Here is a 288,358-nt window from a genome sequence, read left to right on the forward strand (position 1 = left end):
AGCATTGCAAACCACGTCTTTTTAAAGAGTGAGTAAAGATAAAGGCCCCCGAATTCTCCAAAGAAAATAAAGAGTTGCCAAGAGTATGGGTGTGAGAGGAAAGACTGTTGGGTTTAAATCTTCTGTGAAAAGCCAGGTCGCAGAGGAAGGGACCTGGAGCCTAGTGATGGACATATTTTGGCTATAATTTTGTTCTGGAAAAGAATTCATGGGAGGCTCAAGAAAGTCCCTGGAGTTTCTTTAACTAAAACTGGCCCATGAGCAAGTGCTGAGTTTTAAGCATTCCAGCCACTTCTTCAAGTTCATGATTTTAGTAAGCTGTGAATGAGCCCAAGGTCATTTTAATGTGTTGGATTTTATTTAATTTGTAATATATTTAAGGCTAATCATTGCTGTGTAATATTATGTATAGGACTCTTCTTGGAGACAGTCTTCATTTACATAAGAAACTTCTAAAGAGCTACTGCCAGTGTAACATATTTGTTGTTACTGCAATTCTAAATGGTATTTTAAGATCCTAATAATTCTTATCGATATGGGAGATATAAATACCTTCTCACCCTTGCCTTAGAGTGCATCAGAAAAGCAATGTACACAAATCAAGAGACAGAAAAAAGGACTCTGCATACAGTACCAGCTCTCCCTTTTCCCTGTAAACCATCCCAGCTGGGACTGTACAAGGAGAAAGGGAAAAGCAATGTGGTCTGAGAAACCAAGGGTGCTGCAGATAATTTCCATAATGGCCCCATAAAGGCAGAATTTGGGTCAGAATGATGATGGTTGAAATTGGCCCTGTCCCCAGCTACCCAAAGGATAACAGTGCTGCCTCTCCAACCCAGAGCAAAAGAGAGAGTAGAAACATTCACCCAGGCTTCCCGAGACATTCAGTCAGGCTTCCCTGTGCACACAGCTGTGGTACAGGTATACCTCCTGAAAGCTCTAGCTCTCTGATGCCTGCACCATTATGGCCCACATGTGACACCACAGCTTAATCCCTCTACTGTAGCTGCTCCTAGTATCTTCTTGCCTGTGAAACCTGTGCATTTTATCTCCTCCCTGCAAAGGTTCATTCCCTGCCATGCCACATTTTACACAGGAAGGTGCAGGTCATTTGCTGTAGATTTCATGCTGCCTTATCTGCTATGCTTAATGGCTAGGCTGGTAACCTAAGGGCTATGAACTCATCTTCTTCCTGTGCCATTCAAATCCATGAAACCTTGGAGATGCCATTTAAACTCCCAAGCACAGTTAAGGCAGGTACAGATGAAAACTGAAACCATGCAATTTCTGTGGGAACGGAGCACCTAGCTGTTTTTTTTCCTAAGGACCTAAATACTGTTCAGCTGAGAGCCACAGTTTCTCCTCTGGAAAATGGTCATAAAGTTAATTTTGTACCCAGCAAGTTGCAGGGTGCTGTCCTGCAGTAATAACCACAGCAGACTCTGGCCAGCGAGAGACTTTGCAGTGCTCTGAGAGCAGCCTTGCCATGTTTGTTTCTTGTGCCAATGCCTCACATGCAGAAATCACAGTACAGTTACAGGGGTTTTGAACAGCAAAATAGCCCTAATACTTAAATGATCCAAAGGAAGAGCACCACAGTTTGGTAGGACTTTCCAATATAAGGCTGGAGTTTCCTTGGTTGGGTTTGCTGTTTATAATTCCTCCAGCTAAAAACTGCACCTCAAGTTTTTTGTGGTTTTGGAGTTGGACATTTCAAGGCAGTCATGTTAGGCTCTGTTTCTGTATTACTATGGTTACCAATAATAAATACAGTAAAGAGATTTTAGCATTTTCTTGCAAACTAGTAATGAGAGAGAGAAAGAGATACATAGTGCAAATGAAGGAAAATAAAAATGAGACTAAGCCAAAGTAACAAAGAAGAAAATAATAAAGAACATCGCATTCATAATTTCAGACCACTCAGTTTAAGAACTTAAAGAACATTGCATTATAACTATGTTCCTAAATAAGAAAGCAAATCCCAAGCTCTGTCTTGAGAACTGTGAGTGCTATCCTTGTGAGCTCGCAGCCATAAAACCCAGGGTCTGGAGCTACTGTGTACTTCCTGAGAAGCGCTTCTGGGCTTTCAAAATTATTATATTCATCAGAGGAATTTGGGAACCAGTTTGTACTTTGGATTGCAATTTGGAAAGTAAATCCAAGGTCCTGTGTGATATTGAACTTCATAGGAGTTTTATTGATTGAATAATCTATAGCTGCAAAAAGTACAGCTATTTTTCTACTGAGTTTCACTTATCTGACTCTCTTTTGAGGAAGGCTTTTATGGGGTGTATCTATCAGTTTGGGCACATAGGTGCAATGCTCATTGGCATTATAATAGAACTAAAATGCTGGTATCATTTCAACTGACTTATTTTTATATAGTTTAGGTTTATATCATTATCTTAACTTTCTTTCTTCTATAGTTTTGCAACATACTAACCTCTGTAGGAGATGGCTACATGGGAAAGAAAGGGCTAGAGGTTTTATAAGGATGTATGTCTTTCTGAACTGTGTGGACTAGCCAGGAGGTCCAGTCTCACTCCCAAGTCACAAACTTTCCAAGTTTCAGGAATTTTAATAAAAATTCATGAGGCAGGTTAATTAAACTTTGCTATTTATTTTCTCTCTTCCCTTGAGCTTCATGGAGTGCTCTCACTGGAAGACCTATCTTGGAAGATCCCATCACCTAGGCATTAGGCATTCATGTAGAAAGTGGAAAGTGTGGGCTGCAGTCCATGCTTGAATTTATGGAGAAGGGATTGTCTTATAATCTCTGGAATACAAAGGGAATATATAAATATCTAATCTATAGGAACCAGGTCTTCCTTCTCAACAATAATAACAACCGAGCTGCTCAAAATGTTCTCATCACTTTGAGGGACACATACTTTTTGTTACATTTTCTCCTGAATTGTGAAATGTCACCTTTCAGAAACCAAATGATTTGCCAACCAAAAAGTAACAGAGAGCCCTGAAAAAGTATCTATTGCTCACTTTGCCACCAGTTTTGCAAGAAGAAAATTAAATACCTGCTTGAACTCCCTCTAATAGATTTTGGAAGGGAACATGATGGTCTTTGTGGCTTCATCATCAACCTTAACTTTGTTTTCAGAAATTTGAGTAGGATTTACCTGCACAAAGCCTGCTCTAATGTATGGGAGTTCTGTGGCTAAAACCCAAATAGCTCTCACAGAACACAATGTCTTCTTTAATTAAAGACTTCTGGATTCATTTTTATAATTGATTGTTTCCATAATTGTTTTATAAAAAGAACTGTGGGCATCTTGCAGGTAAATCAATTGTTAAACTACTATTGTACATTCCATTAGGATGCAGCCTACAGTAGTCCATCTTTGTGCTTTTGATCATACAGAGTCATTGCAAAGATCACAGGTAACTGCCTACTAATAACTAATTAATAATGACCTCACTTTTAGTCTCTCAATGTGGACAATGGCACAGGTTCCAGTGACTGGAAGAAGTGTAGGATTTGGCCTATTAAGATGATTAATATGTATCCTCTCATTTTCACCAGAGCATCAGTAGATTTGGCAATGTACTATGCATTGAGAGCATGCTGCATTTCACTAGGATGCCTGCTTGATGACCTGTTAAAGAGAATAACAGGGGTTATGTGTAAATATAGTAACAGTATCCACAGATTTCCCCCTGGACCCACATTCCTCATGTCTCTGATAGCATTTTCTGGCCATACTTAGGGGAGGAGAACGTCTGTCCCCGTATAATCACACAGTATCACAGTATAACAACCCTGACAGTACCCATTACAGTCTAAGGGACCTCTCTGAGGGCTGGTGTTTGTGTATGCTGGGAAAAGGGCTATCCTTATCATGCTACTTGCCTCCTCAGGCCTTTTTTGATGTTCCAGGGGAAAAAAAAAAAAAAAAAGCAGCCCCAGGAATGGGTTAAATTAGTTAGATACTTCATTAATTACATAATCTGTTGCATGTTTACATAGTTATACTCGAGGCATTTCTACATTTGTTTTCTCTCAAAAGAACAATAGCAAATGTTTCTCTTCCAAGGACAACTGTTTCTAGTCCATCACTTCTTTCACCATATCCTTCCATCCTGCAAGTTTCCAATTTGATGGTTGCTCAAGGTTTAAGAAGTTTAAATTGACCTTGACCCACAAACATATGATTTGCAGTAGCTAATATTGTTCTGGAAAGCCAAAACTTCTGTCCTGAAGCTAAACTGCATTCAGTGATTTATATTTCTTCTCTTGGACCAGGTTCTGCTGTATTTACTAACACTACATATTGCTTTAACTCCTCCGGAAGCCTCACTAATTTTCAAGGCACTCTTCCAAGGTGTGGCAGATTCCCAGTACAAATAAATACACCAACATGTAGTCCACTAATATATTGTCATGACTTCCAGATAAATTCTTTGATCACTTTTAAATGTCATCAGGTCTGTTTGTAAAGTCCTTGCAGATTGTTCAAATGTAGTTTAAAAATACACAGATAATACCTGCTTTCTTTAAAATAAATCCCTATTGGCAGTATCATGAGATACCTTGGAATACACAACATATATTTGTGCTGGAAAGAAAAAGTCCTCCTTCTACTTAGGAAATTGCAAAATACATTCTAGTTGCAGGCTCTAATGGAGCATGTTTTCAAGCACAGTGGATTAATTAATTGTTAAAAGATGGAAGAATATCTTTATGCTGTCCCTGCAAAGCTTGAAAGTTTGGAATGATTTGTGTTAAAGGGACAAGACTGACACTGAAGTGTTCCTGGTATCATCGCTGCCTTTTAGCTTTTTGTGGCATGCTCTTTAGGAAAGAGCAAAGAAGTAAAAATATGAAATTGAACCCAGCAAATTTAATTATAAAACAAAGCCACCCACCTTGCTTTCAGGGTCAGGAAGTATAATCGCCTCCTTTTGACGCAAGAATGAGTTTAACAACATATGTGAAATGAACAATTATTTAAAATAAAAGGAAATGACCTTAAAACCAGCTGCAGTATCTCAGGCTATAGCACCGACAGCAATGCAGGAAATCAGCCCATTGTGGGATGAAGGCACACGCACAGATGACAGCGCTCCTGCAACCCTGCCCTTGCAAAGACAAAAGCAAAAAGCAATCATCGCACTGAATGCTGTAAAATATCTTGCTTGCATTTGATCTCAGTAGCTTGCTCTGCCTCTGATTTTTTATTTATGTTTGTTTATTTTGGTCTTCTTTTTTTTTTTTTTTAACTTATTTATGTGTTGGCTGCGAGACCACATCCTAACGCCCAAAGCCACTGTTTGCTTCACAATGGCACGATGACATTGAGCATTTCCCAGTGAATTGTGTTTTAATGAATGTCACAAGCAGTGGGAACACTAGGGTGAGCTCACCCTCACTCCGTGCACACCTAAGAAGACGGGAAAGAAAAGAGCTTTTCTGCCAGAGAACAAACCCATTTTCCCCAAAAGAAACTGGAATCACGTGGCGAGGTGCGGAGCCTTAAGGACAGCGCAGAACCAGCCTGCAACGGGGAAGAAATTAAGCACGGCTGTCTCCTCCTCCTCCTCCTCCTCCTCGCACACACATTTCAGCCTGTCGACGCGTTGCCTGTCCATATCCCTCACAGCGCATCTGTAGTGCCATTAAATTGGATAATCCCTCTGGCCTTTGATACATTTCTGGACATGATTATTTCATTACTCGCAGTATATCAGTAGGATCATAATAAAAAGGACTTCTGACAACCTGCCAAGAGTTTTGTGGCCTTGTAAACACAAAAGTGCTCTAATAAAATTTTATTAAGTGTTAAAAAGTCATAAAAAGTGAAATAACATAAACTACAAAATTTACTGTCCTCAGCAAATGCTGAAAATATCGTCCATAGTAAAATTAAATTAGCATGTAATAGACAGCGCCACGACACTGTCGCGTGGGCCTAACGGAGGATCCAGGGAATGGGAAGAAAAAGGGGAGGGGGGAAGAAAGATTGCACTTGAACTAAATATGGGTCACGGGGGGTTAGTTTATGGCGATCCTCGGGTTTTACTGTCAGGCCGATCGGGATGAAGGCACGGCCGGGCTGCGGAAGGCTGCTAGCAGCACCGTGCCTAGGGCACGGGGCTATCGAGAACGCGATGGGGCGTGGGGCGGCCGCCAGGCGGCGCTGTGGGAACGGGAATGCGGCGGGCCCCGCGCTGCGACCCCCCGGCGCAGCCCCGGCAGGAGCGCGCCCCCAGCCCTGAAATGAGGCATTTGCTGCGATTTTGGCGTCTTCTTGCAAATCAAACAAAAAAAAAAAATGGAGCGAGCAACAAACAATGCGGGCAGAACTGAGCTGGAAGGCGCCGAGCGGGGCAGGCAGCGGCCGAGCAGGCTTGCGGTGGCTTCGGTCGCGCCGCCGCCCCGGCTCCGAGCCCCCACGCTTGGGGCAGGGGGTCCGGTGCTAGGGGCAAGGCGGCGGAGAGTGCTCGCCCTCCGCGCCTCCGGCGGCCCGCGGCAGGAGCCAAGTAAGTTCAACCCTTCCGTTGCCGTCGATGCTGCGCAGGGAGAATGCACAACCGGGACCGAGAGGGACAGGGACGACCACCGCCGTACGCTTCCGCGGCGGGGCGGGGGGACGCGGCGGGACAGGGGGACGCAAAGGGACGGGACGGGATGCAGCCCCTTGTGGCGCTGCCGGTGTGCCGTGCCGGCTGCCCGTGCGGTAGGAGGTAGACAGGCTTGTCTCCGGGCTGGTTTTGGCCCTGGCAGCGCCCTGCTGCTGGGATACTGGCACGGAGGAGGCAGCGATGGCAGATTCCCGGAGCATCACTACCCCCTCGGGATGTCCATCCTTCGGGTCTGCTCCGACATTTATCTGCGGCTGGCTGGGAAACGAGACACTGTATTCTCGGCACGTGGAGTCGCTTAGCGGAGTCGCCAAAACCTAAAGCGAGGGGCAGTGGGGAGGGTAAAATACTAATAAACCAAAGACATTTATTTCATATTTGTGGGTAGAAAACGTTTTAAGTTTCACTTTGTTCGGGTAAAGAGGATAACCTCATGTTCTAGGCCAGCTACTCTACGAAAAATGTACGGTGCCTTGCTGCCTAAGCATGGCTTGTTCGTGAGCCTGGGCTGCGGCATGCTGTAAAAGTGGACCAGAAAGTGTAGCCAGACCAGCTCCGCTGGACAGCTGGCAGTGGGGGGCCTTCAGGCAAAAACTGGGTAACGGATTTGCAGTATACGAACAGGAACAAATTGGTTTATTCTCTCACTAAGGCTGAGAGAGAAGGGGAGAAAAGCCACAAAGTCATTATTAGTAGAAATCCTAACAACTCTGTAAGTTAACCGCGCTTCAGAAACTTTGGATCTGTGCACTATGGATTAGGCTAAAGTTACAAAGAAAAGCATAAACAGAACTGTGCTTTATTTTGAGACATCTGAATGAATGGGAAAGTTGTATGTGTAGTGTTAAGTAGTGCTTGCTTTAGCTCAGCTGTTGTAAGACTATTACGTGAAGTTGGCTTAGACTTGTGTGCATATGCAGACCATACAGCCATAAAATATATATTTATCTTACTGATTCAAAACTTGTAATATTTTATAAACCCGTGTGTTCATCACCTCTGATTAAAAGAATGAGCATATTACTGTATTTCTTATATATATATACTTACTGACAAATTACAGAAATAAAATACATTTGAGTAAATAGCTTTTCTTCTATCTCAGATTTTTATTTAAACCTTCCATAGCTTTGGAGCAATGACTGCAATTAGTAATGTGCACAGAAAGAAGTTGTACTTGTTAGGCCAAAGAAAAATTACCACACCAAGTTGTCTACTACATGTTTTTTAAATCTGAGCTCTAAACCATCTCTGGAAGTACAGAAGTTTCCAATGAATGCTAAATAATGATTTTCTTTGACGTCTAATGAAATTTTCAGTCTTCTGTCACCAGATATAATGTAGAGACTGCAAAAATGCAAACATAAAGTGTAGCAGCAGTGTGATCAAAGCTTTGGACTTATATGAATTAAACTGTCGGTGAAGCATTAGAGAGTTCCACATACATGTGGCTAAAGTGGGTGTGTGTGCCTACATAACTTTGAAGAGTTTGTAAATTAAGGAGCTTGGACTTCAGTGTGCTTTACTGAAAGACTCTTCAGGATCAGTTCTAACAGTTGCTGGATTTGGGGAACATTCCTTGGAAATGCCTCTTTAGGTTATGATGTGCAGACTTTAATGTGTTCTTTAAAAATCTCTCTCTATCATCTGGCTCATCAGCAACTTGCTATTTTGTGCTGTTCTCTGCTTGAGCAAGTACATGTGCAGCATCACCGTGTCAACAGTCCCATTTGCACCATGGAGTTTACAGACATGAATCCAGGATCTGGGTTTTGGTGATGAGAGAAGTAGGTTTTTTCTCTCCTAAATGCATCGTTCTAATTTATGGCCTGTGTTTTTAATTATGTGGCATTACTTTGACAATGGAAGTTTTATGTCAATCTAATTTTTTTTAATAGATACGATAGTCAAATATGGGTTATGTTTAAATGGACACATTAAAGGCCCTATGGGCAGACGTCTGACCCTGCACTGTGCAAGGCTGAAGCTCATGTTGGTTACAGTTTCAGACCCACTTCTTTCAGCGTCCAATCTTGTGCCTTGCACCTCCAGCAGCAAAAAGCAAACACAAGACTCCTGCCTGGGGAAGTTTGCAGTCTGCCTGTCAGAAGAGCCTTAAAGGATGAGGAAGAAAAGCACAGTTACAGCAGACCATGATGCCTGCAGCAGGCTGGATGGATATTGTCTGAGCTCAGAGACTCTGACCTCATGAGTCGCTTCTTTTTACAGAATTTCTTGAAGTGCTTGCAGAATTTAAAGGCACACACCATCCAACAGAGGTCTATCTTGTAATATATTAACCACATATTTCTAAGGCAATTAATGACTTCAAGCTTTTGTTGTTGACTTTTTTGGTTTGTTGTTTGGTTAGGGTTTTTTTACCATAATGCAGCTGCTACAGAAATGGATAGTGGGTCAAATCTTGGCTGTTCTGAAGTCAGGAGTCACAAAACTCATTGACTTCAGTGGAGCCATGTTTTCATTGATTGCATCATAATATTTTGTATTAGCCATCTGCTTTTTTCCTCCAGGTAATAAAAATGATAACACAAAGTGTAAACTGCCAAAAAAAACCCCAAATAGCTGTGTAATATTTTGATTTCCTGTACTACAGCATAACTAAAATATTAACTTAAAATCATCAACTCACTGTGTGTAGGACCAGCACCAGATCTGATCTGGACAGTGCAAGGGCCATAGGAAGACAATTCAAAGGCATCACTGGCTATTTACAGTTCATGACACTATTTAGGACCATGGCAATGTGAAACTCTGTGCCAATGATGCTTTACAATGAATGGCAGTAAGTTAAGCAGGAGAGACAGTATTAATTCACAGCCCTCTCTTTTGCACATTTGGTGTTATTGGATGTGCTTCCTCTTAATATCTTAAACACGTGTGTCATAATGGACTTCTTAAAGTCTGTTTTAAACCATAACAGCAGAAATAACAATTTTCTTTGAAATGTAGGGACAGAAAAAGAAACTGCTGGACTTGCAGCCACTCCCAGTCATCTTTTCATGGACAGTTTTTTCACATCCATTAGCCTGCCAGAAAAGGATGGCGCCTATCCAGTGTAAATATTGCATTTTCTATATTTGAATGGCTTTCTGAGCAGTATTTCTCATCCCCTGAGAATGTATATTTTATAAATGCAATATTATCTGCAATTCAGAGCTAGATTATGGTAGGATGTGACTTTATAATGCAAGAGGTATTTAAAGAACTCTATGGACTCACTGTAGAACAAAACCTCTTTCTTTTATTTAAATATACAGTGAAAATTATTTAAGCACAGTATCAAACACACTTCTCTTCTGGAATAGGGAGGATCCAGACATGGTTTTAGAGAAATAAATCTCCATGTGTAGATGAGTTCTGTTACTACTGTTTAGCAGCATAATCTGTACTGCGCATATCTTAAAGTGAAAAGACACACTAGGATCTTTGGGACCTAATATACTCCTTGGAGTAAACTCTTCACTGTGTACATTCCAGCAATAGCCCACTGATAGTGCCAGATGCTGGCAGAACTCTGCATTGGTAATAATTATGAAAATTATTTGATCCACATCCATAGGAAGTAGTGGATCTTTTAAAAGAAGGAGCTTGTTCTGAAATTTCCACTGTTACTTTCAATCCTTCTCTTTCTCATCAAATGGAAAATGAGCAATATTTGAACTCGATCAAAACAAATTCTTTTGCTCATTGTTCTTTAAGTTAGAACAACGTAGTGGGTTTGCATAGTCTTCTGTAGGGGAGGAGCAACTGTACCCAGGCATGGCAGTTAAATCACAAGCTTAGACTGGTGTGGATTTATATAGCTGAACTGTGTGCCCTGCAATTTGTGTTTACAATGAAAAAAAATTGACCTATCTTTTAACTACAGCAGCATTGCTTAGTCCTGTTTTAATACATACCAGATACAGTCCATTAAACTGGAGCAAATATAATCCTGAAAATACTAGTTTCACATTTTCCTGGTAGTAGGTAATTTTCCATACTCACAATCTACTGTTTTGAAAGAGTGCCCTTATTTCCTGACTTCGAAGTGCAGAGCAGTGCTTTTGTCTTCTGTTCAGCATCCCCACCTTCCCTTCAGTTTGAGGCTCAGGATACTTTGTATCTTGGGCCCTGTATTTTCCCATCTTCAATAAAATGCTGCCAGCTGCTGCATGATTATCATTTCCAAGTCACTGCTGGTGGATATCAAACATGTAGGTGTGGTAGTACAGGAAAGCTTAAGTCACAAAGCCTAAGTGAAGAGGCAGCCCAACATCCACCTGGCTACAGCAATAAAGAAAAAAAAGAAATTGGAAATTTTCATAATGAAAAGCTAGGCAGGAAAATTCATGGCTTTCCAGCTGGCAGAAATGGTCCATGGACCTGAAGGAGAAACAGGTCAGCATGACGGCTGGCTCCTGGCTTGTGAGCAGAGATGGCGAAAGTCCCTGCTGGAGCAGCCATGGCTTTCCCCAAGCCCGTCCGCTGCCCCAGCAGTGCCCCAGCATGCAGGCAGGAAGCCAAGGTGCAGGCAGCATGACTGTGCCAGTTCTTTCTGGCAGAGAATTGGGCCTTACATTTCCAGCCTTTGTCACTGCAAAAATAACCTTGCAAATATGAAGCCTGAGTAAACTAAGGAGCTGGCAGGAAGCTTGGAATAATGGTTCTGAGAAGTGTGAATTGTGCCCATCACATGCGATACCTCAGAGGCTTGGTAACAATGCATTCAGTGCAAGACAGCATTAACTATTAAATGCCAACGAGCCTTGCCAACACAAATAACTGGCAGAAGTACTGATCCTGCTGGTGAGGTCCATCCATGTGCAGAGGAAGTACAGATTTACAGGGTCTTGTGCATTTCTGGGGAAAGGCAATGTCCTAGTTTGGCACCAGGACATCTCATTCCTGTCAGTCTGCTCCCTTGTGTAGCGTTGTGATCTTTGCTGAATCATCATATACTTGGTGTGCCCTATGAGGGCAGGGAGATGGTGAAAAAAAGCAGAAGGAATACAAGTGGATCTAGTATCTCTGTCTTTCACTGAAGAGTCTGGCTTATGCCCACACTAGAATACAGCAATACAGGATGATGTGGAGTGCTATGTTGAGAACAAGACTGCTATGTTTAGGAAGGTTACAATTTTGATGATTAGCAAGAGAGGTAAGATAGTGGTAAGATACCGAGTGACATATATCTGCTTTGGCCTTACCCTAGTGCGAGTAATGGTGAGACCATTAGTGCCTTATTTTTCTAACTGGAATATTTTGCCAGTGGAGTTTTGTCTGGGAAGGGAATTTTCTTACACAAACCATACAGACAGTTACGTCAGGGTACCTGGCAATCTAAGATGGAAACGAAGCTGAATGTGTGATGCCCTGGTTGTTCTCAGCAGTAAAGTCTCCTTTTCTTGTGTCGCTGTTCCTGTAGCAGATGAGCTAAGGAGCTCTTCTTGAAATGCTCTAATTTATAGGCCTTGGGAACGAGGGCTAAGGATGGATCCAGACACATGGGTTGGAGGCCCTCTGCCACCCTGCAGCTGTGCCTTATTGAGAGCTTTTCATCAGCACCCTCCAGAGCACACAACCACCTCTGCATTTCATGGTTAATGTATTCAGTACATTAACCACTGAAGCATCTTGGTCACCTCAAAACTGCTATGATTGCAGTGTAAGCAAAGCTGGCAGAATTTTGAAATCAAATTGGAAGACATACTCCTTCTGGTTCATACACCAAAACTCTATGTCAGTAAACTGTCATCCACTCTCTCTTTGCTTACTATTGTTTAGAACTTGCAGCATGTGAAAGCCAGAGCTGCCCAAGAAGGAAGAATAGCTGAAATGTCACTAATGACATCCAGTGCTAGAAAGTGCTTTGAAGTTGTATAGCTGCAATTTCTTCTCTATGATTTCCAAATGCAGAAGAAAAAACGAAAAGAAAAAAAAAAAGAGAGAGAGAAATATCAATGTTAAAAGCATCACTCAGTCTATTTAATTAACAATAGTTGTCTGTGCCATTTCTTATGATGATCTAAAGTGAAGAAAACATAGCAAAGAATTTTCTTTATGGTTATAAAATACGCATTATTTACTCCTGAGCCAAAAAAACTCCTCCAAACAACCACACATAGTATTTTCCAAAGGCCAGCATATTTAGGTATTTCTAAAAATACATTTTTATCTAGTTCTATATGACTCTTGGTGGTGCCTCTCACTGCAGTTTGATCACTAGGCATCTCTAAAAGTGCCACCACCATTCTTCACTAACCACCAGTGACACTGTCACTTTGAAATCTAACAAAAGGCAGCTGCTTGTAATTTATTCCCATTTCTGTCCAATCACTGTTATCCCCATACAAGACAGGGCCAGAAAGATTGGACTCAGCCTTCACAATCTCGCTTCTCTGATCTTGCTAATACAGTGGGGACTATAAGTTGCTATGCCTCTTTTAGGGAGGCCAGTATAGTCTGTGGTGATCTGCTTGGCCACTTTTGCTTGCCAGCATACGAAAATAGCAGTTTGGATGAGTTTTAGCTTTCCCAGCTCTCAGGTGTGATGCAAGGACTAGGAGTAGGTGCAAACGCCAAGTCTGGCAGATCTCCTGAGCTGATTTCTCTGACCATGACACACAAGCTCCTCCTGAAGTCATGCCGACAAATGCTAACACGAGATACCTCTACAACTGCTACAGACTCTGAACACATAGTGCTGTACTCCCTCTTCAGTATGCTACATCTGGACCTTGTAGCAATCAGGACGTTTCACTCCATGACTATGACTGACTGCCAAAGGCTAGTTTCTGCTTTCTTGACTTGAGTAAGCAGGTTCATCAGTTGACTGCAGTAGGAAAGTTACTCCTCAGCATAAAAAGAGCTAGAATGTGAAATCCTGGTCCTGTACTTAGTTCTGCAAGTTTCAGGGAACACAGGGTGGCTGTGCATGGGCTAATGTTCCAATCAAAAGGATGGGGTTGATATCGGTATGTGGCTTGGCATGTGTGATAGCTGAAATAGTAAGATCTACAAATGATTTCACTGTTTTTTACTGTTTCAAAGCATTCAAATCTCTAAGTGCTTTGAGGGCTTTTTTCTGATACTGTCCCACATTTCCAATTTCTTATATATAAATGCTAGTTCATACCACTCTGTACCAGCTGATAAATCAGAAGCCTAGGGCGTATCTGTAAGAGTATTTAACAGCATAGTATGTAGAAAAGAACTACAAATCTCATCTGTTACTCTGCCCAGTGACCCAGAGGAAAGAAAGAAAATAGAAATAAAACTGCTGACACTTGTAGGTCCACATAAAAATACTAAAATACAAAGCTGCTTACAAGGGTTGGGTAATAAAATCCTGTCCTGATAATAGTTTTTGAGTTAGTTTGTGCTTGTATGTGACTTTAATATATCCAAATAAATTCCATTCACTGTTGAAGATTGTTCTGGTTGTCCCTGGCCTAGAAACAGAACTATTTCCTCTTGTGATTACAGTATCACAGTATCACCAAGGTTGGAAGAGACCTCATAGATCATCAAGTCCAACCTGTTACCACAAAGCTCAAGGCTAGACCATGGCACCAAGTGCCACATCCAATCCTGCCTTGAACAGCTCCAGGGACGGCGACTCCGCCACCTCCCTGGGCAGCCCATTCCAGTGTCCAATGACTCTCTCAGTGAAGAACTTTCTCCTCACTCCAAGCCTAAATTTCCCCTGGCGTAGCTTGAGTCTGTGTCCTCTTGTTCTGGTGCTGGCCACCTGAGAGAAGAGAGCAACCTCCTCTAGGTTACATCTAGGTAGAACAAAACTAGAGCTGACTAAAATACAATTGTCTGAAATAGGAGACTGTTGATACACTTTTAAGTATAACCCCATGACTGACCTATCTAGCATGTTGAAATAAATACATAAAGTTAATCACTCCATGGTTTGAACAGTGAAAGAATTTCCATCATTTTTACATTTAATGACATAACAAGAAAAAATGCCTTATGTAGTTTGGTAAAGTAGGACTTAAAAAGGGCTCAGAAAAACATGATTCCTCATCAAAGGACAATCCCCCTATCTTCCTCCTTTCCTCTCCTCTCCATCTCCTTCCTTTTCCCTCATCTTCCTCTTTTCCTCTCCTACTCCCTGTTTTCAGTACCACCTCCCTTTTTCCATCATACTTGCCTTTTTCCCACCTCACACTTTTCCCCCCACTCTCTTTTCCCCCTAAACTCACAGCATCTGGGTTCTGTTGGAGTCTCCTCCCACCCCAGGTGTGACCACTTTACCCTCCCTGCCCACTCCCCTTTTTAAGCAGCTCCAGGAAAGGCAGAAGCCTCATGTTTGCCCAACTGGGCAGAGGGATCCTCCTCCCATCATCACTGGTGAGTCCTCATGGTGTGCACTGGGTGAATGGTGGAGGGTACCAAAAAGGCCGGGGGGCCTGGTGGCCCCCCGGTTACACACACTAGGTTTGACATTTGCTCTAGTGTTACCCACGGGTGCTGGCTGAGCCTCCTTACTTAGGTTGAATTTCTCTCTGCTTAACTGCTTCTTTTTGAACAGAGTCTTCATCAACAAATGATAATTTGATTATCTCCTGAAGACTTCACAGTCTATTTGGAAATCCACATCTCCATTTCCAGGTTTGTGTGATGTGGCAGTCTAGCCCATTTTGGTGCCCTGGCTAATTTCATTGCTTGGGCACTAGCAGACCAGTTCAAATGCTCTCCAAGACATTATACCAAAACAGAGAATTTCCTTTCTGCAACTTTTTTTTTCCCCAGATAAACAGGAACGATAAATAAATGGAGTACTTTTAAGAACTCAGCTTCCAGTTTAAAACTGAACTGTATTTTAATACACTTGAGAAGCTCCTTCATGCTGCAGCTGCAGCTATAGTTTCTAGGGTAGGTTTTTTCAGGTCAAGCTTTCTGAGTGAAGTACATCAAGATAAAAAATTGATTCTTTATCTTGGTGGGTCCTAGTTGTCTTTGACAGCCAAAGAAGTCACATAAAGTTTACATTAACTGATTTTGACAGTTGTCTGCTTGAGATTTTGACAGTTGAAAGGGAAATCAAACTGAATAATCACACAATTACTCACTTTATATAATGTTTAGCTGTACAAAGTGCTGTTCTTCTAGACAGATGATCACCAGTAAGTTGCAGAATGCTTTTACAAGTTTTACACACACTTTTCTTTAGGCTGAAGCCATACAGACACTCCATCTTTTACATTGCTATCTCCAAGGTCTAGCTTTCACCACTGTGGAATGCAATGTCATTTTGGTACTGTGCCCACCCACCCCAAACACCTCCCTCCATGATCTATTTTCTCCCAGCTGTGCTGGAGATGGCCTGTAACATAAAAGAGCTTTCTCAGTATGGGAAGATGCTGCCACAGGAGATTTTAATGCAAAACTGCACAAAAAAAGTCCTTATTTTCAGCTGGTGTTTATGTACATTTCAATAGCAAATATGAGAAACTACAACGTATCAAAGTCTCTGCTAAGAGATTTCAGTAATTCCTTTAGCTTCTTTTCTGGCATTAGAAGTGGTGTGATTACTGGGCTAAGTTCTACCTGATTACCACTTCAAACTCCCTACTATCATCATATTTCCATCAGTAATATATCCAAATAATCAGCAGAGTAGGGTGTTAGTTGTGTTCTGGAACTGTCTGCTTGTAAAAGATGTCAGTAGTATAGCATTGCTAACCAGAGGTGGGCAAAATGTTTTAGTCAAGCCAGAATTTTATATAAACAAACATTTTATATTGCCCCCCCAAATTAAATAAAAGGGCTTTGTCTTGAGATTAAACTTTTCTTTATTATCTCTATATTCAATCCTAAAAGAATAATCAAAGCATTTATAGTAGTGCAACCTTTCTGAACACCTAGTGCCAATTTCAGTGAGTTTGCATTGTATAGCTAGAGTCAGATTTGCTTGTGTTAATTGTCAAGAATTGATGTAGTGATTATTTCAGCAATGGCAAGGTCGATTCCTGAGTGTTTGATTTGAGGGGAGCCTGCGTCACTCCTTGCTGATGAAAATGTTCCACTGTTACCCTAGTGTCAAAAGCAGTTAATGCGTTGTAGCCCATGGCCATCCTTGCTGCAAGAGTAAAGTTTTTAAAGGAAAGGTCCCCACGAGTGGGCTGAAATCCTGTCATAGAATGGAGCTTTTCTTTGCTTACTCCCATTAAGTTGCCCACCTCAGTGAGGACAGACATTCACTGCATGTACACATCTAGCCCAGCTTCCCTTCATGTAACATCATTCATCATGACCTGTCATGCTAGCCATGCTGCCCACATTTTCCCAGCACACCACAGAAAACTTTCCTCTTTCAGCACCTTACATTTCACTGCCTTCTAGGCTTCCTTTGTTCATTTTAACAAAATGGTGCTATTGAGGAGTTGTAACAACATAACTGGCAGTTGCAGAGCACACTCCTCTGGTCACTGAGTGGTCTTTGAGTGCACAGTCACACTGGGATTGCTGCAGAGTCGTGCATTGCTACTACCAACAGAAAGGGCCGGGGGGAGGGGAGAGGAGAGGTGAAGTGTAGTGTTTTTGTGATGCTTTTGCTCCCAGTAATTTCAATAATGTTTTGTAATTACTTTTCTCTTCACCTACATCCCAGGTGAAGCCAATTGGGAGACTGACAATCTGAGGCAAAGCACAGCTTTGCTTTTACACAGCAATCAGCAGTGAAAACACTTCATTTCAATCCATTATACTTGAATAGCATCAAAAATTGTAGTGTTTAGGAAGTTGTAGTGAGGTGGGTGTCCATCTCTTCTCCCAAGTAACAAGTGATAGGAAGCCAAGAGAAAATGCCCTCAAGTTGCACCCAGGAAGGACACTGGGAAAAAAATTCATCACCAAAAAGGGTTGTCATGTATTGAAACAGGCTGCCTAGGGAAGTGGTTGAGTTACCATCCCTGGAGGTATTTAAAAGACATGTAGAAGTGGTGCTTAGTGACATGATGTAGTGGAGGACTTGGCAGTGCTAGTTTCACAGTTGGACTTGATTTTAGAGGTCTTTTCCATTCTAAAGGATTCTGTGATTAAATATTAAACTTTTTATTTGGCATATGTTAGTAAAACAATAGAGGGTACTTGGAGTCAATGAATAAATCTGAAAATAATCAAATAAGGAAAATGTTGGTTATTTACTGATTTGTTCTGGGCAATATTCAGTGTGAGAATAAAAATCATAGTTGTACTTGTCCCTTTGCTGCTATGTTGTTGCTGTGAAGCCTGGTCGTCAAAAGACTATTTTTACTCTGAACATAATTCCAGGTTTTTGCACTTCTTACTTCAGCCCAGCAAAGTAGGCTTATCCATTGCAAGTTATTACTATTGAAACTAGAATCATGCAGGTGGAGATGTTCTGCTGTCTGTGAAAAGGGAGGCTCCAAAAGCAACGCCTCCCATGTACAACTTCTACAGAGGGAGAATGAACAGGATCATCAGACAGCCTATGCCATTGCTAAGTTGGTCTATTCCTGATATTTTAACTTCTATTTTTACTGCATTTTTTCTGCTGAGTAGCTGTCCTGCACCATTTATAACAGGCTTCCAGCTCTTATACTTAGTTCTTTTTCAGTAAGGACAAGGGGAGAAGTTCCTTATTGTGTACTTTAATGCACACTTCAGTAAGTTCAGGAGTAGCTGGATAAAGAAAATGTTTCACACTTGGAGACTCTTAATCCTTTTTACTCCATTGTGGGGTTTGGGTTCATGTTTTTTTGTTCTCTTTTGTTTCCACTCTTCTCTCTTTTTTTCAGCTTCTCCTCCAACTGCCAGTCATGGCATCCTGGTCCCTACTGCTTTCTCTGCTGTCTGCACTACATGCTACATCCTCAGTCATCTCAGCTCTTATCTTGTCAAGTTCAAAACCTTGGCACCATCATTAGGTAACTGCTTTCTTTTGCCAGTGTCCATTCCACTACCTTGCTATTATAGATACTCTTTCCCTAGTACATCTGGTTTTATCTCTTTTTGTATATCTCTCTGCTCAAGCTATGGAGTTGCTCTGTGCAGCCTTTTCTTCACATGGCTCTGTTTATATTTGTTTAAATGAGATTCACCACAAACAATCATTTTAAATTCAGGTGAATAGATAGGTAAATCAGTAGGTCTGCCTAACAAATCCACATGTTCTGCCAAAGTAGGAGACAACAGCAGCAGAATATGGCCTTATTTTAGGCAGGTGCAGTTTCAGCTGCAGTTTCAAGGTGCACCCTAGTTTAATAGGCAAAATTATTGCTGTTCAGAATTGGTTTTATCAACTACTCCTCACTGGAGAACTCCCCCAGATGCACACTGCAGCTGGGTCCTTATGCTAGTACGGTTCGCAATGTGGAGGAATCCAGGACCCAAAGAACAGGAACAAAGACTTCTGGGACAAAACTACAGAAACATTATTACCATTTTAATTTAAGTTCTCTCCTCTCCTGGCACAGTAGCTTCTGGCAACAGGATGACCAAGATCCCCAGCTGCTTGTTTGACTGTACTGAAAGCCCAGCACACTGAGCCATTAGTTCGTAACTCTGCTCTACTCTCTTACATCCACTGCTACCTTCCCTGTCTTTTTCCCAACTGTTCAGGTAATTCAAGTTAAGATTTATTTTCTTTCCTATATTACCCTGCTAATCACTCATATCACTCTTGGAGCTGAACAAATAGCAGTTAACTCAAAAATAATGAACAGTTGATGTCTACAATACAATGCTGTCCAGTTCTGCCAGTGTCCACTGTAGATGAGCAAAGCACTGGTTTATTCACAAACACCAAATTAACCTACATACTTCAGAAGAAAAATTATTTGGTAAGGATCTATGTTCTTTCCTCAATATTTGATATGCAACAATGACTACACCACCATGCCCTGAATATCTTGATGCTGGACTATGACACAGTTCATGAGGCACAACAGCTATGAAATGTGAGTCCTTCCAAGGCATTTTATGCTTGTCAGGTTGTCAACAGATTTGTGCCAGTGATGAGACTTGTTTGAGTTGCTGAGCGTTGCAGGCCTGTTTCTGTTTACCCTGCCAACCCATTTGCAGCCAGCTGCTCTCCAGCAGGAGACAATGTTAAAGCAAACACATACATGGAAATTTTCCTTGCTAATTAGGATACCAAGGCAGCAAGTCCCCTAAATGCATGCTTAACTTCATTTAATTGGATGACTAACCTAAAATTTCTCCTGAAATGTCTTATGCAGTTGTGCAAACTATTAAAATTTCCTCAAAATGATAAAAAAGCAATTTTAGTCTTCTATGCATATGTCATCCAGTAATGCTCACACAGCTTCAGAGGGGGTGTTTTTCTTGCATAGTTTTGATTACTCTCTTGATTCTTTGACAGTACTTCTGTCTGCCAAGTTCTCAATGTATTCACAATTTATCTTCTCATTCTTTCTATATATATTTTATTTTAAAATAGAATAAGACTCCACATTGATATTAATAAAACTGTTTATATATCTTATTTCTGTAAGCAATGAAGCTTGGGCTTGTGCATCTCATGAGAATAAACATGATTAATATAGGTATTTGAATATCATCATAGAATCAGTCAGGGTTGGAAAGGACCACAAGGATCATCAAGTTCTAGCCCCCCTGCCAAGGCCAGGGACACCCTACCCTAGATCAGTCTGGTCAGAGCCTCATTCAGCCTGGCCTTAAACACCTCCAGGGATGGGGCCTCAACCACCTCCCTGGCCATCATCTTGGTCATTAGCATCTGTATTGTGAAGATGGGCTTCCCTATATTTTTTTGGTGTACAGGACAAGATTAAGAGTTGCTGATATACAGAAACATGAGTGGATATCTGTAGCAAATAATTAATCCTGGAGGAAACCTAGTGATGAGACAGATTTACAATTCCAGTGTAATAAAAGGTCTTAAGACTTAAAAGTAGACATAGCCTGTCGTGGACTCAGATATTTTGCTGAGGGAGAACCCTCATTAGATTTTTTTTGCTCCTCTTTCTCATAAATTCCCAATTCAAGTCTGACAGGTGAAGTACTTCAGTGAAATAGAATTGCTGTTGCCCCTGTAGAAGAGAGAGGCTTTGATGGGTTAAGTGGATAAGTTTTCAAGAACACAGAACATAAAGTATCAGCTCTCCCCAAGAGTGCCACTTGTCAGGGCCCCCAAGCAGAAGTTTGATGCGCTTGAGTAAATCTGGTCTGCCTGCAGCACAGGCAGGTTCACACTAACTTTGATGGAGCTTTCAGGTAGCACAACTCTGAAATCTGGCTAGACTGCTTTTTGTCTAAAAAGGAGGCATTCTCAGAGGTGGAATTGTCTGAGACTAAGAGGTCTAAGAGTCTGACCAGTCTGTACTTTCAAAGTTTTCCTGGACATTACTGCACTGTCTGGAATTTATGACAAACTTGAAGTAAAAAAGTAGATGCCATTCTTGTGTCAATTTAATGCCATTTTCTCCAATTCCTACACTGCCTGGTGCATATACACTGGAAATTATGCTTCCCTGGGTCTGAGTGCCAAAGACCTCCTCATCACAAAGCTTGCCTCAGACAGCTGTATACCAGCCTAAACTTCCTACTTGGTCATTTGGTTCCCAGGCAAACGGAAGAGCTGAGCTTCTCTATTCCCCTCCTCACAGACTCCAAACCTCTACCATGGTGGTCTGAGGAAATACCAGAGGACACATCTCAGTACCACACTGTGTGCCTCTCGTGAAAAAATAACCAAACACCAAAAAAAGAAAGGGGGGAAAGGTTCCAGTAACTATCCTGCCAAATGCCATTAACATGCTAGCAACAAAAATCTAGACCATATCATGACAACCTATCACTGTTTCTGTGTATGGTGAAGCATAGTGGAGCCATCTGCTTGCAGTGTGTGGCCTGCATCTCTGGCTCCAAGAGTGTCTGAAAAACTTGTACATTTCTGAATTTCACATCTCTACTACAAATGTTTCCATTTGCATAGTAGTGTGATGCTCTGCATCTTATATGCCACAGCATTTGTGAGCCTTAATCTCTTTAGTGGGGGATTTTAATCATGGTAGTTTTCATTTGCAACCACCATTCTTCCCCTCATTACTGAGTGGCTTGAGATAGTAACGGTGGTAGTTCATCACTGCAGCAACTTTCAGAGGATCTCAGCCTTCTGAAACATTGCTATTGGGAAAAAGAATATTGTTCAAAATGCTTCCCTTAAGGGGCTCTAACAGTGTGCATTTCCCAAAAGACTCACTTTGTGACAAATGTGTCTTGCTGAAAAACCTTTCAAATGAATGCACTTGGCTGTGGCTTTGAAGAGGAGCGAGGGGTCCCTATCCTACCTTCCTTTACAGTGAGATATTTTCACTAGTCTCATTTCCTGTCACTGATCTACATGATGCAATATATACCTTGGCAGTCACTACACCCCCTTTAAAAATACACACCACTGCCTACAAACCAGGGACTATTTTCCTTTGAAGTCACTCTAAAGCACACAATGAAGTAAGGATGGATGAGAAAGACAAAGTGTTTTTGAGTTTTACTGACCTTCCCATTGAGTGGAGTAGATCTGTGTGATCGCACATTAAATGAAGCCACTTCTCTCCACACCTTGTGGCCCCACTCTTCTTCACTCCTGGGCTTATCTAAGGCTTCTTTCTAACAAAATATGAGCTTTCCCAAACAATGTGAATTAAGGCATTGTGCTGGCAGCATGATTTATATAAAATCATCAGGATAAGCACTTTTAAGGTTTATGGCACTCAAATCCAAACTTTCTAATGTGGCACAGGCCAGGCAGGGCTGTCATGGAATGAAACTTTTACTTCATGTTGCAATAAATGAGCCAAATATAGCATGTAGTTTTCCTAATTACTGCAGTTTATAACTTTGAAGATAAGTATTACACTTTGTTCTGGAGCAGAGAGCAAGTGAGGAGGGAGGTCTTGCATTGCACCCTGTGAACCTTCTCCCCCATACTATTTGAAATTACCCAGACTAAATCAGACAATTTGGAAGTAAGATGAAGCTATATTTAAAGCACAGCAAAATTTACAAGCATATATACACAACATACAAAAGTATTTACAATTATATGCAAGTTAGAAATAATACAGAAATTCCAACTCCCTCCTGGACAAAACTAATTGCCCAGAAGGGCTAAAAGTTGCCCCCCTTTCTGTTTCCTCCTCCCTCTATCTCAGAAACACACACATAAACAAAGGACAGTTTACATGTTAATTGCCAAAATTAGAGGTGAGGTATGGAAACAGATTAGGCTTAAAAAGGAAGCACAGACCAGACAGACAAAGGAACAGGGCCTTGACAGGTTAGATGGGTGGGCAGAGGCCAATGGGATGAGATTTAACAAGGCCAAGTGCAGGGTTCTGCACTTTGGCCACAACAACCCCAAGCAGTGCTACAGGCTGGGGGCAGAGCAGCTGAGAGCAGCCAGGCAGAAAGGGACCTGGGGGTACTGGTAGATAGTAGCTGAAGATGAGCCAGCAGTGTGCCCAGGTGGCCAAGAGAACCAATGGCATCCTGGAGCAGTGTGGCCAGTAGGACAAGGGAGGTTATTCTGCCCCTGTACTTAACACTGGTCAGGCCACACTCTGAGTACTGTGTCCAGTTCTGGGCCTCTCAATTCAAGAGAGATGTTGAGATACTGGAATGTGTCCAGAGAAGGGTGACAAAGTTGGTGAGAGGCCTGGAACACAGCCCTGTGAGGAGAGGCTGAGGGAGCTGGGGGTGTTTATCCTGGAGAAGAGGAGGCTCAGGGGTGACCTCATTGCTGTCTATGACTACCTGGAGGGAGGCTGTAGCCAGGTGGGGGTTGGTCTCTTCTGCCAGGCAACCAGCAACAGAACAAGGGGACACTTAGTGCCATGGTCTAGTTGATTGGATAGGGCTGGGTGCTAGGTTGGACTGGATGATCTTGGAGGTCTCTTCCAGCCTGGTTGATTCTATGACTCTTTATCCCTCTCGACAAACCAATGAATGATATAGACATCATCATTATTTTCTTTTCACAACCAGTGATCTGATTTCTGTCATTAAAATATTCCAGTTGGCCTCAAACCAGCACACACCCCATCTCCTTGCAGATGTAAGCCCATAAATAACCATTCTGCAGAAGTTTTGAACTCAGCACAATGGCAGTGGTCCATACTTATGCTGCATCTGGAAGCTGTTCCATTGCTCAGGGCACTGATCCATCTTTATGCTTAAAAGGAATCTCAGATGGGAATGTGGGGGAAGTACCCAGAATAGAGAGCTGGGCAACAGCTCAGAAACTGACTACTGCATTTCAAAGTTTTGGAGGATGTTCCCACACAAAGCCTCATTAACATCATAAAAATCAAATTCTAGATATTAGGAATTCTTAGCCAGGACTTTTGGACACCATGGGTGTTTATTATCATGTCCACTTTGTAGGGATTTTGATAAGCTATCAGGTACCATAGATACAGTCACAGAGACTTTACCTACCTGCAGTTATCATTCTGGAAAGATCACGTGTATTAATCACAGAGAAGAGCACAGTCTATTGTGTTCCTGACAATTAGAGCTCTCTGCCAGCAGGACAGAGGCAAATGTCAAGATGAACGAAATGTAAAATCTCTTTACAGGGTTGGGGTTTGCTGTTTTGGTTTGGTTTTTTTTTCCCCAGAAAATCTTGCACATGCTATAAGTAGACTCTTGAATATTTGTAGTATTCTTCAAGTGACTCTTTAGCATCTCTATCTACATATAGCCCAGAGCAGGGAAGGGAGAGCAAAAACCTGTTTCCAGCCACTACAGAAACATGTTGCCATTTTAAATAAGCTTGGGGAGTTGTCTTGCTTTTGGTATCTGTACTGGAGAGAACTCATAAAATGTGGGTTTGAATGCACAAGAGCTGACTCTTATGTCCCAGCACTAAGCACACATAAGCTCTCTGCTTTCAGAGATGGAGGGAATGACCTGAAACTGGGCAAGAAACTTTGTTCTGGGCCCATAAGACTTTTTAGAATGTGTTTGAGTTAGCTACTCTGTGCTGTGATAAGCCCAAGCTTCTTTAAAACATAAAACCTTTGTAAAATGTGAGCTTAAAAAAAATGAGAAAGATGAACCATAGCAAAAAGCAAATGGAACAAATAAATGGATAAACAGATCAAAGATGCAGTCTGGGTTGTGCAGGTCATGGTGTGAACTGTTCGAGTGGATTTGAGCCAGCAGACACTTCCAGGCAGGTCTTGCCTGGTTGAAGTCTGTGACCCTTCTGCTAGGCTGGGCTGGGTCTATCTATTCTCTTTTATCCTGTTTTTAACCACAAAATGAAGCTAAGAAACCTTTCCTGACAAAGGAGTCATTGAAACTTTCCCTTGAAAATGTCTCCTTTTTGACAAATAAAGCATGAAGAAATTATCTAATCAGAAGGTTCCCAGCCATCAGAAACAACCCACCCATTTATGCCTGAGCAAGATCAAACCTTTCAGCATTTGGTTATGCTTTTTAAAGTTTACACTTTGCCTAGACAAATAATAGTACTGTTTTTTCCTATCAGAATAAAGCATTTTATCTCTTACTTAAATAGGATTGCCATAGGAAAGTGTCTGAAATTCTTCACCTGGCTTTTCTACCTTCCCAAATACTGAGATACTTTTTAAAAAGAACAGAATTATTCTCAAGTTGAATTTATTGATCACTTCTGTTGGACTCTTGTGCACACTTGAGGGCAAACCTCTAGTCTTGAGTACATAAGACTGTAAAGCACTGATGTAGGAACAACTTGAGACTGTCCCCTTGTTCTGTTGCTGGTTGCCTGGCAGAAGAGACCAACCCCCACCTGGCTACAGCCTCCCTTCAGGTAGTTGTAGACAGCAATGAGGTCACCCCTGAGCCTCCTCTTCTCCAGGCTAAACACCCCCAGCTCCCTCAGCCTCTCCTCACAGGGCTGTGTTCCAGGCCTTTCATCAGCTTTGTCGCCCTTCTCTGGATACATTCCAGTCTCTCAATACTTCTTGAATTGAGGAGCCCAGAACTGGGCACAGTACTCAGGGTGTGGCCTGACCAGTGTTGAGTACAGGGGAAGAATAACCTCCCTTGTCCTACTGATGTTCCTATTCAGTTAAAATTATATAAACAGCATTACTGCAGCAATACTGACATCTTTTTTTCTGTGAAGTTAAGTATTTTGCTCTGCACTGTTACTTTGCCTATCAGCAGATACTGACCAGGCATCATATCACATCAGGACTCTAAAGAAACTTCCGATACTGAAGGGAGAGTTATGAATAATACAGATGTTATATAATAATGATGAATTTTCATTGTTAGGCAGCAGATGATTCATTTTAAATTGGTGGGCTTGGGGTGAAATTTTTCACTTCTGACCATTCAGAAAACAAAAAAATAAGGAAACCAGCTTTTTAAAAAGGCAAACTGACCAGCTAACATTAACTGAAGCTTAGGGGTCATTTACAAGCTCTAGTCATAGAATCATAGAATCAACCAGGTTGGAAGAGACCTCCAAGATCATCCAGTCCAATCTAGCACCCAGCCCTAGCCAGTCAACTAGACCATGGCACTAAGTGCCTCATCCAGTCCCTTCTTGAACACCTCCAGGGACAGTGCCTCCACCACCTCCCTGGGCAGCCCATTCCAATGCCAATCACTCTCACTGTGAAGAACTTCCTCCTAACATCCAGCCTATACTTTCCCCGGCACAATTTGAGACTGTGTCCCCTTGTTCTATTGCTGGTTGCCTGGGAGAAGAGACCAACCCCCATCTGGCTACATAACACCTGTGGTCAAATCAGCCCCAAACCATCCAGAGCCTTCAAAATGTCCTTAGAAAGAGGCAGGTTGCTCTGTATCTGACAAATGTTTCCATAAATGTTAATGATGAATTAATAATGAAGTAATAATGAATTCTGTGGAAAAGACAAACAAATAAAACTTTGTTGGAAGCCACTGAATGAGCATCCATAGATGCTTTCTGGGACTGGAAATGCTTGGGGTATTGGAAACAGCTTGTCCATCACCAAGATTGACTGATGTTATAGAATCATAGAATCAACCAAGGTGGAAGAGACCTCCAAGATCATCCAGTCCAATCTATCCCCCAGCCCTATGCAGTCAACTAGACCATGGCACCAAGTGCCTCATCATCTTTTCTTGAAGACCTCCAGGGACGGTGCCTCCACCACCTCCCTGGGCAGCCCCTTCCAATGCCAATCACTCTCTCTGTGAAGAACTTCCTCCTAACATCCAGCCTATACTCATTAGCATGTCACATCTTTTACATGGCTTGTGTCAAGTGAGTTGCCAGTGCTGATGCAGGTTTTAGCTAATAAGGGGTTATCACATGTGTGAGGTCCCTCATTGCTTTAACAGGAATTTAGGAACTGATACGGCTTAAAATGAGTCATATTGTTGGGGCAGAAATGGGGAAATTATGTGGTCTGCAGCTAATCAAAAGGCATTTGAAAGTCTTCTGCAGATTTGTGACTGAAACAGTATTAAGATTGCCACTCGAATATTATTTCACAGTTATGTTTGGGGACTTGTCCATTTGCAAGAACAGGTGTGCAACTAAAAAGGTCTGAAATTTCTGCAATAAAATATCTAGAAACTGCATCAACACTGACAACTCACTTCCCATGCTGCAAGTGGCTAGGAGACATCCGATCCTAATGAACTTCTGCCTAATGAGCCAGCCTACTGGTCATTAAGTTGAATGAGTAGAATTTACCCAAAAGCATTGATGATACACAATTAGAGGATAGAAGCACTGCTAAAAACATAAATTAGAGTTAAACGTGGGAAAACAACACATCATTTACATCCTGAAATATTCAATTCTTGTTTTATCACGACACACATGTCCTTTTAAATTGCAGTGATGAACAGAGATGAAATCAGCCAGGCCCCAGTATTGGCCCTGTAGAGTCAGCAACCAAAACTAAAAACCAAAGTGCCCTTGCAGTTAGTCTAGAGTTACAGAGCTAGAGTTACACCATTGTGGTACATTAACTGTAGAAGCAGAACTCAGGTGCTGAGTGTAATGGAAATGCTCTAAAAGACCATATTTAGAAGAGGTTTTATGCAGCCATGATGGTGACCATGTTCAGAATCTGTAAGTACCATAAAGTGCCATAAAAAGTGAGGAAAGACCGTCAGTTGGAAGAAACTGATGCGTGTCTATGTTGTATGCCCTGCTGCTTGGCACAGACATAGCAGGAAGTTGCTGGGTAGCCAGTGACAGCAGCTCAATCAATATGCATTTTAAACTCTCTCTCTAGAGTTCTTGCTCCTACTGAAACCTTCTTATCCACATCTTCAACCATCAGTTAATATTCTTCCTCTTACTACAGTTATCTCAAATCTTACTAGAAACAGAGTGTCATCTGTGCTCATACAGCTGGAGTTTCTCTTCCTTTTTGAGAAAAAGCAGTAAAGAAGGAGGATTTTAAAAGTCTTCATCTTGTTTTTATGTCACTAAGAGTTTCACATCAGTTAAAACAGCAGTTCCAAGCACAGAAAGGACTCTCTATGACACTGTTTTTTTTAAAGAACATTTGTAAATGTTATGTAAGCTGAAGTGATCTGCAGTACCTAACTTCTTCATTGCTTTTCATGGCAGAGGAGAGAAGATATTATAAATATGTAAAATAAGGCACCAGTACATTAACATAAATAACTCATAACAAATTGTAAAGCTTCGTAGAAAACAGAAAAGTGCTAATGGAATAACGCACGTTTGTTGATTCTCAGAGCAGACATTGCCCATACATCATACACCAAAGCAAGTGCTGAAAGCATCAGCATGTAACAGCACTATTTAAACTTCTTTTATAGGCAAGATTAACTAGTCACTGAAGCAGCCTGTACTGCGACTGCTGATTGGTTCCAACAGCCAATGATTCCCTTTTCTGCTTTTTGTTTGCATGCAAGAGACTATCACAGGGACTTCAGTGTTTGGGGTTCTCAGTAATGTTTATATCCTTAAAGTAGTACTTCGTGGCAGTTGACCACCAGATTATCAAGAATGATAACTGCTTTTCCAAAAGGACCAGCCCAGAGGTCAAAAGCACAAGATTCTGTAACACCCTTCCATCACCCTGCCTCCCTCAAGCTTTCCAGACAACCTTAAGAAAGGATTATCATGTGGACTGTCACTCCCTTTCTTTGCTGATTTGACCAACAGAGGCATCAATAAAAAATGTATTGCAATGGGCAAAAATAGGTGTTGACTCGTGGCACATAGGAGCTGAACCAAACCCATTGCATGTAGAGGACTGGCATGGCATGGATTTGATTGAAGGAATAAAGAACGCAGCCAATGGCACAGAGGCTCCTGCAGAGGTAGTTAATGCTTACATTTCCCAAAATGTGGATTTGCATGTAAAAACCTTGCTTTCCCCTTGCACGTCCCTGGGGTTCCTTGCATTTTTCAAACTAAGCTGAAATGGAAGCCAAAAGACACCACCCACACAAGCCTTCCTCCATTCAGCGGTAGGAACACCAGGAACAAAAGGGTATCCCACTTTTCTGAGAAGCAAACCTATTAAATTATATGCATACATGGAAAGTCAAATGCTGTAGTTGTATGCTGCTCTGTTTTGCAGCTTTGTAAATTTGACTCATCCTGTCTTGTTAAGGAATTAAAATTAGAGCCATGTTAAAGGGATGAATTTCAGATTGAGAGTCCTTGAGTTGTCGATGCTCTTTATGCCATATAAAACAAATAATAGAGCTTGATGGAATGCAAATCTCCATGTTCTGACATACATTGAAGTTATTTATGGTTCACTTGGTGCATTTGTTTTTCCTCTTTGGCTCTAAATGGACTTTTAATCCTAAAGTTAATATTGATATTAAAAGAGCTCTGGCCACAAAAATGGACAAATTAACAGGAGTGAGGACTTTCACATGGGAGAAAATGATTCATTAACAGCTCTTTTGCCACTGCAGAAGAGCCTGGTTTTGCCTTGTCCTCAGAGAGTCCAAGGAAGTTTATAATAATAACAACATTTAGAAAAACTTCATTACACAGAGAAAATTCCAGGCTCTAATTTTTCTTCTTGAGAGAGTCCAGTGGTTGCTTTTTTCTCCACGTGTGTGTATCTATATACACAAAATCAGGCCCCAACAAAGGCAAAGTGCATTTCCGCACAAAGCAATTCATCAACCACTTCTGTGCTCAGAATTCACTGAGGTAATTTAGATACTTTAATGGCAAGGTAGTTTAGGTAAGGTATGCAATAAATGTTTCCCCCAACCCCTCCAAAGAGAGTAATGGAAGATGTGTGTGTGTGTGTGCTCTAAATGAATCTTCTCAGCAAAGTAATTCTTATTTTAATTATTTATCAGTTAGAAAATATGAAATATAATGAGACAGTGAACTTCACTGGAACCTCTTTTCATGTTGAGGGAGCACTCTTGCATTAGCCAGAGCTTTATGCTGGCTGTAACTAAAACACTAACATAATGCAGTGTACAGCACTAATCTGTCTCGCATAACATTAAATGTGCAGCAAGTAACTACCACTGTGAGCAGACCTTTTGGATCTACTGTTTGCAATATTTTCACCATAGCCTTGACCTTAGTGATGTCAGGCATATATTACATCTCCACTATAATTTACTATTGACATCATGGATTAAATTTGTTGTTTCAGCTAATGCAACAGAGCAAGCAAGGTAGATTGTGAAACAAAGCCAGCTGCTGAAATACGAGGGTTGTCAAATATAAATTTACAAAAGATATTCAGACTGAGCACAGAAGACAAAAATAAATGGACAGAGAAGCTGTTTCTGACAGACTGCAAAGGGCTAGTGACTTAAACTTGAGCATTGTAAATCCAAATGTCGCAAAACACCGCTACAGAACGTGAGACATGTCTATTTCTCAGGAATATAAATGGTGATATGAGACCAAACTTTCAAGATGCTGTGCATTTTTGAAAAGTCTATCACTGTCTCCTGATAAGAAATTTAGTGATCTTTTCCTCTTAGTTTTAAAAGCAGAGAAAAGCATCGTTTAAATTCAGTCACCAATATAACAACTGTATTTGGGGCAGGTAGATTATACAAATAGCAAAAAATGAGCTTTGTATAGTTTTCTTGATTTCTAGAAAAATGCATTAAACTGACCAGTGTGTTCTCATGGTGAAATGTGGCCAATCACAGCCAGTTAATTCTTGGGTGGGTATTCATATCGATAGCATTTTTCAGCTAAGTTACATGCCCATGGAAGAACAGTGGTATATAAAAATAAGATACTTTATTATTTCACATATGTTATGTTATTCACACCACCCTGGATGGGTTCTCAAGACAAGGATTTACTGTGGTTTCTAGAATGATGTATTACCTCACCACCTGCAAACAGGACTCAATGAAGTGAGACATCCATAGAGCAAGATGGGCACTGGTGCCCACCCATGTCTACTGCTGAGGCCAGAAGTCATCCTGCAGTTGCTTCATCTTCCAAATTCTCAAATCATGAAGCAAGTACCTGAGGCTGAAAAGAAGAGGTGCAGCATGCTGTATGCAGCTTCCACCTTAAGAGATTTTCGGCTCCATGTTGGCTCAGCAACAAGCATGCACTTGCGCATCTCTTTCCAGTTTGGGGAAATAAATCTAACTTGAGGAAATTAAACACTAACTCCACGGCATAAATAAGTTGTCAGCACAGATTTAAGAGGAACATATCATGGTCACAGGACCATCAATGAAGTAACTGTGGCTTCTACCAAAATATAAACAGAGGGCAGTGTTTGGGGACAAAAGGAGAGACGGGAATGGTACCTTTCTGTGTGAGATTTGGAATACCTCCAAAACAACAGCATTTTGCAGAATCCTTTCCCTCAGTGGAAATCTATTTGTGGCCTGCCTAATGGGAGGGTTACCTCTAGCAGTCAAAGAGCAGAGGATATGAAATAATGGCTAGACAGAGCAGGCTTTGTTTCAAAGGGGCTGATGGTTTTATTGTTGAGCTGTTTCGCTACTCAAAAGTCCTCATTTTAAGTAAAAACTGGGATGAGTTAAAGCAAGGTTTTGACACATGACTAAAGGCACTGTTAAGATGAATGGTCTTTAGCTTTTTCCTATTGTGTCAAGGATGCTGTGGGAGATGATCAATGTATGCCAGACCCAGAGAGACTCCACGCACCACTGACTGCAAACACCTCTCTGTAGCAGCTCAGATAGACTGTGCTGCAAGAGGTAAGAGCAACAGCATGCTGCATGAGCCTAGCATTAATTTTGATTCATTTTGCAGATCAAGCATGAAATGCCTTTTATAGAGCTCTCTGGCACTAAACCATTTACACCAGTTTAGAATTTTCCAATCTTAACATCAATTATTTGTGACCATTTCAGCTAGATAGCTATGTGATTCTGCAAGTGCAGTATTCGTGCCCAGGGCCTATATATTGATTTCCTCTAAGCTCTGCCTTTTTGGGGAAATCTTTTCCATTGATACACCTGGCCAGCAGATGTGGCTCGGCTATTATATGTGATGCAATTAATCTGGAAGGCTGGCGTCACAGGACTTTCTGTGATGCTGTGGCAGCATTATTGTGATTCATTAGTGTCACTTCCTCAGCAAGTTGTAATTGGCAGTGCTATATTGTTTCTGTAAAAAAGTAGTCACTGTAGTTCTAAGAAAAAGAATGGCACCTTTTCTGTTGTGAGGAAAACAAAGGTTATCCTTGTTTACACATCTAGTGTAAATGTAAAATGAACAAGCTCCATCCTTAATTTACCTCTTCTACCTCACTGCAAAGCCTAGGTGTTAGAGGACAGCACTGAGATGCATTCACCAGACAAAAAGTGTTTCCTATTATTAATGGCTGGAGGAGCCCTCTGTGTAATCAAAGGGCACAGCTGCAGTGATATACAGCCAGTGACAAACGGAGAGATCTTTCTTTCTCACTGCTACAAGCTTACCAGCTTGCAGCCAGCAACTTCCAGCGCTGTATATCTGCAAGATAAATAGCATGAGATATGAATATACGCAGTGCTTACAGTCTTGAAAAGTATTGTTATATCCCCCACATACAATCATTCTAAACATGACTCGAGTGCATTTTTCACAATTTCAGAACTATCCTTGCTGTTAGTAAATAGATACAGTTTCTGAGCAGAGATTTAAAACCCTGTAATGGTGCTGCTTTCCCAGGTCTGGTTTGGAAGCGGGTGCTGTACAGCTGAGGGTGTCAGCAGAGCGGCTCTTGTGAGATTCATAGCTCTCTTTTGCAGTGACAAGCAGCACTGAACTTGCTCTGTGAATGGAATCAGCTAAAGAGTATACAAGAAATCATTTTTTTCTCTCACTCACCTATGCCAAAGCAATCCAAAAGGAAAAGCAATTCTCTTTAATATGTGTGTATTGAAGAAAACACCGCTCTGGTCATTTCTTCTGTAGTTGCTTCTAGTCACATTTTAGTCGTTCCATTTTACAAAGCCAGGTATTCTGTGTAGTGCCATTTCCTTATGCTAAGGATATATCTGAACTGAGACAAAACTTTAAAGCTACACTGGCTGCAATTGCCAGTGAAAAGCAAGGGAAACAAAGGAGGTTGGTAAATATAAAAGCATGTGCCCTTTTGCCTGGTTTCTCTTTGTTGCTGTTGGCATAAGCGGCTCCAGATTTCCACAAATATGAAACTAAAGCTGCCAGTGGTCAAGGCCAGCCCTTCCATGGGCCCAGAAGCTGGAAGGTGTCCCCACATACACAACTACAGGCAGACACAGGCACACACAGAGGAAGTCAGTGCCGCTCCGTGACCTTTCCGTGAACTTTCTAGGAGACACAAAGAGCAGTCAAGAAGGCAAAGGTCAGCATTCATGCTGGTCACAAACAAAAATCAGATTTAGCCAGTCACTGGAAGAGTGTTTCTAGGCCCTTGGATCATCTGAGCAAAATGCTAAAAATGCATTTTGCATAGTGAAAAATTGACTCCATCAGTTTCTACCAGCTCAGCATGGCACAGTTTCGCTTCACTCATTTGACAACTTATTAGAAGTTATATTGAATTTTCCCCTGTAATATATCTATGCAGGTGAGAGATGGAGTTAAAAAATACACAGTGTCTCAGTGCAAGAAAAATATGGGAATTCAGAGTGAACAGGGCCACTGCTCACTTTGTCAGACACAAAAGTATAAACCGAGGAAAAGAAACTGCATGTTGGTTGCCTATCGAAAAGTTGGAGGCAACAGTGAGCGGTGAAGCCTGCAGTTTCGGTTGTAACTGACTTCTCCAGCCTCCTGCACAGGACTTGGTATCAGATTATACCACAGTGCTATCTTTGTGTAAATCAGAAATTAGAAAAAATAGTGAAATATGTGAGTAAATAATCCCACTTTCAGCAGGTCAGAAGTGAAAACGAATGGGGTGGTTTGCCTCTGCCGTAGCCTGAGGTGGACACTTGCCCAAGTGACAGCATATGAGAAACAGTTTAGCACAAAACTCCCATTGATTTCAATGGGGCCCTGGACTAATCCAAATACATCAAGTGCTGTATTCTGAAAGAAGGACAAAACCATACCATGAGAGTGTCTTCACTACAGCAGGCTGGGGTGACTTTCTTCTAAGAAATGAGATACTAAGAATATTATTTTGTTTCCCTTTGCCCTTTTTTTTTATTTACTGGAACAGTCCAGTAAACTAAAGCAAATAGTTCACTTCCAATTAGCAAAAATGATGAGTGAAGCTCAATAAAGATTACAGAGATGGGAGATTTGGGTTAGATACTGGAAAGGATACCCATAGCTTGTAATAGAGTACTTCAATAAAGGCAGGTGCCTCATCTGCACATTTTAATCTACAGCTACCTGAAGGGAGGCTGTAGCCAGGTGGGAGTTGGTCTCTTCTCCCAGGCAACCAGCAACAGAATGAGGGCACACAGTCTCAAGTTGTGCCAGGGGAGGTCTAGGCTGGATGTTAGGAGGAAGTTCTTCACAGAGAGAGTGATTGGCATTGGAATGGGCTGCCCAGGGAGGTGGTGGAGGCACCGTCCCTGGAGGTGTTCAAGCAAAGCCTGTCTGAGGCACTTAGTGCCATGGTCTAGTTGATTGGACAGGGCTGGGTGCTAGGTTGGCCTGGATGACTTTGGAGGTCTCTTCCAACCTGGTTGATTCTATGATATTATGAAATATCTGGATGTATCCTTGAACTCAGAAAATTTTCCAGGTAAAACAAAGTAAAAGTTAAAAACTAAAGAGTACCTTACCCATGCATGACTAGGTATGACTTTATTGATGACACTCTTTTTTTAGAGTCATCTGAATTATTTTGACTGCTTCCTCAGGTCTTTTAGCTCCTAAAACACATGCTCTTTCACCAGCAATTGCTCACTCTGGAGCTCATTTTACTGTGCTTGCTTTAAAAAAAAAATGTTGGGTTTGTTCATCAGCTTTTGCAATAAAGTAGGAGTGAAAAATGTTTCTGCAAGACCCTGCAATTCAGAAAGGTTGGACCTACTTCAAGAAAGAGTTCTTGAAGGCATAAGAACAGGCTGTCCCATTGTGCCAGAAGATGAGCTGACAAGGGAGACAGCCAGACTGGATGGGCTAGGCTAAGTGCAGGGTTCTACACTTTGGCCACAGCAACCCCAAGCAGCACTACAGGCTGGGGACAGACTTGCTGGAGAGCAGCCAGGATGAAAGGGACCTGGGGGTACTGGTAGATAGTAGCTGAACATGAGCCAGCAGTGTGCCCAGATGGCCAGGAGAGCCAATGGCATCCTAGCCTGGATCAGGGACAGTGTGGCCAGTAGGACAAGGGAGGTTATTCTTCCCCTGAACTCAACACTGGTCAGGCCACACCTTGAGTACTGTGTCCAGTTCTGGGCTCCTCAATTCAAGAGAGATGTTGAGATACTGGAATGTGTCCAGAGAAGGGTGATGAAGCTGGTGAAAAGCCTGGAACACAGCCCTGTGAGGAGATGCTGTGTCAGTCTCTTCTGCCAGGCAACCAGCAACAGAACAAGGGGACACAGTCTCAAGTTGTGTCAGGGGAGGTCTAGGCTGGATGTTAGGAGGAAGTTCTTCACAGAGAGAGTGATTTCCCATTGGAATGGGCTGCCCAGGGAGGTGGTGGAGGCACCGTCCCTGGAGGAGTTCAAGACAAGACTGGATGAGGCACTTAGTGCCATGGTCTAGTTGATTGGCTAGGGCTGGGTGCTAGGTTGGACTGGATGATCTTGGAGGTCTCTTCCCACCTGGTTTATTCTGTGGTTCTATGATCCAGACACTGCAGCTTTGGGGCACTTCCTGCCCAGTCACTAGGAGCTGAAATGCTTTTCAAAGCAACAAGGAGATGTCAGGAGTATTAAGGTTGCTTTGTACCTGCCCAGGGAGTGGGAAGGCAGCTTCTTGTGTCCAGGAGCTGGCATGCACAGACGGCCACCTAGTCCAAACCTGGTTTGACACAGCTTCTTCATGCAGGGGCCTGGGGAGTATGGCCTGGACACTAATTCTAGATGAGTCTTGGGATGGGATGGTGAAACAAAGCATCAATAAGTGCAGTTCAAGGCAGTATTTAATACATGTAATACAGAGAGGACTTACAGCCAGAGCTCATCTTCAGACTCTGTTGCATAGCAGAATAGTGGAAAATCCAGACTTGTCATCTTTCTGCAAATATTTTAACTCCCTCTAAAATCCTTCTGATGACAGCATTTACTTCATGCTCCCATCAGCACTTTTGTGTGTAAGAGTGCTCATAGATCCTGAAGGGCCTGTGGAACCTCTTCTTGATCCATCAGCCAGCAGAGAAATACTACCTAGTAGCAAATAAATGGCACTGGCCGACTTTCATTCAGGGGTATAAAAGCATCTTGCCAGGGAACACTCTGATCTACATGTTTTGACTTTTTTAAAAGCTGAAAGAGTCTGAGAGGACTGCAGAAGAAGCTAAGGTCATGCAAATATTTTAACGTGGTAAACGTGATAACTAATACACATTCGACCTGTTAGACTGAAAAGAGCTATCTGTGCAGTCTTGGCAGCTTCACACTGGAGAACATCAATAAGTAATTAAATGACGGCAGAAGGACATTCAGCTTGGCACATTCTCAGGGAAGCTAAGTCTTCAAAGACAAGTGCAGCCTTCGGTTAGGCATTGAGTAACTGGGGACTGAAAGCCACCATGCTCTCTATTGAGGCCCCCACAGGCACTGGCCCTTGGCCAATTGCTATACCAAGGGCAAGGATGTGGAACACACCACCCAGACAACAGCAGAGCAGATCCAATAATAGTACCCACAGTTGTCTAAAAGTCCACTCATCTCAGACAAGTCCATAGGACCATAGTAGGTGTAAGGTCAAGCTGACAAGTCAGATCAGCAAGGCCAGATCAGGCTCAGCACAGCACAAGTCTGACACAGATACACCTGAAACGTAACCAAGGGCAAAAGCTTCCAAACCAGTGGGCAAAAGCCACACACAAAGCTTCCTCCACCTCTTTCTCACTCAGCGATTTCTCACAGCTTAGCTACTTTCATGGAAGCTTGATCCAGGGTTACATAACTGCACCATGTTAGAGCAGCACTGGGGTCCAGGCTGCCAATACCATGGTGGGGTTGAGGGAGAAGAGCCTTCCAAGCAACACAGGGCCTCAGCATGGATTTGGGAATAACACTAGTTAAACAAAGGAATGTGGACCTTCAGTACAACATACAGAGGATGTGAGGACAAGAAGATACACAACATTGACTGGATTCCAGGAGGTGTTATTATATCTGCATATAGCATTAGTGAAAATGCTTGTGGGAATGTTGATTTTTTTGTTTGTTTGTTTTACTTATAAAACTAGAAAAAGGTTTTAAAAGATAATTCAAATTTAAAAGGAGTGAGGAAAACATGCCTTAATCTGTTATGGTTATCCAAGGAGTTAAAAAGTGATGCAATCAAAGTCTGTAGGTATCTACATAAGGAAGAGATTTCTGATAACAAATAGCTATTTAGTTTAACAGAAGAAGGCACAATAAGATCCAGTGGTTGGAAGCTGCTGTACTTTCTCTAGCACGGGCCATTAATCACTGGCACAACCTACCGCAGGATGTGGTAGATCATTTGAAGTCTTTAAATCAAGACTGTGTCTTTACAAAAGAAATTCCCTCTCTCAGACAGAAAATTTGCATCAGATGCAGCAACTGCTGCTTGGGGTTTGCACCCTGAATTGCTCATGGATTGAGATGAAAGTCCTTAAATTAAAGAAAACCAGGTCCAAGGGAAAAATAGTAAAGACAAGTAACTGGGGTGTTATAGGGCAACATAACAGATTCATCTGCCTTTGTCACCAACATTCACACAGCTATTTACAAGAACAAACTTAGAGAAAAGAAGCAGGGAGGGAAAAGGAAAAAGTTATTCTTTCTAACCTATATGTCTTCTGTCCTTTAAACACAGTGTGATAAAGACACACTTTTTGCTTGAAGTTCATCTGGTGGAGTTCTGACTGTGTATGGTGATGGGCTCCACCAGTTGTTATTTATGAAGCATGGATTCTTTGGCACGGTTAAAAAATACCAGTTGGCCTTCTTTCAGTTAAAAACCCATTCCTTTGAGGCCAATTTAATCATGCCTGAAAGAGATCTGTAAAACAGAAGCATTTTCAGTTTCCTACAGAGAAAAAAGGAAGGCACCAGCCTGTGGGAGTGAACACAGCTCTTATGTCAAAAAGAGCGAGCGCACAGGGTACAATTCCACGGCTATACTTTGGAGTTCAGACCACCTAAGTTTACGGGCAGAACTCCCATGGGGAGGGACATGAGTATATGAACATATGTGCTGTAGTAATAGTGAGGATAGAGTGCTACAGTAACAGCACTAAGCATTTATATCATTCTAGTACTTAGCTTTGATAGGACCTTATTCGTGCTGGGCACTGCGTACAGCAAAAAAACTGAGGGAGAAGCTAATCCATTCACTGGAAGAGCCCTCTTGCAGCCTGTGCAGAAAACCTGAGCTAGTCTTTCAGGGCTGCTGCTGTGACTGAAAAAAAGAACTCTGCTTCCCTGCCTGCTTTGAGCCTGCATGAAAATTCTTTATCTCAGATTTTATGTATGAATTTAGCCTCTGATATGCATACAGCCGCTGGATGCAAGCGTCTGTCCCAAGTTCATGGGGCTTTTCATGATCACGGCGTAACAGTAAAGAGCTGGACTCAGAGATTATGCTGGCTTTGCTCCATCTGCTTCTTGGGATCCTGTAGTTATGTCCCAAACCCTTCTGTAGCCTAAGCATATGTAATACATGTAGCATGTCACAAGACAGTGTACAAGGAACTTAAAATGCATAGGGATATACCTGCTAGTTTGACATCTGTGTGCCAGTTGAACGTAGCAGCACAGCTGCACAGGCAGGCTGCGTGTGTGTGCATGCTGCATGTGGGTGTTTGATACATGTGTGTGCATTCTGCATGTGTGTGCATGCACTGTGTGTGTGCAGGCTGCATGTGCACATCATCCCTCCTCCTAGAATATGACACATTTCCAAGTCAGACTGGGAGCTCTGTGGAGTAAGAGTTTTATGCCTGTACTATTCCTGCTACTGTACAGAGAAGAATCAGTTGGAACAGTTCACTAGAGTTCCTGCTGTCAAGTCCTTAAATTCATTATCCATGTCACAGATTTTGCCTTTACATTGTTGGATCACTTCTTCTCTTTCCATATGCTTATAAAAACAAACAATTACTTAAGAAAATTTCCAAGGCTTTTCTCCTTGCACAAGCCATTTTTAGTGTTCCTTTTTCTAAAGCCTGCTGTTGGACTGAGCAGCATTTTTACCCCCTGAGGTCTGTATTTCACCAGTGATGGTAGCCAGATGAGGTTGTTTCGGGATGACACAAAGTACCATCTCCACAGAGGCCAAACATCTCTCTGAATTACCCCACAAGTGCTGCTGTCTGTAGAAGCCAAGGAGAAAACAAGAAGCTCAGCCTGCTATTCAGTATGTCACAGCACTCTTAACCCAATCTGCCAGTCATCACAGCCCAGATCCCACACTGAAACCTCCACAGGCTTTGAATCAAGCCTTAAGCATTATAGTAGTTTGGGATTGTGTGTGCATGTGTGTGGTTTCTGGATGCATGTTTTAATTTTATTGTGTTCTGAAAATACCAAGTATGTCCTTTGAGACCATTAGAAATGAGGTTTCTATAGACATAGTAAAAGACCACTTTAGGCTAGGATAATAAAATACGAAATCATTATGAGAAACTGGTTTAAAATAGGAAGTGCTGGGTTTTTCGAGTTCAGCAGTATGATTATTTTTCTCTTTCATTTTCTGAGTGCCTATGAATATATAGAGTCTTTATTTGAGAAGTGGAACAAACTGGGTTTGTTTATGAGCAAGCAATATAAACTCATCTATCAGACTCATCAGTACACAGGCCAAATCATAAACTACCATCTCACTGTTGGCTCTAAGAAAACAATGACACTTACTGCAAGGATGTACCCCTTGGTTTTGAATTAGGAAAACTAAGAGCTTTGCTTCTAGCAAGAACAACTCTAAAAGGAATCATTCCTAATAAAATCTGTCCTTGAAATAAAGCTCCCTCTTATCTGCATTCCCTGTGTCATCCCATATGGACTGCAAATATAAAATTTTCATTCTTTTTAAATGGCAATGTTGGGATGGGAAAAATATTAGCAACATGATTCCTAATAGAATCTGCATGAAGTCACCACAGATTTGACTTCCTGCTAGACATAAATCCATTATCTTCCAAACTGTGTTGCTCACATGACATCCCTACTAAGCAGCTGCAGTTGATAAGAACTACTTTGCAGAATTTGCTTTGAAGTGTGTTTGAGATAGGATTAACCAGATGATGTGCTTTTTTTTTTCTCCTCTCCTTCTTGCTCTCTTTCTTCCTTGTTGTCATCATCATTGTGGTCCTGTTCCTACAGAGAGGTCTGTGGAGTGTAGATACTTATATGACTGTGTGTACACTTTGTGAGCAGATTATCTATGGCTTACCCTAATGCCTGTTAACATTTGAACTGCTAGAAATAACAGAAGAATCTGAAACTGCTAAAAGCAGACAGTAAAAAGCCTCTGCCATTGGCCAGCATGAGTACTTGACAATACATGTGATTTACCAACAAATGACTGTTCTATCTACTTTCCATCAGCTTGCTCCCAAGTCCAAGTATGAATTGTTTTTTTCAGTCATTAGCTTTTGAAATATGATTTCACTAGCAGGAACATTTTGGCATCGTCTGAAGAAGAGAATAGTTTATATTTGTATTGAGTGATAACACTGCTGTCTTTTAAGACACTGAATTGTTTCATAGCTTCTTCCAAGGGACAGTTTTGCTGAGTTGAGAACCCTATCTTTGCCCATTTGTTTTCTGCATCACTCGTCACACACAATGCAAAGGAAGTGACTATGAAAATGCAAATGCATATCCTTATCTAAGTACTGCTAATATGAGAGCATGCTGTCCATCTGAATGGCTCAGAAAATTAATGGGCACCATCCTGAACTGTGGAAATGTGTGGAAATGTGAGAAAGTTGGAATTCAGGTTTACTGCTGCATCCTTCTCATCTTCAATCCCTGAAAAAAAAAAAAAAGAAAAGAAAAGAAAAAGAAAGATTTACAGAATGCAAGTTTAAGTACCTGAATCTTATCAGCTTGGGCTTGGCTTTTTGTTCTTCTGTGTTCAAATGAAGCACCTCATCAAAATTAGATTAAGATGGTAAATAAAATCAAGGTCAACTTTTTATTAACTTTTGGGTTTTATCTCCCCTTTGTTTAAATGCATTGGCTCTGAAGTCTCCAGGCTGCAGCCGATGGATGTTTAAAGGCAATACTGCAGACTTTCAGGTTTTATGGATTCTACAAGAACAATATAACATGATAGTGACAATCATAAACAGATACTAAGTTGTTTCAGTTTGGAAACAATTGCAGCCATATAACCCTTGGTGGTCTCTTTTATATGAACTTTTATTTTTCTCTGAACAATGGCTAACATGGGAACTATCCCCCATCCAATAGAACAGCTTGTATTTGCTCAGGAAATGGTTACGTTACAGCAGGTCACCCCTGTTACTTCATGGAAATGCTTTGATTTGTCTTCCATACTAAAATAGTTAGAGTCATTTGTTTTACTAACAACTCCCCTCAGAGCAGAACTTCAATACTAGCTTAAAACAAAATTAACTTCACACATGACTTTGTCAAGCAGCTTATGTCCATCTCAGGAGAGTCTGAATTTCATAAAATCTGGACACAGTGGAGTTAGGAGGACAGGCTTTGGAAACATTATTGCCTTTCTTTTTGCTGCCCATAATGCCCATTCACCTGTGGATTTTTCAAGAGTCATAAATGCAACACTTTCCTAAGCTATAAAACTGCCTGTACTTGACCAGACTACCCATCTTGGCCATTACTAAGAGGGTGCTGCACAAAGTACTAGTCATCTCCAGCCTGCATTCTGACTCACATGCAAAGTCTAACCTCATGGATGTGTCCACTGCACTTAAAAGGCACTTTCTGAAATGTGCTGATTTGCTGTATCTGAAATTTGGGGATAATTCTGGACTAGCTTTCAAAGTGGGGGAAAAGTAGCTGCATCCCTTAAAATTGATTTACAAGACAGATTAAAGATACAAGCAGGAATAAGTGAATAGCAAACACAGGGTTTGTAGGTATCCTTGTCCAAAGAGTCATGTGGACATGAAGCTTTTTACTGTGAAATGTGAGTACATTCTGCAAGGAAAAAAAAAAACCCAACCACTGAACTAAACAAACAAAATAAGTCCTGTTCCTTGTGACTGTACCTCCTGTTGTTTAATCATGGTGATAAGTTGGTCTTGCACATCCAGATCAGTTGAGAACACTCTCTGGAGTTGACATAAGAGAAAAATAAAAAGATTTCTCTTTCTTACCATTTCAAAGCACTCTGCATTAACACAAACTGCCTGCAAACAGTAAAGCTCAGAGTACCAGCCTGTATCAAGTCATTAACCTTTTAGGACTCAATCAAAGCAGTGCTCTGTGACACTTTATTAACGAATGCTTTAATGTGGTCTATAAAAGCTAACAAACATGGAAACTGGCAATGATTCATCAAATTTAATATTCCATCAAGCATTTCATTTTGAAGACAGACACTTTTTTAAAATGACCCAATGGAATACAAGTTCAGAGGAGTGCCTTTAATTAAAGTCATCCCCCCTCTTTTTCTGACTTTTCCAAATGATACTTAGATGCCCAACAAAAGCAAGAAACATGCAAAAAAAAAAAACAACCCTGAAACAGTTATGTGACCTTCTAAATAACATTTGAACATATTTTATTGAATCTCTTGTGAAGAGTGAAGGAAGTTGTCCTTATAAATACACTTGCAGTTTAGGTCACACATTGTCAGCAGTCATTGCTAGGAGGCAAAAGCCCTGTTGTAAAACAGCTGGGCTTCTTGGCTAGGGGCAAAGGCAAATTCCACAGCCAGAAACCTAATTAGACACTTTTGGAATTCACGGCACCCTTTCACGCTATGACCTTTTCCTTTCTGTCTTCCCCTTGTTTCTCTCCAGCTCACCCCCATATGACTTCCTCCCCCCTGCCCCTCATGAGCATTTGATCCTCTCCTTACTAAGTGTGCTGTATTTTTGCAAATTCTGTCTACTGGCCAAACTCAATCCTGCTGGTAATAAGACCAACTTGGAAATCAACAAGTTTATGTTGTGGATCAATTTGTCCCTGTGATCTCTTTAACTTCTGAGTGACCTTAAGCTTTTCCAGACTCCTAAAAAAATCCAGAAACATAGACTGCAAAGAAGTGATGTCACAGAAACAGCTTTATCTGTCCTGGAATATTTCAGAAGTCCCCAAGGAATTCATCTTGTCCTGAATCAAACCCCAAAATATTCTGACATTGCTCAAAATCCACCATGTTTTTTTCATGCCTCCATGGTCTTGCCATGCTGCACTGCTGGGGTACTCACCTGAATGCAGAAAGAACTGGTTCAAGTTCCTGCAGGGACTTGAACCTAGGTCTTTCATGTGTCACAGGTAGGTGGATCAGCTCCTGACCTCACATGGGCTTCATTCAGGACTGAAGTAGCAATTCTGCTCTGAAATTGATTTTTCTCATTGAAATATTTTGCATAGCCAGAAAGCAGTTCTCCTGTTGCCAGACAGGTATTTCTCAATGAAGAGTGTATCACCATAAACATGGTGACCTCTGATAGCCTCAAACTCACTCGAAACCTTTCTAAAAGGATGATATAATTTAATTTAAATGTTACTTGTGTCAAGGGAAAATAATATCCCACACCACCTAGCTATAAGAATCCATGTGTCTTGCAAAATAAACAAGGAAGTGATAGAAATGAAAAGCCATTAAATGCCACTGAGGATGTAGCATTTACAGCAAGACTATTATATGTCATTTTCTTAAATTGTTTTTCACAATGTAAGTTGTAATTCTTATCCAGACTCATTTCTAGCCAAAGCAAATGTTCCTTCACATAGATTTTTCACTCAACTAAAAATTGCAGGATTCATCCATTAAATAAATAGATAAATATGGTATTTTAACTGAATTGGGTAATGGAGAACTGCTGTGCCACTCCTGAGAAATGTCTATAACTCACTTATGCCTTCTAGTATTTGTATAGCATGTTGATTCATGAATCAGAGTAGCTACCATAAAATAAAGTCTCCTTGACAGAAAATACATCTAACTGAGCTGAGATTTGCAGTAAAGATTCATGCCTACATTTTCAAAATCACAAATGCTATTATGTTATGCTTGGGGAACTGTTTTTTGCAGACCTGTGCACCTTGGTAGTGCATTTCCTGTTGTGAGCCTCAGAAAGCACCGCTGAATTAAAAGCCATTAATTCCTTCTCACCATGTTCCTGGAAGGTTTATTCTTTTAATAGATGGTGAATCTGAGGCAGAGGAGCTCTCTAAGGTGACCTGACAGAGGGCAGAAGTAAATGCTGCTTTGGGCAACTCGTGCCTGTTTTCCATGGTTGCCAACTCCATCAACAGGGAGTTCCATGCTGACTACCCACCAGCAGTATCTTTCCTCTGGCTGCCCTTTTTCAGATCAAATAGGCCTTTAAGACTTTTTGTTAGTTTGGTTTTTTTTGTTTGGTTTGGGGTCTTTTTGTTTTGTTTTGTTGTGGGAATAAGTATTTTTTTTCCCTAGCCAAAGTCATTTTAATGTGGTATGTTCTTGTGAGGAAGGAAGCAGAAGGGTTTAGGCAGATTTTGGGAAATATGTAGAGTCAGAATAGTGGAAGATGAGAGATGCCCACCATTGGATGGCAGTATGCTTTTGTCATAGCTGGGAATGGTGAGAAACTGCACTTGATACAGCCATTGGCAGTGGGAAAGGGAAGAAAATAGCTATAGAGTGTGCAGGGAAGTGTTGCAGAGTGCACTGAGTTTTCCTCCAAGGAAAAAGAAAATTCATCTCTCTGCAGAACAGAAGGTAAATCTTGGCTGGTACTCGAGAGCACTGGGTGAGAGAAGACTCTGGCAGAACAAAGACCCAATATCAACAAAGAAAGAAAGAAAGAAAAAACAGTGTGGTCTTTGTGACTTCAAACACATACAATATTGCTCCTACCACTGTGATTAGCAAGGCACAGTCCTGGGCCACTCCACACCACAAGCTGCACATACTGGCCACAGTCACCAGGCACTCCTGGCTGTCTCCCAGCATGCCCCATCCCATATCTCCATCAGTCTGGGTCCTAAAAATACCTCTCATTTTTATCTTCCAGAACAAGCATGTATCCATTATATGGTATTGCTATTTGCATGAGATTAAAGATTGAAACCAGAGAAAAACATTGTTCATTATCATTTGCAAGGATCATTTTATTCATAAACAAACCTCAAAGCAACACTAAGTGTGCATGATTGCTACCTGGTCAGCATCATCAAAGTCCCCTGATAAAATTAATTACTATGTTGCTATATATCCACACACCTTGGAGATAAATGTTGTTTGCATCTCCTTCCCTAATGACAGAATGGAGATGTAAAACACCCTACCTCTTAATATGCAGGGTTTGTTGTAGGAGCAGCTCAATTCATATTTCCACCAGTTTGATGTTAGAGAACAGCAGAAGCAATATTAATCTGCAGTAACCTGTCAGTGAACTCTACAGCTAATATGATGTAGTTATGATTTTACCATCAATCAGAACTGAACAGGCCCTGGACAGTTCTTACAGCACTGCCTCAAAAAATCTAATTGTGCAAAAGCTCCATCGGTTTCCAACATTTCTTTTTTATCTGTCACAGACTTTTGGCCTACTATACAACCTTTTATTATTGGTCTTATTGCATTAGCTTGTTGGACAAAAAAGAAAAGGCTAAATCTAAGAGTTTCCCTGCATTCCATCATTTGTTACCATGTGGGATCCCATCTGACAGTTCCATATTATTTTAGATTTAGATAAATATTATTAGGACATATGGTATTGCATGAACTTTTGAACCACTGATTGCTAATGCATAAAAAAAAGGCAAGTAATATTTTTACCTCAGCAGTTGCACACTCGAGTGTACAAAAAGTAGATAGCAAAAATGGAAGAATTGAGCTGTAACACAGATCTGGATTTTTTTTCCCCCCCCCAGGCATTTTTAGTACAATCCTCTATTACATACTTTTGTAACTTAAATTAGACAGGTGTGTGTAAACCTCATAAAGGCAGCACAGGTAAGCATTCTCAGTGAGAATCTTTCTTTCAAACATTTGCCATAAGAGATTACAACTTGTGGCAAGATACATTACAACCATGGTGAGTTTACTATGTAAGAAGTTGTGGTGTAACTTTGCAATTTTGAACATAAAAACATCAAAGAAGACGAACCATTAACGTTATCTCTTTAGTCATTTTAATCTTTTGCATCTTAAATGTAATCAGGCTTTTCAGAACTGAAATTGCTAATCAGCATGTTGGATAAATGTTTCCATTTTGAAATGTGCACATTTAGACGTGACAGCTGGCTGTAAAGAACATATTTATATTTCTGATTTAAGGTATCACAAACTTTATATTTGATTTCATTTAGCTTTACCAAGAAACAGAATATTTTTGTGAGCATGACCTATTCTGACAGCAGCTTTACAGCAGCAGGGAAAAAAAAAAAGAGAGAGAGAAATAAATGAGGTATGCATTTGTATGCATTATGTAGTGTTTAAACTGAACATCTTCTTTTGCAAAAATTTTTGCAGCTTCAAATTATTTCGTCCCTTTCACATGAGCTAAACTCATTCAAAGCAATAAAAACTGTGCACAGACAATATGCACACTTCTATAGTACTTATCCATTAGTTTAGCAAACCTTACACAAAACTGAGGGAATGTTTCTTTTTTTTAAACTCTTGACTTCAAAGAAACGCTTCTGAATGTATGAACATCAAATGAATAGCTGAGTTTTAGCCCTCCATCAATCATAATGTAAAGTAATTGTAATCTAATAAAAATAGCCATACAAAATAAGGAAATGGCTGTTGCATCCTGTTAAAAACACACAGGAATGCAGCTTTGGAACTATTGAGAGAGCCAAGGTTGTAGAAAGACAAAAACAGGATGTTAAATACTTACGACAATTGGAAGCAACTGACTTTTTTTAAACACCTCGTGATAATTTGTTCAGCTACCTCTAGGGGGTTCTGCATGACTGCTGACCCTCACCATTTTAAGCACACCTGAAAACACATTACAAGAGGTATAGGCAGAAGAAGAGAGAGGTGCATCTACATTGGTGGTGAAAAATGCATCATCCCTGCTGCAAACTTGACTGCTATGCAAGGGTTAATGCTCTCCAAAGCAAATAGAGCAAAAGAAAGTTCTTCAGAACTCAAGCCCACTTCAAACTGTGCACTGTCATGGCAATAATAGAAGAATTAGCTACCATTCGTTACATTAAATAGCACATATTACTTCCTTAGGCAACTGTATTCAAAAGCCAACCACAAAATTATTTGCTTCCCCTGATGTTTTTAACAATTATTTAACTTCTTGGTTTAGAAGGCTGTCAGCAAGGAATGCTAGCTTTGCTTCATCATTTCATGGTTGTCTTTTTGCAACAGACTACATCTTTACTGCCACATACTAATTCTCCTCTGTACTTCAAGAACCAACTAAAGCACATGATGTAGGGGTCCCTACTTATCAAGAAAAAAAATCATTGACCTGTTAATAACAGGACAAAAAAAAGTACAAGTTAGTGTGGTCCAAGGTGTCATGCCTGGCCAACCACAAATATAGCAATAGAATTATAAGCTCAGTTGGCTAGAGAACAATAACGCTACATCCATTCAAAAGAACTCAAAGATTAATAACAGTGTAGTTAAGAGAAAACCTCAAGCCATTCTTTAATGAGTATTTTAACAAATGTAACCATGTGTGGGTTTTTTTATAGCTAACAACAACTCTTAGTAGCCTGGGTTTTTCAAACGTGAACATATAGTCAGAAATTCACTTTTTCTCCAGAGAAGGTCATCAAAGAAAAGGCTGAATATTACCAGAGGCTGCTAAATTACTCTGTTTTGTTATGTTACCTGTAAAACAGATCACACACTGCAACAGCCAGTCATCTCAGTCAGCACTGTCACATGAGGGTGACTCTCAGCCAGATATACTTGTAGGGAAAATGATAGAACTGAGATATTCAAATAATTCAGATAACAAGGATTTTTTTAACCTTTATTATGCATATGGACTCGTTTTATTTTAAGGGGAAATCAATGAAAGTTCTGTCACAACTTTCACTGCAAGTTATAAACTACCTCTTGCTATTCAATAATTGAGAGGTCCTATTTCAGCAAAGCACTTAGAGATGAAGTTCTTTTAAATTCAAACCTAGACATCATACAGAACAGGGATAGATGAATCTAGGAATCAGCTTGCCTGAGCTGTCTAGTTCATAGCTAAATAAATGTTTGAGAACATTTATTTTTTGGCATGGTCCTTATGATGGAGCAATCTTTCCGGGTAGGAATATCACAACAGCAAGAGAGCTGCCCTCTGCTCCCCTGCGTGCCTCTCTTTACCCCACCTTTTCGGTCCTCCTCTTTGGAAACTCAAATGAGAGTTGACCAAAATCAAACTAAATACCCTGTGGTTTAAGCTGTCTGAGGGACTTTGAGAAAATTCTGTCCTGGTCACAAACCACAGTTACAGCGAGTCCCCACCACAAGTATGCTGTAACTGGGTCAAGGGTTTGGCAGTTCTTGTTGCATGGGAAAGCTCTGGGACAACCTCATGGCAACACGGTCCTGCCTTCCTGTGTATTTATGGCATGGAAATTGAAGCAAGATTAGCAAAAACAAAGTGATGGTCTATAAAAGGGACTGCAAAATATACTGTGAAATTTGCTACTGCTCAGCTCACAAGACTGTGTTAGACTTTAGACAAGACAGCAGTTACCAGTTAAGTCGCTATACCTGTACTTAGCCTTTCTGCACTTAGTTTCTGTCTGCAGTATATGTCTGAGTGAAATCATAGCCAGCAAGCAGGGAAGTGGACTTTTTAAAAACAGATTGCACTGTGACAGCACTTGACAAATAGTAGGTGCAATTTTTTCTCATTTCAAAAATGTTTTTTTTAAAGATGTATGTGTACTTCAAGGCAGTTAAAAACAACCTTTTCTGATACTAAGGCTACCCTTACATGCATTGCACCAGCTACTACCTCTTTGCTCACACAAAACAGGTATTTATCAAGTGAAAGCAGGTGAGAGGGACAGAGTCTACTCAAATTCTAACCAAGAGACAGTAGAATAAGTCTTGGATGTTCTTTATGTCCTGAAAGGATTCCTTTTGAATTCTCTTTTCTTCAGTGTTGTTCAGGGATGGGTAACATGCATACAGCAACATGGGCTATCTCAAAGCAAACCCAGGGCAGAGGCAGGCAATGCAAGTAACAAAAGGTTGTTTCTTTGTGGTCAGTCATAGGAGTCCTCACTGGAAGTACAGTTGGAGTAATAAGAACTTGTATATTTACTCAAACTAAATTCATCAGTCTCTATAACCATGAACAAGTCAAGAAAGGCTTCCTTGTGTTAGAAAAATATGAGAAAACAAAATTCATTAAATTTTAAAACAGGTGACAGTGAACCAAACATGCCCTTATTAATTTTAAAATATTCATTTCAAAATATTTCCCTTATGACCATTTATGTTTGTCTTGAGTTAGGCTGAGTTTCAAAGGACAAATACTGCTTCAAACATTTTTTTTTGTTTCCATTAAGAAAATGTTGACACAAACCCTTTAAAATTTGTTTTTAATCCCAGTACTTTCTGAATCAAACAATTCTGAAACTTCCACTTCCTTGAAATCATTCTGCTTGTGATGACTGACTGGTTTTATGAGAAAACAGACCATTGTTTTCTGATGTAAAGCTCTGGACTGGTCTACATGTGCCTCCCTACTCCTTTATGAATTCCCAGAGAGAGGATTCCCACCTTGTCACACACCGAGTCCACTGCTTAGCATTCCCATGAAATGGGTAGATTGTTCAAGAGTATTTCTCCTCTTTCTTCGTACATGCAAAAAGTAATTCATTGCCTGAGTGCATAATGCAATATGGAGATTAATGTCAAGTTTAAGGGGAACATTAACAGTAAAATAAGGTTCATAATTAGTGTATGAAAGCTCTTGAAACTAGCTGCTTGGCTGGCTATTTTCTGCTACACTGACCTTATGCACACAGAGAGGGCAGCAAACATGAGTCTGTTCTCCATTCCCAGCAGCGCTCAGGGGACTGCTTATGAACACAGCCCATCATGCAGCCTCTATGCTTTTATTCTAAGCCAAGAGGTCAATAGTTTCCTCTGTAATTGAGCTGAAGGACATTTTAAAGTAATTAATAGGATTTGGTGCAGCTAGTATTATTTGTTGTGTTGTGTGCATTCTGGTTTGGGGTTTTTTTTATTGCCTGCTTTAAGACATTTCTTTGGAAACACTGAATAGCAGCTGTTCTGAAAGTAGTCCCAAGGTGAGGCAGAGTATAAATAGCTCTGCAAGCACAACTCGCTGAAGGCTCCACAGTACATCAAGTAATTAAAAATAATAATAATAATTATAATAATAACTATATAAGTAGGGAATAGACCTTTACAGTGGCAGACCATACAGATTAAAAATACTATCAGGCTCTGAATTGTTTTTAACTATCACACTGATGGGAATCACGCACAAACAGGAAAGGGGGGAACAGTCTGTCCCACATACAGAAAGCCCCCTGAGGCAAGCCCACGTTCCTCACTTCCCCTTAAGGAAGAAGCAGATTGTTGTCACTCCTCTGAAGGGCACGTAAGCCATGTGTCTCTTCCTACAGATGGAGATCTACCAGCACCATCCACCTTGGCAGTACAGCCCCACACTGCTTGTTTTCTGTAGTCTCCAGAGGACCTAGAGCTACCAGAGTGATGGGTGTGGGCTGGACACATGGGTAGAGTCCCCACCACAATCCCCTCGTTTATCTCATTTATTTACTTACTTACTTACTAGACTGTTCTCTACACCATGGCTGATTTATTTTTAGAGGGTCTAGTCTCTCCATACTCTCTGTGGTATCCAGCCCAACCACATGTTGGAGCCTTCTGCAACCATCCTATTGTATTTCCAGGGTTTCAGCCATAACATAACTAAATTCTTAGCTTTAGGGCTAAAGTAACTGCTGTTGCTTCATTGAGGGAAGATTACCACACATAGATCTGTATTGGAAATTAATAATTGTTATGCATTATGACTATTAATTTCTGTATGAATATTAATTTTTGTCATTAATATTTGAAAATTGGGGAAATTCCCTGAGGTTCTTTGGATTTTTCAGTCAACAGGAAGTAATTGCACAGAATTAAACAGAATAAACAATCAGAACTTGGAAAACAGTAATGCAAAACCAGGAAAAATTCTAACTATGCTTATGGAGTCTTGGCATTCACTCCAGCATATGTACTCATGGCCCTTTTGGTCTCTGAGCAAGTCTCCTGTATCAAAGACACTTTTCAAACTCGCAATAACGATCCCAGGGTAAAATACTAAATATTCCAGGGAGAAGAAGGAGATGCTGCTGAGCTGGCAGGTGTGAGCTGCATACACATGGCTGCCTTTAACAAGCCACAAACGACGAGAGGCAGGAAGGCAGGATGCAGAAAGGCTGATGCAGAAAGGCAGGATTCTAAATCATCCCCCTTTAAATACTTCAGTTTGAAAATCAAACTGGCCAATAGGCACTAGCACCATTGTTCTAGCCAGTGAATTCAAAGCTTCCTGCCTCCTTTGGCCACGCAGGCAGGTTGAGGGCAGCACAAGACACCTGACATGTGATGCTAAGCCCCCTAACCCTCAAGGCTTTGCTGGCGCTAAACACTTATTGTTTGCTCATCTAACTCACTCCCAGACCCACAACAGAAGGAGGAGAGTGAGGGTTAAACCAGCCTGGCAGGATTTATGTCCTACCCTGACAAGATCATGGAACAAAAAATAAAGAAGTGATGAAGACAGGCTTGATGTGAAGCAGCTATCTGACTGCACAGTGGAAAGCTCTCATTTTGCTCTTTTTCTTGGGCCTTGCAAAAGGGGATTGACTTTCCTTCTCCATAGGAAGTCCTGGCATGCAACCAATGTGTGAGGCCTTCTAAAGTCTCATGAGCCCCTGAAAGGAAGGCTAAGTAGGGCCCTACCTGGTGTCACAGCACCATCCATCATGTCAGCAACCACCCCAGCTCTGGGGCCATGATTTGTTAGTTGACATGGCCTTTGTTAGCTTCCTCTCCAGTAGCATACACCAATGCTTTCTGAAAATTTCCAACAACAGAAAAGGAGCTTATCAAAACCTAGGCCAAGTCCAAACTACACTGATCGGAATCGGTCAAAAATCTGGACAATCATATTTATTATCCAGATGATGTCTGCTGCCACAGAACCTGAGGCAGGTTACCTTTTTGGATTAAAATGAGATTCAGGCCCCTTAATCTAGTTTTCATCTCCTTTTAAATATATGCAGGGGGTAGGAGCCCTGAACAAAAACCATCTGTGTGTCAACTTTACCCTGTTGTTTTTTTACCCCCTTAAATGTCAGAGTAAGCTTACAGGGCAGCACAAATATTCTAACAGCCACTGCTGGTGCAGCATAGGTCGTATTAGAGGAATAAAGAAGAGGACTGATGGAACAGGGAGAGTAATTTACTGTGTGCTGGTCTCAGCTGCCAGTGATTGCAAAGGGAACACAGCAGATGTTTTTTTGATAAAGGTTGTTTCTTGTTGCAGCAGCAGCAGCAAAATCCATAGCATTATTCTGTAGGACTTTGCACATCATGATTCTGCCATTTCAGTTGGTCTTAACAGCTGCAGGATGGAGAAAAAAAATTACACTGCATTATTTGAAATTTGTCATGTTGGTTTAGTTTAATTACTGTTATTAAGTTTTATTCTGGAGTGGTTTACATATCAAGAATACATAATAGGTTTCTGTATGGCCTGGGATTTACTCCATGAATGGCGAAAGGACTCTACTGTGACGAAGTCATAAAGCCTTATTGACTCGATCCTTCACCATAAACATAGGATTCAGGGAGTTAGACTGAATATTAAACTGATATAATGGTTGTATTTTCATCAGGAGAATAACACCTTCCAAAAGAAAACCTCACAGAAAGTCTAGATCGATGGAATTGTTCCAGAAATTTGCTCTTCCCAGGCATGAATGGGAAAATATTCTCCTAATTAGGGAATAAGAGTGAAGGGAACCAACACAAATGTGTATATTTCATTACTATCCAGGTAGTGAAGGAAAATAAAATATGTACCAAACAAGATGTTCAGTTTGGGGCTCCCCAGTTTAAGAGGAACAGGGATCTGATGGAGAAGGTCCAGTGGAAGGCTATGAGGATAATTAGGGGACTGGATGGCTTATGAGGAGAGGCTGAGGGACCTGGGACTTTTTAGTCTGGGAAAGAGAAGACTGAGAGGGGATTTGATAAATGTTTATAAGTATCTGAGGGCTGGCCAGGTTGAGGGGACAGGCTCTGCTCATTTGCTCCCTGTGACAGGACAAGGAGCAATGGGTGTGAGTTGCAGCAAAAGAGGTTCCGCCTCAACACAAGGGGGAACTTCTTTACTGTAAGGGTCACAGAGCACTGGAACAGGCTCCTCAAAGAGGTTATGGAGTCTCCCTCCCTGGAGACTTTGAAGGCCTGTCTGGATGTGTTCCTCTGTGATCTGGGTTAGATAGTATTGTCCTGCTCTGTCAGGGGGGTTGGACTTGATGATCTCCTTGGGTCCCTTCCAGCCCCTAACATCCTGTGATCTGTGATCCTGTGACCAAAAATATCTTAAGTGCACAGAAGTATGGAAAGATTTAAATAGGCTAAAGGGTGATTTCTAAACAAAGAAATACTAAATACAAAAGGTCCTACCAAAATTGAAGTCGCATTGAAACACAAGATGAGCCAACTGAAATCCTACTTCCAAACAACCTAAAATTACTGGTTTGACTTCAGCTTTTGGATCTCTTCTACTGGGACAACTCACAAATCTAAAAACCTTTTATGTTGTCTCTAAAGCAGTGCTTAAATGTGAGTGATTGCCATTTTATCACATTCCTGGAGGGCAATTTGCACATAGGAGAAAGTTGCCATGTCATATAATGTAAATTACTCAAGATTGCATGTCACCTCAGAGAGATATACTCTCGCTGATTTGTAAATTAAAGACAAGCCACAAAAGTTCCTAATTCCTTCACAACATAACTACTCATGAGTTTCTGCTGAAAGACTGGCATCAAAAGGCAATAAATCCTCAGGAAATAATACTGCAATGGTAGCTCTAAAGCACTCATGACTTCTTCCCAACTTTCTCTGGAACATTTCTTGCAAAAGAAAGCAGATGGCAAAATACTCAGTGGGTCAGCTTCTGTGTTCAGACACTCCCAGGGGCTTCTATTAATTCAAGTTGTCTCCACACAGACACAGACAAGTCCATCCTTCCTTAAGTCCAACACATTTTCCCTCGCTTCGCTTTATCAGAAGCATTCTTTGAAACCAGCATTGCTCTTCAGTGCATTTTGGATGCAGAAGAACAATTAGAGAAATTGCAAAATGATGTTTCTAGCTAAAGTGGATTCTCAGATCCAGGAAACGCCTGGGTCCAACCCACATCTATGCTTCTCGTAGCGGAGCCCTTGGACAGATAACCTGACCCTGCCGCTCTTCTGCCAACCCAGCTCCCCAGCTGAACAAAACCAGGTCTTCTCTGGAAATCACAGACCACTGCTGAGCTGAAGTTTCTCAAGCAGCTAAATCATTATAAAGCACCAGATTTATTTATTTACTGGTTTACTGGGGGAAAACAAATTCCTTAGAGGACAGATTTTTCAGAAGAATTTGGTGTTGACCTCATTCTGTCGCTATTGATGTCAGCAAAACCCACTGGAACAAAATAACTGCAATGATGGACGACTCCGAAAATTTCACGTGCTGTAAAGCATGAGGAAGTTCACGGCAACTTTGTTAGCTGCACTGCTGCTAACAAACAAAGCCCAGCCAGGGTTAAGGGCTCTGGCTGGCAGCAAGCCAAGGAGCGTGCTCGGCCACCACAGTCCCCTGGGGTGGTGTCCAGAGCCAGGTGGGCGCCAGAGACGTGCCCTTGTATGCATGGAGGCACCATCCATCCGTCGTGTTTGTGCCAAGGTGCTGGATGTTGCCAAGGTTACGGTGCACACAGTGAGGGACTCAGCCCACACAACTCGGGGGAAAATGTTTCAGTCCAAAAAAGGAAAGACATCAGCTACAGAAATGCAACAGCAGAGGGGAAACGCAAGGTAATCAAACATTAATAGAATCCCTGTTCCTATCCAGTGTAATGAATAAATATCAGAAAGCACAAAGAACGTATTTTAATTAACAAAGGGTATTTTCTAACAATAAATTCAGATAACTCAGGTTCAACTGTACAAAGACCAGCAGGAGAACCACCTCAGACCTACAACAGCAGCTCAGAGACACCTCCTCACAGGAGAGCTGTACTGCTGGGTGAGGGCTGGCCAGAGCCTCCCCTACTCTCACCTGAGAGGCTCGCAGTTCCTGCAGCCATCACCAACCCCATCCCAGCAGAGACCGAGGGTCAGGCTAAAATATTCCTGCTGGCACTGACAAGCCACAAGATTCAGGTGGTCCACAAGTGGGAGGCATTAAATCTTTATGCCTCCTCATGCACCAACAGTGCCTCCTGAGCAGCTGTACAAGGGAAGAAGGAAAGAGACCCACACAACACCTATTTTGAGTGAAGGCAGCCAGCAAAACAGTCAGCACTTAAATGTTGACTGCTCCATCTTTGGACCACACACATTTTCCATTAGTTATCCAATTTTTCGGGTGCTTTCACTTCTTGAGCTTGCACACAATCCTAGTAAGCACACAAAGCTGTTAGTTTGACAGTCCTTTTTTTCCATGAAATTCACATTCATAACAAGCAATAAACCCAGGAGTCTGATAAAACTTAGACCTGAAGAGATCTCCACTAAAGGTAAAATGTAGTTAAGGCTTCATGCCAGACCAATCTTTTGTTTCCTTTCAATAAGAGAAAGAGTGCCAGCTATGATAAAGTTTTATAAGGAAGTCATCTATTATCTAAAAACAAGACTGAAACTTGTAGTTTCATGTAGTCTCTCAAGAGCCAACACTAATAACTGACATCTCTTTCCTCCTCATCTCTGAGTAACCCAAGAATACTTTTGTTAATTCAAACTCAGCACTGATCTTTGCTGTATTTCAAACAAAATTGGACATTCCTCTGTTTTAAAAGACAGAATCAAATCAAAGCAATAGACTTGACCTTCTAAATGTGGCACATTTTGCAGTTTTCATCTATTTCTTTCACAAGCTTCACATACAAAGAACAAGCCTGTATCAGGAACAGTGTGGCCAGTAGGACAAGGGAGGTTATTCTTCCCCTGTACTCAACACTGGTCAGGGCACATCTTGAGTCCTGTGTCCAGTTCTGGGCTCCTCAATTCAAGAGAGATGTTGAGATACTGGAACATGTCCAGAGAAGGGCAACAAAGCTGTGAGAGGCCTGGAACACAGCCCTGTGAGGAGAGGCTGAGGGAGCTGGGGGTGTTTAGCCTGGAGAAGAGGAGGCTCAGGGGTGACCTCATTGCTGTCTTCAACTACCTGAAGGAAGGCTGTAGTCAGGTGGGGGTTGGTCTCTTCTGCCAGGCAACCAGCAACAGAACAAGGGGACACAGTCTCAAGATGTGCTGGGGGAGGTCTAGGCTGGATGTTAGGAGGAAGTTCTTGCCAGAGAGAGTGATTGGCATTGGAATGGGCTGCCCACGAAGGTGGTAGAGTCGCCATCCCTGGAGGCATTCAAAAAAAGCCTGGCTGAGGCACTTAGTGCCATGGTCTAGTTGATTGGATAGGGCTGGGTGCTAGGTTGGACTGGATGATCTTGGAGGTCTCTTCCAACCTGGTTGATTCTGTGATTCTATCATTTGACACATGCAGAATACACAGATGTTGCTTTGACTCCATTCAGCATAAGTACGATGGGTTCACAGCACATCAAAATCAATAGCAGACTTTACAGAAGCAGTACTGAACTTCAGCTGCATACAGCAATATGGGAAAACGACAACATACAATGGAGTGAAACAATGCTTCTGTCAGTTAACCACTCCATAGTGCACTGCTAGCACATCCGAGGGGACTACAGACATAGTGTGTTCCAGAGGAGATTCTTTTCTGAAAGACTGAGCCCTACTTCAAATTAATCACTGCAAAAATATCCCTACAACATAATCTGTTAATAGAACCAGCTAGCAAATCAGAACATCAAATACTAGAAAATGTGAACAACTTACTAGATAAGATCTCATGCCTTGCTCCTGACAATGAAACATCATTTCCTAATGGGTGTGTATGCTTATTTGTTAAATATACCTAATTCCAGTGGTAAAGTAGCTGGGGTAACTGAAACAAGAAAGATATTCTCTTTAATGGTGCCTCACTATAGGTCTGGTTCACGCCTCGTGGTTGATTTGTCTTACTGCCACCCCTTTGCTTGCCTATCTTTAATAAGGGAGATAGTAGTATCTGTCTATTCCCCAAGACAGTTATGCTGATTACTTATCACTAACCAAATCTTTCAAACTGAAAGAAGTGTCATAGAGCCAATATGAAACTAATTTGGTCTTTCACTGTGTTTCTTACTTCTTTTTTCTGTTGAGATCCAAGACATTTCTGATAGCTATCATGTTCTTCTCCTTCTCTCATCAATTATTTGAAGAAGTTGCTGTCACCTAAGGTTATGTTTCTAATGACTTTTTTAGTTGTGCAATTTAAAGAGTGTAAAATCACTCCATTTCATCTTATTCTGGAGATCACTAACTGTAATTATACATGGAAATGATGAAAGGAAGAAAACCTAGATATACTCCAATCCTCTTCTGGGGTCTAACCTAAGAAATTCATGTCAGTTATGTTTATTTCAAACAGCAAAAATTCATCAGTGCTTCAGAACAATAAAACTAGCATTAAGTTATGGTTTGTTCACAACAAAGGTTTCATTTTCCTCACTGCAAAGGATTATGCAAAATTAATAATCTGTATTAATTTTGATATCCAGGCAATGATTGTTAATAACTATGAAAACTGTTTATTAACACCAAAACTCATCGGCAAACTTACTCACAGGTTCAAAAACACACAAGTTGGAAATTTATACATGCAGGGCACAGGCAAAATTAGATCACTTATTTCTTAAAGTGGCAAATGCAAATATTATACTGCAAGAGGCTTTTAAGTATTTACTCACAAAATTATTACCCGACTTGCTGGGCTAGCTGCAGTCCCATGGAGTACCCAAATGCTTTCAGGGCACTCTGTCTTGTCGTCCGCTGAGACTTGATTCTTCCCAGGCTTCTGGGGAAAGGAGGCAGACAATCTCTGACCTTGTCTCCTGGCTCCTCTGGACAATCTGTGTATCTCCAGGATTTCTCATCTTGGCAGGAGACTTTCAGGTGCAGGCAGGATGTCTTGCAGTGTGCAGTCTCAGCACAATGTCTGTCTGGCTTTGCAGGCCGATGGCATGCAGGCAATTAGAGTCTGTTCCTGGTAAGCTCTCCAGGCAAATTCAGGATGCAAAACGAGGTGGCAGAAGCCCCCATACTACCTGCTTATTCCTTTTATCAATATCCAGCCTGAGACTAATAGAGCATTGGACATGGATTAGCCAATCAGAAAGGCACTTTGCCATGCCTCACTGTATTAGGTGAAGCCAGGGCTTTCACTCTCCCCTCCCACGGCTGCCTTCCCCCAGTACAGAAGTAGGGAGAGCAGGGAAACATGTCTGGGCAAGCCAACATGGATAAACCCATGTTTGCCCTATCAAGCCTACCACCACACTCACACAGATGGTGTGACATTTTAGACAATAGAGAACTGCAAGTTAAATATAAATATACCTAAAAAAAAGGGTCCCCAAACCTCTCACCCTCTCAAACCAAGCAGAAAAGCAAGCAAATTAAAAAAAAAAAAAAGGAAAACCATATTGCAAAGCTTTACGTTAGCCAAAGAGACCAAAGAGATTGACCTTGACTCTTTCAATTGCTTTTATTAGGGTTTTTTTTCAAAGAAAAGACATTCTAGTGAGAACAGATCCTTTCACATGAGAGGAATAAATGAAAAACTCATAAACAGCACTAAATTCCTTTTCAACTGAGGACAGTGGGGGGAAAAAAAACAAGGAAGAAAAAAAAACACACAAGAAGAAATGTCTGGAGCACTGAGGGAGGGTGGGATCCTGTGAAAGAAATGTGACTGAGTTGGAGGGCAGAAGGGCTCTGCAGCGGGACCTTGACCGCCTGGACAGATGGGCAGAGTCCAATGGGATGGGGTTCAATAGCTCGAAGTGCAGGGTGCTGCACTTTGGCCACAGCAACCCCATGCAGAGATACAGGCTGGGGTCGGAGTGGCTGGAGAGCAGCCCGACAGAGAGGGATCTGGGGGTGCTGATTGATACCCACCTGAACATGAGCCAGCAGTGTGCCCAGGAGGCCAAGAGAGCCAGTGGCATCCTGGCCTGCATCAGGAATGGTGTGGCCAGCAGGAGCAGGGAGGTCATTCTGCCCCTGTACTCTGCACTGGTTAGACCACACCTTGAGTACTGTGTTCAGTTCTGGGCCCCCCAGTTTAGGAGGGACATTGAGATGCTTGAGCATGTCCAGAGAAGGGCAACGAGGCTGGTGAGAGGCCTTGAGCACAGCCCTACGAGGAGAGGCTGAGGGAGCTGGGATTGTTTAGCCTGGAGAGGAGGAGGCTCAGGGGTGACCTCATTGCTGTCTACAACTACCTGAGGGGTGGTTGTGGCCAGGGGGAGGTTGCTCTCTTCTCTCAGGTGGCCAGCGGCAGAACGAGAGGACACAGCCTCAGGCTGTGCCAGGGGAGATTTAGGCTCAAGGTGAGGAGAAAGTTCTTCACTGAGAGAGTCATTGGACACTGGAATGGGCTGCCCGGGGAGGTGGTGGAGTCGCCATCCCTGGAGCTGTTCAAGGCAGGATTGGACGTGGCACTTGGTGCCATGGTCTAGCCTTGAGCTCTGTGGTAAAGGGTTGGACTTGATGATCTGTGAGGTCTCTTCCAACCCTAATGATACTGTGGTACTGTGATACTGTGAAACCACAATTGGTCAAGGACACTTAAGGAAATCCATCAGGAAATGTGAACAAATGAAAAAACCCTGGCAGTCCTACAGAATTTAAAAGAAATTAGTTTAACTCCTTTATGTTCATTGTCCATAAACCAAATAACTAAAAAATTAAAGCAAAAGATGAACATCAGCAACTTTAACAACAGCAAGTGTACTGCAGCCAGACACCTCCTTGTAAACCCACTTTCAATTCCTAACAGTCCCTTCCGACTGAGCCTGGAGTACAGAGCCTTTAGCGAGGAACTATCAGAAGCACAGGTGAGCTTTAATAGAGGTACGATGCTGTATCTTGCAGATTCTTAGCTGAAAAAGTACTTTGCAGTGGCTTGGCCATTTCCTTGTGGCTTTCAAGTTGCTGAAATTACAGGAAATAAGCTGCAATGTAGCAAGGTGGTGGGAAGTGTCTCCTGGCCACCACGTGGATGACTGCTTGTAAGAGTCTTTGTCAGAATTCTTTATTAATGATCTGGAAAAGAGAGCACACAGTGCTTTGATGAGATGCACAGCTACAAGTATGAAAGACAAAAAGATCAGTGTACAAAGAAAATAATAGAGGATTTCCTAGAGAAGATGGAACCATGGAAAGAAAATAACCAAATGAGGCTAGGAGAACATTTGAGAAGGAATAACAGGAAGGAGAAATCTAGGATGCAATAATGATGAAAGAGATTAGAGGGAGATAGCTCATGCTAAATGACACGAATTGGCAACATGATCCAGTGTGAAAAGGCCCAGACAATACTGGACAGAGTAAATAGTATCACATCACTTAGGAAGAAATAGGCACTTTTTCTGCTGGGCTGGTACAGCTCCATCTGCAGTATTCTACACAATTCTGGTTATTACGAATGAGAGGGTTCAAAGCAGAACACCAAACACGATCCAATTACCAGCAGAATTGATTTATGAGGAGAGATTAGAAGAGATAACTATATAAATTACTTGGTTAAGAAATTACTAATGGGGGACATGGTAAGAGCCTACAAATATTTGAAGAAGACTGGGAGTGAAGGAAAGGTATTTTCCAGTGGAATTCACAGGGAACAGCAAAGAGCCCAGAAAGGAACTGAGAAGCAAAACCATCAAGGAATGCTTCCTGAATATGAACGATGATAATCTGTGGAATAATTTCCCCAATGGAAGGGACAGGGAGCTTATACTTGTGGCTTTTAAAGGCAGACATGAAAAATCTCTTAGGAAATGTGTGCCCAAAACTGCAAAGCTCTAGACTCAGTGACCTCTCTGATCCTTCCCATCTCAGCTGAGCTGGCTACAGTCTAAATGACTGTTTGTAAAGATGCTACATCTGTACTTGTGTTTCTCCCTGTGCTGCTTGCTGCCTTGGCATTCATCAAATAGAAATAAACCACAGCTGCTGTTAAAGAAGTACTTTTATTACTTGAAGATTGTGATGAAGGTCTTTCCACCATGTACACATCAGCATTTTGATATCCATAGAGGCCTTCAGTGACTCATCTGGGTTCTTGATGAGCTACATTAAAGGTAAATACTAGATGCAAGTACATCTTCTTTCTTTTCAGGGTGAAAAAATAACTTCATAGCAAAGCCTGACTACTCTGGTTATGTTGGGAAGCTCATGGTTGGCTAACAACACTGGAGAAGTGATACAAGCCTGGCAAGGCACTGAGCTGGAAGGTAAGTAGAATCCCCCTTCACTCAGCCACCGGGGGTCACCCAGGGAGACACAACTGCGTAACACATTAGGCAGCAGCCACAAGTTTTAAATCCTGCAGCTCCCTTAGCTAGCTATATCTCTGAAAGTTAGATTAATCATGAGTCTTTCATCTTCAGCTATCTCTGAAAGACCTTATCTCTATCTTTGCTTTCAGAGGTCCATAAATTTCTGTGTTCAAAGGCTATATCCCTTTCCCCATCCCCCTCTGTAGTTCAAATATCCTCAAACTCCAGCACAACTGGCAAGTCTTTCCATATTTAATCCCCTTAAATTATCTCCCACTTTGTACTTCCTTCCATGTATTCCACCATTTTCCTTCCAATACTTCACTTGATCCATTGATCCTTGCTGAACTCTTCTGTTGGCAAGGTCCTTCCTATCAAAATCTTCTCTACTGTGGAAATCAGCTTTCTTGTTACATCTTTCAGACTTGCTGGTCACCTGCCTGTGTGTTTTACTTTGCCTGTGGACATGTTCCTCTCTAGAAACAAGATTATCTGTAAACCACTGCCAATGGTTATACTTAAAGCATTCATGGGAAAAGCTAGTGTGAAATACATTCAACGCTGACACTTGGTTTGCTAAGTAAAGGGAATTAAGTTACTGAACAAAAATGGATTTCTTTTATAACCAGGCTGCTATTCATGTTTTTCTACATCAGATATGACTGATTTCAGGTGAATCAGTCCCTATACACTAGGTTACTATAATTGTGCACTACACCATTTCAGAATTAGTTCCAGCTAGTTAGCTTCATTGCAAGACAATTCATGCTGCCAACTGAGAATTCAGCCTAGTTTGATGACAGATTCATGTAAACAGCAAAATTCATTATTTACACACTGTAGGAAAATAAACTGTAAAGCATGCAAACGGTTTTCACATTAGATGGTTGGAAATTTTAAACTCAAGCATCTTTTAATCAACATAGCACTGCAAACAAATTTCAGCAATTGCATTTCTTATTCAGCAGCAGTACAATGTAACTGAAAATAGAAGCTCCAAAAGCTTTATGATCTATTACTCAACATGTGCTTACAATAAATTAGATGTAAATAGCAGTTATTGTGTACCAAGAAAAGCAAGAAAACAAACCCAGTTTCAATAAACTGGAAGGGCTGAGGACCATTTCTGTCCTACTGTTTTGAAATCATTCCTGTAATGCACTCACATGCATCACTGTTTTCTATTATTATCAAGTTATAGTGGCATCTGGATGCTCAAGTCTCATGGTACTAAAACAGCTTTTAAAAAGCTAACACCAGCTATCTAGAATTAGACACCATTATACTTTAACTAGTGGAGTGGACATCAAGGTGCATTTTGGATGAGGCAGAGCTGTAAGAGGTATGCAGAGAGGTGACTAGCACTGAGTAATATAATACTCTGTGTGCAAGCATCACACTCAGGGCATGGGCACCCCAGTGCAGAGCTGAGCTTCCCCATGTCTGCAAGGGCCCCTGTTATGCTCTGCTACACACTGCCACCAGGCACAGAACAGAGCAATGCCTCAGCAAACACCACTCAATGTCACATCTCAGATCTAATGCCAAAAGGTGCCTTACTCCCAATGAAACCAAGTGTGTAAAGACTATTGTTATCTGGACTTAAATAATCATGGTTAATAGAGTAAAAGGGAATTGAGAAAAATGTCAACCTGGAGGAGGGGAGCAATGAGCAATTCACTAAAACAGAGTGAATTCACTTCCACCTGCATGTAAAAGGAAGACAAGTTGGTTCTATTTCTGGATCTGAATTTTTCCACACTCTTAACAGATTTCCTTCAACTCTAGTTGAAGATGGCTAATGATGAACCACAGAGTGTGTGAAGACTACACACCTCATTGAGTGACCAAGATGCAGGCTACAGATTTTCATGCCAACATAATGAAAAAGCAGTATAAAAATCAGTCACAGGCTCACCATGTGTAGTGATGGCCTCCATCACCTCCCTCTGTTAACCCTCATTCTGCATCCTCAGGCTGCAGTTCTGGAAGCTTATTCACTACTGCTATGTCATGTGTCCTATTTAGTTTCTCAACTGCTCTCTGGAGGGAGCAGGGTGCTGCAAAAAGCAAACATACGCCAGAGGCCTACCTAAATAATACAGGACCCAGCACTGCCCAGGGGGACAAACTTCTCTTTGGACTGTGTAAGGGGAATGACAAAATACTGCAAAAGTTTGTGAAGATATGCTGCAGAGCCATTTGGGGTGGGATACTGGTTAGATTTGAGGAATATAAACCAGAACAAAAATCTCAGTGAAACAGCGCAAGAATTATTTTTTGGATATTCATAATTTTTATTTTATTTTATAATTTGTCACAAAGGGGGAAAAAAAGAAAACAAGAAAAAGAAAAAGAAAAAGAAAAAGAAAAAGAAAAAGAAAAAGAAAAAGAAAAAGAAAAAGAAGGGGAGGGGAGGGGAGGGGAGGGGAGGGGAGGGGAGGGGAGGGGAGGGGAGGGGAGGGGAGGGGAGGGGAGGGGAGGGGAGGGGAGGGGAGGGGAGGGGAGGGGAGGGGAGGGGAGAGGAGAGGAGAGGAGAGGAGAGGAGAGGAGAGGAGAGGAGAGGAGAGGAGAGGAGAGGAGAGGAGAGGAGAGGAGAGGAGAGGAGAGGAGAGGAGAGGAGAGGAGAGGAGAGGAGAGGAGAGGAGAGGAGAGGAGAGGAGAGGAGAGGAGAGGAGAGGAGAGGAGAGGAGAGGAGAGGAGAGGAGAGGAGAGGAGAGGAGAGGAGAGGAGAGGAGAGGAGAGGAGAGGAGAGGAGAGGAGAGGAGAGGAGAGGAGAGGAGAGGAGAGGAGAGGAGAGGAGAGGAGAGGAGAGGAGAGGAGAGGAGAGGAGAGGAGAGGAGAGGAGAGGAGAGGAGAGGAGAGGAGAGGAGAGAGAGGAGAGGAGAGGAGAGGAGAGGAGAGGAGAGGAGAGGAGAGGAGAGGAGAGGAGAGGAGAGGAGAGGAGAGGAGAGGAGAGGAGAGGAGAGGAGAGGAGAGGAGAGGAGAGGAGAGGAGAGGAGAGGAGAGGAGAGGAGAGGGAAAGAAAAAAAGGAAAATAAAAGACAAACTAAAATAAAAGAAGAAAAGAAAAGAAAAGAAAAGAAAAGAAAAGAAAAGAAAAGAAAAGAAAAGAAAAGAAAAGAAAAGAAAAGAAAAGAAAAGAAAAGAAAAGAAAAGAAAAGAAAAGAAAAGAAAAGAAAAGAAAAGAAAAGAAAAGAAAAGAAAAGAAAAGAGGAAAAGGAAAGAAAAGAAAAGAAAGGAAAGGAAAGGAAAGGAAAGGAAAGGAAAGGAAAGGAAAGGAAAGGAAAGGAAAGGAAAGGAAAGGAAAGGAAAGGAAAGGAAAGGAAAGGAAAGGAAAGGAAAGGAAAGGAAAGGAAAGGAAAGGAAAGGAAAGGAAAGGAAAGGAAAGGAAAGGAAAGGAAAGGAAAGGAAAGGAAAGGAAAGGAAAGGAAAGGAAAGGAAAGGAAAGGAAAGGAAAGGAAAGGAAAGGGAAAAGAAAAGAGAAAAGAAAAGAAAAGAAAAAAGAAAAGAAAAGCACACTTATCGAAGCAGCACACAGCAAGGCAGGTGCCATCCTGGGAGCAAATGTGCATGAAATCAGCAGCAGCAGCATGCACACAGGAAGACAAAAATCTGAAAATTCAAGTGAACTTTTCAGCAGAACAGTAGACAGTATTGCAGCTGATGGCAATAAACGTGTTCCTCACGCAAAAAAGCAGTATGTGCTTCTTCAGGGTGAACAGTGATGCATAGACCAAGACAGTACTGGAATCCAAATTATTCAGAATAACAGTAAAGCCAAAGCAAGGGGATAAAAGTCTATTATAGGGTAAGAATATGTCAATTCTACAGCCTCCTCAAGAAAACAGTCACCAAAGAAGCAAAGGACAAATAGAACTTAAGAGAACTATTAGGATACTTTCTGTAACATAGAGACAAACTGCATTTCTTTCAGTTGTTAGTTATTACATATTATCTCCAGTAACAAAAGGCTCAGTGATACATACTTATCTTTCTCCAATTACCCTAAGATGAAAGTAATGGAAACTTACATCTGGCTTTTAGAACAAGGTGGCTGGTAGTGGGTCCTCCCAGCACCTGTTACCAGTAAGAAGAAATTCATCTCAGATTTTGTTTAAAAGTACTAAAAAGGTGTTTTCTTCTGTATTGAATAAAATTACTGAGAAGGCATGGATGAGCCTGTGAGAAGGAGTGAACATGTCCTACACTGCCTGAAAATGAAAGTGACACTGGAGGAAAGCTAAGACTCATCACATATGCCAAAACCAAACGAAATCAACAGAAGTCCAGAAAGCAAAAATTTCTCAAAAGGGAAAGAGGCATTGAATTATGTAAGCTGGGGGAAAAATGCTATATACCCTATGCTGGTTTTCTTTCTTCTCTGAGATAACCCAAAAAGATGTTACAGACAAGTACATGTGTCAAAAGCACTAAAGTAGCTGTGATGCAGCTGACACAACTGTAACTGACAGCAACATTATTTGGTTTAAGTAGTTTGGAGTTAAGCAGAAACCTTGCCAACGGAACAGTTCCCACACTAATACTTCGGTAGGAAATGGTGCCAAGTTAATAAAGAGCTTATTGAAAAGCACCCATAGTCAGGGCCTGATCCATATTTAGAACAACCCATTTCCAGAGCAGCACCAGTGATGCATGATGCTGTCACCTGAAGACATTTTTTTCCTACAGAAAACCAAAATCACGATCAGGAACATTATTAAGGACTGGAGACTTGTAGAAACAGACAGTGAGCTAGCAAAGCATAGCCCTCAGTGAAACTAGATGTCTTCAAATCCATTGTCTCCCAGAATAAGAGCGAGAGCTGCTACTGAACTTCATGGGGATTTTGAGCTTCCTGGCAATTGCAGATATGTGGAGTTTCACACTAATAACTACTTAAGTAATCATTTTATTCCATATATCCAGATGACACCAAGCTAGGAGCAGGTGTTGATCTGTTGGAAGGTAGGAGAGCCCTGCAGAGGGACCTGGACAGGCTGGATGGGTGGGCAGAGGCCAATGGGATGAGATTTAACAAGGCCAAGTGCAGGGTTCTGCACTTTGGTCACAACAACCCCAAGCAGCACTACAGGCTGGGGACTGAGTGGCTGGAGAGCAGCCAGGAGGAAAGGGACCTGGGGGTACTGATAGATAGAAAGCTGAAGATGAGCCTGCAGTGTGCCCAGGTGGCCAAGAGAGCCAATGGCATCCTGGCCTGCATCAGGAACAGTGTGGCCAGTAGGACAAGGGAGGTTATTCTTCCCCTGTACTCAGCACTGGTCAGGCCACACCTTGAGTACTGTGTCCAGTTCTGGGCCCCTCAATTCAAGAAAGATGTTGAGGTACTGGAACATGTCCAGAGGAGGGCAACAAAGCTGGTGAGGGGCCTGGAGCACAAATCCTATGAGGAGAGGTTGAGGGAGCTGGGCCTGTTTAGCCTGGAGAAGAGGAGGCTCAGGGGTGATCTTATTACTGTCTACAACTACCTGAAAGCACATTGTAGCCAGGTGGGGGGTGGCCTCTTCTCCCAGGCAACCAGCAACAGAATAAGGGGACATAGTCTCAAGTTGTGCCGGGGTAGGTATAGGCTGGATGTTAGGAAGAAGTTCTTCACAGAGTGATTGATTTCCCATTGGAATGGGCTGCCCAGGGAGGTGGTGGAGGCACCGTCCCTGGGGGTCTTCAAGAAAAGCCTGGATGAGGCACTTAGTGCCATGGTCTAGTTGATTGGTTAGGGCTGGGTGCTAGGTTGGACTGGATGATCTTGGAGGTCTCTTCCAACCTGGTTGATTCTATGATTCTATGATTCTATGATTCCTCTACAAACCCTCTGCAGACCATCAACATTTCCTGGTTATCATCTCTGACCTGATCTACTTTGTCAACTAGTATTACAGCAGTGCTCTTTGATATATATGAATGGCATTTTCTTTAATAGAACACATTTAAGGCAGACACGTAGAGTATGTTACTTTGGGGTCCTTGAAGGTATTGCATTTATGTGTATTTGTGTATACATTTATGAGTATTATGTGTATATGAAACTCACTAGGTACTCAGAATGTTCCACTACAATACAGCAGGTATTAATTTTTCCAAGTGCAGTTTCAGGGCTTTTTAAACTGCCATGTGAATAAATAGCTAATGTTGAACAAATGGTGTGATTTTGTCTAGATGTAGTTGGGTTTATTCTTCAGAATAGCCAACTGTAAGCATTTTTTTCCAAATTACACAAATATGGAAACAGTTAAATTATCTTGGTATCAGAAATCAGAAGCTTCCACAGGCTCTGTCAGAGACTACTGAAGTTGTCAGCTGAGCGTGAAGAGCTGCAGAGAACCACCTGACTGCCCCATTCACCAAGCTGCTCACATAAAGGCAGCAGATTTACAGTCCCTAGCAGTGGATGAGACCGTCAGAAGTGCTCAACGACTCAGCAACAAATTGCTCCTCTTTGGTGAAAGCTGGGCATGACCGACTGCCCTGAGTCACATAAACTGCTTAAGTGCCAACTGTTTCTAGGTTCAGACTCTGCAAAACTCCATCCAGTAAGAGACAAGATGATTTCCCCACTTGTTGACCCTGTTCTCCCACTGCACCAAGAGGCAATCTCCAAACTGGAGTAAGTACTGTCCATCCAGGCTCCCTGTTGGAACAGATCCTCTTCTGCTCCCTTCAGCCTGAAGGATGATGTTCTGGAAGCCAGTGGGAAGGCAGCGATGTGACATGTTTCCTGCCTTCTCTGCCCAGCAGCGGGCAGGAACCAGGCCAGGCTGATGGATTTGAGAGGCACACGGTATGATTCGGCAGGCAAATTTCAGACGGAAATTAAGCTAAAGCTTCCATAGCGTGCCTTCCCCCGCTGCTGCCGCTGCGCTTGTGCGCAGTAACAGCCGCGCTCATCGACGCTGCACCTCCGCGCCCCTGCCAGCGGCAAGCGTCACCACGCCAGAAGCAATGAGGGAAGCCCAGCCCGGCCCGTCCGCGACACGTGCGCGGTACGCAGCTTGCGCACCCTGACGCCAGCGGCGCTGCCAGCGAGTGAGGGAGGGGCACTCCTCTGACGTCAGGGGGTCACAGGGAGCGGGGGTGGGACAGAGGCGGAAGAAAGGCGTCGGGCCAGAGCCTGCGGCGCGCCGAGGCGCCGCTGGGGGTCGCTGTTGCTGGAGGGCGCTGCGCGCGCGGGGGCGGGGAGCGGAGCGGCGGCAGCAGCACAAAGGGAGAGGCGGTGCAGCCTTCGCCCGCCGCCATATTGTCCCGCCGCGCCCCGGCGGGGGCGAGGAGAGGGGAGTGGATCCCGGGGAGCTCTCACCCAGCGCGGGTGGAGGGGACACCAGGGATGCTCCTCCGGGTGCGTTTTGCCGATTGCTCAGCGGCTCGGCAGCTCCCTGGCGGAGGGGCGGGCGGCCCTCTTAGCAATGGCTGCTGGTAGGGGGAGGTGACAGGGGCTGGGCAGGTGTGATAAGCAGCGCGTCACGAAGGAACGCAGCCTGCTGCCTGCGCTTGGGGGAGGCCTCGCCAGCAGCTGCGATAATTTGCTCGAAAATTGCATTTGAGGGCAAAGAGAAAATCAAATCAGGGACAGAAAAATGGTAAGAATGCTGAACAACGGCCTGCCCTAGAAATAGCAGTCGAAGAGTGATTCTGCTGCTGTAGAAATGGCGGAGCGTGCTGAGCTGCCTTGACGTTCAGAAGAGGGAGGCCGGGCAAGGCGTAAATGCTCAGCAGGTGATGTTGGGTTCATCTCTTAACTCTTAAACCTGTAGTCAGAGGGGAGTCAGAGTTGGGAAATTTAACTCTGCTTTCTGGTTGCTTTGTGGAAAGGTCCCATCCAAGTGCTAGTTTTCATCATGTAACAAACATTAGCTCTGAATTTGGTCCCTGGACATGGTTTTAGGCGATACTGCTCACGTTTAATGGTACTGGCTGCTCTCAAGGGGAAAGTGGTTTCCCATCTCTGGCACAGCCCTGAAGGTATGGCATTCACTTGGCAGTGACCGTTCACAGAAAGGGCAGCAAAGAGAATGCCAACAGCAATTCAGGGACAGGTCCAGCATGGTACTGTGTATCACAATTGGCAGTCCATCTTCAAAACCATTTCAACACTATAGTGAAAGGTGCCTTTCTGGTGAGGGCTGCTGTTTAGGGACAGGCCATGTATAGATGAATCTCTACAGCAACAGTTAACATGTGCAGGGGTATTCTGAACACTTGAAGAAAAATGGAAATTAGATGAGAAGCTTATAGGAATGATTTGTCATGACAGCTGTGTGCAAAGGTGAAAGATGCTCAATGCCTCAGGCAAGTAAAGGGCCCAATTCTACTGTAACATAAGTTCTTTGGTTTAGAAATGTAGACTCAGCACAAACCAGTACAGAATCAAGCTTTTTAACTGTTACAGGGAAAGTACCTTTTGCCTGCCAAGCAGCAGTTGTGGCAGTTGTCCTAGGCACAGTTGTTCTAAACAGAATCACAGATGTTGAGCTCTTCCTCTGTTTTGCTTTTGGTAGCAGAACACAGCTTGCTACAACTGATTTTCTGGTGCTTTCAAGCAGGTTTTGAGGGTCATGTAAAGATAAGATGTTTGTTTAACCCAAAGTAAGGACAGATGAAGGAATTCTTTTGCACAAATGGTGAAGTTCCCCAATCTAATCACTTTAATGTAAGAAAAAGGAGTAATAAAAGTCCTATTTCTGCAGCAAAATGATTCCTTTGATGTAGGTATGTGGAACAAGCTTTGTAGAGATCTTCTGAACTCCATTGCTTAGTATGTGTGCTGAGGAGCAGCAGTTCTAGATGGAGATACTGTGATGTCCAAGAAGCAGCTTGCCCCAGGAGTGACCAGGGGGCAGGACAAGAGATGGACTTGTGCAGTTTAGGCAATTCTCTACATGATTGCAGTAACTTAGCAAACTTACCAGATGCTTCAGGACAACTAGGGCTCTGGACACCAGGGATTTTTTTAAGCCACTTTACACCTAATTTTCCAATGTCTTTCCAATAATTTCATAGACATTAAGCATGACAAAGATGACTTGTGTTCCTGAAATAATTGCAATTCATTCTTTCAGTGTCAGGAGGACTTCAGATGAGCTACATTGCTTGCTTATTTTTTCACTTCACTCAATTTGTGTTCAGTGAGGCTATTCTGGGCTATTTATAGTTTTTTTCCATTCCTGGTTCTCATGTACTAGCTCTTGTGTTTCAAGTGAGTGGGAATGCATTCTCTCTATGTTTTGAAGAAAAGATTTTTTCTGGAATTTACAGTCTGACATAACTTTTTCTAATTCTACAGGTGAAATCCATCCTATAGGAATGCAGCTGCCCAACCTCTCCTGTCCTCGAAAGCCACCTTACAGAATCATAGAATCAACCAGGTTGGAAGAGACCTCCAAGATCATCTAGTCCAACCTAGCACCCAGCCCTATCCAGTCAACTAGACCATAGCAGTAAGTGCCTCATCCAGGCTTTTCTTGTGACTCCACCACCTCCCCAGGCAGCCCATTCCAATGGCAAATCACTCTCTGTGTCAAGAACTTCCTCTTAACATCCAGCCTATACCTCCCCTGGCACAACTTGAGACTGTGTCCCCTTGGTCTGTTGCTGCTTGCCTGGCAGAAGAGACCAACCCCCACCTGGCTACAGTCTCCCTTCTCCTCCAGGTTAAGCAACCCCAGCTCCCTCAGCCTCTCCTCACAGGGCTGTGTTCCAGGCCGCTCACCATCTTCATCACCCTTCTATGGACATGTTCCAGTATCTCAACATTTCTCTTGAGTTGAGGAGCCCAGAACTGGACATAGGTCTGTGGCCTGACCAGTGTTGAGTACAGGGGCAGAATAACCTCCCTTGTCCTACTGGCCACACTCTTCCTGATACAGGCCAAGATGCCATTGGCTCTCCTGGTCACCTGGGCACACTGCTGGCTCATGTTCAGCCTACTACCTACCTGTACCCCAAGTCCCTCTCTACCTGGCCAGGCCCTTCTGTACCCAGCCTGTAGTGCTGCTTGGGGTTGTTGTGGCCAAAGTGTAGAACCCTGCACTTGGCCATGTTAAATCTCGTCCCATTGGCCTCTGCCCACCCATTCAGCCTGTCAAGGTCCCTCTGCAAGGCCCTCCTACCCTCCAGCAGATCAACACCTACTCCTAACTTTGTGTCATCTGCAAACTTACTGATGATTGGCTCAATCTCCTCATCCAGATCATCAGTAAATACACAGAACAGGATCAGACCCAGCACTGATCTCTTCATTCAGCTGAGACTGCATGAGCAAAATGGAGATGATGAACTCATGGAGAGGTTCACAAACGGTAGGTGGCAAGACATTCCAAATGCCCTTCTAGCCTATTGTAGATTAGGGCTTGAGCAGGCTGGCCTGTTACTGGAGGTTCAGATTATTCAGTAACCTATTAGTACTGGTTAGGTGACATTACCCCAACAGGAAAACAGCATTCCAGCCAAGAAACAGTGACCTCCTAGGAAGACTGCAGCCATATGTACGACAGCAGAGGCATAATGGGATTTTACTGAGTCATTACCATTTGTAAAATATACTGTGTGGTTGTGCCTCAGTTCTGACCCTACCCCCATTCACATTATATTTTTGAAAGCTTTTCCTTTTGCTAGCAAATGATCACATTCTCCATAGCCTGCCAGCCAGAACAGGCTCACTTCAGCTTCTACAAAGAGGTAGCTGCTAAAGCATGTTTCCCACTCACACAAGGACTCCAGCTTCATACAGGATGTGCACTTTTTTTTGTTCTCTGTCTTCTCCAACAGTAGAATATTCCACAGAAATAACTAGCTCCATGTGAATTTTTGTGACACCGTATTCCTCTTCAGCACAAACACTTGCCCTGAACTAGTTTGCTCTTGGCTATATAAAGGGCATAGGGGGCTCCATGTGATAGGAAGGGTTCATTTTATAAGCAACAATATTTCAGAGAGAGCCATTTAATATCATAGATAATGCTGCATGAGACGTCATTTACATTGCTGCTGCTGCACAGTAATGGCCTGATTTCCAGAATTTGTAAGACAGCAGAATAAGAAACACAAAGCATCAAACCAGTGGTTACGATTTTACAAAGGATGTTGGGTTTGTGCCAGTGATAGACAGGACGTGAGGAAAACATAGTTCCATCGAGCTCTGCTTCCTGGTATATTTAGAAACTACCAAATGGCAGAAAAATACGGTTTGTAGTTGAGGTCTCTTATTAATGCTTTGTCTGAGTGTAGACTAAGGAAATGGGCAAGATTCTGCAATGAATAAATGAATATTTAACAAATCTGAATGAAGATAAATTGAGGAAATTTGGTTGTAAATACAAACAAATACATCTTTATAACATAGGTAGTAGCTCCATACTGCACATGACAAGGTATGCTTTATGTAGTAGGGTGAATATATATTGCTAACTATGTGGAATACAGTTGAATGGAGAAAACACATTTTTAAATGGAGGAAGACAGCATGTCTGAGGTTACTCACATTTTAGATTATTATTACTGAAGACATTTTTTACATCATTAGTTTTTAATATAGATGCTGTTTGCTGCCACTTTAAAATTTATTCTGGGTTGATAACTGAAGATACCACACATGGAATACAGGTTTTGTTAGAACTTAAGCAGGTATTTTACAGACTTTTACACATGTGTCTCCTAGGAAAACAGGTTTCTACATGTTTTTATTAAACAGCCCATCTGTTCCAGTCTTTCTCCGTGTTAAAAAAAAAGACACAAATCAACATACTCATTTTTTAAATACATTTATTTGGGCAAATAAGTTTTCTTTCTGCTCTGACGTTTGTCAAGAGAAGATAAAGGTTTGTTTAAAAGCTGTAATTGAATTCATTTTCTTTCCATTTCCTTTTCCAAGAGGGAGGTGTGTAGTGCTGCAGAGGTAGCATTACGTAACTGTATAACGTTTGTCCGCTAGGTGGTCCTTAAAGATGTACGTAAGAGCTTTGGTTAAGTCTTAAGTCTTCATGTTGCAAGTACATGCAAATAGCTATTTTAATGCAATAACTAGCCACTATGGTTAAAGTGATTGTAAACACTTTGCTCCCTCAGCTCATTTTCGATATGAATTCACCAAAGATAAATAATCTGAATAATATTTAATAGAAGTATTCTAATACGTGTTAGCACCCAGACTTCTTAATAAGTCATTCAAATGATTTCAGCAGGGTTACTCCCAGAAACCAATACTATATATGTGAAGAAAGCATAATTTGCAGCTCATGCTCCATTTATAGAGTCATTAAATCGTTTTGGTTGAAAAGACCTTTAAGATTCAGCTATTTTCTAACTCTACAAAGTCTGGTGCTGAACTTTAGCACCACATCTACTAATCTTTTAAACACCTCCAGGGTTGGTGATTCAGCTTCCTCCCTGGGGAGCCAATTCCAGTGTTAGATAACACTTTCAGTGAAGAAATTTCATCTGATACACAATCTAAACCTCCCCTGGCACAACTTGAGGGTATTTCCTCTTGTTCTATCACTTGTTACTAGGGAGGAGAGACCAACACCCACCTCACCATGACCTCTGTTCGATAATTGTAGAGAGTGATAAGATCTCCTCTCAGGCTTTTTTCCAGGAATGCTAACACTTCCATGTAATACATTTCATTGGCAAAAAATAAAATGGCATTGGCACAAATGTAAACAGAAGATAGCACTGACAGGAAAATATTTGGGTTCCGAGCACAAGACTCATTTTACTCTGTGACAGTTTGAGATTAAATCTGTGACTACCATATGCCTAAGTCTGCCTGTGAAAGATGGAACACCACAAAAAAAAAACCCAGTTGGTGTGGAGCCATTGTGAGGTGTTTGGTGTTTGCAGCAAGTGATTTCTCTGGACAAGTAGATCATGCAGAGCCACTTAGTCTTATATTTGTCATTTCCCAACTTGAAAGAAGCATCATCATTTCAGATGGCTTGTGCAGCTGAATAGAACTCCACTCAGACAGTCTAATAACATCCACTATCAAAAAAACTAAGATGTATCAATGTTGGGTTTTTTTTTCACACACTTTGAGCTTTAGGAATGATAAAATTCAAAGAAAAAAAATACAGCAGTTTATACCCACTGAAGAGGCAATGAGTCTGAAAACCAGGTAAAAATATTGGTGTCTGCTCTCGTATATGTCAAATGATCTTGGCATTAAAACTTTCTCATTATGCAGCAGGCATATTATGCAAGAGTTTAGAAATTAAATATAGAAAATTGAACTTTTCCAAACATTTTTAAAAGTTATGTTCTATGTTAAGAAGGGAAACTATGAGTCCATGAAATAGACCTGTAGCCATTATGGGCCTTTTTTTTATTATTTTGCTGTAGCTTTTTAGTGTGGTAATGGTAAATTTCTAAATACATTCTGCTAATTTTCATATTCATTTTCAACCCAATTTTTAAGTACGTAAAGTGTGATTCCATTAGTCTCCCTTGATTCACAGAAAATGTAGCATGAATTGCGTCTTTTTTATTAATGAAAGGAAAAATAAGAATGAAGTTATAGACTGTAATGGGGTTTAGAAATGAGTTTGCTTCATTTTACAGCAGTTCTGCTGAAAATTATTACAAGATTGGCAATTCTGAGCTGTGTATTGCTTGTAATACAAACCATGCCTGATATAATCAAAAACTGCAGAAAGACAGGAGACTCAATGTTCTCTTTCCTTAGGAGCAGGGCTTCTTTCTGTAAACTAGTGAATGTACTTAGGTATTAGGTGAAAGAAATTGACACTACTAGAGAAATTAATATATTATTCACAGAGTGAGAGGAGGAGAACAGGTAATTCCTTCTTGTTGGCTTCTCTTGGTATCAGCTGAGCTAAAAATTTCAGTCACAAACTGAAAACCAGAAATCACTGTGACCTTTTGATAGTTCAAACCAGCTGTTTGATAGGACATAGAAACTCAAGTATTTTGGAAACCAAATATGCTATATGAACCTATGAGTAAAGTCTAGGTTGGAAGAATCACAGACTAAAACCTTCATAGGAATTAGAGAAGATACTAGTTTTTCTATCCAGTTTATGACAAATGGCTGCTTAAAGCAAACATGTAACAACTGAGCCAGAAATTGCAAAGGTAAATGCAACAAAACCAGTTTCAATTTTTTGGTATTCTGGTAAAACATATTCAAATCAAAAGTGTTAAAGGAAAAAAGGGGGGGAAAGACACAAGCCCCAGGATAAAAATACTAAAATGCTTTATAGTTTTTACCCTACAACAGTGGCAATACCTATTTGTTCAAATCTTTTATGTGGTACAAACAAATACAGCCTTTAATACAACAGTCTTTTCACATTAAGTTTCTGAACAGGGAATTATCCTCCTACTCTGGCTTCTCATTTCCTCTTCCTGTCCCATATATAAAACAGCTGGGTGCGGTTGTCTGATGAGACCAGCTGCCTTGGTCTCCCAAGCTATTTTACCCCTTCCTGCCTGTTGCATGAGTTCTGCTCACTTTAGGGAAAAAGCAGGGAGAGGGAGTGATTTTTAGTCTAGTTTTTCATGTCTGCTTTAATCTCAGTGTTTGTGAGCCTCTCAAGAGGTGAAATGAGCATTGTATTTGTTCTAGCAGAAAAACTGAAAAGAAAATGCATTAAGGAAGGTCCAGCAGCTCAAGAGATTCATTGAGAGAAGCCCCAGAGGAACAGTTAGAAGAAGGACTTTGGTTAACATAAAGAAAGAAGGAGCCTTAGGCAGGCTGCAAAAGGATGAGAGCTATGGGGTGTTTCAGCTTTGAAAATTAGATGTTTTTTGAATGTGAAGACTAGAGAGGTCAAAGCAAAGAGAATCTTCTCAAATTTGTGACGTGCAGAGGCCAGTAATCATGTGGGGTAGTTCACTGTGATTGAAGTTGAGAGATGAAGATGGTGGGAAATCTTGAAAAAGGAGGAAGAAAGAAGAACATATTAAAATTGTGCTGGGCCTTAGCTTGTGGCCACATACTTGTGAGATTTCAGTGAGGCTAATTCCTGCCATGACATGGAGAATCAACAAATAAGTCTTTAACCTTAAAAAGAAGTGAAAATAGCATAGAATCACAGAATAGTTTGGATTAGAAGTAACCTTAAAGGTCATCTAGTTTTAACCCCCTTGCCATGGGCAAGGACATCTACTAGACCAAGTTGCTTGAGACTCCAACCTGGCTTTGAATACTTCCAGGGTTGGAACCTTCCCACCTTCTCTGGGCAGCCTGTTGCAGTGCCTCACTATTCTCACAGAGAAATTTCTTCCTAATGTTCATTCTGGCCTCTTAGGGTTTCAGGCAGTCACTCCTTGCCTTTCTAAAAAGTCCCTCTCCATCTATTCTGAAGGCCACCTTCAAATACTGGAAAGCTGCCATAAGGTCTCCCTCCCTGAAGCCTTCTTCAGGCTAAGTGTGCTAGTTTGAAGCAAGCAACCAAAAAGTCTTAGCCTGTCTAGATAAGAGAGGTGTTCCAGCCCTCTGATCATCTTTGTAGCCCTTCTCTGGACCTGGTCCATATCCTTTTTCTTTTGAGGACTCCAGATCTGTACACAGTACTCCAAATGTGGCCTCACAAGCGCAGAGTAGAGGTGCAGAATCCTCTCTCTTGACCTGCTGGCCACACTTCATGCAGCCCAGATTTGGTTGGCTGGCTGGACTGCAAGCACACATTGCTGGTTCATGCTGAGCTTCTCATCAGCCAGGACTCCCAAGTCCTCCTCCTCGGGATGGTTCTCTGTCCATTCTCCACCCAGACTGTATTTGTGCTTGGGATTTCCCCAAACCAGGTGCAAGACCTTGCGCTTGGCTTTGTTGAACTCTATGAAGTTAGCATTGGCCCACCGCTAAGTCTGTTAAGGTCCCTCTGGATGGCATCTCCTCCCTCCAGCATGTTGACTGCACCACACAGGTTGGTGTCACTGGCAAACCTGCTGAGAGTGCACCTGATCCCGCTGTTCATTTTAACAGCACCAGTCCCAGCATCAACCTTTGAGGCACAGCACTCATCACCTGTCTCCACTTACAGGATAACATAATTCAATTGTGATACAGAGCAGAAGTCTCACAGAAAAAATGGAGGAAAGAATGGGAGAGTCCTTCTGAAGGATCAGTTGAAGAAATAAGGCAATTAAGATATGATGATATCAATGAAATAAGAGGTGTGAGGAGGTAAACATTTGAACATAGGTACTCAAGAGTGTTGAAAATAATGATACACAGAGGGAATGAAAATAGAAGAAGTGTCTGTGAAATTTGTCTAGGAAACAATCACTTGAAATGTTAATGACAGCATCTGTATTGAAATATGAGGAGGAAGGCCAGACTGCAGAGGATCTTAGCTGGAATTGATGTGAAAAAAAACTGTGTAGTGGTAATGGCAAGACAGAGTGAGCTTAGTGATGGAAGAAGTCAGTGTTGTGCTTCTTTGTGGTTGTTGTTGTTGTTTGGGTTTGTTTTTTGTGCAGGGGGGTAGTGTGTGTTTGGTTGGGGCTTGGTTGGTTTGTTTGTGTGGTTTAGGTCAAAGGTGTTGTTCTGTATTTCCATTTAAAGAGAAAAGAGTAAAAGAAGTTCAGGAGGTGGTCATGGGCTAGATGGAGAAAAACTTGAGTAACTTTTGCATCTGCAGTAGAGATTATGTGAAAGAGACTTCAGGGTAGACACTGAAGGCAAAGGTAAACTGTAGGAGGAAGACGATCAAGTCATGCTCTGTCAGGCTTCTTTTGAGAGCTCGTTGCAATCTTCAGCAGTGAAAAGGGAAGTAGAGAAAGACAAAGAAGGGCTGACCTGAAGTCACTAGAGATTTTAGTCCAGAGACTTGTGATGGGAGAGGTGTTGTACTGGGGAATGACCAAAAGAGGGAAGAATAGGTTTCTGGTGGGGAAAGTCATTCTGGTCATAGGCTTTTGCCAGAAACATTCTTGAGCACAGGAGCAAGGGCGGAAGAAGCAGATGTTTGAGGGACTTGGCAAAGTAGACAAAAATGCTGAGGCACAGAGCAGTTTGGAGAAAGGGAAGGGGGGAGCAGCATACAGTGAGAATCAGCAGAATGGAAGTGGGTGCTGGAAAGCAGATGCAGAGTTGTCTGCCCTTTGCTGATCCTAGACAGGCCCCACCCTGGAGAAATGTGAATTAATAAATTAGAAAAATGCATCCAAATATAACAAAGCAACCTAGCAGCATCTGTCTGGAAAAATAATCATAAGAGTAATTTTGTAACTGTCAGTGCAATCCATTGGGTCAACAGTGAAGAGCGTGGGGAGAGGAGGAATCTGGAGAACGCTGTTTCGTTCCTCTGCTTCTCAGCAGACTGTCATTGCCTGGAGTTGCAAACAGGCCAGAAAGAAGAGAAGGAATCCCTGGCAACTGCAGGCAGTGCAGAAGATAGAGCAAAATGGTCACTAAAAGAAAAAAGCCCATACAAGAGCATCCAGTTTTCCTTGGGAAAATACCCAGTTATTCTTGCACCTAGTGGAGCATCCAGCTGAGACAGAGTGCCTTAGATGTGGGGAAAGCTAAATAAAGAGGATTGCAGCTGATTTGTTTACCTCTACAAAACTGGAAAAAGATGGTCTCCAATGACATCATTCAAGTGTTCTTCACTTTTTTTTTCCTATGTTTCACAATGTTACGGTATTTCTTAACAGAATACCTCCCTTCAAACATGGATTCCCATTTTATGAACTCCCTCATTTTGCTAAGAGAAACATGATTTGGAAAGTGTGTTTAAGAGAAAAGCTACTTCTGTCAAACACATCTGTAAGCATTCAGCTCTGCTTCACACAAGGGAGTTCCATCTGTGAATGCTGCATCTAGGAGCCAAATGCAGGAACGAGGGAGGATATTCTCAGCACCTATTTATAGAAGAATGTATAAAATACTGTAAACTCTGCCACATGTGGCCAAACCCCATAACCCAAATACTAAACTATTCACATGAGCCCATGCAAACAGCAGAAGCAAAACAAACAGCTTAAAAGCCATCATAATTGAACATGAAAGCACCATCAGGAAACGTGACATTGAGTCTTGTGTCATTTCACATTTCATGTGACACAAACATGACATCTTATCAATTAGGTTGCTAGACATTAATCAAACGTACTGCCACACTCAAAAAGATAATGCTATCGAAGGAGAGAAGCCTTCTGTATATTCACTTTGTATTCTTTAAGAACTCCTGACCAAAGTAATGAATGGTATCTTAGACCATTTTTCACATGAGGAGCCAGTGTGTCATACAAGATTTCTTACTCCATACTACACTGTCTTTCTGTGTTACACTGCTTGTTTTTCAGTACCTGAATATCCTTTATTATGTGGCTTTCTTTTAAACATACTTTGGGGCACAAGAATGGCTTTGCTAAGTTGCATTGTTGTTAGCATTTTATATTACAGAAACAGCTCCAACAGCTATATAAGCATTTGTAAATCTCATTTCCTTTCCTTCTGACTTTGCCCCATATTTTCCCTAGAAGTGTGACAATTCCTGACAGCTCATAGAATCAACCAGTTGGAAGAGACCTCCAAGATCATCCAGTCCAACCTAGCACCCAGCCCTATCCAGTCAACTAGACCATGGCACTAAGTGCCCCATCCAGTCTACCAGTACCCCCAGGCCCCTTTCTTCTTGGCTGCTCTCCAGCTGCTCTGTCCCCAGCTTGTAGTGTTGCTTGGGGTTGTTGTGGACGAAGTGCAGAACCCTGCACTTGGCCTTGTTAAATCTCATCCCGTTTGCCTCTGCCCACCCACCCAGCCTGTGAAGGTCCCTCTGTTGGGCTCTCCTTCCCTCCAACAGATCCACACCTGCTCCTAGCTTGGTGTCATCTGCAGACTTACTGATGCTGGACTCAATCCCCTGGTCCAGATCATCAGTAAATATATTGAATAGTACCAAGCCCAGTGCTGATCCCTGGAGGACACCATTAGCGACTGGCTGCCAACTGGATGTGGCACCATTCACCACCACTCTCTTGGCTCAGCCATCCAGCCAATTCTTGACCCATATCAGAGTGAATCTGTCCAAGCTGCAAGCTGCCAGCTTTGCCAGGAGCTTGTTGTGGCAGACAGCGTCAAAAGCTTTGCTGAAGTCCAGGTAGACTACATTCACAGCCTGCCCCACATTAACCAGGCAGATAACCTTACTAAACCCATGCTGGCTGGGCCTGATTCCTTGGCCATCCTGTAGGTGCTTTGTGATGGTAGTCAAGATGACCTTGCCTGGCACTGAGGTCAGGTTGACAGGTCAGTAATTTCCTGGTTCCTCCTTCCGGCCGTTCTTGTGGATGGGCATCACATTGGCAGCTTCCAGTCTCTGGGGACCTCTCCAGTGAGCCAGGACTGTTGATAAATGATGGAGAGTGGCTTGGCCAGCTCATCTGCCAGCTCTCTCAGCACCCTAAGGTGGATCCCAGGCAGTCCCATGGACTTGTGAGGATCCCAGTGGCTCACCAGGTCCCTTACTGCTTTCTCCTGGATTACATGGGGACTATAGTGGTCCCTGACTCCCATCTGCCAGCTCAGGAGGCCAGTTGTCCTGGAGACAACCTGTCCTACTATTGAAGAATGAGGCAAAGAATATGTTAAGTAGCTCTGCCTTTTCCTTGTCCTTTGTCACTATATTCCCCTCTCCATCTAACAGGTTCTGGAGGTTGTTCTTGCCCCTTCTTTTGCCATTAATACATTTATAGAAACATTTTTTATTGTCCTTAACAGCAGTGGCCAGCCTAAGTTCTAAATGGGCTTTTGCCTCTCTAATATTTTTCCTACAAGATCTAACAACGTCCTTGAACTCTTCCTGGGATACCTTCCCTTTTTTCCAAAGGTGATACACTCTCTTTTTTTTTTCTTTAATTCTTTTAGAAGCTCCTTGACCATCCAGTCTCTCCCTATTTGACTCATCTTCTGGCACAGTGGGACAGCTTATTCCTGCGCCTTTTAGAATTCTTTCTGGAAGTAGGTCCAACCTTCCTGTGCCACTCTGTTTCTAAGGCCTGTTTCCCACTTGGAGCTAGGAAAATGTCTTCGTTTTCCTGCTTGAGAACACACCGAGGGGTTCAACCAAGTGTCAGACTCAGATTGAAAAGTGCCTATTCTGTTGACCTGCTCTGGAGACTGTGATAGAGCATAGGTAGGGCAAATGCAAATTATTTTATTATGATTTTAGTTCTCAAATGCTTAATGATGAAGCATATATTTTCAAATACTTTTTCCTTCCTTACCACCCCTCACTTCTTCCTCTCCTTCCTCAGTTCCCACCCTCCTTTTTTTAAGACAACCAGTTTTAAGGCTGGAAACTTACCAATGCCTATGTGATGACATCTCTGCTATCAAAGTTTTAGATAAAGCAGTGTGGTCCACAATCTCAGTTTCATGTCTCTGCGTTGAGATCAATCATGCAAAGCTATTGCAAAACAATACAGAACAGTTGCTGAAGGATGTGGCCCAGAGCCTTGCCTGAGCTTTTGTGTTGCAGTGAGAACTGAGATTTTTTGCTTGCTCTAGCATGGTGAGCTTAAGTGCGAGTTTGTCCAATCACTTTGTGTGCAATCAGTGTGGGTTCAGACTTTAAATATGGCTGATGCTGGAATGGCTTTGGGTCCTCCCTACTTATATGGTTTTCATATGGTATGGCTTCTTCAGTGGGGAACTCCCCTTAAAGAGATATATGGCCTGACACTTAGCAGAGTGGCAGGCAAGCCTGCAGAGTCTGCTAAAACATTTGTGGGAATCTGGAAGCACTTTAGGGGCTGATAGATAAGAAGTTAGAAACATCTGAAGTTTTGAGGAGGAAAACAAGATTTATGGTGACTACGAAGAGCAGGAAATCAAAACTGTTAAGAAATCAGCTTCAGGTCATCATGAAGTTCTGATCCCTAGTTTCACATTAAGGAACAGAATACTACTAGAAAATCCTGCCTGTGGTAATAAATAAAATTAATAATTAGCCACTATATTCTGCTTTTCATCTATAGATCACAGTGATAAGAGGAACACAGTGAAAGCCTGATTTATTGCAACTAAATAGTTGACTGTTAAACATTTCTTTTTGTGGGACTGTAAATTCTACCTGTTGACATAAGCCAAATCTTAGCTGCTTTCTGGGCTGGATTGCTTTATCATTTAGAATTAACTCCTTGCAGACATTTTCAAGACTTATTGTTTCTTGCAAGTGTATTATGAAAAGGAGAAATCCCAGAGGAGAGAAAGAAAGCAACTGGCAAAGGACTTTGGCAGTAGTTGTAACCATGGCTACAGTTATTGTTATACAAATCAATTAGGGCCATATTTTGTAAATCATAACTGAGGAAAACTGCCATTTTTTTTACTGCAAAATGTCCAACAGTATGTAATCTTTTAATCACATAATTTGTCTACCCCTATAGGAAACTTATTTTTAGTACACTCAAAATGTAGGATCATGTTGCAAGGTGTGTACCTACTGTACATCTCCTTAACAGACGTACTATAGTTCTGAAGTGCAGAACTAGTAAGAAATTTTGTATTACATAAAGGCTTTGTAATTTGCCCTATATTTAACCAAAGATTTTGGTTTTAACTCTGAAAAGTTACTTGCAATTTGGTAATCTTTTGTTTGCATGAGATTCCTGCTCCAAGGAGCAAATGTGAAAATTACGTCTTTTACAGTTGTGCAAAATGTGTTTGCAATCTTGCAAAATGGATTTATAAATATATATATTTTTTCAAACCTAGTGCATGCATCCAAGTTACTACAAACAATTGCTACAAGCATGAAGAAGACATGTACGACTGGAACAATGTCTTTGTTGTATTTTAAGAGAAATCCAAAGAATATGCTTTATGATAGGCTTGTTTGTATAATTAGTGGAGATGCATGGCCCTAAACATGACTGAAAGCCACACTTGGAAGCAGGCCAGAACCTGCATGCTTAGACATGCCTGATGGCTCACTGTGATCACTGGAAATACAATGATGACCTTTAGCTCTTGAATCTTTTTGAAGAGAATTGTGGGAAAATGAAGCAGGTGGAAGCATGAGTTCAAATCTTTGATTTTTCCTAAAACATTGGGGGATTTTGCCACATCCTTTCCAAGTCTAATGACAGTTAACATGAAGAAGTGTGTGTCCTTTTTAAGTTACATACGACAGGGATACCGGCAGGTGACAATGCTTGTGTTTATTGTGGTCTGGAAGAAAAGCAGATTTTTTTTTTTCTAAAGTTTGGATGCATATGAAAACTTCAAAGTCCTGACTCATCTTTAATGTGATAAAGTTGTATTAATGTACTTTACAATTATTATACAAAGGCGCTTTCCCTTTTTTAAGGAAGTGTAAGCTGGAAAGATGAGGATGGCAGGCATCAGTAGAGCAGGAGGAGGTGCTGGTGGTTTGGGTTTTTTCCTTTTTGGGTTTTTTTTTTAGGGAGAGGATGAAGGGAAACCTAAAAATAGTAAAATATGATCGTCCAGCGCTGGCTTTTGTTACCATCACCCACTTGAGTTCTGCTTTCAAGATTTATTATATCACTCTTAAATCTCTTGGAGTCATTACAGTCTTGCCTTTCATCTAGTCTGTATATAAATAATTGATCATCATAAGGATTGAAAACTGTGGAAATGAAGACAGCTTAACACAGATATTCTTTATGACATCAATTACAGGGGGAATCATTTAATGAGAGCAGAGAATATTTCAAATGGTACAATAATGCTAGCTCCTAAAATTACTTTGTATTTCAAAAGAAATGTGTACACTGATTGGTTCTTTTGCTACTTTATGGAGAAAGTATATTATGGTTCAATAAAAAAGATGGTTAATTATCAGCACGAGGGCTTGCTTCACCCCTCCCTTCACCCTTACTAGTGTAACTCTGTTGAAGTCAGCTGTGTACAAATGGTGTAACGTGGCACTGAATCAGGCTTATGTTTTGTAAGTAATTTATTGCCAGCATTTGCAGGACTGAGAGGGGAAACATTCAGGCATGTTCACTGCTGAGATTTAAACTCCCTGAGCGCACGTTCTGTTGGCAGCGGACACGTGCACTGGGCCAAGGGTGTTGTAGGGTTAAACACTGAATACTATTACAGTAGCTGAGCACATTTGTTTTATTAAAACCTGGTAACATGCTAAAATACTGTAAAGAGCATCATTTAACATGTTGAAAGGAAGTCAAAGTTCACATTTTTTTGCTGTATTTTTGGGGTGGGATTATGATACTTAATGTAGTGCTGACTGGTGAATTTAAATATTTGGCTTGACTGGAGAGGACACTTCCTCTCCCTTTTGTTAGCTGTTGTATTGATCTTTTGCACCCTGTGTTCGTCTGTGTGTAGGCAATAGGTGGTTTGGACCAATATTCAATCTAAAGGGCAATGTAGTAGTATTGATGTCATTCTAGGAAGTGTGTGATAGTGTCTGAAAGGTTTGTTTTCTCCTGTGTCTCTAGCTGCTAGGAGCACACAAACATGCAGAATAGTTCCTGTCCAGGGAAAGAATGGCATGTCAAACACAGACTGCACTTTAATCTGCGTGACCAAATAATAGCAACTGTGTTGTTGTGTGTACTGAAAAAGATTAAGTGTAATGTGTTAAGAGTTTGAGGTTATATGAGCCACTTCTAGACCTAGACAACATCAAACAGAAGTACTTCATGTAATTGTTTTATGGTGGACAGTCACAGGAAATGATAGGAACTGAGGTGCAAGAGGAACTGAGTTGCAAAAGCAGAGTTAAATGATGAGCTTCAGTTCCTGTGCCTTTGCAGTTGCTGAAGAAGGTCTCAATTAGCGTGACTGAGAAAGGCGTTAGCACTGGGTGTGTTTCATGTATTGTTCAGAAGTATCTCTAGTTTGAATTAAGACGTGTATCTGTTCTTTGCTAACTAACGTAAACTCTGTGGTGACGGGGTTGGCGTTGTGTGTTGTAACTGAAAAGTTTGAGGAACAGAAATGAGAGGGATTGAAAAAAAACTTCTATTCCTGGTAGTAGCTAAACATTAGCATTTATCACGTTGAGGATGTAATTGAGCAAAATTGAAGTCTGCTTTGAAATCAGAAGGTCTTTGAACTGAAGTATTTCAGTACTCATTTTCCGGAGACACTGTGAATAATTCACGTGTAGATCATGATGGCTGCTCTTTCTATCCTCTGGCTCTTGACCAAATTATCACAATTGTTTCTTTCTTAATTTTGTTTATTCCTCCTAGGGCAGACCTGTGCAGCCTGCCCTAGGTGATACTGCTTGGGCAGGGGGTTTGACTTGTTGATCTCTAGAGGCCCCTTCCAGCACCTAACATTCTGTGATTATTTATGCCATCCACTTATTAGTATTAGCAGATAAAATAGAGTTGGTTTGCAGGCAGAGCTGTAACAATGCTTGGACACCTTTGGCTGTGTTCGTCTGTGTTATGTAAGGAGTTTGAATGAGATGCTTGATTTTAGCATGAAGCATTTTGGCTTGATAAAATATTTTATAGTATTATCCTAATTAGACAAAGTATTTATCTTCTCTGTCTTTCACAAATAAGCTGACACCAGACACAGAATTTCATCAACCTTCTGCTTTCAGATTTGAAAGGCCATGAAAGACCATTGCCTTTCCTAATTTAAAGTAAAGCTTGTGTGGCCAGAATGTATTGACATCACCAAAAGGAAGTAAAAGTGACCCACTACAAAGTAGGTTCAGAATGGAAGACTCCAGTGTTACTATGCACTTAATTCTTTTACAAAATATTATTTATTCTGGGTTGGATTTTAGAATTCTTCTGCTTCTTTCTTTTGTGTCTTGGTGATAATGACATCTAGCAACAGCTGGAGGAACATATGCATTGCATATTGGCCATGATAGTTATGCTTGTGTGAAATCTTGCATCTTAATGAACATCACTAGATTGTTTTCTCAAAAGCTCTTTGTGACTGTGTTACAGCTAGTGTTTCATTGTTGTGAAAAATAAAAACAACAGAAGTAACAGGGAAACCTGCATACAGCCAGGCACAGCAAATGAGCTGGCATATATCTTCAAGATACTAAGTTGGAAGGGAGGCTGGGCACCTAGAGCTTCAAAAAGACAGAACATAGGTGAGCTTTATGTGACAAAGAGAAGTTAAGAAACAGACAAGACAGCAGAGCAGGTTGCTGGAACTGACTGTGAAGAAAATATGCAGCTATTTTGAATATGTTAAGACTGTGAAGAAAATAGACAGCTATTTTGAATATGTTGATGCTTCAAAAATGGAGCCTGTGTACGATCATATCTAGTCTCACTTATAAATAATTGGGCATTGTGTCTTGCCTTGTTTCCTAAACAGATTAACATTCATCACTTATGCAATGATGCTGTCAACTGGTGGTTTCTAAGCTCTTCTACAATCTTTGTTTAGCCTGGAGAAGAGGAGGCTCAGGGCAGACCTCATTGCTGTCTACAACTACCTGAAGGGAGGTTGTAGCCAGGTGGGGGTCAGTCTCTTCTGCCAGGCAACCAGCAACAGAACAAGGGGACACTGTCTCAATTTGTGCCAGGAGAGGAATAGGCTTGATACTAGGTGAAAGTTCTTCCCAGAGAGAGTGATTTGCCATTGGAATGGGCTGCCCAGGGAGGTGGCGAAGTTGCCATCCCTGGAGATGGTCAAGAAAAGCCTGGCTGAGGCACTTAGTGCCACGGTCTAGTTGATTGGATAGGGCTGGGTGCTAGGTTGGACTGGATGATGTTGGAGGTCTCTTCCAACCTGGTTGATTCTATGATTCTATGACTTACTTGCACATTTTCCAGGCTACACTTTGCACAAATCACTATCTGAATAAATTTACAAATTTTGGCACCAGTCAGTTGCATTTATGTGGTTCTTAATTGTAATTTTACATAAAGTTAAATGCTTGTGATTAATGATAGGGTTTCATTTCCAGGAGTTTGTGTTTGCTTTTAAGTTAATGGGAACCACAAAGTGTAATACAATATCTTCTTGATTAAGACAGTAGTCTATTTTCAGTTTTTCTTCATTTGAGAGACATTCAGGTATGAAGAACAGATGTGCAGATGTTAGCCTGGTGTGTAGTGTGCCCAGAGGGAGAAGTCTAGGTCAGGGATGATTTTTAAAAGATTTCTTTTTAAGGTGTGGGATGTAGTACCTTTAGGGGTTATCTTTCTGGAACGTCTAAATGACATTTCTAAATTGCTGCAGAGAAAACAAGCCCTTCCATCTCCATAATACAAAAAAGAAGATATGCCTAAGAAGTAAATGTAAGATCAGTTCTCACTACTGACAGATGTAATATTTGTTTGCTATTTTGGAAAATGTTTGGAGTTGGTTTGCCATTGCAAATAGTTAGTGTCCTCTGGGAAAACAAGTATAACACAGTTACTGACTTCTGCCTTTAGAGGTGTAAAGTTAAAAGCGAGGAAGCTGTAGTATGCTCAGTTGATTATGAATAGTGGTTGACATTCACATTCTATGGACACATACCATACAAGAAGAAATTTGAGTAGAGGAGACAGAATTTGTCTGTGCAAATTCAAGGACAAGTTACATCTAGCAGCACTACTTTTTCAGACATTCACTTAAGGAGCTCCATCTAATTGTAAATACAGCCTTTTAATGCCTTTTAGTTATTTCTAACCATGGATCTGTGTGCTGTTTATAAAACATAGCATCATTTTATCAGTTGCTGTGGTTCATAAGAGCCCAAATCACAGACTGGAACACCAGTTTGGTGTCCACTACATAAAGTTCTGTGCTGATGGGACAAAACCAGAAACTGACACTCATAGCCAGAGCTATGTCTTAGTGCAGTGCTGTAACAGTTTGCATAACTCTGCTGTCTGGGACTGCTTCAGCCTTGGGTAGAACTATCTGAAAATCTATAATTCATTCAAAAATTTCCCCATCTTAAAATAATTATTAGATGACACTCCCAAGGTGAGTTTCATGTCATCAGCTTCAGCTGCCTGCAGTTCATTGTCCTGGAACATACTCTGAAATGGAGAGATGCCTTGAACTTTCCATTAATGCTAAAGGGGGGCTGGACAGCCAGTTCAGATGGGACTCTTCTAACTGTTAGACAGCTGAAATTAGGTGAATTTTAGCTTACTCTGGTAAAAGAAGACCAAACTGCCATTGTTAGTTCATGCTCAGCCTTATTTTAGCATGTCCAGCTTGTTTCAGACCCTCCCTACCTTCAAGAACTAATTACTTTTCTCTTCCCACTCAATACTTCAGTGACTGCTTGGCTGGCTTACTGTGCATCTTCCAGCCTCCTAGGACCCGTGGGCTTTCAGGCAGGAAGATATTTTCTAGCAAGGATCTGAGCAGGTCAATATTTTCCTCACCAGCAGTTCCTCAGCTTCTCCTTTGCAGGAGAATGGCTTGAAGCCACAGATTCCTGTGGGATGTTACTGTATTGGCTACGCAGGTTCTTTGATATGCCTCAACATTTTATCTCGGTTAGAACCATAGAATCAACCAGGTTGGAAGAGACCTCCAAGGTCATCCAGTCCAACCTAGCACCCAGCCCTATCCAGTCAACTAGACCATGGCACCAAGTGCCTCATCCAGTCTTTTCTTGAAGACCTCAAGGGATGGTGCCTCCACCACCTCCCTGGGCAGCCCATTCCAATAGGAAATCACTCTCTCTGTGAAGAACTTCCTCCTAACATCCAGCCTATACCTACCCCAGCACAACTTGAGACTGTATCCCCTTGTTCTATTGCTGCTTAGCTGTATTAAAAAGTAAAAAAAAGGCAAGAGGGTATCCCAGGTGTAGCCCACTTCATGGGGATGTTTTAGGCTAAATCTGTTAATGTTTGTAAGGCACATGGAATGCCTGTGCAAAGTATAAACTTTGGCACTATTGTTTATTTAGAGCTTCAGAAGTTGAACAATGTAATTCTGTCAGCAGCTTTTGTGTTTAGAAGAAATGGCACATCACTAAATTCTGGTATGAAGTTAGTTCAGTAAAGTCTTTTAAAGTTTGAACTCCTAGACCTATTGAGCTAATAAGAACTTGCCCTTCATTTATCTCTTACAGCCCAGATTATCCAGATAGCCACATAAAAACATAACTAATACTCCACGTACCTCCATGACAGCACTTCCCTGGCAGAACTTTCAGAACTGCTGTGCTCACTTCTGTGCCTTTCCTATTACAGTCATTGGGAAAGCATGACTTTAAGGGGAGCAAGGTTAAGAGAGCACAGAATGTTTTTAGAACTCCAAACTAGTAATTTAATCTTTGGATTTAACCATAATGGCCTTTGCAAATTTTTTTCCCCAACTGCACTCAAAATAAATGATGTGTTAGTCCCTAATAAATGGTCCTTAGTAAAAACATGTATTATACTTCCTTTGAAAAGTCATATATTTCTCAAGCTGAGTTTCTGATTCGTCTGTCTCCCCAGCATGCTGTTTGAACAGTTTCTCCCTTCTAGGAGTTTGTATAAACCCTGCAGCTTGCTGTGTTTCTGTACAGCAACATACGCTCATCTGTGCATTAACAAAATGAGAGAATAACCTCAGACTTATTAGTATGGTTGTCTTCAGATTGAAAAATACATTCTGTAGGATCATTTCTTAGACACAGCTTCCTGATTTCTTGTTATTAAATCATGTAGTGCTTATGAAATAAAAGACTCCCAGGCTGTCAGTCAGAACTCTAAAGCCTTTCACAGACCGTAAATTCGCATTCCAATAGTTATAAATAGAAAACACTATTGCAGTGGTTGTAAAACTCTTCCTCTGGTGATTGTATGTTGTACTGCGCCAACACATCAGAAAAAGAGACGGTTGGGATGCTCTTGTCAACATCTTTTTGCTCAGAATTTCCATCGAGCCAGTAAGTGAGCTTAGGCTGATGATTTGTTGTATCTGTTACCACCTTTCATCAAATTCTGAGGAGAAAGGAAATACAGGATATTCCAGATGGGGAGTCTGGTACATGTGTGCTGAGGAATCTGTGTTTCCTCTGGTTGTTAGTGAAGGACAGTGGGGGTGCAGCTGCTTGTTGCCTTTCTGTCTGTGAGTGCTAATGACCATATCCAAGTGACTTCTATTTAATGTGCTATAATTTATAATTCTTTTGGGATAGATTATTCATCCTTTTAGTAATACTTGCCACTGTTGTATGCTATGCAACACTAAAAAGCTGCAGAAGTTACTCCCCAGAAGAGTAAATTTCCTGCTTTTAACTGTGATCCAATGTTCCCAGTGTTTTTTATGTTCTTACTATTAGAAGATGTCTCACTTAGACACTAACTTCTGCAAAGTCCTGGGTAATCAGTACTAATATGACTTTCTGGAACATGTTTACCAATTAAATTTCTTCCCCCTTTATTTAAAAAAAAAAAAACAGAAGTGTTTGATAAATCAAGAATTAAATCTGCAAAACGCCAAGCCTTTTTTTGTTTATAATTGCTGTGAAATGGTCTGTATCACTTTTGTGTTTGGATATTCACTTGTGAATCATTCAAACTTTTCTCATGCACCAGCCACTGAAGAACATTGAATCCTGAGTTGTAAGAGCAGTGGCAGTCTGTTGGAAACAGTAAGAATGACACAGTTGGCTATGGATGAGCTGTTTACCTGAAAAATTTAAAAGGTGATGCAATACAAGCTGAGATGCAGAAGCTGCTCAGAAGTTCACTTTAAAATGTCTGACTCCCTGAGATGAGTGATCAGTCCAACCTGGTTCTGTCTGCAGCAGTCAGCAGGAGAGGTTGTTTAGGGATAGCATGCAGACTGGGCTGTTTCCACGGTCTGTTATCATACTCTCTCAGCATCATAGCTGGTGTTTCAGGGATGTTAGAGGCAGTACACCTGAATAGTCTTCAGTGTTCGTAGACTCATTTCCCATGAATTCATCTCATTCATACTTGAAACTATTGATAGTATCTGCCTCAGCTCAGCAGCCTTTTCTGGCAGAGAGTTACAGAAGTTCAGTACTCACAGTGGAATTAATCTGAATTAAATCATTCTCTTGTTTCGTAGAGCATCTCCTACTAATTTTTCTGGTATTGTAGGGTTCTGTTCTGTCTGATCCTGCTTGCATTCAGCTATTCACTTTTTTCTGATTCTGAGAAATCTGGTCCTGTCTCCTTTTTAGCTTTCCACTCTTATCAAGAGTCCAAGACTATGTATTACAGGAGATGCTACATAGATGAGAGACCTGCTTCTATCTCTTTGATGGCCTAAAGACCTTCATGGTCTCCTCTTGGTACTCTTAATTTTTTCTTTAGCTTCATTACATTTTCTTTTTAAACCCTCCTACCTGTGTGCTACAACTAAGCATAAGATGAAGTGACAGCCCTGTCCTGCACATGTTTCTCCTGTTGCAAGTGACTCTCTGATTCCCAGCATTATCTTCCTATGCCTTAGCACTCTGGATGTTTTCCTGCGTTCTACATGGCATTTTAGATGATACTACTGTAGAAGCCCTGCCCAGCTCCTTTTCAGCAGTGTGATTTTAACCTTCACAACAATTATTTTATGTCACAGGACATAAGTGGACAGTGATTATAGGCTTTTCCCCTGCAACTATCTGTATCTTCCTGCCTTTGATAATTCCCTTCTAGTGAAGAAGTATCCTGAGCATGAGAGGACACAGTGACAAAGACTTACACTGTGCATTAAGAAGACAACAGTGAATATTTGTAACAGTTTAATGACTAAAATAAGTTTAACGTTACAGTCATTAATTTCATAAGCATCCTGTGTAAACTTCTTAATTCAGCTGATGTTGCAGCACTACCAGGTGATAATAGTAGTTTATGTTTGCACTTAGAAGAAAAGCTTATGTTGAGGTTGTCAGATGTTAGCCTTGGGCAGTGCCTTCCAATTAACACAGATTCCTGGCTGACAGTGTTTTGCAAGGCAGTCACTGACTTGGGGACATTAAGTTAGTTACTAGCCATCCTGTCCTGGCTAGTGCAAGCAGCAGCAATGGCAGGCTTGAAAGAAAGACATATTGAAGGGATTTCTGCATGAAAGCAGAGACTCATCACTGTCAAAGGATACTGAGAAGGAAAGTGTTTTAAAAAAGATGTTTCAAAGACCAAGAAATTGTCCTGGTTTTCGGTATGGAAATGAGCAATTTTGGTAAAATATTGGCAAGTCTGTTCAAGGTAGATGAAGGGAAAAAATTGGAAGGATAAAGTTGAACATTCTACTTCAAGAGGGAAAAAAAGAGAGACAAGCTCTTTTGGAATAAGAATATCTTCTCATTATCATAGAATCACAGAATCAGTCAGGGTTGGAAGGGACCACAAGGATCATCTAGTTCCAACCCCCCCGGCATGGGCAGGGACACCCAAACCTCGATCAGGCTGGCCACAGCCTCATCCATCCTGGCCTTAAACACCTCCAGGGATGGGGCCTCAACCACCTCCTTGGGCAACCCATTCCAGGCTCTCACCACTCTCCTGATGAGACATTCTCTCATTGCTGACACAGGAACTTTTTTTAACTTTGAAAACTTAGGTCATTAACCATGCTGGAAACAGAAAACTCAAAATCTCTGAAGAGGTTTAAAAACAATGCAAATGTTTTAAATTTTCATTAAAGAGGAGAGTGTCCACAGACAAAAGGGATCTTGGAACATAAACACCTCTGCTGCTTCAATAAACCAACCTGAATTTTGCCTGACAGATGAAAGATATTCCCTGTGGGTCCTTCGTGCTCCTGTCTTTAGAGCTGATTGAGTAAATATGCAGCAACAGGGAACATTCTTACACCCTGTGTCTGGCACTTGCTGGCTGATATTTTTAACTTGAAGCAGATACAGTTTGATAATGTTGCTCGCATAGCTTGGCAGTATTCATCAAATACAGAAAGGACTTTGATAAATACACCTTGCTGCATCTTCAGTTTTTAGCACCAGTCATGTTACATCTTAAGTTTGGAACATGTAGACTTCTGGGAGGATGTCAAATCACCACTGGGGCTCTGGATAAGAAGCTTGATAATCTGTTCCTGGAGACAGAGTTAAAACACTTTAACTATAGAACTGAAGAGCCTGTGAGGATTAGATAAAGTGGCAGGAGATTAGAATTTAAAAACTTTTCTGCTTTGAAAAAGGAAACACTGTTTCAACCTGAACAGACATCGTTTTTATGGGCTCTAGATCTATGACAAGCCATGTGAGGAGTTCTGCTGTCAGGGCCAGCAGACTGTCAGACAGCTTGGTGGGTGGCAGGGGTAGAGAAGTGGTCTCTTAACTCTAGGACCACGCTGAATGAGACCTTTCATTTCGTCCCTCTGTGCAGATTGTTTGATCATGTTTTGTGCGTGACATAAAGATTTCACTGGCAGAAGTGGGTCTTTAAATTGTCTCTTGCTTTCTCTAACCAAGCAAAACTGAGCACTGGAGGCCATTTTCAGTATCTGCCTCTTGACACACCCTCACTTTGGCCTCAGCTGTTTTTAAGTGATGTATCAGCAATGTTATTGGATCCATTACCATAGTGATTATTTTTTTTACAAAATAGAAATTAAACTAGCCTGTTTGTGCATATTTTTAAAGAATAGTTTTCACACAGCTGGAGTTGTGTTTGCCACAGGGATGTTTTGGGATTATGTCTGAGTGAAGAAATGGACAACGATGCCAGAAACCAATGAGAAAACTGATTGTAATGTCACAAGCTGTAAAGACTTTAGGTTTTGAACAGCTCTGTAGTAATGCATTACACATTTCCTCTGTGGGTTGATGCCCGTGCTAAAACCTTTCACTTTTTGTGAGTATCTTCATGGATTTACAGCAGTTACTCAGCTATTTACAAGGAATAAAACATGACCCACATTAATCATAACTAATCAAATTTTGCACGTTCATAAAATTTTTAGTCGCTATTTTCACTGCTTTTATCTTTATACATATTTTCCAAGTTAGTCATGATTCATAAATTAGCATTTACAGCTACCAAGGGCTGGTTATCTGAGAGCTTCTTTTTTAATAGACATTTAGTTTAATTGCTACCTAGCCTGAAGAGATGACCCACTTAGAAGTGCTCTCTTTCTGAGAAATTAATGTTCATGCAAACTGCAGGACTTACAGCTCCTGGAGATTGTTGTCCTTTGTCTACAGGAGAGGGGGGAAAAAGAAAGGCAGGGGGAGCTTGCAGTGTCTTGTTGGCTCTGTTTTGCATGGCAGAAGGAAATGCACATCTTTCAGATTACTCAAACTTGGTCCTCTCAAACCACTGTCATGTAGCAGATAGTGTAGTGCAGGTTTTTTAACTTTTTAAAGTTATTTGGTAGAGTACTTCTGATGCTTTTCTCTGTAGCAAATGTTATGATGAAGTAGGAACTTTGTGATGGTTTGGGTGTTACCCACCCACACACACTTTGGGTAATCACCCAGACTAGACTCAGTGGCTCTGGAAATTGAATGAAGCTTTATATTTACAGGTTAGCACAATATACAAGCAGATATTTACAGTATATACAGTTATAGACAGAAATATACAAGTTAAAAGCTAATACAGCAATACAACTCCCCTCCCAGAAACCTGAGCCCCCAGGAGGGGCTGTCAACCACCCTTCCACCTTCCCCCTACCCCTCAACCTTGCTCAGGATCTTGCTTTATGTTTAAGGTAGTAGGTTCATAGATACTACACAAGATCTTAGATCACAGATACTACACATGATCGTAGTATGGAGGGTCGGCCAGGAAGCAGGTGGATTAGTCACAAAGATGACAGGTTAGGTTAGAGAAAGGTTCAGCCCAAAGTCCAGGCAGCAGCTCTGTTATCTGTGTGTGTATTATTGTTCTTAAACATCTCAGCAAGCCTATGAGTGAGGTAGACCTCAACGTTGTTTTCCTTTTCACAACCTGTAATCTAATTCTTCTCACCAGAACATTCTAGCTAGTTTCAAACTAGCACAAACTTCAAATGCAACTAGTGAATTAGTCACTACTGGATGATAGCTGGCTCCACTGGTGGTTTGAGACCTGCACAGCACCAAACAACAGAGACATGCTGTGCTCTGGTGTGTATTTGAAGAAAGGCCATTAAGAGCTGGAATGTCAAGAGTGACCCCATGCACCTGTAATAAATGTAAGCTTTGTAATTAGTAACAAGCTGTCTCAAAGGGCTGCAGATATACTAAGATTAATTTTCACTATAGTGTGCCCAAGGTTTTTCTGCAATACAAGGCAACCAGTTAATATCATCAGGAGAGGCTATTAAGTTACAGCATGTCTGGCTTGATGAGAGAACCTAAGATCTTAGTGGCAGCAAGTGTCTTTCCATGCATTTCTTTGGAGCTTACTACACCCTGTGAGTGCACCACAGAGTACCTGTGGAAACACACCTCCATTGTGAGTATGTTTCTCTTTGCTTCTCTGCTTCATTATGCATCAAACAGTGTAATAAATATTTACAGGGTAAAATAACAGCAAATTACATGCGCATGTGTATATATAGTTCAATCGTAGGTACTGCAGGTGCAAGGAAGGTAGGCAGTGAACACAAGCCTGTAAAAAAATGTGTGCATTGAAGAGCTCTTCTGCCTACCTGTTTCAAGCCTTGCCACTGCCAGTGAAAGGCAAGTGGCTCTGAGTTCAGATAACGAAGCTCAGCTGAGGTTAACTGACACTGGAGCACACTTTAGGCAAAAAGGCATTTCAAAAGGTATCATAAAGCACGTCTAGGATGAAATTCGTAGTTGAAAGGAAAAACTATTATCCTTTGGGTTGAAAAGTGCCCCATGGCTTTAGGCATTAGTGATTTTTGATAAATGACCTGGTCTTCCCTCTCCCCAGTGTGGGAAGCAATTGGTTTCCACTGTAAACCCGGACTGTAGACAATTTGCTTTATTGTGTTTGTAGCAAAGGTAGCATAGTCTTAATGCAACAGAGAAAAGAGGAAGATTTTAAGAATGTCTTCCTTGCATTTATTTGTAGAAATAAATTGAAATAGTAATACTACAGACCTGAAACTTTTAATGCATTTATTAACATATAGGTTCTTTTTTCTCCTATTTAATGAAGTAGTTGTGTTTTCATGGAATACATCTTAACATGATTTTTAGCATGTTATAAATGTGATACTGCTATTGCATATGAACTGTTTTGGTCAAGAGCCATGTTAACTGCCCCATCAACTACACTTCTAAATGCCTGTCAAATTTTCTAAAATGCAGCTCTGCCCCCCTTAGGGTTTGTGCTAGTTTAAAGCTAGCTAGAATGTTTTGGTGAGAAGAAATAGATTACAGGCTGTGAAAGGAAAACAAGAGTGAAGTCTAATTCACTCATAGGTTTGCTGAGAGGTGTAAGAACAAGAATCCAAACATAGATAAGAGAGTCACTTCTTCTTGAGGCATTGCCTGAGCTGCACTTCTCCCTGTAGCTTCTCTGCTGTCTCTCTGATTAATCCACTTTGCTTCCTAGCCCTATGACCGAACCTCCATTCTTCCATGGGACTGGGGTAAGGTTGAGAGGGGTGGGAGAAGGTGGAAGGGCAGTTGGGAGCTCCTTCTGGGGACTCAGGTTTCTGGGAGGGCTGTTGTGTTTCTGTATTACCTTTTACCTTGTGTATTTCTGTATATAAATATATATACTGTAACTATCTGCTTGTATATTGTGCTAAGCTGTAAATATAAAGCTTCATTCAATTTCCAGAGCCATCTGAGTCTAGTCTGGATGATTTCCAAATTGGGGGTGGGGGAATGAGAAACACCCAAAACCATCACAGGGTTTTTCCTTCTTTTAGGCAAAGATCCTTTTTGTTTTCACTCACTACTTTTGATCTCCTTATCCTTGTGGAAATTTTCTTGTTTGAATTTGAGCTTTTTGAGACTTAGGTTTTGGATTTTTTCAATGAGAGAATTTTTGTGTGAGAAGCAAAAGGATCATTGTGAAAGAAGTCCCTGGAACACTGAAAAAGTTGGAGCATTTAGAATTTGTTATGAATGGATTACTATTGTGAAGGCAACATTTAATGTGTTAGGTAGAGGAGCAAAGTTGCAAAAGTAATTGCTATTAGATCTTACTCTGTGTTAAAAAATGCTTACCATACTGTGCAGTGCATTCATTAACAAATGTTGCCATTTCTGCCATGGCTTAGGTATACATTTGCATGTAATTTCCCCTTAGTATATTTTTGTGCAGAACTTTTTCTGAGGGGGTTAGACAAAATATCTATGCCACTTCAGTACACACAGGTATTTAATTCTGTACATTCAGTAGACCAAACATTATTGAAATGAATGCAGTGGAACGCAGCTGGAGTTAAATGAGCTATTGTTTTCACAGGGTAGGCTAGATTAAAAACCACAAAAAAGGGGGGGAGGAAAGTAAATCTTATTTTTGTAATGGCTTCAACTACAGGCCCATCTCAAGACAAGCAGCTGGCAAACATATGACATTTCTCCCACCCCACAGATCTTACAAAAAATGAAGTTCACATTCATCCAGCCATGTCTTTCTAAGGGTGCTTGCTGGCACATCATTTCTGAAGGAAGCAGTCCATCTGGGAAAGTTATTAGGGGGCTGGCAAACCCCCAGTCCTGTTGCAGGCAGTGTGCAATGACTAGGAGCAAGGCACTGCCAGGGGAAGCTCAGAGCATGTCCCCAGCCTCCAATGGACGTGTACAAACAGGAACCCAATGAAGATTCTCTGCAGCATAACTAACTGTCCTTTCCCTCCCAGACAATCTAGAAGTAGAATGGAAGAGCTCAGTGCTTCCTTCTCTACTTGTACTGCAATACTTTGATGCTGCAGGACTGTATGAGAACCTTATGTAGTCCTGAGAGTCTCTGAGTAATGTTATTTGGCTTGTACATATTTTATTATGTTTGGCTGTTGGTGAGAGTCAGATGAAAATTACTTCCAGATTATAATAAAGGAACTTCAAACATAATTAGCATTGTTAGATCATTGACCATATTAAAATAAAATTTTAAAAGGCTATATATCAATGTTTGGAGGAAACTGTCTAAAAAAGATTAAAAATGTGTAACATTATTGGTGTGAAGATACTGCTGAACCTTGGGAAAGGAATTGTGCCATGTTTCTTACGACACTAACATCACGGAGGATATAAACCAGTCATTGGCAGTCTCTCAAGAAACACATCACTGTAGTTCATTATAACAATACCACTGTGATATTTGCTCATAATATTTATGAAAGCTACACTATGAAAACAGTATGCACTGACTGTCAATGGTAATGTATCATTCCTTGAAAGAGAATATACATGACAAAATGTTTTAAATGAACTCTAAAAATATACTGCAGTGCAAGTTAAAACAGTTTGGCTGGTCTTACACTTTCATGCCAGAGGTTCTTCCCAGGATATGCTTCTGGATGACCTTTTTGAGGACATATATAAAAAAAATAATGTATTTATTATGGGCCCAGTCAGTCTTCAATAGCAATGATGAATGTTGTGTAGTGTCCTGACAGCTTCATGTAATACTCTGTTCCATATCCAGTTTCTGTGTTTTCTATGAAAAACAGAGATGTCTGTGTCATGTCAACCCAATAAACCCAGCTTTTATCCACAGTGTTCTCAGTGGCATAAAGCTTTATCTGACCTGACAAGGGGGTACAGAAGCCAGGAGCCCTGGTTGGAGGCTTCTACTCTGTTTCCCCAATTTTATCTGTGCCCAACACAGTCTGGCTCTTGTGTGTCTTAGGAAGTTTTATAAGCTCTCGCAGCTCTCAGTAGCGTGCTGGGCTTCACTAGAGTTCTGACGTCAGTGTAAATCTGGCTTTCTGAGCACTGAATAAAGCAGCGCGCTTCTATGGCTGAATAGTCCTGATGACATGCAGTTTTTCCATCTTGCCCATTAACACTGTGGGGAACATAAGTAGCATGAATGTTCTTACATTCGTTGCAGCTAGGCGTGATCTCAATCCAGTTCCTGGTGAGAGGGAGAGGGAAGTCACCAGTCCTGGAAAAGCTCAAGCACAAGAGTAAGCTGCACCCTGAGATGGCTGAGTGGTTGGGCTGGGCTAAGCACCGGTGGCAAGGCAGAGCACAGGTTAGTTTCCCACTTCACAAAGAGGTGAGAGATTTCACAGTGGTTTTTGAAATTACTAGGAAGGGAAGTAAAACCCCCCTACCTCAATCTTTACTCTGTCTCTCCAGGAAGCCCTCTCTCTCTGTCTGCTCCATTTCTCCCCAATTGCTTGATTACTTGCGGTGCCAGGGTTAGGAGGAAGGGATGAAAAGAAAAAGGGAAGGCAGTTGCCACCTGCTACCATGCACAAAGGCTCCAAACAAAATTCAAGCTTGTCTGCCAAAAAAGTTGACAAACCTAAAATGACTTTTCAATCTGGGTTTCCTGGATTCACTGTCGTTTGCATGAGGCACCATCCCTTGAGGTCTTCAAGAAAAGACTGGATGAGGCACTCGGTGCCATTGTCTAGTTGACTGGATAGGGCTGGGTGCTAGGTTGGACTGGATGATCTTGGAGGTCTCTTCCAACCTGGTTGATTCTATGATTCTGTGAATAGACCCAGATCTGAATTGTGTGCACACAAAGCTATTTATGAATCATCCATTTTTAATTAGGCACTTCCATCTAAAGTAGTTGGTTTAGTTTAATGATGAAATAGCCTTTCCAGAAGTCCTCAGCCAGATAAGTTTGTTGATCTGAAAAAAGGGGATTTTTGCCAGTTTTCTGAAAGATTTTTTTAATTTAAATTATTTAAAGAAGATAAGATAGATGCCACTCTACACTTAATATGCTGTAGTCAAGGGCTGCAGGTTAAAAGTGGAAAGAGTTAAAAAAGGAAAAACAACTAAGGCTGTGGAAAGGAAGGGCTTGAACTGGAGCAGGGCTGCATTATCTAATGCTTTGTGCAAAAGAATTTATTCTACCTTGTACCTTTAGCTTCTTCTTCCTCTCTCCACCTCTTTTTTTAATGCCTACAATTATATGTTATTTACATGTCATCCGTTTCATCTTACAGGCTTCGGGGATCTAAAAGTGTGATCATCTTTTCCACTTTTTTTTCAGTTTAATTGTGTTTATGCATTTAAATTGACACTGCTCATTGATGTGAACATTTCCTATTCTCATTCAGCACAGAGTGCATTATTTATTTGGAAACAATACCAGGTGTTAAGAATCAGTGTTCATGTATATGCATTTTAATCATATTAAGGATGACTGACTCGTACTGGGATTGGATACCAGGTGTTAAGAATCAGTGCTCATGTATGTGCATTTTAGTCATATTAAGGATGGCTGACTCATACTGGGATTGGATACCAGGTATTAAGAATCAGTGTTCATGTATGTGCATTTTAATCATGTTAAGGATGGCTGACTCATATTGGGATTGTTCCAAAGGTTATATCAGTGGTGCTAACTGATAATTGAGGCAAGTAATCATGAGCACAAATAACTGTCACAGATTCACAGATTTCATTGGGTTGGAAAGAACCCTTAAAGGTCATCTTGACCAACCTTCTAGCAGTCAGCAGGGATATCTCCAACTAGATCAGACTGCCGCGATGTAGTTGGCCACATTGAATCTCATCTTGGATGTCTCCAGAGACAGGGCCTCAACCACATCCTGGGCAGCCTGTTCCAGTATTTTACCACTCTCATTGTAAAGAAATTCTTCCTTGTGTCCAGCTTCTTCCTTATGCCCAGGATGCAGTTTGCCTTCTGTCCACATACATAATGAAGTTTCACCTGCAACACTAGAATCAAGGCCAAGGTGAAGTTGGCCAGAAGCCAAAGCACCTATTTTACTGATCTGGAGGAGATAAATGTGATCCCTTCAGATCAGGAAAGTAAGACACTCAAGAGTCATATTGGCAGTAAGGAATTGTTAGTGAGTCTTTCTGGTTTAAACTGTCAACATCCTTGAAAGAAAAATTAGAAATGGAAACAGTACACATTTGGTAGCAATTTGGTTTCCATGGGAGTTTTAATCAAGAAGGCTTAGTAATCAGTATATCAAGATTAGTGATGACTTGAGTCAGAATAATTAATAGAAATTATGATGTTTAGACTTAAGTGTAAAAAGTCAAAGAAGGATTTAAAAGAAGAATGCAGATTAAAAATAAAAGGCTAGATACCTTCATCTGGCCTAACTAGTGGTTTGTTAATATTTGCATAAAAGTCAAGTTAAAATTCACATGCTGGATGATTTATATGTAGAAAATATGTAAAGTGGTATGTAAAGTAGCAAATAAGCATAAAACTGTGAAAATATTTGTCAAGCACACTATAAACACCCCCCAGGTGATCTTATGAAATAATCCATATCCTCATGAACAAAAATTCAGCACAACAGCCAACAAGATTTCAGCATCATCCAGTCTGAAATTTAACTCCGGTGTTGGCTCTAAGCTCTAGACCAATCCTCATCTGTTCCTAGGCATTGTTTTCTCAATCCAGATCTAGTATTGCTTTCAGAAACACAAACACTTTACTTCTTGCAAAGCAGAGGCACAAGGATATTTTTAATAGAATTTTTGTATAAGTAGCTGAGGCTGTGAAAGTGTCTTCATGTTAGCCATGTTAACCACAGTAAGCTCCTGGCAAAGCTGGAAGCTCGTGGCTTGGACAGATTCACTCTGATATGGGTCAAGAACTGGCTGGAAGGCCAGGCCCAGAGGGTGGTGGTGAATAGTGCCACATCCAGTTGGCGGCTGTCACAAGTGGTGTCCTCCAGGGATCAGTGCTGGGGCCGATCCTGTTCAGTATCTTTGTTGATGATCTGGATGAGGGGATTGAGTCCAGCATCAGTAAGTTTGCAGACGACACCAGAGCAGGTGTTGATCTGTTGGAGGGTAGGAGAGCCCTGCAGAGGGACCTTGACAGGTTGGATGTGTGGGCAGAGGCCAATGGGATAAGATCTAACAACAGCCCCAAGCAGCGCTACAGACTGGGGACAGAGTGGCTGGAGAGCAGCCAGGAAGAAAGGGACTGGGGGCAGGGTGGGGGGACTGGTAGATGGTAGTTGAACATAAGCCTGCAGTGTGCCCAGGTGGCCAAGAGAGCCAATGGCATCCTGGCCTGGATCAGGAACAGTGTGGCCAGTAGGACAAGAGAGGTTATTTTTCTCCTGTACTCAGCACTGGTCAGGCCACACCTTGAGTCCTGTGTCCAGTTCTGGGCCCCTCAATTCAAGAGAGATGTTGAGGTGCTGGAACGTGTCCAGAGAAGGGCAACAAAGCTGGTGAGGGGCCTGGAACACAAACCCTATGAGGAGAGGCTGAGGGAGCTGGGATTGTTTAGCCTGGCGAAGAGGAGGCTCAGAGGTGACCTCATTGCTGTCTACAACTACCTGAAGGGAGGCTGTAGCCAGGTGGGGGTTGGTCTCTTCTCCCAGGCAACGAGCAATAGAACAAGGGGACACAGTCTCAAGTTGTATAGGTATAGGCTGGATGTTAGGAGGAAGTTCTTGCCAGAGAGAGTGATTTGCCATTGGAATGGGCTGCCCATGAAGGTGGTGGAGTTGCCACCTCTGGAGATGTCAAGAAAAGCCTGGCTAAGGCACTTAGTGCCATGGTCTAGTTGACTGGATAGGGCTGGGTGCTAGGTTGGACTGGATGATCTTGGAGGTCTCTTCCAACCTGGTTGATTCTATGATTCTGTGTTCAGTGGAGAGAGACTTTGGATGTTGCTATTTATTCTGAGTATCAATAAATATTTGGACTAATAAACAGTTGTGTTTTTTTTTAAAAAGGGGGGGGATCATGTAGGATTTTACTGTCAAGAACATCCATAGCTCTGATCCACTAGAACATCTAGCTATGTGGAAGTAGCAAGTTTCTTGGAAAGTGTGTTCTGAGACTTACTATTCTAGACAAGTTTTCGACCTGCAGGAATTGATCACTTCGCTTTTCATTTCTGCATCAGAGGCAAGTTTGCTTTGTGCATGGGGAAAGCTGTGTCATTTCTGAGCTTCATATTTTCCAGTTACTTTGACCAATCATGAACTGTGTTGATGAGCAAAAAAGCAAGTTATGTGTGGTTTTTCACCTCCATCCACGATCTTTATGAAGATTCTTTCTTTTCTAATCTCTGCAGTATTTTTTAACATTTCTGCTTTAAACACTCTCCTTTCTTAAGTGACAGATTATATTTCCACAACCTCTTCTGTATTAAGTGCAAAGAGAAAAAAGTGTTTTCCAGCCAAATGAGAATGCTCTGTCTCAAACTGAATTCTAACAAATGCCTACAGTTTATAATTGATACTTCCAAGATGGTCTCAAGGAGTTTAAAACAATCTAGAATTCAATAGCAATCAACAGAATCAAGAAAAAGTGAAACTATTACTCTGAACCTACTGAAAAGCTGGGTTTTAATTGATGCTGCATATTACTCATTTTGACAGCTGCAAATACACATTAAAGATAGCAGAGAGAGACCAAAAGACAACAACTAGAAGAGGAAATGCTAATTTATTACAGAGAAACAACTCTGCAGCTAAGCTGTTCAGTTAAAATTATTAAATACTTTTCATTTCCAAGGTACCTTTAATCAACAGGAGCCCCAAAGCACTTTCTGAATTATAAGTACAGTCTTGATTTCCTGTCATACCAGGTGATAGGCAAGTGTCTCTGGAGTGGAAGTGTTATGGACATCATTCAACAGCAGCCCTCATGCAAAGACAAAATGAGCAATTTTGTTTCATAAAATGGCATGGAAAGGTTGCATTACTAAAGTGCATGTTCTCATCATGCTAAGTTGTTTGTATTAGAAGTATGGGAAATTAAGAAATAGAAAATCCATTCCTAACAGCACTCAGGCTTTATGTATGATTTGAGACAAGTCACTTAATTTCTTATGCTTCTCTGCAGAAAAAAAGTAATGCTGTCTTATTTCAGTGATAACAAAAGAATGACATAGTGAAATCCTTCTTACAGGAATTGTATCTCAACATTTGGGAAGGCTGAAGTGATATAGCTCTGAGTAAAATTGTTTTAAATCATTCCAGTGGGGGGAAAAAACCCCACATGTCATCTATGTAAATACAAATTACTACATGATTTAGGATCTTACAAGGTTGGGACTTTGCTATGCAATAATTTCAGTTTTCAGTACAAGAATAGAGTTTTTCCCAGCAGTTGTCAGTTTAGGGAGATTCATGTGCAAGGGAAGACTAAACAGGGGAGTTATTAATTGATCAAAGTAGCAAGTATTTTTAAACCATTATCCCTATTGATGTCACTCTTTAATAAAAAACTACAGCACAGTGCCCTGTAACAAGTGAAGAGAGGATTATTGGTTGATTCTATGATTCTATCAGCTTTCTAAAACCCTTGAACAAATCATAATTCAAAGTCTGAAATGAGGCAGAAAGGCTCATTCTGTTGATACTATGTTTCTGATGTTTTGTTTCATGAGTATATAGAATCATAGAATCAACCAGGGTGGAAGAGACCACCAGGATCATACACTCCAACCTAGCACCCAGTCCTATCCAATCAACTAGACCATGGCACTAAGTGCCTCATCCAGTCTTTTTTTGAACACTTCCAGGGATGGCAGCTCCACCACCTCCCTGGGCAACCCATTTCAATGGCAAATCACTCCCTCTGTGAAGATGATTTGATTCCTCAGGTACAATGAGCATGAAAAGCCCTGAGACTTTCTTTTTATAGCATACTGAACAATCTCTTAAGTGACATGTTCAACTATTAATATTGTTGCTCCAGATTCAACCTGATGCCTGTTTGTTTTAGCAGGTGTCAAAATGTTGTCTAGAGATCAGTGAAAGGAAGATGAGTACCTTGGAAATCTGTGGGGTTCATCCTTTCCCTTGGGAATATTTATGGATACCGTCACTGACGCCCACCTTTTCTCATGCTCAGTACTGGGGATTTTGAGTTGGTACCTTTGGTTAATGACAATGTTACAGGTATAGTGAATGTAAGTATTCAAATATTATACTCTGCTGAACAAGTCCTAGGGCATCCTTAAAACATCAGGGCAGTTTAATGGGATAGTCATGCATGGCTATAAAGCTGAAACAAAATTCCTCAGATTAGCACAGGAGGTCAGGATCAAGAGATACGACTACTGGAGTTGGCTCAAGTATATTGCTAAGAATAGGCCAAACCACTTCAAAATTTAATGAGCTGTATGAGTTTGAGACTACTAAGATTTATAAACTAATGGATAACCATCAGAAGGAGAAAATACAGTTTGAAAACAAACACTAAGGAAATGTAGAGCCCTTGTGTCTCTCCTGGCTTACACTGATGTAAATCAGGATTAGTTGCACTGAAGTCACAATAATACAAGTAGGAAGAGAATGGATAATTTATGCTCACTTAGCAGTACTGCACAGATAGAATTAAGTGTCCTTTTTGTAAATGAGAAATGGCTCTTTTCTGAGTCATTTTGCAAGAAATTAAAGATGGCAACCAGATACTTATTTCAATGCAGAAAAGGGAGAAACAAATTTTGGGAGACTCTACATATTTCTCAAGAGCATGTGGCATGTATTTTCCAGCTCTGCATCTGTGAAATGTGTATGTACACTGTGGACTATATTCATTTTCAAATAAATGTAAAATACACACAGGAAATTCCAATAGCTTCCTATAAACACTCTAAAATAGAGTATTTTCTATAGTCAGCCAAGAATGCAATAAATCTACAGCACAGCACAAGAACTTTGCTGCTTATCCCTGGCCATTCACTCACTCTTTGTATTTAAAATACTACTTCTGATTGAATCTCAGAAGGAGGCCAACTATTCATACTGGGTGAAGCTGCCAAGTCTGGAGTCTTATTCTGGGAATTGACCCCTCTAGTCAGGGCATGAAAGAGGTGACCAGCCATGTAAAGCTTTCCCCACTCCAACATCAAAAAAACCCAAAACCAGATCCAAACCAAAAACAATCCAAAAAATGCCCCATCCAAACAGATAATGAAAATAACTTCAATAAAGAAATGGTAACTAGCTGGTATCATACCTACTGCAGTTGAAAAAAGGGATGCATCAATGCAGAGAGGGGACTTTGCTTTTTCTGTACATCAAAAACTGGATTTTGCTTTTCTCTCCCAGTGATTGCACCAAAAATACTGTATCAGGATGTATGTGAAAGCAGGGAATTCATCTTAGAAAGAAGTATTATCTTACAGTTTGGAAAAGTGTGTTTTGTTGTATGATTAATGCCCATTATTCAAGTAACTGAGACTGTCTACTGCCAAGCTTGCTTTATTCTCCTTAATACAACAGAGTGTTTTGGAAGCCAAACATCCTTTTGAGTTCAGGAATATGATGAAGGTGATTGTCAGGGCCTCTCAATTCACACCTCTCAGTTACCAGAGATTTAGGACATAGATGCATGATGAACTTAGTACTTTGGATATCTGTTGTGCTTTTGTTGCCCTGAGTCATACATTGCCTCCTGTGCTAGCACAGCTCTTCTGGGTAGCACCAGCCCTGTTACAGCTTGCATTTTCACCTTGAAGGTGAGAACATCCAAGCATGACTCATCATGATCAGGTTATTTTGGATTTGTTGCAGTTTCTCTTCGAAAAGGGTCCTTGTGATCCAGTCTCATGGCCACCACCATGGAGACTATGCAAACACATAGTTAGACTAAGGCCACTCAGGGTACAGGAAGGTTTTATAGTGTATGTGTGCAGAGAGAAATGGAAGAGTTAGCAAAGACCAGATAATAAGAGACCACATAATGCACCCTTTGTATTAGGTCTTGCTGTGTCTGTGTCTACTCAGTGAAAGTGGAGAAGGCAGAAAGAGATTTCATTATGCAAAGGTGTAGCTCTGCACTGATACTTCTCATCACCTATCAGCAGTTGGCAGTTAAACCTTTTTCTTGCACTTCACCTTGCCTCACCTTCCTGGCAAGCCTATCTCCACCACCACCATGGCTGCTAAGGTGAAAGACTTGTCTGAGCTTTTCTGCTATGGAGGAGTGAAAGGCAGAGCTGCAGGCAAAGCACAGCATCAGCAGGCTGGCTTTTATGGCTTCAAATCTCAGAGGTGAAGAGATATATGGCTTTCCTGAGTGAGGAGACAGGAAATCACCTCTGATAGAGTTGCTGGAGGAATGGAAATAGGGTCGTTTAGAGAGCAGCTCTCTCCTCCTGCCAGTCCTGAGAAAGCACACTGCTTGCACTGGGTAGCTCCCTCCAACCTAACACACAGGCCTTCGTTGCTGCATCACATGGTGAAGAGGCTTCAGTGGTACCAGGAAATGATAAATAAGAGCAAGCTAATGTACTCCTGTTACTCTGCTTAGAGCAAAGTGTTTTTTGGAGTAGAATGGAGGGGTCTAACCTGAAATTCAGTGGTTCTCAAAAGGAATCACATCTTGGTATTCATAGAATCATAGAATCAGCCAGGTTGGAAGAGACCTCCAAGATCATCCTGTCCAACCTAGCACCCAGCCCTACCCAATCAACTAGACCATGGCATTAAATGCCTCATCCAGGCTTTTCTTGAACACCTCCAGGGGAGGTGCCTCCACCACCTCCCTGGGCAGCCCATTCCAATGGCAAATCATTCTCTCTGTGAAGAGCTTCCTGCTAATATCCAGCCTATACTTCCCCCGGCACAACTTGAGGCTGATATATCTTTAAGTTACTGTTAAGTATGTGACAAACTATTAATCCATTAGTGAAGATACTGATCTTCTCAAAGATGTTCCTTAATCTCCTTCAAATATTGATTTAATATTATTATAGCATGGCCAAACACTCTATTACTCTATCTAAATTAACATTTTGGGGGGGATACATTTAGGAAGGAAATGTGTGTTTATTGATTGTATGAATGAAATTACTTTAATTAAGGAAACAGGCCTATTGCCAAAAACGGCATACATGACTATTAGCACACACTGCTTCCCACAACAGCCCAGAAAGGCATCATCAAAAGCAGATGCCTAAATTAGTTACAATGTACATCCTGGCCAGACAGATGCTTCAGACACTTGGCCTTTTGTAGGACAGATTCTCTTCCCTTTGAAAGCAAGCCAGAGCACAGTAACACTTTAAAGTTTTCTACCAACCATCATTTACGTGTTTTCAGCTTTGAATCAAAAAATACTTCAGTGGAGCTTGATGCTCTTGTCAGGAGCTTCCTGTGTCAGCTTTCAACACTCTCATTTAGGTTAGTGCTCAGAGTAGAGGATATGAGATACTTAAGAAACGTTAGAAGTTTCATCTTTTTGCCTGAAAACACAGGCAAAAAAAAAAAGTGTGATGATAGTAGTGACTACTGAAAAGGAAACATCAGACTGTCATGCTTTGTTCTGTTTCACAGCAGCATTCTACTATTCTGTCTTGCTTTCACAGCTTTTACTCTGAGAATTAGTTAGAAATCCAGTGTGGATTTCTAGAGCTGTTCCTGCCTTGTATAGTGAAGAGAAAAACCCCCAAAACAGGCAGGAATCTACAGTTTAGTAACTTTGCATAAGAATGTGATTTGGGGATGTTGTGTGACTGAGAAGTGCATGTATTTTCTGAATCCCAGCTTGGTAGTTAATGGGGTACTATACTCACTGAATCTTCCACTGGTGTATGAGTATTAAAATCACTCCAAATGCAGGCCCTGGGGAATGTCTTTCCTCCATTCAAACTGGAGATACTTTAAAAATACAGCTTCTGAGCATGACCTCGGAGCTGAGAGTCTTAAAAACCTGGAGTCGGGACTTAAAAGGGAGAGTCCCATTACAGCAAGTAGTATTTCAAAATGAGCCATGAAAGCACTGATTATTGATCAGGGGATGTCCTGGCAGCATGAAGTGTCAGGAAGTTCCCTCTAGTTTTGCCTGATGTGACAGTTAAGTTGCAGAAAGTCTCTGGGGCTGTGTCAGGATGAAAACAGTCATTCCCTGCTTCTCAAGAGCCAAGCTGAGCTGTGATGAGAGTGATTTGAGCTGTAGCATGCTAATCCCTACTTTTTTTTTACTGGGAGTTTGTTGTCTTGGGAAGATGTTGATGGTTGACTCATGAGGGAAGGAGCTTATTCAGATACTTAGACAAGCCAGCATTCTGACAGCCATGAAAGCACATCTACCTGTGTAACAGGGAGTAATTACAGAGGTATATGCAAACAATATATGCAGCAGGAAACAAGTGGAAGGCTGCAAATCTGCCCTTCAATGATTGATGAGTGGTGGGCATACTTCATTTCATGCTGCTTCATAGCTCCCAGCACTGTCAAAGCTGAGCCTAACCCTGTGATGGTAAGAACTCCTCAGCAAAGGATCCTGACTCGCCTAGGCTTCTGAGATGTTTTCCAAGTCCCTGACCTGACTGCAGCAGCCATATTTAATTCAGACTTCTAGATTAGGGTTGCTTCTTAACTTTCAGTGGGTGGAAGTACAGCTACAGCTCTTCCCACCTTGTGTTCTGTGTACATTATAGATTTGTCCATACCAGCAGAAGAAATTTCAGAGTGAAGTGCCTAGCTGCGTGTCATAGGAAATAGAAGAACAGGGCTTCCAGTGTTCCACATTGGAATCAGAAGAGTATTTCTTCTGACCTTTTAAAAAACAGAAATAACATGGTCCTGATTCTGGCAAGGGAGAGTGTGGCTAGCCATGGGAAATAGCGAGCTATCAGAACTTTAAAAACTTACACTGCTTATTTATAGAACTGTTTTAAGTAATACTCTTGAAGTGTTGGCTGGTACAATTCTGTCTCCTGTGCTGGGGGTGTTCTTTGTGTGATGCTGTGAAAATATACTGCTGAAGCGTTGACCTTCTCTGCACTTGCAAGCACCCTATAGCTGAAAGCCATGAGGTTTCTGTATCCTCTGTGCATCCTGGCAGGGGATAATGGTTTCAGCAGTGCTTGTGGAATGACCTCTATAATTGTCAGTGCTGCATTCTTGTAGTCACCCCACATAAATGCCAATAAAACCTTCCAGCCATCTTATACATCCTATAGTATATACATACTACAGCTGTAAATGTTGTGGTTGGCATCCTAGCACATAATGTCTGTTCACACACTGAGACACATGCATAGATACAGCCTTCCCATTGAAAAATACCCAAATACTCTAAGAACACTTGCAAATCCACTAACCAGTAGCCAGTATTTATTGATGATTTGGCATATGTTTGCTAAACATACGCATAAGCCTTGAAGAAAGACTGCGTGAGGGGTCCTCAAATGAAGACATACAACCAGCAGCTGGTTTGGATTAAATCATTTTCGAGGTTTAAAACCGTAGTGGGGATTTGAATGCTGTAGTACACTGAGTCACCAGTAAGGGGAACCCTTTTTGCAGTAAACCTTCAAGCTTTTACTGCTTTGATGGAAAGCGTGGTCGTAAAGATAATGTGATATTTTGGTTCCAAAAAAAAATTAATCAGAAGATGAACAGAGATAAGCAGTTTGAAATTAAATCTGAATTACAATTTCAAATCTACTTTTTATTATTATTTCTCAATGAGATTGAAAAGGAAATGTGAATGAACCTGCATGAGCTAATGGACACATTAACTCTTACAGCACTGGTAAAGAACAGGAGGAAAGTTGATTTTTGACAACCGACTTTAAAACAATGTGAATCAAACCACCTCAGAACCACCAGTGCTACCACCAGGTGCTGTTTTACCGGGAACAGCAAATGGTTGATTTATTGCTCAAAATAATGCCATCATAAGTAAAATGATGACAACTCATCTGTGGCTGAGTTGTCTTGTTCCAAAAATGTAACTTTGAAACTTAGGCACTAGCATTCTAAGTGTTCTCAATAAATATGGTTTCCAATAAGCATAAGGATTAATCTCAATACTATAAATGCTTTAGAAAAAAACTCCTGAAACTACTTTAATTAATCTGTGTTGCTGTACGATAGATGTTCTGTCAGGAGAAAATCAGTATGCATGAGGATGTCTGTTCACACAATATCCAAAACCACTTATAGTCTTCAGCAGTCATATGAGGTGCTTTTCATATTGCCCAGGCAGAGAAATATGTTTAATTGGTATGAATAGAAATTCAATATTTACTTGGCTAAATAACCTAACTACAGATTTTCTTACATCAAATGAGCAATTTTGGAACTGATGTGATAGATTGGTTTGAGGGAACTCTCTCCCTGTCCAGTGCATGCATTCCATTACATTTAATCTGTAAAAACATATAATGGCCTGTCAGATTTACTTTTTCACTCTTGAGTACCTAGTAACTAACTTTATGAAACCACTGAGTGCCCAGATTGAATGCATAAAGTAAATACCACTGTCAATCCAAGATGAAGTTTCTGCCATGTTTTCTCAAGTGACCTTCCCTCTAGACTGCTCATTAGCCTCTCTCTCTGACTTTGAATACTCCGTAAATGCACTATGCTGACTGATAGTGCATTAATATTAATTAATAATCTGTCTCAGAGTTGGACTTTTCCTCTATGTGTAATCACAGCTCCATTTCATTCTAAACCTTCTTCAGAAAAAAAAAAAAGAGGTGGAACATAATTTTACTGCTTTCACCCTATGTTCTTTAGCCTCTCCTTTGGTTTGTCTGCAAATATTTAGAAGAGTTTCTCTTGGATACTTCTGAAAATTCACATGTTTTATATGGTAATGTAGTTCCATTACACAAAAGTATGCTGCTGCTCCTAATTGGAGCTAGTGTAGCATGCTTCGTGTTTTATTTGTACACTCGGTGCATATGTGAAGTGCCTCCAAGTATCTGTACTCTGTTAGGAGCTGGAAGTCTGACTTTCAGTAGGGGCCCCATGGGCAATCGCACTCTAACCCACAGATCAGCTGGATGTGCTGCAGAGGACCAGCTCTGCAGCCCTGCCCATGTGGCCAGGAGCTCATCAGAGGCACAGTCCTGCCAAAAGGCAAATTGCTCAGAATGTAGTTAGTGCCTGGATTCACACAACATTTCTCAACCAGTCTGTGATTTTTATCACAGTAAGAAACAATGCAGTTCACTCTGTTCTAATAGAGCAACAGATAGTCCCTAGGTAAGATAAAGTAGCCTAAATGCTTTAATTGCATTTTCACACTGATCATGAATGACTTCCTAAAAACATCTTTCTTTCATGGGAGTCTCTTTGTAACGTCAAATAAACATTTTTTTTATTAAAAATATTCCCTAAAAACTTCGATTCAGGCCAATATCTCTTTTTAATTACGAGGTCTTGACACAAGTGGAAAACCAGACCTCTACAAGACCCTACAGGTGATTTATATGAGAGAAAAGAGATTAAAATAAGATTAAAAAAAATCCTGCTGCATTTGGATGTAGCGTGGAGTGCCTGTCATTCAACTAATCTTACCCTTTTGTGGGAAGGAGATGAGGTCTTGTCATTTGTTCTCGTTGCAATTTATTCCTGTTGCCATTCATACCACTCAAAGTTTACACAATCATTCCATTTTCTAGGTGAGATGTTGTCCGACGTTGTGATGTTGCCAATGTTGTCCCCAAAAGAAACGGCCTTTGCCTGAGACAATATGAAACTGTAGGGTTTTGGTGACAAGCTTGCATTGATTTTGCTTGTGCCACTTCTCTGTCTCCTGAATGAGAAAGCAGTATATAGTTCAAAGTACAAGAATCAAATACCCAGCATCAAGCAAACCTTCCTTATGGTATGCTTTCCAATTCTTAGTGGTTTAAATATGAGGGGTGAAAGTGTACACTCTTAAGCAGTGTTCAAAATCCACACATATGCATTTAATTTACCTTAATATTTTCTCTGTGAGGACAATCTTTTCAAAGTACATGAACAGACATTCTGATTTGCAGTAAGTCTGACCAACCTGCTGTGTGAACATGGGGAGAGTGGTGCATGTTGTTTACTTTGATTTTACTAAAGCCTATCTGAAAGTCTTCCATAGTATCCTTGTAGGTAAACCTGTAGATTTGCCCTGCATAAGTGGATGTTAATGCAAGAGAAAAATGGCTGGCTCAACAGGCTCAAAGGATTGTGTTCAGAGGTGCAAAATCCAGCAAGCACATTGTTCATCGTGGCGTCCCTCAGAGATTGACACTGAGGCCAGAACATTCAACATCTCTGTTAAAGGATGGAAAGCATGATCTGCAGGTCTATGCACAACACAAAGCTTTGGTGAACACTCATTACGCTAGAGGGCAGGGATTCTAGTCTAGGGTACCTTTCAGTCTGAAGCAAGAGGCTGACAGGATGAGGTCATCTCAGGTTTTTTAGTGAAGACATGTGCAGTGTCTTTCAACTAAAACAAAATAATCTCATGTAACCATACAGAGGAGACAGTAGAAGCAGTGATGCAGGGGCAAAAAATGGAGGTCTCAGTAGACACAAGCTGAAAAGGAGACAGCAGTGTGTTTCTGTGACAAATAAGGCCAATAGCAAGATTTGAGCCATGTGGGTAAGGGTAATAATTATTCCCACTACATCTGAGGTGGTGTGTCCTGTCACAAATGGCATGTTGGTGTACTGGAAAAAGCCCAGCAGAGGCTACCATGATGGCTTCTAGAGCACCTCACATATGAGAGGAGGCTGAGGGTAGTGGATTTATTCAGCCTTGCTAAAAGAAGGTGAAGAGATCTTATTGCTGCCTAGGATGATCAGAGGCTGTAGAGAAGACTGGCTCTTCTCAGAGGCACAGAATGATATGACAAAAGAGAGCAAATGTAAGTTGTGACAGGGGGTCAGAACCACTGTGAGGGTGCTAAAGCACTGGAGCAGAGGCACAGAGACATAAAGTCTCCATCCTTGGAGGCAATCAAAACTTAACTGGACAAGGCCCTAAGCAGGCCCATCTACCTAGACTTGTTTTGAACAGAATCAGATCACATGATGCTCCAGATGTCCCCTCCAGCCTAAACTGTTCTATTATTCTGTGATATTGCAACAAATTCCTTACTAAGTATTGACAGAATCAGTCAATATTACTCTGTTAGAGCCATTTATAAGGTGTTTTGTCAAAGATCTCTCTGTCTCCGTACTACAGATTAATGATGTTTTCATTATCAGACTATGTCTTATAGAGGAAGTAGCTATCTTAAATGCACTGCATTTTATAAAATGAGGATAGAAAAATAGAGACCAAGAACAGACTTTAGCTGTTACATTAATTTTGCTAGAGACAGTGAGGATGAATTGGGCCTAAAATGTTTTTCCAGTCAAAGCAGAACAGGTTTCTGCAGTGAGAACAGTCCCATCAACATTGCAAACATAATCTGAATACAAGAGTTGATCTTTAAACATCCATTTAATGAAGTCTGAGTGTTGTACTTTGACACAATATTTTCTGTGAGCTTTAAATTGTGTCAGAGACCTCTTCCTGTGGGCATTTGTAGCTTATCCCTGTAGATACATTACAGTGTTGATACATTAGAACACTTGCACATTTATTTGCATGTGGCAAAAGATTCTGTTTACTAGTGGCTATGTATCTTGTGGCCAGGTATTTTCAATTAATGCAGTGCTGCATTTTTGTCTGCAGAAGGTGACTTACTTCCCAAGACTGTAGGTTTCAACCAGGAAAGAGAAAGATACTTATTACAGGTATAAGTTAGTTGTTCATTTCCCTCGGTGTCTTAGGGTAACATGCTGCTTTTGGAGCAAAGCAGGAGTGTAATTTTACTACTATGATACTGAGGAAACTCTGCTGTCTCTTGCACTGAGCTGAAGACAGATGACCATATGTGTCAGACTGCTGAGTAGGAAATTCCCACTAGTATTTTTGATGTCCCAACGGTGGAATGTAATAGGATTTGATAAAGAGAAGAGTCTGTTACAGAAAGGATATTTATAGTTTTACACTCCTCTATCTTTAATGTAAACTTTGTAGTTGTGGTGCAAAAATAAATGGAACAATTTTGTAATATGTCTGTCCAGGATAACTGTCTTTAAAAGTTACCATGTTCTCTGCTAAAAATTAAATAGGCCATTGTATTTTTCACAACAGGAAAGTTTACACCTTCTCAATTCACCTAGGCTTTTATAATGTGTTAGAAAGAGCTGTTTAGAGCTTAATATCTCTGCAAGATTTTCCATGCGAAAATTGAGGCTTTTTGTTTCATGCAAACGTAGGAAATTCATGCAAGAGACTAGGCAAAAAACCTGCTTATACTGGCAGTAGCTAGCCTGGAGAGAATCCAGTCAGGTCCCCCTGGTTCTCATAGACTTGCCAGGTAGAAGAGAGTATTTCCTGTTTAGAAATACATAGAAATACCTAAACGGATATGTAGTTGCTCCATTCCATACTGGGCCAGAAGTACCAAAACAGATTGCCTTGCTCATTCCAGGGCTCGATTCTGAAGGATTACTCACATAAAATAGGACTGATCTTGGCCATAATGGTTACATAATGATCTCCAGAAAGCCTAGCCAAGCAACCTTGAAGATCAAAACCGTTTAAGTCAAGTTTGGTTTACTCACTGGGATTGACCTAATAACAAATTCTGATGGTTTTGCTGTTTAGATTTCCTGCAGACTAGAGAAGAACATAGAATCCCACAGAAAATGGTATGTAAACTGAATATATAGATGATAATTCATTGTGTGGAAATTTCCAAACACCTCCTATTGAGAATTATTGTGGAGTATACTGTGTGACTTCTGCAACAGCAAGATCTACAGACTAATTTGGTGTTGGCCTGAAGGCATTTCCCCTGCTCTTTATTAAGGCTGCTGTGTTTGAGTTTTGTGTGCATCTAGTAGAATCAAGATATAAATGGAAGGTTTTGGTTACCTACTTTAATTAGTTTTCTTTTCAGGATCTTTTTCCTGGTGTGTCATTGCTATAATCATCCAGTGGGCTGGTTACTCCAGTGGGATGATAAGAAGACTCTGCGTGGTTGTGAATGACAGCTCAGTCTCATACTGATGATGCTGAAACTATGTAAAGGGTGATATAGTAAACTCTTTTAGCCTGCCTAGATAGGAGAGGTGCCCCCATTCCTCTGATTATTTTTGTGGCACTCTTCTGGACATGCTCTGACATTTCCATGTCCTTTTTCTGTTGGGGGCTCCAGAGCTGGATGCAGTACTCCAGGTGGGGCCTCACAAAAGCAGAGTGGAGGAGTAGAATCACCTCCCTTGACCTACTGGCCACACTTCTTTTGATGCAGCCTAGAATTTGGTTGGCTCTCTGGGCTGCAAGCACACACAGCTGGCTCATGTTGAGCAGAGCCACAAAGATGATTAAGGGAATGGAACATCTCTCTTACAAGGAGAGACTCAGGGAGCTGGGGCTCCTTAGCTTGGAGGAGTCTGAGAAGTGACCTCATCAATGTCTATAAATATGTAAAGGGCGAGTACTAGGAGGATGGAGGCAGGCTCGGTTTGGTGATGCCCAGTGACAGGACAAGGGGCAATGTGTGGAAGTTGAGGCACAGGAAGCTTCAGTTAAACATGAAGAGGATTTTTTTTTTGCAGTGAGGGTAACAGAACACTGGAACAGACTCCCCAGGGCAGTTGTGGAGTCTCTCTCTCTGGAGATATTCAAAACCCGCCTGGACATGTTCCTCTGTGGCCTGTCATAGGTGATCCTGCTCTGGCAGAGGGGTTGGACTAGATGACCTTTCGAGGTCCCTTCCAGCCCCTGACATTCTGTGATTCTCATCCACCAGAACCCCCAAGTTCTTCTGCTCAGGACTTCTCCCTATCTGTTCTTCACTCAGCCTATTTTTGTGCTAGGGACTGCCCGATGCAGGTGCAGGACCTAAAATGTTTTTCCAGTCAAATCATAAATTTGTTCCCTGCTCTCCACGAGGATTCAGGGAGACCTGCCTGTAGAGCCTCGGCAGCACACAGGCATTTCCCACACCTGCCCCCCTGCAGCACTCCCTGCCTTTGGCACGCAGCCTTCGCGGCGCGAAGACACCGCACAGTCACTGACTGATGGAGCTGCACATCTCCCTTCCTGTCACCCTCCGTGCATCGTCACTCTGCCTGCCTCCTCGCTGCACTGTTTGGGCTGCCTTCCTGCTCTTCCTGCTTTCTACGCTTTGGTGGCTGTGTACCTCTCCCCTGCTCTGAAGCTCTGAAATACCAGCAAGGGACAGAGACACTAGTCGGTTTGGTTTCTGCTGCTGGACTGACGGGAAAACAAAATGAAGGGACGTAGTGGGAAACGGAGAGCACAGAAAGTGTAGGAGAAGGACTAACGTTCTCAACGGAAGAAAAGTAAGGAGGCAGCAGTGAGGGGTGAGGAGAGAACAGAACAACAGTAGTGGGAAGAAATCAGAGCATGAATATAAACTGCTTCGCTAATTGCACAGAAGATAGAGGGTGAAATCCAACAGGAAATTAATGGCATAAGTGGATTCATGGCAAGAACAAGGGGAATAATTAGTGGAGATTTCTCATTAAATAGGAGGAAAACTGACCTGCTCAAAACAAGTCAGGGAAAATTGGAAGGTATGGCAATTTCAGAGAGTTCCATTTTCCTTATAGATCTGTTGGCAAGTTCTATTTCATACCTGGCAACATCACTATCACTATCAAACCTGAGAATTTGAAAAACACAAATCTAGCCCTCCCTAGACAATAACATTTCCTTTTGGATTATCTTCATATATTTCACTGCCTTATATACATGAATCTTGTTTAGATGGAGCTAAAAATAATGTAAGAAATTACCTGTGTTCTTCAAGAAATCACCACAGTTTGGGAACTAAAGCTGGTAACAAAACCATGTGAGTTTGTATTTCATTAGACTGTGACTAACACTGACAGTATTAGATGAGATGTGAATTCCTGTAGTAGGAGCATTTTATCCTCTGCGTATTTGATGGGACACTGGAGTGGGTCTATTTACAGTTTAATCTGTTGCTGTACCTTGCTACAAGTGTAACTGACAGTGCCAAAGGACTTGGCAGCCCCTTTTCCTGAGGAGAAGTGGCAGTGAGCCAAAACTGAGGAGGAGTGCCTTAAAAGTAAGACTGTATGTAAGATGATACAATCACAGGATAATCACATCCTGAATGGACAGTAATCCATCTTTAAAGTGTAGTGAGAGAGCAGCACCTATACAGTGTTTTGATGTTAACATGGTCACACTGCCAAGACATTTATCCACTGTTACAGTTTTATTTCATGACATCTTTTAATAACAATGAGTGTTCAGCTCTCCAAGGTTAAGTACCCTCAGATTAGAATACTCCATTACCATCAGTATTATAATCTCCTTATCCTGGAGATGTTCTTAGTGTATCAGGCTGAAAAAGTGGAATAACAAGTAAGCCATGAAGTTAAGGATGGTCTTTAATAGCAATCAGCTTTTACTTACTGGCAAAACTTCAGATGAACATCTTTTTATTGGTAGCTGTGTATGTAAGGAGTAATGGTTCTAGCTGTTAGTGTTACTGCATATTTGGGAGACCATACAAAAATTCCTTAGTTTGGAAAAGCCTTTCTACTATAGATACAAACAACTTTGTTAGTATAAAATGCTCTAGTGAAAGATCTCTTGTTTTTAACACTTGGACTAGATCATTTGTCATTGTAAATCTCTCTTCTGGACATGATAGAGACTGGCTGGAGACACAAACATAAATAATGGCTGGAGTGAAAGACATTTAGAAGCTTGTCTGCAGCCTCTACTCCATGTGAGGGGATGATTTTTCTGCAGTACATGCCTAGCAGCATGGACATTTAAAATCAAAACACAATGGAGACCCCACCCAAACAATACTCTCCCCTACATACACACTTCCTCAAGAGAGGAGCATGAAGCAAAGATGATGGATGTTAGTCTTGTCAGTTAATGTGCTACTCAATGGAGTTTAGATGCTATGGGAATGGAGGCAGCTCAAGAGCTTCTAAAGACTATGAAAGAGCAATTCTATCACTGCCAAAGCGTGTAACACCTGCTTACTCAGAGGTTCTGACATCAGAAAGAAATTTTCAGCAAGAACATAAAAAAGTTTCACATTAGGGGAGTTCAGATATGATGATTAAAAAATCATTATAACAGCACATTAAAAAGAAAATCACAATAAGATAAAAGTTAGATACAAAGTAGGCCCATTAATCTTCCTCAAATGAAGAAAGAAACAACCTAGCTGGCATCAAACACCCTATTACAATAAGCCATCTTTAATTAGTTAATGGAAGCCAACTTTAAGTTTGTTGGTTCATCCCTTACCTACTAGTATTTATGAACTTGAGCCTGCAAGCTGATTTTTATGAGTGATGCCTGGTAGCAGAACATACAGTGGAAAACTAAGACCAGTCAGTCCCATTTGCTGTAGTATCCAGTGAGGATACCTCAGCGTTGCTAGGATGTAGTCCTGATCTGATGCATCTTGGAGAGACTCTGTTGCAAACTGAGCAGGTAGATTACGAATCAGTCGGATGAGAAGGACATAGAGGGAATTGAATGTAAACTTTCCACATGCCAGGAAAAAATATCTGACCCATGAACTGTGATGTGTTTGGGGAGTGTTAAAAAGCAAAGGACACCTATGTGTTTTTTTTTTAAAGACCACATGAGGCTGCTGTCTTCAGCATTTCCAAGTGATTGGCTGATGCTGGTGATCCCATCTGGAGGTGGCTAATTCTCATTTGCTCATCCGAACATCCAAGTCCTACACGTGTGTTCCAGGTACCAAGTCAGAGTCCATGAAAGCCCCTCACTCCTCAGTGTCATATACTCTTTTGATTCTAACCCTAGCCTTCTGGGGATTTAAACATCCTCATTGTCAGTGTAAAACTCTTATGTCTGTTTCAAATATGTGGGAAATGACCATTCAGTGAGATTTATAGAGAGCCTTAAATGCACTTTGTGACTGATACTGGATACCAGTACCTCTATGTTATGTTCTTAGAAAAGCTTCCAATGTTATTACTTCTGTGGTCAAAGGTTAGACTTCCTGCTCTCCATCAATGCAACTGATGTGTAAGTGTTTTCAGATATTAGTCAGATAAACCTTTTACAAGAACCATACTAGTGAGAATCTGCCTGTAGCAGTCAGCAAAGTTATGACTGTGTCAAGAAGATGTGCCCAAGTCTTACTGGTAGTCAGGACTAACTACATACTTTCACAGTTTGACAAATTGCATGTCTTATTAGTGTACCTCTGTTCACTCATACAGTTGTCATCATCAACCATCATACTGGTAGCCCATACCACACGTTTTAGAGATATGTGTAGCAACAGCCACCATTAATAAAACTTATAAAATAGGCAAAAATACATTTTTATCCCAGAAGAATATGTATGGTGTGGCCATATGAAAGTTATGAGACCATAACTCTGCAGAAGGTGAACTCCAGCAGTTAAAACTCCCATGTTTAACAAGATCTGTTGGGGTCTTTTTTTCTTAAAGCAGCCACAGAATCATTTGTATTTTCTTTTTTTTTTTTTTTCTAGTTCTTTTCTTATTAGATATTCAACTCTAAGAGTTTATTGTGACAAAAACCTAGCATGTGTGAAATACCAGAGATGAGATGCTCTAGAGCTGAACTGCAGTTCTTAGATAACCACATCATCTCTGTCATGGGTTAGGGTGGATCCCTCCCCTGGTAGAATAAACTCACTACAACATGGATTTTTTTTGAAAGTCAGGGAAAAATGAAATTGTATTTCTTATAGTTTAAATATAACAGTATAAGGAGAAACAAACTACTAGAGAAATATAATAACGAAGATGGGGAAGGGGTCAAGCATTGGCAAAGCAGCAGCAACCAAAACAGCAGCAGGGGAAGATAGCAGCGGGCACAGCTGAAGCAGCAGAAGCAGCAAGGGGAAGGTACAAGCTGTACTTGTAGACATAAAGCTCTTGATGCTCCAGTGAAATTATATTAACCTATCCATTGTTGCCATTACATGGCATGTCCCTAGAATTTTCACCTCTCCCCTAGGTCTGAGCTAGAAATCTAGCTCAAACAGCCACATTCTCAATTGTATATCTGGAGTGGTTTGAAAAAATGTCCACTCTAAAGGCTGCTTGTGTTAGCTAAGTGATGCTCTCACTCTACCTTAACATGGGCTATCTTGGCAAAACCAGCTCCTTTCTGTGCTGCCTTCTCTTGGTTCCTTGCCTGAGCTGGTGCAGCACACTTTGTGCCAAGCTGTGAAGAGTGTTTCCTTCTCCTCTCTACACACATTTTTACTGAGGGAAATAAGTCCCTTTGAGTAAATAGCAAGTTGTGACAAAAAAATCTATCTTTATGTGGAGGTGGCAGTAGCTTCCCTTTTCAATAAACTTTTTTAAAGGTAAGTAAGCAAACCTTTCCGGGCCCATCCACTCCATTAGCCACCTCACATTCTTCATCCCCATTTTCATCTTTGTTTCTTCAGATAAACCCTCTAATCTTACATGATTCCCCAGGGCAAACTTTGAAGGTCAACTAATTTAGCAGAGTGAAGTTTAATTTGCTGAAGGAGAGGATTATTAATTTGTTCTGGTTCCTTTTGTTGATTTTCCAGGTTTCCTATATCCAAGTCACAGACAAATGTAGGAAGAGACAGGGAGCATTGTTTTCAAATATCTGAAACATATTTGTTGAAATGTAAATGTTGAAATGTAATCCTCATTGAATTTTTTTTCTTTTTTTACATTCTGTGCATTTCTGCTGATGTCAGTTTGATGATCCTAGACACCATTGCTGGCACAAGCAGATCACAATCATTAGCTGTGACATTTATTCATGAGAAATCAGATAGTGGTGTTTTGTTTGGTTTTTTTTAACAAAAGAGGAATTTATACAAAATCAACTCCAAAACACCATTATGTTTTATGAAAAATATTTTTGTGAATTTAAATCCTGATAGTAACTGAGAAGCAGCCAGTAAAGACTTGCTGTTTCTTATGAGGTTGTATCTGATATAATCACTATACTTCTGAATATGAATGTTATCAAAGCAGTAGACAAAAGAGCATTCCTAAAGAGCAGCCTCAGCTTTGCCCCACATATGCCTAAGGGCTCACTGTGGCAGAGCTCATTGCTGGGACAGGGCCTTTGGTGCATTGCAGTTAATTTGGGTTCGAAAGCAGAGCTGATGTGTGGAATTAAGTCCAACCAGTGTGTTCTGTGAGTTTTGTGTTTTGTTTGATCTCCAGAACTATAAGATCACTTCTTCCCAATTAGTTACTCAACTCAGAGACACAATTTTTGAAGATACTCACATAGAGCTTCATATGGCATGGCCTCTGTGCTGCTAGTCTGTATTTCAAAGCAGGCAGCATGCCACAAATTAGCTGCTTGGTTATCTCCTCCATTGTGCCATAGGAAACAATGTGGATCCCTGTGCAGAATGCAGGGAGGACCAGCATGGAGGGCAGAAGCACTAGCTGAGACTTTGAGCCCTGTATGCTCTCACCAGTAGCAGCAGTAGTAAGTCACAGCATGCCATGCTGTGGAAGAAGTCAGGTGTAATTTTAAGTGTTCCTAGTGTGATGCTGCTGATTTAGTACATATATTGGTGCTCACACAGTAGCATATATACCCTCTGAATATAAGCTAGGCATCACAGAATCACAGAAAGTTAGGGGTTGGAAGGAACCTCCAGATACCATTTGAGTCCAACCTTCCTGCCAAAGCAGAATCATCTAGGGCAGGCCTCACAGGATTGCATCCAGGCAGATTTTGGAGGTCTCCAGAAAAGGACATTCCACAACCTTTCTGGGCAGCCTCTTCTAGTGCTCCATCACCCTCCATGTGAAGGAGTGTCTCCTTGTAGCTTGTACCTATTGTTCTTGCCCTATCACTGGGCACCACTGAAAAGAGACTGGCACCTTCATCTTGACACTCACCCCTCAGATATTTATAGACCACTCCATTTTTTTCCCAGTTTTCCACTTTTTGTTCTTACCCCAACTTTTCCTGATCCAGAGGCACCTGTCATATATCTGAACACTACCTTGACCTCAGCACAGCAGTGACCAAAAAAAGGCTATAGATTTGTCCTTCAGCCACTGCCACTGCATTTATTATGATAATCTCTGAGGATATTAACCACAGGAGAACCAGAAGTAGAGTATCACCGATGGTCTCTCTGCCATGACAACAGTTTGGCCAAGATCTATGGAAAATTTCATGGCATTGGTGATGTCAACTACTAAAAAACATAGTGACATTATTAAAGATTTGGTGTTAATGCTCTACAGCAACATCTTAAAAATAAGAATTGAATTTGTAAAATCTCATATATTTTGTGACTAAAATTAATGAAAATACTGTATCAGTTAAAGGAAAAACGTAACAGCAGTTTTTTGTTTCGTGATTGGAACATGGATGAGAGACCTGCAAATAATAATAACTGAAAGAAAAGCCACCGAGTCTGTGTTCAGGGGATGGAGGACTTTCAAACATTCACATTCAGATGTGAGCTTGTGTGCATTTCATACTGAAGAATTCAAAAAAGAAAGGTTTATGTCAGAGAAGAAGTAGAATGTGGTTTAGCTGATCCTGATTTCAGCTTAGAAATTCCTTAGGAAGAAGACAACAAATGTTCTGCTGCAAGAGGAATATTTGAGGCTTACCACAAATACTAAATGACATCAGTGTTTTCAGTCTTGGGTTGACAGAAGTGCCAGTTACTCTGAGCTGTATTTGCGTGCTCATCATGGCATATCTTTACACAGATATTTTTGCACACAAAAATATGGATTTTTTTTTTTTAAAGTCATCAGAATCACAGACAGAATAAACAGAAATCACAGAATCAGTCAGGCTTGGAAGGGACCACAAGGATCATCCAGTTCCAACCCCCTTGCCATGGGCAGGGACATCCTAGGCTGGATGTTAGGAGAAAGTACTTCACAGAGAGAGTGATTTGCCATTGGCATGGGCTGCCCAGGGAGGTGACGGAGTCGCTGTCCTTGGAGGTGTTCAAGAATAGCCTGGCTGGGACACTTAGTGCCATGGGTTGATTGGCTAGGGCTGGGTGATAGGTTGGACTGGATGATCTTGGAGGTCTCTTCCAACCTGGTTGATTCTATGATTCCATGAAATAGTTTGAGATCACCATACTTTATGATGATTTGGGCAACTTTTATCTCCGATGGTTTTGTAAAGTTGCCCACATCAGCTTGTAAGCAAGTGTCCTAGGTTGGGAACTATAGAGTTAAAAATCCTATAGTGAACATAGGAGTCATTAAACTGTTATTCAGCCCCATAATTCTGCTATTCAGTTATTCTGTTATTCAGTTCCATAATTCTGCTATCTCTTTATAAAGCTTACAGCAAGGCCAACTCATTCTCCTTTCCTCTCCCTCCAGCCTGTTATGTTTGGCAGGAGCTACTTATCGGGACAGACCTTTAAGGAGTAGCCTGTTTTGAGACCTCCAGAGGCTTTTGTTTGGGCCCATAGATGGCAGAGGCATTGAGGGGGGAGGAGTGGAGCGCTGGGGATGATAGATTTAGTTTTGGCTATGGGGAAGAGTTAAGGGGGTTACTATGATGTGCTGTGTATTCTCTGTACCTTTTCTTTCCAAATATAATTATGTTTTCCAGTTCATCTGAGAGTCTCACTCTTTCAGCCCTTTAAAACCCCTGACAGCAAGGATTTAGATGAAATTCATTTGTTTGTTAGTGGGTTTTTTCCTTAATTTCTCTGCTACTCCATATAAAGTTTTGTACTGTCCTTACCATAGTATCTGAGAACCACCCAAAAGTGCGTCAAACAACAGGACTAACATTTCACATGTGGTTTATTCTTTCTGCAGTCCTCTCTTTGGGGAGAAAATTGCATGCATAATGGAGTATTTTGCTTTGGCAGAGTTTTATGGTTTAATTGTTGCTTTTCTTTTAAAGTCCATGGCATGTGTTTATTTGAAAATTGAAGAATTGTGTCTTGTACTTAGAGAAGAAGTTGGTGATATTCGTGCTGAAATTTGCTACTATAAAAGCTCATTCTTGGCTGACTCTTGAAGTTTTGGATTCTTCAAAGCCAAACATTGCCCAGTTGAGGACATGTCCTAGTGTCTGAAACTTCATGAGCTATCCTCTAAGAATCAGGATAGGCAACAGAGAATGTGTTTTATGCACTTATAATAGCACAACCTTGGCGTACTACAAATGTTTCCATGCAGTCCTTCCTGACAAATGTGAAAGTATTGTGGGATCTTCCATCGGTTCTTAACGTTGTGTCTGCTGGCTATGTCAGGCTTCCATTCCAAATGCCGCTACCGCCTTGTAAGCTTCTTTTGAAGCAATATATTGATTTTAAAATTGCTCTCTTGACTTCTTCATCATTGTCCATTTTTATTTAATTGATTTTCTTTCTACATAAGCTTCTTGAGGCTCTGTGAAATAAAAGGGGGGGGGGAAGGCAAGCAGCATTCAACAGCTGGTTTCTTACTTCTGGTTAAAGATCCCATGGCATTTCTCAAGGATGAGTTGATAGTGCTGATTTTCTAATAATGTGTTTGTCCTCTGTGTTTAAACTATTTCTAGATCTGTGTCTTCAGTACCCTCTTTTGCTGTGTCTTTATGGCTTACTGTATGCTGCTTCTGTATGTTGCTAAAACATTTTCTTATTGTCCTCTTAGGGATTGTTTATGCCAGGCAGAGTGGCTAACCTGCACATGTTTGTGTGTACAGCACCCACACACATTGTCACTCATACACAGTCAGCAGTCAGTAATAAAAGCACTTTGCTGCTAAATAAATTGAAAATAGTAGTAACGCAATAAATGTCGAAGCAGGATTGATTCTGTGTATTTTATAGCATCTGCTGTTGCTCTCCATTTTCAAGCTCCGAATATGTTCAAGCCTGCATAATATTGCTGCTTCCAGATGCAATACTGGGGTTTGTGAGAGTGCCAATATCAGCTTGTTTTATTTAGTATTAAGCTTAGCCAGGGATTAACCACTCCGTATGTGAATGACTTCTTGTAGTCTGTGCTTCTAATGCACATGTTCATTATTTGCAGTCACTTGTAAACGCCATATTAAAGATCAAATGTAGGCATTGGAAGGACAGCAATGACTTTAAAATTATGAAAAGCTATTAAACTAACTCTGTAGCAGGAGGAACACCTTCTTGTCCCCCTCTTTGATTCCTGTTACATTAGAGGAGCTAACGTGCCATTATTCTGTATTTACTCTTGCAGTGTAGTTCATTTACAAACATAAGGCATGAGAAAGCAGTGATTAGTGTCTGTAGGTACAGAAAGACATTTTACCAGTTAATGTAATGAAGCAGCATAATTCATTCTTTGCTGTCTACATTATGTAGAGGGAAGCAAATGTGCATTAATCATGCAGAAAGCAGGAAATTGAGATGTATGGAAGGGAAGAGTGATATGATACATGAACCCATCCCCCAGCCTCACAGAGCTGGCAACAGGTCCGTTTTTGAATAATGTATATTTTGACAGACATGTCATTTGACAGGCAGGACTGACCAGAAGAGATGTAAGGAAGCAGCTACTTATTAGCAAGAAAAAGGAGGGAACAAAACATTATTGCATCTAATACAAACTAATACTAACCCAGTGAACATCCCCTGATGTGGAGGTGCTGGATAACTGGCAGGTTTCAGAGAACAGCCACCCATGTGGAGTTGTCACTGAACACCAACATTTCTGGTCAGTGATACAGCTTTGGGTTGCTACCAAGGCTAATACTGCTCAACATAGTTCAGTCCAAGCTTCCAAGCAGCCCTGCTTCCTGCACAGACAGGGGCAGGGTGGGTGGGACTTGCACCTTGAGAAAAGTGTGAGTCCCAGGTTTGTAGCCTGCTTGTTGTCTCAGGAGAAGCTGTCTGAAGTTCGTCTGGAGGCAGAAACAAACTCAGCCTTCAAGGTGCTACCTGTGCAAAGAGCAAGCGTGTGGGATCAACAGCCTGCTGGAGCAAGGACAGCCAAGGGCCAGCACTCATGCTGAGAGTAGAGAAGGACAGAAAGCTTCCATCTCCTCCAAGCATTATGCATGATTCTGTAGAAAGCTTCCATCTCCTCCAAGCATTATGCATGATTCTATAGAAAGCTTCCATCTCCTCCAAGCATTATGCATGATTCTGTAGAAAGCTTCCATCTCCTCCAAGCATTATGCATGATTCTGTAGAAAGCTTCCATCTCCTCCAAGCATTATGCATGATTCTGTAGAAAGCTTCCATCTCCTCCAAGCATTATGCATGATTCTGTAGAAAGCTTCCATCTCCTCCAAGCATTATGCATGATGTGTAGCCATACTGTGCGTGTCCACATGGCTCACAGAGGGAGATGAAATAATTCAAACTCCACTGCGTCAAGTGGAGCAGTACTTGTGCGCTTCTCCCTAAAACCAGCCTGGCTCCTGGGGTGCAGGGCCAGCTTGGCACTCACTGTGCCAAGGCGAGCAAGACAAAACCTTAGAGGCTGCTCAGCTGGTCTCTGTCAGAACTGTGTCTTGGCATCCTTCTTATGTGACCTTTTTCCCAAGACACAGCATCGTGGCAAGTCCATAGAGGCAGTGAGGCACCACTTCTCTTTGCACTACAGGCTTCTCCAAGAAGGGATGGCACCACCCCAGAGGGTATTAGTGAGGTCTTTTGCTGGGGTTCTGTCCCTTCACCACACACTGCTTTGTACAGGGTAAACAAGAGCCAAGCGAGAGCTTGTTCTCACCCTGGTATAGCTTCATTTTATCCTCTCTTCAGTAGCCAGTTATGCAGGTTGGTGGAGGTATGGCATGGGAGTGAAAATTGTGACCTTTGCAATCACAGCACTGATTCACGGGGTCTGTTATTCTGCGCTGACCAAGGCAGATGTTGCTGAAGGGCACTACCATACACTTGTTTCATTACATTTCAGTTCACCAAATGCCATATATAACATTTATATATACATTTATATACTTACATACATTTATACTTACTTTGAGCTGAATAAGGTCATAAAAATGATGAAGATTAAACATAAAAGGAAAATCATGGAAAAAGCAACTCCAGTTGATGTTCACCAGCCTAGCATGCTTAGTGCTACCTTTTTTTAGCTGCTTCCTATTTTTCCACTAGTTGTCACTTAAGGAAAGTTAAAATAATTTTTCTTTATTATGAGCCTCATAAAAAATGATCACTGTTTATTTCATTGCTGTTTTATTTCCTTTTCTCCTCTCAGCTCTGATTTTTATACCTGTCTTGATTTTAGATTTAGTTCATGGAAATTTATTTCACTTTTCTATTTCCCCAAATTCCAAAGTGCTTTATACTTAAAAGAAATCCTTCCAAGGTAAAAGATATTTATCTTGCCTAGATAGTCTCATACTCAGGCAAATAACATGTAAGAAAAATTATGCTTATGAAATCCCAGGCATAAGCACTGGGTAACTCTAAACACTTGTGCTGGTTCTAAGTAACATTTACTTTGTCATTAATTATTTGGGAGCTGTTAACTTAGAACTGTGGTTCTACTTAATGACACAGAGAACTGGGTCTTGTTACTTTCCTTGATTTTGACCATTCTGCTCTTCTTCCTGTTTTCCCATTCTCCCCATAGTTCCCCTCACACTAGGACAAAACCTGCATGTCTGTACTGTTTTGCTATGAAAAAAAATCTTTTTCAAGAGCCCCTGGATGATCTTTCCAATCACTTCTTTGCCACATCATTTTGTCTCCAGCTGCCAAAAGAAATTTGAAATGCATCACAGTCACCATTCAAACTGATAACATATGAGAGGTCCAGAAGAAATTGTTTATAAAATTTCTGACACAGTATGTCTTGTAGTGCTGCTCTGTGTCATGTTCCATAGTTTTATGTCCTAATCTGGCATTATGAGATTACATAATGCGTTCGATCTTTAAACAAGTATTCCTTTGAAATGTTTGACAGAGTTATGGCACTTCAGGTATTATTTCTTATTATGGGCAGATAGGTCAAATCTGCAAACAATTTAATGGCCATACATCGCTACCCTTGTCAAGTCAATCCTCTTAGTAAATGTGCTATCAGCAATAGGAGCATTTGGAAGCCTGATCCTTCAAGGTGCTAAACAAACCAGTCCTCTTAACTCCAAGTGGAGCTGAAGGCTCTCAGCACCTTGCCGGAGAAAGGCTCCAATTAGCCTACTTTTAATAGTAATCCTGAATGCATAGACTTCCTGCTCATATATTAGGATTCAGACTGCCCTTTAGATTTACTTCATTGAAATCTGAGAAGAAGCTATGCAACTGTGGACTAAAGTGGCTCCATATGCTTTTTGGCTCCACTATGTGCTAAGGATTTGTGTTCTTTCAGCTGAGAACGTTGCTTTCAGTTCTGCTGAACTTCAGAGAAATGCAGTATTCTCATTAGCACTTTAACCCTGATCCCAAATAAATTGCCTCATGCCACCATTTAACTTAGAAGCAGCAGGCAAATTGAAAGGATTTGAGGTGTCAAAAGGGGACCAAACTTGACCTCTGAATCCTAGGAAAGAAGTGTTTCCATCTTTAAAGAGTTGGAGAAGGGAACAGTGCCTGAACTGCACACAATCTCATGGGGCAAACATGATATGATTAATCCTCAAACAGATTGTTGAAAGAAGGCTTGACAGACTGCCTGGTTTCCTTTGTTAGACCACTGACCTCGTGTGTGTGTACATGAGCTGAAGTGCTATCTGTACTGGGACACCATCAATCTCTCATTTTACCTGGCTTGCTGTATAGCTCAGGGGGACTTCCTCTCTGACTCATCCAAACAGACAAAAGTCCTAATGAGGGAAAGAAAGACTACACTAAGAGCCAGATGATAAACCTGTGAGATTTCCACACTATTTCTGCATTTTATGAAGGTATCATGCAAAGAGCAACTTTCATTTCAGGGAACCACAGCAACTACCATATTCCTTCTTCTCCCCAGTGCTGCCACTTTCATACATCCTCCCTGACAATGCATCACAGTATCTATCTTATGATATGCTGTGAAAGCCCCATCTCTGCATAGTGCCCAAGCCAGGAAAGTACACCAGGGAAACAGCCCATACAAATGGCAGCAGATTTTGCTAGACCCAGCAGACATCCTGTCCTCATGTCCCTGCTGCATAACCAGCACCCATTAGCCATGTCTCTCTGTGAAATACTTCAGCTATGCAATAGAGGGCTAAGGGAGAAGGAGGCAGGGTCATGACCAAGGAGTCTGAAAGGGAATGCCTGCGCCTGGGAGGCAAAGGGTGAAGCAGTATGTTCCCTCAAGCCTCATGCAGGTGCACTGAATAAATCAGCCCCAGATTACTTTAAAGTATGCACGATTTTTTTTGTAGCCTGGGAAGCATGTAGGAAGAGTGTCTGGGAATGAGAGGAGGGTCAGCACCAGCTCTACATCACTACGAAAATTAACAGGTTAAATCAGGGAGTATGTAGTCATTGTAGGGAGTATCAGATGGTATTGGAACCCCAGCCGAAAGAGGAAAAATGCAGCTCTGAATTTGGACCTTATTCTTTGACCAGAATTAAGAGGAATAAGACTTCTGAATATTCTCACTGCAAATGATGACTTGTTTCTGACTCTACAGACCCCCACTGTGAAGAGCCCTGGAGCCATGACATATTAAAAAATCTAAAAAAGACTTTTAAATTGGCATAGAGAAAATTAATTCCATGTCCTAATGCTGACAGTTTAAATATGCAATTTTTTTTCCCCCAGAAGCTGCTAAAATAAATAATGTAAATATTTCTTCACTGTAGCATGGTGTTCCTGCTTGCTAGAAAGGCATTTGTGTTCATGGCAGAGCCAATTCAATACACATTTATTGCAGTATAAAAGTTAATTTTATAATAACACATTATTGGTGAAGTAGCATTTAGCTGTCATACCATACTGGTGTTGAGTAGTGATGTCAAAGCTGATTTTACTATTTAATAAGTCAGCATTAAGTGAATAGTGGGAAAATATCTTTTGTAACACATTAAACTTATGTAATTCCTCCCTATTTACCTCTTTCTTCTGAAGTACTGTTCATTGTGGTTTCTTCTTGCTGTTCCAGTTTATTACAGCAGGATGAACTTCTCGTGTATTGACTGTGCACAAACATGCATGTACACACATACTCTTAAGCTAGTTTGAATAGCTGTGGCTCACAAATGTGTCTCGGGAGTACTCCTTAAGTCTCTGCTATAAAACCAGAGGAATTGTCTTACTAAATAATCATAATATGTTAACTAGTACTTTCTTGGGAAGTTTGTAACAAGGGACATTGCAGAAAGGAGTGCAGTGAAATGAAAGAGGGAATATTGTGTGGAGAATGTGCTGTTTAATTTGGACATGGCAGTAACTGGAAACCAGTGACATTATGAAAAGTCCTCTCAAACTGTTAGCATCAAGAGGTCATTTACAGCAAATTGATTTGCCTTGTGCCAGTCTTTATAGAGTGAAATCTTTATCAAATATTTCCTTTTTTTAACCCAAAGATCCCTTTTGATCACATTGATCCCTATTGATCACAGCAGCCTACAGGCTAGGGGAGGAGTGGCTGGGGAGCTGCCTTGTGGAGGGGGACCTGGGAGTGTTGGTGGACAGCCGGCTGAACATGAGCCAGCAGGGTGCTGAGGGATTTGGTTTAGTCAGACTCTTGTCAGTGTGAAACTAAGGATTGGACTTGATGATCTTGGAGGTCTTTTCCAATCTGAGAAATTCAGTAATTCTGTAATTCTGATACTGTTCCTAATACACAGAAAGTCATATCAACTTCTTTCTTCTCATGTAGGAGTTGGCATGGTTAAAATCACCTTGCATTTATAATTATAAGGCTGCAGTTTGGATTCTTTAAAATATCAATCAGAAAAACTGACATTTGCTGTGGCTCAAAATCATTTTCTTCATCAAATAAAAATGATTAACCATTTCTGATAACAAGTAGAGTGAAAAATAGGTCGGTTGTTTCTGTCTAAAGGAAAAAAAAATTAAACAGATGTTGAAGAACTTTTCCATTAATTGTCACAGGGAAGTTGTCAGGATACTGCTATTTTGCTGCTCTGCCTGTTTCCATTCATGTGAAAAAAGTCTACCACACCCAGAAAAGCCTTTAACCAAAGCAGGGTGGGGGGGGGGGGAACCTCAGCAGTAAATGAGTATAGAAGCTCAGTTTGTATGAGCTTAGAGATTCAACTGTATTTAATAATGCAATCTCTGCAGGTGCCACTCCACTAGTCAGTCACAGTGAGTTGTGCCAAAACCATCATCTCCAGGACACAAGCAAACATCTCCTGCACTGAGGACGTGGGACTCCAAAACTTGTGGTACAGTTGCATTTTGTACAAGATATAAATTATTTAGAAAAGTATATATTTTATTACATAAATTTATTTGTTGCACTTACCTTTCTGTTCTCAAAACCAAGGAACATGATCTCATGCTGTTTATGGTTTAGCCTGGAGAAGAGGAGGCTCAGGGATGACCTCATTGCTATCGACAACTACCTGAAGGGAGGCAGTAGCCAGATGGGGGGCAGTCTCTTCTCCCAGGCAACCAGCGACAGAACAAGGGGACACAGCTTCAAGTTGTGCCAGGGGAGGTCTAGGCTGGATGTTAGGAGGAAGTTCTTCCCAGAGAGAGTGATTGGCATTGGAATGGGCTGCCCAGGGAGGTGGTGGAGTTGCCATCCCTGGAGGTGTTCAAGAAAAGCCTGGCTGAGGCACTTAGTGCCACGGTCTAGTTGATTGGATAGAGCTGGGTGCTAGGTTGGACTGCATGATCTTAGAAGTCTCTTCCAACCTGGTTTATTCTATGATTCTATGAAATAGTAGCCAAAATTGTGTATCATCATCAATGAGACAAGCACTATAATGTGTGCTTAATTTTAAGTGTGTAACTCCCATAGAAATTAAAGGAGATTTTGAAAAGTGTACCTTCAGTGTTCTGACAAATATGAATACATATCCAGGCAGTAGCTCAGTCAAGTTTACTTGCCTTAAATATCATAAATTACTTTAGAGTTGCATACACAGGTACTGGTTTTGCAATTGCAGTGGCATGTAACAGCAATGTCTGTCCCATGGGCCTGGGAAAACACTTGGCAGTTCTCTGTGTGCTCTGTGGTCAGACAGATTATCTAGCATTTTGGGGGCAGATCACTGAGTCCTAAGCCTACAGTGACTCTAAGTGAAAAAATACACAGTATGCTTTTCCACTCACAAATAACCAGAAATACCACTTCACAGATAGACTCTGTAGAACTGAGCCACGTGGTTAAAAGTTATCTTTCTTTTTTATTTGTATGATCTACTGGTATAAATATTTAAATGGCTGTTAACAGTTTAATATAGGTTATCTTGATCACACAGAAATATGATATGATTAAGTTCCTCAGTGTACTTGTCTATCTCAACTTTCACATACCCACTTACAAAGGCTATTGTCTGAATTCCTGAAAACAAGATAACAGTGCTGATTCAGTAGCAGTGTTTCTTCCTGGGGAAATGTAAATGTGCATGCATACCCTAGAGAGAATTCTTTTAAAGATGCATGGCCAAGAAGTTTACCTTCAACATTTCCAGATAGCTGATACAAAGAAGGACTAACAGAGTCACAGCCTCTATGCTGCTGGCAGGAGGTGACCACTGGGGTCTCTCGTCCATCCTTGCTCAGATCAAGTCTATTGCCATCTCCAGGTCAGGCCAGCCATGGCTTCATATAGTCAACTCTCAAGACCTCCTTTGGATGAACTGCTGCACCACCTCCAAGAGCAATATAGCAGTGCTGGTGATTCAGCAATGTGCTCAGCTAGAACCAGAGGCCCAAGAGGGTCACTGCTAAAGATTTGTAATCTCCTGGTATTCTGATTGTCTACTGGCCCTCAAAGTGAAGTGGCAAACCAGAAACCAGGACCAGGCTGGCTTGTCACTTCTGTTGCCTTAGTTGTGTCTTTTCTGAGACTTTGACTTAACAGCGTAGGTCTCCAAAAAGCAGAAAAGTTTGCCACAGAAGCAAATGTAGACACTGCTCTTGGAGTGGGGTGAGCACCTCCACTAGGAGGTCTCTCTGAAATGCCACTACAGCTTGATCTGTTAACACTGGGCAAGAGGTGATGTGAGCCACACAGCAGATTCTAGTCTGGAGTTAATTCCATTTAGCCAGAAGTGTGTCCCGATCCTGAAGAGCTTAGAAATGTAAGCATTACATTCAAATGTGAGTTGGAAGCAGGTTGTTGCTTGCAAGTTTTTGCCAGCCTGAAAGCCTGCTGCAGCTTGTGAATTTAATTGTAGCCCTGGAACTTGCTCCAGTTTTGTAAGGTTACTGAAATCCTGAGAGAAACCAGATTTCTACATGCACCAAGAACAGCATGACAGTGTTCACTTAACAATTAAGCCCACTTCAAAAAAGTGCCTCCCAATACTAAGGGCTTGAACCAGGCCTTTCCCACCTGTCAAACACATGCTGGACCATTGCTTTTCTATAGCAGTTGCTCCCCACCCTTTTCCTCCCAGCAGCTCCAGCTTAGCTACAAGGATTTCATTAGTGGGTTTTTCCCAGCCCCAGAAACCATGAGACACAAAGAAGACCAGGAGCCAAAGTTGCTTGGTGCTGTGGTTTATACTGTGCTGTGCTTTGCTTTGTCTCCACCACCCATACTGTCAATAAAACAACAACAGAAAAAAAGAGTTTTTAAAGTTAGAGAAGGATTGGTTTGACTAACAGCCTGCTCCCTGCAAAGTGTTTGTATTTGAGCTTATTGAATGTTCATTATGTAGCACTCAGCCTTGTAAAATTGATCCAGGAAAAGCTCAGCCACCATCGGCTGGGCTCCGGCCTTGCTGGTTGTGTTGAGAAGTGCATTGCTTTTGCTTCCACACACAACAGCACAGCAAAGGCTCTCTGAAGCAGCCTACCAGCGAGGGCACAATAACAGCTCTTTTCCTGACCATTAATTCAGACATCATGCAATCAGTCAAATGAATCTGTCCTCCTTTGCAGCTCTCGTGGAGATTGCTGTCCTCACAGTTCCAGTGAAAGGGACCTGACTCGGTAGCCTGTGTCTTCCTTTAATTAGAGCCAGCGATAACCCACAGATGGGCTCATTTTGCCAAGAGCCATATATCACACAGCCAACGCTGCCTGGCACCAACAGATTGCTGTCTATATTCAGAGTACCTCTGATAGGAAGACAGCGAGCATGGGAACACCCCATGAGACCACAAATACAGTTCTTGTAACCCACCTCTCTGAGGCTGTCCCACTCAGCGTGGCTGGGTCTTCATGTGATTCCCTGGCTTTAATTTGATCCCATGTCAGCCTTGAAAGAGCCCTTTGAAAATGCCTGCGTAAGCAGTCCCAGCTCAGCACCAAGCTTAACTGCTCCAGAGCAATGTGCATTTTAAGGAGAAACAGCTTTTGCAGTCCATCAACTTTCCTCTTTTTGTTGCTGCTGCATATTTTATGTCACCACCATATTACAAAATGAACACTGGAAATATTTCCTCTGCGTTCTGTGGACTTTATTCGTGCTTTGCTTTCGCACAATTGTCTTCCTTTCATCTCTAAAGAATTAATAGTATTATTATTGAGGGAAAACAAGTCTGGAATTAATCTGATTTAATGTTTAATTATCAATTATGATGTTTTTTAGATTACATACCAACACTGCAGAATGCCTTTTTACAGGCTAGAACAGAGATGTGCAATAAGCTGGGACATGGGGGCACTAAGACCTCATCAGTGAGGTTTTTCAGCAGTAGCATCAGCCATTGTGTGTTGTGAGGTTTAGTTTAAATTACTATTGCTGTAATCAAGAGAGCAGGCACAACACTTGGACAGGAAGCTGAAAAAATAATAAAACCTTTAAAGCTGAGCTGAGAGCACCCACCTGGATAATTTAGTCCTGAGCACAGCTCAGGCCCCCCCCCCAGCCGCCTTCTTTGTCAGCAGCTGTTGTCTGGAAGGTTATAGAGAGTGCCATGAAAAGGAATAAAAAAGGAGCTGACAGAAGATTGCTGCACATGTGTTTAGTATCATCTCTGTAAAGGCAATGGAGTATTTCTGTGGCTTCTTTTCAAAGCTAATAAGGTTGAGCATACCTGGCTGCCTTGCCTGCAGAAAGCCTTAATAATACAGATAAAATTTTGGCGCCTCTGACGTTCACAGATAAACTGCAATTGGCATCAGTGAGAGGGAGGGGTGAGACTCTGATTTTCTCCAAGTCTTTGCTCCAGAAGCAAAGGCATGGATCTGGCTATGTCAAAAATCCCTTTTCAGGAGACATCTGCATAAGCTGGGCAGCTGGGCTGCCAACTGCCTTGCTCTGAATTCAGGATGAGCTCAGAAGCACTGTGTCAATCAGACCAGTGTGGCACATGGCACTGCTGAGGTCTACTTTGAGCACTGAGCATGATCCATAGATACTCAGCACAGGCCTGTGAACAAGCCCTTCCTAGGAGGATGGTGGTACACGTGAAACACATGAAACAGATCTGTCCTCATGGTGTAGGGCTCTGCAGTAGGGCAGGGGACACACAATAAGCTTTTGAGATTATTTCCAGGCTTCTTAATTTGTGTATGCAGTAGAACTCTGATGCTCAGCACTGTGAAGGCATCAAAATGAAGTATATAGTGCTACCCTCAGCAGAGTTTTCTGCATTATTCCAGAGTAGGGAGAGATCTGGAGCTGTATCCTTAGGTTTAGCAGGATTGGAAATACTCAATTTCTACTCTCTTTACTCAGGAGGAAAAAAAAAAACTATTTCTCTTTTTTTTTCTTTAAAGTTGAAGAGTAGTGGTAGTGGTGGAGCTAGAAGATGACTAAACATTAAATGCAAATTGTTTCATTTAAAATAGGACTTATATTCTCCTAGCAACTCTCAGGCAAATTGTTCCTAAAAAACTTCTTATCAAACATTGCTTTGAATGTTATCCATATTTGAAATTTAGCTTACATCAAGATTTAGGGGTAGTGCTAAATAATTGCATAGCAGCATAATCTCTTCTTCTTATATATATATGAGTTAGAATCATTTGAAAAATCTCTCCATGGAGTAGTTCAGGAACAGTTATTCTTCAGGAGCTATTCTGGATCAACTCAATGCGTAGTCTATTAGAGGTATTACTTTTGCTGCAGAGTAATGAATCATATTTGCAGTCATGAAGTCACTTGTGTAATTGTCGCTAAATATAACGAATACAGGACTATTTAAAGGCTTTGGGGGTTGTCTGATGTTCTGGAAGAAGCTGTTCCACCATGAGAGGAAAGGTAGAAGCCCTTTATCCCAGCTGCTACCAGTGGTTTAGTACAGAAGAAAGGGAGCTACCAGGATGTGTGCAACAGGATATTGTGACGCTTTTGCCATTCCTCTAGAAAACTAAAGGGGGGCTTCTTAATTTGGAAATTTGACTTGTAAGACAGGTATAAAAGTATAGCAGAATTCCTCCTCCTATTAAAGCCTAACTTACCAGCTGGAAAATCTTTCCCTTTGGTTATTTCATCCAAGTCCTGTGTTAACACAGGGCTAAAGCCTGTATTGCAAATCACAGCAGAGACTCTGAAAATACTCTGATTGTTGCAGACTAATTCCCTGGTGCTTCATTTGACAAAAAGATGGATTAGGACAAACTCTGGAGTGTTATTATTACCACCTACATGAAAGATTGTTTCTTTTATTTGTATTAATTACTGATTAGTGATTTCTGTATCTTCAGCTCTTTCAGATGTTTTGAATGAGATGTATTGCTTTCTACATTTTCTTATCTAAAAGGAACCCTGACAGAATACTGGTATCTCAGCCACCATGCAGAAGGAAGTCATTGATGTGCTCAGACTCCGTACTTCAGGGAAAACCCTGGATGAGATTCTTAGTGAGGTAAAAAGAAGTTCTCAGATAATCCTGCAGACAGGTAATTTTCCACCCAGCAATAATGTTATGAGTAAATATACTAAATTATTTTAAATTGGGGTGCAGAAGGAAAAAGCAGCTGAGTGTGTGAGCTCCTTGTATGTGTGGTGGTTGAGGAGCAGGCCAGCGATTGCAGCACTTCCAGATGTGAGAGGAGGGGAAGGCAGCTCCTTGTTGGCCAGCTGCCCAGCCCAGCAGGCTGCCCGAATGGCTCCCCCAAGCAAGCTGGCATTTTCTACCTGTGGTAATGCTTGGAAGCTTTCATTTATTTGGAAAGAAACTCAACAGAGTGGCTCCTTACACCTTCATGCTAACTAGAGCAGAGAGGCTGTGGGAGATGTCCTAGCCAAAGACTCATAGTGTGGTTTCTTACTGCCCAGTCAAACCTTACTGCTGAGACACCAACCTTTGGGCTTGCAGTTGCTAATATGGCTCAGTTGTTACAGCCTGCTCACAGCAATAATTGCATCTGGGAAGGCCTTCTCATACAAATCCTTGTGGTCTCACCATTAAGGCTGAGCAAAGGCCTTTTCTCTGCCTGGGAAAAGGCATTAAAAGAAGCAGGTACATAGGAAGGTGAAGCAGGTTGTGATGAAGAACATTAAAATGTTACTGAGCACTCATTTAGCTTGTAGAGGTTTCAAAATGGAAACATGTGAAGCAGATTGCCAAGAATTAGGACTGCACTTCAGCATTCTGCCTGAGAACAAACTTCTTCCTGATGTTCAGGGATACGGCTTTCATACCTTTCGTGCATAAGAATGAGCATAACATCTTGGATGTGAGGAAGTGAGGCAGTTATTTAAGGTATCAATTACCATGACACCAATATTTTTTCAGGTGACTGCATGAAATCCAGTAGTGAGTGTTACATGACCAGGGTTTTGTTAAAAAGGGCAGTTTTAAAACAGCCTGTTGTACACCACCAGCTGATCTGTCATCTTCCATAATTCATGAGCACTGGGGCAAGATCAGACAATAGAGTCTTGGGTAAGAATTCATTAATTTCCTCCATGTTTTTAGAAATGTCAGAGGTGTAAAGCTGACAATAATAAAAGTCTAACTCCTTAGATAGATCTACTGCTAAGAAGAATATTACTCTGAGCACCTCTGATAGTATACAGTGTCTTAGTGTGCATGTGTCTTTAATTGGTATGCAAGAAGTTTATCTGCTTTACTGCCTGCACTTATCAGAAAAGATATAAAATGGGATGGTGATAATGGCTGCCTTCAAAGAAGAAGATATGTTCTTTCAAGGGTGTAAGTGCAATAAATCTTTCTCGTTTAAGGGCTCACTGGAAGCAAAGAGATTCTGTTCTGCTGACAACTGAATGTGGGGAACTCGCCCAGGGGAAAACAAATCATGTTTCTCTATTCAAAATACAGTAAAAAGTCATAGAAATGTGATATTCCAGAATGTATCTTACAGCATCTCCTATGGAATCCTTCACCAATTAAGACAAGCTTACATGCTAATACATTTCTCAGATGGTTAATATAAGGTATCTGGCACTGAATACACTTGGGAGTATGCTTCAAACTTAAAAAAGAAAAAAAAAAAACACTATACCACAGGAATTAGTTTGCCTGGAATAAAAGAAACAGTGTTGAGTTCATCACTATTCCAGAACCATTCCATGTGTCTAGGGAAAGCAGAGTTGGTAGTACAGGCACCTACCAGGTCTGGAAGGGATCTTTTGTGAGTTGAAAAGAAATCAGTACATTTACTTTAGAAAAACCCACGTTATTCATAAGAATCAAATGTTGTACCTGACATCTGAAACAAAACAGACAAGGATGTTTTAAATTGATCTGTCAATATGGTGCTTTCCAGTGCTCACTTTGTTCACGCAGCCAGCAACTGATGTTAGCATGAATTTAAATAATTCCTCTTGCTTTGAATAATGACCATGAAAGTTGAGTAATGGTATCTAGGAAATATCCTAACTTTTGTGGAGCTGCCTCTTATCTAGGACTGTTTGTTCCTCACCCTCCCCCCCCGTCACCCCTAATTGCAGGGAAGTGCTCCACACAGCATATGACTAAACATAATACAATTTGATTTGTGTTGCGGTGTTCTGCAAAGAACAAATCTGTAAAATTACAACATGTGAAGGCTTAACACAATGATATAAAATGGCAGTGGCACGGTTCATATCTTAAACTGACAGACTGATGGTGATTATTGCAAGGACAATGCCCTGCATATGTCAAACGATTTGCAAATAAATTATGTCACCTTATCCTCCATTATTGTTTTTGCAGAGGACATAAACCGTGTCACTAATATTAAACTGTCGGCTAAAAAGCCTACCTCAGCTTTTTCCTAGCTGAAAATGCAAAGACATCTGCACAGAGACAAACATGCATATGGCCATCATTTGTCCAACATCTTACACATTGTGAAGGTTTTTTACTTGAAATGCCAACCTATGTGGCAGATGATGTATGTGTTTCTTCAGTCCTGTGATTACCAGCACAGAGCTGCTCTGCAGTGCTCTTCACCTCATCAGTTCCACAAGCTGCACTCCAAGGTGTGTGAAACATTTGCAGGAAGATGGCATCTGACATGCAGCAAGGCAAAAGCATTCTGGTGTGAATATTTTACTCCAGATTTTTGTTCAAATCACGGTCAGATTCTGACCTGGAGAAATTAGCGTGGGGAGAGATTTAGCACTACAAAATAGCAATTTGAAAACTGGAATGAATGAATGTGTTTTAAAGATGGGGAAGCAGAGGAAAGTGGTGCTGTCTCCTGGGTGACTCCCAAGGGGCTGTAAAGGAGAGGGGAAAGGGGGAAGGCTTTATAAATGACCTGGGCTTTATTCTTTTGGAAATAAGCAGAGGACAAGGCAATCTTCATCATTTCTATTTGTTAAGTTGCATCATCTCAGCTGCTGGGTTCCTTCTTTGGGTTTTGATGGTTCATTTATTACTACCAAGAAATGCCTTTGAAGGGTGATTTTCAGAGGCTGTTGTGTTTAAAAAAGCAGCAAAGTATGCAGTGTGGTGGTTGGAGCATGGTGCTGGGAAATCAGCCTCCTGCTCTAGATTTTGCCTTGCTCACATTTGGGATAGATTACTTGCAACTGCTGTTGATTGACTTAGTCTTCTTTCAGGCAGGTTTTTCTGTCTGACTCATCCACTGGGCTGAGTTTGCCAAGTATTTCATAATCTTTGGCTAGAAATCACTCGTTCGATTGCAGATCAGTGGTGCTTCAAGCGAGATGCATCAAACAACTTCTTTTGGCTTCAGTGCAAGAGATGGCTCCAATTTGCTGTGTAGAGGAGGACAATATACTTGCAAACTCACTAAGCTGCTTTAAGGATTGAAAGGTAACTCTTTCTCTTATTGCCATCAGTTGTTCTTCTTTTGGAAGCCTCATTTAAGTGTTTTACACTTCCAGCACCTTCAGGAGTAAGGAATATGCTTCTTGCCCTTTCAAGCTTTTCTCATCCTGCTTCTCAGTAAATCAGGTTATGATTAAATGATAATTTGTTAGCACTATAACACAAAAATGCCAACAAAGTTTGAGAGTAGTGCCTTATCCAAATGAGTTTTAATCTTAACTTTCCTTTTTTCCAATGTTGAATTTTGTAAAACTTAAAAAAAAACCAATAATTACCTTATTATTAGAAATGTTTGTGGGTAGTGAGTTAGAAAAGCAGATTTTAGGCACCACAGTTTATGGAAATATAATGTGTTTCCTGTGGCAGTAGCATTTGGACTCATTATAGCTATGCAGAGCAGGAGGTGGTCGGCTTGGAGGACGCTCCTCTCTGTCTAAACCCCAGAAAGCATGCTGGGTTCTCTGTCTGTACTAAAGTGTTTTTACTGGCACATGGAATCTCTTTCAAAGTTGAGGGAGGAATTCGGTCCACAGGCATTAAAACCTTTCGTAAGGGTGAGCTCCTTCCTTTTCCAGTGCAGGAAGACCCTGGAGCAGCAGCAAAGACAGGGATTATGAAAGGATGTCAGAGAGAACAGGCAGCAGGACAGGCCCCAGGAAGATGCACTGAACCAAATGCAAGTGCCTCCACAGAAACAAGTCTGCAGGAGCTGTCATCTGTGTGTCAAAAGCATTTCCATCAGATGACAGGCAGCACTTTCCACAGCAGTGTTTTCAGGCTGTGCTACAAGTGTGCTTTGGCATAACAGCAAGACCTTTCCCCTCACGCTTACATGTAACACACAAGTCATAGTCAGTCTCTGGTCTTTACACACACAGAGAAACTGACCATCCATTTTCAAAATGTGCTAACCTACAGCAAAATAAGCTGGAGAGAGGTTTATTTAAGTAGATAGCAATGTGTGCCTCCCATAATGCCCCCAAACCACTGATCTTCAACTGGTTCCTGAAACATGCCACAACACAGACTAAAAGCTGCAAATGAAAGAGATCAAGGAGATAGTCAGTAATCTCAGCTACATACGTCTTAGCTAGGAGGCATCGTAGATCAAGATGCCATGCACTTCTGAGGGAAGGAGCTGACAAAAACTGCAAAGGAATTCTAGAGAGGAACTTAGAGGAATCAAGCTTGAAACAGCAGTAGGCTTACAGGGAAGTTTTTACTGCCTTGACAAGAAAGTGGACAGCTCTTAATCTAAGCAGTCCAAATGATAACATCTGGGAGATGAAGGATATTTTTTACAAGATAATCTCTGGCATAGCCATATGCACAAGTGACAAAAATGTTATCTCAGCAGTGAGAGAATAGTGTGACCAGCAACAAATAGCTTCAAAGTCAAGAAAAGCTGGCCAAAAATTGTACTCCATAGCTCAAAGTAGAGAGAGAAAAATTGCTACCAGCCATGAGATGATGACAGAGACAACCTAAGATGTATGACTAAGGAGGCAGACTTGTTGCTGACAAATCTTTGATAGGAAGAAGTGGTAGAAAGTGTAAATTCATGCTAAGAGAAGACAAACTTGGAAGAGGAAGATGCTTTGGGAACTGGGTCATGTCATAATTTGACCAGACCAGCTGGGTGATGACAGGCCTTCATTCCAGCTCTGTGGTATTTATCATGGCCAAGGTGCATTGGTTCATCCCCACAGCACCTGCAGCAAGGTTCATTCAGATACCTGCTGCCTGCTTAGGTTAGGCAAATGGTCTGTTTGCAACAAGGCCTCTGCAGCTGCTTTTGTGTTCTATGAATGATCATCCTTTTCATTCTTGGTTGAAATGATTGTCACTGAACAGAGGTCACAAACCCTGAAAGATGAATGATTTCAGCAGTGCTTGTAAGGAAGATGATATCTTGCCCTGCACCCTCAAGATCTCTAATTTTCTTATTAAATGCAGAATAAACTTTTAGGGGGGGAAATCTTCTAAGTGAGAGCATTTATCTGACTTAAACCTTGCTCACAAAAGGTTCTTTATTGACAAACTGGGTTAATGTCAAGATTAGGCCAAACAAGAGAGGCATGAGGTCACAATGACATCTCATGTCAGGTCACTATTTCACATCAGCACAGCTTAGTAGAGAGGAGTTAGTTCAGCTGCTGCAGATGTCAGCAGGGGCAGTCTGTATCAACAGTAGGAAGCTCTTCAACTAGTACCATACTTGAACTCTGCTGCAATATATTGGAATGGTTGATGCTCTATGGAAAAAGCCTTCTTTTCCACAAATTAATTAGTTGGAGCCAAGAAACGTCTCTACTTTTTTTTCTTTCTTTCTTGTAAGTCTCAACAACCAAAATTGGACCCAAGATTTCTGTGTGCTTTCAGTGATGACATGTCTCTCTCAGCCTGAGTTCTTCAACCGTATTCACAGCTAACAGTAAGTCATATCTCATTTATGAACCCAGAATCTCCATTTCTGTGGGCATAGCTACACAGTCAGCTCCTCAGCTCCCCACAGTGGTGTTGCAAGAAGAGGATGTGATATGTCACAGTGACTTGATGGCTCAGGGTTGGAGCAGCACACAGACTTAATTTAAGCATAACCACTTCTGTGTAGGCCAAGCTTTTTTGTACTTACATGTGAAATGCTTCTGATCAGGTGGCTGAGATTCATAGGCTCTTTTAATGTCCCAGGTGACTAATGGCCCCAGTATGGATAGAGTTATCTGGGTGCAAACTTAAATTTATTGATGTAGCTGATTTTGTTTCCTGCACCCCTATTATTGCTTTCACACAACAGTGTCTTGCCAGGCTGGCAACTGTTCCTATAGCAAAACCTTCTAGCCCAGACAAGCCCTAGAAGGTTAAAGTCATTTCAGTGTTTCTTTCGAGGTGAATCAACAATGGACCTTGAGCTCCCAGCCAAGTGTTACTTTTTTACAAAGCTGGAATTGAGACTGCCAGCCAAGTATTGCAAACCTCTGACACAGGTGAGTGCACGTTAGCAGCGAGTGAATGACAAGAGCAATCAAGCAAGTTTCAAACTACATCTGTGTATAGCCTGACTTTGTTAATGTTTTCTACTTCCAACTCCTACTTTTATCCTAAGATCAGATAACGAGTAGCACTTTCTCTTTGTAACAATTCATTAATCAGAGAAATGATCCTTGCTAGTGTTTAGATGTTTTACTTAATTTGGTACTTCTGGCCTGCTGCCCCAGTAGTGCCAAAATTATTATTTCTCACCCAGCAGGTGATAAATAACAACTTCAGTCATGATTAATACCATGAATTTCTCAACCTGACTAATGCAAAAAACTTCAAACCTGCAGAACAAGTGGGTGCTAATTGTTCTGAGAGCCATCGGAGCTGCACTCTGCTTGTGGAGAAAGAAAGCCACAGGAAATGAAGCATTTTCTAGCAGCACAGATGATCCTAAGAGGCATCATTAAGTGCAGCTCAGCAGCATTCTCCATGTGCAGGTCTGTGCTAAGCCTTTTCCCACAACACTGAGCTTTAAGTACGTTTGAGAAGCAGAGGAATGCAAGGTTATTTTTCTTTCCTCAGGGAGGAGGGGGAATAAAAAGCAGACAAAATAGTAGATTAACACCACTCCTTAACACCACTCTAACATTATCATTTTTACTACCTGATATGTGAAGGCTGATACTGGGAAAAGCTGCTCCTTTGCGTAACATCTATCTTAAAATTTCATCACATCATCATAAAATGTAGCATCACTGTCTCCCCAGTCAAGGAGGGCTTTCTTCAGAGAGGGCCACAAAAAACAGGGGCTCAGGAGGGCTGGAAACAATACTGTAAAGTAACCACGGCTGCCATCCTGGCCACCTTCAAATGTCAAGCTGTTTTGCTGCACTCCATGGTGGAGCAGGATGATTGCTCCATTTTCCATGCTGTACAGGCAATGACAAAGGGTATGTGAGATCCACAGCTTAGCTATTGCTTACAGTGCTGTGCTGGTCAGGCAAACTAGACCTCCACAGCATCTGGAAGGGGTAGCTCCACATGTTTCTGATAGGAGCAGACACCAAAATTCATCAAAGGCACAACCAGATGCCTGTGCTGAGTGGGGCCTAAGCAAGATTAGTCCCTTCCACAATGCCGACAGAAGCATCTTGGGAATAGAGGAGAAGACATGTTTTCACCAGGATTTTTCCAGTTGTTTTAGTTCTACCATGCAAGGAATGCATCTGCTACTTTCCAGCTAGCAATTAAGTCAACCTGAGCATCTGCACATGAAACTATTAATTTGTGGAACACAACAACTGCAAGCAAACCACCATGGGCAAGTACATTGTTCAGACTCGCTGTCTATTCACTTGTAGTTTCAAGTGCTTTTATGACTTCGTAAACAGTTTGGGTTGAGTGACTCCTGCAGTTCCTGGTGGGACATACTCAAAGGACATATCTTCAGCAATGGTGCAACTGCTCCTGACACTCTTTCTGATAGAAACCTAATTTTTGTCTTAATTTCAAGAAACTCCAGAAGTTCCAGTTCCACCCAAAATAACCACTGGGACCCCAGGATTTTTGAGCTTCAAAGCTAGGAAAAAAGTCATCATCCACACTGTTCTGTTACACAAAACACAGGCCTTCCTGGCCCGATTCCTGTCTCTAGTGCAGCAGTTGTGTTTCACTTATGGCGCATCTAGAAAAGAAAATATGTCAGGAGTAAAATTCTCAGACTGTACTTGCACAGCCTTGTCTACTAGAGGGTCACTCAGACCAATAGGAAGTCCCTTTACTTGGCCTTGAGCAAGGCACACCAGTTGATGTGCTCAGCTCTCTTGCTAGAAAGGTTATTAGGTTTAAGTTTGGTTTAGTTTTTTCCACCCTTGACTGGTTACATTTCAACTTTTTGTTTAGTTTTCTTGAACCATGCACAGCATTTCAGGAGCAATCAGAGTCCTTTAAGCGTCAATGTCCATTATAGGATTGTGGCTTCCCAGAGTTAAATCATGGCTTACAAGCTTTGGTCCTTGATGCTCAGCTCAGTCTGCTCTGCAGCACTGGCCACACTAGCACTGGCCTTTTGTAAAAACTAGAGGTTTGTGTGTGAAGTACAAAGGGTGTCCTTTGTCTAGAATTTTAATAGCTATTTTCAACACTGGCAGCAAAGCCAAGATTTCCCTTGTAGTTTTAAGTTTAGGTATCACCTAGAATAAGGTGGAGCCTGAACTACCAACCAGCCCTGTGGCAAACATGGTGTATGAAGCACAGTCTACAATCAAGCAAGGAATGCTTTTTCCACCTGAAATTTGGGGTTACTAATAAAGTATCTGAGTCATATACAAGGAACAAAATTAAGGAACAAGATACTAAAACTGTAGAGACTGTTAAAGAGCATTTTTCTTTCAAAGTAGTGTATATCATCATACTCTCTCCAAATTAAGAAAAAAACACAATTAATTCTTTTCCATTTTCTCCAGGAGTTGCATTAATGCAGGAAAGCAAGCTTGAAAGAAATACCTGGGTTCTCAGCTACCAACAACTTTGATAGAGGAAATTGTCACTACGTAGTCAAGAGCTGATAGGTTTTAGTTTGAGAAGGTATTCAACATACACAGGTGAAATTTTAAGACAGAAATGCAGGGCAAGAGTAATTTTCCTCTCCTGGCAAGAGTAGCTTGATAGAAGGCCAAGAGCAATGTGTAAGGGGATTTGACTCTGGTATGACTCTTGTACCAAAAAGCAAGCAGTAAGAATTGGGGTCAGTTTCCCAGCCAAGCTGACAACAGCAGTCCCCCACAGCAGGAATGAGTAAGCAATGGTAGTTCATGAGCCACATACCTGAGGAAGATTCAGCCAGTCCAAGGTACACAGCTGTTTTCTATTAAGAGAGAAGGGAATGGCAGCCAAAAATCTTAGGACCATAACCATTCCGAGCCATTAAGTATTTTGACACTGAGGAGAATAGTCAAAAGGATGTATTTCAGACTTAGAAAACACAATGGTTCTAACAAGCCAAGCAGCCTCAGCTGGTTCCCAGTTGTGTCCAGGACTTCCCAAGGGCACACAGACTGTTTGTGCCATGACCACATTCCTGGAGTGGTTGGTGCTTCTGGAAAAGAGCTAAGTACAAGTGATGAAGCAGAACAGAGTGATGGCATTTACTGTGCTTGAAGAAAGACCAGTTAGATCAAGTCCTTGCCTAAAGACCAGAACCCTCCCTTGAGAAGTTCCACAGTGTCAGGGTTGTGGAGCACAACAATGGTATTTCTCCATTTACTGTGCCTGAATTAATTTTGGCCTAGGCAGGAAAATTTAAGATCTCTAATGAGTCCTCTCATTCCCAGCTTAATAATTCTAACAGTTTACCATGCAACTGTCTTCCAGGTGTCCTGCCAACAAGATCCTACTCATTAACTACATAAACATTAATTAGCTAAACATGAAACTTAGTAAGAAAGGCATTTAGAATGATAGAATTGTTTGAGTTGGAAAGGACCTTTACGATCATGAAGTCCAACCACTATTTAACTCTACCAAGTCTAGTACTAAACCATGTCCCTTAGCACCACATCTGTGTGTCTTGTAAACACCTCCAGGGATGGTGATTCAACCACCTCCCTGGGGAGCCTATTCCCATGTTTGAAAATCCTTTCAGACCGCATTGCTCTCTACAACTGCCCGAAAGGAGGTTGCAGTGAGGTGGGTGTCGATCTCTTCTCCCTAGTAAGAAGTGACAGGACAAGAGGAAATGGCTTCAAATTGTACCAGGGAAGATTTATATTGATTTTTTGCCATAGATCCTTTACCAGCTTTATTCTCTTCTATGGACTCACTCCAGGACCTCAAAGTCTTTTGTGTAATGAAGGGCCCAAAACTTCACACAGTACTCAAGGTGTGTCCTCATCAGTGCTAAATACAGGGAGGGGCATGATCACTTACCTGCTCCTGCTGGCCACACTATTCCTCATGCAGGTCAGGATGCTGCTGGCCTTCTTGGCTACCTGGGCACACTTCCGGATCATGTTCAGGCAGCTGTCAAACAGCACTCCCTGGTCTTTCCCTACTGGGCATCTTTCCAGCCACTGTTCCTCGAACCTATAGCACTGCACAAGGTTGCTGTGACCCAAGGGTAACACCTGGCCTTGTTAAATCTCATAGAGCTGGCCTCAGCCCATCAATCCAGCCTGGCCAGGTCCCTCTACAGAGCCTTCCTACCCTCAAGCAGATCAACACCCTCTCCTCCCAACATAGAGTCATCTGCAAACTTATCAAGGGAGCACTCAACCCCCTCATTCAGATCATTGATAAACATATGAAAGAGAACTGGTCCCCAGTACTGAACCCTAGGGAACACCACTTGTGACTGGAAAGAGCAGAGAGAAACTTGTACGTTTGTGTTGGGGTTTTTTTAATACAGACACAGTATTTTTCCAAGGTCACTTTATAGTAAGCAGCATACAGGCTACTAAAGTGGAAGTGCCCATACAGTCATTTGAGGTTAAATGTGCACTCTATATTCTATAACATGAGAACTGCATTGAAGAGCTTTTTCTTGCTGAAAATGAGAACGATTTGGCAGCTTCAAAAAGCTAACACACATTTCAGTCCTCAAAATCAATTCACCATAACAACAAAATCCCAAACTGAAATGCAAGCCACACCAAATAGCAGGCTTATCTCAGTAAGGACCTCTTAGCAGATCGAGCCGCAACACTTGTTGAGCTCTCTTTATCATGCCCCTCAAAGTACTGCTGCTCTATTCGCCGACAAAAGGCTGTGAGATTACTGTAGTTTTTCACCTTCTCAGAGAGTTCATCAGTGATTAGCTGAGTAGTAAGGATTGTGAACAGATGTCCAAACACCAGAGCATCTAATTCAGTTGGTCTGTAAAAACAATAAAAAAAGAGCAGGTATTCTGAAAAGCAAGTCCTCACTAAGGAAAAAAAGCATCAAACATTTAGACAGGCAATCTAAGAACGGGGAAGAAATTGGGCAACACTGAATTTAGCACATGTATGAAAACTCTGTGTACAGTATGCAAGTATACTGCTGCTTCTCAGTATGGCATCCTGCTTTGCTTTTGGTGGCTTGCAAATGTGGAAATACTTCTTAGAAGGAGTGGAGTTACTCATCCAATATCAAACTGTTAGTTCTGTAACAAAGGCAAATGCTTACCAAGTCCTTCTGTGATCTTTCTTATTTCTCTGTAGATGTATATAAACCCCCAGCTATTATCTCACAAATGGGGAAAAAAAAGAAAGAGCAGAGGGACATGAAGCATAAAACCCCTTATTCCCTCTTGGTACTTTTTGACAGTCAGGAACTACTCAACCAATCAGAAAATAAGCTCCAGGATGGCAGCAATGACTACACAGAAGAGGTATTTTGGGAAACAGTGGACTACTGAATGTTTTCCTTATTTTAGGTACCAGCCTTCTGAGTTGTCACCTTAGACCCCTGCATAGAAATAGTCCACGTGCAAATAATTTTTTTTCCCCAAATACATTCATACCTTTAAAATCTTTCTTTACCAGTATTCAAGGTATGCAGCACGAGGGGTTTCTAACCGATCAGCTTCTTGCATTTCTATTTGTGGATGACTAAGAACTCTCCAGTGGAGATGTGGATGCTTGTATAGCTCATAGCTGTCAACAAGCTGGTTTTCTTATTTACCTCCTGCAGACTCACAGAAGTCACAGACTGACAAACACTGGACTAGGAACACACACTTTATCAGCAGCATTTCAGATAGCTGAAAAACTTAAAGGATGAAAAAAGTGTGAAGGAGAAAAAAAAATCTAAAAGGTCAAAAAAGCACTTTTTAACGGTGCAAAGAAGAAACTGGTGAAACAAAGGATATCCCACAAGGCCAGGTTGTTTCTTTCTTCTCCCCTTGGGAACATGAATCTTCATTTTCACTTTTGATACTCATTTTCACTGTTGATACTCATTCTTTGTGGATACAAATCTAGCTTCTTGCCCAGCTCTCAACTCACAGGCACCCTCATGCTAATTCAGTTCATCCAGAACTGCCCCTGGTGTTGAGGGCAAGACCAGCTGTCCTGGTGAGGACAGCATGACATGCATTCACTTCCCTGTTCCTACTAAAGAACACTGCTCAAGAAATAAAAGTGAAACATTAAATATGTCATTTTTAATAAGAAACTACCTGTATAAAGTTGTAGGTTTGTCGCCTGCTTGAGGTAGACTGTAGAAAAGGCAAGCAGGAGTAAAACTAAATCACTTAGGGAAATTTTCCTTTTGAAACCTTTGATTATTTATTTCTGAAATGTCAAGTTTCTGTTCCAGTCACACATTACTGTCTCCATAACTAACAGTGCAGCATTAAAACAGAAGGTTTTCATACATCTTTCTCATTCCTGGATGTAGTATTTCAGTAAGGAGTAACTTACTGCTTATTGAAGAAATAAGGTTGCGTTCCTAATCTCTGAGACAGAGCATTACAGCACTGGTCAACATCTTCAAGCACCTATCAAAACACACAAGAGACACAAGATCCATATTGTCAGAAAACACCAACACTGAAAAAAACAACCTTCTTACTGTCATTGTGCCAACGGTGGGAACAAGGAGCGTAAGATGTTGGAAGCTGTTAAAGTCAGTCAAACCTACACAGTAGGCAGGTTGCTAAGTGTTACTTCATCAAACATTTTATGTAAGGCTGTTCTGACAAAGTGCTTCCCATAACATTTATAACTTAGTTTCATGAGAGGTACTAACTTACACCTCAAAACTACATTGCCTTTTTTTTTTTAGGATCTCTGACAAGGGAAGCTGCAATCCTGCAAAGCCTAACAATCTATCTGCAGGACTACAGCCTACAGCACTAGAGATGTACACCCATGGTGAAACGTCCTTCCTTCTGCCCCATCAGGCTGGACTTTATTTTCATAGATTCATAGAATGGTTTGGATTGGAAAGGACCTTAAAGGTCATCTAGTTTCAGCCCACTCTGACATAGACAGAGGCACCTTCCACTAGACCAGGTTGCTCAAGGCCTCACCCAGTGTGGCCATAAACACTTCCAGGGAGGAGGCGTCCATGACTTCCCTGGGCAACCTGTTCCAGTGCCTCACCACCCTTACTGTAAAGGATTTCTTCCTAATACTTAGTCTAAATCTGGCCTTATCAAGCTTCACTCCATTCCCTCTCATCCTGTCACTACAAGCCCTTGTAAAACATCTCTCTTCATGGATTTCTTGTAGGCCCTTTTCAGGTACTGGAAAGCTGCTATAAAGTCTCCTCAGAACCTTCTTTTCTCCAGGCTGAACAGTCCCAAGTTGCATAGCCTGTCCCCATAAATAGCCCTCCTCTGCACCTTCTCCAGCAGTTTGATGTCCTATTGCAGAGACCTTCAGAGCTGAACACAGTACTACAGGTGTAGTCACAGGAGAGCAGAGTAGAGGGACAGAATCACCTCCCTTGTCCTGCTGGTCACACTTCTTTAGATGAAGCCCAGGACATGCTTGGCCTTCTGGGCTGCAAGCAAACATTGCCAGCTCATGTTGAGTTTTTTGTCAACTGACATCTCCAAGTCCTTCAATTGTTGCTGAAGTCAAATACCTGACTCCATATAATGTTTTAAGTACAGGATATATTTTTCCAACAACTGTTTCAAGAAAGTGTTATTCTCCACAGCCTTAAAAATAAATAAATAGATAAATAAAATAAACCAGGGTAATGAGGTAAGCTCCACTTTTCATACTGACCTGTTCAAGTGTCTTTCCAGCCCATCCAATGGCTTTCATCTTTCGCCTTACCTCCCACTGCTTCTGATAGGACAAAATGCGGTTCAGAGGCCAGGGGTAAGGGGAGCCATACCTCGGGTGAGTAATCTTTGTTTCCAACAGAAAGACACTGTGTTATCACATACATACCTCTACACACAAGTAGCTAATAGTCAAGTATTTCAATCAGTACTGCAATTTGTGCAGTGTGTATGGTCTGCAGCATAAGCATTGAAAACTGTCGCTTCAGAAGCGCCAAACCCGCACCCATTCCGCAGTCTGCCACCACCAGTAATGACACAGCCTCCTAAAATGTACATGCAAGCGGAATTGCAGCGAGAAGACTGCACCATTAATGGTACAAACCTCAATGTTTCATTTATGAGTAGGGACTTGCGATTGCAACCAGAAGTGTTTTCTCATTAAATTTTAATTAAGATAAATGCTGCAGAACCACTCACCTCCTCTACTGTAACATCATCACACCACTGGAGATAGAGCTGGGAACAGAAAGAACACTTACTAAAACTTCCTAATAAAGGAGAATACAGAGACAATCATTTCTCACTAGTAGAATTTTCTTTTCTGTATTAGATTAAATTTCCATTTCATTCCTTCTGTTAGACTTCTGAATGTAGAAAACCGGAAGGCAAAAGCTCAGCTGCTAGTCCTTACTTCCCCCAGCACCACAACCAAGCCGAAACCAAAGGCCTGCTCCCACTGCCCATGCTGCACTCAACTCAGCACACAGGTTACCAACCCTCAGCTCCTTGGCCACCTGCAGCTTGGCAGAATTCCCATCACTGTTCTCATGCTGGGACTGCGTCACGTTAACCAGCCACGAATGTAAACCTCAGGGATCCCAGCCTCCCACCAGGCGTGTGAGCATGCACGCTATGGAAGGTGACAGCAGGGTGCCTGGCCAGCTGTGGGTTGGGCTAGGATTCCAAGAACCACTGGCATTTTCCACTCCGTTACTTCAACATCTACGTGACACAGTTCAGTAAAGTGGGGGGAATCATACATGTGGCTTTTGTCTACAGGAATATTTCAGCAAGCAGTCCATAGGGTACAGAGAATTTATTCCTGCCTCCTTTCACCTCAAAAGTTGACAATCTAATAACAAGCAGTATTTCCAATACAGGGAAAAATCCTAAGGCTTCCTTGCCTGTAGTCTCGTATGTAAATGTATACAGTTACTATGGGTTGCTGTACCTCTGCTGTCAAGAGCATATTATTGACTAATTCCATGTAGGCTTTCATCTCAGCTTTTTGGACTTCATCCAACCCATCACTGAGAGAATGGCCCTAATGGGAGAAAAAAGAAAAAAAGACACACATGTAGGAAAGGATATTGGAATATTCAGCAATGCCTGACCCAAGGACCTCTAAGTCAATGAGGTTTGGCTCAGATCCTCATCTCTGACATGGTTCTGTAACAAATTACAGACGTAATTTTTAAATACAGTATCCTTTGGAATTAGAAAGAAATGATGGCCATTTAACATAGTTAATCTACAAAAAAGGTAGACTATTATCAGTTACAGATGAACTCGGTTACAGCACACAGCCTCCTGGTTAGGGCACCTCTGTGACAAGAAAGAGACACAGCTGAGGGAGCTGGGGTTGTTCAGCCTGGAGAAGAGGAGGCTCAGGGATGACTTCATTGCTATCTACAACTACCTGAAGGGAGGCTGTAGCCAGGTGGGGGTCGGTCTCTTCTCCTGGGCAAGCAGCAACAGAACAAGGGGACACAGTCTCATTAGTTGTGCTGGGGGAGGTATAGGTGGATGTCAGGAGGAAAGTTCTTCCCAGAGAGAGTGATTTGCCATTGGAATGGGCTGCCCACGGAGGTGGTGGAGTCACTGTCCCTGCAGGTGTTCAAGAAAAGACTGGATGGGATACTTAGTGCCATGGTCTAGTTGATTGGACAGGGCTGGATGATAGGTTGGACTGGATGACCTTGGAGGTGTCTTCCAACCTGGTTGATTCTATGATTGTGATACAGCTTTATCAACTGCTCAGTGAAAAGTGCCTTTTTTCAAATATAAGGGGGGCAGCAAAGGCAAATTTGAACATTATGTGACACTCAGGGTCTAAACCAGTCAGTTGTGTGCTTAAGAGCTCTGAGACCCACGACAGGACACACAGAAAAACAGTCTCAAAAACTGGCACTGGTATGCAGCTATCCTACATAGAATGTACTCCCAGAATTTGAGTCAGTGACAAAGAAAAACATCTCAAGCAAACTCCTATTCCAAGATGCCTTCCTTTTAAAATGCTGCTAGGTTTCTACGCTGTTCTAACAAATGAAGTGACATTCCAGAGGAGCACAATGCTAAAGATTAGCATGCTATTCACTAATGGATGAAAACAGTGCACTGTTACCTTGGCTTTTACAAACTGGACTATGGGACCAAGTTCAGATACAACCTGATTTCCCACGTGAATAAAGGGAACTTTGCCTGTAAAATGAGAAACGAGGTTTAGTAAGGGGATTTTACACCTGTAAAACATCATTTACTATTTCAAAGCAATTCAATACTGCAGGTGCATCTGAACATCACTGTTGGGTTTTTAATGAGAACAGACAAAGCTCTAGCATACACAGTTCACCCAATGAGTACTTGTAATAATAAACATCTTCCTCCTGACCTTTCACCTCCAGAACCTTTTCCACGTGCGATACTGGCAATTGTATATTTCAACATTATTGAGGGAGATCTATAGACTTGTGTTTTAGTAATGGATTTTGCTTTGTTGGAAAAACTTAATTCAGATGTTTCTCTGAAGTACAGCTGGGAAATCCCAGGAAAGCAGACACAGCCCTTGGCTAGTTTTACAACACAACACATTCCCACCCTCACTTCTAAACCACTGGCGGGGGAAAGGCTGCTGAAACAATGCTGGGAGATGTGGCACTGTGCCCAGAAAAGCAGAGAGAGGGAAGCACAAATGCATACTCAGCAAGGTGGGGTTTCAGCTCTCCCTTCTCTGGACCCTCACATTTCCAACAAATTGCCCAACCAGCTCTTGCTGTCTTCACTCCAGCTCCTAGCAGGCATTTTCAAGCCCCTGTGGCACTGAGGTCAAGGAAGAATTCCTTGTTATGAGATCCACAGCTTCACAGCCTGGAAGGATTGGGAAGGGTAAGGAGTTTCTTCATCATCATGAAAGCAAAATGGGGCTAAAACTTGATACTAGAAAGGCTTCATTCAGTCTGTGAGGCTGAGCCCTGAGGATCTGGCATGGAGCAGGGCTATAAACAGCCAGTCCTCAAAAGAAGACCAGGAAATAACTGTGTCACTGGTGGCACCTGTTGGGGTACAAAGAGTTCTTGAGTCTGTACGCACCGTATTGCCTGGTTGGTAACTTCTTACACACAGAACTGAGACAAATCTTTATAAGGCAGGGAGAGATACAAGATTAAGTCCTGCTACAGTTAAGCCATGAAGCACGAAAGAAGTTGCCTCATGTCTGTCCCTTCTCCCAATTCTCAGCACGTGAAGCTGGGAGCTTCTTTTCCAGTACTCCACCCTAAACAGATTGCTTATCCTGCAAACCTCCATCCAAGTGCAATTGATAAACATTATATTTAAGGCAAAATATTTCAGAATTTTTCACATGGTTGAAATAATACATAAAATGCAGGTAAAATGCTGGATGAAGTCTCTTCCAACCAGAGGTATCCTGTGATTCTGTGCATTAGTGAAATTATCCTCAAGCCCAAAGGCAGTAAAAAAGTCTGCCCAGTGCAGTGGGGCACAAAAACCTTTTACCTTCCTGATTCTCACTGTGGGCAAACTCTGGTCTGAGTAGACAGCTCAAAGAGAAAGCTCAGTACCTACCTAACTCCAAATATGTTATTAGCAACACATTCACTCTTCTCACTAAAATACTGAAATTCTGCTGTTGGCCTGGTTCAAACAGCGTTCATGCTAACAGCAGATTCAGTCGTGGCTTTTATCATGAGACTCACTGGCTCAGTCAGCCTCAGGGTAATAAATGAAGTGCATCACACCAACAAAGGCTTTATCTGCATCCACACACAGCATGTTGCGGAAGAAAGCACAAGACTCTCAGTGCTGTAGAATTCAGTGATTTCAGTCATACTGTACTCCACAAACCAAGACAATCGTTTGCTATCATGCTTCCAACCTCCTCAGAATGGGTTTCATCATTACAACTAGGAGGTAAATAAATTTCCCCCCAGAATGATGAGATCTTTGCCACTGCTGTGAGACAGAGGGTGGTGGGGAGGGAAAAGAGAACAAATAAAAACCTTGTTGAATTATCATTAAGGAACCAATATAAAGAAAGGAAATGGGGCAAGTGACTAATGACTCCAAGAATAAGGGCAAAATTTTACAACTGCAGTAGGGTAATTTTCCCTCTTGAGCTCCTTGTTTTCAGCAGAGGAAAATGTTCAGACACAAATTACAACCTCAGATGCTATTGAGCATGGACACGGAATGTGAGCGGCAGAGAAGTGAAAGAGTGCAGCTAGCTCCAGTCCTACTCCTGCACATGCAAAGTTCCCCATGCAGGCAAGATGCTCCTCTGTGCATGGATTTCACATTCCAAAACCACCTTTATTTACTAACAACTAATTTACATGCCTCCATATTTTGTTGTCTTTTCCCTACTGCCAAACAATTGTTGGTTTGGTTTTTTTTTTTAATAGCATAATTCCTCTGCTTTAACCAAAGTATTTGTAGGAGCAGCAGAACCCATACAGCTGGCAAACATGCACTGACAGGCACTTCCATGTGGCAGTCGTCAGCCAGAGCCAGGTAGATAAGTACCTACTCACACAACAAGAATCTGAGAGAGTGTGAGGACTGCCAGACTTTTCTGCCATGCGCCCAGCAATTCTCTGATTTGTAAGCAACCTTCTGAAGCCATCCTCTGGCCATTTTCAGAGCAAGTCATCCCCAGCAAAAGATAGGCTTTGTACCCTTCTTGTAATTTAGTATCTCTGGGTTTGCATTTTTTTCCAGACAGTCTCATGCATCAGAGGAAGATTTAACACCACCTGTCACCCTTAACAGTGACAGTGCACTCTTCAGTCTTCTCAACATCCCAGCAATCATCTCCTACACAGGCTAACAAAAGATAATCTCTCCAGCATTGTCACACTCCAGTAATGGAAAAAAACCTAACATTCACTGGAATATTCCCTGGATGCAGACTAAAGCTACTTTTGGAAACACCGGTCAGCTTCAGGCCACAACCACTCTCAGGTCTTTGAGAGAAGGCTACCCACCAGGCACCTGAAGCATTTGAGTGCTTCCTATAGGTGCTGTGCTCACAGGCACGGTTATGCACAGTGCCAGCGTTACTTTGCATTTGACCACTTCAATTGTTTGCAGAGGAGAGACTGCGCTGAGAAGAGGAGGGAAGCCAGCCCACACACACAGCAGCACTGGCTGACTGTTATCAGCAAGACAAGGCATAGTTGCCATGGTATCAAAATGGAGGTATAACGCAGTAATCTAAATGAAGGCCACACTTACCAGATGGGGACATGTACTCGGCATTTGCCCTGCAAACCACTCGGATTGGCAGATTGCACATTTGCAAGAAGGCCTGGAAACAAAGAGTTAGGTTTAACATGCATTCATACACCAGTGACAAACAAATGTGTTTTCCTCAATATACCTGACTGTGTTTTAGCTAGTTCCTAGCACACGCTTATGAAGTCTGCTGGCTTTACAAATAAAGACTGGGTGAAAGAAAAACAAGATTCCTTTTCAATTTCCTTACATAGCTGTTTATTATCCAGTCATCGACTGGAATTCTTTTAATTAAGTGTCATCTACTTTTACTCATTTTTTCAAGACAGGCAAAGCAGCAGTATCTGGCAAACATAATGAGTGCTATGGCTGTGCAAAATGAAGTGGCATTTTGCCCCTCCTGAACAACATAGTTCTTACTACTTCTGGCCAAAGCTAGCTAACCATGTTATGTAACATGACAAACACATACAGCACCTTCCCACATTATTTACAATGGCTGCCAGAAGTTTTACTCTAGGATACTGTCAGAGCACAAGTCTGCTTTGGGAAGTATTTATTATCTTTAATTTGTGTGAGTCATGGAGAGCATAAGTGATTGATTTAATGTTTCTTTTTATCTGCAACCTTAGATTCAAAGCATTCTCAGTCGGATACTGATTTTTATCAGCACCTGCCATCACTACAAAATCCTTAGTGTGTTTCTGCTGAAAATACCAAAACATCAGGAAAAATATTTGCCATTTGGACAGAACACAGCAAATAAGGAACCTCTTCATCTCTAGAGTCTCTCACAACTCAGGTCCTTTCATTCCTTTTGGTTTTGCAATTAGGTCACAATTACAGATTCCAAAATTATACCTATTTTTCCACAGTGGCTTGAGGCAAAAAAGGCCTACATGAAGAAGGCTACCATCATGAAGAAGAATGTTGTTGTAAAACAATACTTTCTATATAAGCCTCCTCCTAGTGCTTCAGATTGCAAGATGGGCCAGTAAACTGCATTCTCACAGGTTTAAATGCTTTGGTCACAGGTCACAAAGTAACCAAAACCTTAACATTGTTCAACTGAACAAAACCAGACCATAAAGTATGAACTAATACTGGCATCAGCCCTGTTCCTAACTTCTGTAGTATCCAACAAACAACAGAGATAACCAACAGCCCTTCCACTCTCTCCTGTGCTCTTCAAGTCTTTTATTCTCAAGCTCCATCCAATGCAGGATAGAAAAGCCAAAAGCTTTGGTTCTTTTCCAACCAGTCCCATGATCTATACAGTCAATTACAACATCTGGTTCCTGCAGGTTTAGGTGACCTAATTCAAATCCAATTTACAGCAAGGAACTATAGTAACAAGCTGCCACACAAGGTATTGACTGACTACAGCTGACAAAAGCCCAGCTCAAGAGCTGTGGATGTTCTGCAAAATCCATGGGTTTCTACATCTTTTGGTTTTCTTAGCCTAACTCTTGACTTAAAAACACTGCTTGAAAGCCAATTACTGTAAGCACACATGCAGACAGAGACCTACATAAATAAATTATACTAGTTATGGTCAGCATAAGTCAAATACTGCAGATCCTGCACCGTTTAGCAATAGTGTTTTCTAGACTTTCATCTCAACTAGTAACTATTACTGATGAATAGTGCAACAATCACCCAAAGCACATAAAAGACATTAGCCACATTTGACACCACCCCATTTTCCAAGTCTGTGCCTCCATCAGAGTCCACCAAAAATTAAAGTTTCTGCTGTCTTAGCATCCCCACTCCCATGCAAACAGTAAGAATACACAAAAGATTAACAAACAGGAATTTAAGGAATTGGTCTGTCTTGGTCTCAGATCTCTTCCTTTATTTGCTGTGGATCTAGCAGTGTCTATGCTGTTCCAGCTACTGCTATATGCATCATGTCTTCTGCCCACTCTGGGGGCTTCATATGGAACTTCTCTGGAAATAGTTAAAGAGACAAGAATGCAGAGACTTTGGTTTAGATTACAAACATGTTGCTCTGCCACTGCTGGACACTATCTCATTCACCAAAAACATACATTCTACATCATCTGTGCTGCAGTGGAATCTGGTTGCATACAACAAAAGCTCTGAACAGCTTGGAGGTCTCTTCCAACCTGGCTGATTCTATGAATTTCATCTTTGGATGAGAGGAATGCAAGTGAACTTCTACCATACTAATTAATCCTTAGCTGTCAGATTCAATCTCAAAAGCATGTGAAGTTTCATTTGGTCCAGGCTTACTAAATGTTTTTTTGGGGTCTTTTTTTTCCTCCTCATTAAGGCACTATATTAATTCTGCAATTCTACACTAAGCTAGAGATGAATTCTGTAACTGCCATGTACTATATTCTCACTGCAAGTTCAGAAGAAGTCTGAACTGCACTGGAGTTAGGGCAACACATGAATAACAGGAAAGCCTGAGAGTACAAAGACACATTTAAGCAAAAGGAAGTGAATCAAATAAGTGGTTTTACTTTTTCATATCAGCGTGTCAAAAATGAGACACTTTGGCACAGAAGCTAAACTATAAACAAAATCTTTTCAGTGTTAACACTTCAACCATGTTTCCATCAAAAATCTCCCCTTCTCTTCAATAAAAATCCACAGACCAAGAAATATCAACCTCAATTATTTTTGGCAGGGAAATTCTACCTCAGCCTCTGTCCTGGCGCAAAAGGGATTGACAATACCTTGCCATTTTGGCATCTCAGAAATGCAGCTGTGCTAGGTCCCTGTGCCTTTTTTGCACTTCGTACAGAAAGAGGAGGTTGAACTAGAACTGAGCTCTAACATGGGAACAATTATTAACTACATAGTATTTGCTGCTCTGCATAATAAAGCACAGATTCTAGTAAGCTTAGAAATAAATCAGTCTACTCTCAGTGAGGTTAAAAAAATAGCTAACATAACAAAACAAAGGACTCTAAAGTAAACACCAAGTCAAAAACTAGAGAGAATTTCTCTGGAATAGTCATTTTATGTTCTGATGAACTTTTCATAGACTGGAGACCAGGACCGAGCTCAACAAGTATAAGAGTGAATTAAGACAGAAATAGGGCAAATCCATCTGGTTCTGTGTTCACCCCAGCAGTATTCCTCCAAGGTTCAGAAGCAGTGACCACTGGAGCTTCCTCTCCAACAGCCTTATAAGGCCTGTTCCAGCAACCTCCTTCAGCATCCAAGTCCCAACACCTATTCCACTTCGAACTTTCTCTGTATTTAGGACTGGCTTTACGATGAGTGAGTAGTAGTAACAAAACACAAAATAAGAGACAACAGACCAGTAAAAAAGTTGAAGATCATTTCATGCCATGCCATAAATCTTTTTTTTAAATGTAGCAGCACAGGGAACTAAGAGATCAGTATGTTGAGCTGCAGTTTGTATCCAAAGCATGATCTATTCAACATTAAGTGCTTCTTAAATGTTGTTCAGCAGGAAAAAAGACAGAAGGCTCCACAATGTGAGAGTTTAATCTTTACTGGATCTACACTGCTGAACTAATCATTACCTAGAGACGTAATCATTTCTTGATTCAGCCTAACTAATGATCCACTGGATAGCCTTCAAGCTGACTAAAAAATACATATCAACTGATAAAAGGAGATAGTACTATCCCAAACTATGAGGGCTGATCCTAAGAAAGCTTCACAATTTGTATTGCTATAAAAGTACTTTCATTCTTTCACCAATGTAACTGATAGGCTTTGGAAATTGTTACCATTAAAAATACAGGTGGTTTTGACTTCAGCACAGTGAATACACTCCATGTTTAGGGAAAATATGGCTTCTTTTAGGAAAAGATATGAACAAGGATTGTGACCAATGCATTCTTACAAATGTAAAGTGTCAGAAAACCTCTTTTTTGTTCCTGATGCATTCAAATATATAAATTACACTTCAGACAATAACTGCTTTTAGCCAGTAAGTGGCATGAACTGTTACCAAAGAGTTGATCAAGATTAAAATAGGCACAGATCAAAGAAATCCTACAGAGGGAATATAGGATAAAGTCTTTAACACTTCAGTCCAGTGATCAAGGGAGGATTCATTCCCTTTTTTGACCACTCATGCAGAATGTCAAGAACCAGCACATTTGGTGTGCAGATGGTATCAGAGTGCCACATCTCCCAACTCTGTTTATTCCAGCTCAAAGCATCTCACTTCCCTTTGGATACCTCACATACACAAATAAACCCTTGCTTTTCCTGCAAGATAAACCATCAGCAAATGGGAGCGAGGCTTATTCTAGTACATCAGAGGTTACTGTTGTCATTATAACTTTGGCTGATTAAAAGGACTGAAAGGGGCCCACTGACTTCCAAGTGACACATAAGGCCAATGAAGCTCTTGTGAAAACTTACATTAAATGGTAAACAAGATAGTGACAGCAAAACTAGACACAAGACATTTAACTGAGTATGGCTTGTCATACCTTGTAAATATGCTTGTAATTCCAAAGAACATCATTAAGTTCCCTGCTTTTTCCTCCTCCAGGAAAAAAAACAAACTACTAGCACAGAATAAGGAGGGTGACTGTTGTGGGCCACAACCTGGATCTCCTCCAGCACCTAGAACTCTCATGCAGTAATATTTCAGCAGCTGCAGTTCTTTAGTTTTTAAAAAAAATCATTAGCTCTGATGTCTGTTGGTAAGTATTTTTTCATCTATAGTCTTCCAGTCCACAGTAACTGTGAAGATGTTCACTGAAAATGTTAATGGACACTTTGAAAACAACTCATCCACACACACTCTAAGCAGGAAAAGGAGCAGTGAATTCCTGCTGGAAAGAATGAACTTGTTCTTGTATGCTTAACACCTACCCAAAGAGTTAACTATTTAAATCAACTCATAAAGAGGAGGGATTAATATGCTTATTTTCCCTTATTAGAGAAGATCAACATACTGCCCAATAGACTTTACACAAATAAAACATAAACCTATAAAATTCACTATAACTGAAGGGCATCAAACCGAAACACTCAAGCTTTTAAAAGGAATGAGCAATTTCATGGCTCATACAGGTTAATGCAGCATAAAACAAGGGTAATGAAATCTCAGATTGGGAAGAACCATGCTTATTCCCCTGGCATCAACAGGAGTGCCTCTTCTATCCAAATGTCCCACTGACTGTATGCATTTCTGTAATTTTAAAAGCAAGGGTCTGATTTCTTGTGCAGTACCAGTACTGGTCAATGACTAAAGCAGATGCCTGGAAAACTGTCCAGTTGGTAACTAGCTTATCTTCAATAAAACGTCTGCTAAAACATTTTTCTCTAAGTTACTTCTGGAACAAAGTGTGTCCTTTTTTTTTGCATAAGGTTATGTGAGAAACAGACAAAGACATCCAAAAAAAAAAATGTTGGCTCAGTAGGGCCTGTCAGCTTCTTTGCCACACATGCTCACTGCCTCTCTTGCCTGCAGGCAGTCTCCCCTCTCACACTCTTACAGCCCTTCTACCTGTACCAGCACCTGCAAGGGAAGGGGGAAATGTGAACTTCTACCAGACTGAAAACATTGAGTCTACAAAGTTGCTACTGCCTCTGTGCATCTTGCTTTTAATCGGAGACCTTGCTGTAGACAGGGAAGTGGTGAGTCACTCCAAGTTCGTAAGGATAAACAGAGGAGAGGGAGGGAAAAAAGTGCCAATGGATGAATTAGGTCTGTCCTTCCCTGCTCTCCCAATATTCACTGTTACAGGCTAGGAAAGAAGAGCAAGGGAATGAGGAAAAAAAATTGAGTAAAATGCGTGGATAAGCCTCTTGTAGCCTTTCCTGCACTACTATATAGCCCTGTGATCCACACAGTACTATAGTTTGCATTACACTGCCTTCTCCCAAAGAGCAGTATGAGCTGTTTCCAAAGTCAGTACAGAACAAGCCAGTTCCTATTTTCGCTGCAAAACAACAAAGTATCAGCAGCTATGTGAGAAGGGCTGATAGGCAGCTCTGAGGTGACACTTGTTACAAAATTAATGAACAATCTTAAACCTATCATTCATTTCAATCATGGCAAGTGACACCTCCTGCCAGAATTGCGGAGTACATTTACAACAGCAGTATCACTTAAAGGACACAACTTAAGGTTTGTTGTTTTTTCTTATAGCCTGCCCAACTACAAGTACAAAATGTAGACTGCATGCTGGATTTCAATTATCTTTTAAAACAAAAAATCAGAGCAATCACCTTTGTGCAGCTTAAAAGCTCAGACCCCAGAAACCACAGCCAGACATGGGACAACTCACTAGACCCTCCCCTTCCTTCTCTTCTCACACAGCTGACATTCTCATCTCCACTGCTGCTGCTGCCCTTGAAATAATGGAAGAAATTACGCTGTTGTGTCCTCCTATGATGACAAGGACAGAAAATGACTGTGCATGAAATACAATGGGAAAGAATAAGAGAAGAGAGGGAGTAGGTTTGCATTTATTCCTACAGTTAACTGTTACAGATGCCATTGCTCTTTGCCCTTCTCAGCTAAGGAAGGCCTATCTGGACACAAGTCCACTGTAAACAACACACAATGAGCAGAGAATCACCCTGTCAGAACTTCATTACAATGCTCTCTCTCCAGGGCTCCCTCTTTCTCTACAATCCCCTCTCAGAAAAATATATATAAGCAAGCACATACTCATTAAAAATGAGTTACAACTTGACGTAAATCATATCCAGATTGGAGTTTCTAAGATCAGAGGCAAGAATGAAATTACTTATGCCAAGACTCAAATAGTTCACAACTTAAGTCCCCACATGAGGAACACTATTCTGAGATGCATACTCCAGGATTCATTTGAGGAAGACAGCTTCACAATTAGTTTTTAATAAAGAACAAGCCATTCAAAGCCATCTTACTCGATGGTACTTCTAAAAGCACTCACACAATACTGATGTGAAGAAAGAGTGAAAGGCATTTTCTGTTTTCATTTTACATTATATCGTGAGCATACAAAGGACAATATGTGATGACAACTGAAGAGTTTTTTTCTCTACTTTATTGCAAGAACACATTTTAAAATTAAAACCCATGAACAGATCTACAGAATAATTCAGTTTTCATATCAAACAGCTGCAGACCCTGGAACTGAAATAGTGTGTCTAAGGTTATAAATGAAAACTGTTCAGTATCATTCTTTGAGTGACAGATTAAATTCCTAATCCAGTTATGGTAATGGCCACATTTGTAGTTTAACATAAATTAAGAGCTTAATTATATTTGTGACTATTTTAAACAAAATTACAAATTCCTTTGTACCTGTGAACCTAATTTATAGCAAAGCCACGTTCGTTCTCCAAAACAATCTATTTTACACTGCAGCACAACACTGCTCTAATGGTATAATGCAATTCTTGTTGTAGAATACAGAAAGAGTAGATTCACTGGTAGCACAGAGGTTTTGAAGATAAATGAAGACGTTATTTATTCAGGGGTAATTTCATCTTAGAACTGTATGAAAGACACTCACAAACAATTTCTGTATGGCCTGGGATTTAAGCATGTCTTTAGCTACGATGCAACCCTGCTAGATTGATTGTGTCGATATTGCATTTCTCATCATGAGGAATTCTAGCTTTTATTCTCTTCAAAAGAAAGAGACTGTCAGATTTTCATTTCAGTACTAAGCCTTTGTTCAAGCCTCAGCAACAAGTTCAAATTTCTGCTAATGTTTCATCTAGAGAAAAAACAAACCCTGATTCGTATATACACACACACAAACAAAAAAACCACCCACACAAATCTGTCAAGGGCAATTAATCATGCATGATTTACACATTTATTTGATTACTTGCTGAAGTAAATAAGCAGTTGGTCTGTGTAACACAATTTTCAATTGCCCAAACATCCTTCTGTCATTCAGGACTAAGCACAGACAATTCTAAATGCACTTTCCTGGAATATATTAAGACCATTTAAAAGGACATCAATTGCATGAGCAATTAATACATAACATAATGAGCTGCAGGCTCTGTAGCTTCAGGATAGCTAAGACAATTTCCAAAATCTTCAACATTTTAGACAGCCTTTTAAGCAAGATTCTAAGACTATACCTACATAAAGATCTCAAAAGAACCTATAACAACAGAGGCAGCCTCAATGTCCACATTCCTGGTCCCAACAAGTTGGAACATTGTCTACCATTAGAGGCAGAAGGCCTGACAGCACAGCTGTGTTAACCCCCTCCCTCCTACTCAGCCACACTACTCTATCCAGGCACCGAACAAAGAGGTTTTACCTTGACTGGGCATCAAGAGGAAGATGGGGCCTGGACGGGCTCCCTGCTTCACACTGAAACATACTCTCCCATAGTAATTCAGGTTTAATCCATTAAAAACTTCATTTTCCCCTCCTTACATTGTGGAGTTGTTTTCTTATTGAAATACAGTGGTATATTCACTTCTAGGCTTTGGTGGCTTTTTTTACTGTGATAAGGCTGATAAGCAGGAATGCTGGACAATAAATAAACCAGGAATGGTTTTAATCACGAGTCGTGCTGCCAGGAAGTGTATGAGTTTGTGTTAACTTCAATGGGAAGAGAGATGCACATTTCACAAGAACAGCCTTCATTGTATATACTCTTTTTTTTTAATAATCATTACTGATTAGTAATTTCTCTTAATTGTAATTCATTTGCAATGAAAATAAAACTTCATTCAACATCGAGATTTTGCAACCTAAGATCAAATCAGCTTCACTTTCAACAGGGTTATATAATGAAGGCTCTGCTAAGGCAAATGGAAAACAAAGCAGAGGTGATTGGTGACAACCAGCAAGGCTTCACCAAGGGTGAATCATGCCTGACAAATTCAGTAGCTTTTTGTGATGAAGTCACAGCAACAGTGGACAAGGTAAGGGCAACTGACATAATCCACCTGGAGCTGAGTAAAGCATTTGACTCCATGCCACATAACACCCTGGTCACCAAACTGGAAAAATATGGACTTCATGGGTGGATCACTTTTTGGATAAGAAATTGGCTGGATGGTCACATGCAGAGAACGGTGACCAGTGGCACAATGTCCACCTGGACAGTGACAAGTGGCATCCCTCAGGGGTCAGTGCTGGCACCAGTGCTGTTTAACATCTTTGTCAGTGATGTGGATAGAGGAATCAAGTGCACCCTCAGCAAGTTTGCAGATGACACCAAGCTGTGTGGCACAGTCAGCTTGCTACCAGGCAGAGATGCCATTCAGAGGGACCTGGACAGGCTGGAGAGGTGGGCCCAGGCCAGCCTCATGAAATTCAACAAGGCCAAGTGTAAGGTCCTGCACCTGGGTTGGCGCAATCCCATGCACAACTCCAGGCTGGGTGGCGAATGGCTGGAGAGCAGCTCTGAGGAAAAGGACCTGGGGGTCTGGGTTCATGAAAAGCTCAACATGAGCCAGCAGTGTGCACATGCACCCCAGACAGTAACCATGTCCTGGGCTGCAACAAGAGAAGTGTGGCCAGCAGTTCAAGGGAGGTGATTCTCCCCCTTTACTCTGCTCTCATCAGACCACACCTGGAGTACTGTGTACAGTTCTGGAGCCCCCAACACAAGAAGGGCATGGAACTGTTAGAGTGAGTCCAGAGGAGGGCCACAAAGATGATCAGAGGGCTGGAGCACCTCTGCTCTGAAGACAGACTACAAGAATTGGAGCTCTTCAGCCTGGAGAAGAGAAGCCTTCAAGAAAACCTTATATTAGCCTTCCAGTATCTGAAGGGGGCCTACAGAAAGTCTGGGGAGGTCTTGTAATGACAGGATGAGGGGTAATGGGTTTAAACTGGCAGAGAGGAGATTCAAGTTATGCTGCAATTTCAACAAATATAAAGAATCTGAACACAGTAAAGGACAAAGGAATTGGTAATTCAGTATGTTTCCAAGAAAAATTAGTAAAGGAGAAATTATGTAAGTAACAACAACAAAAAATCTATTAAACAGAGATGTTCCACAAGATGAAAAGGATTATTCTTTATTAGGTTTGTTTAGTTTTTACTATTGAAGGTACTCTGTCCTCCCCTCTCTTACCTGACACATAGTCCAGATGGTCCTGCTCTGGCAGGGAGGTTGAACTTTATGATCTCCAGAGGTCCCTTCCATTCCCTACCATTCTGTGATCTTGATTTCATTGCACAGTGAGAAGTTGTAAGTCCAGTCATTATTATGATGGCAAGACTCAACCAACTTCCCACGTTGAGTCTGCAGCCCTTGGCACTCATTAAATCAAACAAAATGCCTGCAAGAGACTGTTACACCTACACTGAGAGTAGCTTGCTCTGCTGTCTGCTTCATACGCTCTTTTGACAAGTTACATGAAATCACATCTGCACTACTGGGTAGTCAATTTCCAGTCAGTCAACTTTTATTCTAATTACTTACTATGGCATTGGATATTATTATTTTACATGTATCTATCTGAATATATGTCCTCTGAGAGCTACCCTAGAGCAGTATTACAAAGAGATGATGCAGGGTTTTAAGAAAGATCTGAAGGACCAGTTGCAGCATATTCAGTTTCTTGTGAACCACATTCTGCAAAGATTTGATGGCAGTTGACTGCACATGCTCAGAGGGACCCAAAATTCTGACATGCTTTCACCAGACAGAAGTTCAACAAGACATGAACAAGCCATGTATATGTTCTGGTAATAGTCACGTGTTCCAAGGCAGCAACAGAAGTAAAAGAAATGGGAAGAGTGGAGGAAAATGTCAGGCACCAGCTCTTATTTCTCACAGCATCACAGAATGTTAGGGGTTGGGAGATACTTAGAGAGATTGAGTCAAATTCCCCTGCCAAAGCAGGACCACCTAGGGAAGCCACACAGGAACGCAACCAGGCAGACTTTGAAAGTCTCCAGAGAAGACTCCACAGCTTCTCCTAGCCTGTTCTAGGTATTTGTTCTACTATCCTCCACTCCCATTTCTTCCTCAGGAAAACACCACATACTTAATCTCCCTCCCCACCCAAAACCCCAAACAAGCAAAACCCAGTAAAAAGATCAGTAAAACAAGCTCCCATCAGAACAACATAGATTTAAAACACAGGATCTCAGCAATTTCCTTAGGCAAAAGACACCAATGTATTTAAAGCTTTCTGATCACTATGCTAGTAATACTAAACTACAGATCCTCCTATCATTTCAAAATGGATCGAAGACATCAAGAATAGCTTTCTTTTGCAGTTGCAGCCACGTTACACAGATTCTTCAAAATAGATACAACTCCCCAACACAAAATTGTTATATAAAGTTTAAGATCAGATATCTACCAGAACCATATTTATAGTCATGGCTACTATCAGCTGTCCAGCTACAGAATATTGAAGAAAAACAAGCATTTTTAATATATTATAGTTAATCTATCATCTAAGTGACATGTGTAGGATAACAATGGACTGGAAACAGTAAAGCAAAATGATGCATTGGAAAAGGAAATTTTAGGATTATGTTGTGGGTTTTTTTAATGTTTTAAATATAAGTCACACCTATAGGTATTGTTAGATGGTAGGAAAACTCAGGAGAACCACAAAAAATACAGTTGCTGGAGTGAAATGCAAGACTGAGATCAAGTGGGCAACAAAACCACTTATAGGTATTACTGTGAGGCATGACATAAACCACAAGAAGCAAATGAACACTGCCCCATTTGTTCAATGTACCAAAGATGATGCCTCTCTCCAGCAAAGAATAAAAGCATCTTATTGCTGTAGCAAAATCTACTCTTAGACGTATTTCTTAGATTGCCAGACTCAGAGAAAAAGTTAAAGATCCTGGAAGTAACTACCATGACCAAATGATCCTAACGTTTTTAACCAGTAATTTTAGTTACAGACTTCAAGTGTTCCACTTAGGCTAACGGAAATGTGACCTGTTTGCATAGCCCTCAAAGAGTGCTTGCTCTAGGTGCTCAGAGCTAGACCACATACAAAAAGTAAGAAGACAGGGAACAGTGTAACTCCGTACTACACATAGCAGCAGTCAAGTTGCTCTGAAGAACAGGAACCACACAGACATCCTGCTCATCACCACTCCTGACAGCAAGGCCTTCTCTGCTCATGGGGAACACTCCCTTCAGATTCAGGATTACTGAACCTAATAGGTTCAGAGTATATACAGACTTTAAAGTCACAATATTGCTCTTAAGTCAATTAGAGATTCAAGACTGTCAATGACATGGGCTATTTCTAAAAACCACACTGGATCTCACTGGATCTCTGTATACATGACAGTTAGGAAAGCCTATCAAATATACAGAGGTGTGCCAATCACAGCACGAAGCAAATACAACTCAAGTTTGGGGCAGTACTGGTGTTGAGAGTTTAATAACCAGCACCATGCAAAATATAAGGAGACAAAGAAGCACATCAAGTGACAACAGATGAGAACCATGCAAAATTCCCAGAGTAGGCAGACAAGCAGATACTGCACCAACATAGACCAATATAAATACAAGTACAAGCACTGGCACTTTAGAACTCTGAAAATCCTCCTGTCCTTTAGGCTCTGGCACTTCAATAAAAATGTAAGCACATCAGATGCAGGAAATAAGTCATTGATTTTGCCAGAAACAATTCTTCAATTAGTTATTTAGGTAAATACGGTTACTTCAGCGAGATAATAAAATCAACATCTTTAGTTTAGAAAAGATGACATTTTACCTGAACAGCAAGGGAAGATGCATTATCAGAAAGCAAAATTTGTTCCTCTGTTGAAAGAACAAAACAAAAAAACACAATTACAAAAAAACAGTGCTCATTTAGCTACTGACCTGTAACTGTATAAGCCATTCTGGGTTGCATTTCTTATGCATAAAACAAAGGAGTCCATATATAATTTTTATACAGCTGGACTAGAAAAGCTGTGATAAAAATATTTTAAAAAGAAAGAAAACAACAACAACAACACACCAGAGAATACCAGGAATATATTTCCTGCAAATGCAACTGCATTTATCATACATTACTATCAACATACAATAAAAAATGCTCACAACTTAAAACCAAATGCTTCAGTTTTATGCCAATTACTCTTCTTCTAATCAAAGTTAAATAAAATAACATCTTCATAACTCCTCTGGCGAAAAAGTAAAAGCATTCAGAAACCTATAAAAGCAGCTTGCAGTTAATATTGCACACTGTGTCTAGGTCTGTCACACAAAAGAAAGATGACAAGTTCACTGCAATAAAAATTCCATGCTTAGAAGACTAGGGCTGCTACCTATTAGTCTTCATTACTTTGCAGTCTTCTGACAACTGTAGCAGGCTGCTGAGCCCCAAATGGGGGCCATAATGTGATCTGATGATATATGAAGAGCTGCTAAAGGGAGCCTGAACCATCCTAGCCTATACATTTTAACAGTTCCTTTTTACTGAGAGCCCACTTTACCACAAGACTTCAAAAATCTGCTGCCTCAGCTATTGGTGCAGTAAATCTGCCAACTGTGCCTGCAACCACATAATTTTACACTGTCTACAGCAGGCAATATAATGAGTCAATAATAAACCAAGGACCTTATAGGCCATGAATAGCTGGTTTATATTGGCAGATGCAAGTGTAGCTAAAACCTCTGACCAGACAAACACAAAAAAGCCTCCTGACAGTTTCTATGCTTCCTTGCAGTTAATTATTTTGGTGCATTTTTAATGTGACTTCTAAAAATAATTATTAATTAGAAAAACTGGTGTACCCACCCTTCAGTTGCTGATACAATGCAGCATTTTCAGGCCAAGGCTCTGCGGCTGTGGAAAGAAGAGGAATTAGTCAAGCAAGGCAAACAACAATGTGCTTGCAGTTGGTAAGTGAACACAAATATTATCTAGAGCAAGAACTCAAACTCCAAAGATGCTGATGTAAGATTTAACCTGCCCTAAAAATGCCCCACCATCACTTTCTTCTTCTGTACTATCCTGTTTAGAGAGGGACAACAGAGAACTGAAAATGAAGCCTCAAAACTTAATGTTGCAAAAAAAGCTAAATTCAAGCTATGTTACAGAATGGCCTTGTCCTCACTGGCCCTATATAATACCCACAAAGCCAGGTGCTTGGGCATGTCAGAAACCCACCCACCAGGATAACCACAATTGCCTATTGCTTTAAATAATGTATTGGTCAACCCTAAAATAGGAATGTCAATATGCATTAAAAAAAAAATCAGCATCACCAGTTGCTCAAAACAGCTGAACAGTTGTTTTAAAAATAAAATAAAATGCAAGGAAATAAAAGATAATCACATGTTCCATTTTAGTACTGCTGCATTTAATCAATCATACACCACTTGAATTTATGGGAAGGCAAAAATAATAATCAGTACTGATTTACTGCTCATAGTAACATCAAGACAAGCAGGTCCTGACGTTTGTTGTCTCCATTCCTTGTTAAAGTCTGATTAAAAATCTATTTTTAAATAACTACATGTGGGTCAAACAGATATATGCCACTGGCTTCAGTAAGGTTATTCTTTGCAACTTTATCCTTAAAACTCAAAGGAAAATCATGTACAATTTTCTGACTATCATTCTTCTTGGATACTTGGATTAACTGCTACGGAAGGCAGACAGCACAGTAAAGCTTCTAACAGTGTACAGAGTTTTGCAGAGATCACTGCCTCTAACATTAAGGCACAGAGCCTATCAAAGCAATACTAGTACAGGCATGAGAAAGCAACTAATCACATTTAAGTGTCATAAAAAAATGTTTTACATTTTATTGTAGCAGTTATTTGGTTTTACACCCCACCATTAAAGTTTTGCCCTGGAGTAAAAATTCTTCAGGTTGAGGTACATTTACTTCTTTAAATAAAAAGAGACTAAGATACTGCAGTACTACAGCCTTAACTGTTTAAAATAATTTATCTATCATACATTCCTTCAGGTTCACTGAAGTCTTGCAAGAGCAAAGGGCATGAGGAAATTTAGCAAACTCATCAGTGTTGGACTGCAAGACACTTACAGAAGTAACTATGTCATGAAAGTACATTGTTCTTGCAAATACTCCAGCCAACCAACAAAAACATTCTTTTCACATGACCAACACAGCACAGAGAACTTCAAAATGCATGGGTCCATTTCTACTGCAATTTTTTACCTGACCATCTTCAGACTGCAATGTCATATTTGTGTCTAATTCTTGGATTCCATCCCAAACTGGAAAGTGCCTATTTTTGCAGTATTTCCAGTCTCATTAAAATTAAGTGAAATTTTCATTTTTCAACCAAAAAACAATTCAAGTATACTTCAAGAAATTCAAATACTAATTCCAGCCAGATATTGCTACTAAGCTATATATAGACATGGAGATGTAGATATACAAGTAATTTTTTCATATATCTGTGTATCAGCTTCTTGGCACATACAGTCCAAAACTACACTCCTGCTAAGGTATGTCATATCCATGCTATGAAACAAGGACAAAGAGACACATGAAACTCTCAACCTTCATTATGAAGGCACAACAAACTCTGAATTTCAGTACTTGCAAAAATGTGAATGAGTATTACCCCTCGCACTTGGCGCCTGGCAGTTTCCACAGGGAGGTCACAATCTCAACCATGTTTGGACAAGGTGGACATATGCTCATGAGCCATGATCAGTTCTTTGTACATAGACTAGATAAAAGATAACTGCTTTTGCTATTAGTGTACAGTCAGGATTTTAAAACAATCAACTTTTCATTAAGATCCATCTATTATATGCTAGAAAAAAACATATTCTGCAGCACGCATTCACAACTGCATACAGCAGATCATGTTCAAAAATATCAGAGGTAGATAAGCAAAGCCTGTGCAATCCTCTGGAAATTAAAGAATTAAATATCCACTCACTATCTGTCCTGTATCTTCCAATTTCTATTCTCTTTCTTCTAAAATGTTTAGAGTATGAAATAATTTTTTCTGATGGAGTAAAATGTTTAACACACCCTGCTGCATAAAAGGCCCAAGTTTGTAAGGTGCAAGCTAAGTTCAAGTACCAGCTCCTAAGCTACCTTCAATAAGCTGTCAGGTGAAAACAAACAGCTAAGGGAGACTAGACCCCCACTGGGGTAAGACAGGAGGAGGAACCACTGAAGGGGTATCACATGCCTCCACAAGAGAGAAAGCGTGTAACATCTCTAACATACAGCAATGACTCTTGCCTTGTGAATGTAGGTGAAGACTTAATTTGTAGAATAATAGGCACTAATATTACACACTGCTTCAGTTCTGTCATATTTCCAATCCATCAAGTTGATTAATGCTATAATAACTCCTCACAAACTTATCATTTGTGCACTAATGAAGTCAAATACAGTTTATCCTTTGGCAACTATAATCTTCTGGTCTGTAGACATTCGTTTCCCTGCTAACCAGGGTTACTGTGCCACTAGGTATATAAAGAGAAAATTAACAAATGTGATGTCAATTCAGTTTCAGAAGCTTTCAACACAGAATCACATTTATGTGTTAGATCCTACGCGACAGACATTTTCATCATCAGCTGCTCGCAGGATGAAATAACTGCCTGGAAGTGTGTCTTACAGGAATAGCTTCTCTACATATCTTAAGGAACTATTTGGTTCTTTCTTCTGCCTCCATAATCAGAGGAATTACTCTTGTGTGGTTTTCAATGGGTCTGGTCTCTCAGGCTTGCAGTCTTTAGTAAACATTGTTTTCCCACCCTACTGAAGTTTTTCCCGTGCTTAACAAATTCAGATTATTTGGTCTTTCATGTGGATTGTCTGCTGTTTGTTCAGGACAAGTAAACCTCACACTGCTGTCTCTCTATTTCTTCTCTACCAGTTTTAATACTAGTTGCAATAGAGAAGCATCTGCCTGGTCAGTCCTCCCTGTTAAGTGTGGCTGAAATGAACTTGAGTTCCACAGTTACTGGGAAGTGTCCTCACAGATGCACACAGAAACCATCTCTGTATATGCCTTATTATCCCAGGAGTTGACTAGGCAGATGCAGCTTTGCAACTGAAGATGTCAAACAGCAAACAGAGCAATCTACATAAAATCTTCTTTGGTTTTGTGGATGACTAAAAATGCGTGTGAATTTGACTAAGATGAACAGGTTTGTTAGTCAAAGTATCTTACTTATTAACAGTTTAGCATAGAAAATGCAGATTTTTAAAGTGTTAATATGGCTCTTAGGTGTCAAATTAGACTTTCAGAAGAAAATTCTGTGAACTAGTATGCTGCATGTTCCCAGCGGAGCTTTAATTACTCAGGGTTGTAACTATCTATTAAAACAGATTCCTAGACTCCTCACTTGTCATGTCAGAGAATACATCAGAGCAAGTCATGACAGTCATGTCAAATCCTTTCCCACTAAAAATGTATTGCACTAGCTCCTTTTTTCAGATTTCCTGGTAAAACGTTTTACTCAAGCAACATCAAGGCCAGAGACAGAGAGTTAAATGGCATTTTGATTTCAATGTTTCTAGATGTTTCAGACTATTTCAATAATAAGGCTTTATCCACCCAAATACTTTTGGGACAGCAGAGGAGAGAAATGCACATATGTTGTAAGAGGTACTTAGGAGAACTAGACCCCACTATCAGCAGAGGATCAGCAGCACACCTGAGGCATCTACACATCTTAGATCCAACTAATGCTCTCAAAACAGGACATAATACACTTGCACAAAGTATAAGAGGGAAGAATTTTAATTCAAAGAATGAGAGGTTGCAATAACATTCTTCCAGTGAAGAGGAAGCACCACATTCCCAAAATGTTCTACAGTACCTCATCCCACCAATTCTTTGTGCAAGCTCTTCAGTATCTTTATGAATGTCCAAAACTCAGCTTCAACCACTACACACCAAATTACTGGGAAACTATTCATCCTGGGCTGGTGCATCCCAGATGGATGGGGGAAACAGACACCTGAAAGGAGGTCACAGCCAGGTAGGTGTTGGTCTCTTCTCCCAGGCAACCAGCAATAGAACAAGGGGACACAGTCTCAAATTGTGCTGGGGGAGGTCTAGGCTGGATGTCAGGAGGAAGTTCTTCACAGAGAGAGTGACTGGCATCAGAATGGGCTGCCCAGGGAAGTGGTGGAGTCGCCATCCCTGGAAGTGTTCAAGAAAAGCCTGGATGAGGCACTTAGTGCCATGGTCTAGTTGACTGGATAGGGCTGGGTGATAGGTTGGACTGGATGATCTTAGAGGTCTCTTCCAACCTGGTTGATTCTACGATTCTATGATCTTCACCCAGCTTCCCAAGGCAGCTTCTCAATGATGAAAGAGATGTAATGAAATAAATGGTTTACAGTTATGCTTTTAATCCTGTTATTTAAAAAAAAAATAAGACTTGGGGAAAATGAGAAGGCATGAAATACTTTGCATGTTAAATTGTGGAATATGTTAAACAACAATTTAGTGATTTCTGCAGTCTAGTGTGAATAGCCAGTTTCGAGCACTAGGGTAGGTGGTGTGATGTGGTGTGGTTTGCCCTGCTGGTTTCCTACTCCTTTAGCACACTTGTCAAGCTGCAGCATTCTTGAGTATCACAGCCAAATGCCAGAGACCTGTGGATCAGCCATCAAGATGTTCCCCTCTGCATACAAAATGAAGTTATCAACAGGTTACAAGTTGTTTTTTAAGGAAAACACTCAACTTGAAATTAGCAATACCATAACATTTTAGGGAGCCAAGAACATTTTCGAAAGGCAATGCAGACAACTAATAATTTTATGTTATAAAACTAGCTAATAAGAATCAAGGCTAAAGAATTAACACCAAAGTTACTATGCTGTTGATTATTTCCCAAGTACTGAAACTATACAGTGAGAAATAAATCAAGACAATTTGTGCTTCAAATCACCTATAAAATAAAATGTACTGAATTCTTGCTATGCCAGCCAGCAATTTATCCTTTGATATCTTCTTTCTGCTTCTGTAGATGGAAGTATTCAGTTGATTAGCAATCTCTTCCATGCAACTCACTGTGTGCTGCTGCATGGATGAGAATAAGACTTGGCCTGGAAACATGTGACCTTCTCAGACAGTGCAATTTCCTGAAGTGTTCAGTTTACAGTTTGTACAGAAATAAAGACTACTGTCTTTCTCAAGTCACAAAATTTGCATGGAACAGTTTCCTTTCTGTTATATTCTTAAACATTTTGATATTAAACTTGCATAAAAAGCAAGAAAGCTAAAACATCTGTATTTAACCATTTGGTTCACATGGCATTAAAGGCCTGTTAAAACAGCCAAGAGGCAAGATATCCTCTATTAAAAAAAAAAACAACCAGTTGGCATTAATTTGAATCACTGCATTGCAATATTACAGCTGGAGAGATTCACTTACTCATTATTTCCACACAGTTTCCCTCAGCCTCTCCCTAGATACAAATTTGATTAAATTATAATGAGATACTTCAAAACTGGTTTCTCACAAGAGTAAACACTAAAAAGAAATTTAGTCTTACATCTGGGCAACATCCACATCCATCATTAATTACAACTCTCCAAATAATACACACCAAACATAACCATCAGCAGGAAAAGTTACCCTTTTTGGTTTCCCAAGACTGGTGCTATTGGTGGGGGGGGGGGGGGGGGGGGGGGCTTGTTGTTCACTATGTTCTAAATGTAGCAATCCAAAGAAAACCACAGGGAAAGCTATCCCACAGACTCCAGAAGGAAAGAGGACTATTGGTCACTTCATGTTAAACTTCACAGAACAGAAGCAGATGATCATTTCATTATCTTTCCGTAATACAAACTGGTTATATTTTCAAGCAATACAATTGTTTAAACATAAAATGCCAGGAAATTACGTGTTTCTATATCTTTGATATACAAAACAAGTGGAAGGGTATATTTTGATGAATACAGTGAAGCTGCAGCCACTTTGAAACCAAAGCAATTAGTAACATACATCTTGTACATTAGCAGTAATCAATAAAGGAAGCAACAGAAAGTTGTGAATTAGCTACCTTAAGACCCAACAGTTCAACCCACCCATACTGAGTACAGATCCATTTCATGTAATTGGCCTGATTCTGTAAACTAACAAGGGCCAAAAAAAAAGTGAAAGCATTAGCAGCTTCATGGCTCTGCTGACAAAGGACCATAGTTCCTTGCCAAATGAAAGCTGACTTTCACATAAGTTAAACAGCATGCATTAAATCTTGCATCAAATAATTACACCATTTGCTTAAATCCTTCCCAGGCTGCCTCTATAGATATATTACAATTCAGATAAATCATGACTGTTCAGTAATTATTGATCAAGCAGACTGTCAACATAAAGACTCAATCTCAGCAGCAATGCTCAAGCTTAAGCTTCCTGGGGCTTAGCACTAAGAAAGTCAGCATGTGGCATTACTGCAACAGCCATTTAGCATGACACAATCTGCTGCTCCGTACTCCAAGAGAGCTGTTAACTGCATGGTTTTAAGCACTAGTGTAATTCTGTTACTGTCTTTGAGTTGAGTTTCCAGAGCATACATATCTGCACTTCAGTCCTTCAGGGTGCTCAGTGCTCTGCTGAGGCTGTTCACAGGAGGCAGATTGCTTAGCACCTCCCCAGTTGCAGAATCACTCCTGCCAGCAAGAAAGGAGGCAAAAAATCTCAACAAAATCAAACCTGTCAACAGAAGTTGTTCCTAAATCAACATCTGGATTTCTTTAGAAAAATCAGAGTGTGCCAGTTGAATGATCTCAATATATTTATTTATAAAGTCTTGACAAGCTGGAGCTATTTTACTTACTCCTGATATTCAGCATAAATGCACCATCTCAAAGAAGCTCTGTAATTATTAATTATAACTTCTTATAGAACTCCAAACCAATTCTCTCCCATTGTGCTACTTATGTCCTTTGGCCCTCTTTGGCCTTGGCTCAAGAGGTGAAACTTCAAACATATGAGCTGTGAAGAGCAGAACAGTGAAGATATGATACTCATGCGTGCCCTAAGTGCCTTACCGGACTAAGAAATTTCTTAGCCATGTCATCTACAACTGTATATTGTAAATCTGTTCTTTGAAAGCTCACTTAGATTTAGAACCCCTCTTCACTGTAGTAGTCCAGACTCTCTCCCTTGATGTCTAGCAGTCTGAACATCAATTTGACAAAATGCCCTGGGAAACTCCCTGCTTTCTGATCCACAGCACCCCTACCTCTGATCCACGAGAGATCCTACACACCTGTCCCGACAGACAAGACTTCAATATTCTGTACTTGCTCCAAAAGCTGCTCCCCACAGACACTGTTTCTGTTCACCCAGCCCTGGCTCCTTTGTCTTTTCATTAAGACTCTCCTTTATTCCCTCTTTCCGCTCTTGTTCACAGCCCTGAGGGCAACAGTACCAGAAGAAACAAAATGCTGGCAATACACACTCTGAGACAGAGTCTTGCAAAGGAGCAAGAAGAGATGAGATTTCCAGGGAGAAGACCTCCACAGGATAGAAATGCAAACAGTTAGCACTGGTGCAGTCAGCCAGCCAAGCACTGCACTTGCTAGCAAGTCGGCAGATGCTGCTTTAGGGCACACAGACCTTTAAGTCAGCCCAAAGCAGACAACGGTAACTGCAATAGCATCTCCAGGTCACTTCCTCACCTCTGGGAAACGCTGCAGACTCCCCATTTCGAAATCTAAAAACATTTATCCTGTTCTCTTAATCATACCCTCACAGTCCTCCTCCTCATTTCTTTTCCAAGGCTTCCAGTGAACAAACTCCAATGCATCCATACTTTCTCCAATATGGCATTCAAATGCTTAACAGAAAAAACAACACATGCAGTTGGACTTCAAAAATTCTTGCCAGGAATGCAACCATTACATCAGCTTCAGTTTTATTATAGAACAGCTAGCAGGCAGAGCTGTTAAAAATTTCCATCTCTCAAAATTTTTACCTTCCAATTCAGCATGCATATTCCATTATTTTTCATAGGGCTTTTTCCTTCAAAATTAGATTAGTATCAGTTTTTCCTGCATTCTTTGCAGCACCTTGTATTTTTTTTCCCTTTAACATTTCTAATTCTTCCTACCTGTTGTGTAAGTTTTACTACTACATGTCACTTCCTACAGTTTGTATTAAAATATCCATGTTTATGTGACATCTATGTCATCTTCTTAACTGTGACACCTGTTCAACTACAGCAAAGAAGGGCAACAGCCAAGCTCATTTGTTAGTTCTTGTTTTGAGAAGTAAGCAGCTCATAGGGTCCAAACCTACAAGAGTGCAAGTCTGTCTCCGAGCAGTCAGAGAACACAGCACACAAGGAGAAATAGAATTAAAATCTGGTACCTCTCCAAAATTGTTTCTCTATGACCTCTTGTGAACCGAACACAAGAAGGAACCTAAGCGTTCAGACCTGAGCCCCCTACAACTGATGAAAGCTCAGCTGCAAACCAAACTGGATAACATCAAAATACATGTTGCTTTCTGTTTACTGATTCTGTTACCATTATTTCTAGAGCAACACCATTTCTGGCATCAGAAAAGACACCACTTAAGCAGAAAACATCTACCAATAAAATACTGATTACAGAAAGACTGCTCAATCTTAATGAAGCCAGAACCAACTACAGAAGCACACTCTACTATTAACTGTTATTATATTGCTTCTTAAAACCAAGATATAACAGTATCTCAAAATTAGAAAATGTACTGTTTCACAATAATTGTGAATACTATTTTTCCTCCAACCAGAACAAAAAAAAAGTAGATAGTCAATGCAATCAAAGGATTGGTTCAAATCAAGTCACAATGTTTCCAAGCACAAATTAGCAAGAGTAGTATATGAGACTGAAACTGAACATGAGTTAAAACGATTCCTTTTAGTTTGATTACCAAAAAAAAAAAAATACTGTAAGATAAAAATCACAGAACCTTACCTATTTGGTATTTTCAAACCACCTCTTTTTGACTACAAGCACCTATGCAACAGGCTTAAACAACCTGTGCTGCAGACAATCTAGTACTAAGCAAGAATGACCATTGTTTCACATTACAGATGCAGGAAACGTTACCATTTACCTATGCACATTCTGATGCACAAAATGCATACTCAGTTTACATTTTACATCTTTATATGCAGGAACAATTTAGTGGTCAGGTTTTATTCCCTGTGTATTTCCTCTCAGCTGAATAGCAGCTTGTTTCAATACATAAAACATGCGTGTCAGAGATTTCTGCTCTGGCGTGTCACATTGGAGGTAACCTCACTAAAAATGCATTCAAATTTCAGTCATTCATCTCCCTTACTATTAAACTCGTCTTAAGACTCTTGGACATAACAGCAATAAACAGAAGCAATTTTCCAGAGATCAAAGGATAAACAAAAATATTACCTTCTCTTTCAATCACTTATGTAAAATTAATGTTTGGAGAAATAAAAAGGAAAGCGTGTTGAGTAATTTAGTGATCAATTAAACATCTTTTCAATGATTTTTTTATAGATGATTTCAGCAGTCAGCTTCTCAAAATTACTAGAGTTAGAAAGATTAATGTTCTGGACCACTTGAAATCTGGCACTCTAATTCTTCTTACAGTATAAACACTCATTTCCTATCCTGTTAATATGTGATTGATGCTGAGCTAGCTAAACAAATTCTCTACTATACTGTCCAATTAATATTCTCTACAGTTGAGAAATAGGTGACTTAAAACATGATATAAAATGCTTGCAATTCATGAAGCTATGGAAATATTTGGGATTTATTCTCTCAGACACAACATCAACTCCTCTGTGTTTCTGAATAAGCAAACAATTGAATGGCCCTAAAGCAAGATTTTACTCCACATAAATAATTTAGTCATCATTTTGTATCTAACCATGAATAAACTACAGCAGGAAGCTATCTTCACCATGTTCATATGAATGCACACTGCACAGAGAGACTGCTGAATTACTGCAGCAGTGCAAGCTGGAAAGCAATGATCATAGAAAAGCTGAGGTTGGAAGACACTTCTGAAGGTACAGGGTCAGCTGCATCAGGTTGCCTAAGGCCATCTCCAGTTTGGTGCTAAGCAACTCCATGGATGGAGACTCAACTGTTCTAAGATTCTCACAGCAGGGAGAAGTTTCTACCATATGAAACAAATTGAGTGATTTTGTAATAATCTAGTTTCAGCCAAGCTAGGAGGCTATGACCCACAGACAAAGGTATTTTCTGTTTTCAAGGAAAGTAACTGCTTTTGACACTGCATTTGGGAAAGCAAAGCATAATGCTGTTTTAGAGAATGATTCAGTGGACAGGTCTGCAGTAAAGATTTGCACTGTTCCTTAAGTCACAGTAAGTAGGTGCATATCCAGCAGAAGTACAAGATTAATAAAACAAGCACCAACCATTTCTGCTCATCAAAAATAGAGGAGTACTGCCAGCACTTTTCTATTATATGCCTACATATTACTCTACCATAATATGCTAACAAGCAAGAATTTATTGCAAAAATAAAGAGCACTTCCAGTAAGAAAGCCATGAGTTGCCTACATGGCGTATAGTTTTGAGCCTGTATTTGTAATCCTACAAAAAAAGACTTAAGTGTCAGTAAGCTGGCACTCTAAAACATTCATAAAGGTCACAGAGCAGAGGAAAGCGGCAGAATCAACACCTACTCACATATGTCATTATCATTGTGTTTCATAATATATAGAAGAAATAATAAAGGACAGGAAGCAATGCTGATTGTGACCATATTCTCCACATCCTGAGGAATCAGGGCTCTGGCCCTTAGAATGTGAAGCATGGCTTCTTGCAGTCGCTGTCCCTGGAGGTGTTCAAGAAAAGACTGGATGAGGCACTCAGTGCCATGGTCTAGTTGATTGGGTAGGGCTGGGTGCTAGGCTGGAGTGGATGATCTTGGAGGTCTCTTCCAACCTGGTTGATTCTATGATTCTATTACCTATGAATTAATGAATGCCAACCCAAACGCCCAGGGCAACTTTCAACCTTGTCAACGGGCACCTCCACACACCCAAATGCAAGATCCACCACTTTCACTTTACCTACCAGTTAGAGACAAATCTGTTCTGTAACTTGTACACTTACAGTAGAGAATTCAACTCAGACTCTTACATTGAGGCCTCTACTGAGCAGAACACTCAACAATTTGGACTCCCTGTCTTTTACACCAGCTTCCTCCTCAACAGGTCATAGAATCATAGAATCAGCCAGGTTGGAAGAGACCTCCAAGATCATCCAGTCCAACCTATCACCCAGGTCAGTAGCAACTCAAACGTAGTTTTCTTGCAATAATCATTGCTTGTGAGCTTATGCAGCAGCAGCAAATCAGTGACAGCAAATAACAAGTAGGGAGACACTGGCCAATGCACAAGTGCAACACACTAAATATACTCTAACCTGAGATACAAGCTAGAGTGGTGTTTTTTTTAACCCCTTCCACATAGGTCCGAGTCAATTTTTTTGCCAAGTAACTCCAGAGCAATAAATAAACATTTCTGTCTCAGGACAAGGCTCACATCCAGTTTACCTGGCCTAGCTGCAGTAGATCACAAGAACACTAACAAGTGGCAAAGGCACTGTTGCGTTTCTCAGCTTCACAAAAGCAATATATAAGAAACACGGTATACATCCCTGGGGAGAAGAGTGAGGGTGGCACCGCACTGAGATCTCCCACAGTGCAGGGCTCAATGCCAGCTGATGGGACTATAAATACGATAAGGCTTTTTAGAACACTGAGAAGAAGTAAGACATTTCGAAATCAGTTACTAAACCAATGCAAACACGCGTCCTAACACTGACGGAAATTAGAGACCCCACAATGGAGGGGACCCAGCAAGTCTACACGACTATGAATCGTGGGGAGCTGTACAGGGTGACCTGCCTCAGAGAGCCGGGCGGACGACGCCTGAGAAACCGTGCCAGGGCCGAGGTCGTCAAGCTTCTGCGGCCGTCCTCCCCGGAGCAGGCGTGCCCGGCTCCCTCCCGCGGCGCCCCAGCCCCGTCCTGAGGGGTCACCCAGAGGATCGAGATCGCGAGCGCTCGGCTCGTGCGCCGGCGGCGCGGCTCCTGCTCCGCCACCACCCCCGGGCCGTGGGCCGCTGAGCAGCTCCTGACACGACGCAGGTCCTGGCCCGCCCGGCGGCGGCCCGCCCGCCCGCCCGCGGCTCCCTGCACCATCACAACCCCGCCCTCACCGGCCAGTTGAGTCACGAAGGCCTCCGCCACCAGCGACATGTCGCGGAGGACGAGCGCAGGCAGGCCGAGGACACGCACAGGAACTCAACGTCTCACCGCCGGGGCAGCAACTGCATCCGGGGCCCGCCCCGCCCCCGCCGCCCGAGGCGGGGTGGGGCGCCGCGCGCCCGCTGCGGCTGGACGCGTGCTGCACGTGCGGGAGAGCCGGACCTCACTGCGCGGGCATAAAGCCGGTGCTAGCCGCTTGCTTTCGGTCCCTTCGGTCATCCGCTGCGGCTGGATGCGTGCTGCCCGTGCGGGAGAGCCGGACCTCATTGCGCGGGCAGCAAGCCGGTGCTAGCCGCTTGCTTTCGGTCCCTTCGGTCATCCGCTGCGGCTGCCCGCGTGCTGCCCGTGCGGGGAGCCGGACCTCACTGCGCGGGCAGCAAGCCGGTGCCTGCGCGGCAGTAAGCCGGTGCTAGCGACTTGCTGTCGGTCCCTTCGGTCATCCGCTGCGGCTGCCCGCGTGCTGCCCGTGCGGGAGAGCCGGACCTCTTTGCGCGGGCAGCAAGCCGGTGCTAGCCGCTTGCTGTCGGTCCCTTCGGTCATCCGCTGCGGCTGGACGCGTGCTGCCCGTGCGGGGAGCCGGACCTCATTGCCCGGGCAGCGCGCGGTGACCGCGGGGCCGTGAGCCGGTGCTAGCCGCTTGCTTTCCGTCAGCACCCCTGAGCTGACACTTCGTGCCAGTGTTACTGAACAGTAAACCACGTTTTCAACCGGAGTGCTGCAATTGGCGTAACTTGGAAGTATAACCACGAAGGGAGTGAAAAACAGAAACTCCAGCCTGGAAAAAAAAAACCCAAAACATGGGTGAATACTCTGACGGAGAGCAGTGATCAGAATCTTGTCATTGCCACGGGTTCTTGGGGTGCATGTGAACCACCGTTCCACTCAATGAGTAGTGGGGAAGCCTGAGATGGGGAGCTGTGGCACACCTTACTGAACTCAGCAGATGTCCAACCCTTCAGAGCTATAAACACGGCTGGCTTCCGAAATTCTGCTGATTCTTCACCTTTATTCTAATAGCAAAATTAGATGAAGTATCTAGAGAAGGATAATTGCAGACAATTTTGCAGCTCTTTCTTGGTGTTACGTGCTGAAAAGGGAGAGTTCAGGGGCAAGGCTGCAGTGGATCACCATAGCAACATCAAAAAACCCATGCTGTGATCCCAAGTCGCCAGTCACAGGGAATCTCAACTACTGATGGAAAGTCAGATTAACGTATTCCATATGACACATAGAAGTAATATCCCGAGGAGCTGAACTACACCAGTGCAGACTGTTTTACATTTCCTTTTCATGAAACAATCTTAACAGAGGCTTTTATGAGTTTGGGTTTTTTTGTGGTTTTGTTGGTTTCATGTTGGTGATTGGTTTCTTGGTTTGTTTGTTTGGTTTTTTGTTTGATTGGGTTTGGGGGATTTGTTTGTTTGGTTTGTTTTGTTTTAATTCAGTGTAGAAATGATTATTTGGAATGCTGTAACCAGCTCTAAGGTTTCCCATAAAAGATGGCTCAAGACATCTTCAGTTCCTCTGCCATTCCATGTGGAGCTCTGATACACGTGAACTAATCCCATTTGTTCTGCAAAACTAATAGAAATGGCCAAATGTGATTAGAGCCTGAGGCAGTAAAAAAGACCAACCTGTAACTGCCTGAGAGTGCCACAATAACTGCAAGCTGGACTTCTTCCCTGATATAATCGGAAACCAAATGTTCATTCTGGCTATACAACTTTGGAATATTTTGCTTTTCTGGATTGTTTCGGGATAATTATGATCTGGACTATTATTTTTCTGAACTTTGAAACACAAATTATGGAGGAGAAGACTTGAGCATAAAATTATTTTAATCTAACAGGAAAATGTTTTGAGAATTGCAGATGCTTTCTTTATTGACCATGCTGAATATCTTCTTTCCGACATCCTAGTACCATAATGCTTCATGAAGTGTCTTGGGCACTTTAAGTTATAACTGAACAGGACAGCTACTTTTTCATCCCAAGTTAAGACTCCAGAAGACAAACTCTGCATTTTGAGGTGTATATTTTGCCTTTAAACAACTATTATTTTTTTTAATCTCGATTCTGAGGGTGTCAAGATGGAAGTGATAGTCTCTTTTCAGTGGTGCCCAGTGATAGGACAAGGAACAGGTACATGCTAGAATACAGGAGGTTAGAATCATAGAATCAACCAGGTTGGAAGAGACCTCCAAGATCATCCAGGCCAACCTAGCACCCAGCCCTAGCCAGTCAACTAGACCATGGCACTAAGTGCCTCAGCCAGTCTTTTCTTGAACACCTCCAGGGACGGTGACTCCACCACCCCCCTGGGCAGCCTATTCCAATGGCAAATCACTCTCTCTGTGAAGAACTTCCTCCTGACATCCAGCCTAGACCTCCCCTGGCACAACTTGAGACTGTGTCCCCTTGTTCTATTGCTGCTTGCCTGGGAGAAGAGGCCAACCCCCACCTGGCTACAATGTCCCTTCAGGTAATTGTAGACAGTAATAAGATCACCCCTGAGCCTCCTCTTCTCTAGAAGAGAATAACCCCAGCTCCCTCAGCCTCTCCTCATAGGGTTTGTGTTCCAAGCCCCTCACCAGCTTTGTTGCCCTTCTCTGGACATGCTCCAGCACCTCAATATCTCTCTTGAATTGAGTGGCCCAGAACTGGACACAGCACTCAGGGTGTGGCCTGACCAGTGCTGAGTACAGGGGAAGAATAACCTCCCATGTCTTACTGGCCACACTGTTCCTGATGCAGGCCAGGATGCCATTGGCTCTCTTGGCCGCCTGGGCACACCTGCCCTAGGTGGCCTTGCTTTGGCAGATGAATTGGACTCAATGATCTCCAGAGGTCCTAACATTCTGTGATTTTGTCATAGGGGATATGTGACAAATTTGTTTTACTATTCTACAGGACTTCTTGATCCACGTTTCTTCAGCCACCCTTGAGTAGGAATTTAGAATACCTGATTTTATCAGATGTCCTTATTCTACAGTGAAGGACAGATAACACAATAATATTTCAATCTTGTAAGATTTTAAACCTTGTAAATAGTGGAAGATAATTGAACAAATGTAGAAGTGTATTAATGTTTGCAAAGTATGTGAATACTGCTATTGAATCATTAAGCCTATTTGCTAAGATATTCTTCACATGGGAGCAAAAGTAAACATCATTACATTGGGACAATGCACTGAGGACTGAAAACAGTGATGTAGAAGGAGACTGAGTCTTTAAATTGTTGGACTGGATGATCTTGGAGGTCTCTTTCAACCTGGTTTGTTCTATGATTCTATGATGAAACCTACATTTCTAGTTACAGTTGCAAGGTGAACTCTGAGCAGTCTTGAATAGTTGAGTGGCTTTGTATTAGGAGATTACAACAGTCTAAAATGGTTTGTCCCATCTGAGTCCTTGCATCACCAACAGTACTGAGAAAGATAGAAACACAAGACATGATGCAAAAGTTGCCTTAATAAGGCAGAGTACAAACTAGTTGTAAGCTAGGCCAAATCTGCACTAGTACCCAATTAAAGAGGAAAGTTTCTCTGGAGATAGACTCTAAGATGCAAACTAAGTCAGGAAACAGAAATCAAGAAGTATTCCAGCAAAATATCAACACAAATATATAGACAAATCCAAACAACCAGCCAAAACGGAGGGAAAACTGAATGGAGCTCAGCTTCTGCCTCCTATATGTGGCAGAATACAGGTGCTCAGGCTCCCCTCTATGGGACAGGAAATCAAGGTGGTGGTTTTTTGTTTCTACATTCCCAGTCTGCCTCCCTGCTCCCACTGAAAGGACTGTTGGGCAGATTATCTCATAGGAAATCCTCCTGCGAGGTCTCCGTGACAATCGGTAGTAGCAATTAAATTGGCTTCATCAGCACCTTCGCCTCTGTTCTGTGTGCCTGTCTTCTTCCCTAGATTTTTGGGGAAAGGCATCACACTTGTGAGCCTGGCTTCCTGCAGGGCCTGCATGCAAATCATTTCTTCAGCTGGCCACATCATTAACAAGCTTTTTTCCTGGTAATTCTTGCTTGACACTACGGGAAGCTCCCCAACTTGCACAGATGTTGAACATGTAAGCAGCAGGCAGCAAGGTGCTATCCCTCTGACTTCAGTGCAGAGAGGAGGATGCATTTTCAAATATAGAATCATAGAATCAACCAGGTTGGAAGAGACCTCCAAGATCATCCAGTCCAACCTATCACCCAGACCTAACCAATCAACTAGACCATGGCACTAAGTGCCTCATCCAGTCTTTTCTTGAAGACCCCCAGGGACGGTGCCTCCACCACCTCCCTGGGCAGCAATTTCAAGGGAAACCAAAAGGCAGAATTAGGATGTCCCTACAGATTTGCATTTCCAAAAGTCAACCAGAGTAGGTCTAGCAGAACTATTACACCTTAATATGGGTCTCACTTTACACAGGCACACCCACAAGATAGAGTACAGTTTTCTCAAAGCCTGTCTCTTCTCTTTGGCTACCTTTACCAGGTAAGTTATTAATTGCTAGGATCAAAGTGTCTGCTGACAAAACAGGACTAGTCCTTATATCAATATGCACCATTTTAAACAGAATGGAACTTGAATAGGGTTAATCTGAAGCCTAGATTTTACAAAAACCTATCAGTTCCCTTAATATTCTTTAGACAGCTCTTAGCATACATGCTTAATTTGTATTGTTCTTTTGTTCCATGTTAGTATTCAGTGAAATGTGTGGCTGTCATGAGTGTGTACCTATACTTGCAGTATAAGTCCTTTGCAGATATAATTGCTAAGAATATTATCACAAGAGAACTGGGAGATAGCAATAAAAGACTTTTGGTCTCCTGCAATTTTTTTAAGCTATTTTCTTTTTAACACATTCACTGTTACTGGCTGTCCAGATTACAGTCTAGATGACTAAGTGTGTGACAAGACACAAGATTCAACTAATCACCAGAAAGCAAAGACTTTGAGTTTCTCCAAATTTGAGTTCAGCTAGGTGCCACCTGCAGTTCTCAGGTTCATGAAGCAAACTGTAGGCTAAGCCCAAGTTAAGGTGGATAAAATAGTATTGTCTGTCAGTGATAGCAAACATTCCTCTTTGGGGCACTGTTAATGTGGCATAGGACACTGGAGAGTTGTCCTGTGGTACAGTATAAATTTATTCATCCCAAGACAACTGCTGGGGACACGTGCTGCTCAACAGACCTCATCAGAGCACTTTCTCCACACATGACTGCCCAAACTGATGCTCTCCATTTCCATGGAGCAGGTCTCCAACAAATGAGGCCTTTCCTAGACACAGGAAGAGTGTTGACAGTCACAGATTCAATTAGGAATGGTTCTTTTTGAATTATAACTATGTAGACATTTCACCAATGAGTGAAAACTGAGCAAGAGACAGCAAACAAACAGTACTGAAATGACTTCTTGCCTGGCCCACAGCCAGGCTGCCCCTCTGGTGTAACTTCAGATATCCTGGGAACTGCTCTGCATTATGGTGCTTGTCAGTGCCTTTAAAAAGCTATTATGGATGCTGGGAGTCTCTGCAGTGAAGGAAAACTTAAGTGTCCTTCCCTGCCAACACATTCAGTGCCAGGCAGCAGCAGGAGGGTGCTTTTAGCATGACTCCATGCCAGAGGTTCTCTGTACACTAAACAGTCTGGCAAAGTACACAGAGCAGCATAAATTGATGGATCTGGACTAGTGTGATCAAGTGGATCTCAAGGCATTTAGTAAATCTTTAATGCAAACATTTGCCCATCAGCCATTTCATGCAATCCATTGTTCTTCAGTCTGAGGAATGGTGCCAAAATTGCCCAAGCAGAGCCAAGTTGCAAGTTTTCCAGTTACACAGACATTCACATGACTTTACTAAGGAAATTTAAACGAGAACTTGATCTCAAAACTGAGGCCAGACTTTGACAACTCCAGCTCCTGTGCACTTGCCTGGGAAGTTGGCATGTACATCTTGTAGGCAGCATCCATGATGGAGTAAGAAATTAGGTTGGTTTTATGTCAGTTTAGGTGTATCTCACAATAGATTTTCACACTGTGATACAATTAATTGCATGCTGCTGACAATATTTTCTTATTTTCATATCCAGGCAGGTACAAATTGCAGTCTAATAGTTGTGTAAACAAGATAGTAGCCTACTTCTGTAAAAAATGCAATAGACAGAGTGTTAACATTAACCACTTTGCACTTATGGGAGATATTGCATATTTAATTGACAAATCAATTAATGCTGATGCATTTTCAACAACCCACATGAGGATAGAAAGTGTTTTCAGAGAGTTTGAAGAGGCACAAAAATAGCATTTATGAAAGGAAACATGGGATCTCAAACTGTATATTAAAGTCATTAGATGAATAATTTTCTTTTCCCTTTCTCACCTCCTTTCCTGCCTTCCTTTATTCAGCAGGGTCAGATTTTCAGGGGTGCCAAGTTTATTTTAGCACATCTGTCATCCTTGCAGCTGCACTGATCAGGCATCAAAGTGGTTGTGGGAAAATCCCAAATTCACTGTTTCACTCACTGGAGGTATTGCCAGCCCCCAGGCTCTTGCATATCCCTATCATTCACAGCAGCTACTGTGCAAGCTTTCCCCATGCTCTGAAACAGCTAAGGACTTGAAGTCAGACATTAATCTTCCTGACTTCACCTAAACTTTGAATGGCAGAGCAAGGCCAGACCTCAACAGCCACAGCCCATTCCACTGCTCTCAGCCCAGAGCATCTCAGCTCCCAGCCAGGCATAGAGGGACCTGGGCGTGCTGGTCGACATCTGACTGAACTGAACATGAGCCAGCAGTGTGCCCAGTTGGCCAAGAAGGCAAATGGCATCCTGGCCTGTATCAGGAATATTGTGGCCAACAGGATCAGAGAAGTCACTCTGCCCCTGCACTCAGCACTGGTCAGGCCACACTTTGAGTACTATACCCAGTTCTCTTCTCCCAGGCAACCAGTAACAGAACAAGAGGACATAAGCTCAAACTACACCAGGGCAGGTTTAGGCTGGACATTAGGAAGAAATTCTTCACGGAGTGATTTGCCATTGGGATGGGCTGCCCAGGGAGGTGGTGGAGTCACCATCTGTGCTACTTTGAGCACTGTATATTGAGCTAAGCTGTAAATATAAGCTTCATACAAATTTCCAGAGCTGGATGAGTCTAGTCTGGGTGATTTCCAAAGTGGGGGGGGGGGGGGGGGGGGGGGGCGGGTAACACCCAAACCACTACATCATCCCTGCAAGTGTTCAAGAAAAGACTGGATGAGGCAATTAGTGCCATGGTTTAAGTTAATTAGAAGGGTTAGGTGATAGGTTGGACTCGATGATCCTAGAGGTCTCTTCCAACCTGGTTAATTCTCTGGTTCTGTGATTCTGTGATCAGACACTCACCATGGGGACAGGGACATCAATCCATGAGTCAGGGTCCAGCTAAACAGGAAGGGGGACTACATTGAACTGAGCTTTAACTAGACAGGGTGTGGTAGGGATCTCAGGTAGGGCTAGTCAGGTCCATCAATGTTCCCAGGGCCCTGGCCATATCTCAGTTGCACATGGAGCATATTTTTCAATGCAGGTGATGAATTCAGAGTAATGGATTTCACAGAAACTATGCTGTATGGGAGCAGGATTTGACTTAAAATCTCAGATCAGAGGGGGCTGCAAGCCTGAGCTGCCACAAAGGAGGCGACAGCTTAAATGTGACTTTGCCTTGATTTCCATGCCCATGCTACCACACAGGTCAACATTGCCTCTCTCTACCCACTCTGCCAAACTGACTCTGCCTTTGACTCCCGTGGATCCAACCTGCAATAACAAAGTGCTTCCATGCTTGTTTATCTTTTTTAAATCCCTAACTGGCCAGGTCACAACAAATCTTGTTTTAAAGCATGAATCAGGGGTGCATTGTCAAAAATATATGAATGTCAGAGAGGCAATCATGACTCAGACTTGCAGAACTGATGACCATAAAGGTTCATCCTGATATTTGTGTAGCTCATACTGCAGCAAAATCTGGATCCATCTTGCTAATGAAAGTAAGAATACTTGTTCACAGTTTGACTGCAGGGACTGGTTAGGCAAGTCTTCTCAAACTCTGAAGATGTTATCTGGAAAATTAAGGAGCTGCAATTGAGCTCAGTTTCTGGATAAATGTGGTAAATACTGAGCAGGTTTATTAATTCATCAAAGCTCCTTGTGAGGGGGTCTAAATATTTCTCTGGAGGGCAACAAAGAAAGAAGCAACTTTCTCCCTCTTCCTGTAGGAATGATCACAATTGCCTACCCTGCATGGAGGGAAGAGACAGCTGTTATAAATTATTTGTCTGTAGCATTCTGTAAAAAGGATATGCTGTGGTTGATTGTAGAGCTGGTCACAAAATGGTTTCCTTATCCCAAAAGACTTTTGAGATTAAAATACATTGCTATTGCACAGCAGGGTAAAATCAAAACCCTTTTAAAAGATCTTAGAAATAGAGAGCAAGACCCATCTACTACCAAAACAAAAATCACCACTTAGATGTGTAGGACTCTCTTGCAACATGAAATCCCAACAGAAAATTTTAACACCTAAGAAGAAAGTTTGGTAGAGCATTTATGGGATCTAAACCACCCCATTCAACCTTCATATCCTTAAGGAGTGTTCTAAGGAGGAGACCAACATGCTCGAGCAGGGAAGTGAATCTTGCTGATCTCATGTGAATGCTGTCTCTGCTGAGCCGCAGTGGGGCTTAGCTCCTGGCTTTTTGCACTGTCTATCTCTCTTCAGCTGAAGAGTCATAACTGGTTCTACCTGATTACTTGGTCCTCAGAGAGGACTATTCTGTTTTTACAGCTAAATGCTGCAGAGCTGAGTCAGCTTTTCATAGAATCATAGAATCAACCAGGTTGGAAGAGACCTCCAAGATCATCCAGTCCAACCTAGCATCCAGCCCTATCCTATCCAATCAACTAGACCATGGCACTAAGTGCCTCATCCAGGCTTCTCTTGAACACCACCAGGGACAGTGACTCCACACCTCCGTGGGCAGCCCATTCCAATGTCAATCTCTCTGGGAAGAACTTCCTTCTAACATCCAGCCTAGACCTCCCCCAGCACGTCTTGAGTCTGTGTCCCCTTGTTCTGTTGCTGGTTGCCTGGGAGAAGAGACTGATCCCCACTTGGCTACAGCCTCCCTTCAAGTAGTTGTAGACAGCAATGAGGTCACCCCTGAGCCTCCTCTTCTCCAGGCTAAACAACCCCAGCTCCCTCAGCCTCTCCTCATAGGGAGGGCCCTTCACCAGCTTTTATGAACATTTTGCCTTCAGATGGGAAATGCTTTTTAAAAAGCTTACATGGAAGTGACTTTTTATTTTCCCCTGACATGTCTCATAAATAAGAAGATTTTCTCTAGGTTTTGGATTTTGTTTGGTTTGGTTTCATTTCTTTTTTCAACACTTCCAGCTTAAACACTTAGCCTGACCATACAGGAGTGCCTCCTATTTAAGAGAATCTGAGAACTGACTCACTAGATGTGACATAGCAGAAACTTCAGAAGTTGAATCTACTCCCTCAAAAGTCACTGTCTTGTTCCATAAAAGGAAGAAGAAAAGCTTTGCCATATCTTCATTACAGCTGTAGAAGTTCATACTTGACATAGTTTCTCCTCAGGGTACAGCTGTGGTAAAGAAAAAAAAAAACACCATGCTGACTGAAATAACTCAAATGTATGTAGATGAAAAGCATCTGGTCTTTTTAGTAGTGGCTATGAGTTGGTGAGGCTGGGTACCTCCTGGGATTAGTGAGATTTGGCAGATCAGATTGATTCTTTTCTTGGCACCAGCAGAAGGATATGAGAAGAGCACTAGGTGTCTCCTTTGGCCTTTCTTAAGACCAAGCATCCAGAAATAAAAAGCAGTACAACAATGATTTCGGAACATTTTGCAAAGAGCATGCACTTTGAAGCTTTTTGAACACTGAGACACAGAAGAGGAATGCCTGGTTTGAGATATATTTTGAACCACATGAGTCAGATTCAGTTTCTGTGAGTGTGCAGAGAGCACAGGCTAGCTAAATTCCAGCCTAGTCCAGCTAGCAGCAGCTAAATTCCAACCTAGCCCAGCTAGCAGCCATGTGTAAGTGTGACATCCCTGATGCGTTTTACCTCCTCTTAGTTCCCTGAGGGCTGGAAAAAGTTATAAGTGTAATGTTGTTAAGATCTGAAGCCTTCTTAGTCATATGTATAGAATTAAATGTGCTTAGTAAAATGAATGCCTGGGCTTGCCAATCTTCTGGTACAGAAGACTTAACATTGATGAATCAGATGTCTGGTCTGTCTGAACTGCATAATAGAATGCAAATAGGACCAGTGTGGAATAAGCCCTGAGACTGAAAAGACCAGCAATTGGTGGCACTGCTTGTACATCTGTGGCCACTTCAGTTAGGCTCAGGCTAGCCTGCAGCTATGAAGGCTTTAGGAAACAAACATTGCAGTCTGGCAGTGACCACAGATCTCAGTATCTCTATCTGATTGTGACCACTGCTGACAACATCCATGCATACAGTCTCCTTTTTATTAAACAAAATGGACTTTAAATTTATGAGAAATCTTCAGAAGAACAAGTCAGAGCCATGCTCTTCCAGTTCTTGAAAGCACCGCTGCCTGTCTCTGGACTGAACGAGCTCAGCTGCATGCCTTAGATCACAGGCGACAGACATAACAGCATCACAGATGACAGTGACAACGTGCAGGCAGGATGTAATGGAGTCTTCTTCTTCTTTTCTTTTTTGTCATTTGTTACTAGCCCATGTTGTGATGTTGTAATAGTCCTTTTCTTGTATAGCTCATGCTGTTCACACCTGTGAAGTCCCAAATTAGATTATTAAATCTATTTGATTTGATACCACGTTTGAAAAGCAACCAGAAGCACCAGTTGGTTCATTCTAAGGTGCGACGTGACAGTAAGAGTGTTCAACAGTCCAGTCCCTTTTTGGTTTGTTGTGTTTGGTTTTTTTTAACTATCTGCCTGGTTACATTCAAATGAAAGTCACAATGCTCACAGTACAAAATCTTTGACCTATTGTAAGACACCACCCTGTTGCATGCACTGTGTTTTGGGGGTTAGTGGGGTGGTTGTGGCCAGGAGGAGGTTGCTCTCTTCTCTCAGGTGGCCAGCACCAGAACGAGAGGACACAGCCTCAGGCTGCGCCAGGGGAAATTTAGGCTGGAGGTGAGGAGAAAGTTCTTCACTGAGAGAGTCATTGGACACTGGAATGGGCTGCCCGGGGAGGTGGTGGAGTCGCCGTCCCTGGAGCTGTTCAAGGCAGGATTGGACGTGGCACTTGGTGCCATGGTCTAGCCTTGAGCTCTGTGGTAAAGGGTTGGACTTGATGATCTGTGAGGTCACTTCCAACCCTGATGATACTGTGATACTGTGAAGTACATGAGAACGTTTGACAATCTATCAGTGTCATGTACCTACCACACTTTTACTTGACAGAATTTCTCAAGAGAAAGATCAGTTTTATTGATAGGCTTTTAACAATGTTTGTTAATTATCATTGGATTTGATACAAGCAGATGTTGAAGAAAATACCACCCCACATGAAAGACATAATTTACAGATCTATACATTTGTGGATCTTAAAATTAATTAATCCAATACCTATGTTTAACATAGAGATCTGATACTAGAGATTGATGGGATTAGAAACTGTTTCCATTACCTGAACATTAACTGGGCAAAATCTCATCTGAGTAGTCATTAAAAAATTTAGTGGTATTTTTATCCATTTTCAAATAACCACTCTAAACTCCATTGTGTTTAATCTAGCTTACTTGTTAAAGGAACATAAAAGGAGCATTAGGGATGTAAATTTAGTGTATCACAACCATTAAGATCAAAAGTAATGGCTGGGAAGCCTTAATGCTCAGGTTCTCCTGCTGTACTAATGTCATCAAAACCATGTTACTGGGAAGCAAGCTTTTTTCACAGGCTGTATGGGCAAAAGGAACCATTCATTCTGCCAAGCAGAAGCAAATCTCCTTATCCACTGAAGTCACACATGGGTGTAATTTTATGCACACCCACAGCAGCAGGTGTCGGTGCATTGCAAAGGTATTTGTTACCTGTTTAAGGGTATAAGCAGACAGTTTAAGTATGTCCCCCATGATGGTGATGAGTGCAGGAGTCTCAGCCTAAGGCCAGGGCCATGGGGCAGACAGCTTGAGTTAGATCCATTACACATTTTCATAACACATGGTGTGACTCCTGGTAAAAATAATTCTTGGCTTGCAGAATGAACTTATTTCTTGTGCTTTATTATTTATTACACTATGCTTTCTGATGAAGTGTTGTGAAAAAAATCTGCTTTCCAGGTGGTGGGAAGTCTGATAGGTTGGTAGAGAAGGAACTGACTGTATTTGTTCCTGTAGTATTTTGTTTACTTAAACTCCCGGTTTTCAGTCTGCTAATCACCAAGGCCTGTTGCTTTTGGAGGAAACAAAAGCACAAGACAAACAAAATTGTTATGAAAAACTCTTTTGTAGGCCAGTGGTCTAAATGTTTTTTGTTACAAAGGAAGCCTTGTCTTGCTTGCAAATAGTTCTCAACACACTATCTCTGTCTGAGATTTTAGCAATCTATGCAGGCTTAAGTTTAGGTCATGTTGCACAGCAGAGGATTACTTTGTTCACTTGACTGGTGCTCAAGAGCAGCAAATGGTCCTCAGATAAAGCTAAAATAAATTATAACACTGGCTCTGGAAATTATCTTCTCCTAGATATTGCCAATGATCATTTGGGGGGGCATTTTAAAGATACAGTTGGGGACGGGGGTAAATAACAAACATTGTTTTGATAGACAGCAGAATGATTTGTCATCAGGTTTACCTTTTTTTCTTTCTTTCAGTAGAAGGACTTTTCCTGACCAAAGGCTCCTCTAGTTCCCTGACATTGGGAAAAGTCATAAAAAATGATGGTTGAGATCGAATGAGTCACATCTAGCAATACATAGCCATTTATCTCCAAACCAAAGAATGCATTTCCACTATACTTGTAACACCACTTAAACTTGTAAGAACTATGTCTTGTTTGAGTTTTCTCTCCATACCTCTTTCTCCCTGCTCATCAAGGATTTGCAAATGTTCTTAGCATTTCCTTGGAACTTAGGCTCACATAGTGGTGCAGGACAAATCATGTGTGATTTATTAGCTGTTAGAGGCAAGTGCTTAAAATTACAAGGAGGTCTTTCCATTTTGTAATTTTGCTTGCAAAAGTTTTTCTTAAGAAAATCTGAAGTCTGTTCTCCTCTGGTAGTAGTCTGTTCTCCTCTACTAATAAGCTGTACTGTTTTATGCATAAGCCACCATTCCATGTTTCACCAATAAACAGAGGAAATGGCACACTTGTAAAAGAACATTATAATGTGGTGATTGGGTTGCATATTTTTGCTTTCTGGCTTACTGTTCTGTTCTTTCATGCTCAAAATAAACCTGTATATGCAGCTTATACTATAAACTGGAGTAATTGGTTTGACCCTCAGCATAGCATTCCCTGTGCTGCGCTTGCAAGAGATAAGGTATTCAGTTCTGCATGGGAAGGTAGATACTCAAACGAGCCTGGGTTCTTGCCTGAGCTTGCTTTGCAAAGAGGTGTGACTGCTATCACTTACCCATGCAAAGGATGTGAAATCTCTACATTCACATTCATAACACTTAGAAACAGTCATTTTAAAACTTTTTTTTCCTGTTGCAAGCCTTCCAAGCCAATGCTTTAATTCTGATTCAATACTTCTGTTTTCTGATGGGGGAAAAAATTATTTTGTTCATGTCCCTTTGTAGCCCATGGCTCTTTGAGCAACAGTCAGCAGGCAAAAATTAATATATGACTGAAGCAGAACGGTCTCTCTGTGTTTTCTAATGATGCTTGAGTCAAAACCAGGGCAGGAAATAGTAGTTTCATAATTTGTGATAAGTAGTATGCAGAGGGGTATCTACTGAGGCACCTCTGGAATATTTTGTTTGGACTGCAATGTGCTCTTACTACTATCTGTCTAACCTAGAATCTGTTCCCAACTACTGGGCATCAAATTGAACATGTGAGACACAAGTCTTGGGATTAATGTTCAATGAGTGAACCTTAAACCTTATCTATTGTTTATTTGACTCATGTATGCATCCATGTATACCACAAGCATTTTTATTTAATTATTTAGGAACTGGCACACAACTTGCATTAGCTCCTTCCTTTGGCTATCTTGCTGACAGAATGGTGCAAAGGGACAATATCTACTCCTCATACAGCTAAAACTGTTTGTGAAAAAGAAAGATCCTACTAAAATGGCCCTGTCACATGAGCAGAAATTACACTTATTACTAAATGCCACTTCTTAGAATACAGCTGTGTTTGTACCAGCAAATCGATTCAGACTGCCATAAAAGAGTTGTAAGGTTTTATCTTAATTTGCAAGTAAATTTCTGTATATTCAGGATTTGTCATTCTGATGGATACAAAACTGCACTGCTGCAAGGGCAGCACATGTATTTATTTATTTATTCAGGAAAAAATACAGCATGAAAGCATTCCTTATAAAAGACTTAGTGTGCCCTAATGGCCTGATCCAGCACCACTGAAATCAATGAGAATCTTTCTTTCCATGTTGGTAGCACAGGAGCATGTCAACAGGGTGGAAAACATTCCTTTGGCCTGAAGTGCCTGGTACAAATGTCAAAATCATTAGGAAAATAAAAGGCTGACAAACTGGCAACCCCACAGACTTGTGACAAATTTGGAGGCAACTGAAAACACAGCTGTTTTCTAAAGTTAGTGGGTGAGCCATATGCTTTTAGGGGTTATTCTGGCTATATCTGTGCTTACTGCTTCTTTAAAAAAAAAGGAATACTAGAAGGAGATTCGTTTAAGAGTTACCTGAAAAATATCTGAAAAGGGTTGGTTAGAGTCTCACTTGCCTTCAGTATTCCATTTGCAAACCAAATTTGATTTACTTGAATTGTCATTAATTTTACCAGATTTTGGGTTACTCTGCTTTAAATATATTCTTGAATATATTTAATACATATTTGAGAATGCATTTAATTATATTTTTTTTAATATGTATTTAATTATATTTTTATATATATATATATTTAATATATAATGCTTTAAATATATTCTCAAAAGCAGTTTTTTTAATGACTGATCAGCCTGAAGTATAAATGCCCAGTTGGTGTCATTCATTTAATAAGAAAACCTGCAAACCACCTATTTTGGTTTCAGCTAGTTTCAGTCCTGAGAAGTTTCAGTGATAACCCACGAAATGAACCCAGGCAGTGAGATGTGAACATAACACTATATATAGAATAAAAATGTTCATGTGTGCATGCACAACTGCAAGCTTCCAGATTTATTGTACTTCCTAGGTACACTTTGGCTATGATGTGTAACCAAACGCTTCTCTCTTGGGCAGTCCCCTCCCTTAGGCACTCTCTGCATGGAGACCCATGTCCCTGCTGAGGAGGCCTCCCATCCCTGCCCCTGCTCAGCCACGGACCTGCTGCTGTGGCATCATCTCAATGTGCTACCCAGCTTTTGGGAGCATATTGTTTCCTAGGTCTTCCAACAATATCTGCTGAACCTGCCATTAGCAGATACTTTCCAGTCCCTCAGCAGAACAAAAGTTTTCACAAGAAAGCCTGTAAGCACTCTGGGGAGTGGAAGGCATCATGGAGAATAAGTATCCTCTACACTGCATACTTTCTGACTTCAGATATCCATCTTCATCTTCTCTCTATGCTTCTTTAGCTCAGAAAAAAAATTCCAAAAAGACCAACTATTGGTGTCTAGGCTTCCAGACAGGACCTCATGCTTACAGGCCCCCTGAGATCCACATTCTCTGGTTCTACAAATTGTTCTTCACCTCAGAGTCCAAGAGCCCACGGAAATTTGGAGCAGAGAAAGGTACTCAAAGTCATTTTGCTCCACAGATAAATAAAACCAACTTCCTGTAAATCCAGTATGGGGCAATCAGTTATTGTCATCCTATTTTAACAGGTACCTCATGTGAAAGACCCAGGAATTCTCTTGGTCTTTTGCTGGCAGAGGTCTATGGTCAAACCCAAGCATCTTTCTGTGCGTAACAGGTCCTGAGGTTTTGCATGTTGTAAGACTTGTTGCAAACTGATTGAATATGGTGCATTTCTTTAACTGTAAGATACAATCATCCCTGGGAGAGCTGCATGATCTGAGAGTCTGGCCCCAGACATTTATTTAAGACTTTATATAGTTTTGCACTTGCCCAGACAATACACAAGAGGTGCTGGGAGCCAGCAGAGCACCTGCTGGCCTGTCCTACCTAGCCCAGAGCTTCTGCAAGGAAAATCACAGCACCTCTGCAGTTGGAGTGGGAAGACAGACTTCTCTCAAGACTTTTTCTTTAAAAACCTTTCCTCACAGACTTTAATCGGCCACAGCAGGAAAATTAATGGGAATGAATACAGCATAAATACAAACATAAACAGCCTCTTTTTTTCTTCTTTTTCTTTTGTTGTTGGGGGGGGTGGTTTTTTGGGGGGAGGTTTTTTTTTGGGGGGAGGGGGTTGGATTGTTTTTTAGGGTTTTTTTACAGTAATTTTGAAAAGGGTAAGGCAGAGGACAAGGGTAATTTCTTCAAAGGGGAGTCTTGGACTCACAGTATTAGGGGTGATCATGCCTGCCCCTTCCCATGACAGGAAGTTTTCCCAGCTTGCCTCTGCTTCTTCTCTACCTTCTCGGCATTTCTCCCTCTTTTCTGCAAGCATGAACTCTGCTGAGGCTGCTGATCTCTCTTTTTAAATGCCAAACGAATAAGGGGCAGGAGTTTGGAGTCATCCCCCCCTCGCGCACCCACCACCCAGTGGATTCAGGAAAGCTGTTAAGGATGCTCTATGTTCTGCTCTGGGCTGGCGACAGCCCTGTTAGCTCCCGCTGCCTCGGGCGGCCCGAAAACTTTCGGGGATGCCGCCTTTCCCTGAATCCTCATCAATAAAAACGAGATAAGTTGCACGAAATAAACAGCGGAGCTGTATCGTCGCGGTCCCTCGTGAAAGGATTCCCCGAGACCTGCCTTCCAGTCCGGCCCCGATGTCCTCGGCAGACCCCTCCGTGAGGGACGGCGGGGCCTTATGCGGGGCCTCCGGGAACACCTGCGGGCTCCGTGGCGAGGGCGGCCTCCGCCTCCCGCTCCCGCTTCTTCTGCTTCATACGGCGGTTCTGGAACCAGACTTTGACCTGGGCGTCGCGAAGCCGCAACGAGCGGGCCACCTCCAGGCGGCGGGCCCGCGACAGGTACCGGCTGAAGTGAAACTCTTTCTCCAGCTCCGTTAGCTGCCGGGTGCTGAAGCTGGTGCGTGCGGGACAGGCAGGAGGGTCTCCCTTGCACGGCGCAGAGACACCTGCAACGCCGAAAAACACCGCGCTTCAGCGGGGGCAAGGGAAGAAAGCGGAGCGGGGGTCGGGGCTGGGGCCGGGACAGGACTGGAGCAGAGGGGAGCCAGGATGAGAGCAGCCCCCGCCCGCACCTTGCCGCCCCAACTCACTTCTCCTCTTCGCTCGCATCCACTCGAAGGTGCGGGGATCCGCCGGGGCCGCCGAGGGGGCCAGAGAGCCGGGAGCGGGGGCGGGCCTGGGGCAGGGGCAGAGTCGTCCCAGCTCGGCGGGCCCCGCGCCAGGGCAGGGGCAGGGACGGCCGGACTCCGCCCGCGGCGGCGGGAGAATGGACGTGGCGTAGCCCGGCGATCCGGCTCCTCGAGACGGCCAGTACCCGGAACCTGACACCGCCGCGGGAGCTGCCGCGTACCCCGCCGGCTCCTCGCAGGCAGGGGGCGGGTAAGGCGCGGCGCTGGCCGCGGTACCGGCCGCGGTACCCAGCGCAGAGAAGGCGCCGTCCCCCCGCCGCGGGTAGGAAGGCGACGGGGCCTCGCGACACAGCCCCGGCGGGAGGGCGAGGGGAAAGTACCCCAGGTCCATAGCCCGCGGAGCAGCACCGCGCCCTACACCTGCCCCGCTCCCCGCCGGGGCGATATTCCCCTAATACAGGGCCGGGAGTGGGGTGGCAGGTCTCGCCCCGCGGCCAGTAGTAGCCCGGCGCGGGGAGCTCGCAGCCGGGGTCCCGGGTGCCGCCGGTTGCCCTGCCCACGCCCGATTGTCTAGGGTCGGCAGGGGCCTTCGGGTGGGCAGGCGCTCTGATCCCTGCAGGCACTCCCCGGGGCGGATAACTCCTTCTGAGCTTGCTGGAGCCACTTGCTGAAAGTTCGGAGAGTGGGTGGGCTGGCGTTTTCCCACTGCCAGGGCCCCGTCCGAGATCAGCTCTGCCCCCTCCTCTTGCCCTGCTGCCAACCAGGCCCCCGGAGGTTCCTACCGCAGCCCCCGCTGACCGTCGGTGTATCCGGGGGCGCGGTGGGCTGGGCAGACACGCCCGGGCTGTCCGCACTCGGGGCGAGTGGGCGGGCTGCTGCACCTTGCGGCGCTTAATGGTCTCGGTCCATCAGATAAGTGCTCTGCAGCCTCTCAGACGCGATTCCCCGAGCTCGTTCTGCTAATGGGCTTTCGTTTTTCCCTTGGCGATCCGGCACTGTTTGCTACGCATTTGCAGCTGGCAGAGAGTGCTGTGAGTTGCGCTGTCCAGCCAAACCCCCACAACCGTCTCTTACTTTTCACTCTCCCGGCATGGCAGGGACTAGAAACAAGGAGAATGTGAAGCCTGGCCTGCAACAGTAATCCTCTTGCCCTCGATGACTTCAAGAGACACTCGGCCATCCAGTGTGAGTTACACTTGTGCTTGGTTTGGATAACGATCGGTTTCATCCAATTCATAGAGCAATGAGCATGTGTCAGTGCAATTGAGAACAGCAAAACTGGACTGGGCAGAACATACTTGGGCTTTGGTGACTTGGGTCTGCCTAGACAAGGAACATGAAGAAACACTATGTCATGATGCTTCGAATTAGGCATGTAACCTTCTAAGTTTTTAAGGTAGGTGTACACTCAGCTGAGAAATGCAAGGGTGGTGCCTTATAGAAAAATACTTTATTTCTAAATAAGAGCATTAAATTTAAATGTTTTCATCCATTACACAGTGCCTTCCACTCCACAGCCCAAAGAGCTCTGCAAACCCTTGCCCAAAACTCTGCTTGCTGTAATAAGGAGGATTTTGTGAGGCCTAGACATGGTGCCAACCACTCAAGGGCAACCAGAGTACCCAGAGGAGGAAAAAGTCCATTGAGTCTTTTGCAGAATTATGAGGGCTGGGATTGTGGGCAGAGAAGGAGCATTGTGGGGAGACACAATCAGACCATTTCACTAACTCAGCCTCAAGTCTTTCCCATGGACACCTGTGCTCTGCAGCTCAGCCCCAGGTTCCCCACTGTTAGACCTAGCCAACAATTCAGCATGGCCTGATTTTCATTCCTGCAGAGGCCATGGGGTGGGTTCATGCCTGGGACAGGCAGACAAAAGCCTGTAAGGACATAGGAGCAGTTCTCTGCATGTGGGCTCTGACCAGCAATGCATGCTTTCAGCCCAAATTTCTCCCCATCTCATCCAGACTGTAAAGCAACTCTTACAGAGCAAAGACTGGCTATAGCCTGTTTTGATCTACTTGAAACTCAGTCTACAAACAGAACACTTGCTGTAAGCCCAGAAACCCAAAGTTAGGTGTTCTCCAGATAGATTTGCTCACTCTTCTGGGCTGTGCTACCCTATTTCACTAATATAGGGGGCAGGAGTATGACATTTCCAATTGCAGAGTATGCACATGTAAGAACAGTTTAAATCAAATACAGCTTGCTAGAAAACCTACATTTTGAGGGAGGAGTTAAACTTGCTCAGCACACCCATGGCAATCAGATCAGTTTACAAAGTGCCATCTTCTGACAAAACAAGCCTTGGAATACCAGGCTTTCTGTTCAGCAGAGAAAGGCAGCCCATGCAGAAAAGCATTTGTGCTCTTCAGGATCCCCTGCTGTGAAAACTCCTGGACACAAGCAAACAGCCCTGGCTCTAGAGGAGGGCTGCTGCTTTACTTGAGTTCTTCTGTTTGCAGAACACAACTGGTTTAATTACACCTAAAGCTGTGTTTTAAATACTACAAGAGCTGCCCATGTTCACTCCAACATACCCTCTTTCCACTCACTCAGCTGGATTCTGTTACTGAGTTTCTCATTCTTTACATGTTTGCTTTTACAGGACTGTTTCAGAATGAGGAAAGCAGAAACCAGTAGCTAAACACAGGCAAAGCATCTCTTGTTGCTGTGGCCTTTGAGGGAGGTGCTCCTGAATTTCACAGTGTTGAGATTTAAATATCCAGTGATAAGACACTGAGCCACCACAGTTAGCTTTGGTTAAGAAGTCTAATGCAAAAGAATCTCTGAAAGTCAAAAGGATGAAGAAAAAAAATGCTAAAAAGAAGAGTGGGAGGAACATGATGCTGTCAAATGCAATCTGAGAATGACTGGGAGGTTTAGAAACATCTGTGCAAGCACTGCAGTGATGGAACAAGCTTGGGAAATGATGCAGCAGAAACCTTTGTGAGAACCATGGGCCAAACCAACTACTGTGCCACCACACTTCTATAAACATGTGGACAACTGCAAAGCCTGAGACAGCCACTGTGAAATTAAGAAAATGTAGGAACAAGCCCAGCCCAAAAAAACTAAGCCATGTTGGGTGCAAACCTTTAACCAACAGTGCCTTGGGGAGGCTGCTTGAGCAGCACATATGTTGAAGGCAGTGGAAGCCCTGAGCCACATGGACCACTGTGAGGTGAGGCATGTTCCCTTTCCTCTCTGAAGCAAGCCTCCACCCTCTGTGCCTGTCACAGTAATTAACACTCAGGAGATTAAACAGATGTCTCCCAGGTCCTCAAGATAATTATATGACTGGACTGGTTCAAGCATGACCTCGTCCTTACCCCTCTGCTGCCATGGCTATTCCAGTCAGGGAGGGCTGGTTCCCAGGAGTACTTGGGGATATACACCCATGGTGTGGAGAAAGATGGGGTATGGGGGGGCATCACAAAGTAAGGTAAGCAAAAAAAATATGATTTAAACAGTGTCCCTGTTAACACAGGTAAACCATCAAAGGCCACTGGGAGGAAGTCTGTCAGAGAAGAAGGAAGAGAAGCTCTTAAGAATTTATTTGTACAGTGTGAATAAATCCAGGGATATACAGAGACTCCAGGACAAAGAAGAGAAATCATCCTGCCACTCTGAGCAAGCCAGTCTCAGCTCCAGCACAAGCACAGCCCTTCCAGGCAGGCAGGACAATTCATGTTCTTCCTGAGGAAAGTGCATTTCCCTCTCTACCAGTGATATTTCCCTGACACAAGCTCCCTTTTCCCAAATGGAACAGTTTTGCCAGGCCTCTACTCTCCTAGTATGTGAGATTAACTACAAAGATCCTCTTCATGAACACAGAGAAAAGTCTCTCTTCCACTCTGTAAGAAGAGTGATTCCATGTGGGTTCCTGTGCCATGTAAAGCTCCAATTCCTGTCTCATGGCTGTGAATTTGACAGGAAGAACTCCCACGTATTGGTAACCCAGAGATATCAAGGTAGGCTGTACTGACATGTGCAAAACAGGAATATCAAAGGGTTTTCAGTCAAAATTTCTGCCTTGCTTTGCCCTTCTTTCTTGCAAAGATTCTGAAAGGTGGCCCAGACTCCTCAGAGGAAAGACAGAAGCTACACACCTCACTCGCCATGTTGTTGATTATCTCTCAAAACTTCTTTTGCAAGAAAAATTGTGCATCAACAAATAAAGACAAAATGAACCCAAGTGTTCAAATTCAGGAATATCTTTACTGGGAATACTTCCATCCTGATGAGTATAGATCCTGCTTTTGTTCTGCTTTGTGTTCATAGTCATTGCCACTGAGCCTTTCTGGGGTTCATCCCAAAGCAGTTAAGAGAATTCCAGGACTCTGAGCTCTGAATGTAGAGATAAAGGCCCACCTGTGTTCCTGAACAGTTTCTGCATACACCTGAGGATGTGCAGGCATAGACCTTTCACTGTGACCCTTTTACATCTCAGCCTTTGTGACTGAAGGGGTTCCATTATGTCTACATGATTCTTGGGTTCTGGAACTGGACTCTGCCTCTGCTGGCCAGGGGTTCTGGTCGAGCCCCAGCTGACTCAGCAGAAGTAGGAAGAACCACAGTCAAGTGAAAAGTGTTCATCACATGACTGATAACCTTTAATAGATGCAGTTCCCTCCCTCCACTACCAGCCCCACTCCCAGTGAGGACCATAACATATCCACTGCCACAGCTCACATGGGAATGGAGAGCCACTGCCCATTCAGAGAGCAACCAGCCACTCAGTCCCTGGAAAGTGGCTGTGGCCAGCAGAGCTCTGCTCCAGCCCACCTTTTAAAAGCAGAGGTAGCCAGTTCATCAATATATAACACCACGTGGTGCCCAGCCAACCACTCCAGCCCTAATTGCCCTGGAAGCACCAGACCCTTTGTGCTGCCCATCTGGCTCCAGCTTTTGTTCCCAGGCAGATTCTTAGTAGCAGTGCTGGATGCCTGGACCTCTCAGATGTGCAGCACACTGCTCTTCACTGGGCTGCCATTGCATGTGTCTGCTGGGCACACATATCAGGCTGGCACATGCAATGATGGTGTCACAACCTGTAGTTCCTTCCTTTTCCAGTGAACAGCTGTCAGTGAGGCATTGAGTAGCCTGGAAGCCCTATCCCCTTTACCCTTTTTTCCCTAATGTTCTGTTCTGTCCCTAGACCTCCATGCAGGCTGTTTCACAGAGCTTCCCATGGGACTGGAGGGCTGCAAAACCCTCCTGGTAAGTGGATCCTGCCTTCACACGTCTTGCTGTGGAGCTCCAATGACCCATCTGGTCCCCAGGAATTTCGGAGTGCTTCTAGTTGGTGCTGGTAGGCTCCTTCTTTCTTATCCAGCTTCAACGCTGCCTGTATTTGCCTCCTGTGAGTGTGCAGCCAGCTGCCTCACTTTCACCCATGGATAAGGTTGCCTGCAGCCTCAGGTGACTTAAGCATGGTCCCATGGTGACAGCCTTGTGGGGTGCCGTGGAGACCAATGGACCAAGGTTTGGAGCTTGCAGTGTTCAACCCAGGAGTGCTAATGCCCAGTGTTTGCTAATGGAGCAGGAGATGTTTGAGTTTGTTTTCCTAGCCCCACACAAGTGGCACCTCCAAGACAGTGGCAGCCCTGAGAGCCTACATTCCCCTGCCCTAGGGCTGCTCATGAGTCCCTAGAGAGCCAGACATGAATGGCACTCCTGCAAAAGAAACAAGGTGCAAAAGGGCAGCTCAGCCCTGCACTATCTTTACAAGCTAATACAAAGCATCATCTCCTTTTTGCAGCAGAGAAACTGCTGTAGCCCCATGGCCTTGCTGAATCTACCCCTGAGAAGTGCTGTTGGCAGGTCCCTATCCATAACACTGCTACAGTGCTGCCAGCATTTAGAGTCCCTGGTTCAGTGATCCTTTTATGGGTCTGAAGCAGATGGAAGGAGGAGAAGGGGCGCTACAGCTCCTATTTGTAAGGAAAGGCAAGTCTGAGATCAGCCAAGGCCTGGCCTTGGCTGGTGAGTTGTGTTTTAAATGGGTGACCAGAGTTCAGCACATTAGATGCTGTTGCAAAGCAGATGAGTTCCTATTGAGTGTGAAAGGAGGTTGTTTATAATTTATGGGTTTTAAGTGATGGGCCAAGAAAAAGTCTGGCTTGTGCCAAAATGTCTCTCCTCTAGATTGCTGATGCTTGTACAAACATTGTAAAAATGCCAGCAATCTCACTAAAGTAACATTACTTCTAATAATTAGGTTATCATCATGGACTTCTATCTTGTTACAAACAAGGCATCTCTGCCAGAGTCATAGAGAAGGAAGTTTATTTATTTACAAGAAGATTCCCCCTTGCACATGCTCCTCCTCCTCCCCCACTGGAAAATAGGTCTGCAAACACTGTCTTGCTCTCATACAAAAATAATGCAAAGCAGTATGCCTCAGTAACACCATGTTAGTGGTCAGGCTTCCTCTGAAACCCACTTTTTCCTCAGATCTGGAGAAGGGCTGCCTATAAACAGCCCTTTTTTTTCTTAACAGATTTAGTGAAGGAGACTAGTAGCATGAGGCAGAGCAGGTACTTTTTGAAGAACAGCCCACAGAGCACGACTGTGGGTAACACTTGGGGAGAAACACCCTGGGTTACACCTTGCAGAAATGGTGGTGCCTTTTGCAGATGCAAGCAGGTAATGTGAAATACGTCATGTTTCACACAGGAAATTCTACATGGACAGTGTCAGTTGTGGGTACATTGATTACAGAATGTAACTGGAGAGACATATATTTATGGAGTATTAGAAAAGTGTCATTCATGTGTAGTGTGTATCTTACTTTTTGCATTATTTGTGTGTTTTGTTTACTCCTGGATGGAGATGCTATGAAATAATTTGTGTGAAAAGTTCCATAGAAAGCAATTTTAGGGCTCCAAATGGTTAAAATATGTCCCCGAACAAAGTAGTTTATTCTGTTCTGGTTTTGTTTACAGATCTACAACACATATATCCAAATTTGCTTGGGTAAAAGTGAAATTTAACGAAAGATACAGTTCTTAACATAGCATGACATTGTTAAAATCGCACAGAGGGGAAATAAAATCCTAAGTAATATTTTGGATCGTTACTGTCCATCCAAACATAAATACCATAAGGCAAGGATGAAAGCAGGAAGAAAATAAGAAGGAGGGGAAGAAGAAAGAAAAGAAAGGGGAGGAGGGAGGGAAGGAAAGGGGGTAACAGAAAGAAAGAAAGAAAGAAAGAAAGAAAGAAAGAAAGAAAGAAAGAAAGAAAGAAAGAAAGAAAAAGAAAGAAAGAAAGAAAGAAAGAAAGAAAGAAAGAAAGAAAGAAAGAAAGAAAACTTGTCTTTGTTGACCAGAATTGGAGGAGTTAAAAGTATTTCGCACAATAGGGATGCCAGGTCCTGTCATTAGAGGATGGAGTAGGAGCTGCAATGTTTGTCAGTCTGGGAAGTGGCTCATAAAGACGATTTGGTGGGGAATACAGAAGTTAGGATTAATCTTTAACTGGCTGCTTCTAAAAAGAGGTAAGAACAGTCTTCTCAGAGCGACTTGTACCCTCAAAAAGAAACTTTAATGGCAACATTTACAAAAGAAGTATCTCTAATTCCAGCGAGGGATGCACACGGCTGTGTAACTAGAGAGGGGGAAAACGATGGTTCAGAGCATGGTTCCTGGGTTTAATGAGGGTTGGGGGGGGTTTTGTTTGTTTTGTTTTTATCTTTTACTATTCTGGCTGGGAGAGCGAGGCAGCATCGCCTGGACGGTGCCTGCACCCGTCCCGGCGGCCCCACTCGCCTATGTGCATCTGATTGTCAATTTTTGTTTCAAAGTTTATTTAAAACAAACAAAACAAAACAAATAGGAAAAGTTCGGGCTTCCAAAAACGTCCAAAAAAAAAAAAAAACCCACCTGATTTATAGTTAGAATAAAGCAACAGTATAAATAACAAAGGAGGCGGCAGCTGCTGCATGGATTTCTATGGAGACCCTAATGAAATTAGCACTATCAGAAGGTTTGGATTTTTTCGGTTTGTTGTTGGGGATTTTGGTGGTGGTGGTGGATTTAGGCTTTTGTTTGCTTGTGGTTGGTTTTGGTTTTGGTTTTTCTTTCTAAGCTTCTAATTTCTTTCCTAGTTCGCATACCCAAAAAAAAAAAAAAAAAAAAAAAAAAAAGGCCCACCGAAATAGTAATATGTGCCATAGATACCCAGTCAATAAATACACGTTAACCTTATCGAGGTTTCTGTATGCAGGATTTTATCTGAAACAAGATGGTCAAGTGCCCTGCTTTGTAGATCACCTCCTCAAAGCTGCCTTCCAACTCAAGGTGGCTTCACTCAGCTGAGACCACTGCCAGCCAAGGCACCCAAGCACGCCAGCAGGGCCAGCCCAGTTAGAAATAAATACTTTAAAAATACTTTCTTGCTTTGTTTTTGTTTTCTTTTTTTTTTTCCTAAAGTTTAACAGCTCTTTGTGCGATGCCACGGCTTGTTTTACTCTATTAATGACTTACGACTTGCTGTCTTAATTAATCCTTATATAAACTACAAACACCAGCCACTGTTACAACTGTTCAAGACTACTCTTCTCAACTAGCTCAGACCGAATATACTAAGTAGGTGAAATGTAAGTCACCACGGACCTGAATTGCTCTCCCGAAGTATTGGTGAAGAAACTCTACAAATACCCACATAAATACATTAAGACGAGGATAAATAATCGGTGATACAAAAATGTCTCGCTTAAAATAATAAATACATATCATTTAGTCCGATGTGATCCTTACACTACGGAAGAATTCATAAATTAACTTCTCTGAAATAAGCTTACGCGCGGGCAAGTTCCCACTGCTCACGACTGGTCTAAAACACCTCAGCATGACGCGCTGCTAACACTACGGCATCTCTAAGACTTACCTTCAAGTACATTATTACCAGCTTATCAGTCCCTCGGTTTGCAGTATATTGCACTGTCATGCTTAGAACAGCTCTAAGAGAAAGGCTCCTGCTCACGGACCTACTCAGGGCTGCGGAAGAAGGACGGGAACTGCTAGGGGAGACAAATCCACTAATACTGTTGGCACTCGAGAGCACAGTCACACTGTCCCTTCAGAAAAGTGAGGTAATGGAGAGGAGACCGGGCCCCGCCGGCCGCCGCCCCGCTACAGATGCGTAAGCTTGGGTGCCTCTTGCATCCGTCCCTGAGAGGAGTGGTGAGAGGAGAGGTCCGTATAGGTGGGGTGGGGGTCGCAAGGTCCGTGGTGGTGGCCGCCGGGGATCTGGGCAGCGCAGCTGTAGTCCACACTGGCGGAGGAAGGGTGCTGCAGGTGCCCCAGGTTGAACATGGGGCCCGAGGCCGGCATCGAGTCCACGAAGTTGCCCCCGACGTAGACAGGGCTGCCCTGAAGGCTAGGGTTAGCGAAACCCCCGCCGCCGCTCTGCATGGGGTGGGGGTCGTACTCCGCGCCCGCGTAGCGCTTCTGCTGCGGCAGACAGCTGCTCAGCGGCGCCGTGTAGGCGGCCAGCCCGTACATGCTCTGCTGGGACTTGGCGAAAGAGGTGGGCGAGGGCGCGTCGTAGCCGAGGCTGTTGACGCTGGGGAGCTGGCTGGAGTAGCCGACGTGATTTGGGCCGCTCAGGGGGGGACTACGGTCCGGGGACTGTCCGACGGGGGAGTGCATGATGCCTTTGGCTTTCTGGTCCTTCTTGTACTTCATCCGCCTGTTCTGGAACCAGATCTTGATCTGCCGCTCAGTCAGGTTGAGCAAGTTGGCCATCTCTACCCGGCGTGGCCGACACAGGTAGCGGTTGAAGTGAAACTCCTTCTCTAGCTCCACCAACTGCGCGCTAGTGTAGGCTGTGCGCACCCGCTTGGAGGCCGGCCCAGGGGGGCTCTTGTCCTCGCAGCTCTCTCCTGCAGGGAAGAGGTACAAAAAGTCGTTTGTTCCCCCCGAAAGCCCCCTTCCCCCAGGGTCGTTCGCAGTCTCGCCACCCCCTTTTGCTCTGTCGGCGCGGGAGGCTCGAGGATGGCATCTCACCCCATCCCTGCCCCATGTACACACTCTCCGCAGCTGCCTCCCCCCAAGGACCCCCAACGGCAGCCCATCAGGCTCTGCTGGAACCCGTCAGAACAGAGCCTGACGCTGCTGGGCTGTCAGGGAATAAGAGCAGGAGCCCCCGGCTAGCCCCACCTGCAGCGCTCGGCAAGGCTGGGACCTCCGAGCGTGGGATGGGGGCGATGGCAGCTGGAGGACCTGGGAACAAGGCGCAGGGCCACGGAGTCCAGCCCAAGGGGGTTAGCCCGGCTGCCCGGGCAGGCAAGGGCCCGGCGCGGGGGTGTCGGGCTACCTGAGGGGGTGCAGGTGCTTTTCTGCTTGGAATTCTGCCGGGACTCCTTCATCCAGGGGAATATCTGCTTGCTGAGTGTGGCAGTGGCCGAGCCGGACGAGTTTGGGCTCCCTTTGTTTTTTTTCGGAGGGGGCGCGCTGGGAGGGGGGTTGGGCGGGGAGGAGGGGGGCAGCGCCGGGGGCTGCTGCTCGCCGATGCCTGGGGGCTGGCTGCCCCCAGGGCCGCCCCCGGCTGTCCGCATGCAGCTGCCGCTCAGCTCGCTGCCCTTATGGGCCGGGGCGCGACCGGGCGCCGAGCCCTGGACGGAACAGGCGGAGCCAGGGTACTCGCCGTCCAGACCGGCCTGGCCGTAGGGCTGGTGGGCCGCGCCGTAGGGATAGGCATCGGCCTTGCTGTAGGAGTAGCCCCCGAAGAGCCCGGCGTTGTCGTAGTAGGCGGCTTTCTGCATTCTCCGCTCTGCGATCGTCGAGGCCAGCGGCCCCCGCTCAAATAACATTGACTGCTGCCCTGCGCCTCACGTCGTCGGCCCGGGCCACTCGTAGCCACCTGAGAAGAGGGACAGTGGGGACACAAAAGAGACCTTCAGTGCGCGGCCGTCGGCTGAGCAGCCGGAGCGAGCCCAGCATATCCCACACCCCAGCACCCGCGAGCTTCATCTGGGCCAGTGGATCCGAGGGCAGCAGGGCAGGAACAGGGTACAGTGGGGAAGGAGCAGTGGCACCAGGGAGATACTCGAAGACCAGGGAAGGACTGGGAGATATCAAAAAAACAGAGCAGGATATACAAGAGAAGAAGCAGGGAACATTCAGGAAGAAGCAGGAGACACACACAGAAGGGAAAGACCAAGGGACATCAGAGAAAGAAGGAGCTGGGGATATCAAGGAAAGAGCAGGAGATACCAGAGAGGGAGCAGGTGACACCAAAGAAGGACCAGAGTCGCCAGGAAAGGAGCAAGGGACACCAGAGTGAAGCAGGGTCACCAGACAGGATCTAGGGCAAAATGAAGCACATCAGGGAGAGAGCAGGGCACAGCAGGCTATGACCGGGGGACAGCAGAGAAGGTGTCACCCGAGAGAGATGGTGCTGGAGAAAACGAGAATGCATTGGCGAGACTTTCCAGAGGCATTTTTTAATGCGTTTTGTGGGACATTTTCTTCTTTGTTTTGGTTTTGGACCATTCCCTCACACATTTCGCTAGATCGGCCCTCGCGGTTCCAGGCCAGGGCTTTCAGCAACGTGAGGCAGCGCTGGCTGCTGTCCCCGGGGACCCATCGGTCCGTTCCGGCTAGGAGCCTCCCGCGCCCCCTTATTCCCCTCCCGGCACGCGTGCGCAGGGCCACGCACAGCTGACATGATGGATGGAGCCCTGGCTGCAGCCGTGCAGAGGCAGAAAACCCCGGTCCCCTTTGTAAATCCGGCCTCCTCCTTGCCCTGGATTCCTCCGGAGTTAAAGTGTAACTGGCGCCATTCACTCCCTTCACTTTGCACTATAGAGGAAGCCGCAGGTCAGCTCCCCTATTTTAATTCTGTGATGAATTAAATTCCCTCACTCAACGTTTCTCGTCCCTGTTATTTGTCCCCAGTAGAAAGAACCTGAGCCACTGGAGATTATTTTTAGGGGGTTCTCTTCTTTTTGTAGCCTGGAGACTTACGGTGCTCCCCTTTCCGCGTCCCCCGGTTCCCCGCTCAGGAAGCTCACACTGAAAACGCATAATTCCCTTAGGGCAGATACTTTGGAGCAGGGTGCTGTTACCTTTCCCCTTGCTGATCCCGGAATTTCTCTGCACTTGTGGCAAAATATGAACTGCCTGTAATTTTGTTGTGTTTTTTTAATATCCTCGTATTGTCAAATACGAGTTTTCTTCGAATTGTTTAGTAATTTTGTAAATTAGTACATACTTCACCTGGCAATGTCAGTCTGCAGCTCAAAGTATCTCAAAAGTTCATTGTGTTTATTGTGGCAAACGGATTTAAGCCCGCTAACATACCAGAGAAGAGTAGCTAGTCATTTTGGAACAGTGTCCGATAATAAACATTCTCCAGCCTATACTGAAGCAATACTACCAGAGTGCTGCTCTTTCTCTCTCAACAACTGGTACTGTCAAGTGCCACTGATCTCTTTTCTAACATTCACCGGGAAACATGTCTGCGTAGCTCAGAATAACCTTAGCGAGCTGCCATCCGCGACCGCTTTTGGCGGTTTATTCCCTATCACAAACCGCCTGGGTCCCTTTCTTCTCTGAACAAAAGCTTGGGATGAGCGTCGAAGCTGATTGAAGTGAGAAGAGAGCTATTTTCCTCTCCCCTTAAAAATGTCTATGGAAATGGGCTATAGCTATTCGCATGAGTTTTAATACGCTGCGATAATCTTGTAGAGTCTTTGAGAATAATTTTTTTTTTTTGCAAAATAACTCTGTCATTCGTTTACCACTTCCTATCATCCATATTTTCAGGAATGATTTGGACTGAGAACTTTTGTTAGCACAACACCGCCTTAAGCGTAGGCTTTTATGTGCTTTGTAAAATATAGTTCCCAAAAGAATACACAGAATCTTAGGAAAGAATATTGCTGTTAAGCTGTTAAAAGCCTTATTTCTTTTCTGAAATACCAACTGCTTGTGAACTCTGCTTGAACCTAAAAAGGAGGCTATGGGCAATAAATCACACGGACAATGCTCAACTGTTTGGTGGCTCATCTTTAGATGTTAAAAAAAAAAAGAGAGAGAGAGAGAGAGAGGGAGAGAAAGAGCTTTCCAGGGTTTGGTTTTCCACGAGTACAAGGCCTGGGGTGATGTTTTTTCTAGGTAACACCAAAGCAGGGTCTCAACACTTGGTGGTTTGGCCAGAAACAGCCTCCAGGGAAGGGGTGGGGGTGGGGGGAAAGTGAGATCCAAATGGCGAGGCCGAGCCGTGGGAGGTGGGCTTGGGTAGAAACCGCAAAGTATTCATGTCTCTGCATCAGATTTCCTTTCCTCCTCTCCAGAAAGGTTAACCTCATCTGAACTGTTACGCGTTGCACACTATTATGGGGATATTTGTCCTGCCACTGCTTCCATCGCTTTTGGAGGTTGCCGACTCTTTCACGGGTCTGTCTGGGGAACAGCCGGGAGCCCATGCATCTGCACGAAGCACGGCCGGCCCATGTTGATACCGGCCCAGCACTGCCTGTCGCTTCTCCCTTGATACTTTCGTATTAAGCAGTTCTCTACTAAAACTTCCCACTACACTTAATTCTGCTTAGGATCAATATCTAATATGATACCGAATAAATAAGAGGCGGTGAGAGCGGCCAGCGGAGCGGTTATTAAAGCAGCCGGAGCTCTCAGGGTGCATATCAATGCACCTGTCATTGCGGTTTGTAACAAAATTTATGACTGCTAGCACCGTGGCAGTAACCGCTCCGGCCAGGAATGAAAAGGAAAACACTTCCCAAGCCCCGGCACTTTTAGAAGTGCAAAGCAGCCGCGCGTAGGAGGGAGCCCGGCAAAAGAATCCCCGTCTCGGCATGTTTCCTGGCCGCCGACCCGGGGCAGCCCCGTATATAAGGAAAGGGCTGGAGCCGCCACTGGACCCGGCTGCCGCGTCGGGCCACGGGCAGGGGAGCTAGACGACGGGAAGCCTCTGTCCTGGGCGGGAGACGAGTCACCCACCGAGCCTGGGGACTGAGCCCGAGCCAGGCTGCTGTGAGCACTGGAGATTGTGGGCGACCCCGTGGACAGAGGAGTCGAGGGGCTGCTGGCTCCGGCACGGAACGTTGGCCGCCGTGGGGCCACTCGTAAATCAGCTGCAGAGCCCCCCACGGAGAGCCAACCGCTCCCTCCGCCTGGGTCCAGGGTTGGCTGCTCCCCAGTCGGGCTCGGGTCCTTCTGCTCACGGGCTGCTACGGCAGAAGCTTTCCGCGGCCTCTCGTGTGCTTGGCGTGGAAGGCGGCAGCGCCTCGGGTGTCCGCGGCGAAGGAGCTGAGCAGCGCTCCTTGCTCCGCGGGCCTGGGCCTTTGCTGCATGTCAAAGGCCCAGGCGTCGAAAGAAGAGAAAGGTGGACGGAAAAGGAAATGTAGAGAACTCACCACGCTTATGTTTTTTCTTGTTTTTTGACTTTAACTGTATGAGTAGGATCTTCAGGTTCCTTTGGAAAATCCGTGGACACGAACCTGCAACAGAGTGAGAATTTTCAGCGGAAACTGCTTTGTTTTGGACTTTCTTCCCTAGGACTTTGTTAATAAATGCACATTTCGTCTGCAGGCCCTCACCGTGTCCCCCCCGTCCACGTCAGATCTTTTACCAGACAAAGGGCAGACGCTTCTCTTCATTTATTAATAGCTCTTTGAGAGAAGTGGGCAGCAAACGAGCTAGCAAAACACTCCGTCCGCGGGTGAAAGGCAGCGGCTCTGCCGGGACCCGCTCAACGGCCGCGGAGCTGCTACTGCCTTTCCGAACGCCCAACCCAGGCCGGGGCACGCAGAGGCAGTGCACAGGGCGCGGGGAGAGACCGCCATGGCGGGGGTACTGCCGGTCCCCGGCCGGTCACGACCACCGCACCCGCTGCCCGCACTCACGGCCCGCAGGAACGGAGCTAGCGCGGAACTTTCTCTCCCTTCCTCTCCCCAGCTCCCATTTCAAATCGAGATAAAGATGAGCAAAGCAAACCCATCGCTAAAAATGCGCCGCAAACGTTGCAGCTCGAAATAAGCATTTCACTTTTAGCTCTGTAACGTGTCAGCTCAAGACTTTAAGAATTTAACAGTGCCAGAAAATCCCCCACAAAGAAGACCAGGTCATTATAAAGACGATATCTAGCCACCATAAGCTTTTGAAATGACCTTTGGCTCGTACAGCAATAACTCACCACTTAATGAACAACCAACGGAAGCGCCTCCAATAGCTCACAACATAACAGACCTTACAACTTTCCACCAAGTCTTCTCTCTCCCTACCTAAACCCAGTAGGATGCAATATTCCCCCTCCAAATCATCTTAATTTATGCTGGCAAACTGGAGTTAGGGAAGTGGAGCTTCATGATTACACATGATGCTCGTTCAGGTTCTTGGCCCGGGCCTGTCCCGGTAACGTCTTATATAATATATTCACGTGGGCGTGCGTCAACTTTAAGTGCTTTATTTTTTTTAAAGACAGTTCATTAGAAATAGCACTTTGCAGGGTGTATGAAGGCAGCACAAATTGGGTTGCACCTTAGCCCCTGAGCAAAGAGATCATAATATTGCAAACCGAGTCATTGTTAGATGCTGTTGATTAACACGGTAAGTTTTTATTTTGTGCCTGATTAATTATCGACTTCTCGTCCCTTTCCGAAGCAGCTCCTCAGCCTTACAAGAGATATTTTTCTTGCTCTAGACGTGCTTTACTTGGCTAGAGCTTGGCCAACTACTGAGATTTCCAGGGCCACAGAAATAGGTCCCAAAGTTTTGTTGTTCTTTTTTTGTCTGCAGATAAGAGAAAGCGGGATTGTGCTCTGCTCCCAGTACCGCTCTTGCAGAGCTGGCCTCCGAAAAGTTGGCAGAGCTAAGTCCAGGGAAATCTTCAGAATTATTTAGGTATGGGCTCAATATAGGTATTATTGAAATTTTAGGTGAAGTTATAAGTGAGTGCTTCCATCGAGCCAAATGAAATGTTGCTTTCAGTAATTGGATTCAGCTGACTAACTTGGCAGGCCAGCAGCTTGGAGGCATACGGCTAAGAAAAATGTTCGCTGCCTTTGACTTCTGATCGAGGAAAGCATCACGTAACAGGAAGGGGGAGAAAAAAAAATCCCACCTCGACTTTCTGTCGTCCTCATCTCCCTGTCCCGTTTCCCGCGAGGCATCTTGGCCTCCGATGGGGACTCGCCCGAGTGATTCAGGGCAGACAGGGTTCCTACACTCCTGCTTGCCAGCACAAAGCAGAGCTTTACGTGGGGGCTCTCTAACAAACATAACCGACAGTTCACCCGAGCTCCAGACAGGCCACAAGTAAGTGTAAACAGGCGCTCCTGGGAGAGACGGGCTGGTTCCAACAGCCCAAGAGGGAGCTGAGCTGCAAATGTTTGCGGGAAGGCTGTGTGGCCGTTCCCAGCTCCCCAGTTAGCCCAGAGCGGCATCGGTACCCCAAGGCACCTTCCCACTGCCTTATTGATCAAACCGCTCAAACGCAGGGCATGAAACTTCTCGGCAGATAAATATCAAACCGTGCTTCAAACAGCGTGTGTAACTCGAAGGCATGAGCATACAGGTAATATCAACACTGAAACAACCGGGAGAGGAAAACAACAGCCCCTGAGGAACACGAATGCACAGCGAGGGGAAAAGGTTCGTGAAAGCACTTGGCAGGAATATTTAAAGGACCCTGTGTAGGGGTTACATTACCGATGAGCCTATTTTAAATCACTCTTTACAAATCAACACGGCTACCCCCTGCCCAGTTATCCACAGCAACGCATTAGCGCGATGCTCAATCTTACTTTGGCAATGGGAGCATCTAGCAAAGTTGTCTCTCCCTCGTTTCTTTGCTTATTTGTAATTCCCTTCCTGAAACCACGGAAAATTGGGAAAAGGCCAGGAATAAGCGTCTTCCCCAAGCCTTTGGGAGAAATCCGCATTTTATTTAGAGACCGTAACAAAAAGAAGATGCAGCTTAAAACATTCAAGAAGGTGGAGACCACTCCATGCATTTGCAGCTGTTATGGGAAGAGATTGTAAATTCCAAACAGTCTCTGAGCAAAGGCGATAACGCAGCCCCTGTGGTTAAAGGTCCCATTTTGTCATGCAGTTGCTTACCTGTGTATCAATTTATCATAAACCTGGACTCCTCACTTTTCAGGATCTGCTCTTGCAGTTCTTAGCATATATCCTCCACCCTTTGTCTGCAGATAATACTCTCCTAAACCTGATCTTGCGGTTTTACAGACATTTCCGTACACCAGAATTCCCGATAGAACGAAAACAGGCTCAAGCTCAACTACCAATAAAAGAGAGCGACTGGAAATCGGAATTTGTTGGGCTTTAAAAAAAAAATAAATAAAAAATCAACACACAACCCTTTAGCCATGAGCCTCCTGGAACCAAAGACAGCAATTGGCCGACTCGTGTTTTGTTTTGGTTTTAAATCGTGCGGCCATTGATGAATTTTGGGGGCGAGCAGGAGAAACCCCTTTATAATCAGAAATATAGGCACTGCCTTAAAATGCGGGCACATGGGCCACGTGATCGCGGGAGCCGCCGGCCGGGGCCGAAGCTGGCGCGCTCCCCGCTGCCGCCCGCGCCCCCGCTCAGCGGGGCAGCCGCGCCGGGACGCGCGGGGAGGGCCGCTCCCGCGCTCCGCTCCGCGCTCGACTATGCGCTGCTCGCACTGGCCTCGTTGCCCTCACTGGCCGCGCTGTCGAGCCCACTTTCCGCCCGCAGAGCTCCAGCGACGGCCCCCGCACTTACACACCCCTCGGACCGGCAGAGCCGGCGTAAAGGTGAATTCAGCGGGATGATCCCAGGGCACAGCAGTTCCCGGCGGAGAAAAAGGAGGTACTTGGGACCGGCTGCAGCCGAAAGCCTGAGCCAGGGACAGCTCCGTAGCAGCCCTGTACCGGCCGAAAGGCTCCGGGGCCCACTGGCGTGAGCGAATTTTTCTTTTCTCCTTCTCCGGTACCGGAAAGATATGGGGCAGCCGAGACTACCCTTGTCTGGAAGCTAAAGAATCATTGGGGAAAGAAAAGGGAAAGGAAAAAAAAAAAAAAGAAGACGAACCAAAACTCATGACATTTTTGCGTCTGTGTGTTTGGTTTGAGCCTGCTTCCCTTCTCTGTGTCTGAAGAGACAGACACAGAACAAACCCGACGTATATCCGTCATGTGTCCCCACAAAGCTCCCCAACAATCGCAGTTAGACAGGAAAAAAATTATATTAGCTCCTCTGCTTGATTTTTCTAACATATCTGTAGCTACAAATACACCACACCTACTCTAACATCTGCTATGATTTCATTACCATACAAAGCACGGGGATGTGACAGTAACGTATTACCTTACAATACTAACCGTAAGTGCATTGTAACATTCATCTAAATTACATTGCTTTTCCTGACTTTGCAAACCAGTTATAAAAAGATTGGAGTCCAGCGATGGAAACATAAGTTCAATGTAAATTATTGTGTACGGCTTCGGATTTATAATCCTATATTTCTTCAAAATGGTGCACTTAAATCTCGCCTCAAGTAAGAGGTAATGGTTCTTTATGTCCTTTTCCGTCAGCCATATATTTCGGCGTCTGGGTACTTCTGCAGAGCCCCCCGCTCTCGCATGTCTGTGTGTGCATACAGCAACCCCTACACTCACAGAGTGTTGTGCATACTCGCGTACATACACACAAAGACAAACATAATTCTAGTTGCTGTTCAGTTGTTTTGGATGACGGGGAGGTCTTTCGCTTTCTACAGAAAGTGCGAGGAGAAATCTGGGCACCAGTCAAGCAAAAAGCACCGATAGGATTCAGAAGAAAATGCCTTTTTGAAGGGCACTTTGGAATCCCTTGGAAAAAAGCCTCACAGCCCCTCGGGTGTCTTTTCAAGAGTGTAAGGTTTTAAGGGGGGGGGGGGGGGGGGGGGGGAAGGAGTTTAAAAAAAAAAAAAAGATAATTTAACGTGAAAAAGGAGGACGATTGAAAGAAAGCAGGAAAGCAGCACCTTCTCCACCGCCAGCAGAATAAAGACATCGTAAGTGGGACTGAAAAAATATTAGGGAAATGTTAATCCTTTGGCCGGTGGGACTCCAGCTTTGCGCGAATTTGTCTCTAGTAAAGGATCTAAGACTTCTTCAATCGGAGCATATGTTCATAGAGCAATAAAACAGAAAGATTTACAGTCTCCGCCCGCCCCCCAGCAGCCTCGCACCCTTTCAGGAATTACTTATGATGATTTATAACAACAACTCCGGCAATTGTCAAACTGATAAAATATCCCGGGCTATATGCTGGAATAAATGCTCTTATGAAAGGGCTGCGATTTATGTTCGGGTCCATTTTATTGGTGGAGTTTGATTTCTTTCCCAGACCAACAGGATAATATAAAACTTCATTGATAAAAATATAGGAGCTCTCGTCAAGTAGCGTATCTGTTCCTTAGTCACTACCAAAGCACATAAACATTTGTCATCTTTGAATAATTGAATTAACGTGTTATTGTTCGAATGTATAATTCATAACATAGGAAACTTCGTCTCTGTCCTGCCACTGAAACGGAAGTAATAAAAAGCTACAATCTAGGGTTTTTCAGATATTACTCCAGCAAGGAATAATGAAGAATATCCTGTTTACAGAAAGTATTTCCAGCTGATTCTGGGATTTCACAGGGAGAGCTCAGCCTCATTGTCCATATTCTGTGGAATTTATAGAGAGTGACTTTGTGTGAAAGTATAAACCGGGGTTCCCTCTAGTCCAGACTATTGATCGAGGACTTGAAAGGCGGCGTACCTACTCCGGGGGCTGGATGAGCCCGGGCATCTCCGCAGCCCCGTGCAAGGCGACGAGGCTGGAGGGAGATGGATGGCGGCCGGGGCAGCAGCGGGCCGGGCACCGGCGGAGCGGGGCCAGGGGAGTGGGGCCAGGGCCGTCCGGCCTTTGTGAGGACGGCAGCAGGGGGAAGGCTCACTCGGCTTGGCTCCGGCCCCGCTGTCAAGAGGCACGGCAAAATTTACGACTCCACTGTCGAAGGAGATGAGGGCCTTTCTCCACCGGTGGGACCGGGCAGAGGCTGTCCTGACAGCCCCATTGTTCCTTCCGCGCCTCCCCTCGCAGGCGGCCGCGGGCAGCCCCGCCACCCCGGGAGGCGGTCAGCCTGCCTCCTCCGCGGTGCTTCGCGGTGCTCCGCGTTCGCCCTCGTCCCCCCACTCCCTGGGAAGCAAAGGTCACCGCTTGCGCCCGGTCCGGCTCCCGGCCGCTGCCGAGCTGGAAATCAGGAAGCAGCGTGCCCTATTTGTCACGCGTTTGACAGCTGAGTTCATTAAGGCTTAAATAAGAAGGAATAAAAGTAAAAAAAACGTTTACATACCGGGCGTCTCTTTTCGGCAGCTATCAAAGAGCTAGGTGTGCAGAGAGAAGGACTGCACCCTTTGTATATTATATTCTTGGGATCTCTTCAGTTTTCAAGTCTGATAGAGTCCTTTGCTTGGCAGATTAATGACGACTCCGTGTTTCTTAAGGGACGTGCTGAATTAATTATTTCGCAAATCACGTGGTCAGGACTTGTAGAAATCTATTCTTATCATCTTCCTTGCACTTTGAAATTCTGCCTGTTATGACTGTTCCTAGCAAGATTATTTTGGTCTCTAGGCATAGAGAAAGAAAGAAAGGGGGAGGGGGGGGAAGAGAAAAAAAAAAAAAAAGGGAAAAAAAAAGGAGGAAAAAGAATCAGGGGAAAGGGCTGACAAACATGGCCGTTGGAAGCGATGTGGCTCTGCACCGAGAGGTCCCTATTTACTGTACTGTACAGTGACTGGGGTTTGCTACTGACTCTGCCTTTCCTCTTCATTCTTACCTTAACGACTAGTGGTGATATAATATACAGAACTGTACTGATGTATTGGGACTAACAGGAGGAGCCATTAAACAGGAGAGAGAGAGAGAAGGTATAACCACAAAATATGCTTCGATATTTAGACTCAGCGAGTGTGTGCTTAGAGGCGCACCCGCACCCTGCCCTCCATGCACTCCAGACAGTAAGGGCACAACATGCCATATTCTGTGTACTACACTCCTTTCCCCGTCTGAGCAAGAAACTGTCTTTTTGGACTCATGCCTTGACCACGCTTCAGGAGAGGACAACTCCTCAGTGACAAATACTTATGACAAAAACAGTGAAATCGACTTCTGGCCAGAGGTATGTGTTATCGTCTGAGGTGCTTACGCAGAGGAGAAAAACATTACGTTTGCCTTAGGTGCAAGGGAAAGTTTAAACTCCAAGATTGTATTTTCTTGTAATCTTTCATTGGTGTCGGCTGAAAAAGTGAAGCTTACTGCTCAGAGAAAGATACTTGCTGCATGCCAATTTCAAATTTTCATTTCTTGTTGGAATTGATTCCTTCCAGAACTCACCTAAAAGACACACATCTGTGTGAAGATCGAGGTGACTTCAGGTGTGGCTCCCTGCCTCCTACTACACATGCATAAATCCGGGAATCATTCTAGGAGGTCTTGTTAAATGCAAAGCAGCAGCAAATGGATGACAGGCACTTTAAACTTCTGCCTAAATGTAAATATAGACTCCAGCTTGTCCTAGAGTCACACCATTATGGCTGGGGCAATCAGAAAACCTGTTCAAAGGGACATTTGGAAGGATGCTATGCAGTCACTCGTCTTTTAACACTGTAATGATGGGAGGGACCAGAATTTTCACAGAAGAGAGAGCCACCTTGTAAGGACTGTTTGTTCAAGGTACAAACCAGAATCTATTTTTCTACGCCTTTTATTATTCCAAATGTATATGGAGAGCACACATCAAAACTACAGGTGACAATTAGTATAAATAATGCTTTAATCAATGACAGCAAAACATTGTCAAATCTAAAGAAAGCATCACATCTTAACAGAGATGAGAATATTGCTGGACAATGCGATGGTTTAACAAAGACTCAAATGCAAAGCGTTTCACCAATGATAAGCAAAAATAACCAGCTTTCTTTCCTACACAAAATAACTCCGGAGGAGGGCTAGAAACTAGCAGAAAATAAACCTCAGATTCTTTTTCCACGGGAGAAAATGACCAGTGGGTGCTCCTGGTCGTTATCGCAGACATTCTTGACCCTTCAGACCATTGGCAGCTGGGTAATATTTATTTTGGTACTTTGTGCTTCCGAGTTTATAACACAATCACAGCTACCTAAACTTAGAGTGTCCCAGTCTCATTCGAAGAGGGTTTGCAAACCTGGTTGTGAGATCTGTGCCTGCTGAACCCAGAGCTCATCCTGGAGGTATTAACATTTCAAAAGACAATGAGACAAATTCTGCTCGCAGCTACATCCTTGTTTGACTTCAGTGGGCGGGAGAGGGAAATCTGGGAGCAGAATTTGGTCCTTTAACTTCAAGAGCCATCTCGGCTGATAAGAAGCACAAAGCAAGGATCTGTTTATCCAAGGCCATTATTTTCCAGAACTGTACTGCAGATGCCGAAAATGGTAGCTCGCTCTCTCATAACACGTTTGCCCTGCTCCCAGCCTACTTATCACAGACTTTAAGTAAGCAGTGGGGGTCCAGGATGAGAATTTTCAAGAAGAGAACAGACAGAAAGGTTTTGGGTTGTTGGGGTGGGTTTGTTTGTTGGGATTTTTGTTGTTGTTTATAGTTTGGGTTTTTGTTTGTTTGTTTGTTTTCTTTCCTATCCCTAGATTCGTATGAAGAGCAGGGGGATGCCTTTGGACAAGTCTGGAGATGAAAGGCCGCTACCGCAGGAACAGGGTGTAACAAAACTTGAAAACTCGTCTAAGGAATTCCCTCCTCAAGCGCTGCTGCTAGCTGCTCTCCATGCCAGAGAAAGGGAAGGGTAGTTTGGGTCCAAAAGGTTAAGGGTTTAGAGGTCACTCTTCCCGGCTGAAATACAACTAATCGAATAGAAAATTTGTCCTCTGGGTGAACCTGTTCCTGCAATTTAGCCGAACTTCAGTAAAATACCTTTTCAGCTTCTCAACGTGAAAGCGTCAGAAAAAAGGACATCTTTACTATGTATGAACTCGGTGCTTTTTGTCATAGAAACAATGATGCGAATAATGCGGGAATATCCATCTTTAATATCACGACGTGGAGATATTCAAGTATTGCCATGTGCAAATCTGAGAACTGGGCTAACCCTAAGGAAGAACAAAGAGTTTTCTCCAAGATCTAAAACAAAAGACCAAATCTTAAAGACACTTTGCAGACTTCTGAGAATGAGAACAGGGCAGAAATTAACCGCTGGCCACAGTTAATGCTCCCGAATACACTCCTGTTGAAAAGTTCGCCTTTTATTTTTTAATTCATTCGCTCATTTTGGTCAGCGGTTTCCTGAGCGAGGCCAGAAAACAGTGAATCCTCCGCGGGAAGCACCCATCCTTGAGATGGGCATGTTAAGTCACTCCCTGCTCTTTCCACCTCCCTTCAGCGCTTGCTTTGGGTTTCCTTCTTTGCCTCTTTTCTCTTTAATAAAGGGATTGCCTCGTTACAATTTCGATGATATGGTCCCTCTCCTAGATTGCCCTGAGGGTGCAGTAGATAAGGGCTGAGATTTTAAATCGCCTGAGCGGAAATATAAGTGGCTGAGGGAGCTGGTTTGGCTGGATTTGGTAATCACACTAAAACTTTGGCACGATGCAGTCAGGGACAAATCCGTGGCAGCTCTGCTTCCATCCAAGCCTTTCCCCTTTCCTTGAAAGCAACTTGCTGAGATTTCCAACAGTTGCAGTCATGTGTCATAGTTTGCTTAGAAACAATCGCTGTTCTTTGAAAAACAAACAAACAAACAAACAAAAACCCCAGACAAGAAACCCACCCCAAAACACACACACACACATACACAAAAACCCAGCCAAAAAACTCCACAGGACCCAAAACCCACAAACACAAAAAAAAAAAAACCAAAACACAAATCCCAAGCAAAATCAAACCCAACCCAACAGACCAGAACAACCCTCAGACTAAATAAAAAGCAACCCACAGAGTTTGTCTTTCTTGGGCAAAAAAGTATTTTAAAATCGCGTTGAAAGAAAGTATTCAGCTTTCAGCTTTGAATGGCACAAGTTGTATCAGAAACAAAAAAAAAAATCACTTTTTTGTTGGTTTTTGTTGTTGTTGTTGTTTATAATGTGTGGCTTTCCCCCCCCTTCCAGTTTTAAATGAGGTATCAATGGTTTAAAACACAGAGCTGAGCTGAGCAGACTTTAGAAACAGATTTGGAGCCTGTTAGCCCTGGATAGCACACTGCAAGGAGCAGGGACACTTTTCCTATTCATGAAGAAGGACATTCAAAAAAGGGACAAGAAAGTTGTGTACGTTCAAGAGGAAGTAAACATACATGTATTCATGAGACTGAGAAGGAGATACGATGCATTTCATTCCCCTCTTTCTAATTTTTGGTTTGACCATTTTTCTTTCATCTTCACTCTTCTGAATAACAAATAAATAAATACTCTAACACTATCAGTACATAAAATAACCCGTTTCCACTTAATTCCTATGCACATCTTCTGAGTCGTTATGGAAATGGACAAGTATTTTCATTACACCAAGAAAGGTAAAGCATCACAAAAAGTTCACAATTACCAGTCTTTATGTTCAAATCAAAGACTATGCTATAAATTCCTGTCTTCAACTTGCCCAAGTACATCCTCCCGAAATTGCACGGGATATAAAAGACAAAAATATAAATCCCAGAATAAAGCATCAAACCTTCACTTCCAAATTCAAAACTGAAACACAGGACAGTTTCATTTTCAATGATTTATTACTTTTTATGAACAGGTCTTATTTAATATTTTCCCAATTCCCACTGCCTGCATGATGGTTTTGTGTTGTTTGGGTTTTTTGGTTGGTTGGTTTGATTTCTTTCTTTCTTTCTTTCTTTCTTTCTTTCTTTCTTTCTTTCTTTCTTTCTTTCTTTCTTTCTTTCTTTCTTTCTTTCTTTCTTTCTTTCTTTCTTTTCCCTCTTTATATGTTGTGCTAGCAGAGGCAGACAAAATAAAGTCCAAAGTAGCGTCATTGTCTCCTTTGTACAACAGTACCTTAAGGAAAGATGACAGTTTCTCGAGTCCTTAGCTGCTACACGCAGATTCTGCTTGGGCAGTGTTAGGCATTTACAGTATAGGTCAGAAGCAAAGGATGAAATGGAAAATTTCACCTCTTCTACAAAGTTGTCAAGTCAGTCTGATGGTCCTTGGAACCAGTCTGTAAATGGGGGTTTGAACCAGAGGAAGAAGACCTGCCCTTCGTGTTGGGCAGTTTGTGATCTTTTTTCCACTTCATTCTTCTGTTCTGAAACCAGATCTTGATCTGGCGCTCAGAGAGACATAAAGTATGGGCTATCTCGATACGGCGGCGCCTGGTCAGGTACCTGTTAAAATGAAATTCTTTTTCCAGTTCTAGGACTTGCTGTCTGGTGTAAGCTGTGCGGGAGCGTTTAGGTTCCCCTCCGCTGTAATTGGGATTCACTGGGAAAAAAATACGGAGAACTTTACAAAGCTAATCTTCACTTGCCGGTTCGACTTTACAAAAGAAAACCTTATAAACTGCGAGCATGTGGCCGGGCTGGATTTATCCCAGTTGCTTACAAAGCACGGATTGCTCTCCCCCTAATTTAAGGCAGGCGCTACAGGCACATGCAGCTAGGTAGGGCTGGGAGCCTTTAGCAGGCTCCTAAAATGGAGTTTTCTCCTGCACGGCAAAGCCCCGCATGGCCAACGGCCTATTTCCTCAGCAATAAAAATTTATGGCAAGTGTAATTGGCTACCTCGGCTTCAAAAGCTCGTCCCCGAGCCTGACAGGGACTCGAGCGAGCACCGCTGAGGAGGATCGGAATCAGGGTAGAAGAGCAAAGTAAGAAGATGATCCTTACCCGAGTTAACATGGACTTTCTTCATCCAGGGATAAACTACTGCTGGCTGCTTAACTGCTGACCCGTTTGGGGCTTTGAGGGCTGGCTGCTGGCTGCAGGCTCGCGGGTTGGGCATTGGAGGCGGTGGACAATGCTCTGCTGGGCCGGGGAAGTGGCTCGCCGGACCGGATGGCTCCTGTCCATGACCCCGCGGCTGCACGGCAGAGCCTTGGGCATTGCTACAGCTAAAGGGCTGTTCGCTGTAGTTTGACCGTGGGTAGAGTCCCTGGTGCTGGAAATCAGAGCCCTGCGAGGCACTGTAGTACTCGGCCCCCTGCTCGCCTAGGTAGCTATTCTGCAGATATTCCTCGCAAGGAGGAAATTTGGGATCCACATACTTAGAGTTCACCATATACGAACTCATGGCCATTAATTTCTGAAGGTAGAAAATACTAATTTTTCTCGTGTTGTCTTTTTTCCCCTGCCATAGAGCCCTCCTACTTGCTGTCAACTGAATAAAGTTAGGCGGGCATGTGACCGGCCCGGCCAATGGGGAGCCAGAAGCCGATCACCGGATTTCTCCGCAGCTCAGCATTTCCACCGATTTCATTCCATAATATCCCTGTAACCGAGTGACCCCCCCCCACACACCTTTTCAGGCGGGTCGCACCCCCAAAACAGGTACCAGAAGTGTAGGGATGACCCTGAAGAGGCGGCCGCCCTCCTGGCCCGCAGGTAGGGCCAGGCTTTTGTCTGAGCTGGTTTCTCCCAGCCCCCGTGGGTGATGCCCCTCCATCTGATCTACCAGCGATCACCACCGGGGTTTGTTACCTCACCTTAAATAAAATATGGAAAGAAATATGTGGCGCGAGGAGCTGAAGGGGAGCTAAAAGGGAGGAAACTGGTAACGAGGAGAGGAAAAGAAAAGCCATCAAAGAGGGTAATATGACGTACAAAAGGTCTGTCCTGTCTTTGTCTCTCAGAGGTCATCCAAAAGTTACAGAATTTAGTTCTGCTGAATTAAATTAGGCAATCAGTAACTCCTCATTCACTTTCAAGCCTCAGTATATATGTGGGCGTACGTATGCGAGTGCACATGCAAACGCACACATATTATGTATGAATCCATACATCTATGTATTTGAAACCGTCTAGATGGTAGGGCAACCGTTCACTTTTCGCCACTAGAGTTCAGTCAATCGAACAGGAGAAGGCATTTAATTAGGTTAAAAATTTAGGTTTAACGAGATAAATTCGATCTTCATTCATCAGTATAATTCTTGGAGCACAAATAAATACATTTCAGTGAGATGAATGCTACTTTTGCTGCTGTGGTAAATATTTTGATGCTATCTAGACCCTTGACAGGAAAAATTTGCTAACGTCTGGCATATCAAGCTATTTTATGAGTACCTTTTCAAAGATTCATTCCCTGGTTGGTAGATTTTTTCCCCCCCCCCCACAGAAAATTTGTAACTTCTGGTGAGATTAACTGTTCGAATTCATGGTCTGTCACGAGAGAGTTATGGCTGAGTGACAACTGAAATTTCAAAAGAAGTCCTAAAACCTAGCAAATAGGAGTGAGGCAGCAAAACTTTTATAATTTCTGTGTTTTCGGCACGCCCATGCCTTTTGATTCCGTCTGTATTTAAACTTCTAAACATTTGCAGAAAGGTGAAGTTTTTGCATCGACCATATATTCCCCTAGAATCGAATCTGTGACTATATGAATATCACACAAATTCGGTTCTACAGGGTATATATAGACAACGTAATAACGTTCTGTTTGCATCTACAATATAGCAGGTCTTTGCAATTCTCTTAGTCCTTACTGTCTTCTGAGGAATGCAAACTATTCTGCTGGGACTCAGCTCTGAAATACGGATTTTGCAGGAAGGTGGGATTTCAGAAAAGATTCACGCTTGTTACTACGGCTGTAATAGTGTTATATGAGTCTCCATCAATTTATAGCGACGAATTTCGCCTGCCGAATTCTCAGAATGACCTGCTTCTTGCTTTAAATGCTCTGCCGTTTACGTCCCCGCTACGGAAAACGGACTTTACCGGTCAAATTGCGCTATTTAGAATAACAATGGTTAAAATAATTTATAAAAGAGTCTTTATCTATTTAGGCTAACAGGAACCTGAAGAGATACTCCATAATTAGAAATCCCTCCCACCAGAAAAAAAAAAAAAATCGAAACAGAAGTGAAGTAACCAACAACAGAAATAGCAATTGGTGTTAAAAGTAAATAAATAAATAGATAGTTTTTTTAAAAGAGAGAGCGAGATTAAAGGCTGCAGTTAGTTGCTCTCGGAAAGGAGAGAGTTGCCAAATTTACCTTCATCCCATTATGCTGGTCTAGCTATTAATCCCTGCAAGCTGCCTGCGAGCCACAGCCTCGCACCCTCCCAGGTTCTCCCCGCCGTAGCGTTTATGGTGAAGGGCAGGGCGAGAGGTCAACCGAAATCATTTACAAACATATCACAAAGTTTCATTATTTTTACTTTGTCGACAGCGGCACACAGGAGTACAAAAGTTCACGAATTGTGTCTGACCCAGCTCCTCGCTGCTATCCTGCGGTCAACCTCTTCTCCTTCCACTATTTAAAGCAAGCACCATAAGGACAAATAATGGTTCGGGTGTGATACATCCAACCACTGCGGAGGGCAGATTTGGGGGTGTTGCGTTTATCCCAGCAATGTGTACCGATTTGTTTGCCTGCCTCCAACTCCCAGCTGCCTGATGTGGGGGATGCTATTTTTAAACATCTGCTTTCTTAGTACTGCGGTGGCGTCCTCTTCACCCAAGTGCAACTCGGAACGACTTTGTGTCTCTAACCTCTCCTCCTCCGCCCGGATTATTTAAATCTCCACATAACTATTTTGAGAGGCTCGCCCCACTTTCTCCTCCTTTCCCCGAGGGGAGGGGTGGTACCTCCCTTCCGGGAAGGGCATTAACTACTCGGCCGAACTGGTGGGGTGACAGCCCCACCTAAACTGAGCGTGCGTTTGGGGAAGCCCCCGCGAGCAGAGAAGCCCACCGAGGGCTGCCTGGGGAGAAGACATGGGTCTGGGGAAGCAGCAGCTCCCTGCGCTGCTTAATACCACACATTTTCATATTTGTTAGACGCTGTGACCTGTGTTTCACCTTATTGCACGACTTGCTCAGACAGGTCAAAGCCAAAGAGTTATTGATGAACAAAAGCATTATATATCCACCTTCTGTTCAACTGCCCATACAAAACGCTTTTGATCTATCAGGCTTTTTGTATTCTGGTTCATAATAAGTATGCTGAATATACATTGGCAGAAAACAAGTAATCCATACATTTAGGGCCGGCCCTGAAATTAAATGCCACTGGCATCTACATAGCGAAGGGCTGAGCTACAAGGAGGAAGGGATAAAGCGGGAGGGGGGGATTTATCTACGGAACACAATTAAAACTGCAATGCTGAAGGTGAATATTTGGTTTATATTTAAAGAAATCAAAACCAATAGCTCAATATGAGAAAAAAAATAAAAGGAAAAGCCTGGCACAAGCGTTGAAAGTGACTATTTATCAGCAAGCAGGGATTAAAAAACAGATAAACGCAAACAACCACATCTCTGCTCCTATGCATGCTCCCGGTCATAGTAGCTGTTTCAGAAGCAGAGAGTGCATGGTACACCTAACGAATCTTCAAATACAGGCTTTCTTTTCCACTTTCGGAGACAAGCCAGTCTCAGTCTGAAGCACTAGCACTTAGATCTTCACTGCAGACAGAAAGGTTCAACAGCATTTCCTGCCACACGCTGATCTGCTGCTCTCCCCTCTGTCCCCCCAAAGCAGCTCCTGAGGAGCCATCTAGGATCTGAAAACCCCTAGAGTAAAAGGTTGCGCTCCTAAACTCCGAAGCAGGTTTTCTCCGTGTCTTTACAGCATTTAAATGCTTACTTGAGTCTCCCTTTGGCTGCTGAGACTTAGCAACAGAGGATTAGCGCTACCGCCCAGCAGGACCCGTCTGCAGCGTGGGCTGGCCAGAGCTGAAGCCTCCAGAGCCCGCGCTTTCTCACCCACCCTTTGGCCAAGCTATGCCAAAGAAGGTTAACGCTACACAGCAGGCACAGCACTGCTTTAGATTCTGTCTGAAGGAAAAGGGAAGTAACCAAGGCTGTGAGGCAGAGGGATATGGGGTGATCCGCCCGGGCTCTGCGCGGGGAGGCGCTGTACAGTCCCGCTGGGCCACCGCAGGGACCTGCTTAAGGCTGCAGAGCGTCTGAGAGCGGGGGAACACCTGTGCAGCACTAGAATAAACCCTCATGAGGCTGCACCTCCACCTGTAATGCTAACCAGGATCACGACATGGCACCACAAATTCCACGAGAGCCTTCCATGTTGACCAAGAGGGGTGGGATGGGTTTTTGGTTGATTTTCTTTCTTTCGAGGGGGCAGCAATGTTAGACAGAGATACATCTGGTTTAATTCTTCCAGTCAGAAGGGAAGAAATGAGATTTTCAAGCATCACAGACTCTACAAGAAATAAGAGATTACTTACCGTGGATTTCCTTCCATGTTGCTGAACCTGTTGCAATAAAAATGTTTGTTACTCTTGTATTCCGCGTACGGGTGATATTTATGGAGAACAGTTACAGACTGCATTTGATAGATGAAGGCAGAGAGCAGCTGATGGCAAATGCTACTAGCAGCAGATTGGTAGGGTGAAAGCCCTTTTCAAATGAGCACCAAGTTGTATTCAAGCAGGTTTTTTTATGAACACATACCTTCCCTGCGCTTAGTGTGTGATCTTTCACTTTCAATATTCACAGTCTATATCTTATACAGCGTAATTTCTAAAGGGATGGAAAGTCAGATGCCACTCTTTCACTCATGGAAAAGAAGAATAACAAAGGCCTTTTTGTTGTTGTTCTTGTTCTGTGGCAATCCAGTCACACACAAAATAAATATTCATATCACCTTTGCTAAACCATCACCCATAAAATGTCACAATATACCATGGATCATCATATCCATACTGAGGACAGAAAAAACAACAGTTTTAAAAGAATAAATCTCGGATTACTCTAGGATAGGTCCCTTTTAAGCTTATCTATTTAACCTAACAGTAACCACAACACATGTGTCTTTGTTTGCTTTACAGAAGGATAGATCTGACTTGAACTTTCCTTCAGATCTTTTAATAAATACATTTAAAGATCACATTAAAGAAAGTAAAAACACCCTCTCAGTCTAAGTCTCCTGAAACACATAATATATTTTAGAACAAAATACTAATACTGGGGAAATATTTTCTGTAAGTGATTTTCCACCCCTTCTATTGCTTTCCAATGATATCTTGAAGAGTTATTGTACTGCACACAGAACAATTGCCTCAGCATCAATAGTACACTGAAGAGACCTATTCAAGGCTGTATTTATTTAAAAAACAAATGTTGTTTCTCCCCACTCAGTGCAGCAAGGACAGTGGAATAATATCAGCATTTCATCACGAAAGAGTCCTGTCTCCTTACTTTCTTTTGTATATATATGTATATAATAATACATATATGTATATAATAATACAATGTTAACTTCAAACAAGATGCCCGATTTAATTCCGCAGTCTCAGGCGGGGAGCAGTCTGCCCCTCCCGGCGCTGCCCTAAGCCACCTGGGCTCTACCTGTCCATTCTGCCCATAAAGCTCTCTCCACACTGTCGGGCCGAGCAGCTCTGGTACCCCACTCCCACGGAGCTTCCAGGGGCACGAAGCGAGCCCGGGTGCAGCGGCGGTAGCGGGGAGGCCGGTAGAGGACTTACTGCGCACTGTCCCCGGGGCCGGGGGGTCCCAGGAGCAGAGGTGTCTGCATGGCCGCATTCCCGCAGACGGTTTCCTGCTAACACTTTTCCGATTACTGCTTCCAGGAACGAAAGCATCTGCACTTGTATGCTCTTAAACTAATTTATGGTGGGAATTATATTTTGGCTTGTCAACTCTCGAGCCATAAACCAAAGTTTATTGGAATCACGTGCTTCTAAATAGCCACTCAGGACCTATCTCTGTGGAACCATAAATAACCTTCAGCTTTAAACTTTTATTCGCTAAATAAAGGTTGGCTGAATCTGCCCTGTAAAACGAACTGGGTCGGGATAACGGGCGTGGGTGGAAGGTCAGCTCCGCCGCGTGATGCCTGCCTTTTTGGGAAGCGTGTTGCAGGGAAAGCTGCTGAGAGAGGAGTTAGCGCTTTCAAAGTGCTCTGCCGTGGATACCCGTTCAAACCTTTCTGTGCATCTCTTAAGTGATAGGGAAGCCCATGGTCAGGGGAAAACCTAGAGGTACTACGGGAAGAGAGGAAGTACTTCTCCCTCCCTTTCAGGGATTTTTATGGCAGTTTGGTCAGGCGTCCCTGAAAAATTGTTTTGACTCTCATCTCCTTTGCTGTTGCTCGGGTGAGCTCTGCCAGGGGCTGCGGGCTAGTCAAGCACCCGACGGACCTTTGCAAACGACCAAACTGCTGGAAACGACGAGGACACAGAGATTTGGAAAGGCGGCAAGTGTGAAGCCTGCCACAATGAGATCTTTGAGGACTGGAAGTTTAGGGAAGGTTATAAAATAATAAAACGGCCCTGGTGTGAAGGGAGCAGGGTGTGAGTTAGCAAATGAGAATTTCAAGGAGCCCAAGCACAGGAAGTCAAACGTCCGTAGCAGACACACAGCATATAGAAGCCTAGGCATCAGCTCCCCATCTTCATGGCTAAAATGACAAGTCGGAGCGGCGAGCAGTTCTCGGTGCCTCTAAGGCGGGGCTTGGTCCTTTACACAGAGGGCGGGGAGCAACGTCTGTCCCGTAGGAACCAGCCGCCTGCAGAGGGGACTGGCAGCATACCCGGCCCGCAAGGGCTTAGCTCTGAAATGTGAGCCTGGTTCAGCTCCCTGTTGGGTGGTGGCATCAGCTGTCATCGGCTGGGCGATGCCTGTCTAATGCCAGAGCTGGGTTCCTCCTGATCTGCTCTTACTTCGCCATTTCCTAGTGAATCTGTCTATGCAGATTTGAAAGTACCTGGAAGGGGCAGCTTAGCTCTCGCTGTATACCTGAGATAATTCAAATCACACATAATAAATGTGATTTTCTCTACAGAGTAAGAGACATCCTGGTCACCTTCCCTGATCCTTCTTTTCAAAGAGAGGTTAGCTTTCATTCTGCTGTTTTTCTTGCTCTGTGTTGATGTTTTAATCACACAACATTATCTTTATGCTTTACTAATAGCATTAGGATGTGGAAAGGTTCTTTCTCCCTGTGTATTTCTCTGTCCAAGACAGCTGGCAGAGGCAGTGAGAAAGGTGACATTTCAGCTGTAGTGCATGAGAAAGTTTATCAGGAAGCCACTCAGGAGAAAAGATGGGCTACAGTGAGTGGGATTGACTTGTGAGTCACTTTCAGCTGGAGCATGGCTCCAGCTCTGAGCAAGAAGAGAGAAGAGCTCCAAGGAGCTACACCCCTTGCTCTGCTCAGGCACCCTGGCCTGGGCATAGCAGGCATCAGATTGGGCTCCACAGCAGCCTTTGGAGCAAAACCAACAGCTTCAGAAGCCAGGGTTCTGGTCCCCTGGGAAGGTGTGACAAAAGGCTACAGGCTGGGACACAAAGGGAAAGGATGCAATATGAAAGTCCAACAAAATGTGGGGAAAACAGGCTGAGATGACACCAACTACATTGTGAGTCAAATACATTTGCCCTGGGCCCAGCAGTGAGTGCTTGGTATGGCAGACATTCTGCTCTGGGCAGCAGGTACCATGAATGGGTTCCAGCCCCTGTGCCAGCATGGAGAGCATGATGCCTTGCCTGTCTGACATTGCTCTGGCTCTCTTGGCCTGTGTCACAGGCTCAGGATTTGAAGACAGAGTACTATCCTTCAGGCATGGGAGATATGGAGCCATGAAAAAGCCAGTGGAGCAGCCAGGCAAAACATCATCCCTTTGCAAACTGGGCAGGAGCAGCGTCCTAGGCTGGACATGTGCTTCAGGCAAACCTGTCCAGGAGGTTAGGTCTGGGAAAAATGAAATTGTGGGGTAGTGAGGAGTTGATGAAGGAGATACAGCTCCCTGTGATCTAGAAGCAAGATGAATGTTTCTGTAAATGAGTGATTCTAGTCCTGAGATTTTGAAAAGGGAATCAGGAGGATTTCCACATTTCCTATTTGAGAATGCAGATGCAAAACTTAACTTTGAAGTTCTGGCCAGTTCATTGTCTAGGCTCTTATGCAAGTTCTCATATTCGGGGCTGATGATCTGGAGGTGGATAATAAGTAATCTAGTAAAAACTGTTTTCCCTCTGGTAACTGTTGCGATAAAAGGCTTTGGGGAAATTGAATCGCATGTGTAAACCACTGTCACTCATGATGATGCTTGACAGGCACAAGACTACCCTGAGTACCACAATGCTAGAAAATGACACACTCCATGTCTTGACTTTGAAGACCTGTGTACCAAGCACCTTGATAGTGGCCAGCGCATTAGCCCTCCCTGCTTTTATCATAACCCCAGCCTTTCAGCAGTCACCTCACCGCCCATGCCTTCATCGAGCAGGATAAGACCATGGCAAGGCCTTTGCCAGCAGCGCTCCTTGCCTGCGGGCAGATCTGGCAGCAAAAGAGACCCAGAGAGGGCAAGGCGGCAATGAGCCGCTCCTCAACATCAAAAGAGGGCAGCGGCGACAGCATCCCGGGTCCGCGGGGGAAGAAGGAGAGGAACACAGGGTAGGGAGGGGAGACCGGAGACCGTGGGAACGTTTAGATGGGGAAGGCACGGCTCGGGGCCCCGGGGGCAGCCAGGGTCGTGTCCGGGCACGGCTGGGGAAGATGAAGCCTAGAGGCAACAGGTGAAGCAGAGACAGGGAAATCTGCCAGGCCTTGGCTTGTAGAGGGCTGAGGGGATGTGTGGGGGCTGATGGCTCTGCCCAGGGGAAGGGAGATGTCGGGGAGAGAGGGTGCGGACCGCCGCAGTGCTCTGGCACTCATATCAAAGGGGCAAGGAGGGAAGTTGTGGCTGCCAGACATCAAAGGACGGGTCCGTGACCGGGAAGGCCTCGGGGCACTCGAGGTGAGCCCCGCTGGCATGGTGGGGAAGGACGTTCATGGGAGGAGGCAGAAGGCCTTAGAACTGGTGCTTACTGAGACAACAGTATCCCAACTGGGGAGGGCTGCAGGAGCGCACCAGGAAGGTGGCGGAGCTCCACTCGTGCCCCCATACTGCCCGTGTGTCTCGCCCGCGGGCAGGCGGGGGCTGGATCTCGGGGCAGGCGGCGGGGGGTGGCGGGCCCCTCGCCCAGGCGGGGAGAGCATCCAGGCTTGTCCTACAGCGCCTTCTCCTGGAAGAGGCCGTGGAGACAAAATGGCTGGTGGCGGTGGCCAAGGCCTGCCGCGCCCCCGGTGGCTGCTCCGCATTGCGTCCCGGCCCGGCGGCCCCGGGAGAGGGAGCCGCGGGCAGGTGACCCCAGCCCGGGCCATCACTGCAGGCGTCCACCTGCGGGCAAAGGCGGCCGAGCTGGTCCTCGATGGCCGGGCCAGGCAGGCGGCCGAACTGCCCTGCACGGGCCCCGCACCCTCGCTGAGCGAAGCTCGGGTCACCCCGTGCATGGGACACAAAGTGGGGAATTTGGGCCGCCTCTCTTCCTCTCGCCGCAACCCTCCCCCGCGGGTGCTGGGAGGCGAATACCGGATTTGGGCAGAGCCTGCCGCTGCTGAATGCACTTTTATTGCCTCTTGTCTCTGGCAAAGACTCTTCCTTCGCGCCCCGCCTGCCCCCCGCGATCTGCTGCAGCGTTTATTGTGCCTCATCTTTTCCTCTCGCTTCCTGTTTTTAACTCTCCCGCTCCAGCAGTACTCAGTGCCGCATTGCCGCAGAGCCGTAAATACCTTTAACAGCTGCCTGCCAACTGAGGGGTGAAATACTGTCTTTGTTCGGATTTTGTTCTGCCTCAAGGGCTCATAAAACAGCCCGTGAGAATTATATTTGTTTGCGGAAAGAGAAACATTATTGGGAAATAAACGAACCGGCGGGATCTACTGTTCCTAAGAGTCCCGAAACAACGTGCATTTCTTCTCTCAGCCTTATCGGGTTACCCCTAGACGCAGCCTACATCACCTCCCCTCCTTGCACAAAACTCTTGTCAGACTCCGGGAGCAGAGGCTGCACTTCTGCTTCAGGCAACTCGCAACAGTTTAAGCAGAAGCTCAGCCTGGCTTACCAAATGGCAGCCTACATCAGCGATACCTGGGCACTGCCCGGGAGGCTGCCGCTTCCAGATGGTTGTTCCCTGGTGTTGTTCTTTTACTGTCTGTGTGTCAGTGAAGTCTGAGCTAGGTATCGGTTGTTTTCCTTAACAAACCAAACCAAACCAAACCCACAACAACCAACCACACACACACACACACAAAAAAAAAAGTGTCATAAATTGTCGAACACATAGGGAAACGAAGCAGGTGTGAGAAATGTGTATGTTAATTCTGTATTACAAAAATTACAACACACCAGCACCTACATACACGTTATGCAGCTGTGTAAACGTATATTAAAATATACTCCTCATATGTGCCATATATATATGCATATGCATACAGAGTTTGTGACGTATCATCATATGTTTAAGAGCATACACATACCTGCGTGTGCTTCAATATTAATTAAATAAATTAAAGGAAAACAGAACAAAGCCAACCCCAAACACACCAAAACAAGAAAAAGACCAAAAGCAAAGAAGGAAGCCCTTTAGGAGAGGGGGGGGAAAAATAAAGCCGAAGTGCCACATAAACCAGTGAGATCACGAATGCATATGTGTGTCTGTGTGTGTCAGCATATAGACCTGTGGACAGACACATGCACATCAGAATTCGTTAAAACATCCTGCTTTTGTTTTCTGCTTTCCCCCCAAGCTAGGAATAATTTCAGAATAGCTCAAGGACAAGATTCTTCGGAGCTTTTTTGAGAGATTTATGGTCAAGCAGCTATAATGACTATGTTACCTAGGAGGGATTCTGAGAGTGAAACCTAATGCAATGCATACTTTCCAAGTTACTCTTTAAAGACTGTTGCTAAGTCGAAAACGATTCTTTCCGAATAATCCTAAATCCTTCGGCAGAGAATGGCGGTCGGCTGGTGCCAACAGCACCATCAGGGAAAGGCGTCCTAACTTACTGCAATGGGGCTCGGTCTTAGCAGGCTGGGGAGGTGCTCGAGGGTGGATTAAAGAATTCCTTCTGCAGCTTCCAAATATCTACCTGAGACAAGACCCACACTTTTCTGCCCTAGGTGGCTATGTTTTAGTCAGGCATTTTGCTTTACCGTTAAATAAGTGGCTGCTTGAGATGGAAATGGCGATTGGATAAATTCCTGCAGTGCAACAGCACGGTGCATTTCCATCACTGACCAGTGATAGAAACACTAAATACCAGGCAGCGAGTTTTCCACTGTGCTCATTTACGTAGTTTGAAAATAAAGAGGAGGTACGTAAAATATATTCAACAGAATATGTGTCCCATAGAGAGCAGTAGAACTGTACATACGTCTACGCAGAAAGATAGTTAATGTGGATATGGATATACAGACACAGAGATGGACAATGCAGACAGTTTTTGTGTGACTATTTCCTTCACACAAACATTTAAAAATAAACCTGGTTTGTATTTTTTTCTTTTTTTGGGGGGTTGGGTGTTTTTGTTTCTTTTTTTTTTTTACGGTTTTGTTTGTTTGTGGGGCTAGGTGGTTTTTGGTTTTTTTTTGTGGGTGGGGTTAATTATTTTTATTTTTTTATTTGTCTGGATTTTGAGTTTTATTGTTTGGGTTTCGGTTGGGTATGTTGTTTTTTTTTTTCCCTCGAAAACTCATTTCCTGTTTGTTCCCCTATAATTCCCACAGTAGCAGTGCTGCGAGGGTGCGCTCCCGGACGTGGCTCCTCGCAGCCCGCTCCGGTGCTGTCCGGCTACCGACCCGGTCAGGTCGCAGCCGCAGCTTTGCCTCATACACGGTACGGCGGGAAAACGATGTGCTCAACTATCCCGGCGGCGCGGGAAGGGGCTCCGGGGCTGGACCTGAGCATAGCCCTGGTCCAGACCGTCTCGACGGGGCCGTCCCATTCCCTCTACCCTCGTGTGAACAGCACTGACCCAGATTCTCCTGCGAAAACACCTGTTAAGATTTGAAGTTACGCGACAGTCCTTCCGCCAAGGGGCAAACAAACCACAGAATCACCATATCGCACGGGAAAAACAAAAATGCCGCAGGAGAGGCGCTGCCTCCGAGCACTACCGCGCCCTAGTCTTCCGCTCCTCCGCGCGTAGAGTCGCGGGTCGCCCCTCCATCGCGTCCCGCATCGCCTTTTCCTCACCAGACCGCGCAACAGCGCACACATTCCGCAGCATTCACAAAGCTATTATTAGTAATATCAACACGAGTAACTGCAGTAGACATAATAACAGTAATAGTAGCAATAGTAATAACAGCAATACTGATACAAAACCAAGGGACTCCAAGGGACAGGTGACCAAGACGGGCTGGAGGACAGGGGAGCCGGCTCCGTGCCGCGACGCGGAACGGTGCGCGGACATGGGGTACCGGCGGCCAGCCCGCAGGGAGCCGAGTACTTACCGGTTCGTGGTACTGCCCGCCTGCGGAGGAGCCCGGGAGGGTCGCTGTAATCCATTTTGCACCAGTGTAGCAATCCGTGTCCGGAGGAGATAGTGGCGGCAGGGACAACCAGCGGCGGGAGAGGAGCGGGGGGCGAGAGATGGTGTGGCGGCGGGCACGGGGCTCCGCGCATTTCCCCGCGGGCGCGGGAGACAAGGTGCCATAGGGCCGGGGAAGAGTCAGCGTGGCGGCAACGGGACCATCAGAGAGTTTAGGGAAGTGAGACACAAACATGAAGGCGACTGCCATACACCTCAGCCTAGACAAAGGTTAGAAAAAGAGGGGCTGAGGCTCTCTGAAGGCAGAATGCAGGGGGAAATTCGCCAGGGAAATCAGGAAAAGGCCATGAAAGCGCTCGCTGCCTGCACATGACCAGCCGCAGCCAATGACGAGCCCAAATAGGTCATAAAAAGGTCTATTACGAAGTTGTAAATTTTCTTCAAACAAAAAGGAATTTACTGCAATTCCTTGCGGATTTTGCACATACTGCTTCCCAGCGCCATATTTCTTTCGCCTGCGCGTTGCGCTTTTACTAGGTCCTTGGTCCTCACTGCCCGCGGCCTGAGAGCCCAGGGTGTCGTTGCGCGCCCCGCGTGTACGGTCGGCACGCGGGAGATCCGCGTGGGGACCCGAGAGCAGAGCGACCCCGCGCAGCGGCCGCGGAGCCGCACAGAAAGCAGAATGCCTTGTTCTGGTGGGTCTGTGTCTCACCCCTACGAAAGAGGGCTTTAGCCACCTTCCCCCTCACCCGCTCCACCGGGCCTTAAAAGAAATCACATTTCCTTTAGCGCCCACTACTGAAGCTGAAGCTGTCACAGATGTAAAAATAGTCCGAGCAGCTTCCCTACTCCGAAGCATGCCATTCCTATAGGTTGCGCCGGGCGCTGTCATCGTGCCCAGGCTGCCCGCAGCTTGTCCTGGTGGGGCTGCCTCCGCCTCGGATAAAACCTTCCCGAGGGCACTCGGACCTGAGGCACCGTTAGGGAAAAAGTGATTCTTAGAAATCACTCCGAAAGACTAAAACCAACCCCATCTCCACAAGGAGACAGAATATCGTGGCTATTTTTTGCTCAATTTTTGTTTCAGGCCGTAGTCAGAGCCTTACATGGGTTGATTGTACCTGCCTCGAAAGCAGAGCTAACAAAACTGAACACTCCTGAATATGTAGGATCTTTTTTGCACGCAGCTTCAGGCAGTTACACACCTGTGAATATCACGTGCACCGTGTCCTTCGGTCGAGGCGCTGTCAGCTTCCCTGGCGGCTGTGCAGCGCCCATGGCTAAGCAGAGCTACTCCACAAAGGAGCGCAGAAATTCCGCGGAAACTAAAGGCGCGAAAAACCCGCCCTGTGGCCGTCGCTGGCGGCCTCTCGCCGCCGCGGCCGCCGTGATCCGTTGAGCTACGGCTTTTCTCTTGCAAAATACCCCTGCCTTCACCGGAGCTCGATGGCTCCGATTTTACCGGGGACTTACTGACTGCTCGGGCCTATTCCCGTCTCACTTTTCTTATTGTTATCAATATTCCAAGCGCAAACGGCGGTGAGATTAAGCTTGCAGGCTACGGGGAGAAATGTCTTTACAACTACAGCGATTCTTTGTTTCTGTTAATAAATGAGAGGAGATCCCTGTTACCACTAGGCCTTCGCAAATGCTCTGCACGCAAGTAAGTCGGGTTTTGACTGCGTGTTTGCTTTCCCAGGTCAGCCCAAGGAGAGTGACGCTAACGGAAGCTTCGTCAGGAATAATTTGATTTTATTATCTTTGTCTGGAATTTAAAAACAACTGCGGTAGCAGCTCTTTCCTGCACGAATATTAGCCCGGGCAGTGTTCCGCTTGTATGTGAAGGTTTCCGCTGAGCCTTTCCGAGCACAGTCAAGCCATGTCTGCAGTGAGGTGGCACAGACTAGGAAGGAGAGGGTTTTCCTCAGGACCAACCTATCAGTGCCGCTGGCAAGGGGTACTATTTGGAAAAGTGAGGGATTTTTACACGTCAGGCGATAAGGTTTCCTTAAATGCGTCTACACCAGCCGCACATAATTCCTGTACACTAGGGCTATCGCTGTACGTATGCAAATCCATGCAGCAAAATGCTTACTTCAAAGCTTTGGTGCAGTTTCCCCTCGTTTACAGTCTTTAACCAACTGCGCGATTAAAAATAAACCAAGAACAATAGCTCCGCTTGTGTCTGCCTCCCTGTAGATCTGTCGCTTTGCAGGAGTGCAAGTGTGAGGGGAGTGGGGACGAGGAAGCGAAACGAAATGAACTAAACTCGCCGTACAAATCTCGACCCTCGGTCCGGTAGTTTCCACCTTGCCGGGTCCGTTCCCGGGAGCTGAGCGGCGAGAAGGCCCCCCAGCTCCGAGCGGGAACGGAAGGGAGGCAGGCAGCCGTCACCTCCCCAGACACTGGACGTGAGTTTCCGAACGAGACCTCGTCTGCGTGAGGAACAGGCTCGTTTGTCGGGCAGACAAAATAAATTCGTGCTTGCTGCAGCGGCTGGCTCGTCCCTGCCGTTCTCTTCACTGAAACATTACTCACGGAAGCGTGAGGCAGTGAGGTTAAAAATGACTCAGAAATCTCGGTAGGGATTTATACCTCATACTCCAGCCCTCTGCCTGCTGCTCCTAAAAAGGATTGCTCTCGGGCGTCCTCTCAAGATACCGCGGTTTGAGGGACCCCACCGCTGAGTGGGACGAAACTAAACTATTTCACTCATCAGAGCAGATTTCTCTTCCCACGGCTTGCAGGGAGCTGTGCGGGAGGCCTTGCCCTCGCCGGGCTGCGGCGTCACCCAGCAGAAGCGCCCAGACCGAGCGATAATAATTAAGAGAAACTGATTTTTTTTTTCTTTTCCCCGTTTAGGACCACAGACCATTACGACTCCCGAGAGAGCTCCCCCACGCAAGACCACTAAAGCTTTCCATTTCTCTGTATGTCCTTCATCGACGAGGAGACAAGGCCCGATTTGGACTCGGTTTCCATGGCAGGGTTGAAAGTCGTCACTGATCAGGAGGGCCGACAAGGAGCTAGTGTGCGCCACGGGCCAGTCCCGTCATGTGTCTCCTACCCCTGGGGGCTGTCGACATGCGACTCCGCCGAGGTAAAGGGATGTGTTTGCGACAGCGGCCCGGAACCCCGAGGGGAGGGGAAGGCAGGGGAAGAAGAGAAGGCAGGGCCTAAGAGCACACGAGGAGGGGGCTGCCTGGGCTGGGTCGCAGCGTCGGCTCAGCTTGCAGGTGGGCCCACAATGCCCACTGGCTGCTGCTTTGACCATGGCCCCGTAAAGCCCGTGGCTGACCACTCTGGCTGTGTGCACAGCCGGCGGACAGCGAAAATCAGGTTTTGTAGCTCTATCGCCATTCCGAGAGCCCCAGAAAGATCTAGCACTAGATGAAGACAGGGAGACTAAGTGCGAACACAGGGAGGCCATAGAGGTTATTGGAGGAGGAGATAACAGAATGGACATCAGAAAGACGATGCTTTTTATATTTTAATCGCATACCAATAGCAGAAAGTTAAATATACTTCTAAGATACTTTTCTTCAAATTTATTAAAATTATTTAATTTACTCTACAAAATATAAGGGTAAGAATTAAAATAGTACAAGTGCACTTGTCCTGATTAATAAAGCATGGTTAAATGTCTTGCTTATTGGTATTTATTATTAGGAAGATTATATATTTTTCCTCAATCACAGTCTTTCAAGATAGAAATATATATATATATATATATATATATATATATATATATATAAAAAATTAACAAACTCTTTATCAAATTTGTAAAAGAAGTAGATGGACTGTTAAATCTAGAGACTGTTTCAGATATGGTTAAAACCAAAGCTTAAAAAAAAACCCAACCAAACACTAGTAACTGAAGCACTCGAAGCAGAGAAATGTCAAGCAGAGGGACATGGAGTCACTCGTCCCATGCCAGGACCACGTACAAGGAAGATGGACCAAGATGTCATGTTTGGGCGCTGGTTATTTTTCATAGCCTTTCACAAACGTTTTCAGGGCAACATTTAATTTGTCTGGCCTTCAGCTCTGTCTTCTTCCAGATCATGTGCTTCCTTTTTGGCCTCCCCTTCCTTTCCCTCCTGTCTGGAAGTGGGGAATTTGTCCTTGTTGTTCTCTTTTTTCCATTTCATCCTCCTGTTCTGAAACCAGATCTTTACCTGCCTCTCGGTGAGTCCTAGTGCGTGGGACACCTCGATCCTCCTCTTCCTGGTCAGATAAGGGTTAAAGAGGAACTCCTTTTCTAGCTCTAGAGTCTGGAATCGGCTGTATGTTTGTCTTCCTCTCCTCCTACCCGGTGCTGCTGTTTAAAACAAAAACACAGGGGTTTGGAGGTTGTTGTGGTCGTTTCAAATCAAGGCGCAGACTGGGAGCGAGGGCTCGGGTCCATCAGGAAATCCCTCGAGAGAAGCCCCAGAGAAACGCAGGGAGAGAAAGCAGAGGGCACGGAGGAGTCTAGAGCTTTACATACGAATGTAACAAAAATAGCTATAGCAGATGCACGATCAGCCTCAGCTTTTCCCCTGCACCGGCGTTTACGGGACCGAATTTAAGAAGTCTCTTTATTGTCTCCTAACCGGCACGCCCCTGCCCTGAACCGTTTCCATTCAGGCGGCGGCGACAGGAGCCGGCCGAGCGGGCCAGCTGCGCCCCTGTGTCCCAGAGACGACTTTAAGGCTATTCGGGGTGGCAGCCGCGTTCTGCAAAGTTTTCTGTTTGCATACGGTATCGCTTTATTATTGCAAGCCATCGTGGTGATAGGAACCGCGGGGAGAGAGGCAGGGAGACAGGGAAGCAGAGGCAGGGAGCGAGAGGAGCGAAAAAGAAGCGGGAGGAGGAAAACAAAGTTTCAAACTCAGACGTGAGATGGAAGCAAAATTTTGACTGCGTCCAACCTTGTGGTCTCATCCAGGGAAACATTTGAGCAGGAGACGAGCTCTGATTTAAGTGGTCTGGTTCCTCGCCAATATTAGCACTGGACGATTTACAGTCAGGATATTGTACCAGCTCGGCCTCTTGCTGTGTCGTAAAAATCTGCTGTCTCTGTAAGTTATCGTATCCGTAAAATTTAGGGGGCTCCCCGTGACAGGTAACCCCGCTGCAGGGGGCAGGAGGCGGAGGCGCGACGGGGGGAGGAGGAGGTGGTTGGTAGGCGGCCGTGGGGCTCCCCCCGGTCGAGTGGTAAAAGTCCGCGGCCGCACCGCCGCCGCCCCCCGCACCACCGGGCGCAGGGTGCGGAAAACTGCCGGCGGCTGCGCCGTTCCCGTAGAGCAGGGCGGCGGCAGCGGCGGCAGCGGCCGCAGCGGCGGCTTGGCGGCCGCTCACCTCGGGCGCGAAGTGACAGTCGTAGTACGGGGGATTGATGTGCTCCCCCGCCGCCGCCGCCGCCGCCGCCGCCGCCGCCGCCTTGTACTTGGAGTACAGCGGGTTGACAAAGTAGGAGCTCATCGGGGAGGGGGCAGCGTCGGGCGGGGGCGCGGGCACGGGACGCTGCTGCCTCCGCCGCCGCCGGTGTCTACGCTGCGCTCATGCCGCTGCCGCTCCCTGTGCGCTCCCCACTCCTGCTCTCCTTGTATGTGGTGACCAGGACTGGAATATAATCGCTTCCAAAATGACCTGCCTCACTGCTTTTACTATTTCCTATTAGGCACACAGCAGCCCGCGCACGCACACACACACACACACGCTCACGAGCTCAGGGGGGACTTTTGGCTTCAGTTTACATGTGCCGCTCCTCAGGCAAGAAAAAAACCCGGCCCAGCCCTACTCGGATCAACCCCAGCCACGGCAGCCCCGCTCCCCCCGTCGGTGAGCTGTCGCCAGGAACCGCCGAACCCCCGCCGCGCAGGGCGAGGCGGCCGCGCAGATCCCGCGCGATAACCGCGGGCGCGCTGCCCGGGGCGACGCAGCCCAACCCGCCTAGGCCGCACTGCCCGTGGCTCGGAGCCGAGGCTAAGCGCTGAGGAGCGACCTGCACAGAGAAAGGCAGAGACCCGGAGAGGGAGCCGGGGGTGTCGGCGAGGGCAAATAGGGGGTTCCAAAGGCCAGCGGGCCCTCTGAGTAATTTCCTTAGAGGCAAGCAGAGATCTGGGAAATGAGATGCACATTTACCCTTGATGCCGTGCACGCATGGCTGAGGCTCCAGGTTAATTGATACTTAATGGAAATCATGCCTATGAATATACTTTCCATCATTTCACCCTTGGTGAACGTCACTAGCAAGGCAGACAGAGGCAGGGGAAAGAAATGAAAATGGTGGGGGGAGCGGTTAGCACCGCTCGACGACGCGGTTCGAAATAAGCGAGCCCTGTGATCTGGGAGGAAGGAAAGAAGGAAGGAAGGAAGGAAACAAGCAAGCAAGGAAGGATGTAGCCTGCAGTCCTTTCTTCCCTGCTTTGTCCTGAAATGGGAACCAACTTTTCGGACAGACACCCTCGGGAGCTTCCCCACTTTTAAAAGAGATGGAAAATATGGGTGAAATATAACATGTACCCTGACAGAGACACGGGTGACCGTCTGCTGCAAACTGACAAAAAATACTTGCGGTTACGTAAAAGGCATCACAGGCTCCTTCGCCATCACACCCTGCTCCCCGCATCAGCAACCCCACCACCATGCCAATTAGCTCGCTTTGTCTGGGTGACCAGCACCGCTGTTCCGTATATGGGAACCCAAACAGCGACACCTCGGCCCAGGCTGGGGTTTCGTGGTCCAGGGCACATGCTGGAGAGGCTCAGAGACCCCTGTGCTGCCTGAAGACAGGCCGGGACAAACATGGCAGAGGTTCGGGCGCAGAGCACGTGAGCTTTTGGTGCCACAAGGACGGACAGGAGCAAAATCGCATCACAAGAGAGCGGCACAAAGGCGAGAGGCTAGGCCAGGCTAGGCTAAGCCATGCAGGGTGAACGCGGCAGCGCAGAAACACCACCGCACCCTGTGGTGGGGCAGCGGCTGCTTCCTGCATCCGCACCAGAGCCCACTCCCACCTCTCCTCATGTTCAGCCTAGTCGCGTGGGCCAGCACCACCACTCGCGTAGGACTGCGGTGCCAGCAACGAGAGCACAGTTGCCCCGCGGCAGAGGCCCGCGGCGCTGCCCGGGTGCCGGGGCATTGTAAAGGCCGGGGGGCACTGCGCAGGACACGGCGCAGGACACGGCGCTGCCTGGGCGCGGCGCCGCCGCTAGAGTGGAGCGCGGGCGCCCTCTGGCGGCAGATGGCGGCAGCAGACAGAGCCATCCCGCCCCGCGCTGCCCGCTGCTTCCTCGGGCCCAACACCGGCCGGTGGTTCCGCGAGGAACCCGAATGGCTACTGCAGGACCACCGGTGGGGCGGTCTGTGATGAGCTACTCTCCTGTTGCGTTCTGATTTGGGGTCGCTTTCCTTTTTTTTTTCCCATTTTTTTCCCTTTTCCCTGGTCGTCGCACCTCACAGTGACATTTTCTTGGGGCATTTCGGCGATTCTCTTTCATTTTCTTCCTCAACGCTATAATTATATACAAAGAAAGCGCCTCGTTTCCGCATGGCAGACAGGAAAGAGAGCTTTGAAGCCGGCTGCTATCACGTTTTCGGTCATGTTTCCCCGCGTATTACACCATGAATTCCCCATGTGTAGCAGTTTCAGAATCAGACCTTTTTGTCTTGAGCATATTATTTTGTTTGCCTGCACGTTATATGTATTAATACATTGATTTATGTAAACGAAAGCGACGATGACTCTTTGTTCACCTCCCCTCTTCATGCCTGTAAATTATTCAGCATAACTCCTGTGCATGTGCACGTGACTCTGTATATATATGCAAACGCATACACTACCGACGGGTAGGAATGAAATTGTTGCTCAGTTTGATGCTAAAATTAGTTTCCATGTGAAAACTGCCTTTCATCATTCGAGATGCTTGGTTTTCTTTCTGACATGTTGAAATAAACGCATACAATACCAGAAATAAGTAAACGAGGCGCGGGGGTGGGGGTGGGATATACAAGATAAAATCTGTTAATCTGCTTGAAATAAAATGTTAAAAAAAAAAGAGATTATGTGGTCTTGGTAACGATTTCTTACCAGAGCCTCCACTGGAATCAACATGATAGTGTGTGGCAAGAATGTTGTTTACGTGTTGCTAGTTATAGATCACATGGAGGCTAACATCGTGGGATTCCTTGCAGTGAAATAGCCAATAAAATATATTTCAACAAATCACTGAACTTTGTAAAATCTCTCAGTTTGGTGACCTTCGGGTCTTTTTTGAGTCTGTTGCCTTGGCCTAACGCTGACATATTGAAATTTATAGTCCAAGGTTTTAAGACCTATTTTGTCTGGATTCTGCTGCCTTTTTTTTCCCTCTAACAAACACAAACATCAAAATAAGGTGGTTTCAAAGAAAAGCGCCATAGCATATCGTAAACTCATTAGGTCCAGACGTCTAGCCATCTCAATGGTTTTATTATACCACGGTTCTTCCTGTTTTAAAAGAATTATAGGTATCTTCTCGACAATAGATGGGAAGCAATGCAACACCTTTTCCTGGCATTGCATACTTTTGCCTTCCCCCCCCCCCCCCCCCCCCCCATATAGAGATTTAAACAAAACCCAAAAAACATTAAACAACAAGTCTCTCAGCTCTACCCTTCTTAATCTTCCATAAACAAAACTGCTCGTAAATATTTACGGATCCTTCATTTTAATGGTTTCTCTTTAAACAAAATTGGTGGGGGTTTTTTGTTTGTTTTTGTTTGGTTTTGTTTTGTTTTTTACAATGAAATTAATCTCAATTATCTTCATAAAGTCTATGTGTGTTTATAAACGCAGAAGGCACTAGATGCGCTGCTGAATGAGCTCTCGCCCGCAAAGCTGAACGTTTGGAAGCCGTCATGTCCCCTCAGAGGTTCCCAACCTTTAGATTAAAGGGCGCAGAGGTTAGAAATGGACCCTGGCCCTTGTCAAGTGGAAAAAAAAAATCTAAGGGAACAGACATTATTTTGATCCATGAGCTCTGGAGGACCGGTGCGGAAATATTTCCTGAATTATCCCAAACGAGCACTGGTGTTTCAAAGGCCACTCGTAGAGGAGGCATCAGGGATCTGAGCTGCAGCTGCACACCTATGCAGCGCGCCCGTGGCTGGCCTCTCCGTCGCTGACCGCCAAGAGCAAGTATCTGCTAGGCAGAGAGGGAAGTGATTTTCCTTCGGCCGTTGTGGCTGCCAGGGTTTCTGCTACCCCAGCAGCGTGACCAGACTTCCCTCTCAACCCAGCCCGGGCTCTGCGGAGCTGCGCGGAAAGGTCACGGCGCGGAGCGCATCGCGAGGCACACACAGATTTCTCTGTTCACCGCATCGCTGTCGTTCGGTCACGGCAGACTTTATTGTGTGATAACTGACAACAATTACAACAAGTCCGTATTTCGAGACACGGGGTGGTTAATCAATACAACAGTCAACGGGGGCAGGGACGCAGCTAGCGGAGGGACTGGGAGACGTTAGGCCTATTGCGAACGACTTCAAGGATAAGACAACCTCCTAACAGTGTGCTAAAGAAAGGGCACAGCTCGTGGCCTCGCTGTGGCATCTATTGTGAAGGAGCGAAAATAAGACCTAGAAAGCAGAGGTCTAGGGCAAGGTTTCCTCTTGGTAAATCGTGGACAGCACAGCACCCCCACTGATTTAAGGGACTGCAATTTATTATATATTTTATTATCGTAATTATAATTTATTTCTTTATCTTAATTTTGCCAAAGTAACTATCTAGACTACACCACTTTTAAGAAACATGTCGAACATTTAACATCAGAGAGAATTCCCGAAGCTAATGTGCACTCACAATACCAAACGGTCTGGGAAGGAGGAGAGGGGATGAAGCGACTCTGCAAAACACTTTGTCGAGCAGGACAAAATTTCCCAAAATACCTAACATAGACCACGTTTCACTTCTATCTAGAAAACAAAACAAAACAAAACAAACCAACTAACCAGCAACAACAAAAAACCCGAACCCAACCAAATTTAAAAAACAAACAAACAAACAAAAAAACCCAACCCAAAAGATTGATTTAAAGTTCCTAAGTTCCTGGGCTGGGGGGCTCTGGGAGAAGCAAGAGGAGGAGGAAAATAGTCTAGGGAGCAGGGGAAGAATAAAAAACAAACAAATAAACAAACAAAAACCAAACCAACCAAACAAACAAATAAAACCCCAAACCCTCAACCCCCCCAAAAAAACCCAAAGTCAAAACTAAAGCAATATTCTCTAACTGCATTTCTACCCCGTCGTTAGTCTCCTTTACTGCCTTTTTCCTTGTTCATCTTTTTCATTTTCATTCTTCTGTTCTGAAACCATATTTTGACCTGTCTCTCTGTGAGATTTAAAATCCTAGCTACTTCGTAACGGCGGTCTCGAGTGAGGTACATGTTAAAGAGAAACTCCTTTTCCAGTTCCAGAGTTTGATATTTTGTGTAGGGACAACGCTTTTTCCTCGTTGAACGAGCGTGGATCCAGTTTGCTGCAGGGTTGTCTGGAAGAAGGGAGGCATATAGGGGGCGGGGGGTTGGGGGGGTGGGGGGGAGAGAGAAAGGTCGTTAAATTAATTTAACGAAGGATGGACTGTTTTCACAACTTTAGAGGAATTATCATAAAAGCCTTAATGTCCCAGTCTGTTTACTGTACAAATGATGTCTTGATGGTAGGTGGTTATGTGGAGTCTTTTATGGGTGCTTGTTGCTGCATGCGCTGGGGTAGGCGTCTAGACGTTTTTATAGGTTAGTAAAACTATCAGTTTTGCACATTGGAGCCTTACAGGTTTCGGCAATAAATCAAAAGGGTAATTTCTTTCTTTCTTTCTTTCTTTCTTTCTTTCTTTCTTTCTTTCTTTCTTTCTTATCTGCCTTGCCCCCCCCCCCCCCTTTTTTTTTTTCCTTTCTTTTTTTTTTCTTCCTTTTTTTTTTTTACTTACTTGGGTCAAGTTGCTGCTGTTTCTCCTCCTTCAAATCGCTGCTTGGGCTGGGGTTGTGGCTGCAGGCGGCGGGGTCCTTGGAGCTGCCGGCAGCCGCCTTCTCCCGGGGCTCCTGGAGGAAGGAGGTGCACGTGTAGTCGGGCACACCGATCCCTTGGGACTCCCGGGACGAGGAGCACTCAGTCCTTTTGGAGGAAGAAGAGGAGGAGGAAGACGAGGAAGACGAGGAGGCGGCTGCTCCAGTCTCCGGCTTTATCCCGTAGTGGCGCCCGTTGGAGGAGCCGGAGCTGGACGCTGAACCACCGCCACCGCCGCTGCCGCCGCCGCCGCCGCCCGGGAAGCCCGGGAAGGGCTCAATCCAGGAGCGCACGTAGCGACCGGCGTCGGCTGCCCCTAAGTGGGGCTGGTGCATGTAAGGATGGTAGATCCCGGTCATTGCCGCAGATGGCTGAGGGTGCACTGTGGACCAGGAGGTGGAGAACACGGTGGATTTTGGTGCAAAGCTACAGGAGGAAAAATCTGAACTCTCTGCAACACCTGATGGCCTGGAGGTCGCACTGTGACCTCCCTGGACGAATCTACTCCCGTAAACTTCTTCGGTTTCATGGCCTATGAGAGAATCGACATAATAGTTACTTATAGTGCCACTAGACGACATTTTAGGCTTCCCTCTTAGTCATATAAAAGGTTACACTGTTAACTGTATATGATACCCTCCCGGAGAACAATCGTAGTATTTTGCAGACTGCAACCCTCAACCATTGGTTGCGGGGCCCACGTGATCATATTTACCAATACTGCGAGTAAATCAATCCGCTAAACCGGGGCTGCTGTGATTAAAAAAAAATCATCATCAACAATGGCCCGGCGCAGCGCGCCGCTCCTGCCACCGCACCGCCCGCCTGTCTGCCCTGCCTACCCGCCCGCCTGCCCGCCTTGCCCGTCTGTCCTGCCTGCCCTCCGCTTTGCCCGCCGGCCCTGCCTGCCCGCTCGCCCTGCCCGCTTTCCTGCCCTGCCTGCCCCCCTTGCCCGGCTGCCTGTGTTTCCCGCCTTCGCTGCCCGCCCGTCTTGCCCGTCTGCCTGCCCAGGGTGCGGCGGGCGTGGCCATGCCGGCAGCCCACGGCGGCGGCGGGCGCGGACTATTTCTTCACCTCCTTTGAGTGATTTCTGCCATTCATTTCTTAATCAATGAGAGGCAGGGTGTTTAAATAAATCCAACAGCCTTGGCTTGCTAATCACACTCTAAGCTGCTAAGGAAACCCGCTGGGAAAGGGGGATTCTTGCCTGTAAAAACAAACCATCGCAAGCTGGGACTCTAACGACTTCTCATAAAACAGAAAAATGTTACAGTAAAAGCACATTGCGGTACTTCCATTTTTCAGAGCATGTGCGGGTATTATTATCTGCTCTCCACCCCCGGACAGAAAGTTTCCATGGAAAGGATACACTTATCAAAAGAGATGCCCATTGTGTTGCTTTAAAACAGGTGGAAGACCTCTGTAATGATTTTATGCCTTTCAATAAAATTTTTACGAGGTGTATTTGATTATAGATTAATGTGTCCCTAATAAAATGGACGGATGGAAACAGCAAACCCTCTGTGTGTCTCCGAGCACAACTCACGTGTGGCTGAACACATGCTCCTATATTTGCACAACTTTGGGGCTTCTGAGCTGCAGTACAGCCCCCCTTACAGTGCCCAGCGCGGCCCGGGAGGAGACTCAGGCTGCCCGGAGGATGCCGTCTGGCCCGGTGGCGGGCAGCGCCGAGGCCGAGGGCAGGGGCCGAGCACAGAGGCTCCGGGCCGTGGCGTCCCGATCCCGGCAGAGCTGCCTTCTCCGCCACTAGTTCAGGGCGAGGCGAGACGGGCCACGCTGGCCACGTTCAATGCCTATGTGAGATTTCTACCCGTTTTGCTTTCGTTTACTTCAACTGCCGTCTCTTGCGTTCCTTCCTTTGCCTCCATCCCGGCCCGGTTTTCCTTCCCGGAGAGAAATGGTGCCCTGTTAGTATCGAAAACTAGATTACCCATGGTCTGCTGCCCGCGCCTGCTCTTCCGAGCGAGAGACGGTGGCTGTGTCAGGATCTGGAGGAAACGCACACAGTTAGTAAAGAGCCCACGGCTCGACCGGCCGAGGGCACGAACAACAGCGCTGAGAAAACACTTCCTACTCGAGGGCCGTTATGAGGAAGGGACTGAAATTCCTGTTTATTTAATGATTTATTACCCTCTTAGGTTTCGTACGTTGTTGGGTTTTTGGCGTGGTTTTTGTTTGTTTGTTTGTTTGTTTGTTGGGGTTTTGTTTGTTTTTCTCCCCCAATTTTATCTGTTTCTTTCTTGACTCCTCATTTTAACATTTTCATTTACGTTTTGGTATTTCTCTTACATTTTTCTCTAAAATCAGTCTGCCGCATGGCGAAGAATTGCCCTCGTTTCACTCATACATAAACTGATAGAGCAGACAGATTAGAGTGAACCTCTTTTTATATACGTTAAACATTTGGTATGGAGCCAGCTAATTACTTCCCACTGCTGAGACTTTTTTTTTTTGTGATGTAGAGAATGTATTTAAAGGAAAAGAAAAGGTTGCTCAAATTTGTAGAACAATTAAAGAGATGGGGGGGGGGGGGGGGGGAGGTGTGTTTGAGTACCGTTTTACTGCTTATTTTCGAAAGGAGAGCAAGCACAAAATACCTACGTGGTTGCAGTTCTCTCAGCTTCAAAATGGTGATGCTGTGGTTTGAGGAAAATACACTTCTGCCCTACGAGTAAACGTGCACGTGAGAAAGTATTGTCTCAAATTAAATATCAGAGACAGGAGAGCAAAATAAGATGACATTATCTCCAAATGAGCAGTACTAGTGTCACCAAGTCAGACAACATTGGCACTGTTTTGCTTTTAATTGCTTAATCTAAAAACTACTCGGGGGAGGAATCGGCATTGGTTGTGAGCAATCTCATTTCCCAGCCCAAGCAGTAGCCACACTGTTTTTCCAATACCGTTCGAAGGTGAAAGCATGCCCAAGTATTTGCACTTCAGTTTGGAGTCATGTTCATTTGCAAGCCATTTGCAGTTCAAGCTTAGTATTTCTGCTCACACAGGCACTCACCCGCTCTTTCAAACACACGCCCTTCCTCAGCTTCCAGTGCAGAGCCCCGCTAACATTTTCCAGCTATGTACAGAAAGGGTTAAGAGTCGTGAACTTCATTATCTGAGTGCCTGCAACTTAAACGCAGTTGCGCGAAATAAAACGATCTCTGAGCAAACAGAAACAGTGCGAGGTGACAAAAGTAGGTCTGAAGAGGCTTATGTACTTTTGCAAGCACGCTTAGGGGCGTTTTTGCTCCGAAAAGCCGACTTTGCCAGATGTTTGAGGAAGTATTTTTCAATCCACCATCTTCTGAAAGCTCTTGAGCTGACCAAGAACAGAACTCCTTAATATTTACTTATACACAGCTTTGCATTGGCATGATGGGCTTTTTTTGACCAAGTAAAGTCACAAAAACAAAGTCTACATTGTAAGCACATAAGGTATGAATGTCAAATACAATGACACACATATAGCTGACATCTTGTAGTAGAGATTTTTTTATCACTTACCATGTATGAGTTGATTGGAAGAGGATGTCCAGTTTAGGTAATAATATTTAAATTTTTTTTTCATTCAGTTTGTCAGACTGCAAACATCACACAACATTTCATCAATTAATCATTGTTTACAGACATAATTATATATGAATTAGGTTTACATCATTTCCCGCCCCACTCTCCACCCCAACCCTAAGAAAAAAAAGGAAGGGAAGAGGAAAAAAAAAACCAACAACAAACCAAAACAAAGCAAAACAAACCACCCAAACAACAACAGCCCCCCTCAAAAAACCCAACCAAGCAAAAAAACCCCATCAAAACCACCAACCCAAAAACCTAACAAAATCCACCAAAACAACGAAGAGAAAAGAAAAGAAAGGAAAAGAAAATAAAAGAAGAAAGGAAAGGAGAGGAGAGGAGAGGAGAGAGGAGAGGAGAGGAGAGGAGAGGAGAGGAGAGGAGAGGAGAGGAGAGGAGAGGAGAGGAGAGGAGAGGAGAGGAGAGGAGAGGAGAGGAGAGGAGAGGAGAGGAGAGGAGAGGAGAGGAGAGGAGAGGAGAGGAGAGGAGAGGAGAGGAGAGGAGAGGAGAGGAGAGGAAAGGAAAGGAAAGGAAAGGAAAGGAAAGGAAAGGAAAGGAAAGGAAAGGAAAGGAAAGGAAAGGAAAGGAAAGGAAAGGAAAGGAAAGGAAAGGAAAGGAAAGGAAAGGAAAGGAAAGGAAAGGAAAGGAAAGGAAAGGAAAGGAAAGGAAAGGAAAGGAAAGGAAAGGAAAGGAAAGGAAAGGAAAGGAAAGGAAAGGAAAGGAAAGGAAGGTGGGGGGAGGGAGGGGAAAGAAAGAAAACCAGACAGAAGACACACACAAAGACCAGAAAATGGCAGAGAAGGTTCATCAGTCCAGACAGCTGCTGATAAAGATTAGGAGACCAATCTGCATCTGTACTGTAAACATTTGTAGAAAACCAAAAGAACGGCAGTAGTTTACAGAGTTTATTGCATTATACATGCGAACAGAACATGCACAAGAAGGACATATTGCTGCTGAACGACTACTATTCCACATATTCACCACAAGGAAGTGTCTACAATGGAGAAGAAGGGAATATTCAGTTTTACGAAGGACAATCTCTAAGTTCATTTGCGAGGATAGTTACATTATAATGTGCTTCTCTTTCCCCCCCGACCCCAAAGATCCCCCCCCCCCGCCCTTTTCTTAAAGTATTGAATTTACTCCAAATGTTATGGCCCGTGTAACAGCCCCACATAAATACCATTTTGTTAGTAAAAACATGAAAAAGTCACATTGTTTGGATGTTCGACAGTTCCAATAAGTTAAGACCAAATGATAATATTCAATAATAGTTACCCTGCATTACGATGAGAACAAAAATAAATTACACGTGCTAGGTTTTATATATACTCATCATAGTAATACATATTCACTTGCAGCTCTAGAAGAAGGACGAAGAGTCACATTCTATCAGAAACAAACCAAACCAAACCAAATTAAAAAAAAAAAAAAAAAAAGAAAAAAAAAAGAAAAGGAAAATGCCGACTTTTGCCAGAGTCTCTCCTGCCTTTAGCAAGTGGCGGTGCTGTGCCCATTCCTCACTGGTGCCCCCCCCGGGGTTAGGGTTTAAGAGAAGGTCAGATTAGCGGTCAATTCCCGGATTCGGTTCTCCCTGCTCATCTTCTTGAGCTTCATTCTGCGGTTTTGAAACCAAATCTTGACCTGCCTGTCAGTGAGGTTTACGCTCTTACTGATCTCTAGACGGCGCTCTCGAGTGAGATACATATTGAATAAGAACTCTTTCTCTAATTCCAGTGTTTGGTGTTTAGTATAAGGACACCTCTTCTTTCTGCCACTCTTTGCAGTTAGCCAATTGCTTGTTGGAGTATCAGACTTGATTTCCTCTATCAAAATCAAAGAAGAAGAAAAAAAAAATCAAAAATACCTCAGCCTGTTAGAAGGTACCCTTGGCCATGACCCCTCCTCTGCAGTGTCTGGCTGATATGGTGGATGTGGGCATTAAAGACAGCTTGGGTAAGGTGTGGGCACAGAGAGGGGACTTGTTGCCAGGCTAGGCTTGTCCATTCACACCACACAGCACCCTGCCTTGCAGGAGCCCATGCTCCTACCCTTACAGAAATGGGATCTCAAGTTTTCAGCATTTCAACAATATTTAACTTGCCATCAGCCTCATGGCCATATTTTAAAGAGTCTGGCCTCACCATGGCCGCCTCGGGCTTCCACAACACTTGCTGTGAAAATACCCCCATTACAAAATACCCTTGCACTGTATTTTGAAGCAGCAACCCCCCAGCCATCAGCTGAATTATATGAGCACACCTAGGAACAGACACAGACATTTTCCCAGTCAAAAGAATAATACACAAGAAATTAATACCCTCTGTCTCAGATTTTTTTTCCTTTTAATTTAACGTTTTTTTTTCTTACCCTCGTCAGAAAGAAATCTGCCCCACACCAATCTAGACATGGACTTAATGTTAAACGCAATTCAGATAAAGACAATCTCCATGCACATGTAGGGTAAAAATCGACCTAGAGGTTGCAAAGTACATTTTGATAAGAGAAAATTTCGCTTTTGGGTTTTCTTTGACACACGCCATTCGAACGGAAGGCTTTAGTGCACTTTTAAATGGAAAACAAAATCGGATTATCACCACCTTTATCTTTCGAAAGCATTTCAAAATACTCTAGCACTTTCGGAGACGAATCTAAGGTTATCTAAAGTACCACATTGAAACATTCCACCTTTGGACCAAGCAGATAGCGGGCTGTTGTTTTCATTGTGCATTTGTTTCCAACTTTACCCAGCCTGGTAGCACCTATCCCTCACCTATTTTAAAAGGATCGCAATTATCTTTAAGTGTAAGCAAATCGCAGTAAGGCTCAATGGGAAAAGAGGGGGGGAAAAAAACGCATGGAAATATTATGAGAGAAAAGTTGAGCTGGTCGTATTTTACAACCTCCAGACCTGCTTTTTTAGAGGTATGGGGCTGCTTTTGACTGCTGCAGCGCATTAAGGAGCACACGGCTATATTCCCCGCATCACAGAGGCGGTCTGCATGCACGAGAGAGACAGACCTCTACAGAAAAATCTTTGGACCCTTTTGTGTAGCATTTTTTTGCCTGCCAAAATCTTCAGAGACACAGCACCTGCAGCCCAATACTCCTTAGCATTAAATGTGATGGCTGTGATGCTCGTTAGTATATTCGAGCGTGCTTTATGGTGCTGGCGTGTTGGAGTTACACCACGGCACGGCTTAAACTCGGTAATACAGACCTTTACTCTCCTTCTCCTGGACTTCTGGGCTGGACACAGAGCCTTCGGGTAGGCAGCTCCGCTCGTCTTGCAACGTGGACTTGGGCTCAGGACTTTCCACTTGAGAGACTTTAGCGGTGCTGTCTTGGTTGCTCGGGTTTTCATTCATTTTCTTTTCCAGCTGAAGTTGAGCAGATATCTGCGGTTTGGAGCTGCCGCGAGGGTTTAACTGTAACATTACAGTTGAACTCGTTTCAGGGCTATTATTGTACTCTTGGGTTTTCCCAGTGGCGTAGGTCTGGCTCAGTCTAAAATATCCTGGGACGGGAACCTCGGGGTTCTCAATGGGGCATGATTCGGACACCAGCCTCTGGTAGGAAGGGACGTCTGCAGAAATTAGTTTGGATCTCTTATCGGAATACATGCAGCAATTGCTTTCTTCTTTAATATTTGTAGTGAAGGAACAAGTGGGGACCTGCTGTGTAACAGGTTGCTCTATTCGACAAGATCTGTTCGGGTCTGTCCAAGTGTCTACTTGAGGTATATAAGGATGTACATTCATACCCATATTTTGGTGATTAACTTCTCTTTTAGCCAGAGACGGAAGGAGTCCACAGGTTTGCATCCCATACGTCCCAATGTCTGTGCTAGGTGGCATATACATGCTGGCGCTGTTGGAGTAGAAACTGTCACTCCTGCACGCACTGATGAGAGAATCTACTAAAAAAGTATTAGCGGCAGGAGAGCTGTTGGGAAAGGACATTTTGGGGCGGAATTTGAGGAAGAGAGATTGTGTCCTTTGTAGGCTGACATCTCTAGGAAAACATTCCCGTGTAATTGCGGATGCCTCCGCGCGACCACATGACAGCCGGGCCAATGGCAGCGCCCGCCGCCCCGCGCCCCACCGCCCCGCCGCTGACGCGCCCCGCCGCGCCGCCCCGCCGCGCCCCGCCGCGGTCAACAGCGACCCCTAGGCCGCCGCGCCGGCACCGCACCGCGCCGCCGCCCGCTCTGCGGCAGCGCGGCCGGCCCGGGCCTGGGCCCCACTGCCGGTTCTGCCCCCTACACTCCTCCACCCACCGTCCGCGGAGCCTCCGCGGGCGCGGAAGCCCTCGGGCGGCAGGGCGGAAGAGAAGACGTGCCTGCCCGCCATGGCTCCTGTAAAAGCCCCACTTCTGACAAGTGCGGGGACAAAAGGTTGCGGGATTTATTAATGCGTATTAAGGAGAATCAGAGGCGATCAATAAAAGCCTCATCTACATTCTTGGGCTACTTGGTAATTTTCTTGCTTCTGAAGCTTTTTCAAGAGTTATACCCTCTGTTGCCGCGCACGGGAGGATATTTTATTAACAAATCAATCGAGACTTTGTAAAGGATAAGATTAATAGTTAAGATTTAGCATAATGGCGTTCGCGTTATGAATTATTGAAAATTATACTATTGATTTTTTTTCTCGCTGCTAACCGAGAAGGTCAATTTTTGTTTTAACACAAATCGTCAAATATTAAAGGCTAGACTTTTGTCATAACTCGAGTTTTATAAGGAGGCTACATTCCTAAAATCTTTTTACAATTCTCTCTCTCGACCGCCTGGGATTAAAAAAAAAAAAAAAAAAGGGGGGGGGGGGGGGGAAGGAAAAAAAAAAGAAAAAAAGAAAAAAAAAAGTAGGGTTTTCACTTACCCTGGAAACTGAAAGCATCACAAAGATTATTTCTCCTTCTGTAGTATTGCTCATTAACAACTATACAGAAATGCATATCCTCACTGCAACTCCTCGAGCAACTTTTTCTTTTTCTTTCTCTCTTTTTTTTTTTTTTTAAGAATGACGAGTGCATTATATGTATTATATATATAAACAACAATTGAAAAACCCCACAACACACAAACAAACAAATAAGAACATGAAGCCAACCGTAACTGTCTACATGGCAAACCAGAATTTTCCGTCTCAACATTTTAAATATGTTTGACGGGTTTTCCCTCCACTTTGTACCCATATTTACACATGGAGTTATTAAATTTAGAACAGTAATGGTCCTTTCTCCTTTCCTTTCCTTTCCTTTCCTTTCCTTTCCTTTCCTTTCCTTTCCTTTCCTTTCCTTTCCTTTCCTTTCCTCTCCTTTCCTTTCCTTCCTGTCCTTTCCTTTTCTTTCTTTATTTTTATTTTTCCTTTATTTTTTCTCCCTTTTTTCTTTTCCCCTTTTTTATTTATATATATATATATAAATTTAAAATGTTCTTAGAGTGGAGTATTTCTTATCTTTTGGGACTAATGCTGTCTTATGACGAGAAAGTGAACTTGTTGATAATTTTTGTTTTCAGATTCATCCTCCTGTTTATTTTGGGCCTTTCTATACTCAGATCCCCAGGAGCAGATTAGCACGTGAAAGGATTTTTTTAAATTCAAATGCATGTTTTCGGACAGCTGAAAACATGCATTTTCCACAACGGTGGATTTGAAATTTCCCGTTTCCTGGCATTTGACTGTTCTGCACTCTACTGCATACTTTACGCTGCTGGAAACAACCTCATTTAAAATTTCGCTGTGGCCGTGAGACAGACCTTTTAAAACCTTATCGCAGCTGTTCAAATACAACATCATTGTCAGGTTAAGAGCCAGTGTCTTTTATAGACGGAGCCTCCAGCTCCTGGGTTGCCGGAGAGTTTCAATACTACCTTCGCAATACTGACTGCTTTCAAGGTCTGCCAGCAGCGCTGTAGGCGCCGGGCACAGCCCTGCCCGCACCGGGCACGCTTCTCCGCCGCCGAGAGCTCAGCCACGGAGCGGGTCCTGCCGTTAGTATCCTGCTTAAGATCATGATCAGAGCCATTGCTAAGACTCCTGCGCCGAGAGAGAAGCTGCGGCCGAGCTCATGACTCTCTTCTGAGAGCTGCATTCCCCCCCTTAGCCTTCTAGCAATTTCCTCTTCTTCCACCACGGCCCGGACAACCCACAGAGCTTAAGGAAACCAAATACTGTTTTCCTTGACGCAATTGAAAACTTGACTGTTAAATCTAATCAGGAATTTTATGCCTAGCAACCGTCTCTGTCATAATCTTTATTCACACTTTTAAAGAAAAGGGGGTCCCAGAAATATCCCAACTGAAGCATCAGCGCAGAGCTTTGAAGCGGGTTTCGCCCACAGTAAAGTTAAAACAATAAGGGAACGAGAAGCTGCTTTCCACGCCAGTCCCGGTGGTGCTGGAACAGCTGACTTCTTGGCTCCTGATTAGACATGAGGGGTCTTTGATTTTTTTAAGTTGAAAATATTAATTTCTTGCATGTCACTATGCAGAAATTGAGATGATGACTGTGATGATAATGATTTAAATAGCGTTGTCAGGACTGGCAAACAGCTTTGTAAGACCCCTTGCTCATGATAAATCTTGAGGGTTTTTAAAAACGGGCAGCAATTTTTTTTAATTGAAAATTAACATTCGGAAAGTTTAAGTCTGATGTAAACAGAAGTTGAATAAACATGTGAGAGCCACTGGGGAACTGGAGGCTTAGGCTCTGGGCATTTAATGTCAGTCTTGTTTTAAATCATATTAAAATGGAATCAAGTAATTAACATTAATAAATAAATCAATATTGTGCAATAAATGAGATATACAATCTACATTAATATAAAGGTTTTGCTCTCAGAACCCCATATTTTTCCCAACGAGGGGGGGCTTGGGGGGGAAGCGCAATGGGTCTGTGCAGATGTAAATTACTGTTTGTAATAAAGCATAGTAGGCATTAGTTTTTTCCTCTAGCAAATGTCTGGGCTAAAAACTTGAGTTTACCAGACGGGGTGGCAGGGCTAATTTTCACTGCCTTATCGCCCTAAACCTTATTACTGGTGATATGATTATTTTCTGTCTCTGCTGTGCTGAGGATTCTTATAGTTGCAGTTTGCCGTGTTTGTGTCTCATTATGGCGGGGGGATGGGAGAGAGGTATGAAAGAAGTCAGATATTTCGCAGATGCCTTCAGTAACAAAGGTATTGTGAGAAATATCTTATTTTAAAAACAGTCTTGAATCTAGGAAACTTTCAATAACATTCCTTTCATTTAGTCGGCTTCAGCATTTTGTTGAGCATGTCTTTAAAAGATCAGATTGTATATTTTATACCACATTGTTATATTGCAGAGAGATCGAAGGACAGTTTTTATTTAAGAAAGGGGGGGGGGGGGGGGATTGGCTAAGATATTTTGTCTTTTCTTCTTTAATAATACGACTGTCACATTGCCCAGATTTCTATGCTACATATTTTCATAGAAAGAGTCAGCGTCTGGGTGGAATGCTCAGATTCCCTGCATTATTCTTTTTTTTTTTTTTACCGAGAGAGGGACACATGCACATACCGATGACATCATGCCTTTTCCTAAATATGAAAGCTTATAAAATAAACTAGCATGGTGACCATTTCTTCAAAGCTGTTGTTTCTGAGCGTGTGGACCGCACAGTAGCACCCACTGTACTCCCAGCTTCCCCTAGAGCCTCAGCCCTTCCTCTATTGTATTTCAATATTTCTGTGGACACCGAAATGCGTATCTGTTATGGCCAGATTTTAACATGTAGATTGGTCGCTGATGCAGCCCTCAGCCTCGCTATTAGGGCTGTACATATATCTTTCTGCGCATTCCTGCCGCAGTTGTAGTTTAATCAGAGAATAAGCAAACGCCCTTTTTGTTCTCTTTAAAGGACAAGCCCAAAGACATTTGGAAATAGCTCACGGCGCTTTCTGTCTGAAGGAATAAACCGGAGAAAATAGTAAACAGAAATTAAAAAAAAAAAAGTAGGAGGTTATAGACTTGCACAGAATCATCACGTTTACGCGATGATTAAAAAGAAGGAAGAAAATGACATTTCAGTAATTTCAGGGTTTGGGGTTTTTTTAAATTAACAACACATCCTGTCTCCCGTCACCCGTTCACATCCTCTGAGATCGGCTTCAGTGTCATTGCGAGGGGTTAAATCTCCTCGACTGGAGGCTGAAGAGGTTGGGGTTGGTGTGGGCTCTCACAAGCAGTACTCTCACGCCAAGAAAAAAAACAAACACAAAAACTTCGATAAAGGTTTCCCTCTCAAAATGGATAACTCCGTCCAGAGATCGGGATCACAGTACCTACAAGGACTACCTTGGCATCCGAGAACCCCGTAGATTTCGGATTGTACAATCGCGTTTTATTACCGAGGGAAAGGCTATTTCTAGGAAGGTGTTAACAATGAACTTCTAACCAAACCAAACCAAAACCAAAACCACACCCCAACAAACAAATAACCCAACAAACAAAGTGCCAACAAATGCTTTCACGAGAGACCGGGATTAAAAAAAACGTGTAATATGGCTGAGCCAACTTGAAACAAATTTCGATTAATTCTACAAATTAAACAGAAAGCAGTGAAGCCCTTTCTTACATCAGATTCTTTAAAAACAAAACAAAAAGAAAAAAAGAAAAAAAAAGAGAGGGAGCATATAAGAGTAAAAACATAAAACAGAAAAATAAACCAGAAAAACGGAATGTGTTCTGTCACTAGAGAGGGTGCAGGAAATTCATAAACTTCACTTTAATTTTCTAATCTCTAGTTTCATTTTAATAGATCTCAATAGTACTTTTAAGAAGAGGGATTGCATTCAGAAATGTCTTGGCAAGGTGATATTCAGATATTAAAAATATCTCATTTTCTCATTAACCTCTTTTTTTTTTTTCTTTCTTTTTCTTTCTTTTTTTTTTTTAAATAAGCACTCTCAGGATCGAAAGTTAATCTCGCCTTTAAGTAAAACATGTTTTTAAAGTATGTTTTCTATACCTACAGGCTTACTTAAGAAAAGTCTAGATAAACAAAGGTAGATAAACCGTGGAAATGCATAGAGATTTAAATTACTTTTGTTCCATCTGCATTAAGGCTGCCTTTAAGACTAAAGACTTTGGTCCTAGAGAACGAATTCTAAATATCACTGTGTTTTGTTTTGTTGGTTTTTTTTTTCCCCTTTCTTTCTTAAAATTATGAGATATTTTTTAAATCTCGGATGCATTGTAAAAGATTACGACTCAAAAAAAATCCTTTAAAGTGGCATATTTCTCCAGCACGTCACGGTTATGGGTTATTTGTTTAATAAATCTTTTTGATGCTTTATTTTCTCATTTGGAAGGCCTTGAAATCTTATCGTTACTTATATATTAGGTATTTTATTAGCAGAGGAATGATGATGAGGGGCAGGCGAGCGGGAGCGGCAGGACGGCGGTGGCACTGCAGCGCCTGGGCGCGCCCTCCGGTGGCCGACAGCCGCCGAGCACCGGGAATTACCGCCCCTCCCGTGTCCTTCGCCGCCGCTCGATCTGCTCGCAGGCATGGGTTTCTTCCTTTCTTTTTAAGACAGAAACCTAAAACTGCTATCACCAAGATTAATGCTAGGGTGTATCGTGTTCCGCGGGCCTCTTGTGCGGTGTCTTAGCGTTTAAAAGGAATAGTAATCGGCTAAACCAGACTGTTAAAGCACTACAGGGAACAGAAAATCAAACGACTCGTTCTCGTCCTGTGGATTAAGGTTCGGGAGAGACTCGAGAATTTTGCGATAAGGTCAGGCGAAATGCTTTGAGAGATTCCCCGCGACTCCGCGCATTTGTAATTAATGGGCTTTGTGGGGAATCGCACATCAGTAGAAAAGCTGATAGAAACACCATCTTTCTCCCTAAATTACGAAGCATTCCCTAAAGCATTACATGGGTGTTTTGCGAGATTGTTGTGCAGTGGGTTCTTTTTTGTTTTGTTTTAATCTAGAAAAAGAGGATATTTGAGTTCAAATCGGGGAACAGAAAGGGAAGGAAAGCAGGGAGGCCACCGCCTTCTGGCTGTAGGGGACTAGAGCGGACCACGCTCCCTGTAAGTCATGGAGAGCTCACCTCGAACCAGCTGGGATTTTCTTTGCGTTAGGATGCATTTGCTAACATGGCCAGCTCTGCGGTAATAAGTGTGTGTGTGGTTGTGCATGTGTGTGAGGGAGGGAGGGAGGGAGAAAGAGAGTGAGAGAGTGGGTGGTGGTTGAAAATAACAGAGGAACCTTAAGGCGCCTAATTATTCAGAAAGGTTAAAGGTGACGACCTTGACATTTTGGAAGTTCAAAGGCATACACTTATGTTTTTCTTGCTAAAGGGTTTAAATTTTTTTTTCCCCTTAAGTCATGCCTCCCTCCGCTTCCATCTCTCTATTTTTTTAATCCTCAGGCTTTTCCTGACTAATTTGAACACTTTTGCTTTCTATGCATGCAAGTGAAGCAAGAGACACTTCGTTCTATTCAAAAAAGACAAATTCTTTTCTCACTCCTTGCCTTTATTGCACATTGCGGAAATCTCTCTTTCACCCACCAGAAGGTGTATAATATAACCCAATTAAGCTGTTTAGAAGCTCGGGTTTTATGGTGTTGTCTAGACGGTTCAAGGTTTTGTAAACAGCTCAGCCAGGTCAGGCAGGATAAAGCGGCGAGGAGCGGAGAGAAGCGGAGCGAACCTCCGCCTGATGCCTGCCCCCGCTCAGGGCCCGCCACCGCCGGGCACCGCGCTGCGCCCCGGCCGAGCGCCGGTTCCAGCTGCCCTCCCGGCAATCATAGTTAAAAGATCAATCCCTTGGCCTCCAAAGGGTTTTATTTTCTTTTCTCGTGGTTTTCACACACACACACACACACACACTTTTACTTCCTACTAATGCCAATTGTTTACAGCTCCTTCTTGTCTGATTCTTTCCCAGACCTCGGTCTTCCTACTCTTCGCTAACAAGTAAACAGTAACTGTTGTTGGGGATTCCGGGCTTGCTGAGAGCCCGACTAAGTTAAAACCCAGAATTTTTCGTTGTTTACAGTAATTGTAGCACCATCAGAAGTGACGGTCGCAGACAGCCACGTTGGCCTTCCCTCGGAGAGAACAAGGAAGGTTACACATACCTACAAAGGGAGAGTTAGATATCTAAACTCCTTAATTAAAATGCATTTTAAAATAACCCGATTAGGCATTCTCTCGTTATTATTTAATTGAACTTGGCTCTAGCCCGGGAAGAGTTATTTTCCTTCAGAAACTGAAATCCATAGAGTGCACGGGAGTTATAACCTTAACTTTACCATAAACGATTTATTCACATGAAAGACAGTGGCCCATGCTTTAGAATGACAGTAGAAACATATATATTTTTTTTTCTTTTATATATGTAGCGAACGTACATTTACCATCTCTTAAATAAACCGCATTCACTTAAAGGGAGGAAAGTGTTACCTTAGCTCAAAAGCAACAACAGACCCCCTCGAACTCAATGAACTGTAAGCAAAAACTACCAGACACACTGCAGGTCCATTGCTGGTACTGTGGGAGAGGAAACAAAGCACCTTTGGCGAGAAACACTTGAGAGTGGACAGTTGGATTTAGCCCAGTTTCCCCTTATCACGAATCTGCTCCGCCAAGCCCCGAAATCTCCAGAGGCCATTAAGTGTGTGGAGTTGCACATGAAAATGAAACTTTGAGTTCCGCAGGGTGGATGTGTCGTGTAAACCAATTTATTTTTGCATTCAGATGGCAGGACAGAGACCGAGATGTTCTTTGTTTTCCTTCTTTCTTCCTTCTGTCTTGCCCTCTCTCTTGGGGGAGATATTTTTTTAAATCCTTTTTCTTCTTCTTCTTCTTCTTCCTTTTTTTCCCCCTCTTCTCTTTTTTTTCTCTCAAAACAAAGGATTCCCAGTGAAATATTGGAGTCGGTCTCTGTTCAGTTTCTTTTCTTTCATCCTTCGATTCTGAAACCAGATTTTAACTTGCCGGTCAGTGAGGTTGAGCATTCTAGACAGCTGCAGTCTTTTCTCTTTGTTTATGTACACGTTGAAGAAAAACTCCCTTTCCAGTTCTCTTATCTGATATTTGGTATAGGGACATCTCTTTTTTCTTGATCGCGGGGGAATTGCTGAAATTCAAGAGAGAAGAGACTGATTTATGCTGCTGTTACGAACATGCTCAGCTAGGAAGAGATCAGAGACCTTGACAATACCCCATTGCCTGGAAAGCAGCCCTCTAGCAGTTTTGGGGGGATATATATACACACAGACACACACACACATGTATTCCTGGGGTTTTTACTCTGTGTGACCCAAAAGGAAAAAAAAAAAGGAAAATAAAAAGAAACACATACACAAAAAAAAAGGCAGCACGTATATTTCCCAACTTCTTAAAAGAGAGCACACCAAGCAATACAGAGAGATATTTAAATGGGCTGGAAAATTTCCAAGTTTCTCAAACTCCTCTCACCACCACCCCACCCCATCACCCACCCCCCCCGCCCCAAACAAATGAAGATCTTAAGCCTTAAACCGAAGGCAGCTCCGAGCACTACCTGTGAAATCTCCCCGTCTCGCCTCCACCAAACCAACAATTTAATAACAATTAATATCCTCTTCCAAGAATACCTTAAGCCCACCTAAATTGGTTTCCTATCGTAAACACGCTTTACAACGGTAAAGGAAATCTTATAGGATATATAAAATCCTTTGGATGCTTATAAAATTGCACATAAAATGCGGCTTGACAAAGTGTTGGCCTTGTACTCTTGCCCCCAGTTTACTACTGATACCTACCTGAACTGTTGCTCTTCTCTGCAACAACATCACCAGAAGGGGAATCGGCGCTGTTTGTTGGTGTCACTTTCTTCTCTTGGCTGGAAGGTGTTTTATTGCAAATGCTGTTCTGGGCTTTCAAGTCGCCCTTGTCCACGTCCCCCTCGCCCTCGGAATGCTGCTGGTATTGGGGTCCAGGGGCTGTCTCGTAAAACTGGTCGAAACCTTGCGGCAGGATGCCGTTCCTTCCCACCGAGCTGTAGAAGTTGGAGGCGGCGGGAGACGGTCCGTGGTGGCCGCAGACAGGATCCGTTTTGAATAGCATTTCCGTCCTCCTGTTTGCAGGCTGCAGAAAGTCTCTGTGCATCACCTCTTCAGCTGAGTAATAAGGAGCATAACTGCCCCTATATTGCCATTTGCTGCGGTCTAATCCGTATTCCCTGAATGCTACTTCGCGCACAGGTTGGACATGAGGCAAATTAGAAGAATAAGGAAAAGTCATTTGACAGGACGATGATTGTGACAAAAAAGAGGATTTCGTGGAGAAATCTGAGGGTGAGACGTAATAAGCGCACCCTGGCAGATACATATTGGATGTGCCGTGACTGCAATCGTCAAACTCAGTCATGTCTTCCTTTTTGCGATTGCAAGCAACCAGAAGGCTTTAATGCATTGAACAAGATCCATCTATTGCACAAGAGGGTTTGGACAGGATCAACTAAGAAAAAATCCCCACCGTGTGCTGACGTGCAATTCATCTTGATTGATTCTAGTGGTAATTATGTCACGTGACGCGATGTAGAAATGTCCTTATATCTATATCAGCCCCTCGGAAAGGCTCCTAAGATCTCTCCAAAGAGTCCTCTCAGCACGGGGAGAGGAACGCAGCGTTTGTACAAATATCGACGGTTTTCCCCCTCATCCTTCCACCAGGCAATGAGACACACATAGGTGGTGCGGCTGATCACCTGGGGCCGGGCAGGCGCCTACCCACCGCCGGAGCCCGGCGCAGGGGAAGCCCCGAGGGGTGCAGCGCCCTGTTAGCATCGCCGCCTGGCCCGCTGGTCTCCGCGGGAAGCGAGGAGCGGGCAGTTCCCGGAGCGCTGGGTGTGGGCTCCTGGCAGGGCACCCTCAGTTCGGAGCCGCTATCGCTTCTCGTTAGAGTGGTGCTGGCTGGCGGCCCCTCCGGTAGATGATGGGCGGGCAAGGTTCACTCAGGAAAGCCAAGTCCTATTCACACGCTCGAGCGCACTAGTGGATCTGCCCGCCCGGCTCCAGCAATCCACAGTTGGCATCAAAACCCGCCACGAAATTCAAAGCCTGAGTCCCGATCACCTCATTTTCCCTCGCTTATAAGACCAAACACTGCTCGCTTGTGTCAGGGTGCCAGAGACAAACTGAAATGAGAAATACGCAAACAGACCATCTCTCAGTAGCCGGCTCTATGAAAGTGAGACACTTTCAAGCTCTTCTGGAAAGCAGAGGACTAGGACAGGAAGAGAAGTCCACCAAGCACGCTTTCCTTGGGAAGCAGAGCAGCACACAAAGTGACCTCTGTCTCCATCTCTCACCAAAATGTTAATTTTCATTGGAAGGGAAAAGCAGGGTTGGAAGCAAGGAACGCGCACAACACCCGCCAGCCCTGAGGCCGACCTGCCTTCGAGGGCTCTTTTTTTGGCTAGTTTTCTTTTTCTTCTTGAAATATGAATTTACATAGGCGAGCACAATCTGAGTCACAAAGGCTGAAAACAGAGGAGAGTGAAAAATACGCGCCAGTAATGATCCTATGCTCGAGCAATTCCTCATTCCGGGAACGTTTGCCAGCTCTCTATGGGAATGCCTTTTTTTCGCCACTATACAGCATAGCCAAAGTATCCTCGCCACATGCCGCTCTCCAAGCAAACCCGAAATCTGGGCGAGCCCTCAATGCCGAGCAGGGCTGTCCCCTGACACCCGAACAATCCCCGGATGCTCTAGTCAGACGGCAGGCCCGACATCTCTTGCAAAAAGGCTATCTTCGAGACCCACAGCAAGCAAAGAGACCATCAGGTAAGAAACTGCCCCCAAAGCGCCGTGGGCAAGTATGTGGAAGGCCTGTGAAGGTCCCGGCTCTGCGAGTGGAGGTGTCCGCTGCGGGCTCTGCCGGAGGCAGGCTACACCCCCCACCGCCCCGGGTGCCTACTGATCGCCCCCAGCTCAGAGCCGCGGAGACCCCCGCAGTCGCGGCTGCGCCCCGCATCCTGCCCCACACCCCCTCGCCGCCGCCAGCGGCAGGACCCATTTTGCATTCCACGGCCATGCAGAGAGGGCGAGGGCAACATTCTACACTGCATCCCAGCTTGTCTTCTTTCAAAACCACGACCAAATCCAGGCAGATAAGATGAAACTCATTCCTTCTTCCTCCTTTCTTCCCTTTCTCCCTTTCTTTGTACATTACTGTAGTTTTGCCTTGGTGCCTCTCAAACCACCTTAAACGCCACACATTGTTCCCAGCAGATAGACTTTCATAAGGTATCACTAGTAATCAATGTACAAGAACACCATCCACTCCTTTTATCAGTAACTTCCGAGCCCTCTCAATCCTGCTGTAGCACATGAGCAACCTAAAAATGATGGCTGCAGTTAAAATGGCTCCTGTGTCACCACCTCGAGCTTACAGCAGAGCAGGGTTCCATTTGGATTGTGACCCCAGGTTTCCGATCGCCTATGTCGTCGAGAGAGATGGCTACAGGAAAGTATGGACGCTCATGTTCTTTGCAGTCCAGACTTACTAATTACGCTTCAGACAGAGCCCTTCACCTTCCTTTCGATGCAACAATCCTAACATCAATTAAATTGTGGCGCAGGAGCCAACTGGTTTCCACTAATTCAAGTTCAAAGACATGGAGACGATCTCTTAATACGAAAACAGCCCTTTTAGGAAGCAGCCCCTTAAAAAGCCATCTAACTCAGGGAATGTAAGACCAATATCGCATCAGAGACCCCGCTGGAACAAGGCAGAGCTGGGGTCCCCGCCTGCCACCTCATTTTCACACTGGGGTCGGTTCGCAGCCCCACTCTCAGCATTAATTATCCTCCCTTCCTTTCCCCTCTCCTCCCTTCCTTTAGGCAGATTAAATAGCATCGAAACATAAACGCACATAATGCACACAGTCAGGCGAGTACCTTACCGTTAGACGTCTTGAAACATCTGCAACCGTTGCCTGGGATTACCACGTATTCGGATCCAAGTGACATTTCCAAAAGCCCTCCGTGGGAATTAAGGCGACATGCATAACATTCGGGTTTAAAATGCTCCTGGTCCGGCTGGAGAAGATGCAGTGGTTTCGTGCCACCCAAGATAAGACACTAACTTGACCTTAACTTTGTTATGGCGCCCCTAGTATCTGGAGAACGTGAACAGACACTGTCTGGCAGCTCTCGTAAAAACCGACTGGAGAAGACATTCTGAGTCATTTCATTTATTGCCACTACAGTTCTGCAAGAAAGCTTTTCCTCCCTGCCAAACTTTAATTATTTATGCTCTTTTAGGAAGCACAAAGGCATCCAGAGCCATTCCCAAGCCGAGTTGCTTTTGCAGCCTTATCAAGCAAGAAAGAAAGGAGAGCACCCTCGAAAGGGCCTTATCGCTTTTAGGCTGCGGTCGGAATGCAAAGATGTTTATGTTGGAGTAAATAAAGGGATGGACGGTCGTCTTCATGCTGCGGAGGGACGCGGGCGTAGCTAGCTGTTGCCCGTTGCTCCCCCCGACACCGCATGCACCCGTTAAGTCAAGGTAGGGGACAGAATACAGCTGTGAGGACACCCGAAATAATCTATCCGGAGGGCGTGAAGAACATCAACCTCACCCGGATGCATCTCCGGCACGCCCGCCAGCTGTGCCGCACACGCGTGTGCGCACATGTGCCCATGGGGCGGGCGTAGGCAGGCAGAGCTGCCTGGGCAGGACGCACCCCGGTCTGCGGCTCTGCCACATGAATGTTTTGCCTCCCCTCACGCCCGGCGCGACTATTGTCGAGTGCTGCTTCAGACGAATATCTAAAACCTGGGGTATGGCCACGCGTGAAATCATGCACCATTTTCTACCGTCTATGTGTACGTGCACAGTGTGAGCCCGCAAATATGTATTTATCTGTGTGTGCACATACGGTGCACTCAACGGGAGCTGATGAAATAGGTGCATCCATATCTACCCAGACATACAGAGATGCATAACACACATACTTTTTGCATCACATCGCCATTTAGATCTTACCTCTTCTCTTTTCTCTCGTTCCATGGGTGATTTAGGCTAGAAGCTTTGCAACACGCTATCGTCGTGTATCAGATAAATTTAATAAATAATACACTGCTTTTCGCATCTTTTAATCTGAGATTCCTCTTCTGATTTCACACCATCCGTATAATAAAGGGATTGGCTATACTGGGGCGGGTTAGAACAGAGAAGGACGGCATAAACAGTACATTTCTCATTGACTGTGTTGAATGAACAGTATTCCAAGACATAATAAGACGCTTTATCCGATTTTTTTTTCCTCTTGGCTTGCATCATTGGGGTTGCTTTTTTTTTTTTTTTTTTTTTTTTTTTTTTTTTTTTTTTTTCCTCTTCGTCTTTTAATTAGGGAAATACTACTGAAAGAAGAGACTTCTCTTATCCGCAATGCGCCAGCTCCCTGCCCGGAGTTGAATGCCTGTAAAATTTGAGGGGACCTAAGGGCCGTGATAGGTGTACATTCCCTTTCCTCAGGGAGCTCTCGCCCGGCCCTGCTTGGCCCCCGCCTTTCCACTGGCAGTCACGCCATGAGTGAGGTAGGTTTTTGTCTGTATCAGACAATGCGGTAAGAGTGGCCTTTCTGGACGGCGAGAAATGCGCCTCCAAAATGGACTGGTTTTCCTTCTCCCTAACGAAACACTATTCGAGCATTACCTTTGGGGATCTCTGAAAGGCTTTCGAGAAGATGGCTGCACTTGTGCCCGCCTAGAAATCCGGCATTTGTCTCCAGAATCATCTGGACTACTGTGCCTTTGCGAGCAGTACTTGCAACCAAACGAGTGGGAAGGAGCAAAGTTTAAATATATGAAATAATGAGTTTATTGCCTTCAGAAAAGAAAGGGCCTGGTGTAAATAGGTATCTGTGCCAGTCCCTGTGCTTAACCTTGTTGCAGGCGCCCTAGCAGCATACGGTCATATCTGACCCCACTTTACATACCAGAAAACAGCGCGGGCTCAAACACCATAATTATTGATATGTTTGGGAGAGGCAACCCAAGGTTTCGCCTGCGGAAACGCCTCTTCATTAGGAACAGATATAGATGGAATTCTCTTAGGAAGCCCTTTAGCCAAAAGGCGTAATCAAGATCTACGATCCTAGAAGCTCTTCTTCTTATTATTTATTTATTTGTTTATTTATTTTTAACTTTCTGAACACCAGGCGAATCGAAGGTGAGTATCTAACATTTCCCCTGTTTCTGCAGCCCTGAGTCAACCCGACTGCTCTGGTGCTGCAGAGGGTGCTGGATCCCAGCAGAGAAAGCCTGTCGGCAAGATGAGAGGAAAATCGATTTCATTCTCTTTCTAAACCAATAATCAGTTGGCTTGGGCAATGTTCAGAGTCCCTCTGGTTGGATTATCCTCTGAAGTTTATATCTGGGGGAAAACAAAACAAACCAACCAAACAACCCCCTCCCGTCCCGTTCCCTCATAAAATCCTCTGCGGAAACGGCCACGGGAACAGTCTCAGAAAATAATCAAATCCATTCAAAGCCCAGGGCTCTCCCCTGTTCTGTGCTCGAAGCACTTTGGGGTGAGAGGTGGATCCGTCTTCCCCTAACCCTACCCTGACTCCAGCCCCGATCCCGGCCCGCCGCGGCCTGCGCACCGCCCGCTCTTCTTCGCCTGTTTGTCTGGGACAGCACTTGGACAAGGCCAAAGTCAGCAGCGCTGGGAGGGTAGGGACCGGTCAGACCACCTAGGACGGCAGCTGTTGGCGACGCGATGGCCACTTCTCTCTGCTCCGCGTCCCCTCTGCCGCTGCAGGACCCCTGCTCCCTCGGGGGCCCGGGTGGTGAGGGAAGAGGATGGAGGGGTACTTCTTCCCAAGCCTCTCCTCTGCGCCCGGGAAGCAGCCCAGCCCCTCCGGTGGGCACACAGCTCTCCCTCTGCCCGTGCTTCTGCCGTCGGGGTGGGCAGCCGCGAGAGGAGCGGCGGGACACGGCCGCCGCGAAGGAGACGGCGCGCAGATTAGGTGCGGATTTTGCGCGGGTGTCACGTGCCCTCTACTCAGGGCTGTGGCCAGATCTGCAGCTCCGAGTGGAGGTGTGGGGCGGAAAAAAAAGAAGAAAAAAGGTTTATTTCTTAACTACTTTTGTCCATTTCGGCTCGAGCAGGTTACTCCTAACCACAAAAGATAGTCGGCGTCGTAGGCTTGCCCCGGTGTGCAGGGCAGCAGATGAAAGGAGCAGCCGGGACTCACAGGGCTGATGTCTTTACTAGGAGTTATTCTTTTATTTTGCTGCAAAATAGTGTTTACATACAGATAGAATAAATCGATTTTAGTTTAGCACAGATCGTTCTTCCGTGAAAGAAAGGGTAAGAAGGAGGAAAATCTATATAAATGGAGAAAGGATAGTAAAAAGCTGATAACACTGATTTCCATGCTGGTCCGACTTGTCTTCTTCAGGTTGGCTAAGAACTCGGCATTTGCCAATTTGCGCTGAGATCCTACGCGTTTCAAGAGCTTGGTTTAAATGGCAAACCCCACACACTCCCCGCGCTGCACTCGCGAATACGCTCTACTCTAAGGGTGAACACTCTGGGCACAAGTTCATGCAGGAATGGGTGGACTCTGCTCTAGTACATAGAAAGCGCCTGCTCCCGCATTACTACTCTTTTCTTTTTCATCCGCCGGTTCTGAAACCAAATTTTAACTTGCTGGTCACTTAAATTCAGTCTGTTTGATAGTTCTTTCCTCTTCTGTCGGTTAATAAACTCATTGAGAAGAAACTCGTTTTCCAATTCAGCAATTTGTTGTTTTGTGTAGGGTTTCCGTTTCTTTCTTGATCTCCCTTGGGTGGGGCACCAAGGCAAACCTACAACAAATACGTCGATAATTTAGTGCATCAGGTCTGGGTATTAAAGGGAATATGCAAGTAAATCCACAAGATAACAGGGCTAAGCTAGGTCGGCAAATTGGCCAAAGCACATCTGACAGCACAATTTCTATCTATCCCCTTATTCAGAGAGATTATTCGGAGCGATTATCGCTCCGAATGGGTTACAGAGGGCTTGTAAAACAATTACAGACATCTCTTAGACAGCAAATATCTCTAGGTCGCTTCTACATAAAGCGAGATATTTAAGGCATACCATCCTGCACTGAAGATCTGAGGCATGACTGGACTGCTGCGGGCTGAACTGTCAGGTTCAAGTTGACGGAATTCTTGATGTCCTCCTTTAAGTTGGAATTGCAGGAGTTCACTTCAAAAAGAGCAGCTGAACCGTGCAAACTTCTCTGCAGGCTCGAGTGGTCGTACTTTACGGGCTTTAGGTTGGCTGCATGAGTAACAGTTGGGTCATTTGCAAAAGAGTGTCTCTGCCTGCACCTCTCCTCTTGTTTGGAGTTCGCGTCGTGGGCGTAATATTTAGTGTTGTCTTCCAGGCACTCTTTGCTGCCGTTGGAGCTGATGTTGATTGGAACTGAGCCGGGGAGGTACGGCTGTGCCGCGCCGCTGAACGCGTGGCTCTGCGGCTGGGCTGCGCACGAACTTGAGCAAGTCCAGGGGATCGAGCTCCGGGGATAGGAAATGGTGGGCAAAGCCGCCAATTGACTGCCATTAGCCCGCAAATTAGGAAAATAAAAGGAATCTGGAGATTGCAAATTCAAGAGAGAACCAACGTAGCCAGATCTGTAGAGACTGCGATCACACATTTCCAACAAAGGACTTCAGCTGTTCTTACAGCAGTATTTAGTTACAACAGGGAATAAGCGGAAAGCCTGAAACGATTGGACGAAACTTTGCAGACAGGTTCTTCAAAGCCGGTAATTTCAGCACCGCCTCCAGCCACCGAGCCACAGAGGTTCTACTACCTCCCCGTGTTTTTTTTTTTTTCTTTTTTTTTTCCCTTTTCCTCCTTCTCCCCTTCTCTCTCTCTCTCTCTTCTCTCCCCTTCCTCTCTCCCTCCCCCCAGTTTTAAAAAGTCATATGATAACTCTTGAAATATGAAAATACTGAGCTCTGAAGGGGGAGGGGAAAACATGGTCTCCACTTCTATAAAAGTGGCTGAGGCCAGCTGGCATAGCTGTAGCGCTAGCGGAAAGATAAGGAGAATGCAGGTATTTGCGGAGCTGCCGAGCGGACAGGGCAGCCCCAGACTCCACCGCCAGCCCGGCGGTGCCCCCCCGCCCGCCACTGGCAGCCACCTCAGAGTCTGCCGCCTTGCACTGTGCAGCTCCCGAGAGAAAGCTGCACCCACGAGCGTGCACGGCGGGCTGAATATCATCTGCCATGACTCCTTTACAGTAAAGGAAAAGACATGCGGCTGTGGAGGGCATTCGTATGCATTTCTGTCCCCGTATATGGATGCGTATACCTTGTAGGTGTGTATGTATGCACAGAACACATATTGAGTCCGGTTTATTTACGGACTGGTTTTAATTGCGAGCAGCATGATACGATCCGCATACGTTTTCAATAAAAATCTTAATTGATGGGCAATTACTGGGATCGTCATTCAGGTACATTACTAATTAGTATTGGTTTAGGTCTGCACGTCTGCCCTTTTTATTTTATTTTTGATTCCTTTCTTCCTTCCCATTTAATCTTTACTATTAAAAAAAAAAATCAATGCTTCTAAAACTCGAGGTTTGTCTTTAAAATACAACCAAACAAACACCAACAAAACGAGAATAACAGCAGTACTAACACAGAATCCCTTGAACAACACGCCAAGAAAATAAATAGCTAAACAGTATTGCAAGATGGCAGGAAATGTCTTGTTCTGTCCTGCAGCAGAAATTATGTTAATGCAGCGGGCGGCAGCGGAGAGTCAGCCTCATCTGGGTACCCCGCCACTATCTCTCCAGTTGCATATGAGGACTTTTTTTCTGCCCTGTCAAGAAAGTTATTCTTTACAGTGTTATTGCAGTATTATTTTGGTGTGAGAATGTTACAAATATTTTTACATTTCTGAGAGATCAAACAAGATCCCTCCCATTTTCTCCGTAGCACCGGAGCAGGCACAAATAAAATAATACCTAGAGTATTGCTCTTTTTATTTTCCAAAGCGTGAGAGTCGGGAGACAAAGTGCTTCCCAGAGAGGAAAGCCGACTACCCATGTGCCGCACGCAAAGGCACCTGCAACAGGATCAGAGGCCGAGTTCTGCGGCGGTGGTGGGCACAAGACTACCGGACTGCCCCTGGCACCTCCGCCCCACGTTTCCCGCTAGAGATTTCAGAGGCCTTTCCGTCACCCGAACCAGGCATTTGTGTCCTCGACCTCTTTTCCAAGAGGATCTCCTCTGGTCTGAGCAAGCCCAACTTCAAGTCGAGCCTTACTACCCAGATTTCACTACTTTAATTACTTCGGTTAAAAACTCGAACCTAATTAAAAGGTAGGGCAAACTTTCCGTGTTATTATCCTGTTAATCATAGTCTTAACTTAGATTTTATTTCTGTGCTGAGACCAGAGACGCTGCCCCTCTTGACATTCTGCTAATCAAATTCATCTTTGTGTTTAATGGGAAATTGAGGTAAATTCTGCAGTAATTTCATTGCCCTGGAAGAAATCTTTAAATTATTGCTCTCTCCCAGACAGCACAGGACCACACAAGCACCGCTGGAGGATATTACTGACCACTGCCTTTAATTTTTACTGTTTGAGTTATGTCTACCAATTATCTCTGTCTCTTATTAGATTACTTATTTTCTGCCCTTTTTTTTCCCCCTCACCAAGGGGATGAGTAATAACTTATTTTGATAATCACCTTTTACGAGAAAAGTTGATTTCGTTTTTCGGTTGTCAGAAGACAGAAGGAAAATTTTGTGTTCAAGGACTATATTTTTGCACTCAATAAACACAAGGAATGTATGTGCATTCCCAGTTACCGGAAAGAAAGGTGACACTTAGAGCTAACTTTATAGGGTTAGAAAAAACAGAGTTTCCAATTAATGCTCAACTCATCGGTAATTGCTAATTGGTACCGTCAAAGAATATGAGAAGCAAAATCTGTATTAGCTGGAGACACAGTAGAGGAAAGCAATATTTACGTTTAACTCTTTAAGGAAGAGAATTGACAAGAACGTCTTGCTGAGGGGAGGCTGGTCACTGCCGCAGTGTGGAGAACTTCAGACGAATTTGCACTGATTTTCCCAACCACAGCTGGATTCTGTTTTTGGGGGCGGTGTTTTAATGCCGCGTGTGTCCCCCTGCCTGTGTCTGTACAGGAAATGTCACCGCTAAGGAACAGAGCGACCCGGAGGGCTGCTTTCACACGCTCCTTCACACGTTCCTTTCCTTTTTTTTCTCCCCTCCTTTTAAATAAGCAGCCGGATCGGCCTGAACATCAGAGCTGACCACACGCTATGATTTCACTAACATATTCTTCCAGTTTACAGACGAAGGTTGCTCTGCTTGTGACCGAGTCAGCCTCTCTCGCTCATTTATCACTCGGAGATGCAGCTGCTGAAGCTTCCCCTGCCTATGCCGGAGTCTGTCCAGGAGATGGCAGGATTGACTTAGACATGGCTGGAAAACCGCACTGCTTGACAGGAACCAAATTCCAGAGGAGCGGCTGGACAGGCGGGTCTGCCGACTCTCAGTGCGTCGCTGTGCCATGCGCACTTGCAATTCACATTGTGGAATTACATATGAATTTTCTGCAATGATGTGCCCTGCGTCTCAGGAGAAATATTTCTCCCGTTTCTCTGAAGAGAAATGTCTGTGAGTAGCTGTCGTTGGGGCAGGGCAGCGGCCCCTCTCGGAGCCTGCTGGCGAGGATCGGGGAGTGCTGAGGCCTGGTCCCATCTGTGCCTCCTGTGGAGAGCCCAGGCTGTGGGCACGGCGATTTTGTATAATGCTTGTCAATGCCCCAGGTCCAATCTTAGAAACTGCTTTTAATCAGCATTGGTAACTAGATGGGCTGGTACACCCCGACCTACATCTCTGTCTGGCCTCATCTTCTTTCTGGCTGCAGATGCTGCTTTTTAAATGTTTTCGTATATGGTAATGAAATGAAAAGGCGACATGCAGTACAGATTTGTCAGCCACTCTGAGATTCCTCCTGCACCGAGCAGGGAGTTTTCGCTGTGGCAAAGCTTCATCTTCTAAGAACCCGGAGACCGGCAAAGCCCAGGGTTAAACCTAGAAGGAAGGGGGCAGCCGCGACGGCTCTGCTGCCGAGAAGTACAACAGCTATGGCTGTGCCTGGCTTTCCGTCTGAGAATGGACTCGTAAGAAGGAAAAAAAAACTCCTATTCCATAATTAATAAGATCGATGTATGTGTGGTGGGAGGTGGTCACGGGGGAGGTGCTGGGTGGGTGGAGGAGAAGAATTCAAAGCATGGAGAGAAAACAAGGATGCATCACCAGAGAGGGTTGTTCCAGGTACTTAAATTGTGCCCCACGGTTTTTCACTTTTCCTGGAATCAAACAGAAATACACCTCTCAATAAAACCTGAAATGCTCCGAAATGGACTTTACTCGAAAGTTCGGGAAAAACATGTCCAGAGCCGTGAACATGCAAATGGAAGAGATGAGGGAGGGAAGAAGGCTAAGGAAGCGGAAGATAATCTCCCGCTGGAGCTCGCCAATTGTGGAGCAAAACAGACTGACAGACCTGGGCGGACTGCCTCTCCAGCGCGAAGCACCATAGTGGCACCGGCAAGTGCCGGGCCAGCGTGGGAGGAGAAAACAAAGGAGTGCTGGGCGGCCCTCAGCTTCGGGCATCGAGCAAGGAAGCTGGGCTCGGGGTCAGAAGAAAAAGATAGATTCTGCTCTGCGTCCGAAGCCCGGTATTTCTTGCCGGCATATTTTCTTTCTCCCAAAACCCGCTTCCGCAGCTGCAAGGCGCTCTCGGATATGCGTTTAATCCGTTAACGTGCCTCGCATTTTATCTACCTCTCCTTTCCCAAGAACTGCGTCCTATATAAATGGCCCTGGGAAGATCCCAGGGAAGCTTGGAGCCCGCTAAATGCCCTGCTTCAAAAATAAGGAGATGTTCTTCCTCTATTTTTATATATAGAGAAATAAATCGTTTTATTAAAGACGGTTCAGGAACAGTTTGGCAACATCGTTAACAGCTTGGAAGCTCAGCCCTTATTTCCAACACTAAGTAAAAGACGCTTTTAGAAAATAAAATAAAAAATATATGGTTTATGAAGACAGAGTTTTACTGTGTGTTTTACCCACATACACTGGCAATCAACGTGTTTAGAGCAATAGTATAATTATAATAAATAGTACTAGACGGGAGCACACACGCTTCAATAATTGGACGAGGCACATTAACAGAGAGGCCATGGTTTCTCTCTTCTAGTAGCTGACTAGCGTGTTTGATCAACCTGTGTATATAATAGTACGCACACTAGGTTTAGAATAATTTAAAAATCGACAAAATCCTTGCCTTTCAGCCTACATAAATTATGGCACCTTTTGAAATGGCTTATTTATTGCTTCTATCATTAACACCCGTTTATTTTTGTAAATTGAAAGTCAGCGGTGAACTTCACTTCTCCAAGCAGAAGTTTTTTTTTTAAGCTCTGCGGAGGGAGGAAGGAGAAGGGTCCTGTGCTTGTCCGAACAAATAGGCTAGAGCAGGCGTTCTACACGAGGCAGCACCTCTGTGGCGGCAGCCTCTCTGCTGGCCGCGGGACGAACCGGTCTCTCGGTCTCTATGAAAGCTGTCCCCGATGTGCCCGATCCGCGTACCCGCAAAGAGTCCCGCCCGCAGTCCCCACTGTTCGCATTGCCCTGCCGGTCGGGGGCCACCCGTACCAGGAACAGACGGCTTCTCTTTCAGCTGAGGAAGATGAAATCTTTCCACTGTAAAGGAAACAGCCGCAAAAAGAGCAACAAACGTGCTCCGTACCATGCAACAGCTCAGACAGACTACTCTCCCTCCCTCTAAAAAGCAATTAAAAATCCAGCTGCAGATGCTGCCCCCTCCACAGAATTCTCAACTCCCTCAGGGTCCCGGCGGTCTAGGTGGGTTCTGGTATCAGCGGGGTGCTGCCACGGGTCCGGTCTCTGTCTTTCTTGCACTTTCCATTTGATTTTCTTTTTTCCCCACTCGGAGTATTTTGAAGTTTGCCGTATAAAATCAAACCCGACACTTTTTGGCAGTGGTTGTCATTCAGGAAAAAAACAACCAACCGGCCAAACGAAACAACAACAAAACCAACCCAATAATCACCCCCCCCCCCCCCCGTAAAAAAAAAAAACCACCACAAAAAAAACCCAACCAAAAAAACAACCAAAACCAAAACAAACCCCGACCAGAACTCACACACACACACAAAAAAACCCAAAACAAAAGAACCAAACAAAAAAAAACCCCAAACAAAACCAAAACAATCCCAAAACCAAACAAACCAGACACTCCTCACCCCCCCCCAAAGTTGAGCATTTGAGAAAATTACGACTGTAACCATTCAACATAATTAAATTCATTTATACTGGCCTAAAGGGAAGAACAGAAAATATAATTAACATTAATATTATTATTTTTCAAAAGGAAGAAAAAGAACTATAATTCACGAATTGTCAGCACTCCCATCCTCTGAGAGAAAATTGTTGACTTTCATGGAAAACAATTCCCGAGATTTCACCACTGCTGGAAGAAGAAGAAGAAAAAAATTAAATATATTTTCAAGTCTTTCCAAAAGTCTTTATCTGATCATAAAATGAGTTTATATATCCATCACTGTCCGCAGCTAATAGATCAAGATACATTGTCCTTCAGTTTGGAGACTATTTTCTTATCCTTCACCCTCCTGTTCTGAAACCAAATGGTAACTTGTCTCTCAGACAGGTTTGTAGCTGCGGATATCCTTCGCCTCTTGTCCTTGTTAATGAACTTGTTAATGGCATATTCATTCTCGAGTTCTTTAAGCTGCAGTTTTGTATACGGTACTCGCTTCTTTCTCCCACGTCGGTAGACACACATATCCGGCTGGTTTAGTGCAACGTCCCCTATTGTAAAAGACATTATGTAAAAAATTAGAATTTTATTACAGGCGTTTAAAGCTTAATCTATACTTGTTGGGCACTGGTTTTCATGGGCAAATAAATAATGCTGGTATGTTTACAGTTTATTATTATTTACACTGCCACATTATTTGCGCGTTAGTAAAGCACCAAACCCTTGATGGACTGTCATCACTTTTCAGGCATTCATCTCTAGCGAGCACGCAGGATGGCGGGGGCATTGGCTGTAGGGCCGGGAGCAGGTCGGTCCTGGCAGCGAACACAGAAATCGCTTTGGTGTGTGTTTCCCGGGTTTGTTTGCATGTGGTTTGAGGCTCTGTGTGCTCACTGCTCGCAGTCTCTTAAGCGCTCGGGGGCCGGGTCAGTCGCCAGCCGGAGAAACAGAGAAGAGCAAGCTTTCGAGCCATCGTCCTGCAAACTGCAAAAGCGAGAGCAAACCCGGCCACGGAGGGAAGCAGCAGGAGAAGGACCCCGAGGCCGCCCCGGTGACCACGGAACGGGGTTCCAGGACCCTTGAGCTGGTGGCGTGGGAGATAATAGGGTCTGTCTCGCGCGGTGGAAAGCAGAGGGTGATATTTCCTCGTGGGTAGGGGCGAGGGGGGGGGGGGGGGGCAGGAGGGGGAAAGGATTTGGTGGAGAGAGTAGTAAAAATAAAATCCACCGTCCCCGGCTTTCTTTCCACTCTGTGAGTGTCTGTGCAGCGTGTCCACCTCGGCAGGCCGCCCCGGCAGCCCGGGGGGCGGGGGAGGGGACGGGGAGGAGGAGGAGGCGCGGGGGGGTTCGGATCAGACCATTTCTTTCCCTCTCGTACCTGGAAAGGACGATTTCCAGAAGTGTGAGCTCTGTGTCTGATCTTTGGCACAGTAAACCTGACTATTCCAGCCATTAGCCAGAGTCCAAGACTGATAGCCCTCCATTGATATGTATGTTTCGTGCCTTGGTTCCCCAGAGCCAAACGTTGAGACCATGTCTATGTACCCAGGAACGTGCTGGTAGGGGGTTGTATAGCCCTGGTAGAAGGACACTTCTTTTGCCCTGGAGGAGACTTCATTGGCGGGGACACTCGTGCTGGTCAGACTGGAGACGTCCATGTACTTTTCCACGGGAAAGCTGCCAATGGAGGCATGAGGGGGAGACTTCAGGGCGTTTTGCTGGATCCCAACCCCATGGGACATCCTGCAGCTATAGTATCCATTGCCAAAATGATACCCATAGCCGAGAGCAGGGGCGGCGGCAGGCGCGGCTGAGCCCGGGCAGTCCTTGGCCGGGGGTTCAGGCCTCGCCGCCGCCCCCGAACGCTCTCCTCCGCCGGTGTAGCCAAACCCTGAGGCGGAGGCGGCCGCTCGGCCTGTGTGTGCCGCCCCGAAAACGGGCGAGGAGAGAAAATTACGGCACTGGCCGGGGGCTCCGCCGCCGCCGCTGCTGTCGCCGCGCAGTCCGTCCATCTCCCAGCTCGCTGCTTTGCTCATGGCCTTGCACATCGCGGGCGGCGACGGCGGTTCAGTCCCCAACCGGGCATGATGCAAAAGGCTATTTTCCTCCAACAGGTTGGATCCTGGCGGTACGTTTATAAAAACGAAGTCCAGGTTGGGAGGGGGGACGGGGGTGGGGGCGGCCGGCTCCAGATTAGTTTGCCGCAGCCCGGGGGGCTGCTCATAGGCTGCCGTCGAACATGTGACCCTCCCGCTGCCCGCACTGCCCCCTTCGCTTCTCAGCCCCCCTGTCAGCACCAACAGCGCCCCCCCTCTCTTCCCACACCCGCCCAGCCACCGCGCTCCCGCCCCGGCGCGGCCCCAGCGTTGGAGAGAGGTTGGGCGGGTGTTGGTGATGCCACCGCGGGCCAACCTCACCCTCGTCACTTTTATCCCCCGCTTCTTCCTGTCCGCGGCTTCAAAAGGTCCGGCAGAGGACTTTTCGATCGCCACTGATCATTTTGAAGCCGCAGGATGGTATCTGGCTGTATCCCTGGCGGGACCTATTGTTGTGTCGGTGAAATGAGGGAAAGCTCGACGCAGTCTTTGTATCCCGCTCTCCTCACCTTCCTCCTTCCCAGAAATATATGAATAAGCTTTGTTATAGGAGAGAAGGGCTCCCCTGAGCTCCCGGTCTATGGGAGATCCCCCTTTATCTCTCCTTAGATATTGCTACCAACCAGAAAAAGGCACCGGGTCTGTGCACAACTTGGCACTCATCAGCTCTGTTTTTTTTTTCTCCCCTTGCAGTGTCAGTTCATGCCGTGGTGAGGCAGCCCAGTTAAAACGCAACGTTTGCTCGTACTGAAGGTTTATTCTTCAGGACGACTTTTGTCGTCTCCCTCTACTCTCATGCTGAGACGTGATGGAAATCGCAGGAGTGGGAAGACCTGGAAATGGATAAAGTTCCCCAAACGAGTCCTAGTCCCAGCCTCAACCCTAACCCCTGTCTCTTTTGAGCCATTTCCTGTCGCCCCAAGATTATGTGTTGCAGTTGCAAAACCATGCCTCGGGCACTGAGGGCAACAAGTTGCTGGGAAAAGCGACAACTCCACGGGACAGAGTAGAGAAATTACGCACACGCTGAAACTCATATACAGTCGTGTATACTATCACAGCGAAGGCTCAGATGCAGGAGAGAAGGGAGGAAGCCGTCATAGAGGTGAAGCTCAGTGCTGACACAATTTCGAGACTGGGCGTACCCGGGTAGCTCTTGGCGGGCCCCTGCCCTGGGCTGCTGGGTAGCCGCGGGCGGGAACGTGCCGGCTGGGAGCACGGCAGGTTCCGCAGCAGCCCTCCGTCCCGCAGCCCTGCCTTGATTCAGTCTATTAATCATTGTCAGTTTCTGGAAGCGGGATAAACGAGTGACAAACGGGTGCCAGTTATCATAGTAACAACAGGACGGCAAGTTCGAATTCAAGTACTCTCTAAACAATTAATTATTGTTAATCTTTCATAATCAGCTAAGAAGTGTGTCAGACGCGACTACGTGTTTCTCTCGGCTATAAGCAGAATCACTATCTCCCCTCAGGACATGAAACCTTACGTAACTAGGAGGAGGCTTTATGGAGGCACAAATTTCTCATCCTTTATGTCCCTGTAAGCAGCTTTTAAGTGAAAACACTACTGACAGAATCAAGTCGTGAGAAACGAGAGACATGATTTCTCTGAACATCTTTCCATTTGCATTCCTATCTTTCCTTGTGTTTCCTCTCGCAATAAATGCGATGAAATGTTCTCTCTCGTCACGACACTTTAAATAACGTCGTCGAAAGAAAGAAGCACCTAAAGCACAGAGTTTCGGAGCTTTTTGAGCTCCGTTACATCAAAGCATACGACAGTGTAGCCACAAAGAAGCCTACCGAGGACAGCCCTGACGAGACCTCTGCTTCATCGAGAGTCCCGCGTTGTCCTAGAGAACTCTGCCTTTAACCACCTTTATGATCAATAATATCAGTTCCATAATGAGCCGGTTTGCGGAGGGTGTAGAAAACAGGGCTAACTTGCACGGCAGCGTATTATGCACACGAATATAAAACATAAGCTCCTGAATCAAGTTCGGATCTTTGTGAACATCAACCCAGTTTACTAAGAGGCAGGACGTGTCCCGCACCCGGGAGCCGTGCAGCGCTCCATGCTGTGGCCCTTGTCTCAGCCGCGGTTCGTAGCAGCCCGCCGGCTGCCCTGCTCAGGGGGTGCAGTGCCCTTCGAGAGTTTGCTCCACGGCAGGCAGGGCGAAGTGCGGCGCTCGCCTGGCCTCTGCGTGCAGTGCTCTTCACCCCCGGCGCCCGTTATCTTCCACTTGGGGGAAAAAAAGAAAAAAAAAATAATTCAAATACATTTGCCACTAATTAACAAAGTTAGGACTCCACTCAAGCTTTTAGAGCAGATTTTTAGTGTTTGCTGCCTGTCTTCCTTCTGGTGCCTCTCAGGAAAAACAAATCGGTTCATCATGTACCTTGGCAGAATTTGCCGACGGAAACTGTCTTCAGGATGTTGTTTCTCTTGTTAGTGTTTGCTGTAACGAAAAAGAAAAGTCACCCAGGACAAACTGAGACAGGACAAACGGAAAAAGAAAACCAAGAGAAAACCATTAGATTTATACTTCCCCCATTTCTTCCCCGTGTCCACTGAGTTCTGTTGTTGCTTTTTAACTTGTGTGGACTGTAACAGATAGAAGAACTTTTAAAAAAAGGAAAAAAAAGTGGTAGCTATCATAATGAAAATATATAACAGCAAGGCGGGAAATTTTACTTAGCTAGTTGTTTTCTTCAGCTCTCTGCCATAGCTTCTCATCTCTTTATATACTTAAAAAAATCCACTTCGAGTTGAAGAAAGTTTTCCTGGGACTCTCTGCATGGCCTCAGAACATCTTTGACGGGCAGCTGAGCACGGACGATGCTGGAGGCTCCTAGACTCCCACACTTGCTCCCTGCAGAGAGGAGACCTTGGGGACAGCGACCTGGGACGAACTCTCCGACCTGCTTCAGCTGCGACCCAGAGTGAAATACGGGCAGAGTAGCTTTGAGACCACAGTAAAGCTTTGTAATTTTAATACTTTTAAGGTAGCCTCAAAAAGCATTATTTAATCATTAGCCCAGGTAGTGTGGAGAGGGACTGTGGGGCAGTCCCCCACAAGTGTCGTGTCCCTCACCACTCTCGAGTGACATTTCACGAAGAATCAGGATTAAACACTCAAATAAGATGCTTTATAGTTGTGTATACAGACTGAGCGGAAGGGACAGTCGGACTGCGTGGCAGTTAAGCTGCCAGGAGACCTCCGGAGGGACAGCCTGGGCAGAGTGGCAGCGTCAGTGGGGAGGGCCAGAGGGCAGGACGGGCAACATCAGCGGGCAGGGTAGAGCGGGCAGCAACCACAGCCCCTCCGCTCACTGCCGCCTCCATACCGCCAGGTGGCGCCGCCGTGCCTGCCGCCACAACGCTCCGCGTTCTCACCATGCCAGAGAGTGCCTCCGGGTAGTGCCATTCCCGCGGCGCCCACTGGGACAAACTGTCCGCACTCCCGCACGCCCCGGGGTCTGCTGCCGCAGTCCTTGCGCTGCCGCGGATAGCCCGCCCGTGCTGCGTGCCTGTCCTAGCCGCCGTTGACAGGCTGACTCGCCATTACAGGAAGAAGCAGATAACCCTTCCCAAGCAGGCTCTGAGTGGTTGAAAAGCTGTCGGAGATAGTTTTGCATTCATTTAATACTAACTTCAGTTCAATTAAGTTACATGACCTCTTTTAATGCATGGGCACTGAAATATTCTTTGATGCCTCGAGCAATAACTTTCAAGGTAAAAATGAAAAGAAGTTTGGCCATGGGCCTAAACAGCTATTTAAACGTATGAGAGCAACTGAGTAAACAGTGCCTAACAGAACCTCGCATATTTCAGCGGTCTCTGGAACTTCCTGTCCCTTTGCCCACTAATGTGCCGGAGGTTCTTTAGGCTGAGCTGTTGGTTTTGAAGAACTATAAACATATACTGAAGGATTTTTAGGCTGCGCTATTGCTTTTGAAAAAAAAAAAAAAAAAACGAAAAAAAAACCCCACCCCACAACATAAGCCCAAACAAAAAAAGTCAAAAAAACCAAACCAACCAACCAAACCAAAACAAAGCAACCCCAAAAGCCATCCAAAAGAAAACAGCAACAACAACAAAACCCACAAAAAATAAACATCGTGTGTCCCCCCCATCAAACCAAACAACAACAACAAAAAAAGACCAATGAAACAAACAGCAAAAAAACTTAACCCTCACCAAACAACCCCAGATACAACAACAAAAATAATCCCTAAACAAAAAAAATACAGCCCCCCTACCTATCAAACATCCAACACCACTGGAGCAGTAACTGCATCTAGTTTCACTGGAATATAAAATTTGGAAAACTAATAGTGAGATTGAGGATTTGGGGTGAATAGGGAGCTTTGTTACCTCCACTACTTAGTGGAAGATTATTTTAACGTACTTTATAACATGTTATTTCCCTGCTACACGAATCCATCTATATAGCTGTATTTCAAGACACATTGTACATAAGCCAAACTATCAGTATTTTTTTTAAGTACAAAATAATAACGTAACTTTAATAAGGTTAATTTATAACCATGCTTGCTCATAGTTTATTTTTCTCACATTGGGAATTTTCAAGTAATCTTTTCCATCCGCTTCAAACAGCACACAAAGCGTTCCCTCCTTTCCAGAGCTGCATCAACATTCCTTTAGACCTAAGTCTATAAAGTTGTGCAGCCACTGGATGTGTACACATACGAGTGCCTGGGCGATATGACTTCTCGGCTGCGGTTACCAAGCGCAGGGGGAGAAGCTCGCTCTGTTACAGCTCATAAGAAAACAGACGAGGGCGCCAAACGACAGCAATAAACCCGGCCGCAGCCTTCCGCCAGCCCCGCTGGCCAGGCTGCCTGACCGTCGGTGCT

The 288,358-nt window shown here is 43.5% G+C and overlaps 9 protein-coding genes and 2 long non-coding RNA genes across 13 annotated transcripts; 1 reads left to right on the plus strand and 10 right to left on the minus strand.

The window, feature by feature from the left end:
* Positions 1 to 2,600: 2,600 nt before the first annotated feature.
* LOC135188062 (uncharacterized) lies at positions 2,601 to 5,085 on the minus strand. Its single transcript, XR_010307551.1, has 3 exons — positions 4,984 to 5,085; positions 3,435 to 3,611; positions 2,601 to 2,776 (listed from the first exon to the last, which is right to left on the minus strand). It is a non-coding gene; the product is annotated as an uncharacterized LOC135188062 (long non-coding RNA).
* A 67,103-nt stretch (positions 5,086 to 72,188) lies between these two features.
* LOC135185429 (uncharacterized) lies at positions 72,189 to 158,912 on the plus strand. 2 transcript variants are annotated; one of them, XR_010306480.1, is made up of 7 exons: positions 72,189 to 72,292; positions 132,838 to 132,941; positions 141,731 to 141,860; positions 144,214 to 144,309; positions 144,765 to 144,862; positions 145,205 to 145,354; positions 157,594 to 158,912. It is a non-coding gene; the product is annotated as an uncharacterized LOC135185429 (long non-coding RNA). The 2 variants fall into 2 exon arrangements; XR_010306482.1 differs by lacking the exon at positions 145,205 to 145,354.
* On the minus strand, positions 149,237 to 184,303 carry MTX2 (metaxin 2). Its single transcript, XM_064162178.1, has 10 exons — positions 184,187 to 184,303; positions 171,787 to 171,834; positions 170,755 to 170,801; positions 158,110 to 158,182; positions 154,982 to 155,058; positions 153,809 to 153,901; positions 153,055 to 153,093; positions 152,576 to 152,701; positions 151,259 to 151,335; positions 149,237 to 149,729 (listed from the first exon to the last, which is right to left on the minus strand). Exons 1-10 carry the CDS (start codon positions 184,224 to 184,226, stop codon positions 149,519 to 149,521), a joined length of 831 nt encoding a protein of 276 aa, XP_064018248.1. The 5' UTR covers positions 184,227 to 184,303; the 3' UTR covers positions 149,237 to 149,518.
* Positions 184,304 to 209,143: 24,840 nt separating this feature from the next.
* HOXD3 (homeobox D3) lies at positions 209,144 to 212,657 on the minus strand. Its single transcript, XM_064167280.1, has 2 exons — positions 212,150 to 212,657; positions 209,144 to 211,715 (listed from the first exon to the last, which is right to left on the minus strand). The coding sequence occupies exons 1-2, from the start codon at positions 212,643 to 212,645 to the stop codon at positions 210,964 to 210,966; spliced, it is 1,248 nt and encodes a 415-aa protein (XP_064023350.1). The 5' UTR covers positions 212,646 to 212,657; the 3' UTR covers positions 209,144 to 210,963.
* Positions 212,658 to 226,013: 13,356 nt separating this feature from the next.
* On the minus strand, positions 226,014 to 228,119 carry HOXD4 (homeobox D4). The gene is made up of 2 exons (XM_064167293.1): positions 227,702 to 228,119; positions 226,014 to 227,297 (listed from the first exon to the last, which is right to left on the minus strand). The coding sequence occupies exons 1-2, from the start codon at positions 228,108 to 228,110 to the stop codon at positions 226,993 to 226,995; spliced, it is 714 nt and encodes a 237-aa protein (XP_064023363.1). The 5' UTR covers positions 228,111 to 228,119; the 3' UTR covers positions 226,014 to 226,992.
* A 15,953-nt stretch (positions 228,120 to 244,072) lies between these two features.
* Positions 244,073 to 245,805, minus strand: HOXD8 (homeobox D8). 2 transcript variants are annotated; one of them, XM_064167312.1, is made up of 2 exons: positions 245,253 to 245,805; positions 244,073 to 244,657 (listed from the first exon to the last, which is right to left on the minus strand). In XM_064167312.1, the coding sequence occupies exons 1-2, from the start codon at positions 245,803 to 245,805 to the stop codon at positions 244,365 to 244,367; spliced, it is 846 nt and encodes a 281-aa protein (XP_064023382.1). In that variant the 3' UTR covers positions 244,073 to 244,364. The 2 variants fall into 2 exon arrangements, with proteins under 2 accessions (XP_064023382.1, XP_064023373.1); XM_064167303.1 differs by having other exon boundaries at positions 244,073 to 244,660.
* Positions 245,806 to 249,711: 3,906 nt separating this feature from the next.
* HOXD9 (homeobox D9) lies at positions 249,712 to 252,115 on the minus strand. The gene is made up of 2 exons (XM_064167320.1): positions 251,298 to 252,115; positions 249,712 to 250,859 (listed from the first exon to the last, which is right to left on the minus strand). The coding sequence occupies exons 1-2, from the start codon at positions 251,953 to 251,955 to the stop codon at positions 250,618 to 250,620; spliced, it is 900 nt and encodes a 299-aa protein (XP_064023390.1). The 5' UTR covers positions 251,956 to 252,115; the 3' UTR covers positions 249,712 to 250,617.
* Positions 252,116 to 256,130: 4,015 nt separating this feature from the next.
* Positions 256,131 to 258,930, minus strand: HOXD10 (homeobox D10). The gene is made up of 2 exons (XM_064167333.1): positions 258,189 to 258,930; positions 256,131 to 256,794 (listed from the first exon to the last, which is right to left on the minus strand). Exons 1-2 carry the CDS (start codon positions 258,928 to 258,930, stop codon positions 256,517 to 256,519), a joined length of 1,020 nt encoding a protein of 339 aa, XP_064023403.1. The 3' UTR covers positions 256,131 to 256,516.
* Positions 258,931 to 266,860: 7,930 nt separating this feature from the next.
* HOXD11 (homeobox D11) lies at positions 266,861 to 268,370 on the minus strand. Its single transcript, XM_064167345.1, has 2 exons — positions 267,764 to 268,370; positions 266,861 to 267,096 (listed from the first exon to the last, which is right to left on the minus strand). Exons 1-2 carry the CDS (start codon positions 268,368 to 268,370, stop codon positions 266,861 to 266,863), a joined length of 843 nt encoding a protein of 280 aa, XP_064023415.1.
* Positions 268,371 to 274,592: 6,222 nt separating this feature from the next.
* HOXD12 (homeobox D12) lies at positions 274,593 to 275,670 on the minus strand. Its single transcript, XM_064167360.1, has 2 exons — positions 275,109 to 275,670; positions 274,593 to 274,831 (listed from the first exon to the last, which is right to left on the minus strand). Exons 1-2 carry the CDS (start codon positions 275,668 to 275,670, stop codon positions 274,593 to 274,595), a joined length of 801 nt encoding a protein of 266 aa, XP_064023430.1.
* Positions 275,671 to 281,680: 6,010 nt separating this feature from the next.
* Positions 281,681 to 283,415, minus strand: HOXD13 (homeobox D13). Its single transcript, XM_064167375.1, has 2 exons — positions 282,758 to 283,415; positions 281,681 to 281,931 (listed from the first exon to the last, which is right to left on the minus strand). The coding sequence occupies exons 1-2, from the start codon at positions 283,413 to 283,415 to the stop codon at positions 281,681 to 281,683; spliced, it is 909 nt and encodes a 302-aa protein (XP_064023445.1).
* Positions 283,416 to 288,358: the final 4,943 nt, after the last annotated feature.

Source organism: Pogoniulus pusillus, chromosome 2, assembly GCF_015220805.1.
Source record: "Pogoniulus pusillus isolate bPogPus1 chromosome 2, bPogPus1.pri, whole genome shotgun sequence".
Lineage (NCBI taxonomy): Eukaryota > Metazoa > Chordata > Aves > Piciformes > Lybiidae > Pogoniulus > Pogoniulus pusillus.

What these genes read in the sequence shown, in the direction of transcription:
- MTX2 (XM_064162178.1), bottom strand. Translation starts at nt 184,226, where the DNA reads ATGTCGCTGGTGGCGGAGGCCTTCGTGACTCAACTGGCCG. An exon ending in CTTCGTGACTCAACTGGCCG is followed by an intron (nt 171,835 to 184,186) that starts GTGAGGGCGGGG and finishes TTCTTTCCACAG; the next exon opens with CCGCAGAGCCTTGGCCTGAA. An exon ending in ATTGTATCAGCAACTGAAGG is followed by an intron (nt 170,802 to 171,786) that starts GTGGGTACACCA and finishes TTCTTTCAACAG; the next exon opens with AGGAACAAATTTTGCTTTCT.
- HOXD3 (XM_064167280.1), bottom strand. Translation starts at nt 212,645, where the DNA reads ATGTTATTTGAGCGGGGGCCGCTGGCCTCGACGATCGCAGAGCGGAGA. An exon ending in AAGCACCTGCACCCCCTCAG is followed by an intron (nt 211,716 to 212,149) that starts GTAGCCCGACAC and finishes TCTTCCCTGCAG; the next exon opens with GAGAGAGCTGCGAGGACAAG.
- HOXD4 (XM_064167293.1), bottom strand. Translation starts at nt 228,110, where the DNA reads ATGGCCATGAGTTCGTATATGGTGAACTCTAAGTATGTGGATCCCAAA. An exon ending in GAAAGTCCATGTTAACTCGG is followed by an intron (nt 227,298 to 227,701) that starts GTAAGGATCATC and finishes TTTTTTTCCCAG; the next exon opens with TGAATCCCAATTACAGCGGA.
- HOXD8 (XM_064167303.1), bottom strand. Translation starts at nt 245,805, where the DNA reads ATGAGCTCCTACTTTGTCAACCCGCTGTACTCCAAGTACAAGGCGGCG. An exon ending in TCCCTGGATGAGACCACAAG is followed by an intron (nt 244,661 to 245,252) that starts GTTGGACGCAGT and finishes TGTTTTAAACAG; the next exon opens with CAGCACCGGGTAGGAGGAGA.
- HOXD9 (XM_064167320.1), bottom strand. Translation starts at nt 251,955, where the DNA reads ATGTCGTCTAGTGGCACTATAAGTAACTATTATGTCGATTCTCTCATA. An exon ending in ACAGCAGCAACTTGACCCAA is followed by an intron (nt 250,860 to 251,297) that starts GTAAGTAAAAAA and finishes CCCTTCTTCCAG; the next exon opens with ACAACCCTGCAGCAAACTGG.
- HOXD10 (XM_064167333.1), bottom strand. Translation starts at nt 258,930, where the DNA reads ATGTCCTTTCCCAACAGCTCTCCTGCCGCTAATACTTTTTTAGTAGAT. An exon ending in CCAGGAGAAGGAGAGTAAAG is followed by an intron (nt 256,795 to 258,188) that starts GTCTGTATTACC and finishes TGATTTTGATAG; the next exon opens with AGGAAATCAAGTCTGATACT.
- HOXD11 (XM_064167345.1), bottom strand. Translation starts at nt 268,370, where the DNA reads ATGACTGAGTTTGACGATTGCAGTCACGGCACATCCAATATGTATCTG. An exon ending in AGAGAAGAGCAACAGTTCAG is followed by an intron (nt 267,097 to 267,763) that starts GTAGGTATCAGT and finishes CTTGAATTTCAG; the next exon opens with CAATTCCCCCGCGATCAAGA.
- HOXD12 (XM_064167360.1), bottom strand. Translation starts at nt 275,670, where the DNA reads ATGTGTGATCGCAGTCTCTACAGATCTGGCTACGTTGGTTCTCTCTTG. An exon ending in CAGATCTTCAGTGCAGGATG is followed by an intron (nt 274,832 to 275,108) that starts GTATGCCTTAAA and finishes TATTTGTTGTAG; the next exon opens with GTTTGCCTTGGTGCCCCACC.
- HOXD13 (XM_064167375.1), bottom strand. Translation starts at nt 283,415, where the DNA reads ATGAGCAAAGCAGCGAGCTGGGAGATGGACGGACTGCGCGGCGACAGC. An exon ending in CTGGAAATCGTCCTTTCCAG is followed by an intron (nt 281,932 to 282,757) that starts GTACGAGAGGGA and finishes CTTTTACAATAG; the next exon opens with GGGACGTTGCACTAAACCAG.